At 41.8% G+C, this 288,358-nt stretch overlaps 2 protein-coding genes across 12 annotated transcripts; one reads left to right on the top strand and one right to left on the bottom strand.

The window, feature by feature from the left end:
• The first annotated feature begins 54,235 nt into the window (after positions 1-54,235).
• LOC149310106 (pituitary adenylate cyclase-activating polypeptide type I receptor-like) lies at positions 54,236-184,516 on the top strand. Of its 10 annotated transcripts, none has more exons than XM_089533708.1 (20): positions 57,233-57,881; positions 71,222-71,370; positions 72,540-72,620; positions 99,841-99,991; positions 120,589-120,694; positions 133,084-133,191; positions 137,115-137,150; positions 139,133-139,171; positions 144,244-144,365; positions 145,634-145,731; positions 148,041-148,173; positions 151,508-151,661; positions 152,421-152,481; positions 154,295-154,364; positions 156,158-156,249; positions 168,022-168,063; positions 170,374-170,457; positions 174,515-174,644; positions 175,504-175,545; positions 177,686-184,516. In XM_089533708.1, exons 4-20 carry the CDS (start codon positions 99,941-99,943, stop codon positions 177,893-177,895), a joined length of 1,578 nt encoding a protein of 525 aa, XP_089389834.1. In that variant the 5' UTR covers positions 57,233-57,881; positions 71,222-71,370; positions 72,540-72,620; positions 99,841-99,940; the 3' UTR covers positions 177,896-184,516. The 10 variants fall into 10 exon arrangements, with proteins under 10 accessions (XP_089389836.1, XP_089389834.1, XP_089389833.1 ...); XM_089533709.1 differs by lacking the exon at positions 57,233-57,881 and adding an exon at positions 69,019-69,059; XM_089533710.1 differs by lacking the exons at positions 57,233-57,881; positions 71,222-71,370; positions 72,540-72,620 and adding an exon at positions 54,236-54,407.
• Positions 184,517-189,015: 4,499 nt separating this feature from the next.
• On the bottom strand, positions 189,016-220,487 carry LOC149310107 (pituitary adenylate cyclase-activating polypeptide type I receptor-like). Of its 2 annotated transcripts, none has more exons than XM_089533720.1 (13): positions 220,394-220,487; positions 203,856-203,961; positions 202,637-202,744; positions 201,640-201,749; positions 201,008-201,105; positions 199,912-199,984; positions 197,315-197,468; positions 196,196-196,256; positions 195,497-195,569; positions 194,356-194,447; positions 193,302-193,431; positions 193,061-193,102; positions 189,016-191,550 (listed from the first exon to the last, which is right to left on the bottom strand). In XM_089533720.1, the coding sequence occupies exons 1-13, from the start codon at positions 220,466-220,468 to the stop codon at positions 191,368-191,370; spliced, it is 1,305 nt and encodes a 434-aa protein (XP_089389846.1). In that variant the 5' UTR covers positions 220,469-220,487; the 3' UTR covers positions 189,016-191,367. The 2 variants fall into 2 exon arrangements, with proteins under 2 accessions (XP_089389846.1, XP_089389845.1); XM_089533719.1 differs by having other exon boundaries at positions 199,912-200,044.
• Positions 220,488-288,358: the final 67,871 nt, after the last annotated feature.

The raw sequence follows: 288,358 nt of genomic DNA on the forward strand, positions 1-288,358 counted from the left end.
CACCATAGAAATTAGTTATAGTGGCATGCAACTTGTTACCTCTGTGCCTTCTCTGACCAGAGGCTTTCTAGAGGTGGTTGAATGCAACTCCAAAAATCTGTTCTGTAACAACTGAAGCCTAACAAATCCAGAGAGTACCATGCTGGGGAAGACTGAACCAATATAAATATTGGATGTCATGAAGTTGTCAGTTCTCAAATACCTTTGAGGAGCTACTATCAGCAGTTGCCAAATGAGAAATGCTACTTTATGCTCACGTCTCAAGATATTGCCAGACATTGGACACCACTGCAAGTCTATACTTGAACTATGAAAGTCATCATTCTAATCAATTGGTTAGAAGGTGAAAGAAAAAGACCATTGTAAAAACCGCGCTCTCTCAATCTCTTTTTTGGCTCTGTTTCTCACAGGAGGAAATATCATCAGCACATTTACAAGTCAAACACTTGGGACAGAATTGCTTTCCAGTTGGCTACCCAGAAAGAGAAATGATAGCTATTGCTATTTGTCTGTAGAGAGTGCAAATGAATGTGGTAATGGTGTATAGTTCTCTCTGCAAAGGAAGCCAAAGGAAGGGGGCTAAAGCAGCAGAGATGCCAGTGACATTTTCTCAACTTGAGCATGGATGTGAACTTGAAGGACTTCTGTCCAGCTGAATTCCAAGTCCTGTTGACTCATGTAGTAAGAAGGTGGAGGTGTCTGGGGAGAGGAAAACTGCTCACTCATACTCATTTCACGTTTTAAAAAATTGGCACTCAGGAAATCAGGTGTCCTTTCACCCTCCATAATTATATCACCATGATTCCTCTTTAATTGTCATGGTTTCATGACAATGATGTGGCATTCTGGGTTTTTTAATTTAGGGAAGGCTGTTTAAAATTATCAACCAGAGAGCCATTGTGCCACATCAAACTACCAAGCCCAGGATTCCACAGGATGCATCACAGAAGTTAAAAGTGGAATTATAGCACTACAGTTGTGTAGTGTAACATGGCCCCTGACTGAGAAGAATAACACCAAGGCAAGAATTTTACAGAGCTTTCGCCTGGAATTTGTACTTCCCAGAGTATTTTAGGAAATTATTTTGCTCATAAATATGGGTTGTGGTTTATCTCCCTGCCCCACCCCAAATGGGTGAAGAAGAGATACAGGGGAGCTGCTGGAGATTTATAGGCAGCTGTCTCAAGACACCCGGTGCCTAATTAACCAGTGTCTCCTATTTAACAGCTGTTGGGAGAAACATTCTCTTTCCTTACCTCTTCACCAATCTGCAGAAGATAGCAGCATATCTTGAGCATTTTCCATTTCCTGCTGAAGCCCACCTCTGTTTCAGCCCCCCAGACTTGGAGAGTTTATGTTGTATGATGCTGGGCATCTGATTCATTCCGGTATCTCTTCATTTTCTGGGCACAGGGCTGGCTTCTCAGGGCTGACAAACTGCTTGCAGCTGTTTCTGGCGCAGTGGTCACAAGTAGGGTTGTTGGACCTGGGCATGGCCAACTTGGCCAGTTTGTTTTAAAACCAAATTGGCTTCTTCTGCTCTCTCTGCTTGTTTCGTTTTTCTTTTTAAACCATTCTCTTGGCTAGCTCTTCCAAAGTACATGTCCTCTAACATTTCACAGATGAAAACTAGGACACATGTGGCCAAGCAACATCCAAATATAGTTATGACAATTTATTAATGAGGAAGAACGCACAAACTAGGAGAGGATGCAGCAGCCTGCTTTTATCTGAGCCTACTATGAAGGACGAGATTCTACTTCTCTCCGGGTGATGAGATAACTGAGTGCAAACAATTGCAGCAGTTGAAGTAAGCAGAGGAGGAGAGGGAAACTGGAACCTTTTAAAAGCAGGGGGAAAAGTGGGATGGTAGAGGATTAATCAGGACTATTCCTGTCAAATCAAGGCAGTTGGAGGGTATGAAGGTAGCCTGCTGGAGCTGCATGCTTTTCCAGCTGTTGCAATTACTGTACTTTGCTGAGACCAAGAGACAGGTGAGTTGCTTTACTTCTTCTTCAGAACTGCTGGCTCTTCTGGTTCCTCCTGTCACATAAGAAAACCCCTTTATCCTTCCAGCTTCCCTTGACCTAATGAGCAAGCTCAACTCTGGTAAGTCCCTCCAGCCTCTTATAAAAAGACTCATTTTGAAACTGACCTTTAGTTCATTGGAGTGACTTTTTGACTGCCGCCTTGCAGAGCACTGCAGACTGCACTGACAGTGGCCTTTATGAACTCATTAGGAGCTGGAAGTTTGAACAAAATATCCAGATGGCATTTCTTTGTAAAAGAAAACCAAATAAGCCAATCCACTGTGGATAGCGTGATCAACTTGAGTGTATGTGGGCCTGCCTTACAATTCAGACCTTTTAACAGCTCTCGTGATTGGCATTTGGAAAGCTATTTAATTTCACTGTTTCGGAGAGTCTGTCAAGCGAAGACTTTTCCAACCAGCTACCATAATGATTTCTGAGGACACTGCTGGGTTTTTGCTTGTGCTCTTGTTCGAAAGTGTGACAAATGGGGACTGTGTGGGCTTTTCCAGTGAGGCATTTGTATTTTGGAGAGAGAGAGAGAGAAAGAAAGAAAGAAAGAAAGAAAGAAAGAAAGAAGGAAGGATGAAATTAGATTCCACTAGAATGGAATCAGAAAATACAAGGAATCCACAGGGCTCTCCTTACTACAAACTTTGGTAAATACACTCAGTGTGATAGAGTAGGGATGGGCAACTGTACAGGGGCCAGGGAGTATCCTTCTGATTATGCTCTAGACCTGATCTTGGAAGCTAAGCAGGGTGAGCCCTGGTTAGTACTTGGACAGGAGACCACCAACAAATACCAGGTGCTGTAGGAAGGAACTGGCAAAACCATTTCTAGTATTCCTTGCCTAAGAAAACCCTGTGAAATTCATGGGGTTGCCATAGGTCAACAGTTGAACTGAAGGCACTCAAACACATACACACATGTGTTCATCCAGACTCCTGTTCCAGATAGAAACATTCTGTGTGCATCAATCTGTCCAAAGGAAGGAAGAATGTGTGTAAGGTTTTTTTTATTTTTTTACAAGCAGTACTAGAAGTGGCCAAGTAACCTCAAAGTGTGGTTATGACAAAATTTATTAATGAGCAAGAACACACAAGTTAGGAGAGGATGCAGCAGTTTGTTTTTGCCTGAGCCTGCTGGGAAGGACAAGATTGTAATGGTTTAGTAGCACCATAGCAGTGGAGCCATTTGTTGTTGTTAACTGCCTTGAGTTGACCTCAACTCATGGCAACCCCATGAATGAGACATCTCCAAGCCCCACTGTCCTCGACCGCTTTGCATAGGTCCTGAGGCTCAGAGCCAAACAACAAAGGCCTGGAACATTTACTAAAGAAAGTTAAAGAAGAAAATGCTAAGGCAGGCTTAATGTTGAACATTAAGCGCACCAAAATAATGACCGTGGAAGACTTACATAAATTCAATCTGGATGACAACTGAAATAGTTAAAGATGACCCATACCTTGCAACAACCATTGCTCAGAATGGAGACTGCAGTCAAGAAATTAAAAGACTAAGACTGGGAAGGGCAGCTATGTTTTTTTAGTGGTTGTAAAGAATCCTGTGTTGTTTTGTCCACTTTGCACAAGAACGTTTTAAAATTGTTTTAAGTGTTTTCAGTGCTCAATAGCTTAATATATTTTTAACTTTTAAATTAATCTTACATTGTTGTTGTTGACGATGCTTTATATCCACGGATTCTTCATCCACAGATTCAACCATCCGTGGCTTGAAAATATTCTAAAAAGAAATAAATTCCAAAAAACAAACTTTGATTTTGCTATTTTATATCAGGGACACCATTTCACTGTGCCATTATATTTAATGGGACTTGAGCATCCACAGATTTTGGTATCCATATGGGTCTTGGCACCAAATCATAGTAGATATCAAGGACCCACTTTATTATTATTATTATTATTATTATTATTATTATTATGGATCCAAGGCAGTTTACAACAACAACAACAACAACAACAACAACAATAATAATAAATTATATTTTAATGTATAATTGTTTTAATCCTTAAAATTGTTTAATTGATTTTTAAATTTTACATTCATGTATTTTAATATTTTGCATTGTTTTTAAATTGTATTGTTTTATACTTGTTCGCCGCCTTGAGTCTCTATATTGGGAGAAAGGCGGGATATAAGAAAATAAAATAATAATTATAGTTATAAAATCTAAAAAAAACTATACATTTTTTTAAAAAATACAAAAAGTGAACATTGAAATGAGAATTAACTATTGGCGATACAGTGAGCCTGCGTCATATGTGCGCTCCTTATAGTTGGCTGTCAGCATACAAACAAAACAAACAAACAGCTTAATTTATATACTGCTTCCTACTGAACTAACAGTGTCTAAGCAGTTTACAACTGTAAGTAAAGCCGCCTGGGAAACATGCGAATGCCCAGTGCACGCACATGGCCGTGTGGCAAGCATGAGCCCCATTATATCCAATGGGGCTCATGAATGGAGCGTGCAGTTGCGGGGCGCATGCATGGCTGCGCAGCGAGCACAAACCCCATTGGGTATAATGGGGCTCAAGCATACGCATTTTTTGCTGAATGTGGAGGGGTCTGGAACAGATCCCCTGTGTAAAGCAAGGGCCCACTGTATTAAAATGATTTAAAAGTACATCCAAGAAGATATAACAGTTCTGTCTAAACCCCACTCTTTAATACCTTTCAGTTTTAAACTGTTCAGATGCATTTTACTGTCAGCTGCCTTCCCTCAGACAGAAGAAAGAATATAGTCAAATAAATAAATAAATACAAATTTCAACTGCAAGCCCAAGCATGGCTTTCCAGCAAAAGCAAGGAGATATTTATCTAGAACTTGGATGCCAAGATTTCAGGGAAAGGGCAAATTACGCTAAGAGCATCTCTGATGGCTTTGCTGCTTATTTTAAGAAAATGGGAACTGGCAAATGGGTTGAGCACAGCCAATAGCACATCTTTTGGCTTCCATTTCCTTCAAATGCCCCCTCTCCCCCCAATTCTTTCAGGACTAATAGAACTAATAGAAAAGTACAAAGACTCAAGGAGGAAGCCTTATGATTTCAGAAAGGTAGGCTGCAATGTCTTTGACAGAATGGGAGATTTGTTCCCAAATTTGAATCCTGGAACTCTGGAACTTACACTAGAGGGTGACATGAATGCAATGCCGGCATGATCTTTGTACATCTTTTCAAGTTTGTCTGGTTAGTCTAAGCTGGCTGCTTCTCCATCATTCTTTTCCCAAAGGAGGACTCTGGGTTGCGCAATTAGATGCACAACTTTTTTAAAAAATAATTTAAATAGAATTAAAGTAGGGAAGACTGGGTCCAGGTGACCCAGGTAGAAAAACCCAGGAATAATCCTATAGGATGCAGCTCTGTAAGGTAAAGTGGAATTCTATGGGATGCAGCCCTGGAAGGCAGTGGGGAAGGACCCCAGGCTTTGAAAGTGTTTTATGACATTTTGTGCTGACTATTTTATTTTATTTTAACATTCTGGTGTCTCTCCTTTGGTTTGTAATTTTTACAAAAAATATTGTTTTACTCAAAGATGTTTGAGAGTCAGCGTAGAGTAGTGGTTTGAGAGTTCGACTATGACTCTGTAGACCAGGGTTTGATTCCCATCTCTGCCGTGAAACCCACTTGGTGAGTTTGGGCAAGTCGCACTCTCTCAGCCTCAGAGGAAAGCAACGGCAAGCCTTCTCTGTATAAATCTCGTTAAAAAACCCTACCATAGATTTGTTTTAGGATCACCATAAGTAGGAAATGACAGAGGCACATCATACACATAAGAAGTTATTCTGAGAGTAGTGTTCAAAGGCAACGAAATGTTCCAAGTGTGCATATATACACCAACCTTTCAAAGATGAAAAGTGGGAAACATGTGGCCATGTAACAGTGGAGTGTGGTCAAGATGGCAAAACTGAAATGTGAAAGAACAGACAAATTAGGAGAGGATGCAGCAGTTTGCTTTTGCCTGAGTCTTCTGGCTTAGTACCCTGAGTTTCCAAGTAAATACAAGTCCCCTGGTGGAGTTTTAACTCTTCCACCATCAAAAAGAATCATGGAGGCAATACAAAACATTTTAATAGCTGTATATTAATAAGGAATTAAAATAACAGTACACAAATCACCATCAATTCAAACCAAAATTGCCATTAGCTGAAGCAGCGAATCACACTATCTGCCTGGACACCACAGTATGGTTTGCCCAACTCCATTATCACAAAAGGCATTTCATTAGTCTAAAACAACTATGCATGAATTATTCCAGATGCAGATGCTTTTTTGTTTACTGTTGATGTAGATCGATTTACATATTATTATTTTTTTCTTTATTCAGTAAACAGCTGTCGTTTTATGTTGTGTACAAGAGGTTTGTTGCTTTCCTGGCTCTCACTCAAGGCTTACATTTGGCGTAAAGAGTTCTGTTTTGTTGCAGAAGAGTCCCGGAAACTGAACCCACAACCTTTGGCGTGCAAATCCTGTGCTGTTTTACTGAGCCAGGCCCCTTCTCTTGGGCTGCTGCCACACTGCAAAATTAATGCAATTTGACACTGCTTTAACTGTCATGGTTCCATCCTATGGAATCCTGGGATTTGTCATTTGTTGTGGCCCCAGAGCTCTCTAAGGCTAAATATCTCACGAAACTACAAAACCCAGGATTTTATAGCACTGAACCATGGCAGTTAAAGCGATGTCAAACTGCATTAATTCTGCAGTGTAGATCCAGCCTAGCTTTGGGCCTTTCAATCAAGCAGAAGACTAGAAAGTTGATTGAATCTTTTGGAACAATCACATGTGATATAAATCCTGACTTGATTCATTGGAGGGTGATGATGTCTAATATAACAGTTGAAGAACCAATGCAGAGGGAGTGTGGTGTAGTGGTTTGAGCATAGGGCTTGGACTTTGGAGATAAGGGTTCGATTCCTGACTCACCCACAGAAGCCCACTGGGTGACCTTGGGCAAACCACACATCGTCAGCCTCTGAAAACCTCATGATAGATTCACCTTAGGGTTGCCACAAGTTGGAGGTGACTTGAATGCACCCAACAACAACAGTATGAATGCAATGTGTCTTATCAGTGGCAGTTTTAAATGAGCCATGCTGAATATCATGTGCACATTATGTTATCTACCTGCACCTCCTTGTGCAAAGTAACCATAAGCCTACTAGCCAGCTTTACATCTTCCTTGGTGCTACTTCTTTGTAAGGACTGAAGTTTGTCACAAGTGGGGTGGGTGGGCCAGCCTGGGAGACGTGATGGGATCTTTAAAGCAAATATTGATGTTTCCTAGGTGACTGTTTGCAAAGAAGATGGCTGTTAATTGCTTTTGCTGCAAATATTTACAGCTGTGGGGAGATATTTGCAAGCTTTCCAATGGTAGCTACGGTTGCCTGGCCTATGGCCTGCCTTGACTCTGCAGGAGAAGCATTAATGGGTTGTTGACAAACTCAGGCACAAGAAGAATGCGTTCCAGTCAAGCAGGAGAAGCCAATTAAGTGCCACGGCTTTCTCTCAATTTTGCTGTCATCTTTATAATCTGCATTCTTTTTTTAAAATTCCACTTGTCCATTGTTCCAAGTTTGATGGGAACAGAGTTGAGTGCATCACGCGTAACCTTTCATAGGAATGTGGTATCTCAGAAACTCAGTGTGTTTAATCAGTTTGTTAGTCCACTTCTTTGCTCATCTACTCGGATAGCAGCCTTGGTTAATTATTGTTGTTGTTAAATCTATTTATATTCCACTTGATCAAGGTTCAAATCGTCACTTGGCTATGGAAACTACTGGGTGACCTTGGGGAAACTGGGGAAATCTTAGTTTCAGAGGAAGGCAAGGTCAAACTCCCTCTGAAAAAATCTTTCCAATAATAATAATAATAATGGGATTCAAAGCAGCTCACAATTTAAAAGATCAATACAATTAAACACATTCCAAAAGTGAGTGTTAAAACAGAAGTAAAATGTTTACAGTACTAAAAACACATCACCCATTAAAAGGATAAATTGCAATTAAAAAGATAAAATGATCGTAAAAATAGTGCAGTTAGTTCTAAGGAGTGGGTTCAATGTTTGGGTGTCAACCCCTTGAAGATAATGAGATTTACTTCCCAGTGATCATCCAGACCTCTTGGGGAGACTTGTTTGAAAGTGTCCCCACATCTAACTTCTGCACTTTGCAGTTGCATCAGCATTTCAGTCATCTTCAGCACAGCTAACACTTGCTGTTGCTGTGTGCTTTCAAGTCAATCTATGGTGATCCTAACCTCTATTATGGGACTTTCTTGGCAAGATTTATTCAGAGGACATTTGCCATGCTACAGTGGGTCTTTGCTATCCGTTGAAGTTTGGTTCCAGGTCCCCCTGTGGATAACAAAATTGGTGGATGCATATGTTCCATTATATACAATAACATACCAAAATGGCGTCAAGGTTTGCTATTTGGAATTTGTACTTTTGTTTTTGAATATTTTCAAGCCATGGATGCTTGACTCCATGGATTAAAAATCTGTGGATAAGAAGGGCCAACTGTATACTATTATTAGCATTGTTACTAATACAGCCAGTGTGGAGTAGTGGTTTGCGCATGGGACTATGACTCTGGAGATCACAGTTTGATTCCCTGCCCCACCATGGAAACCCATTGGGTGACTCTGAGCAAGTCACATACTCTCAGCCCCAGGAAATCACATGATAGGTTTGCTTTAAGGTCACCATTAAGTTGGAAATGTCTTGGAAAGGCACCGAACTACCATAAACTAATACTGCTCCAGCTCAGTTTTTTCAGCCAAATAGTCATGCCTTTTCTCTCCCATCCCATATTCAGGGTGGGAAAAGTTATTCTCTGAACTGCAACTTCCAGCATCCCCAGGGGTCAAGGTGGATGAAGGAGTCTAAGATATGTAATCCCGAAGAGTAACATTTCCAGGTTCTCCATCTTAGGTTCTCCACTCCAATGGACACACAGCAGTTTGTGCCAAAGGACACTGAATATACTTAGTTTTCAAGCTGTTGTGCTGTTCTTAAATTGGGTTTCAAATGGACATTTTCTGTGGCTATGGGGGAAAAAGTGGGTTAGATATGGCAACTAGAGAAAGGGTTTAGCACCCATCTCTATTTTTCCCTTTCCACAAAAAAGGCAATTAGAGCAGATTCCACTGTCTCCTGAACTTGTTTTTCTCCAGTTTTTATAAGGTTACTTGCCATCAGTTATCAAAATCTAGTTAGACTGAGAGATGGCAAGGGGAACATTTGCCAGCTATAAAAGAAATGGGTGTGTCAATTGCTGAGTATTCTTGTCGCAAGCAAGATTTAATGAGCCGTATTTAACAAACCAATTCTCCATAGGTCACCGAGAATGATGGATCTTGAGAAAGAGAAGTGCCCTTTCCACTGGTTTGTTTTTGAATGCATTTTCAAGAAAACCAAAAAAACATCCCTCTCTCTGCAAATGAGATGCCTTTGTCTTGTTACACCTCTTTTATTACTTCCTAGTCCAACATACAGGAGACAAGCAAGGTCTTTTTTGCAGGAGAAAATAAGTGATGGCGTTCATCAGTCACTTTGGCACTGAAGACTTCCGAAGGCTCTAGACAGTGGCAGAAAGGAAAGAGAAGAGCATGGGACCTCTCCATGGAGATTATCAGATGGGGGGGGGGGGAAGCTGGGAGTAAAAGGCATGCTCTCAGCAAAGTTGTGCTGTCGCACTGAAGACTTTCAGAAGCACTGCCTAAACTATAGTCAAGTATATATGGTAAGTCCTTATCCAGCACCTAGTATTCTTTGCTGATCACTCATTGAAGTATTAACTGTGGCTGACCCTGGAGCTGGTGTCTTTAGGGTATTAAGAAGTATTGGGGGGGGGGGATTTCATCCTTAAAAACAGACCATGTTAAATCATAATTACAATATCAATGGCATTAAGTGATTTAGAACAAGAAAAATATGCTCCAAATATCCCACTGAATTAAAAAAAAAAAACCTTTCTCCACAAACAGCATGATATAAAAAGCATGCTGAAACAAAGAAAATATTTATACCTGCCACCAGAATGTCACCATGGAGAGGACCTAGATTAGCTTCTCTTGGATGGGAGCACCTGAACCTGGGAGAAGCCACCAAGAAGGCTGTGTCCCATGTTTCTCCCAGACAGGGTAATAGGATGGAGAGAAACCCGCTTGTAAAGATCTAAAAACTCATGTGGTCTCATGTGGGAGAGTATGGCGGGTTACATAATGCCATTCGGGACGTCCCCAGGACGTCCCAGTTTAAAAAGGGGGCGCCTCTTCTAGACGCCCCTACTCCTGTTACGGACTCTGTCCGTAACAAATGGTGGCGGCCGTTCCACACAGCCGCCGCCATATTGACATAGTGGACGCTGTGCGTCCGCACGTCACGCGGCGCTTATGACGTTGCAAGGGTGCCATTGGCGCCTCGCGGCATCATAACTGCAACGCAAGAAGAAGCTCCATTTTGGAGCTTCTTTTTTGCTCCACGTGGCAGCCACGCGGTTTGGCTGCTGCAGCTCCCTCGTGGAGCAAACAGCAGCGCCGGCAGACCGCCGCAAAGCGGCGGTCTGTAACGGACCTATAATCTGTTAAAAAAAACTTGGGCCCAAGCTGTATGGGAATATACAGGTCATAACTAGCACTCTGAACTGGTAGGCTACTGCCACACTGCAGAATTAATGCAGTTTGACACTGCATTAACAGCCATGGCTCCATCCTGTGAGATGATGGAGTTTGTATTTTGTTGTGGCATAAGTGCTATCCCAACAGAGAAGGCTAAATAGTGCACGAAGTGACAAATCCCAGCATTGAGCCCTGGTGATTAAAGTGGTGTCAAACTGCATTAATTCTACAGTGTAGATGTAGCTAGCATCTGTGGAGCTGTTGTAACAAGGGAGTTGTGTGCTCCTCATTACTGGCCCTGGTTTGAATTAGCTAAAGTTTCTGTGCACTCTTCAAAGGCAACCCCACAAGGAGTGTGTTAAAGAAATCTAAACGGGGTGAGATTGAAACATGTGTTGTTTGCCTTCATCTATTTGGTTTGCCCTCCAGTGCTGTAGGGACACAATCCCTCAGGCAGCACTAAAGTTCACATAACCATGTGTTTGTCATCTGCTGTGGTAGCATTTTCTTCTTTGACACAGGTGGAAAAATGTCTCAAGTAGGGATATAACTCTTTTTCAAGACTGGACTAAAATCAGGAGCAGATCCTCTGTGGTAGCCTCCATTGTACACAATCCTCCATAATGAGTTTTGCAGAACTGGAAGTAGTTTCTTTAACCAGTTCTGGCTTCCATTTTCCCCAGGAGTGGATGTAGCAGATGGTGCATCCTAGGTGCAAGAAACTGGCCTACATATCCCAAAACTAGTCCAACATTATTTTAAATGTCATGCAGAAGCACATGGGAACATCATTTTACCACTGGCAACCAAATCCATCTGCAAACGTTTTTATTGCAAAAGGCACAAGACCTGCTAATTTTCCTTCATAGAGAGGGAGTTTTGTTTTCCGTGTTCTGAAGGCACATCTCCAGACGCGGCAAGACTTATTGCATGCCAAAGAGGGTGGTGCTGTCATCCTGATGCCATTAATGGGGAAATTAGTGTCAGCAATCCCTAGATTCCTCTCTCTGCACCCACTTGGCATTCTTTGAAGCATGACTACTGCCTGATTGAGATTCATTGAAAGGCCAAGCTCAGAGGCAGCCATGGATGAAAAAACCCTTCGGCCATCTGTGGATTGGTTCTCTAGTTTGTAGATAACACACCTGTTGGATAAATGGATGTTTATGGGTGCCTTTTGCAGATGCTGCAGCAAAAAGGTGGGGGAATTTTTTTAAGCTTGGAATTTCTGAGAATTGGACATGCTTTCCAAGGGCAGGTGGGGCCAAAAGTGAAAAAGACCAAAAGCTCTGCAGCATATTTTTACTTAGGGCCTGAACAGACAGGCCAAAATAAAGCTGCTTCAGGTCACTTTGGAGTTATGCTGTTTACATGATTCATGCATCCTAAGAGGCCGGAAGCCACACCAAAGTCTCACTCCAGTCCTAAGGACTGGAGCACAGCTTTGGTGTAGCTTCTGGTCTCTTAAGGTGCATGTGTCATTTAAACAGCATACCTCCAAAGCAGCTTTATTTTCACTTGTCTGTTCGGTCCCTTACTTACTACAAATGACTAAGAGTGCATCTACACTGTAGAAATAATGCAGCTTGACACCATTTTAAGTGCTGAAGCTCCATCCTATGGAATCCTGGGATATGCAGTTTTACAAGACTTCCCAAGATATCCTTGCAAAAAAGCTAGTAGAAGGTGGTCTAGACAAGGTTATTGTTAGGTGGATTTATAATTGGTTGACTGACTGAACCCAAAGGCTGCTCATCAATGGCTCAATCCTGGAGAGAAGTGACTAGTACCACAGGGTTCTGTCCTGGGCCAAGTTCTGTTCAACATCTTTATCAATGACTTGGATAATGAAATAGAGGGCATGCTTATCAAATTTGCAGATGACACCAAATTAGGAGGAATAGCTAATACCTCACAGGACAGGATCAGAATTCAAAATGACCGTAACAAATTAGAGAACTGGGCCAAAACTAACAAAATGGATTTCAGCAGGGAGAAATGTAAAGTATTACACTCAGGCATAAAAAATAAAAGGGAAAGATATAGGATGAGGGGCACCTGACTTGAAAGCAGTACATGCAAAAGGGATCGATAAGTCTTAGTGGAGCACAAGCTGAACATGAGTCAGCAGTGCGATACTACAGCTTAAAAAGCCAATCTGATTCTAGGCTACATCAATAGATGTATAGCGTCTAAATCAAAAGAAGTAATATACTGGGTCCAGTTCTGGGCACCACAATTCAAAAAGACATTGAAAAGCTGGAGGGTATCCAAAGGAGGTGACCATAATGATAACCATGCCCTATGATGAGCAGCCTAGGGAGCTGGGTATGTTCAGCCTGGAGAAGAGAAGGTTAAGAGGTAATATGATGGAGGAAGGAGCAAGCTTGTTTTCTGCTCCTTCAAAGGCTAGGATACAGATCAATGGATTCAAGCTACAAGAAAAGAGATTCCACTTAAACATTGGGAGGAATCTCCTGAAGGTAAGAACTGTTCAAGAGTGGAATACATTGCCTTGGAGTGTGGTGGCATTTCCTTCTTTGGAGGTTTTTAAACAGAGACTGCATGGCCTTCTGTCAGAGGTTTGTTGGTTGTGTATTCCTGCATGGCAGGGGGTAGGACTGGATAGCCCTTGGGGTCTCTTCCAACTCTATGATTCTATGATATCTGTGAAGGTGGTGGGAGAGGAAGAAAACCTTCCCCTGAAGGCCTTAAAATTCAAGAAACTCTTCTCAGGCAGGAAAAAATACACCCTCAGATTAGGGCTTTAGCCTAAATACACAAAGAGATGCTAACAAGAATCAACCTTGCAGGACTGCTGTGGTGAGCTGAGTAGGTGGGCAGAGACCCAGCATTCCAAGCCAATTCCTATTCTGTATTTTGGTGACATGGCCAGGGTATACAATCTTAATATGGATTATTTGCAGGCTTTTAAAAATAGTAATTGTAGTGATAATAGAAGCAGGAGTACGAGTAAACACATCAATAATAATAAAAACATATACGGCAACCAAATCTTTATCCAGTGATGTGGAAAGCCTTATCATTGCTTTTCTGTCTAAATGAAATGAGTTTCTTGCATAGAGAATGACATTTTTTTCCTGTTGTGCAAAGCAGAGACCGCTGATCTCGTCAAACACAATGCAGAATGAAATGCTCTGGGAGATGTCTCAGTTAATCTGGATTGATTTATTCAACCAGGAGGATCACTTTCAAGAGTTTTCGCCCTGTCTTTTCTGATCTCATCTGTCTTCCTGAAATGGCTAGAGAGAAGGAAGATGGGACTGTACAAAACCCAGAAGTGCATCTACACTGTACAAATAATGCATTTTGGCACAACTTTTAAGCATTGTAGAAGTATAGTGTCTAGATCAAGGGAAGTAATAGTGCCAATCTATTCTCCTTTCGTCAGGCCTCACCTGGAATACTGTGTCCAGTTCTGGGCACCACAATTCAAAAAGGATGTGGAGAAACTGGAACGTGTCCAAAGGAGGGAAACTAAAATGGTGAAGGGTCTGGAAACCACGCCATATGAGGAATGCCTTAGGGAGCTGGGTATGTTTAGCATGGAGAAGAGAAGGTTAAGGGGTGATATGATAGCCCTGTTTAAATATTTGAAGGGATGTCATATTGAGGAGGGAACAAGCTTGTTTTCTGCTGCTACAGTGACTAGGATCCAGAGCAATGGATGCAAACTGCAGGAATAGAGATTCCACCTCAACATTAGGAAGAACTTCCAGGCAAGCTATATGCTCTCAACCTCGAGGGAGGGCAATGGCAAATCTGCAGTGTAGAAATTTGCCAAGCAACTCCATGATACAGTTGTCATACATTGGAAACAACGAAGGTTATCGCAAGGGGGCAAAAACGTCCCCCGATGTGTTCTAACAAGCGCGGGCGCGCACAGAGCTTGATGGGAACCCGATGGGGCCCAGAATGCTAGTTTACCACATGATGGAACGCCGCCGCTGCCGCCGGGAGTTCCCATCGGGTTCCCGATGTGTTCCAGGAGGCGCCATTTCTGGGAATGCTTTTGAAACTGTTCCCAGAAATAGCGCCTCCTGGAACACATCAGGAACCTGATGGGAACGCCCGGCGGCAGCGGCGGCGTTCCACTGTGCGGTAAACTAGCGTTCTGGGCCCCATTGGGTTCCCATCATGGTCCGTGCGTGCCCGCGCTCATGCTCGTTAGAACACATCGGGGGACGTTTTTGCCCCCTTGCGATAACCTTCAACTTGAATGCACACAATAACAACCACATAGTAACATAACAGCAGCCCTTTACTGGATATGGACTTTACTGAACTGCCTGGTCCTATTTCCCACTAACATAAGTCAGCTTGTTGCTGTTGTTGTTCTGTGCCTTCAAGTCATTTCTAGTTTAGGGTAACTCGTATCACAGGGTTCCTTGGCAAATTTCTTTAGAGTGGGTTTGTCAATGCCATCCTCTGAGGCTGAGAGAGTTTGAGTTGCTCAGAGTAAGTTTCCATGGCCGAGCTGAGATTCGAACCCTAGTCTCCAGAGTCTGCCCCATGCTAGCTTTCATATGCCCACTTGTGAAGATGGAAGTCCCTGACAGGATTCCAGCCAATATCTTTTCCATGTTCTACTCTCTTGTTCAAGTTTAATAGTTCATGTAAATGAAAGGTCTCAGCATTTTGTAACTCATTTCACAGCAAGCATCTTTCCAGCTTTCATTGCAACATTGCTGCATGATGATTTAAGGGTGATTTAAAATCCCTGGCAGGGGAGCATATGGCATGGGGCTTTCTCCTGCTATGGGGATGCAATTGGCAGGAGGGTGCTCATTTATAACAGTCACCTACATCCATTATCACCGGATGGTTCATCTTTCACCAAAGACTGCTGTCCATTTTAAGGAAGACGTATGGACTTTTGGGGGCGGTTTGGCTAGTTTTTTTTCTGAACCGCAAAGATCATCATGCCAACATAACAGATTAAACAGAGCCTCAGCTGTTCTTAAGTCACTATTTGCAAAAAGTAATTATGGAATTACTGCTGCCAAAGTCCATGCTAGGGATGTAAATCAATGGCTCTTTTGTTGTCGCATACAAGTGAATAAATCAAAGTAGTTTTTGCCCACTGCAGAAGAAAAGGCATATTCCTCTGTAGTATTCTCCTCATATTCAGACATCCTAAAGTGTTGCTCAAGAATTACTCTGAAGAGAAAAACTTTGAGCTAGAAACAGGTTTTTTTTGCACAGGAAGACCATTTTCTACATAAAAAAGGTTTTTTTCTGTTGAGAAAAAAACTGTTTTTTCTGCAGAATGTTTCATCTACACTTCAGGACACTGAAGAACAAGAATACAGTTATTCAGATTAGGGCCAAGGACCTCAGACAACTCATTTAAACTTTGCAATAAAACTTAAGAGTTGAATCATGACCTCACTGTTTACCTTTCAGAGTATAATTTCTTCATTAAAGCAAGATGTGCCTCGCTTACAAGAGCAGCACATCTGGGATGCTTCTGGGGGTGCAAATCTGCTTACCGATATGGTGCATGGGGACATGGGCCTTGCTTCCATAAAAAGAAATACAGTCATCCCTCCCCATTTACAGCTTTGACTTTTGTGGATTTCATTATTTGTGGTTTCGACTTTCTAGGTCCTCCTGTGCAACTCTGCCAGAAGCTGCCATAGGGTCTTACTGGAGGACCTAGAGATTCCCGGAGAAAACACTTCTCTAGGCATTTGTAGCTCCTCCAGTGCAATTCTATGGTCAACCTCCAGCAAATGCACTGGAGGACCATAGTATTCTCTCAAGTAAAAAACAGTGGTTTTCTATTTGTGGCTTTTTTCATGTATCCCTAACCCTACCAAATGTGGAGTGTTACTGTACTGTTTGTTGCATTTTTTTAGTGGGGCTAGGCAGTCTGAAGAGTGGTGCTGGGGTTAAGAATGGGGAAAATATTCTTTTTGGGGGGGCGGAATTAAAAAATGGTTCAAAAGCATGTTTCTCACATGTCAAGCAACCCTGGTGAGAAGAAACTCGATGTACTGAGAATCTTTGCAGTCCATCACTTATTCTACACAAAATTTGCATGTGGTGTTTTGGTGGAGAAAATGCCATTCCTTGTGCATGCTCTTTGCTGCACAAAAATACCACATGGGAATTTGGTGCAGAATAAGTCTTGAACTGTTAACAGTCTCTGTAAACCATACAATTGTCAAAGGTTTTTGTACAGTAAGAAGAAAATGGGTAAAATTGCTCCCTGCATCCTTTGAGAAGAAAATTAGCAAATAATTGAATCCCTAGCTGAGGGCCTAAATGTGGATGATGCTCACATGCAGCCCGGGAGTCATGTATTCCTCTCACCTGGCCAAGGTATTTGCAGAAGAATGGTTCTCCCCATGGATGTTATTTTCTACTATTATATAAAATCCAGGGAATATTCAGTATATACCAGGAAAAAAATGCTTTGCAAGGTGGTACTTTACTGTATTCCTCCCCCCCCCCCCCCCGCAGCAAAGTTAAGCACTATAGTCTTTTTGCTTTTCTAATCCCTTGGTGAACATGCAGTAAAGGACTGACTGAAGAAGATTAATTGCTTTTTAGTTGCAGTGGGCATTCCTGTTCCACTGAAGTACACTTCCCTTCTTGCTATTTTTATGTGGAAGATGATGTGGCTGCCATCCACACAAAGGTAGCATAGGGACAGCAATGATAAATTATTTCAAGGGCCATATTTTTCATTCAGCGGATGCTGAAAGACATAAATTGGCATGCTTCCCCCCTGAAAAAATGCTTAACAAGAGGAACAGTGGCTAACTTCTAAAAACATATCCTTCCCCATCCAAATGGAGTGGCAACCCAGATCATTCTCCGGGTCTTCTTTTCGGAGCATGGAAAAGTTGTGGGTTTCTTTTATAGAAACCTCCAGAATTCCCTGTTGGCTTGAGGATCCAGGGAGCTATAGTCCACAATCAATCTTTTCTGCTCCCATCCTTTAGCTTTGAGTCTCCAGACTTCACTGTCCTCAGTTTCTCTCTCTCTCTTCTACTGAAGTGTCCTTGCTGCATGCAGCAGCTGCTAGCCTGCTTGTTTGCTTCATTTATAGCATTCCTTTTTTAAACTGAATAAATTGTGTAGGCTATTTCTAATCCCAGCTCTAACACATTGCAAACATCACTGAAAGGCAACATTACATGTTGCCAACTCAGTAACATTGCAAAGTGCAGCACAAGATGATAAAGCATAATAACCATCAGATATTTACACACCATGACAATGAACCTCACTTTTTATAAAATGGCTTTAATCAAACAATGTAAACTAGCTCTCAAGTGAAGCTTTCCTGAACTGGAGGCCACTACTGAGAAGGATCTTTCATGGTCTCCACCAGGTTTTGGTTGGTCAGCCCCTTTGTCCTATGAAGAACATCCTTTTGTTGAGACAGATGTGGACTTCTCTGAGTGCAACAGACTTTATTCCCCACTCCAGACATAGGGCTGGAGGTCTACAAAGTAGTTAAGATAATCAGAATCCTTATCTCCAATCTGGTGATTGCCAGGTGCGTTGGACTATAGTTCCCATCATTCCAAACCACATGGTTAAGGGCAGAATTTCGCAGTGTTCCCGTGAAACCTGTACATATTGGGAGAAAGTGCAGGGGAAAATATACATTAACAGATACAGTGGCTGAAATTCTACACGAGGAGGTGTACATCTACTACATACCCACTAAATGTAGGTACATTTCTCAGTGTTACCCCCCCCCCCCCGCGCACACACACATTTTAAGCAATGCCTATCCAACAGACCTTTTCATGTCATTGGAGATCAGCAGAGGCTATTTTTTTTTGCAGCTGGAGGTGCTTCAGCAGGCATCTGCAAAGACATCTGTTCTGTCTGTTGCCGGCAGGGACATCTGGAGGAAAGAGACATCTGCAGTGGTCTTCTCCACTGATCCTCCCATTCTCCAATGTCATAGAAACTGCCATCTTGGGGAGACTGTGTCACATACAAAATAGGTTGGGGCGGCTTGCCTGTTACACCATCTGTAAGTAATTTTAACCTTCTCACTGACATAAAAGGTGAGCTGCAATGGAGTAAGTCCAACATCTCCCATTGTAATTTACCAACAAGATTCTGGCCAATTCTGTAACTTATTCTATGGACTCTTGTTTTAGGAAGATTTCTTGTAAAAAAAAAATCTAAATACCTGGCAGATGTGAAAAATGGGTAAAATGCATACTTTAGGAGAAAAGTGAGCAAAAACTGGTACATATTTATGGATTCATGTGGATGTTATGTGTTCTTAAAGTTCAGAACAAGTGAAGCTGAAAATTAGAAAAATTAGAAATGAAGGCCTAAATTTTAATGTTATTCCTGACTAGAACCATAGAGTTGGAAGAGACCTCCATCCGGTCCAACACATATAGTTAACCCTCCTTATCCACGGATTTATTATCCATGGATTCAAGCATCTAAGGCTTGAAAATATTCCAAAAAAAGTACGAATTCCTGATAGCAAACCTTGATTTTCCACTTCATATCAGGGACAACATTTTGCTCTGTCATTGTATTTAATGGGACTCAGGCATCCACGGATTTTGTTATCCACAGGGGATCCTGGAACCAAACCCCAGTGGATAACAAGGTCCCACTGTACATATGTCACTAGGCTTCCAGCTGTTTTCATATTTGCCCTGTATTAGCAGAGCTTTGTCAAGGTTCCTGACAAGAATACAGAAAATGGTAGGCAGACATCACCCTTTGGCTCTTCAGATAAGTGGCGCATTCAATGACCTGGAAAAGCACCATGTGTCTTATAGCAGTGGCAAGATGAAAACTGTACATCTTCATTACCCCAAATTACAGTGTCATCCGTAATGGAAAGATGTCTGGAAATGTAATTTTTTAAAAACTCACACTATGCTTTTAAGAAATCATAAACCAGTATCCCCTAGAGGAAAATGTTCTTTTAAAGTCACTTATGCTATTAGCATGTGCAGTAGATTTGAGCACCACACTGTGGAAAATGCCTAAATTTAAAATTCCATACAGCTTGCCAGTATGTGCCGGGGGGGGGGGGGTGTCATATATTTTAGTTGATGTAGCTCAGAAGACTAATGCTGAGCCTGGACAGGGATGGTTTTACTTGTCCCTAGCTACTCCTGATGTTTATATCTCATCTTTTTATTACTAACCTCAGGGAGAGGTCCAAGGGTTTCCCCCTTCCCACTTTAGTCATAAAACAACAAACCTGGCAGGTAGACCAAGCAGAGAAAGGGGGGGGGGGAGTGGGGATGGGAGACTGACCCAAGGTCATTCATGGCTGAGAATTTGAACTTGGGTCTCTTATGTTCTCAATCCAAAAATGGATCTCCATCCATCCACCCACCCACCCACCATGATCCCTTAGTATCTGCGTTTAATTCCAGGAACCTGCAGAGGTACTAAAATGCATGGATGCTCAAGTCCCATTATATACAATAGCATAGAAAAATTGAGTCCCTTATATAAAATGGCAAAGCCAAGGTTTGCTTTTTGGATTTTTAAAAAAATATATTTTCAAGCCGTAGATGGTGGAATCTGTAGGTGCAGCATCCAAACTTATATATATATATATATATATATATATATATATACACACACACACACACACACACACACACACTAAAACAAACTATTTACTTATTTTTGAGAGACAGGGAAGTTGGGTGAGTTTATATATGTTATAAGCATAACAGCAATTAAAACATCAGTTAATTACATTCTCTAAAAAATTAATCTTAAGAGCCCTGCTCGTGTCATTCCAAAAAGGATTATGCAAATGGTGCCCATTATATAATTATCCTAATTTGTGCAATTATTCTTAGCATAGTGTCTGTCTGCTTGGCTTACACTGTTCTGTTTGGGAGAGGAAGGCGGAACACACCTAGGTTTTTAATCAGCTGCATGCGAAATTAACATCTGTATTATTTACCAACCTCAGCCATGTTCTGAGAGTTTTAATTCTGATTCCTGTTTGGAAAGAGTGCTGGTGGCGGTCATTTGAGAGGACAAACTGGCAGCATATGGGTTACATCAGTAGTTCTCAAACTTTTTACTCCTGAGACCCACAACATCTACACGCAGATGTAACAGCCCTGCCCAATGCAATATATACATAAAAATATTTTGCTTGATTAGTGTGCATATTTTCCCCTGCACATTAATGTGCATTCATATTTTATAAGGAAATAGCATCGTTTGAATGAGAAAATTTCATTTGAATGAATTCACCACTTGAGTCAATGTGTGTTGTAATTCCCAGATTTGATTCCCAGGCTGTTTTAAAATTAAGCACATCTTCATAGGTGTGTGGCATTAACCAGTTATAAATGGTTGAAGCTATGATTTTAGTTTGCTGCTCAGGATTTTCACATATTTTCTCAAATATAGTTGGAAGTCTTGGAACTGCTCTTTTGGCCAATAATTCAGCTACAAAAGAAGAAACCGGATGAAAGCAAAAACAGCTGAATGCCAATGGCTCTAATTCTGTAATTAATATATCCATTGTCTTGGGTTTCCCTCTTCTAAATAAATAGCCTTTTCTCTTTCCATTTTTGGGATTGTTGGAATTTATCTGTTTGTTGAAAGAGTGGATTCAGGAGAAAGACATATTAGTAAGGGATCAGGTGATACAACATGTTTCCATTTATTCCCCATGGTGATTGACGTTTGTAACCAAGGGTTATTAATTTCCTTAATTCTTGGTTTCATAGACCAGCAGATCACAGTTTTTGCAGGGCAGGCCTGGCAACTCGATGGGTCAGATTACCTCCAAAAGCCAGAGGTAGCCATCTCATGCCTTACCAAAGGCTTCTGCTGCTCAGCCTTCTGAAATATGTCAAGTTTTAAAAAATCTCCTGCCAACTTGCAGCAACATTGAAATATGTGTGTAGTAGAAGGAGAGGCGATTTCAGGTGTTACTAAGGGACTGCCAGTTTCTAAACAACCTCTTGCCATGTGCCTGGCTCTTTCAAAACAGTTTGATGTAGCAGCCCAGTCTAGCTTGAAGCAGCTCACTTCAGGTATTCCAATCTAGTTCCAACAAATATAAAAGGGGAGCATGCTGTCATGGTTAGAGAGTTGGATTATGGAGCGTGGCCATGGAAAACCTCTGGGTGACCTGGGGCAAGTCATACTCTCTCAGCCTCAGTGGAAGGCCAAGGCAAATCTCCTCTGAACAAATCTTGCCAAGAAAACCCCATGAGAGGGTTGCCATAAGTCAGAAAGGACTTGAAGGCACACAGCAAGAAGGCTGTTGAGATGTTTGTCGTATAAAGACATGAAGGTACCTAGAAAAAAATTAGTTTGATTTCAAGATTTTGGTTATGGTTGTGTATATGTAAGTTTGCATATTCAGTAAAATGTTAATTAAAAATATGAGAATGCAGTTATAGTAAAATGTGACCCATTCTAAGAATTTCAGCATCTTGTAAAACCAGTGATTCCCAAAGACCCATCCTCCAGGTGTTTTGGGCATCAGCTCCCAGAAACCCCAGCCAACCTGTCCAACAGTCAGGAATTCTGGGAGCTGAAGTCAAAAACTTCTGGAGAGCCAAAGTTTAAGAACCATTATAAAAACTGCACAAAACTCTGGTCCGATCCACACTGCAGAAATAATCCAGTTTGAGACCACTTTAACTGCCCTAGCTCAATGCCACAACAAACTAGAATTCCCAGGAATCCCTTGAATTGAAACAGGGCAGTTAAAGTGGTATCAAATTGGATTACTTCTGCAGTGTGGATTGGACCTCTGTGAAAACTTTGTTTACCTAGGACAACAGCAGTGGCAGCTGGTGGTTTCCATGTGATTGGGGAGTTGTGAATTTGTTCTGGATTTTAGTCTGAAGTTTAAAGAAACTGTCCAAAGTGCTAAAACCTATCTGCAAAATTTGGTTCTGCATCTTGAATAGCTCTTTTAATATTTGCATTTTTAAAAAGCTTATCGCTGAGCTAGAAATTGGCGAACAGTTTTCGATTCAATGAAAGTGGGTTTGGAATAAGTGGGATGATTTCTCCCAAACCTTGAACCAGAGAAGCAGTCAGGGATTGTGATATTTACTTCATATTTTCAGTGAGCTTTATGAACTAAATACAACAGTGGATCCCAACTAGAGTACAATCAATGAATGGAATTTGACAAGCCAAGACCTGTATAACTCTCATTATTCAATGGGTCGATTCTAGTTGAAACATTTAGCCATATGAGCGAGCCCCTGTGATTCATGTTCCTCCTTCCTATGGGAAAAGGCACACTGCAACTTCTTCCTCCATGGTTCCCAAAAGGACTTTGGCTGCTGCCACACTGTAGAATGAATGCCTTTTAAAACTGTCATATGGAATCCTGGTATTTGTACTTTGTTGTGGCACCAGAGCTCTCTAATAAATATCTCAGAAAACTCTAGGCTTTGTATGTTGTGCAAAGAATTAAACACTGTGTTGTGTGCCGTCAAGTGGTTTCTGGCTTACAGTATGGCGACCCTAAGGCAAACCTATCATGGGGTCTTTTTGGCAAGATTTGTTCAAAGGAGGTTTGCCATTGCCTTTCCCTGAGGCTGAGAGAGAGTGGCTCACCCAAGGTCACCCAGTGGGCTTCAGGACTGATCTGGGAATTAAACCCTAGTCCCCAGAGTTGTAGTCCAACATGCAAACCACTATGCCATGCTGGGATCTCGCTATGGCTTTGATATCACCATTTTTGTTTCCAAAGAAGAGAATACCATGGAAACATTTCTGCATGCTAGCCAACATCAAAGCTCCAGATTACACAAACATTTGTTCCTTGCATGTAAATAATGGGAAACAACCTGAAGGGTTTGATGGCTTAGTCTTGTGGGGGGTTGTTAAAACGAAAGGAAAATGTCAGCCTTTGACAGTAATTGCTTACATCTGCAGAAGGAAGTGCTGGGGTTGCTTGAAATCTTGATGATAGAGAACACTTAGAGGAGGTGTCCAATAATTCCCAAATTGTGCCAAAAGTAAGCAGGCTGTTTTCTGGAATGAGGTCTCACTCTCCCCAATTTTTGAGCATGCCTTCTCTTCTGCTGAGCTCCTTGTATCTTAAAGGAACATTTCTGCCAAAAGGTGGACATTTGGGCAGCAACAGTTGTATCACTAGAGTGGGGGTCTTCGGCCCCATTCCCACTCACCTATTTGCGCTGGATGGAACTGGGCAGATTCAGACCCCTCCCCCCCGAATCTCTCCAGAAACAAGTTTCCACTAGAAATTTACCTCAATCACGGTAATTTAACCCTGAATTCCATTGCAGCTCGTGCAGAGACTTCACATTTGCAGAACCGGTTTAAAATGAAGGCGCCTTTTCTGTCAATCAAATTCTGTTCCACTTTTGTCAAGGTGACATTTCCTACAGCCATTGGGCAATCGGACATGTGCTTCCCCCCTCCTTTTTAAAAAACAAAACAAAACAGGCGGGAGTGTGCGCATATTTTGTCAAATTTAAAAACCTCCAGATGTGTGTGTGTATTGTGTGTATTTGGGTCACTACATATTATTGCTCTTCCTCTGCCCCCGTTTTCAACCCCAAAATGCAATCTAATGCCATCTCCGCATCCTCTCTCCTTGCCACTCCAGAATGCCTCATACACATACAATAATAATAATAATAATAATAATAATAATAATAATAATATTCCTCACCCCAAATGCCATTTCTGCATCCTTTGCTTTCCCTCAGCCACCCCAGAATTCCTTACAGACAGTAGCAAAAGCATTCTGTATCAATTTGCCAAATTGAAAGAGAAACATTTGTAACATTCGCATTGTAGCATTCGCATATAAAAAATAATTTAGAAAAGAAGCCTCTTATAGCACAAGTGCACACACATTCTATTCCGGGGGTGAAATGAAAGGGAAATGTAGACACATTCTACCTATATATGTATCTACCTGTAGCAAAAAACATTTGCATAGTTTGTCAAATATATAAAAAAATAAAAACTAAAAAGAGAGAAAGCTGCCTGGTGCGAGAGGGAGACTTGTTCTGTTCTGTGCCCTCCCTCTGACCTACCCTGAACTTGACCCTTTCTCCGGCTCCTTCCTCTTGCTCCGTCAGTCCCCCTGAATGCACTTCACACCCTTCCTCCGTTTCCTTCATCCTCCTCCTCCTCCATGAAGGGGAGGAATGTTCTGCCCTCCCTCTGACCTAATTCTCTCCCCTGAACTTGCCCTGATCATGATTGGGGACAAGTTCATATTCGCCAGACCCAGTTTTTTTCCCGCTTTCAAAAGACCTGCGCCAAGGGGCATTTGCCCCTGAACGGGTGTGGAAGCCTCAGATTCCATTGTGGAAGCATTGGGTCTAATATGAATTTCCCTTGGTTAATCTGGTTCCTGAACCAGGGTAAAAGGTAGTCTGAATGGCCCCATAGTGTCACCCAACTTATGATGTCACCTAGTGTGGCCTGACCTCCCTGCACATTCCGGTGACACTTCTACCTCACCGTTAGCTTCCAAGAGGTGCAGTTGTCAATTGTAAGGTGATCTCCAGGGCCAAACCACATCTTTGGGGCATTTTTAAAGGGAGGTGATTGATGATGTTCAGTGTCTTCCAGTTTGGCCGGGGGGGGGGGGGTGAGCACACACAGAGAGATCCGCAGAGTATGGAGGGGAGCCATCTCTGGACCCAGCTATAGAGATAAGCACCAGCTTGCTGAACTATCTTTTGTTCACTACTCTGTGAAGTGCCCCCCTGCTCCCTCCACTAACCTAGGAGGGGGCAGGGGGGCACAGATGCTCTCAAGATGTAACTCCCAGAATCCCTTAACTTGCGACATGTGGTCTAATAAGATATAGAGGACCATCATATCCAGTCTCTCTCCTTGGACTTGTTCTCCATGCACATCACCATTTTATTTGGGGGTATTCTCTGCATACTTTCCATTTTATGCCTCTACCTTGGGCAAACAGGCCAGTCTCTGCAGTAGAAGATGAATTGACATAAATCATATATGAGGAATGGAAATGCACAACACCTGTTGCAGAACACTTCACTTTTCCTGGGCATTCTATCTCTGACCTCAGGACAGTGGCCCTTGAAAAAAACAACTACAAAGTAAGATTGGAAAGAGGACCTGTTGAATTGGTACATATCCACAAATTCCAAACCATCAACAGAGGATTGAACAGAGATGATGGCTTCCTGGCACACTGCACATAGTATGATATAATATGGTTAACCCCAGCCACATGAGGATGTTCTTGACCAGTTTATCACAATGCCTTTCTGGTTGCCAGCCTGCACACACCACATCCCAAAACTCCCTCCACCATTCATATGGTCATCCACCCACACTGGCCTTATAGACAACATCTTTCCTCTTGCATTTGACCCTCAATAACCATAGTTAAAATTGAACTTTGTCATCTCATCACCATAGCCACAAGTTTTGTATTTCTGCAGCTATTCATATAGTCTGGGTATAAAGGTCCTTCCTGGGTATCTGTTCACTCGATACATCTGAGGAAGTAGACCAAGTCTACAAAAGCTTATGCTTTAATTTCTTTCCCACAGTTAGTCTCAAAGGTATTACAAGATCTTTTTGCATACTGATATTCCAGACTCACATGGCTATTGTTGATATTCCTCTAAAATTGTGTTCAGCAGATGTTGTTAGAAAGCAGATCAACCTTCATCCATTCCAAAACAAGGAGCCTTGGTGGTGCAGTGGTTAAATGCCAATACTTTAGCCACAACATTGTAAGTTCGATCCTAAAGGAGGGCTCCAAGGTACACTCAGTCTTCCGTCCTTTTGCAGGTCGGTAAAATGAATGCCCAACTTGTTGAGGACAATTGGTTACAGATTGTAAACCGCTTAGAGGGTGCTAATGTACTAAGTGGTATAGAAATGTACTTGCTATTGCTAAACTCAATGAGCCCAAGGACTAGAAACACGGTTTCTTAAATTGCTGTGACCACTAAAAATATATCCACATTCTTTGTAGATCTATTTAAAAAGAACAATAACAACAGAAAAGCCTGGCTTCTTGGGAATTTGATCCATACAGGGGGGGAAAAACCTCATGATCTACGGTTTTATTATTAGCGTGCTTTTCAAGAGGCACATCTTAGTATTAACTTTGAAGTAGGTATCAAAATTCAATAATCTTGCAAATAAATGAGCTGTAATATTTCTTGATAGATTTTTCTGTGCCTGCTTGCTTCTCACCTGTAAATGCTGTTTCCTATTTCTTCCGTCCCCACAATTATCTCCCCAGCAACTAACAGAGATGCACAAAACAGAGATGATGATTATTTCTGATGAGGACCGACCAGCGGGAGCAGAAATGTTGCTTGAAGCAACATGGAGATCAGTGAGCTTGGCATTCGGAGGAAATGGGAGCCTCTGGTGCCCATTGATTGAGAAAGCAAGGGAAAGGCTCTTATTGGCTTTGGCTTGGCTGAGCTTCAAACTTCCAACTGGGTTGTTGTTCAGTTGGCTGACAGCTGAAGTGGAACAGGTTTCGCCTTTGTGAAAAGAGCTTGGAGAACGTTTCTTTGTTGGACCACAAGTTCCAGAATCCCACAGCCAGCACTAGCTAGGCTGGCTGGGAAATGACAGAAACTAAAGCCTAGAAAAGTAACGCTCCGTGTCAAACCTCATTTGGTCAGCCTGGTGATACACCTGCTAGACCCTGAAGATCCAGGGATTGTAGGCAAAGTGGAGGTCATTTTTGCTAGGCCCATATAGATGAAAACCAGCAATGTCAGAGTATAGTCAAAAGGAAAAGTTCTTAAAGGGGAAGAACACACAAGCTAGGAGAGGGTGCAGCAGTTTGCTTTTGCCCGAGCCTGTCCTCTCCCTATCAGCTGAGTTTAGTGCAAACTATTTTTGCGCTTTGAACACAGTTTGCAGCAACTGAAATAAGCCAGGAGGGAGGGAGAAAGTGGGAGGAGTCTGGCTAGTGGCGCAAGATTGGGGCACAATTTAGGGAATCCATAAGGATTCCTTAGGGATCATTGTGTGGATGCCTTGTAAGTTGCATTTAGGGACCCTTTCTGGACCTCCAACACTTCACAGATGAAAACCAAGACACATGTAGTTTGGGAACATCAGAGTGTGGTTGAAAAGAAAGAAAAAAAGCTGTTGCCAGAACCAGATGACAGAACTCTCTGGAAAATAAAATCAAAAGGTTCTTTCCCTGGCTGTCTGACAGAGAATGCTAAATAGCTCACAAAACTACAAATCACAGAATTCCATAAGCTTCAGCCATGGCAGTTAAAGCGGTATCAAACTGCATTATTTCTGCAGTGCGGATGCAGCCAAGGGGTAACTGGATAACATTATCTTTCCATGATAGAAACACAGGAGGCTGCCTCATACTAAGCCCAATGATCTGTCTTCCCAGCCCTGTAGTGTCTACTCTGAGTGGTAGGGGCACTCCAGGGTCTTTCTTGATCCCTTTAGGGATGCAACTGTCTCTAAGGACTTTTTCACAGGGGAGGAGTATATCACCATCTTGAAAGAAGAAGAAAGTGGAAGCCAATCGGAAATGCACATAATTATGTACTACTTCATCACACACAAATGAGAACAGCATTCATCCAAAAGAGAAAGCAGTGCCAATACAAATGAATTCATCACATGAGTACAAATAGATTGGCTTTCTACTGAAAGTTAACATGATTGCGCCTGCGCAGGGAGGACAGGATCACGTCTGGAGGATTTTACATTTTTGTTCCCAAGGACCCCCCCCCCCCCCGGCTGAGTTAGAGGTGGCCGGAAATAAGGAGCAGGCAGGAGACATCCTCAGCATCCTTTCCTCCCCTTCTCTAATTCCTCCAGAGAATACAGGGAGCCAGGGAATTTAGGGAGAGAAATCGCAGCAAAAGATCTTGGGAATTGTAGTCTGTTTCTAACATTTCCTGTCAGAGCATTAAACTGAGCTTTTGTGTTGTTGCTGTGTGCCTTGTTGTTGTTTCACACTTGTGCCAGACACTATCATGGGGTTTTGTGGACAACATTTCTTCAGAGGGTGTTTGCCTTCACTCCCCCCCCCCCCCCCCGCGCTTTTTGCTCTTTCCTCCAAAACAGAGGTAACAGTCAGGGAGCACAGGAGGGAAAATCGGAACAAAGGATCAGGGGAATTGTAGTCTGATTTTAACGAAGGGAATCCAAGGCTGATCTAGAGATGCATTCCATACTGGGCAAAAATGAATTGACTGAAAATTTGGAGTGGAACAGGATTTATAAATCCAATTTTTCTCCAAATTTACGTATCCCTGGGATTACTAGTGATTGTGTTCGGCTAGCCTTTGCATTGCATCCCATGTCGTTTGATATTCTCTTCAAAATAACGTGAAACCCCATGGATGACTCTGGATTGACCATGGGATAACCTTCCAATTTTCCCAATGTAAAAAAGTCCTTAGTTCTAACTTGTTCACTTTTCTTGCCCCTTGCATGCCCTTGCACACTTGTGAAAAGCATAGCTCTGAACCACTGTTCCTTCCAACTGTTCAGCACTGATGAGGCAGCACCCATGAAGTCAGCATTATTCATCTTGGCTCAGAAGTCGGAGATTTGCAGATGATGTATGAATAGGGCTGCCTCTCTGGCATTGTCACTCGAAGGTTCGGAAATCATTCAAATCCTCCGACAAGCGGAGACAAGCACCAAGCAAACAGGTGCATATGCTTATTGAGATGTGCATACTGCTCGACACAGAGTCCCTCGAGCATTCATGCCTTCATGCGCAAATGCTGACATCTGTTACATATTAAATGTACCACAAATGTGCCAGGGTAAATATTGTCACTGAAAGTCGCGATGTTTGTGTCATGCGGGGATGCATGAAGGAAGCCAACGGGCTCAATCAAACTTCAACTGTTCTGATTCTGAAGGGCAACTCACTGAATTCCTGGCATGCGCTTAGCAATGCCTGGAGCCATCCATGTCAGCAGGGCAGTGAATCCGGCCCAGGTTTTAATCCAAGGTTTAAACTAGCAATGCAAGGAGCTGACTCTTATTTTCCAAAATTAGTGCAGCACTTTGGATTTCAGACCAAACCCCGGAAAAGATTCACCACCCCATAGACCTGGAGATCACCATCTGCTACTACTGTATATCCATTCATGGGTTCGCTGAGGTTCTTCCTTACTTGAGAAATCCCCAGGGCTCAAAACATAACATTTTTTAAAACTTTAACATTACATTACTTTTAAAACTTTATTTTTTATTAAAAGCAGTTCTATACAAAGATATAATAATATCAGTTTCCATTACATAGGTCCAAAACACACTGTAGAAATAATCAGGTTTGAGACCACTTTAATTGCCCTGGCTCAGTGCTAGGGAATCCTGGGAATGGTAGTTTATTCTGGCACCATAGCTCTCTGACAGAGAAGCCTGAATGTCTCACAAAACTACAGTTCCCAGAATTCCCTAGCATTGGGCCAGTGCAGTTAAAGCGGTCTCAAACTGGATTATTTCTGCAGTTTGTTTTGGATCATAGTCTTTGTTACATTTCATTCCTTTTTTTCCACATCATCCACAAATCAAATCTTAATCTTTTGTTCATAATTTAAATTATCCTCATTGTAAAAGAAAACTATATTTTCTTTCTAATAAACAAAATTATACATTCTTTCACTTAAACTCACTGCTAAAAGCTTTGTGTGCTTTTAAGGATTTTTTGGTTCAATATATTCCTAACTTCCTATATATTCAAGTTGCATAAGACTGATCTGCTAAACACATTACATTTTTAAAGTAATTTGTACTTGAGAAGTAATCCATTGCTGTTATTCATAATGTTTAAAAAGTAACTCATTGCACATCGCCACCTTGGATCCCATTTTTGGAGAATGGTGGAATATAAGTGCTATAAAATCATATAAATATTATTTGCTGTGTTGTTTACTAGTCTACATTTCTTTTGGGAGGAGAGAGGGGGGAAAATCCTGAATGACAGGAAACCTGAGGAAATTCCTATGTAATTTCTCTACAAATGCCCTTTAAAATGCAACTGAGAATTTTCAACGTATTATGGTTTTGGTTTTTAATTTATGTTTTAATATCAATAATCCATATCCACAGATTCCTTATCCACGGATTCAACCATCCATTGCTATATGTTCCAAAAAAGCAAACCTTGATTTTTTTGCCATTTTTATATAAGGGATGCTATTACTTTACCATGTGTTTAATGGGACCTGGGCATCCACGGATTTGGTTATCCACAGAAGGTCCTGGAACCAAACTCCCGCAGATTCCAAGGGCCCACTGTATTTAATTATTTTTTAACTTTTGCAATCAATGTTTTTATCTCTGCCTTTTTAAAATTATTGTAACCTGCCTTGAATCCCACTGTGGGAGAAAAGTGGGATATAAATCCTTGAAATAAATAAATGATTAAATAAATATAACTTCATTATCCTCTCATTATGAAAAAAGAAATAACATGTAATGCATTGTTTGCAAATTCTGTGCATTTCAATAATAAAAATAGGTTGGTTGGTGAGGCAATAAGATTAACTTTTCAGTTTATCCTCAAAACTAGTTCACCATGAGGTTGTAAAAGTGTATCGAGACTTTACCACTTCATACATACCACATATGGCTTTAGTCCAGACAATCTGAATACAGAATCCAAGCACCCTGACAGATGGCAAGCCAGCCTCGGTTTGAAAACCTCCAAGGAAGAAGACTTCACCACACTCCAAGGCAGCATCTTTCATTGTTCAACAGCTCTTACCATCTGGAAGTTCTTCCTAATGTGGGTGGAATCCATTGTTTGGACCCATCACTCCATGTCCTAGTCTCTGGAGCAGCAGAAAACAAGCTTGCTCCATCCTTAATATGACATCCCCCAGCATATTATTGGTCCAAACAGTTAAGGTGAAGTATGGAGCATTTAACTAAGCCCATTGTGCCCCGTGGCTTTCAAAATGCCAGGCTACATAAGAACTGCTCTGCTCTTAAGGGGTTATTCAGATGGTGAAAATGCACCCGATTAAGTTTGAGGGAGGACTAAAATCTCCACTTAATCCAGGATAATCGATATCAGGGTTTTACCTGAGCTTTTTAAAAACATCTGCATCATCAGTAATGTGAATAACCGATGCAAGTAGACCTGAGATAAAATAATAATTATAATTTTTATTTGTGTTTTCCTGCCTCTCCCTGCGGATCGAGGTGGGATTACAATAAAATAACACAGTACAGATATAAAATACAATCAATAAAACACTGACATTAGTATTAGTTCAATAAAATAGCTAAAACATCTAGAGCATCTAAAACATATAGAAAACGTTATAACCATCATAACCAGAAGTGGAGCATTTTATCTTAAAGATATCCTATAACAGGTCAGATGGATAAGCCCACTGGAAGAAATCCGTCTTAAGTGCCTTCTTAAAGGCATCTATGGTGGTGATAAAACTCTACACATTCTGAATGCATTTGCATCATCAACTCCATCTTTATTTGAGAGCTTCCACATGTGAGTACCTGAACGATGCACATAGATGGGTTTCATAGTGTGAATAACAAATCTAGAACGTGTGAGTGAGATGATTCGCATCATTGTGCTAAAAAAATGACATCTGAATGACCCCAGAGTTGAAGAAAGATTGCAGCACCCGCTATCCTGATTTGAGCACAGGCCATGCTAGTGGTTGTCCTTGTGAGTTTTGTCCCCCATCCATGGCTGATGCTGCAATTCTTAATATTCTTAAAACCAAGGCCAGCCTGGCACATCTCCCTTGTGAGCAAATTCAGGGAATGAGCCAAAAAATGTTCACAGCAAAGCAGAAGAGAGAACAAGGTCCACTCCTCTGAGAACCTGTGTATTCTCCTTCTCTAAAGAGATGGGAGGGAAATCATGATGATGGAACGATTCCCTTTGCAATTTGAACAGAGCTGGCCTTTAAAAAACAACAACAACTCTCACTCCTTTAATCCTTCCTCAGAAGGGATTATTCTAAAGGAATGATGGGGAAATTGGAGCAAGGCCTGGTACCTCCAGATCTTCCTTTTTGAAGTGCTACAAATAATCAGAGACCAAGCACAGAAAAACCAGGGAAATCAAACCTTTCCAAGAACGCAATCTTACAGCAGTGGCTATGTGATTTTGAGAAACCTAACTTTGAGATGCAAAGTGCACAATTGATCTGTACGCACCCTTCAACATTTTACAGATGGAAACCAGGACACGTGTGGCTGAGCAACATCAAACTGCGGTCAAGATGACAAAAAATATTAATGAAGAAGAACATGCAAGGTGTGAAAAGCTGCAGCAGGTTGCTTTGGGTTGAGTCTCCCGGGAGGGACATTGTGCTCCCTTCCTCAACTATTCTCTCTCTTTGCTGAGTTTGTGTTTGCACCTTGAAACCAGACTGCAGCAACTGAAGTAAACTGAGGTATGGAAGAAGGTGGGAGGAGGAGAGAGAAACCAGGACATTTTAAAATGAAATGGCAGGGGATTAAATGGAACTATCCTTGCTAAATCAGGTGAGTTAGGGGGTATGCCAGTGTTTGTGTTTAAGAGGTGTTGGCTCTTTCAATGCTGTTCCCTGTCATCAGGGGTGTCAATGGGGGCGTGGGGGAGTGTGGGCTGCATGGGTGATGCTCTAAGCAGGGGTGACACCACTGGTCCCCAAATGTCTCCCTTTGGGCAGAAGTGGACTATGGCATTCTTTTAAAGCCCAGGGACTCCGTGGAAGAAAAGCTGTGAGTGGGACAAGGCACAGTGGCCAAAAAAAGGAAAGGCCTCAGGGTTTGTTTTTCATTTACTCTTATAAAATTGTCTTTAAAAGCATCACTTTTTTGCATATGATAATGCAATTTAGAGGTTGTTTTTAAAATGTTGCTAGCTTTTACGTCACAACTATTCCCATTACATTCAGTGAAATACCGGAATGTATACATGGGTATGTTTAGCCTGGAGAAGAGATGTTTAAGAGGTGATATGGTAGCCCTCCCTGTTTAAGTATTTGAAGGGGTGTCACATTGAAGATGGAGCAAGATTGTTTTCTGCTGCTCCAGAGAATAAGACACAGAACAATGGATGCAAGCTACAGGAAAAGAGATTCCACCTCAACATTAGGAAGAGTTTCCTCACAGTAAGAGCTGTTAGACAGTGGAACACACTCCCTTGGAGTGTAGTGGAATCTCCTTCTTTGGAGGTCTTTAAACAGTAGCTGGATGGCCATCTGTTGGAGATGCTTTGATTGTGTTTTCCTGCATGGCAGGGGGTAGGACTGGAAGGCCTTTGTGGTCTCTTCCAATTCTATGATATTGTGAGTCTATGAATTATTATTTATGTGTAACATGAGTGCAAAAACATTACGAAGGATCCTGTATTGTGTGGTCTGAGGGGAGGTCAATGGCAGGGGGCAGAGTGACACCATGAGTTACCGCATGGGATGACACCAAGTCTAGGGATGAATGATGATGTTCTGTACATGATGGGATTGTCTCCTCAGTCTTTTTCAATTCTGGCAGAGACAGTGGTTCACCCTGCTGAAACACTCTACCAGCTGCATTGGCCACTAAGCGTACAGTTTTGGGAGGGGGAATCTGTCCTCTGGAGCCACAGGCCTTTCTATAGTTAACACCTCTTTATCCACCTCTCTCCATTTATTCTCAATTTACTTCAGTTGCTGCAAACTTTGTTCAAAATTCAAGAGTAGTTTGTACTCCAGTAATTTAGCAGGAGGGGGAAGAAAGGAACGATAGAATTTTTTCCTTCCTAGTAGATATGGGCAAAAGCAAACTGCTGCAGCCACTCCTATATTGTATGTTCTTCCTTGTAAATTACTTTTGCCATCTTAACTGCACTCTGATGTTGCTTGGCCACATGTGTTCCAGTTTTCATCTGTGGGTTTGATATATTGGCAGAGTGGGGAGTATGTGGCCTTCTAGATCTTGTAGGACTGCAGCTGCCATCAGCCCTAGGCAGCATATTTGGTGGTTAAGGATGATGGGACTTGCAATCCAGCAACTTCTGGAAGACCATATTTTCCCTTGTCTTGGCATGTTGCTTCCCCATGTTGATCACTGGGATCTCCACTTGACATCTTGCAGATCTAACTCCTGCTTCACTAATATCAGAAGCCCAACCTCTTCCCCTGAGAATGGCCACCCTTGCATTGGCCACAGAGTTGGGAGCAAAGCTACCACATCCCTTCGAGTGAGAAATGAGAGATGTACTCATCATTGTTCACCTTGGAGAGCCTGCTGAGCAAATGCAAGCAAAGGGCACAAAAACAGGGAGGGTGGCAGAGATATGGATTGGCTCCATTTGCCAGGAACAGTTATTCTTGGACCCCGGCTGTCTGGTACATCCCTGACCTGGCAACAGAGATCCCATAATGAAATCAAATCTCATTGAGAGGCGGCTGCTGGCCTTGGAGCATTGCCTGTTCAGGGAGCAGGGGATGCAATGGCTCTCTTATATTAGCTCCACTGTGTATTCCACAGATAGAGAACACAGAGGTGGGGAGGGAGGCCACTGAGAATAAAAGAGGGTGAGTTATTGTTTTATGGCCATTTCCTAAACCATTTCTTCTGGGAGGCAATGGGACAAGGGTTATCATGATTTGGGGGGTCATATTCCATCCAACTGTGGAAAGCACAGAGTTGGAGGAGAGTTTCTTTTTGGAGTACAACAGCCACAGTCCTCCAGGCAACATGATCACTGGCCATACTGGTCAAGAGATTTATGGGAGATGAAGGACTTTATTGCACAAGGGTAGCAAAGTGGGATTTTGACAGGATAAAAGCATCTTTCGATGGTATTTATCAGATGATGGGATTCTCCTTTGCATTCAATGCAAAGATCCATCTTCCTTTTCATTCCACTCCTTTGCACTCCTTTGCATTTGTCCATCCTCCTTTGCATTCCATCCATTCCTGGAGCACTCCTTTTCATTGACAGGTAAAACTCATCAATGCTTCCTATCCACATTGATTTTCCATTATGGATTTCCATGCAATAAGTATTTGCATTTTCGCTTCTCGGGCAGTTATGTGGTGTGAGTGGGCATGATTCTGCTCCTCTCCCCCTCGCTATTTCCAAAGCAGGCTGTTCCCATTTAGTTTTCTATTTCTTTTCTGTTTCCTTTTAAAAATTTCAGCACATGGCCAAATTTGTGCAATTGCAATAAAAATAATAAAAACTGAATGCATACTGGGCAAGGCATAGGGCAGAATGATGGGGGTATGGAGGCCATGCAGAAGAGACAGCATGGGTCCATAGATCACCAAATTTGTGCCTTAGCACTATTGCAGAGAAATGTGATAATGAATGAACCCAATCCAGTGTGTTTCTATTTCTTTAAAGTAACTTGCAGTGAGATAGTAAGCTGGTGTGATAAAGACTGAACCCCCCCCCCCCCCCAAAAGCCAGAGCTCGTCCCAGAATAATTTAATCAAACAACAGATGATATTTTAGGAAGAACAAGATGTCAGTATACAATTACCCGGGCTAAATATAAAAATGCCAGGGCCAAAAGAAGGGAGTGGGAAAAATCCCTTACACGGGAGTGAATGCTTGCACAGGGATGCCAACCCTGGTCAAAAGCCCCAGCTCTCATAACTGTGATACGTTATATTCCATTATTTCTATATTCTACTGTATTTCTAACTGCCAACTTTCCTTTGGGGAAGGAATGTTGCTCAGCATACTTGGGCAACGGTTGGTTGGCCTTGGCAGAGTCCCTGGCATTCCTATGGATACTTTCCTGGGCCTTGGGATTATCACTGAGTGGGGCTTCAGTGATTAATTAATTTCCCCATGACGCACCCCTGGAGCATCACTCCCGGGAAATGTGAAAAACTGGGATGGACGTCACCACTGGGCCCCACTATTGTATGAGGGGTCATAGAATCATAGCGTTGGAAGAGACCCCAAGGGTCACCCAGTCCAACCACATTTGGCCATGCAGGAAGACACAATCCAGATACGTGGATCCCGTCTTCCCAAACTGATCCTCACAACAACCCTGTGAGGTGGTTCAGGCTGAGAGAGGAAACAATTTGGTAAACTCAGGGAGTTTAATAGCTCAGTGGGGAGGATAACCTAGATTTCCTAACAGGTCTTCATCCAGTTCTCTAGTCGTGTGTGTTGCTGTTGTTGTGTGACATTAGGTCATGTTTTACTTACAGGGAGCCTACGAATGGGAAACTGAGGTACCCATTTATCAACAGCTGCACTCAGGTCTTGCAAACTCAGGGCTGTGGCTTCCTTGATGAATTCGATCCACTGAAAGGCTTCCTCTTTTCCTACTGCCTTCCACTTGGTTGTGGCTGCTCTGTGCTTTCCAGGTTGACTCCAACTTATGGTGAACCTGTCATGGGTGACCACACCACATTGTGTGACCATGGGCACATCACCCTCTCTCAGCCTTAGAGGAAGGCAAAGGCAAATCTCCTATAAATAAATCTGAATAAGAAAACCCATAGTTGTCCTGGAGTATACGATATTCAAGCCCACTCTCTTGCACATGTTGCACACCATTTAAGAAAAACAAGAACAATAGTGTGGTTTATGTGGTGTAATGGTTTGAGAGTAGAACTATGACTCTGGAGAGTGGGGTTCGATTCCCCACTTGGCCATGAAACTCACTGGGTGACCTTAGACACGTCACACACTCTCAACTTCAAGGTAAAGCAATGGCAAACCTCCTTTGAACAAATATTGCCAAGAAAACTGAATGATAAATTCATCTTAGGGTCACCGTAATTTGGAAACTACTTGAAGGCACACAACAACCAATGACAACAACAGCAACAACCATGGTTAGAATATCTATTATACTTTGTACATATCAAGAGTGGTACTATTAGTTCACTTGATGTAGACACTTTACTGTATTTACATAATACATATAAATAATACATAACAATACAGGAAAGGGTTCAATAAAACAGACAACAAGCCTAGAATCACATTAGTCATTTTGGCTTCTGCATCACATTGTTGACTCATGTTCAGCTTGTGATCTACTAGATCCCTTTCATCTCTGTGTTTCATTTTTTCTGCCTAAGTGTAGTACCTTACATTTTCCTTTGTTGAAATTCATTTTGTTGGTTTTGGCCCAGCTTCCTAATCTATTAACATCATTTTGAATTTTGATCCTCTCCTCTGGGGTATTAATTTGGTGTCATCTGCGCATTTGAGGAGAGGTAAAAAATAAACGGAACTAGATAATCAGAGGAGAAGAAAGAGAAGGAGGAAGAACAGCAGCTGCAGCAGCCGCCTTGTGTGTTTTTGTCAGCTTTGTGTAACACAGAGATGAACCTATTACATCTCACTGTGTTCTGTTCCTCCCTCACCAAATCCATGCCAGTGCCACTGACATCTGGAAGGCTGCCGCATGACCCACCCTTTCCCTCAAACTCTGTGATCTCCCTTTTATAGAAAACGTATGTTTCTCAACCCTTCCTTGCCCTATGTTGCAACTGCAGGAGCGAAGTTCTTTCTCACGGTAGTTTCCCAAGACCAGGAGGTTGGTTGAATGCGACTCCCCCTCCCCCCCCATTCCCTTCAATACATTTGAAAACAAACAAAAACAACATAGATCATCATCCATCTTGGAACATAAGGTCTTGGGGTTTGTGGCTGTTGTTATTGTTTGTGGGTTTTCCCCACCCAGCAAAGGTTCTCTCTCATTTTTTGCAAATCTTGCCAGTTGCCAACCAAGGGATTAAAGGGAGAACTTGGCATGCATGTTAATATGCTCCATTTGTATTCCAACGGCAGGACCACCCGGCTCCAAAATCAAGCAAGCTTGGCAAACAACAACATCGATAGACATGGCGGGGACACGATGCCTCTGTTTTTCATGCTATGTTCTTTAGACACGAAAGTTATCACTTCCAAGTGGCAGGTATCCTTGGACTGGATTTTACAAATTGCAGGGCCTGGTCCCGCTTCTCCAGTCTTCAGGGTGAGGGAAGGAATCTCAGGGTGAAAACACTGTCTGGAAAAGTATACTGGTGCATTTTCATGGCTTGGCAGATGATACAAGCAGTTTTCATCTCTATGTGAGAGACAAGGGTGCAAATTCTCCAGTTTGGGGGCAGTAAGCTCAGCTCCAACCAAGAGGAAGAGGCCATGTGCATATTTATAGTTCACCTTGGAGAGGAGCAGCTTGCTAGAAAATGCAAGGCTTAATTGATTTGTTGCTGCAGCTTGCAAAGGCTCTCCATCGGTGCATTAATGTTTTCAATATAATTGTGCATTTAATTATTTAAGAAACAAAAACAACCCAAACTCCTATATCACCTTTTACTTACTGTAATTTTCATGTACTTACAGACCACCTCTTTCAGGGCGGTCTGTAGGTACCTGTTTTTTGTCTGCAGCGTTGGCCTAGCAACCAAACCGCCTGGCAATGCTGCAGACCAAGAAAGGAGCTGGCTAGAGCGGCTCTTTTTTGGGACGTGGTAAGGGCTGTATCGGCCACATGTCATGCACATGCCCCCTGTGTGGGTGGAGCAGCGCTGTAATGGTGCTGCCCACACATAGTAGGGCTCAGGACCGTGTGATTGGTGTGCAGTCTCAAGCCCTAGTATCGCCGCTAGGATGTTGTAGCCTGGCGGTGTGTACCGGGCCTTAGTTAAGTAACAGAGGCACTAGGAAATCCTAATGAATTATCACAATGCATGAGACACTGGCAAGAATGCCCAATGCGCATCATTCCTGATGCATATCAATCTTGGTGTGCATCAGTCTCATTGCATAATGGTAACTTGCAGTCCTCTACTGGGTATGGATGCTGTTCTTATTGTGTGCCTTCAAGTCATTTTCAACTTATGGTGACCCAAAGGCAAACCTATCATGGGATTTTCTTGGCAAGTTTCTTTAGAGAGCGTTTGCCATTGCCATCCTTTGGGCTGAAAGAGTGTGACTTGCCCAAGGTCACCCAGAGGGTTTACATGGCCAAACTGGGATTTGAACTCTGGTTTCTAGAGTCCTGGTCCAATGCTCATTCCCACCTCCATAAGTCCACTTATGAAGAAGTAACTCCCATACAGCATCCCAGCCAGTAACCTTTCTATCAAATAGGTTTAAGCTGTACTTTTTCTCAATTGGTCATTTAATACATTCAATCAATTTGTTGTTTAATTAATTGTCATGCTGGGACCTGTACCAGGAGAAAGGTAGGACAGAATTTAATGAATTATTATCCCATTTTTCTCCTGGTACAGAACTCAAAGCAGCATACCAAGTAATTGATTAATTATTGACTACAGCCAATCCTCTATATCCTCGGATTCTTTATCCACGGATTCAACCATCCAGCTTGAAAATATTCAAAAAATATAAATACCCGAAAGCAAACCTGAATTTTGCCATTTTTTAAAATAAGGGATACCATTTCACTTTGAAATTGTATTTAAAGGGACTTGAGCATCCACACATTTTGGTATCCACACAGGTTCCTGGGACCAAAGCCCAGTGGATACCAAAGGCCCACTGTAACTAACTCTTGGAAACATGCACAAAGAAATATATCTTGTGATCCACTGCAATATCGGTCTACTGATCTTTCCTGACCTGCTGATGGTGGTTTTTCCAGCTGAGACTTGGCAGTCTGTTGATGTTTTGTACATGCAAAATGACAGCCATGTTGTGTTCTCAACAGGGGTGGGAAAGACCTTCCAGGATGCATGGAAGCCTTCAAAACATATGTCAGAACAAATGGGCAGCACATGGGCTTGCTGGGGGTGGAATGGAAGAGGTTTGTACAATGTGTTTGCAATATTTCCTTAATCTTCTGTAATACATCTTTTTAAATGACGTTTTGACTGCGTTGTGTTTTTCTTTCCTGCTGGACTATGAATGCCGGGGAAGTTGGCAAGCGGTTGATGTTTTAAAATGATTATATGATCATATACTTCTAATTGGTTGAAGCCTTGTGAAATTTAATAACTACTCTGGGTACAGTATTTGCCTCCAAGCAAACAGCCTTGCCTCAGTTCAGTTTAATGCAAAACGCCTCGCTTCAGTTACATACCTCTCTGCTGCTTTTTCCCCATTTAGTCAAAATATTAGCCATCAGGAGGGGTGTAACTGTGTGGGGGGGAGGGGCAAAAGGTGAGTGTTTCCCCCAGTATTTTTTTTGGGGGGGGGGGGCAGAAAAGAATATGTAAACAATACTATTTTCTCTGCAGCCAGTGCAGTTTCTAGCACAGAAAATGCTATGGTTCGGGGTTTATTCAATGCAAAAATTGTACATGGAGTATTTTGCACAGAAAACCGCCTTTTTTGCACAGAAAAAATACTTCCATGCAGATTTATTTTCTGTGCATAAAATCCAGTTTACTGTACAAAAAATGTGTTGCTTTCTGCACAAAAAGTCACATACAAATTTGGGGCAGAATAAGGCCCAGACTCCGAAGGTTCTCATCAGTTTTGGATTCTCCTCATTAGGGTTTTCTGACACTCATGGTACACATTTCCCCCCAGCATTCTTTGAATATGTTGGCATGTTCTTTCCATCCCTATGACGCAGATAAAAATAGAGACATGCTTATATAACATGGGGAGCAGCTTCCCCACCGACTAGGCAGTTGGCCCTGGTTCTCCAGCACTGTTTTTGTCCAAGGAGTTTATCACATTAGCCCCATTCTCACCACGATCACATTAGAAAAAGGAACCAGACACACATTGGTTTGGGAGCATTCAGTATTTCATGTCGTCTGCACAATTGCACAACTGGGCCCTCATGCTCTTCTCCTGCACTCCCTCTTAACACTGCCTTTCTGTTCTTGGCCCTATCCAGGGTACCTTTCAGGTTTTTATCTTTTATTTTTAGTACCATTTTTTAAGATCAATTGCTACTTCTGTATTCCACAGTTTACTTCTTTTTCCTCCTGTGAATTATTACACTTTTTCAAAGAAAAAAAAGTAGCACATCTAGAATTCAAGTAACTCCTCATTCACATAATATTCCACAGATAACATTTTTCATTCTCATCTGCTTTTCTTTCATTCTTAAACTCTCCCTCAGGAACAGCCTATTTTATTTTAATATCCATTACTTGTCATGCGGAAGATATTTTAATTGTATCCTTCAGTTCCTTCTTCCCCTCTATTCCATTCACATAACCAATCAGCTTTCCCCAATTTCTCATCCATGCATCTGCATTTCACTGACCAATGTATACTGCCCTCCTTTCCCAAATATACTCAAACATCCCATACTCTGCTACATATTCTTTCCACTTTCATATATCCCACTTTTGTGCCACTTTCCAATCATACACTATTACTGCTCTACATCTTTTATTAACTAGTTTTTTAGATATTCTTCTACCTTATTTAACCCCATATTTTTAGTATTTTATCCATAATTTGCTTCTGAAGGTAAACATGTTAGACACACAAATGCCATCATTTGCCTCCTCGCCGATTTACTTACTATTGGAAAATAGACAACGTTGCTTGGGTTGACGTCAATGATTTTGCTTATGATGGGAATAAAAACAAAATTGACTGTTGGCAGTATAGCAGAACAGACAGACCAACACTTTAAAGGATAGATAATACATTTAATCTCACCGTGGCTCTCTTTCTATATTCAGCACTCTTACTCACCAATTTCATTTTCTTCAGAATAAGAACAAGGAAAATACAGACTATATCATTATAGAGAGAAGGCGTTCATTCCTGGGGTTGCGGCTGGAAGATCTACTATACAATTATTCAGTATTTCTTGGCAACCCCTCTTTTGTGTGATTTAATTTTGTTCCAATACACCAGGAAGGGTCTCCAGCTCTGCATGTCTGTTTGCTCAGAGCCTGTTGTAATTGGTAATTTTTATTTGCCAGGTACTTCCAAGCCAATTGTCCACAGCAGGTAGATCGAGTTTCTTCCAATATTTTGCATCTTGAATGTAAGCCATATTCTACAAACGATTTCCCAAGTATTCATACATTTTTGTTGTTTTTCTACAAAAATAAAGATTGTCCAAATGCAGCCAGCCCTCTGTATCCACAGATTCTTTATCCATAGGGGATTCTTTATTCCATGGCTTGGAAATATACAATATGTATATTTATACAATATATATATATATAAATTCCCAAAAGCAAACTTTGATTTTGTCATTTTATGTAAGGGTCACTATTTTACTATGCCATTGTATTTAATGGGACTTGAACATCCATGGATTTTAGTGTCCAAGGAAGGTTCCTGGGCCCAAATCCCAGCAGCAGTAGGTAAGTGGTGCGATGGCAGGCAGGCATGTGAACACTCACCAATTGTTGCGCCAATCCAAGGATTTATCCCAGTCAGAACCAGAGGCAGGATACCATGTGCTTGGCCTGTGCTTTCCTACCCATCTCCTTAGGACCCCAAGAGTGTATGTCAACAGTGGGATCCTGGCTGTGGTTAAACACAACTGGCACGAAACACTTCAAGCTTTCTGCCTTTGTGGCAGAAGAGTGGGGTATAAATATAATAAATAAATAAATAAATAAATAAATAAATAAATAAATAAGCAAGCCTCAGTGTCATACATGACTGTGCCACATTTCCAGAACAAAGAATTTCAGTTATTTTGTGGCACACTGGTTAAATGCCTGTAATGCAACCTCTCATTCACAAACCACAATGTTGTGAGTTCAATACCTGCCAGGGGTTCAGGGTCGACTCAGCTTGGCATTTTTTGGTAGGTCAGTAAAATGTGTACCAAGCTTCTTGGGGGCAATTGCCTTGCACACTGTAAATTGCTTAGGGAGTGCTTAAGTGCACTGGTAAGTTATACAGAAATGTACTTGCTATTGCTATTTGTTGCTGTTGGTTTCTTCTTTGCATGTCCTTTTTTAATCTATAGGAAGCAGCAATAGCAATAGCAAGTACATTTCTATTCCACTTATCAGTGCACTTAAGCACTTCCTAAGTGGTTTTCAAAGTGTAAGCTACTTCCCTCCAACAAGCTGGGTACATAGGGTAACCTATGGAAGGATGCCAGGCTGGGCCAACCAAGAGCCCCTGGCTGGTATTGAACCCACAACCTTGCGACTGTGAGTGAGTGGGTGCAGTACTGGCATTTAACCACTCTGCCACCAGGGCTCCTTCCATATCTCCTAACTGATAAGAGCAACACATAACCACTCATAAAGCCTAAGTCCATATATAAATACTCAAACTGAGCTACTATTCATTCTCCTCCACAGCTTTAGGATCAGTATAATTAACTTTAAGGTCCCCCCAAAGGTTCTTAAATTGGAGGGATATTGACTTTACAAGGTCACTGTTACTAATCTTGTAGTGTGTTCATGTGTTAAAAACAATTTAACTTTGAGGAGGATCATAGCCATAATGATGCAAAATGCCCCCCTGTACAAAATCTACCTCCTTGGAGTCAGATCTGCTTGGCAAGTTATCATCCCACAAGGCTATGTACCCCTATAATTATCTCCATTCTTGTTAAAAATTAATCCCATAATTTAAAAATGATATTTGAATGGCAACAGAGCTCTGCTTGGAATAAATAACTTATAAGACAGCAGTTCATAGTAAAAAAGAATCCGCTTCAGGATGAGGATGGGTGAGAATGTCAGTCTAGTTCATTCTTTCTGTATTTATAGTTGGACTTCTGTTTATCCATGGATTCTGCATCCATGAATTCCTCCATCTACAACTTGAAAATTACACACACATATATATGTCCCCCCCCCCCAAAGCAAACCTTGACTTTGCCATTTTATATAAGGGACACAATTTTACTATGCCATTATATATAATGGGACTTGAGCATCTATGGATTTTTGTATCCCCAGGGAGTTCTGGAACTCCAGTTCATATCAACGGTAAACTGTATTTATTGCATTTCCCTCCACCTTTCCACTAAAATAAGTTCTAACAACATCAATAAAAACAAACTAACTAAAATCATTTTTAAAAAAGGAAATGGTAAAACTATTAATACCTATCACTCATAAACTTTAAAATGGTTCCTAAGACCGGTTGGAAGAGATGTGTCTTCATACTCAGGCTAAAACAGAGAAAGCATGAACAGCATCACTTTCCCTTCCTGTTCAGAAATAATGTGAGACTTAATCCAAATGTGTGAGAAATTAAGATTGGTTATTTATTATTGATTATAAGTATTTGTTTATCCCCTCCTGTCTTCCAGAGTTCCTGAGATGATATATAACAAATGAAAACAGATTAAAACAGGTTGAAGAAACCTCTTTGGGAACAGACTAAAACAGATCTTTAGAAAAAATGTTAAACACACACAATCCTAAACATGCAGAAAAAACACACATAGACCTGAAACAATCAGAAAAGCCACCTTGGTTTGGACCAAAGGCCCAAATCATCTTCATCATCATCATCATCATCATCATCATCATCATCATCATCATCCTGTTTGTCAAAGCACCTCTGACAGATGGCCATCCAGCCTAGCATCATAGAGTTGGAAGAGACCACAAGAGCCATCCAGTCCAACACTTGCCATGCAGGAACTCACATTCAAGACATCCCTAACAGATTAGGATTATTTAGCTCTCAAATTCTTTCTGAACAGGAAGAAATTTACAAATTACAAATGCACACATTGCCATTTTGCGTAGAAAAAGTCACATTTTCTGCACAGGAAATAATATTTCTGCATATTTCTACGTAGAAAAAATATTTCTTGCACAGAAAACACTGCTCTCTTTGCAGAAAAAACTTTCAATGTAAATTAACCAAGTGCAAATTTTGCACAGGATAAACCCCCAATTACAACATTTGTGTCCAGGAAATAATAGTTCTGCATGGAAATATTATTTTCTACACAGTAAAGACTGTTTTAGGTGTAAAACAACCATGCACAAATTTGCACAGAATAAGTCCTGAACTGCAAAGTTCCTCATTAGTGTAGGATTCTTCTCCTCAGGGTTTCTCAACACTTGAAAACTCATGTTTTTCAACCATTTTGGGGGAAAATATTTTTGAATGTTCTCTCCATCCCTACTTAGGGTTTCCATCTCTATTTTCTCAGAGGCCATTTTTGGCATGAGCTAAGCATGGCGAGGATGCTAAATGGTGATGCTCTTTTACTGTTAAAGCTAAGTAGGTCTCAAATCTGCTCAGCACTTAGATAGGAGACTGTCTGTAATCCTTGGAAAAAGCTGTTCTGAAACATCATGAAAAGCAAATCCAATTTAGCCATCGAGGTTAATAACATTAGATAGAGCAAATGGAGCTGAGGTCTGATCTACTGAGCGTGATGAGTCTAAGAAAGAGTTTGTAAAACAAGTATCCCCCTCCTTTTCTTTCCTGGGAATCTCTTTTAACTATTTGAGACATACCTTGCTGATAAGGTATGTGACCAACTCTGAGCTGGCATTGTCTTTCAGCCAATAATTCCTATTTGAAAATGGAAATTGCCCCTATACTTTCTAGCATTTCATAGATGAAAGTCCAAGCACACATGGCCAAGCAACTTTAGAGTGCTGTCAAAAGGATAAAAGCTATTAATGAGGAAAAACAGAAACGCTAGTCCACAACAGACAACTTTTGCCTGAGCCTACTGGGAAGGGCAGGACTCCCCCTGGTCCTCTCCTATCTGCCTTCCTAAGTTAACTTGAGAAGAAACTACTTTTGCATATCAAGCTCAACTTGTAGCAACTGAAGCCTTCTCTATAAGAGAGCTTTTGTATTTCACCATACTACAGTTCCCAGAATTTCGTAGCACTGAGCCATGGCAGTTAAAGGGGGTCAACCTGGATTATTTCTGCAGTGCAGATACAACTTTATCCAGACCATTGGTTCAACTAGCCCAGTATGGTCATATCTCTGACTGGGAGCCATTGCTTTCTCCTATTTGGAGATTCTGCTGTTATCACATATTGGCCTTCCATCCAAGGAGGAACCAGGCTCAACCCTGCTTCCAAAATCAAATGAGATCAGAATATGTTCAAGATGAGATAGCCATAATTTTATATTACAGTTCTGCACAGCTAAACCACTGATGGAATGGCTTGTTTTTATGGAGCTAAATAAACCAACAGATGTATCCATTGGAGTCCATCAGCTCAGTAAAAGAATGGCTATCACAGAAATCTGTTGTTGTAACATCACAGCCACTCCCAGACAATTTTGTAAGCTAAATTATCCATCTCGACAGATTTATAACCAGACAGAATTCTTCTGCTTCCTTATTTCTTTTATGGTCTGCAAATGAGGGCCTGCAGACATTGGTGAATGACACTTCTCAGCATTCCAACATAACCAATGATGGGAATGATGTGATTGACAATCCAGCAACATCTGGAAAGCCACATTATTTTCCTCCAGATGGGTAAGATTGTTCTCTTCCATTCTATCAAGCTGTTAGTTTTTTATTTTTGCTTTCATGGCTGCTCTCAAATTATTCCTCCTTCCCTTTATCCTCCTCCCTTCTTTTTTTGGTTCCATGAGAAGCTTTAATGATAGTTTGATTAGATATCACTCTGGCCATCTGATAAACAGGGAGTGCAATTAATAAAATTAATGATAATTAATGATAAAAACTATATTTACTTAACTGTTTTGTCTTTCAAGATGGCTTAAGACATCAGCTGAAAAGGCAATATAATCAAAAGAATAAATCCAATGAAGAATTACATAGCAAAGCCAGCTAAAATATAATTCCAGCACAAAGATGGAATTGTGGGGTGAGGTTTGCAACAATTCCAAACTTGGTGGGGCAAAAGGGTTTTTATCAAATGCCAAAGAGTCAGGAAAAAGAGACAGGGAGTTCAACATTCAAACAAGATGAGAGGAAGAAGGATTACAACCTTCAACACTTGACTGATGCATCAGAAAAGCCAGAGGAAAATTGTTTGAAAACTTCATCGAGAAGGCATCTGTCTCTGCCAGAAAAAGATGAGGAGGAAGGAATGATCGCCAGTGAAAAATGTAGCTAACGCATGAAAGCAGGAGCAGCATGTCAGAGAGACCTTTGCATTTAGCCAGAAGCTAGCCATTAATAATTTTGAAAAGGATCTGGCTGGGCAGAGTGTGATGCAAAAGGCAAAAGAATCAACAACCTGTTGGACAGCCGAGGATGAAAGCTTGGCGTTTGAAAGGTCTGGACGGGAAGGACAAGTGCATGAATTCTTTCGATCTCAAGAGGGCCACTGAGAAATTCTGCTTCAAACGGAATTTGGGATCACAATCTGAGCCTTTGTAGGTGGCATTCTGACGTCTGCGTTGCTTTCATGGAATCTGTTCCACATTTCCCCAGGAGGACTCTTCTTCAGGTTCATGCAGAACAGCACTTGTGAAAAAATGCTGCCTGTAGCTTCAAGATTACAAAACCCAGTGACCATCAAATGTTCCCGAGCCCCACGGACGACAAGGTCCATGATGTGGGATAATGTCACAGTGAGGACCAGAATCCTGGACAATCAATCAGTCAGCTTGTTTATTGAAACAACAGAACTTTATTGAAGGTTCCAAGATCAGAGATGTCACATCACCTAGCTTCTAAGCTGAGACTGACCCCTCCCAGCCAAAGCAATGCATAAGTTTCCCCCCCCACACAAGCCAAAGCACTCCACCCCCAGCAAAAGCCCGTGCAACAGGACCCCTCCTTCCCAGCACTAGTTCCCATCCTCCATCCCTATCCCCTGAGAAACGAAACTGCATTCCAAGTCTCTGCAGGCCAGCTTCCCAAGGACACTAGATAACTCACACCTGGTCCAGCCTAGTACTCCATATCACCATCTCTACAAGCTATGCGAAGCGCAACCCATCCCCCCCCAGCATCCACAGTAGAATACATCTGGTAGAATACTACAGGATTCTAACAGATAACCATGAGTGAAATCTGCAGTGTGCAAAAATACCTCCTCAGGGCCAGTAAAAGAGTAGCACAATTGTTGAAGGTGAAGTGTGTTGGGTCTGTTTGCCTGGGAGAAGCAATAATAAAGAAATCTGGTAGCTATTTTATATATAAAATACATAAAATTATAAAAATTTTAAAAAAAGAAATCTGATAGTTATTTTCAAATATCCAAAAGGGCATAAAAGTAGAAGTTAAAGCGGCTTATTTTTTGTAAGTCAAAAGGGTACACCCTGCGCCAGTGGATTCAAATAATAATAAAAGAGATTCCAACTAAACATTAGGAAGAACTTCATGAGGATAAGAGAGCCAGCATGATGTAGTGGTTTGAGCGTTGGACTAGGACTCTGGAGACCAGGGTTCGAATCCCAGCTCAGCCGTGGAAGCCCACTGAATGACTCTGGGCAAGTTACTCTCTCTCAGTGTCAAAGGAAGGCAATGCAAACCCCTCTGAACAAATTTCTCCAAGAAAACCTTATGATGGGTTTACCTTAGTTGTAAATGATTTAAAGGCTACAGCAACAACAACAAGACCCATTCGACAGCAGAATAGGCTGCATCAGAGGGAGGCTTTTTAAACAAGGTTGGATGGCCATCTTTTGGAAATACTGTAGCTGTGTTTTGCTGCATGGCAGGAGGTTGAAGAAGATAGCCCTTGTGACGTCTTTCAACTCTACAACTCTGTGATTCTATGAAGATTTGCAAGGTGAAATGTTCCTCATCCCTGATACAGACAGAATATAATGATTACAGACAGAACGTACTGAAGCTTACTTCTGAATAAACATGCACAGGACTGCAATGTTATTAATTTACTTACTTATATTGTTTGTCTGCTACCTTAGGACAAGGTTTTCAGAAAAGGCTACAAAAAGACCAAAAAATGCAATTTAAAGTTTGATAACATTTTTAAAGAATGTAGATAGATGATAGATGGATAGATAGGTAGGTAGGTAGGTAGGTAGATAGATAGATAGATAGATAGATAGATAGATAGATAGATAGATAGATAGAGTTATGAAACCCTTACAAGAAGAATCCTGGACTAATAAAATTCTTCACAGTTTAGGACTTACATATGGTTGGTTTTTTTTTACATTTTACATATGGTTGTTTTGTACAGAAAACAGCATTTTCTGACCAGCAAGCAGTATTTCTATGCAGAAATATTACACCCTCCACAGAAGAAGCTGTTTCCTACACAGAAAATGCAATACCTGGAGTATTGTTCTGCACAAAATTCACATCTGTGTGATTTGTATAGAAAGGGGAATTTTCTGCACAGAAAATTACTTTTTCTGTGCAGGAATTATTATTATTATTATTATTATTATTATTATTATTAGTTTTTTGGGGGGGGTTCGGGCTATGTGACCACGTTCCAGAAAAGTTTTTTCCTGACGTTTCGCCAGCATCTGTGGCTGGCATCTTCAGAGAATGCTTTGCCTGGAAAAAATTGGGTGTATATATACTGTGTGAGCCTGGGAATGCAGGAGTGATTTGCATGTGTCTTGTTCTGTGTATACACAGTACATATACACTCAATTTTTCCAGGCAAAGCATCCTCTGAAGATGCTAGCCACAGATGCTGGCGAAACGTTGGAAAGAAACTCTGCTAGAACATGGCCACATAGCCCGAAAAACCCACAAAAAACTATGGATGCCAGCCATGAAAGCCTTCGACTTTACATTATTATTATTATTATTATTATTATTATATTTGCATAGATTCCCTGCTTGGTCATGGAAACCCAGTGGGTGACTCTCTCTCTGAAAGGCACACCACTGTGTATGAATTTTGCACAGAATCAGCCCTGAATTACAAATAGTCTTTGAACATTGCACGATAGGAAGAGAATTGCTAAAATTACCTGAAGAAATGTTCAAGAAGGTCAGTGGAATGAGAGGAAAAGGCAGGAGAGAAAGAGTAGAACCTTTTGGATTATAATGTGCCAAATCTCCCGCTAGCCTAGTCATGCTGGCTCAGGGATAGGGATAGAAAGAACATTTCTGCAACTCCAGGAGACAAGGAGAGGTTCAAAAAATAGTCCCAAAATATGTTTCTTGAGTGTCAGAAAACCCAGATAAGAAGAAACTCAGACTAATGAGAATCTCCACAGTTCAGGACTTTGTCTCTTCCTTACAGACAAATTGGCAGAATATGTCTATTTGCTTTTCATCCATCTCTTTCTCACCTACTGCTCTGTCACTTTTCTCTTTTGAGATGGGACTGTAGCTCCCCAGTCTCTAGTTTGACTTTGCAAGCAAAAGGCAAAATAGTTTTCATTTTTATAGATTGAGAAGTACACTCTTCAGCCTTTTGCCTGAAAAGTAGATGCTAGCTCCCAGAGATGCACAGCCCCAATGCAAAAGAGAAAAGTGACAGAGGACGGCACAAGAAAATAGTTTTGTTTTGTTTTTCCAAACTGGATTTCAGAAGAGGGCCAAGATGGTGCAATGGTTTGAGTGTTACACTGTTAGACACACTTCAGGACTTACTCTGTACAAACTTTGTATTTGTGTGTGTGTATGTGTTTTTTTTTCTTTCCCCCAGAGGAAAAACATTTTGTGTGGAGGAAACAGTAAATGGCTGGAATTATTGTTTATTTCAAGAAGTAATCTAGAGAAGAATTGCACTCATGCTCTGGGATTCTGGGAACTGTAGTCTCCAAAGTGATGCTCCTGAGTTCCGGAGCTAAGCTGAGGAAGAACAAGAAGATCCCAAGAGTAGGCAAAGAGAGAGAGAGAGTGAGAGAGAGAGAGAGAGAGAGAGAAAGAGAAAACATTGCAAGCCTTTTTACAACAGTGAAAACTATTATTCCCTTTAGGTTTGCATTGCCTGTTCTGTTTGGTAATATTTTTATTGGGATAAAGAAGAGGACTTTTCTGTTACCTGGTATGAAACATGATTATTTCGAATCTCAGCCATTATCTTCTTCGTTAACATTTGAAGACACCACTTTATGCTGGAGACTGAATCTAGGCCTTTCTACATTGAAAGCAAAGGCTGTGCAATGACACAGTGGCTTTCCCCCACCATCAGAAGAAGTAGGGTCTGATGGTTTCCATGTTGGCGGGGCAGGAGATCTGTGCTGGTTTTTAGTTTGAGCTTTAAAACATCTATCTAAAAAGCTGAGCCAATCAGGGAAAGGACTCAGCACCTTGGATAAATTTAAGTTTGTACTAAAACTCAGAAAAGATTGACACATTGTCACCAACATAGAAGTCCCTCACCATCGGTCATCAGAAGCTATCTTCTACTAAGTGACCCTCTCCTAAGGTTTTCTTGGTAATATTTATTCAAAGGAGGTTTCCCATTTTCTTCCTCCGAGGCTGAGATGTCACCCAATGGGTTTCCATGGCTCAATATGGATTCAAACCCTGGTCTCCCTACTCTTACACTCAAACCATTACTGTTGGTTCCCTATTGAAAACAATTACTTAAAAAAACTCTTTATTTTCTCACTCGCTGCTCTGTCACTTTCCCTTTTTAGATGTGACTGCAAGTCTCTGATAGTTGCTTGTACTTTGCATGTAAAAGGCTGAAGTATGTACTTTTTTGGGGGGGAGATGAAAACTATTATTTAATACAAGAAGTACAGTCTTCAGCCTTTTGCTTGCAAAGTTAAAGTAGCTACTGGGGAGCTATAGTCCGGTCTCAAAATTGAAAAAGTGATAGAGCATTGGACAAGAAAGAGATGGATGAAAAGTGAGCAGACTCATTCTGGCAATTTGCCTGAAGTAAGAGACAAAGTCACAGCCAGCAGAAGGTGAAGGGAAAGAGGAATGAGAGAGAGAGAGAGAGAGAGAGAGAGAGAGAGAGAGATGCTAGACATGAAGAGATGCGCATGAAGCTGAGGGTCAAAGAAGACAGAAGAGAGAGTTTTTGATGGCAGTGTGTGGAAAAGGGGTTATGTATATTGAAAGGTAGCAAGCAAATAATGGCTTCAGGCCAAGTCTAACATGCATCCAAAGTGGCTAGGCTCTCTGCAAAGAAAAATAATCTGGTTGTAGCTTTCTAGATACAGTGGTGTTGTTGATCCATTCTCTAATGCTAATGTAGAAAATAATGACTGAGATTCTTAACCACCATCAATGTTTCATAACTTAACAAATCTGTAGCTATGTTGCAGAAATGCAATAAACCTCTGTTAGGGCTGGTACAGACTGGCACAATACACTGGCTTCCCAGAAGCAAGGGGGAATGGTGTACAGATGTCACCTGCCTTGATGCCCGCCCGACCAGCATTGGGTAGCATTGTGGTGCTTTGGTGGCGCAGAGTTCATATTCCACATGCTGCAGGAGTACCAACAAGGTTCAGGTGCGGCAGAAAAGCTGCCATTTTCTGACGCAGGAAGGAGCAGCATTTTGCTGCCTCTTTTGTGCTGGAAAAAAGTCAGAGTGCAGCCGTGGTGTGCACCTGCTGCAGTGCCATGGCACCCCTTTGGGCCAGTATGTTTCAGTCCTTAGTGAACTGTGAAGATGCACACCCAAACTCTGGCAATTGTGGTCAGGCATGCTTCTGAGGCACACTGGACACTCCTTATGAGCATCAGAAACCTGTAGGGCACATTAGACACTTGCCACACACACACATTGGGCACTCCTGATGCATATGGGATGTTTCTGATGTGCATCAGGCATCTCCTAAGTAGTGTCTTGATGTGCCATCTGTGCACATTGAGATGTGGCCCAACAGTCACTCCACTGGCTCAGCGGCATCACTAGAGGGCTTGGGGGGCTGTGGGGGTGCTAAGTGGGAGTGACACCAGTTCCCCTCAAACATCGGCTTTTTTGCAGAAATGGGTGGGAGTGGGCTGAGGCTCAATGGGAGGAGAAAGGAGAGGCCCCAAGTTTTTAAATTTTTAAATTTAATTTTTTTTTAATTTTGTTTTAAAAATTCTCTTAAAATTTTCACTTTAACCACATGCAACTGTGTGTGTGTGTGTAAATACATATAAGTTCTGCATATGATATTGCAATATAAAGGCATACTTTTAATTTTGCAAGTTGTTTATGTCACAAGTATTACTATTACATTCAGTGATATATGGGAATTATGATATGAGTAACATTAATACAAAAACATTCCTAAGGATTCTGTGTGGTGTGGTATGCGAGGAGGTCAATGGGGGTGTGTTTGACACTTTGAGTTACCACACCAGGTGATGCCAACCCTAGTGATGCGACTGCACTGGCTACCATTATGCAATCGACACTTGTGTGTAATAATGTCACAACAACCACTAGATAAATGGTTCCCAAACTGTGGTCCTCCAGGTGCTTTGGGCTTCAGCTTTCAGAAACCTCAGCCATCTTGGCTAATGGTCTCCGATTCTGGGTTTCAAAGTTCAAAACGCCTGGAAGGCTAGAGTTTGGGAATCATTGCTATAGATGAATATGAACATTGCAAACTACTCAGTTCTATTTCTCATACGCTTAAGTCCCAGGCTGAACTCCACCCAGACTAAGTCTTGGGAAGGTTAGCTTTAAATATAAACTCAGCACAGTTTATTCCTTTTGGCTTTAGCCCAATATCGAGGGCCAATGAAAAGAGAACCACCACCTCAATTGAATCCCGGTTTGCTCATGAGCACAGGCGTAGAGCAGCAGCAAACAATGTTATCTGCGGCTGAGGCAGAAGCTTACTTCAAAATTTAAAATTCAGCAACGCACTTTGCACAGATTGAATTCAACCCTGATTTGGAACCCTATGAGGTTCTGTGCTCCCACGGCTGTTCCAGCCCAGCTATTCTGGAATGTACACCTCTCTCTCATTGCTGCTTGTTTTTCCCTTCGGAAAGTGAGTGCCACAAAGACAGAACAACACATCTCATGCCTAAACACCAAGAAGGAGGAGGTGGAGGAGGAGGCAACCTGCTAGCCATCTGCCTGGAAATCCTTTTAGGTAAGCAAAGATATGTAAAATCATATCTTCTAACTTCCCAGGCTTGCTGTAAAGCTTTCTATTCCAGCCTCCCCTTGCAGCTCTACACCATTTTTGCTTCATACATAGACAGTGCAATATTGGCTGCTGTTTCAATATTGCACTGTCTATTCAACAGGGCAATCGAATACCCTCCAACTGTCCTGATTCAGCAAAGACAGCCCTGATTAATCCTCTGCTCTCCCACTTTTTCAGCTGCTTTTAAAATGTCCTAGTTTCCCTCTCCTCCTCCCACTTTACCCCTTTGTGTTCCGCTTGCTTCAATTGCTGCAAACTGAGTTCAAAATTAGTTGCTGAGGCATCACTAAGAAGGTGCAGAGAGGGTTGTACACCAAAATGGGGGTGTACACCAGGTGGGGCAGAACTCCCAGTTTGACTGGTGTTGCTGCTGGACAAGTAAGAAAGGGCATTGCCTCCCTTTCTCATCCAGCAGCAGCTGCTCCAAATCCTGAAGAGACTGTCCAGAAGCCACAGCTCTGACCCCCAGAGGTAGCTGCTGCTGGAGGGATGTGACTTTCATTAAATGGGATGTATCTACACCACATCATTATATCAGTTTCATACCACTTTGGCTTGATTCCACCCTAGAAAATTCTGGGACTTGTTAAGTTTGCAAGAGACTTCAAATGCTCTCCAAGAATGATCTAATGCTGTCATTCAAAGATGGGCACCAGACAATTCTTAAGTCCTTTGTCAGAGTAAAAATCCCAAAACTCCATAAAATGGTGCCATGGCAGTTAGAAGGTTGTCATTGTGCAATCTGGATGCACCCATGGAAGCTGTCCAGGTGGAACTTGCAATAAAATGTGGTGGTTATGTGTAGCATTCAACAACGACTAAGGTCCAAAACACATTGCAGAAATAATCCAGTTTGAGACCGCTTTAACTGCCCTGGATCAATGTTAGGGAATTCTGCAAACTATAGTTTTGTGAGACATTACACCTTTTCTGGCAGAGAGCTCTGGTGCCACGACAAACTACAATTCCCAGGATTCCCTAGCACTGAGCCAGGGCAGTTAAAGCAGTCTCAAACTGGATTATTTCTGCAGTGTGTTTTGGCCCTCAGACTCCAAGGGACCAGGGTTCAATTCCCCACTCACACCCTCTGCTTGTTCCAGTTTGGCAAGGCCATTTCTGAGGAACCATCCATCATCTCACTTTTTAAAGCTGCTTTTCAAAGGTCCCAGTTTCACGCTCTTCTTCTTACTTCCCCTCCTTCGCCCTAAAGCTTCTTTCAGGTGCTGCAAACTGAGTTCAGGAAGGATCTTGTAGCACCTTTGAGACTGACGGAAAGAAAGAATTCGGCAGCAGGAGTTTTTGTAGACTTCAGTCTACTTCCTCAGATGCTTTTGGGCTGAGGAAGTAGACTGAAGTCTACAAAAGGTCATGCTGCTACCTTCTTTCTTTCAGTGAGTCTCAAAGGTGCTACAAGATCTCTCTACAGACTGAAAAAAAGAGGTGGACAGCATGAGCTTTCAAAGACTTCAGTCTACATCCTCAGATGCATTTGGAAGTAGACCAAAGTCTACAAAAAGCTTATACTGTCTTCTTTCTTTTATTGTGATCACGCAATTTTTACGGGATTATCACAGTTTAAACCCCTGATTGCTCTCCGATTTCCCAGTGTGATAAAGTCCTTAGTCTCAAAGGTGCTACAGGATCTCTTTACAGACTGAAAGAAGTTGGCAGCATGAGCTTTCATAGACTTCAGTGTACATCCTCAGATGCATTTGGAAGTAGAGCAAAGTCTATGAAAGCTCATGTCGCCACCTTCTTTCTTTCAGTGAGTTTCAAAGGTGCTAAAAGTTCTATTATTATTATTAATATTAACATTTATTTATAGAGCGCTGTAAAGTTTGCACAGCGCTTTACATAGTAAGGGTCAATAAAATGAGGAGGAGAAAAGAATAAAAACCTGCCAAGAGGCGTACAATCCCAAACAACCACATTGCATGATTAAAATATCTCTAAAATAATACTAACTAGTATACAACAATCTCTCTACCGACTAATTCTACAGACTCACACTGTTCACGGCTATATCTTTGACTTCAAGAGGGCAACAGTGGTTTTCAATCTACTGTTTGGACATCAGCAGTTTGCAAAGCAGCAGCAACAACAACAATGGTCCCCAAACTGTGCCCTTGAAGAGATTTTGGACTTCAGCTCCCAGAAGCCTCTGCCATAGAATAATAGAACCCTAGAGTTGGAAGAGACCCCCAAAGGGCTGTCCAGTCCAACCCCATTCTGCTGAGCAGGAACTCACAATCATTTCATTTCTCTTATTATGGCAAATAGCCAGCACAGTAAAATAAATAAATAATTAAATTACAAGACAGTCGACTGGGTATAATGCACACATTTTAAAACCACTTCATTCATCATAAGAGGACCTTGTGCGAAAACAAATAACCAAATGGAACTCACAACCAAAGCACCCCTGACAGATGGCTATTCAGCCTCTGTTGCCCCTTCTGAGATTCTGGGGGCTGAAATCCAAAATCTCTTACAGGGCACAGTTTGGGGACCACTAGATCACTCTTTCTCCTCCAGCCAGGCTACCCAAGGCTCTAGACCTCAAGAGCCTTTTCAGATCCTTCAGGCAGCCAGAGAGAACTTTGATTTAAAGAGCTGTCAGGATTAAATCCCGCCTCCCCTCCCTCCTCATTGGCTCTCCTTCCCCTGCTATGCAAAGCCATTGGCTGGAGGCTCATCCCATTGCCTGGTCCTCCTCTCTGCCTCCCGCAGTCTCCCTTTGCAGAGGGATGCTCCAGCCAAAACCTGGGCATTTTCCCCCTGCGAGACAAAAAGCAAGAGATCCCTTCTGTGTAACTTTGCCTTGAGCATCCTTCCCTTCCAAAGCAAAGGCATCGGGTGCTTTGGGGGATTCTCTTTGATCTCCATCCTCTTGAGCTTCATCAGCTCTTCCCAAAAAAAGACCAAACCCCCCCCCCCCCCCGTCCATTTCTCATTCTGTTTTATCTTTTTGCTCCTTTCCAAAAAATCCCAGCCTCTCCTTAGCTTTTTAATATATATGTGTGTTTTTCCCTGCTTGCAAGAAATGGCTTCGTAGCCAAAATGAGGTTGGAGATGGGAAGCCAAGGACTTGGTCCCCAGTTTCAAGGTGTTAGTCCTCACTGAGGACAGGGCTTGGAAATTCATATCTTTGGTATATGGGGGATTTTTGTTTTTATTTTGCAAAGGAAAGAACAACTTGCAAGGAAGGCTGTCTCATCCTGGCAGCTGCAAGGAGGGAAGCACTCCCTTGATTTTATTGAAATTAATTTTTTTCTGGGGGGAAAAGGAACTTCCCCAGGTGGACTTTCTCCAGACTGGACTGCAGTGGTTCACTTTCTCTGAAGGGAGGTTGAAAGTGGAGAGAGAGATACTGCTGATCTTGGGAATCTCTGGATCTTCTCTTCTGGGTCTGGAAAGGTAAGGCAGATCTCTTCTGCATGATTTTGATAGTTATCTTTCCCTCTCCCTCCCCCCCCCCCCCCGTTGGTTTTTTGTTTTTGTTTTGAACCTCTTCTAGGTCAGGATTTTGGAGATTTTTGGAAGAGGAAAGGAGGGAAAGATAAGGAAGGAGGAAGGATTTTTTCTTTTTGCAAATTTTGTTATAAATATACAAATAAATACCCCCCCCCCCCACCCTTGCAAAAGGATTTCAAGGTGATGCTCTTCCAAAGGTTGACTCAATAAAGAGAAAGCCCAAAGGGAGGGTTTGGCTCTGCTTGCCCTGGTTGGGTTAGGGAAGGTTGTGTGGGAATGCAGTGACATGTGCAAACTGACTTGCTTTCAATGGCATTGGGAGGTCAGTCTGGAAAAGACTGGCCAAAGTGTGTAATATGTGGGGATCGGGATCTGGCGTGGAAGACCAACAGCTTTGCTAGTCACACAGGGTTGTGTGTTGGTATGTGACTCACGTCTGCTTTCCGACACATTGCTGCCTTCCATGCACACATCCACACATGGACTTGGGCTTCCATCCAAGCTAGATAGGGGGCATCTACACTGGAGACATAATGCACTTTTGACACCACTTTCTGCGCCACAGCTTCAGCTGATGGAATCCTGAGATTTGCAGTTTTGTGGTTAGTTTTTTGTGGGTTTCTCGAGCTACGTGGTCATGTCCTAGAAGTTTATGCCCAACGTTTTGCCAGCAGCTGTGGCTGGCATCTGTTGTTGGTGGTGTTGTGTGCCTCCAAGTCATTTTGGACTTATGGCAAACCTGAGTTGATGCTATCATGGGGTTTTGTTGGCATGCTTCTTCAGAGGAGGGTTTGCTGTGGCCCTCCTCTGAGGCTGAGAGAGTGTGACTTGCTCAAGGTCACCCAGTGGGTTTCCATGGCTGAGTTGGGATTCGAACCCTGGTCTCCAGAGGTATAGTCCAGCACTCAAACCACTATACCATACTGGCTCTATAGCTGTAGTTTTGCCAGGTTTTTAGTCTTTACTGCCAAAGAGTGCTGGCGCCTCACAAAACTACAAATCCCAGGACCCTATAGGATGGCGCTCTGGCAATTAAAGTGGTGTCAAACTGTAGTCTTTATACCGTGTGGCTGCATCTTAATCAACTTGGGTAAGCCCAATGATTTCCTTCTCACTCCTTCTAATCTTGAGACCCACGTTCCTTCTAACTCCAGATCATCTTGTACCAGTTAGTTATTGTCCATGGGGAAAACCTCTTGACATGCTCAGAGGCACTGTATTATGGCCACATATCTTCCCAGGGTATAGCAATGACTCTGGGTTAGATGTAATAGGTTCAGGGGTTCAGCCCTTCAGCAGACAGGATGCCTCACCAAACTGCAAATCCCAAAATTCTGTAGGATGGAACCGTGGCAGTTAAAGTGGTGTCACTGCATTCTTTCTATGGTGTAGATGCACCTTTGCCAAATAGGAAGTGAATACTGGTGTAAAGACCACCAATTTCTGTAACTCTCCTGTAACAGAGGACAAGCCATCTGAAGGAGAGCCAAGGACCATCCACAATCCGGTTAAGGCCAAGCCTTTTGGTTTAAACACATAACAGGCTGCAGGGTTGTGTGTTTCTGTTTGTGTGTAAGAAGGCCCTAGCCATGCAGCTTGGAAAGAAAAGAGGGCCAAAGGAATATTTTTGACATTGACTTCGGTCAATGCACCTAACTCTCAGCCCAAAATCCCATCAAATAAATCCCATCCCTTTATTTATGGACATTGGTTGAAGAAGGCTGAAGGTTCGGACAGAACGATTTAGGACTCGCAAAGGAGCCAACCCAGATTCAGCCAGCAGGGTTGGCAGAATCGATTCCTAAAAATAAATTTGGAAAGGCGACAGCTTCTCTAAACGCCAAGCATCTTTTAATGGGTTAAACTATTCCAGTGATGGGGTACGGGCCTCTTCTCTCCCACATCAGTATTTGGACAGCTGGTTCCAATATCATGCAGCACCCATTAAAAAGGCAAAAAAAGAAGATGAGAAAGACAGAAAAGCAAATGTTCAATTTTTTTTTTTAGCATATTACTTAAGCAGGGGGGATTTCGACATAGTGCGGTGGAAGTCTCATCCGTTTTGGCATAGAATAATTCTAATTTCTCTCTCTGGATGCGTTTTTGGACGCATGTGCTTGGAGTTGTCATGTGTCTGGTGAGGTTCTCATCTTTCCGGGAGGAACAGAGAGCAAGGTATGGAGGTTTACCAAAGCCTTAGCTTGAGCCTGTTTTAGTGGAAGACAAGAGAATGGGAGATGGCTGAAAAATATTTTGTAGCTGGGATTTGAATGAGTATAGTGGGTTTTGGAGCAACATGGTGTAGTGGTGTCGGATTATGACTCTGGAGATCAGGAATCGAATCCCAGCTTGGCCTTGGAAACCCACTGGGTGACCTTGGGTAAGCCATACTCTCTCAGCTACAAAGGATGGCAAGGGCAACCCCCCTCTGGAGAAACTTGCCAAGAAAACTCCATGATAGGTTCACCTTAGGATTGCCTTAAGTCAGAAATGACTTGAAGGCACACAACAACAACAACAACAAGTTCGGTTTGTTCTATTTTGCTCCTTAGGATTTTGTTGAACGGATTTGCATTTTAAAAAAATAATAATTCAGGGCTGTTTAGAAGCAATAAGAAAAGTTCTGGCTGGATCAAAGATTCATGGCCTTCAAGATGCCTGGGAGAAGCTGAAAAAACCAGCTATGAAGATAGTAAGAACTCTCTTAGGATTCCTTCCTTGCACCTGGTATCTAACATCACATCACCCTTTGAACCCAGAGCTTGGAAATGCTTCCCCTTTGGGCTCTAAATATCCCCCCCCCCCAACCAGCATGCAGCATGGGAGTTGCAGTCCAGAATGGTAACTTTTCCAAGCTTTTCTTTAATCCTCGAAATTACAACAGCGCCAGCATCACTTCTAGCTAGGGGTTTGATCAGTTTATGACAATCCTGCTGCTGTGTGCCTTCAAGTCATTTCTGACTAGTGATTACCTTATGGTGAACCTTTCACGGGTTTTTCTTGGCAAAATTTCTTCAGCGGGAGTTTGCCTTTTCTCTCTCTGAGGCTGAAAGGGTATGACATGCCCAAGGTCACCCACTAGGTTTCCATGGCTGAGTGGGGATTCAAACCCGGGTATCTAGACTCATAGTTCAGCATCGGAACCACTACCCCATGCTGGCCCTCTATGGCGATCCTACCTAGGGTTTTCCTGGCACAATTTCTTCAGAAGAGGTTCACCATTGCCTTCCTCTGAGGCTGAGAGAGTGTGACTTGCTCAGAGTCATCCAGTGGGTGTCCATGGTGGAGTAGGGATTTGAACCCTAGTTTCTCAGAATGCACAAAATGCTACACCACACTGGCATGGCTAACTACTTAGCCAAATCTACACAGGATACAACCAAACAAGGGTTGGTACATTAATGTCACAGTTGTGTGTATAAGTCCCAGTATAAGTCCCATTTGCTCAGCAGAGCTTACTCCCATTTAAACAGATAGAGCATTACACCTTTTAAAAATGTAATCCACATAGAGCTGGAGGCTTTGATATCAGGGGGTCAAGGGAATCTGCTCTGGGTTTTAGTCTGAACTGTAAAGGAGCTACCCAGTGTGGTGTACACCCCATATTCCAAATAGGTTTAGCCCCTTGGATTGGTCCTTTAAAGTTCGGGCTTAAATTCAGAGCGTATTCACTGTCTCACAGAGACGGAAGCCACCAGCTGCACCCAGCTATGTCCTGCGATGTCCATCCCAAATGCAGCAAACATTCATTAATTTGGATAAAATCAGTGAGGTTCACTTTCAGGTAATGTGTTCAAAAGTTGAGATTTGAATCCCCATTAAACCAGAAATGGCTCAAAGTGCATTTGAACCACCAGCATTTAATGCCAGGTGGGTCTGCCATAATAATCAGGCTAAATGGGGGAAAGAAATCAAATGGATGTTGAAGTCGAGGGCCTGTTACAGACTGCCAAAATAAAGCTGCTTCGGGTCTCTTTGGAGGTATGCTATTTAAATGATGCATGGGTCCTAAGAGTCCGGAGGTTGCGCCAAAGCCACACTCCATTCCTAAGCACTGGAGTGCAGCTTTGGTGCAGCTTCTGGATTCTTAGGATGCGTGCATCATTTAAACAGCATACCTCCAAAGAGACCCGAAGCAGCTTTATTTTGGCAGTCTGTAACAGGCCAAAGTCAGTTTTATGTTGAGTTCCTCCCCAATTTAAACACCATTAGGCTGAGATACTTTCCATGCATTCTTGAGAGAGCCCCACTGGACTTAACAGGATTTACTACGATGCGGTTGTAGTTATCTCAGGTGTGAAAATACCCAGAGAATCCAAATTCTCCATTGGAAGTATCTGAGCTGCTTTGTGCATTTTAGAAAAGCTGTTAACATCCCAATGCATACATCTAATTTAAAGAAAATCAATAACATGGGTTTTGCTTTAGTCTCTTGGCATGCACATATTTATTGTTCCTATCTGCCCTCAAGTCGACTTCAACCTCTGGCACCCCTGTGAATGAGACATCTCCAAGGCACCTTGTCCTCAGCAAACCTGCTCAGTTCCTGCAGATTTAGGGCCGTGGTCTCTTTGATTGAAGCTGCATCTGCACTGCAGAAATAATCCAGGGTGACACCAGTTTAACTCCCACGGATCAATGCTGTGGAATCCTGGGTTTTGTAGCTTGTCAAGAGCACCAAATATCTCACAAAACTAGTTACCAGAATTGCATAGCATTGAGCCATGGCAGTTAAAGCAGTGTCAACCTGGATCATTTCTGCAGTGTGGATGCAGCTTGAGTCTTTCCAGCTGGTATGTGGTCTTCCTCTCTTTCGACTGCTCTATGTCTTTCTAAGCATTATCATCTTTTCTAAGGAGTCATGGGCTCTCATGATGTGGCCAAATTATGACAGCCTCAATTTAGTCATCCTGGCTTCTACGAAGAGCTCAGATCCGATTTATTCCAGGACCCATTTTGTCTTGTTAGCCATCCATGGTATCTGCAGGGCTCTTGTCCAGCACCACATCCCAAATGAATTTATTTTGTTTTGTTGGGTCTCCTCTGTGTACGGCAGGTGCACAGTGGCAACCCCTCCCCCCCCCAAAAAAAATAGGTGCCAATGTTCAGTACTGTTCAAGGTGCTTGACCTCAACACTAGCTCACACACAGCAGAGTGCAGAACCACAACCCAGTATGCATTTTTGCAATATTTGGTAACAAGGCACTGACTAACCTGAAATGAGACACAGACACAGTTGACTTCTTCCAAAGTCTTTGGTGGCTTTTATTTTCCTGTTGCAGTATGTGCAATACATACAACAGAAGTTCTGACCTCTGTCAACATACACTGTCTGATATATTTGCAATCCAAACTAACACACCAACTCCTCTTTCCAATCCACTCTCCTCAACCCACACCTGCTCTGGGTTTCAGAGTGCTTATACACATTACTAACAACGAAGGATTGACACCTGGTGTTCCTTGCCATTTAGAGCAATATAATTATTTCATAACATCTTAAAGGGACATTTTACCCAACATCTTTCTATCAGCTTTCTTCATTATCCAGCTCTCACATCCATACGTCACGATAGAAAACACAAATGCTTGAACAATCCTCCCGTTAGTGTTCAGTTGCCTATCTTTGCACTTGAGGATCTTGTCTAGTTCTTTCACAGCTGTCCTTCCCAGTCCTCCTAATTTTCTCCCGATTTCTTGACTGCAATTTCCATTCTGGTCAATGATTGACTGACCAGATATAGTTTTTAACTATTTCAATTTTCTCATCATCTCTATTGAATTTGTGTAGATCCTCCATGGTAATTATTTTAATTCTCTTAATGTTCAGCCTTAAACCTGCCTTGCCATTTTCTTCTTTGACTTTCTCTAGTAACTGTTGCAAGGCTTTGTTATGTTGGTTTTTCTCTGCATAGTAGATAGCGGCAAATTTAACTGCAGCACAGAAAGCAGATCGCACAGTGTTGTTTTGAAACAGACGTACAAAAGTCACGATCGTTCAATTTCCATAATGTGATCTGGAGTCACTCCATCAAAGTCCAGTGGGCTTTGATATCAACCAGTGGCTATTCCCTGTATTGATCTGAGGCTGTCTGTAAAATGGGTATCCATCTATCAATGGCAGTCAAGCAACTGTCAGCCTTCTTTGGCTGATGTACTAAGCATCCTTACATGGAAACGAATGCGTCTATTTACTTCTCTTGGTTTGTTTTTGCCCAAGGAAGTACAATTGATGCTTTGCTGATTTGCACATAAATATGTTACCTTGCATGTATTTATTTGCACTTCAGACAAAGAAATGGAACCTGTTTAAATTAAATGACAAACAGACTTGTTGTGGCCAAAGTATTTGTGGAGTATAGCCTGTTTCATTAGAGACAAGAATTTTTTTTAAAAAAAAAAATCATTTGTCAGGTTGTGTAAACACACACACACACATACTCATACAGGGAGGGAAATGAGAGCAGACAGATGGGTCAGAGCACATGGATTGGAAAAGACACATGTGCCTTCAAGTCACCTATCGACTTACATCAACCCCATGAATTTCTTAGGGTTTTCTTCGGCAAGGAATACTCAGAGGTGTTTTTGCCAGTTCCTCCCTCTGAAATATAGTCTACGGCACCTGGTATTTGTTGGTGGTCTTCCATCCAAGTGCTAACCAGGGCTGACCCTGCTTAGCTTCCAAGGTCCAAGATCTGACAGAGTCTGGTGCCAAAATACTAGTGGATTTATTACATTTCTACATTGTTGTTGTTGTTGTTGTTGTTGTTGTGCTCTTTCAAGTCATTTCCGACCTATGTCGACGCTAAGGCGATCCGATCACGGGTTTTTCTTGGCAAGATTTGGTCAGAGGGGGTTTGCCATCCTCTGAGGCTGAGAGAGTGTGACTTGCAGACATTAAATTGAAACAATAACTGATACAATATAATAAAGTGATTTGTTTATCGTAGCTTGTAATAAGTAATGATAATACAACGTGATAACACAATCTTTACAATTCTTTATATTATCCTGGCAATTTACTACCTGTAGCAAGATTAGCTCTTATTTCAGATATTGTTAGATGACTTCAGTTGTGTGTTTTGAGTTTTGAGACATGGACCAAAATCAGCTGGAACTTTAAGCACAGACATGCCAATATCCCATTATTATTATTATTATTATTATTGAGATTACTCCAGGAGGTAAAAAGTGTTCTGAGTGATATAGATCCTCCTTCATCCACTTTTTAAAGGGGGAAAAAAAAAAATAAGGCAGCCTTCTTCTGTTGGATTACAACTCCCATCCTCTCGAGTCAACTATGCTGGCTCAGGGCAATTGGAACTGGAGTACAACAATTCAGAAAGGCCCTGGGCTGGAAGATTTGATTTAAAATGTGGACCCTGAGTCAGTTGGCTGTTCCCCACAACTGAATAATCCTTTGCCCCAAGGAGGGTTACATCCATCATGACTGTTCCCTTCTCTTTTAAATCCATTAAGAGAAATAAAATTAGAGAATGGGAAAAAAGAATGAAAGAGAAAGGAGGAGAAACCTTGTAGAGAAAGAGATGGAAAGAAAGATGTCATGTTATATCTTTTAAACTCCCTACTCTTAATGGAGTTTATCAGACAAGGGGAATTGGAAGTATAATCCGATGGCAATCTGAATGCAATCATGGGGTTTAATGTTATTGCGTGATAACCCACTATACACAAATTCGGGCAATGGGAAGTCAGTCCAGACACAATCATGTGGTTTCACATTATTGCGTGATAGACTGCCACACGCAAATTTGGGCAATGGCATGCTATTTTCAGGCAATGGGGAGCCAGTTCGAATGCAATGCGTATTCATGTAATTGTGCGAAACTAGCAACTTTAAGTGAATGCGTTCTGGCCCCACTTTCTTTTCATTTGAATTTAAGAGAAATTCCTCCTGTTTGATAAACTCTAATGTGTATGCTCTTTTGGAAATACTGCAATTGAAGGCTGTGTGACATATCAATCTTTAAAAATAGAGAAAATATTGAAAATGGGTTCCATTTTTAAGGCTGAGTTTAAAGGTGGGTCACGTAGGGAAAGTACAAATTCTTATCTCTTTAGAGTGGCATAGTGGTCCTCTGTAGCCATCGATTTAACCATCCACGGATTTTTTAAAACTCCAAAAAGCAAACCTTGATTGTGCCATTTTATATCAGGGGCACCATTTTGCTACCCATTGTATATCACAGGGCTCGAGCATCCATGGATTTCGGTATCAACGGCGGGTAAAGATTTGGTAACCTTTTTACTTAAATTATAGCCATGTATTCCATAGAATTGCTATGCATTAAGAAAAAAAGGAATACATTCTGGAATGCATAGGTTTTTCCTTTCTTATCCTGACAAATCCCTCAATGTTATTCCACACATCAAATTTGTTTCTGCTTTCTGGATGTCTGGTGTAAAGGCAGGATTTAATCTGCTCCTGGGCTGAAACCCTGAACCTGTTCCACTTAATCCAGTGTCATACCATGGAACATATGTGACCAAAGTACAGAGCAAAGTGCATCTGACCATGTCAAGAGGTTTTTCCTTTGGGCAGTGACTAACTGGTATGGAGATCATCTGGAATTAGAAGAGCATGGGCTTCACAATCAGAAGAGGAGGTTTAAACACATACATTAGCAATGGTCTCTTTTTATCATAAGAAGTGGTGGATGGCAATCTATCACTGCTTTTTCTGCAGTGGTCCATTTACTCTTCTGGAGGACAGATTGCCCCAGAGAGTACTTTCGATGTATTAATTGAGTTAAGCTTGTAGCAGCTCAGCATAGTAAGGACATTTTAAGAAGTGTGTTTCCCCAGATGACTCTCACGTTTCCCACAAATCTTTCTATGAAAATTTCCTTTGAGTGTTGTAGGGTGCATGATCCCCTCTTGGGATATTTCACTTTGTTGTTGTTGGGTCATTTCCGACTTACGGTGACCCCAAGGCTATCATGGGGTTTTCCCGGCAAGATTTGTTCAGAAGAGGTTTACCATTGTCTTCTCCTGAGGCTGAGAGCATGTGACTTGCCCAAGGTCACCCAGTGGGTTTCATGGCTGAGCAGGGAATCGAATTCTGCTCTCCAGTTGCAAGCCACACTTGGTCATGAGATATTTTACTACTAGCTTTAAGAAATAACTTTGGTTTCCTTTGAAATTCCTCATGCTTTCCTTTCACCTAAGGAAGAGCACACCCAGCTTTGCCTTCATTTTTGTGCAATGCACTCCATCAGACGGGGCACATGTGTCAGGAGGAGGATGGAGGTTGTGGTATTTATTGCTGTGGCTCTTGGTTTTTCTTTTAAAATATCCCAATAATGTTTTCAGTGTCCCTGGCTATTTTCTGGCAGTTCCCAGCCCCAGTTGCAACATCTTTTCCCACTCTCAAGTAAGTTCCTTTTTAACTTTGAGGCACATTGTTGTTAACTATTGTCAAGTCAAATTTGAGCTATGGTGACTGTGGGAAAGAGAGATCTCCTGTTATCAAAAGTCCTGCTCAGGTCTTGCAAACTCAGTGTTTTTGATGGAGTCTACCCCTCTATAATGAAGTTTTCCACTTTTTGTACTGCCTTCCACCTTATTGTCTTTTCCATCATTACTGTTGTAGTGAATCAATGAATCAACACTGTTGTACAACCGCACTATGGGGTGGGCAACTGTGGAAGGCTATGGGGCTGCAGTAACCACTAGGAGACCTTGGAAGGCTTCACCTGCTTCCCCCCCCCCCCCAAAAAAAAGTGCCTCCGTTGCCTCTAACAGGTGGTTGTTGTGTGTGCTTTCAAGTCATTTCTGACTTATGACGACCTTAAGCTGGATGTATCATGGGGTTTTCTTGGCAAGATTTGTGCAGAAGGGGTTTGTCCTTGCCTTCCCAAGGCTGAGAGAGTGTGACCTGCCCAAAGTCACCCAGTGGGTTTCCATGGCTGAGTGGGGATTCAAATCCTGATCTCCAGAGTCATAGTCCAATACTCAAACTGCACCACGAATGTACTATATACATATTTTTGTACATTGCACATGCTGTCTTCTAAACCAGGATTGGTAGTTTCGGTCGGTAGTATATGTACTATGTCATCCGCTGCCCTGGAAAGCTCTGCTCAGCTAACTCCCTTTAAATTTCAAGAAGGGTAGCTCATGAGATCATGAGATAAGATGTTGCATTGGTTCCCTTTATGAGAACCACATCTTGTGATCTGCAATAGTACGTCCACGTATTTCCTGTTTTCTGGTGTTGTTTGAATGATGTTTGGAAATTGTCAGCCTGATTGTTTGTTGTTGCTGCTATGTATTTTTACATCTGCTCTGACTTATGGTGACCCTAAGGTGAACTTATCACAGGGTTTTCATGGTGAGATTTGTTCAGAGGGGATTTTGCCATTGTTGTCCACTGAGGTTGAGAGAGTGTGACTCAGCCAAGGTCACCCAGTGGGTTTCCATGGTCAAGCAGGGACTTGAACCCTGGTCTCCAGAGTCATAGAGCCAGCATGGTGTAGTGGTTTTAGTACTGGGCTACGACTTTAGCGATCAAGGTTCAATTTCCCTTGAGTCTGGTGGCACAGTGGTTAAATTCTGGTATTGCAGCCACAGGGTTGTGAATTTGATCCCAGGGCCCCAAGGTTGACTCAACTTTCCAGCTTGTTGTGGCCAATTGACTTACAGATTGTAAACAGCTTAGAGGGTGCTGAGTTCACTAGAGAGCAATATAGAAATGTAAATGCTGTTGCTAAATACCATTCCCCGCTTAAGCATAAAACTCACTGGCTGACCTAGGGCAAGTCACACTCTCTCAGCGTCAAAGGATGACAATGTCAAACCCCCTCCAAAGAAACTTGCCAAGGATAACCTATGATAGGTTCACCTTAGGGTCGCCATAAGTAAAAAATGACTTGGAGGCACACAACAACAACAGCAACAACAACAGTCCAGCATTCAAACCACTGAACCGCTTGCTCTCAGTTGTTTCATACTTCAGAATTTTATCCCCAGTGTTCTTATTACAGGAAAAAGAGGGGAGATACAGTAACAACAGGATAGTGTATGTTGCTGTCACTATTATGGAATGATGTGCACCAATAACACCATGAGCTGTCTCAACTGTCATTAACAGAGAGGTGGGATATAAATAAAAGTTTATTATTATTATTATTATTATTATTTATTAATAACGTAATGAACTGCAGCTGGATTATTAATTTGGTCAGACTAGAGGGAGACCACAACAATTTTGTTGCAATGGCTTCTACCAGTATGTTTCCAGGCAGAATTCAAAGTCATGGTTATGAGCTATAATGCCCTCCATAGCTCATGTCCATACTATTTGAAGGACCATCTCTTCCCATAAGACTATGTTCAAGCTTTAAGATCATCAGGAAATCTCTGTCCCACAACCTTCCTAGATACATTTGACAGGAACGCTGGAGAGGGCCTTCTCAGTGGCTGCTCCCACATTTTGGAACTACTTCCATAGGGAGGATAGCTGGATCCCTCCTTGCTCTCCTTCTGCCAGCAAGGGCAAACTTTTTTATTCCATGGCAGGAATTGACTGCAATTGGCTTTTAATGGTGTGCAGGTTTGTTTGTTTTAAAATTCTCTGTCTTTTAATGAATTTTAAATGCTTTTAATTCTATAGAATGCTGTTTTCTTAAGAAAGAAAGAAAGAAAGAAAGAAAGAAAGAAAGAAATTGCGTTCAGGTTTTCACATTCAGGTGCATGCATCTGTTCACAAAGGAGACCCAAATGGTTGCTGCACATCACCTCTTCTGGCTGATATGGGCTTGATTTATGTAATGTTTGCCATTTAGAAAGCGCAGACATCTCCTTTCAAGATATCCTGCAGTTTCTGATCATTCGTGTACAACACATGTGCCTTTGACTTAACCGTATAGCGGCATACCTAGGTAACATCCCAACTATCAATTTCCCTCCACAGATCTCATAATTGCTCAGAAGAGTTGTTTGTTTGTTGTTATTATTAATAGTATTTATACCTGGTTCATTAGAAGTGATCTCAGAATGGCTACAGAATTCACTAGGGAGAAGGTTTTGCACTAAGAAGTATGATTGCTACAGATATTGGTGCAGTTCTCTAGATTCAGAATTCACTAGTAATATGCTCAAAGCTATGCTAAATATCCACAGAATCACAGAGTTGGAGGGGACTTCAAGGGTCATCAATCAATGCACTCCTGACAGATGGCCATCCAGCTAAAGTGCATCTAGAAATTAAGTATTTCAAGGGTTGGGGTGAATAAAAGCACTTACAAACACAACAGAAGTCATCTGTTTCATTTTTAATTTGAATCCTGCTCTCCTTTTTAATTTACGTTAGGGGAGTTGCTCTTTTCCTCCCTTGTTTAATGTTATGGTTTAATGCTTTAATTGTACTTTGCCCCAGGCAACTTAGTAGATAGAAGGTGACTTTTCTAAAGTTAACAAATTAACTAATATAGAGATATGAAGTGAATTGCATGCAAAACAGAAAATGTTGGCTGAGATCCTACCTCATGTTTGCATAAAATAAATCCAAATATGTGGTAACATAGTGGATGCACAGCACCACATTTTTCTGAATCTTGATATTTTACAACCAGTGGTGTATCTGTCTGTTCATCTGACTGATCATAGAGTTGGAAGACACCTCAAGGGTCATCAAGTCCAGCCTGCAAGGCAGGAAAACACAATCCAAGCGCTCCCAACACATGGCCATCCAGTCTCTATTTAAAAAGCTCCAAAGAAGGAGACTTCGTATCTCCCTCTGAGGAAGTATGTTCCGCTGTCAAACACCTCTCATCCTCAGAAAGTTGTTCCTAATGTCGAGGTGGAATCTCTTTTCCTGTGGTTTGAACCCATTGGCCCTATTCTCTGGAGCTGCAGAAAACAAATTTGCTCTATCTTCGGTATGACATCCCTTCAGATATTTAAAAAGGGCTATCATATCACCTCTTAACCTTCTCTTCCCAGGCTAAACATATCCATCTCCCTAAGTTGCTCCTCATAGGGCTTGGTGGTTTCCAGACCTTTCACCATTTTGGTGAAATGTCATGCTCCTCTGGACATGCTCCAGCTTCTCAACATCCTTTCTCAATTGTATTGCCTAGAACTGGACACATTATTTCCGGTGAGGCTTGACCAAAGCAAAATAGAGTGGCACTATTACCTCTCACGATGTAGACACTACTGTATCTTTTTGTTAATGCAGCCTAGGCTCGCATTGGCTTTTTTAGCTTCTGCATCACACTGTTGACTCATGTTCATTTTGTGGTACAATGCACAGGGAGCTGTTTCTGCAACCTCAGTGGAGAAAGTGGTACATGGAAGAGATTAACAAATAGGTATGCAACATTCAAGAAGATGTAACTGTGCACATCTGGATTCCTTTTGACTAGTCAGCTAGAGAAGACCCACTGAATCTATTGCTGAATGGTGAGTCAATGCCTAGGCAAATCTTGTTTTAATTTTGTGTAAGTTGCCTGGTATCCCAGTAATGGGGGAAAGGCCAGATATAAAGGAATTGCCTATCTATCTATCTGTAATCTATCTATCTAATCTCGTTTTGTTGGCAGGCAGAGACGTTATTAACGTTCTTATCTAAACAGATCTTCAGCTTTTAGCTGGCTGGAGTAGTGCAACAGGTGTGCTTGCTCTTAATGTATAAGAGGTTTTAATGTGCTTTTAACTATTTCAAATTAATGGTCAGAATCTTCTGCCATAGTTGACATTACATAACTTTACATATACTTAGCTACGTAGCAGAAGTACCAAGAAACCCTGTTCATGAATTGCAAAAATGTGCAACGGGCACCATTGTGCATCCAGCCCAATGTGCATTGGTGACTTTCCTGGAGGTTTGACTGGTTTAAACAAAGTTTATTTTAAAGACGTAAAAAAAAAAAAATCCTCCTGTGTTGTTGTGGTTGTTCTAAATAAGTTACTCATATATTTTTCAAGTCTAAATATTATCACTGTTTTGCAACCTCCTTACTGGAACAATGACAGAATTTAAACAGCATCCAGCATCAGCTGCTTCTTCTTCATTACTTTATTTTATAGTGCAAGAAATGCCATTCAGAAACAAATCCTTCATATAAGTTCAACCAAAACAACTTGCTTTAAAAATCTGAATAGCATTTTGCTGCTTATGTTTATGGTTTAGTCCTATGCTGGTGTAGTCCTACACATTAATACTAAATACAAAAACAAAAAACTGGTTAAAAGCAAAAGAAAACAAAACAAGCTCCTTTAACAAAACAAAACAAAACAAAAGCCAGGTTGTTTTGCTACATTTTTAAAACATTTTTACTTTTTAAAAACGTTTTTTATGTTATAAAAAATGTTTTTTTCTTTTTAAAAAAACCCTGTGTTTTCCCCCAAAACCCTATTTGTTTTCTCCATCCCTGGTTTCCTGGCTCCCCGACAGAGTAACATAACAACAACCCTTTACTGGATACAGACCTTACAAAGCTATCCGATTCTAATTCCTTGCAGTCATAAAAGTTCACTTGCAAAGATATATGTCCCCAACAGAATCCAATGTTTTTAAGTAGATTGTGTTTAAATTTTTTTCTTAATTTTTGTATTTCTGACTGTTTTAGATTTAACGTATGCTGCAAACCACTTTGGTTCCCAAAGGGGAGAGAAGGAGGATATAAAAGAACAAGGACAAGCAGCAGCATGTAGGTTTTCTGTTTAAGTGCTAATAATAATAAAATTATTATTGGTTACACCATCTGCCGTGTGTCATTGATTAGAGTTTTGAACCATCAGGGATTTGGATTCTGCCCAAGAATCTAGGAATCTGTGATGTATTGTCGGATACTGTGGCATCTTCAGAGCAGTGCCACTTGTTGTAATTGTGCTACAAATATTATTCTTGTTATGGTTATCGTTGCTCTGGGAGCAATTCCAAATGGACTGGCAAAACATCTGAATGACATTGCCATAGATATGATCACAACAGTGCCATTAGAGAAAGTGACACTGTTTGGGATACACCATGTTTTCCAAGGATTCCTAGATTTTGGGATAGGATGTGAATCATGGATGGTCCAACACTCCACTTGGTGATAGCTGGTAGATTGTGAAAGTGAGCCCAGTCGGCCCTCCACATTTCCTGCTTTGACTTTTGCAGATTTGATTATTTGCAGTTTTGATTAAGATGTTTTCTCTAGGAATCTCAAAGTCATGCACCTACCTTAGTGTAGTTGTTATTGTTCTGTGCCTTAAAGTCATTTCTGACTTATGGCAACCCTAAGGTGAACCTATCCTGGGGTTTTCCTAGCACGATGTTCAGGGGACGTTTGGCATTGACCTCCCATGAGGCGGAGAGAATGTGACTTGCCCAGGGTCACCCAGTGGGTTTCTTGGCCGAGCAAGGAATTGAACCCTGGTCTCCAGAGTCATAGCCCAATACTCAACTCACTGTTCCATGCTGGCTCACCTGCACCTACCTGCACCTTGTTAAATGTGTGGGTCATTTTTCCTTCCAATACAACAGAGCCCTGTAAAACAGATGCATTTTCTCCTTCCTGTTGTAAGCGGCTGGTTTTCATGTTTGTTGGGAGAGATCATGAGGAACAGTGTGCTCCGGCTGCAAGGTCAACCTGTCCTTCTTGCAAGTCAGTCAAAGATCTCAGCCCCTGTCGTTCAGTAGGATGGATGTTCTGATCATTGTGTTAATTCAAAGGCTATCTTGAGTCTTGAAAACAATTTGCTGCAATCATTACTGATTTGGCAAGGACAGTCCCAGTTAAGCGCCAGTCATCTCACTTTTACAGGTGCTTTGAATATGCCCCAGTTTCTCTCCTTTTCTCCCATCTCCCTTTCAGCTTACTTTACTTCCTGCAAAGAATGTTTTATCTTTTAAGAAACTGTAAGAAATCTGTAAGACTTTAGCATTATATGGGAGGTAATGTATTCTTGCAGAAATTAAGTTTTCTGTTTCCAGACATGTTTTCTGTATAAAATCACCATGTATATTCCTGCACAGAATAATAATAATAATAATAATAATAATAATAATAATAATAATAATAATATTTTTTTATTTCCCACCTCTCCCTGCGGATTGAGGCGGGATCACAACAGTATCAACAATACAAATGAATTTGCCTGCATGAAGTCCTGGACTATGTTTAACAATTGTGCAGAAATTCTTGTGCAAGGGCCCTCGCTTTCATCTGGGGCTTGATTCCAGGACCCCCCTTGCCATGGATGCGCAAATTCCATTATATACAATGGCATAGGAAAATTGTTGCTGCTGCTGTTGTTGTTGTTGTTGTGTGCCTCTAAGTCGTTTCTGCCTTATGGTGACCTTAAGGCAAGCCTATCATGGGATTTTCTTGGTAGGTTTCTCCAGGGGGGGAGGGGGATGTGCCATTGTCATCCTCTGAGGCTGAAAGAGTGTGACTTGCCCAAGGTCCCCCCGGAGTTTTACATGGCCCAGCCAGGATTTGAACCCTGGTTTCTCAGTGGCCTAGTCCAAGGCTCAAACCACTATGCCACACTGGCTCCTATATATGGGGTCCCTTATATAAAACAGCAAAATCAAGGTTGGCTTTTTGAAAATTTGTTTTTGGTGACTGTTTTCAAACCGTGGTTGGTGAGATCTATGGATGCAGAATCCATGGATACTGAAGGCTGACTGTATTTTCCTGGAGCAAGGAGAAAAATGGCCAAAATGCTTTTGTTCTTGAATGTGGCAACTAGATAGAGGAAGGTTTTCCTCCAGAATGAGTTGCTAACAGAAGGCAAGGAATATTTAGGGAAAATATATTCCTGCAGACCAGCACTAGTTTCCTTCAGTTGTTGATAAGTTTAAGACAGCAGTGGACAACAGTGACAGGGTGTGTGTGTGTGTGTGTGTGTGTGAATTTTCTGCCCCAGGACCTTTTTTACAACTGCACAGATAGCCCCAAAAGTTGCAAAAATACTACGATCTCTCTAGATCTCTGTGTTTGGTTTCTGGAAAGATGGGTATTTTCTTACAATTTTAAACAGGGCCAAATGGTCCTACAGTCTGTTTAAAAGATGGATTTCTTATTCTGGGAGCCTCCAGTAAATGCAGTTCATCCCCTCCCTTTTGGGGGGGGCATAAAATGGCGGACACAGAGGCAATGAGGAGCACAGAAACAGCCACAGGAGTTTCATTCAAACCAAGGGCCATACTCCCCCTTTTTCCGGTTTAGGAAGACCGTATCTGCGATGGCTTGACTTGTGATATTTGCAATCTCATGCCTCTTTTATTTGGTATGAAGGGGAAAAAAAACCCTCAGCTTGTTATCCATAGATAAAAGGAAGTCTCCACATCCTTTTTGTTCTTCAGGGGTCTCCTTTGACTGTCAATGCACGCTCTATAGCTTGCTTCTCCCCCTTGTGTTGCTTCGGGGAATGTGTGCCAGACACAGCTTGTCTGGATCCTTTCGTCTGTAGTGCATACCTTTGCCTATGGGAACATTTTTCAAATCTGGGAGGGCTTCGGGGAAAGGGAGTTGTGTGCATTGTCACATCTGGCTTTTGTGTGAGCACTCTAGGAGCCTTCCTCTTGACTGTTTCGATGAGCCGTTTTCCCATTATGCGCTTGGAGAGCGGGAGCCATAGGAGGCAAATATTTCAATATCCAGGGATACGTGAAAGGAAAGTGAATGTCAAAAACTGGTGTACTTTCAGAAGCTGAAATAAACTGAGCCTCCTTTTGCTTTGCTGCCCTAAGGGCCATTGTCTGAATGGTTTTTCATTTTAATATGGCTTTTAGCTCTGCTGTGATTAACTCATGTTTTCATCTTAGTATTGTTTAATTATATTTTAACTTATTCAATTGATGTTTTAGGTTTCTTTGAGTTTTTAGATTATTGTAAGCCACCTTGAATCCCATTTTGGGAGAAAGGTGGGATGTAAATAAATAAATAAATAAATAGTGACCCACTTGAACAGCAGGAATCACTTAGTCTTTTGGTTACAGATGGCATCCAAAGTGGATTTTATGGCCCCTCAGTGTGTCCTGGGGGTCATTCAGATGTCTTTTTTTTAGCGCAACTATGCGAATAACCTCACTCAGACATTCTGGTTTTTTCTCCCACACTATGGACTTTATCATACAGGGAAAATTGGGGGTTTAAACTGTTATTGTCCCATGAAACTTGTATGATCACACTGAAGATTTTCACACAATCTTGCAATTAAAGAGGACCTATCCCGGGAATAACCAGGTAATAACCAGCAAGAAATCATTCACAGAGGAATGATTTGTTGCTGGTTATTACCTGGTTATTCCTGGGAAAAATCCTCTTTAATCACAATGTGTGTGAAAATCTTCCCACGATCGCGCAACTTTCCTGGGATAATGATAGTTTAAATCCACAATTGCCCCCCATCCGCCCCCCCCCCCCCCCGTGTGATAAACTCCTATGAAACCTCGTCAATCTGCATCTCTGTCAGTTCGGTTGTTCATATGTGCCAGCACTCAAATAAAGATGGAGTCAACGATGTGAATGTATTCGAAACACATTCAAGGCATGCAGAATTTTATCCCATGTCTATTTGAACTGGTTATTCATGCTGCCAATGATGCGGATCTGTTTTAATAAAAAAAATATTTCGGGGGAAAATCTGATATCGACTATCCTGGATTAAGTGGGGGTTTGGGTAGCCACCACCTTCCAAACTTAACTGAGTTTATCCGGAATGCATGGGAACAATGGAGGTTCAACCCAAATTCATCCTGGATTATTCTCATGATCTGAATTGGCCCCTAGTCTTCCTGGACCTTTTGTTCCTCAGCATTTTCCCTCTTCCAACCCAAGAGCTGGCATCCTTTCTACAACTTATGCAGACACAAGTCCACTACCTCTGTGAGTCATTTTTTGGGTAGCTGTGGAGGTCAGAATTCTCTACTTACCTTACACAATAAACAAGCTCCCCATATACCACTTTTAGCTACTGCAAACCCCCTCCTCACAAAGTGCCAGTTGAGTGGTTGGCAGAGAGGAGAGGAATTGTAGAGAAACATCCAGGTGTGTTCTTGGAGCTGGATACACAACACTGGTGTTGTCCTCCAGGTAGTGTTGCTAGGTCAGGATTATTCTGGGCCCTGATGTTTTCAGACCAAAACCTGAGACCTGGTGAGGGCATTGGGTGTCATGCATTAAATACCATCCACAGGTTCTCACAGCTTAGCATTTTCTTTCTCTGGCTTGAATTGCACCCTCTGAGGTCAAAAACATGGTGTCAAGCATTATCTTGGTACCTCATTGTTACCTCATTGGTGCTGGGCATATGTAAATAGCTACCCAGTGTTGTTGCAGAGTGCTCTGGATTTTCCTGGAAAATCTGAAGCAAAAGGTACATTTTAAAAAATTGATTAAAGGGAGAGATGGCCTGGATTCAGTACAGAACTGGCCTTCCCATGTGAAGACAATCTGCATTTGAATCAGGGCTTTGGACATGCATCATGCGGACAAGGCAACATTAGGCTGGGGAGAAACCCATATAAACATGCCCTAGGTTTGCAGACACAGCCCCTGTTTTATTATTCCCCATTTCACACAAGGTCATGAAGCAGGCATATTGTCATGCTGTACTGTGTCAACATGGTAAGGTACTACACTTAGACAGAAAAAACCCAAAATGCACAAATATAGGATGGAGGACACCTGGCTTGACCACAGTACATGTGAAAGGGATCTAGGAGCCCTAGTAGAGCACAAGTTCAAGATGAGTCAACAGCGTGATGCAGCAGCTAAAAGAGTTAATGCAATTCTAGGCTGCATTAATACAAATATAGTGTCTGGATCAAGGGAAGTAATAGTACCACTCTATTCTGCTGTCATCAGATCTCACCTGGAATACTGTGTCCAGTTCTGGACACCACAATTCAAAAAGGATGTTGAAAAGCTGGAGTGTGTCCAGAGGAGGGCAACCAAAATGATGAAAGGTCTGAACACCACCAAGCCTTATGAGGAGCTGCTCAGGGAGCTGGGTATTAGCCCAATGAAAAGAAGGTTAAGAGAGGACATGATAGTCCTGTTTAAATTTTTGAATGGATGTCATACTGAAGATGAAGCAAATTTCTTTTCTGCAGCTCCTGAGAAATAGGACCTGGAGCAGTGGATTTGAACTAGAGGAAAAGAGATTCCACCTCAACATTAGGAAGAACTTCTTGACAGTAAGAGCTGTTCAGCAATGGAAGACATTCCCTCGGAGGGTGGTGGAATCTCCTTCTTTGGAGGGTTTTAAACAGTGTTTGGATGGCCATCTGTCTGGGGTGTTTTGATTGCATCTTTCTACATGGAAGAATGGGGTTGAATATGATGACCCTTGCGGTCTCTTCCAACTCTGTGATTCTATGATTCTGTGATATTCTGCAGGGGAAGAATGTAATGCAACCACACTGTAACTACATCAGTGTAGGTTTAAACCATTCAAGCACATTGTTGGATCTTGGCTGATAGATCTAATATATTCTTGTTGCCATTGACTGTAAGATACACACACACACACACACACACACACACTGTCTCAGATTCCCTCCGCAGTTTATCCATGAAGTCAGAAGGTCATCATAAAATAAATGGATTAATTTTCAGATGTCATCTCACATAATACAGTTTTGGCAGATCCATTTCAGGCTGGAAGGGGGGTGCGAGCTGGCTTAGCATGGATCCTACTTATTAAAACGAAAAAGGAGCTGGGAGCAGAATGAGTTTCCCACTCGAGTCTTTGAGCAAACAGCCCAAGACGGCTGCTGTTCTTACCTCATCCGCTTTGTACACCGACGTGACAGTCCTATTAATTTCCTTGAAGCCACCTACATGAAGTGTCGGAAGTGGCTCTCCCTCTCCGTTCCCCCATTGTCCTGTAATTGGCTCTTTTCAGGGGGATGCTGCAAATCCCAGATGAAATGGGATGCTAACTGGGTGTGCTCTCCACTTTAAACCCATATTTTCCAGAAGCAAAGAACATCTGTTTGAAACAGCTGACGTTACGAGCGTATTTTAAAACAGCATAGCCCCACTTGGGACTGAATGGCATTGCTGAATTTGTACAACTCCCAGGAAATGCTCTTTTTTTTGTTGTTTATCAAAAGGGGGGGGGAAATAAAAGATAGAAGCAGCCTCTACAGTAAAGAAAACAACTTTGCTTAGTGCTTTCAAATAAGCATGCTCATGTTTGCATGAAGCATGCAAAAGCATGGAATTGGCTTAGAATCCAATCTTTCAAAGTGACCATATGGAAAATTAGTGTACAGGATTCAATGCAATTATCATCATTTTTGGAAAGCCAGCATCGTATAGTGTTTGAGTAGGATTCTAGGAGAGCAGAGTTCGAATCCTCACTTGGTCATGGTAAACCACAGGGTGATGTTAGGCAAGAACACTCTCGCCCAACCTTACCCAGCAGGTTTCCATGGCCGAGCAGGGAATTGAACCCTGGTCTTCAAAGTTGTAATCCAGTGCTCAAACCACTAAACCACATTGGCTCTTTGTTACTCTGTGAATTATGGGTTCTCTGTCAGCTGTTGCAATGAAGATTATTGTTAGTTTATTAATGGACTTTCCTGTGGTTTTTAAAAGGTGCTTCTCAACCAGCTTGTTGTCTCTGGCAAGTTGAAAAGATGGGCTCTAAATAGTTTGCATTATAAAAATAAATTTCATAAATCAGGCACATTATTCTGTGTTCATAACGTGGTCTCATCACATGGGCTAAGGGAGAAAAGGGAGGGGGAATCTATTTTTTGGAAGGAGTTTTATTTATTCTTATTTACTGAAAGAAAGCATCAGTTCCAGAGAAGAATTATACAATTCAAGGCCAACTTTACACATATTCTTAGTAAATGTACAAAAATATGTATATTGTACATTGGCGGTGTAGTGGTTTGAACACTGGACTATGACTCTGGAGACTAGGATGCGAATCTCCAGTCAGCCATGAAAACCCACTGGTTGACTATGGGCTAGTCACAGTCTCTCAGATGCAGAAGAAGGCAATGGCAACCCCCTTCTGAACAAAACTTGCCAGAAAAAACCCATGATAGGGACACCTGTTCTCCAATAGTGACTCTACATTTATGTATATAAATGCATTAACTCTAGTGTTGTTGTTGCTGTGTGCCATCACGTTGTTTCTGACTTATGGCAGGCCCTAAACTGAACCTATCATGGGCTTTTATTGGCAAGGTTTGTTCAGAGGAGGTTTCCCATTGCCTTCCCCTGAGGCTGAGAGCATGTGACTTGCCCAAAGGCAATAAAATTTAGGCTGCCATCTCTCACATGTTGACTTACCATCCAGTTGTTGATTCAGAAGGTCTCCTCCTGTTGGACTTTGCAATGGGTCTTGTGTTGCTGCTGTTGTTATATGCCTTCTATTTCAGACTGGCTTATGTTGAGCCTATCCTAGGGTTTTGTTGGCAAGATTTCATCAGGGGAAGTTTGTCCTTGCCTTCCTCCAAGGCTCAGAAAATTGGTCTTGTGTGGGGTAACCCAGTCGGTTTCCATGTCTGAATGGCGGGTCCAAATCCTGCCCTCCTTGAATCATACAACACTCACAGCACTGCACCACACAAGCTTGTCTAACTACTTAGCATAGCAACTAGATTCACTGGGATTCACACTGGCTCTCAGGACTTAGACTATAGAGCAGGGGTAGGCAACCTGCGGCCCGCGGGCCGGATGCGGCCCGGCAAGGCCTTGGGACCGGCCCCAGCCCGGTCCTGCCGCCGATTGCTGCCGGAGCCTTTGGCCTCTCGCGTGAGGGCATGAGGCCTTTGGCCTATCAGGAGGAGGCGGGCAAGTGGCAGGCAAGGGGGGCAATTGTCTATAGAAGCCTCCAAAACATGCATTTATATTAACATTTTTTTAAAAATCAGCAAAAATTTTTGTGTGAACTCCATGTTTTAAAAAAAAATGTGTCCTCCATTTGAAAATTTTGTCCTACATTTGTCCCGGTTTATTTATCTAATTATTTTTTTAAAAAATTATTTAATTATTTATTTTTTGGCTTTGGCCCTCCAGTTGTCTGAGGGACAGCAACCCGGCCCCCGGGTCAAAAAGGTTGCCTACCCCTGCTATAGAGCATCGCTAGACCTCTTCTGAGAGGGCTATTTTAACCCTTAGCATATAAGCAAATGATCCAACATTGTGCTTTGCCATCTTCTTGGAAGATTTGCATGACTTTGTAGATCCTAACACTGCCCCTGTTGCAGATGGACCATTTTTAGCCCATAAATCATTGGTATTTTCTCCCCCTTGGTGAGATGATTTATTAGTTCCACATTCCACAATGTGGAAGAACCACTTAAGCATTAAGTGCTTCAAAAGTTTATCCTCCGATGGTTTGTCGGTTTCCGTTCCGTAATGAGTTGGGTAATTATCTATGCCTCTTCTCTGGTGACTCTTTCATTATATAATTATCATATAATGGCTTAAAAATATGACTGCACCTCCTATTCTGAGCCAGTTTAACTCTATTTGCTTCTTCAGTCTTGGACTTTCCTCCTTTTGATGGTGCTTCAATGTTGCCGACAGATGGAGAATTAAGAAAGCATGAGATGCATAAATCCAATTTTATTATTTTTTTCCCAAAAGAAATGTGTATTTTTTCGGGAAGAGATGACCTGGTTTTTTGGATTTATTAAAATGTTCTCACCTTTGCATTTGATTTTCTCCTGTCAAATACAATGACATTGAGATAGGCCAGTTGTTCAAGGAAACACCTGATTTATAGACTGCTGTGAACATGAACTTGGAGATGGGCTCATGGGTTGGATTGTCATTTTGCTTAACAGCAAAATATTTATTTGTTGTTGTTGTTATAGCATGTCCTTACTTTAGAAAAAAAGTGCAGTATAGTGGATCCTTGGTATCCACTGAGCTTTGGTTCCAGGACCTCCCATAGAACCAAAATCTATGGATGCTCAAGGCCTATTAAATACAATGGCATAATAAAATGGTGTCCCTTGTATAAAATGCAAAAGTCAAAGTTTGCTTTTTGGATTTTTTTTTTTTTTGGGGGGGGGGGATATTTTCAGTCTGTGGATGTGTGAATCTTTGGATAAAAAATCTGTGGCTCTGGAGGGCCAACTGTAATTTTCATTTCTAAGAAGGAGAGAACTAGAGGTGGGGAGATTAAAGGAATGAACCAGAATGGTTTAGTGGTTTTAGTGTTGGACTAGTATTCTGGGAGTCAAAGAGCACACTTTCTCAGCCCCAGAGGAAGGCAGTTAGAAACCACCATGAAATAAACCTTGCCTAGAAAACACTAGGGAAGGATCACCATAAGTTGGAGTCAACCTGAAGGCACATAACAACAGGAACAATGATTTTCTTAGAATTCTCCTCAAGCACCACATTTCCAATGACCTGACCTTCTTCTCAGCTTTATTCTCAGTTCAGCTTTCACATCCACGGAGAAATTGGAAGTTCAGTGGCATGGATGATCCTGACTTTGATCTACCTTTACACTTGAGATGCTTTCTCTGGTTCCTTCATAGCTGTCCTCAGAGAACAAATATTGGAGATAAACTTTCAGTCCCAGAGAAAAATTGTGCAAATTACAAGGCCAACTTTACACATGTTTCAGTAAATGTACAAAACTATGTATATTGTACATTCATGGTGTAGTGAATCATAGAATCATAGAACTGTAGAGTTGGAAGAGACCACAAGGGTGATTTGAACGTTGCACTGTGGCTCTGAAGGCCAGGAATGCAATCCCCACTCAGAGATGGAAACTCACTGGGTGACCTTGGTCAAGTCACACTCTCTCAGTTTCAGAGGAAGATAAAGGCAAACCCACTCTGAATAAATCTTGCCAAGACAACACCATGATAGGCTTGCTTATTCTTTGATAGTGACTTGACATTTATGTATATCAGTGGGTTAACTCTAGTTAGGACTACTAATAGAATTTAGACTGCCATCTCTCCCATGTTGACTTGGATGATAATCCAACGCGTAATGTTTAAATGGCTGGATTGAGACCTTCCCGCTGTGTGTGAATTTTTGCCTCCCAAATGGGAAGTGACCAGAAGGTTTCTGGATAAGGTGCATAAGGCAGTGTGGTGGATGTGGGATGTGGGTATCAGTGTGGAAAATTTGTGAAACCATAAATTGGACATATTGCACTTTGCCCTAATGCTGGGTGGCTCCATGTTCTGATCTGGTATCTTAATTTGCTTATATAGCTTGGGTATTATTAAAAACGTTCAGTTCTAAAAAGCCTGTCTGAATAATATGGCAGGACAGTTGCATCTGCAACTCCTCATAGCTGCCAGAAGGACAGTAAAGAGGGAGCCACTGTAGCCTCTCTAGGGAGAGATTTCCAAAGTCTGGGAGCAGCCACCAAGAAGTTCCTGTCTTGCGGTCCCACCAATTTTACTGTGAATCTCAGGGTCCAGACAGTCTCACATGGGGAGATGAAGTCTGTCAGATAGCCTGAACTGAAGTCGTACATTTCCCTGCAAGATTATTGAACATTTGTTGGGTGGCACAGAATGGCTGCATTCAATTGAAAGTGGCAGAAGCATAGTTGAACATGTGGTGCCATTGCATCTGGACACACATGTGCATTTGTTTGTGACTTTGCTTGTGCTCTTGCTGTCTTGGGAAGTGCAGTTGCACAACAGTTCTGCAACACAAACTGCACATGGAGATTTACATTGTGCAACCCCAGCTTAAGATCTTGGCCATTGGCATTAGGTCGTTTTAAAATGGATGTTTTGCCAAAAAATCATTTTTAATCTGAAGTTTAAAAATGCTTTCCCATTATTTTTATCTCCTAATTCATGGATTCACCATAAATTGACAGGTGACTTGAAGGTATGTGTGCACACACACACATAAGATAGATAGATAGATAGATAGATAGATAGATAGATAGATATCTCCATCCATTCATTCTTTAATTTTGCAATGTTCCCATTACATTTTCAAATTTTTTTCTTTGGCATAAGTAAGAACCTTATAAAATCAAATTGACAAATACTAAGTGCTAGAGACCAATATATGAAGCCTGGCTGTTGTTGTTTTTAATAATAATCAAGCACCTGGTCTAATGAGATCTATAATTGAGATTACTGTTAAAAAAGAGCAGAGAAATGTGCATTCACGCTTAGGTAACAGAAAGTTTAATTAATAGAATTAGCTTGACGATTTGGTTCCCTCCCCTTCTTAATGTGTTTTAGATCTGAAACAAGCTGTCTGGGCCCCAGCAGCCGATGCTTCCACATGAAACCACTTGTCACTGTCAAGGGGAAAATGAAAGTAATTCTTCTCTCTCAACAAACATGTCAGAGCCGAATAATGAATTAGGAATTAAAAGCTTAGTGGCTGCTAAATCACAAATGTCGGGAGCTGAATGTGGGCTCCTGAACGGTCAATGTTCACCTTTGAGGGAGCTCAGCAAATGAACCTTGGATTGAAACAAGGGCTGCAGCTGCACTGCAGAAATAATGCAGTTTGACACAGTTTTAACTGCCATGACTTCATGTTATGGAATTCTGGGATTTGTAGTTTTGTGAGATACTTAACCTTCTCGGTCAGAAACATCTGATTCCATAACAAACTACAAATCCCAATATTCCATAGCATGGAGCCATGGCCATTAGAGTGATGTCAAATTGCATTGATTCTGCAGTGTGGCAGAAGTCACAGATGAAAACTCTCCATTAAACAGAGGTGAGCAGAGTGAAACCTTGCAGATCCCCTGCCCAATGCTGTTTCTTATTGCCCTTGATTGTATCCCCAGAAAAGGATGAAGCCACCCACAGGGGAGAACATTCACTCTTTTAAAAGGTTACAGGGCCATCACTGCAGCATTTAATACCAAAAAAGGGATGTACTGCCTCAGTGTGGAGATAGACCTCTGGCAAGCCCACTTTAGTATTTTCTTCTTTTGCTTCCCTTAGTAACTGTTCCAAGTCCATGATGTTTTCCACTAACAGTATGGTGTCATCAACATATCTTAGATTGCTGATGTTCCTTCCTCCTTTCTTCACGCCTCTTTCTTCTGAGTCTAAGGCTGGTCTTAGTATGATGTTTTTTGCTTACAAGTTGAACAAGTAGGGTTATAATATGCATCCTTGCCTGACACCTTTCCTAGTTGGGAACCATTCTGTCTTTCCATATTCTGTTCTGAAAGTGGCCTCTTGTCCCAAGTAAAGATTCTTCGTCATGACTATCAGATGTAGTGGCACTCCCATGTCTTTAAGGGCATTCTATAACTTTTTGTGATCTATTCAGTCAAAGGCTGCATAGTCTATAGTCTATAAGGGATTATTTTGAACCTGTTTGCATTTTAATTGTATTTTTTATTGTTGTAACCCACCTGGATTCACTGTGATTGGGCAGGATATAAATAAATCAATTATTATTATTACTATTACTATTACTATTATTCAGTCTCTAGTCTATAAAGCAGAAGCTGATTTTCTTCTGTGTTTCCTTGGTACACTTCATAAACCATCATATGTTTGCAGTGTGGTCCCTAGTACCTCTTCCTTGCACTTCTGAGATTTCTCTCTCCATGTATGAATCATAGAATTATAGAATCATAGGGTTGGAAGAGACCGCACGGGCCATCCAGTCCAACCCCATTCTGCCATGCAGGAAATCCAAATCAAAGCATCCCCATTGACAGATGGCCATCCAGCCTCTGCTTAAAGACCTCCAAAGAAGGAGAATCCACTACACTCCAAGGAAGGAGTGTGTTCCACTGTCGAACATCCCTTACCGTCAGGAAGTTCCTCCTAATGTTGAGGTGGAATCTCTTTTCCTGCGGCTTGGATCCATTGTTCCTGGTCCTGTTCTCTGGAGCAGCAGAAAACAAGCTTGTTCCCTCCTCAATGTGACAGCCCTTCAAATATTTAAACAGGGCTATCATATCACCTCTTAATCTTCTCTTCTCCAGACTAAACATCCCCAGCTCCCTGAGTCTTTCTTCATGGGGCATGGCTTCCAGACCCTTCACAATTTATGCAGTAGTCAATGCTACAAATTTTTTCAGCATAATTTTGCTTGCATGGGAAATTAATGCTGTGGTCCTATAGTTGGTACAATCCTTTGTGTCCCCTTTTTGAGGAATGGGAGTGTATATTGACTGTTTCCAGTCTGTTGGACTCTGTTTTGTTTTCCATATTTATTGGCATATTTTAGTTATCTCTTGAGTTGCTTCTATCTGTGTGGATTACATCAATTCAATTGGAATATCATCTGTTCCTGGTGATTTATTCACTTCTTCAATGCAGCGATGTACTTTTGCCAGCTTCCATATTTTTTCAACATAGGTTTAATCCATACAGTATTCCAGCCACTCAGTGTAAGAGGTATCCAGTGTCTCCTTGTGCATTGGTTTTGTCTGGCAACACAATGGTGGTTAGATAGCACCAGGTGCCCAGAATGGCTACCAGTTGGTCAGGGGTGTACCAAAATAGTTCTGTTATGCTGTTGTCCAGATGGTAGACATTACCTTCCCAGATCTCCTGGTGCAGTTTTATGATCCACCAGCCTTTACAGCGATCTAAGCCTTGCAAAAAGCATCTTTTTCCAGGTAGTGTTGAAGAGGAGCCTGTAAAGCCTTGCCTTTAATGTATGAGAAGGGAAGAAGATCGGAGAATTTTTCTTTCCCTCCTGAATGACATTGCTTGGGGATTTTAGCAAAGCAAACCTTACGCCTCATTTGCTCCATCTGGCTGTTACCAGACAGAGGGAAGCTGCGAGGGACTGTGAACAGACCTCCTGTAGTGATGAAGATGCTTGCGGCTCAAAGTGCCAACCTAAACAGATCCCCTGGGTTGGCCTGTTGCAACGGATCCATCCATGGCCCCATTCCCACTGGGCAAAAATAGCGGCTTATTTCGCTGCAGTTCTGACTCGGATTCTGACTCGAATCTGACCCATCGTTCCCATTAAAAACGGGTGCAAACAGACCCGGGTTTTTTTACCCCTCTTTTCGTTCCCATTGGTATTTTCCCTGTGGTAATTTGAAGCGGGTTATTTTGCTCCCCGTTCCCATTGCCCTTCCAGAACTTCTTTTTTTAAAAAGCAGTTGTCAATCAAGTGCTTAAGCGCTTGACGTCACAGCCAATCAGCTGCTTAGGCGCTTTTCCCCTCCGGGAAAGGGAAAAGGGTGCCTCTATTCACCCCAAATCCCTTTGAGTCCCAGGCTCTTCTGTGCCTTCCCATAGTTCCTCTGGGAAAGAGAGAAGAGGAGCCTCTCTTTGCCTCCAATCCCTTGGTGTCCAGCCTCTTCTGTGTCTCCTCAGACTCCCTCTGGGAAAGAGAGAAGGAGCCTCTATTCCCCTCAAATCCCTTGGCGTCCAGGCTCTTCTGTGTCTTCCCATAGTTCCTCTGGGAAAGAGAGAAGGAGCCTCTAATCACCCCAAATCCCTTTGCCTCCCCCATTGCTCCCTGGGCTGTCTGGCGGGTGATCAGGCAGGCATGTACTGCAAAGCCCATCTGCTGCACTGGCAGAGGCAAAAAAAGAAAATAATAATAATAATAATAATAATAATAATTAAAAATGGTGTTCAATGGCTCTCCTCACACATCGGTCTATGAATGTGGAGCAGAGGAGAGGTTGCAGGGGGAGTAATGTGTTTACTGCGTTTGGAGCTCAATGTAGCACAGTCGCCTTACCCTGCTTCCCAATCCACTGGGGGAAAGGCTATGCGAACGGAAGAAAATGGCGCCGGCGATGCAGAAAGAGAACAAAGAAGGTGACACCCCCAGGCCAGCCCTTTGAGCATTGCTCCTCCCATCCCCCAGGTTCCCGAATCAGACACCCTTTCATTCCCATTCATTTGCCCCGAAACAGACTCCGGAGGCACAGGAAAATTCTCTAAAAAGCCACTATTTTTTTCAACCAATTTATCGACCTAAAATTCAGATTTTTCAGGATAATTCGATTCAGATTCGAATCCCAATGGGAATGATATCAGAGCAATGCGGGTTGAATGCGCGCTCAAATGGAAACAATGCACCCATGATTCGCATCCTGATCCGCGTTATAGGCCAGTGGGAATGAGGCCCATGAGGTGGCAGGTCTGAACAAGGGGCCTATCAAGCTTCCTGCTGGGCCAGTGAATGGTGTGTGATCAGAGAATCAAGTGTGATTGTTGCGTTTGGCTACTATGCAAATGATATGTAAACAGATTTGCTGTAAGTTTTCTGAACTTAGGGGCTGTGCACATCGACCTTAAAGGCTGGCCTGGGGGATGGAGTCGGGTTGTGGCGTCCACATGACGCACACCCCGACTCCATCCTTGGGGTAGATCCACATGGTTTATGGTGTTATGGCTCTCCTATGGCGCTGCGTCCAGCCATGGCACTGCAACTATCGCACCCTTTCTACTTTTTGTGGCTCCTTTTTGTGTCCTAGAAAGGCCAGATCAGGGCCGCGGCGTGCAATTGCCACAGCCCCGATCTGGCGCAGCTGAAGGTGGCTGCAAGCCAACCTTAGGGGTGGTCTGCACACCCCATTAGAGAACCAGCATGATGGAAAGGTCTTAATATTAGAGTAGGAGCATATCTTCACTTGCAAAAATTGCTCTGGGGTGCCCCCAGAGTACTCTGGTCTGGAATTTCTCCCCCTTACCGGCTTTTTTTGCTGCAGGTTTTTGGCTCTCACAGTGAATGATGGGTGGCCTCCATCCCTGTTCATTGCCTGGCACTGCTGTTGAGGTCAGAATGAGGTGCCCAACCATATTATCAATACTGAGTATCTCATTCTGACCTCAGAGCAACTCATGCTCACAGCAGCATTGATGGGTGCCTTGCAAGGACTGTGAGTGAAGGCAACGACCGTTGTCGTTGCAAAAAGAGCCAAAGACCCAGAGCAAAAGGTGAGTTATTTAAATGCAGGTTAGAGGGAGGAAGTCCCGAATGCTACCTGGATGTAGTGAAGACAGTCTGGACCTCATTCAGGGTTTTGACCTCTGTTTTGTAAACAGAATGCAGCAAGCCCGGGGCAGATTCAGGGTATTTTGTCCATGTAGACAAGCCCTAGGATATTGGGAGACCAGGGTCCCAATTAATCCTCTGGTATCACATTTTTCCAGCTGCTTAAAAATGTCCTGGTTTTCTCTTTCCTCCCACTTTCCCCGTTTATCCTCAGTTGGCTTTAGTTGCTGTCAACTAAGTTCAAGATCGGAAAAGTAGTTTGCACTCAGTTAACTCAGCAAAAAGGAGATTTGAGAGAAAGGGGCATGATTTTGCCCTTCCCAGTCAGCTCAGGCCAAAGCAAACTGCTGCAGCCTCATCTACCTTGTCTGTTCTTCCTCATCAATAACTTTTGCCTGGTTGTCATGTGTGAAATGTTGGGCAACAAACACATCAAAAAATGCAACAAAAGAATGACACACTATATGGTAATAGCTGCAAGACTTCTATATGCATAAAACTGGAAAACAGCAAATATCCCATATTTGTTTCAAAATTGGCTTATCAAATTATTGGACTTAGCTGAAGTAAACAAGTGGGCTTGATTTTTTAAAGACAAAACACAGTAATTAGCTTCATCAAAGACTGGGAACCATTCATTGATTATATGATTCAAAGATGGGGAAATATATATATACTTATGGGTTCAATTATTACTAATCATTTCACTTATTCCATTCTATTCATGTTTTATTGTGAATTTTGAAAGTAAACAACCATATAAGTATCAAGTTACATAAAAATATTGTTAAGTGAAATGTATAAATGTTTATGAGTAGTATTATATAACAAATTACTGAACTGGCAACTAATAGCAATGTTTAGGTACTTTTATTATTTGAACAAAAATTATTATTGTAGAGGTATAGCATGACAGTTAGGAAAGTCAACAAACAGGTAAAGGCCAGAAAAAGACGATAGAAAGGAAAGCCCAATGGAATGATTTAGCACCAACTCTATGAAGGTAGGAAGTCCTTGATGTAATGGTGTTGTTCATATGTTGGTAGTTTCAGCCAGCATGGGATGTGAGGGATTTGGCAGAAAGTGATGGGAATTTGAGCTGGATTTGTGGAGTTTAATGGGGTACCTGTCCTTTCTGAGAGCCAGCATGATGTAGTGGTTTGAGAATTGGACAATGACTTTGGAGACCAGGGTTCGATTCCCAGCTTGGCCATGAAACCCACTGGATGATCTTAGGCAAGTCACGTGCAAATCTCCTCTGAACACATCTTGCCAAGAAAACCCATGATGGGTTTACCTTAGGATTGCCATGAGTTGGAGACAACTTGGCACCCAACAAGAACAACCTGTGCTTCCCACACATCTCTGGGAAACGGCGTAGAAGTGTGCATATCTGCTTCAAGCATTATGTGCCTGGATGTTACTCTGAAGAGCAAGAGGAAAAATGACAATTGATAACAGTTTTGGACTGTTGATGATGTGGTGATATATATAAAAAATACTGCAGTGTCCTTGAAGTGTAATTAAAGAACCTTTTCTCTCTGTGTGTTTTGCAAAGAAAGCTTTCCAGCTGAACGCAAGGGTGTTTTAGGGTGGGAAGTATCCTTAATGCATGGGGATTTTCCCCCTAAAGGAGGGACTGCTTTTCTCAATTCTCGTTGTTATGTCAACCGCAGCACCCTTGTGTTAAGAGGGAAAGGAAGGAAGGGGGAGAAGGGGACTGAAAGGCTCTTTATTCCCACTTTTGAAACACATCCATGCTGGGGATCCATCTCAGATCACTGAGGGTCTTTGTTGTGTTAAGGAAATGCCCCCTCCTTTCACTGGATGTGCAGCTTTCATGGAAATCCAGCAATTCTGGGCATCCAGGTGATGCCAAGAAGCTTGTAGGAATACTCAGAGGAAACTGCAGTAGTTTTAAGCATAGATTTTTGTTGGCTTTTTGGATTGTGTGGCCATGTTCTAGAAGAGTTTATTCCTGACGTTTCACCAGCATCTGTTTTAAGCATATTGATAACATTTCTGAGCATGGGTAAACTGAGGTGGGGTGGGATTGGGGGGGCGGGGGGTCACGTGGCTCTAAGAACTTCAACAATTTAGCAGATCCTGCAGCACTGGCCAGAGAAATACTCTGGAAATTTAGTTTAAAACTGGTTTATAACTTTGTACATTTTAATTATATGTATGTGTCACTTCGCTTTATACTGTATCTGCTGGGATTTTGTTCCTAGATCCCCTGTGGATAACAAAATCCGTGGATGCTCAAGTCCCATTATATACCATGGCATAGTAAAATCGTGTCCCTTCTATAAGATGGCAATATCAAGGTTTGCTTTAAAATATATATATATATATATATATATATATATATATATATATTTTCAAGCTGTACATGGTGGAATCTGTGGATGGAGAATCCATGGATACAGAAGATGGACTGTGTTATACTGTTTTGGTCTGTATTTCTGTTGGGATGATTTGTTTTACAATTGTGTTGTATCATTCTATATTTGTATTACTCTTTTCTTCCTCTGTGTGTGTATGTATTAGACTATATTGGACTATATTGGCAAGGCTGGCCCTTTGCTGATGTTGTTTTATTTGTAAAAGGCACCGTACACTGATGTAGTGTACAAAATGATGATGATGATGACAATGATGATGACTTGGAGATTGCATCTTAATTGGCTCACTTGTAGACCGTATCTTAATTTCATTGTCTCCTCCCATTCCATTATATTTGCATTGCATGTCTGCAATGTCAAATACAAGCTGAGTCTTCTAGTCCCAAGTATTATCTGAAATACTGGGACTAGAAGTGTTTTACAGAGCCAGTGTGGTATAGTGGTTTGGGTGTTGCACTACAACTCTGGAGAACAGGGTTTGAATTCCCATTTGGCCATGGAAACCAACTGGGTGACTTTAGACTAACCACACTCTCTCAACCTTAGAGGGAGGCATTTAGCCTTCTCTGTCAGAGAGCTCTGGTGCCATAACAAACCATAGTTCCCAGAATCCCATAGCATTAGCCATGGCAGTTAAAGTGGTGTCAAACTGGATTATCTTGGCAGTGTGGATGCAGCTCTAGACTTCAGCCAGTTCCTCAGATGCATAGGTTGGAAAGGGTGAGTTAGAACAATGTGGGGTGGGGTGGACTTCTCATTTTCTCTACCTATGAAAGTTCATGCTACCAACTTCTCTCTTTTAGTTTTAGTCTCAGAGGTGCTGCAAGATCCCTTTTCATACTGATTTTCCAGACCAGCACAGCTAGGTCTTTGAATTTCCTCCATGCTGTTCTGCTTTGGATTTCTTTTATGGCTTTCCTCCTGCTTTAGGAGACAGGAACCATTTAATGTGATACGGAGACTGATGTTGGCTTGTTTTTTGCCTGAGCATGAAGCAACAGATGCTTCAAGAATCAGGGGAAGGTGCATGTTTTTTAACCTTTGTCCAGAAAGAACTGCCAGGTTGATGGGCACAATTGCAAGAAAGACTGACAGGCATGCTCTGGGGACGCTGCTTCTGTGTCAGGTTCCTCCATCAGAGGCCACTGAAGTGGAGGCAATTATTGTCTGAAAGACACAGCTGCTTGTATCGAAATAAGTACAAGGAGTCATACAGCGAAAGCCAGAGAAGCTGTTACTTGGCTTATCTGCGCCTCCTGCAGTTGAGATGCAATTTTAGAGCATTACATCCTTGCAGGAGGGTATGAAAGAACATTTGAAACAATTTGGAGGAGGAAAAAAAAACATGCGTTTTTCAGTGTCTGGAAGTTCCTGACAAGGTGAAACCTAGACTGACGAGAAGCTTCACTGTTTGAGATTAACCTGTGCAAAATTTGCTCCTGGTTTTTCTGCACAGAAAACAGCACAAAATAAAAATAAAAATGATATTTATTTTTTAAAAATAGATAAGAAACTATTTTCTGCTCAAAAATGAATGAGTGACATCCTGTTACTCACAATGCCTTACGATAGCTTGTTGTTGTTGCGTGCTTTCAAGTCATTTCCAGTTTATGGCAACCCTAAGGTGACACCATGATTGAATTTTCTTGGCAATTTTCTTAAGAGGGAGGTTGCCATTGCCTTCCCCTTAGGTTGAGAGAGTGGGACTTGTCCAGTGGGTTTACATGGCAACCGGGATTTGAACCCTGGTCTGCAGAGTCCTAATCCAATGCTCAGACAACTACACCATGCTGGCTGTAATACCTTACAACTTTAGAATTGAAAGACATAGCTGTGTTGGTCTGGAAAATCAGTATGCAAAGGGATCTTGTAGCACTTTTGAGACTAACTAAAAGGAAGAAGCTGGTAGCATGAGCTTTTGTAGATCTGAGTCTACTTGCTCAGATGCTGTTCTTTCAGTTAGTCTCAAAGGTGCTACAAGATCCCTTTGACCTTGTAACTATTTTTTATCAATTTTTTTATCCATTTACAATTGTGGTACCCTTGCCATGATTGTAAATGTAAATGCTGAGCTATGACTGGAGATCTGGGTTCAAGTCCCTGCTCAGCCATGGAAATCCATTGGGTAACGCTTTAGGCCTTTCATCTGTTTGTTCATGGCCATTGCTTCAGCTTTGATGCTGAATTATAGTCAGCCCTCCACGTTTGTGGCTGTTTTTTTTTTTTTTTTTTGGATTTGATTATTCATGGATTTGTTCAATATGTTCTGTCTGGGAATCGCTAGTTCCTCCAGTGGAACTCTGTGGTCAACATCTGCCAGAAGTTGCATTGGAGGACCTATAGATTCCTAGAGGGAAGAGATTTGTAGGTCCTCCAGTACAGTTTTATGGTTAACATCTGGTAGATGTTGACCCCAAAGTTGTGCTGGAAGACCCTGAGATTACTAGAGAGGTGTTCTTTCAGGTTAAAAAAAAATGGGGTTTTTATTTGTGGTTTTTCCACTTTCATGGGGGTTCTGGACCCTTAACCCCAGTGAATGTGGATGGCCCATTGTAATAGTTTGAAAATTCATGGTATCATATCATCTTTACATTAGAGAGTGCATAAGGAGAACCAATAATCGGATCTGAGTCAGAGGTTAATTTCAGTTTGGGTTACTAAGCATTAATTGTGGCATGTCTTGCAGGGTTCTCTGGAAGCTAAGGGGGCAGAGGTCAGTATTTGCCTATTAACATTTCAGACTAGCAGCTTGAATTTGAGAGAGCCTGCTGGGGAGATTTTCCACTTGTCTTGTTGCATGCATGCTCTATAGCACAAGGGCAGAGAGAAAACAAAGGCTTGGGGAGAAAAAAAGGCAATAGTCCAGATCATAATGTGTGCTTGTGCAACAGATAAATCTACACTCACTGGGGGTGCATCTGCACTGTAGAAATAGTGCGGTCTGATACTGCTTTAACTGCCATGGCTCCATCCTACAGGATCCTGGGATGTGTGCAAGGCACTAAAACTCTTTGGCAGAGAAGGCTAAAGACCTTATGAAACTGCAAATCCCCTGATTCCCTAGGATGTAAATATGGATAAGCACTTAAAGTGGTGTCAAACTGCTTTATTTCTATAGTGTAGATGCACCCTTAGTTACACCATGGTTGTGCTACACCACCGTTCCGCTGACTGCATACCTCCAACTTTCCCAATTTGTTAGGGACAATCCTTATTAATCCTCTGTCGCCCCCCCCCCCCCTTTCAGCTGCTTTTAAAATGCCCCAGTTTCTCTCTCCTCCTCCCACTTTCCCCCTTTTGTCCTCCGTTGCTGCAAATTGAGTTCAAATTGCAATGGTCTCAATTAATTCAGTGGAGAAGATGATGAGAGAAAAGGGCAGCACCTTGCCTTTCCCAGTAGATTCAGGAAAAAGCAAACTGCTGCAGCCTCTCCTAGCTTGTGCCATCATTTGAATGCTTCTTGACACACGTGTCCCATTTTCATCTGGGAACTGTTGGAAGGTATGTGAACAGCTGTGTTGTGCAACCAGTTGAATATCTTCCAATTGTGTCCTTAATGCTATATAGAATACACCACTGCTTCTTCTACAAGGCCAGTGAATAAAACATTTCACTGAGATGAGTGACAAACAAGGGCGTATCTACACGGGCCAAATAAAATGGTCTCACCTAGTTTTCACGGCAAACTTTCCAAATGACATAGGCTGCATCTGCACTGCAGAAAGACTCCAGCTTGATACCATTTTAATTGCCATGGCTCAATGCTGTGATATTCTGGGAATGGTCGTTTGTAGCAGATCCAGAGCTTCCTGATAGAGAAGGCTAAATGTCTCACAAAACTGCAATTCTTAGGATTCTATAGCATTGAGCCATGGCAGTTAAAGTAGTGTCAATCTGGATTATTTTATTTCTGTAGTGTGAATGCAGATTTATGGGACAATTGGGGCTGGATCTGGGTTTTAATTTGGATGAAAAATGTGGGGATTTATCCCAGTTATGGGTGAAAAATCTGGATATCTGTGCATGTGTGTGCATCACACTCCAAAGTGATTGTGGTGTGAGGCTGAGCAGAAAGGAGGAGGTCAGAAATATGTACATTGCAGGCATGGGGGGAAATCCTGAATCACCCACAACTGTGCAGATTATCAGACAAGGGTGTAAACTGTGTGGCTGCATCTCCTGAACTCGACTCCTTATGCACAGACAAACCCGTGGTTGCTGCAGATCAGTCTAAGGCAAACATAAATTGGATTTTCCCATCAGTGTAGATGTGCCCTAAGATATACAATGCCCAAGAATTCACAACTACATGTGAAATGGTTACCCATATGGAACCCTGCTTACATAGCCATGCGTTGAATATGTCTGTTGTACAACAGCCAACAACAGCAACAATAAAAAGGACAACCACATGAGTAAGGAAACTTACACCGATTTATGACAAGAACAGGAATCGAGCCAAAGCATTTACAAGGTAGCATAATATTTTGCAGAAGGAAGACCTAACTCGGTGCTGAGCTTCCAATAAATGAATTGCTCACAAACACTTGAAGAGGTGGTCAACAAAACATGGAAACATTACTTTTCTGGAACCCCATTTTCCAGAATGCCCCATCCACTATGGCCATAGCCAAAACCCTCACATTGCTGAACATTCCTCTGGACAAGGGAGGAAGAAAGGAAGCTAGAAAGAAAAAAAAGAAAGAAAAAGAAAAGAAAAGAAAGCAGCCAGCCAGGCAGCCAGCTATGGCACAGCATAGCATTAGAATTAGAATTAAGAATATTTGTAATTTTTCTTATCCTCAGCAAGAATCAGACATATCAAGGCATCTCAGATTTTCCCCCACACTTTCCAGCATGGTGTAGTTTGCCCCTTGGATTATGACTCTGAAGAGCAGGATTCAAATCCCAGATCAGCCATGTAAAGCCACTAGGTGACCCTGGGCAAATCACACTCTCTCAGCCGCAGGAGAAGGCAATGACAACCCCCTTCTGAGCGAAATGTGCCAAGAAAAACCTATGATAGGGACGTCATAAGTCGGAAATGACTTGAGGGCACACAACAACAACCAACCAACCAACCAACCAACCAACCAACCAACCAACCAACCAACCAACCCAGTTTTAGTGATGTAATTCTGTAACTCCCATGGTAACCTTGTATAGAGTCCTGGGATCTGCAGTGCAGGGAGGAATGTTTAGAGTAATCAGCCCAAGCGCTCTATAGCCTCAGCAAACTGCAGATCCTTGGATTCCATATGATATTGCCACAGCAGTCAAAGTGGAATTATATTGCTATAAACTGCGTAGTGTGAATGGGCCATGCCTCAAAAAGCAACCACTACAGATTTACTTGCTCTCTAGATTCCTTTTCCAGAGAGGCAAGAAGAGCACCCTCCTTCCTATCTTTTGCAGACACGGGAAGATCTTTTTATTCAAGCAGATCTTTCAGAACAACGTCTCCCCTCAAGGGAAATAGACTTGCTTTTATTTGCTATCGTTGTGTAATGGTTTATTATTTTAATTGGTTTTAATTAATTGCTTTTTAACTTTTGTATGTTGGGAATTTTTTTAATTAAGTTTGTTTTAACTGCAATACTATTTTCCCCAAACTGGGGAAAATGGTGTGACATTAATACAGTGGCCCCATTCCCACTTACAGATAAATTGGTGTGTGATCCAAATCGATGGATCAATTCAACAGTGGAGCATGGTTCCCACTACATTTGCCCCGATCACATTTTCCCCTCCAAAACAATCCACTTCTGGTTCATATTCACAAATGCATCAATTTAAAATACTTCAGCTCCAGATGGCTGAAGGGGAAATTTGAATCGATTCTGATCCGCATGTGGTTCACAGTTGCGCAGATTCGATCCATCGAAAAACCAGCATCAAAAAGGCGTGGGTTAAATGGGTCTAGCGCATGGCCCCCCTCTCAGAATCACTTCAGCCCTTTGGATTAAGTGGGAACCAGGATTGTTTGAACCAGTTCAAACCGATTCACTATCCGGTTTAAAGGTTAGTGGGAATGAGGCCAGTATTTCACATTTGGAGATCAGAGTTTGATTCCCCACTCAGCCATGGAAAGCCACTGGATGAATCACACACTCTCAGCCTCAGGAAAACCCCATGATAGGATCATCTTAGGGTCTCTGTAAATCAGAAATAGCTTTAAAGGCACACAACAGCATCTTCACATTTTGCATCTTTGGGCAAAATAAAAATTGTTAGTTTTTTTGCACAAAAATATTGACTATTGATTAGTCCCAACGAAAGTAGACCCACTGACCTAACTGTTGAATGGTGAGTCAACATGTAGACCTACCCAATTGATCCAACTGCTCTACTCTAGTCAGGAATAACAAGAGGATTTAGACCAGTCATTCCCAAAACCGGTGTTTTGGACTACAAGTCCCAGAAGCCCCAGCCAGCTTGGCAAACAGTCAGGAATTCTGGGAGCTGAAGTTCAAAATATTTGGAGGACCCAAGTTTGGGAATCTCTGATTTAGGCCCATGTCTTCTTTGGACCAAAATAGGAATAATTTTGCATAAAGATGTTTTTTCACAATAAATCTAAAATGTTAGAGAAAAATCATTTGCCGAAAAATGCAGCAACCCCCCTGGGATTTTGCATGGGGAGGTGCTAAATCTTTGGAAATTATTCGTTCATGTACAGAAGAATGTAATAAATGCTGGTTTATATTCCGAGGCACGGAGCCTAGTGAGCCAGGGAAGAAATCTTTGGCTTGACTGATAGATTTTTCGTTTTTTAAAGAAATGGAGGCAATTTTCCAATCATCAGAGGCTGGGGAAGCAAACGTCATATTTTTTAGAAGATGGGGTGAAAAGAAGGGGAAAAGGAGAGCGACTGGAGAGAAAATGCACTCTGAGGTTTTCTGAATCATTTCCCCATCTTCATTCAGTCTGGAGATGAGTAATACGGCAATTTTTCATCTTCGTCAATACAAGTCATTTGGGTTCCTGAGCGGAGATGTTTTGCCAAAAAGCTCCAGCCAAGATGAGGAAAGAAGGAATATTGAAGAACAATGGAGCACAGCAGTTGTTTCTGCTACACTTTTATTTATTCCCTGTTATCTTTATTATTATCTCACTGTTTTCTCACCAATATTTGTCTATGAATCTTGGTTCTGCTTTATCTTCAGGGATTGGACCATGATATCATGGAAACGCAGATGCAAGGGTTAAAAGGAAATCAGCCTCAGAACACATCAGCTGCATCCACACTGCAGAAATAATCCGGTTTGACACCTCTTTAACTGCCATGGCTCAGTGCTATGGAATGCTGGGATTTGTAGTTTACTGTGGCACCAGAACTCTCTAACAGAGAAGGCTAGATGTCTCACAAAGCTATTGTCCCCAGAATTCTATAGCACTGAGTCAAGGCAGTTAAAGTGGTGTCAAACTGGATTATTTCTGTAGTGCGGATGCAGCCATAATGATGGCCATAAGATGTGAAGGCCCAAGCAAGCATGATATTTTCACATGAAAATCACCCTTAATTCTCCCCAAATGTTCAAAAATAGCCCCAACTCTGCATAGAATGCCCTAGGCACCCTCCAATACCTTTATTTTTGTCAGAGTCCTTTTCAAAATGGCAAGAGAAAGGGACCCAACATAACTTCTGGCCATCATTTTGGGAAGGATCGCAACAAAGGCTGTACCTGCACTGCAGAAATAATGCAGTTTGACACCACTTTACCTGCCATGGCTCCATGCTGTGGAATCCTGGGGTTTGTGGCACCAGAGCTATCTGACAGAGGAGGCTAAATATCTCATGAAGCTACAAATCCCAGAGGTCCATAGCATGGAACCATGGCATTTAAAGTGGTTTCAAACTGCATTATTTCTTCAGTGCAGATGGCAGCCAAAAATAGATGTATTTCCAAGCACTGTTGGGGGAGTATTGTTGGGAGCGGGTTGGAGGGGGACAGAAACTATCAGCCTCGACAGACCGCTGATAAACGCCAGCCTCAGGGCAGAGTGGGGGCATGGCGTCTACACAACGCACGCTCTGATGCTGCCCTGATGCTCCCATCACGCTGTGAGACTGACCGCTCAGCTGGTTGTATCATGGCACTCCTATGGTGCTACGTCCAGATGACGCAGCAGCAAAGGAGCATTGAAAAGCTGTGGCTCTGGTGGCTATGACTCCCTTTCCATAGATAGTTTCATGATGTGGGAGGCAATTCTTTTCCGATTTCAGGTTGTGGGACAAGTTCAGTTGCCACTGGTGACAATACATTTTCAAACATGGGGCAACTTCTGGGAACTATTACTAGCCCTATATCTCCTCCTCCTCTTCCTCCCCACCTTCTTACCTTTATAAGCAAGAAAGCAAAATATTTACTAGCACTTCTTTTTTTGTACTTCCTACAAAGAACACACCATTTCCCCACCATTTTCTCCAGACTCTAGATGAGATTTTCCATTTAGATAGGAGGTACAGACATTAAAAAAAAAATATCCCAAGTTGTCCTGTTTAGCAGCATTATGTTACTTACACTTTTTGATGCCACTTTACTTGGACCTGTTTTCTTGCTCACCTTCTTTACGCATTTTTCTTTCTGTTTTCACAGAGACTTGAAGAGTCTAGAATAGAGATTTTGAGCATCTAGAGCACCACTGGAAAAGTTTTAATCCGCTTGCTGAACACGACCCCTTTGATTGTTTGTCAAGATGGCCTTCATCTGGAAGACTTGCATCTTTGCAATAATACTTCTCCCTGTGGTAAGAAACCCTCAAAAAGTTACACGTGTGCAATATTATAACTATACAGCATGTATTCTGCAAGAGGAGAGAACGTAGCTATAACAGCAACTCACAACCTAAAAATTGTTCAAGTGTATAGGGTGAAAAGCTGAGATCAATTCCTAAGTGCAACACCAGCAGTTCTTTAAAACGTAAGCAAGAATGTCTGGAATTAGGGAACTGAACATGGAAAAGGTTACCTTTTTTTGGATAAGAACACTATAGGTCCCATGCTCAGTTCGGCCACAAAGTATTTTGGGAGTTAGAAAACATAGGTAATTGCCTTCTGCTTAGCCAGACCACAGGTACCTCTGGCCCAGTGTTGTCAACTCAGGCTGGTAACAGGAGTCCTGGTGGTACAGTGGTTCCGAGTTTGATTCCAGGGCTCCAAGACTGACTCAGCTTTCCATCTCAGGTGAATGCGACGGTCAGGAACACCTGTTATCAGCTTCGGCTCATTCACCAGCTGCGCCCATACCTGGCCCAGAGGGACCTTGAAACTGTGGTACATGCTCTGGTAACCTCTAGATTGGATTTCTGCAATGCGCTCTACATGGGGCAACCCTTGTATCACACTCGGAAGCTACAGTTGGTACAGAATATGGCGGCCAGGCTGGTCACTGGTACTTCCAGGACCAGCCATATTACACCAGTGCTTAAAGAGCTGCACTGGCTGCCTATTCGCTTCCGGGCACAGTACAAGGTGTTGGTGATTACCTATAAAGCCCTACATGGCTTGGGCCCAGGATACCTGAAGGACCGCCTCTCCCCATACATTCCGCCCCGCACCCTCAGAACTTCTGGGCAGCAATTACTTAGGGTCCCTGGGGCCAAACTCTCCTCTACTGTGAGGAGGACATACTCCATCATTGCCCCGACCCTTTGGAACACGCTGCCCACAGAGCTCCGCTCGGCCACCTCCCTGGCCCAGTTTAGAAGGGATTTAAAAACCCTTCTATTTCAAACTGCATTCCCCGAGTGAAGTCCTAGATGGCCTCCCTCTCTCCGCTGACGGCAAGACGGACGGCTGACCAGGGGTTTTTATATTGTTTTTAATTGTCTTATGTATGTATTGTTTTTCACCATGTTGTTCACCGCCCTGATCAATGGAAGGGCGGTATATAAATAAAAGTTTTATTATTTTATTTATTTATTATTTTATTATTTCGTAGGTCAGTAAAATGAGTGCCCAGCAATTGGTTTGCAGATCGTTAACTACTTAGAGAGTGCTGAGTTCACTGTGAAGTGGTATAGAAATGTAAATGCTATTGCTAAATGATTACTCTCCAGGGTTCCCGGAAAGATTCTTTACTAGCCCTACCTGGAGATCACTAGTATGATGGTCTTTCATCCAACTAGTATCCTAGCCTGACTCTATTTCACTTCCAAAATCAGATGAGGTTGAGTATGTTCTGAATTTGTCTCGGGTCTTTTAATGGTCCCAAATGCGAGACAAATTACTTTCACCACCTGTTATCATCCAGTCATGTTTAAATATGAAGATACTTGCAAGCACAATGTATTCTTAAAAGTCCCCTCCATGTAGTCAGTCAAACTTACTCCCAAGTAAGTGTGCAGGCATCCTTTAATTATTCCCAGGAGGCTTCATTAACTATCGCCGTCTTAATATTTCTTAGTGCTTGATCTTTTAGTACATTTATGATTGATAATGCCTGGGGAGGCTATTCCGTACAGAAGCCTTGGTGGTACAATTATGGCACATCATTTTAGGACACTCAGCCACCTGCCCTCCAGCCTATTCTTGGGGGGCTCAAGCCTCCCTTCTACCCACCATTCTGGGGTCTGCAACAGGGAGCAGAGGCATTTTCTTTGCTTGGTACATACTGCAGCTTCACACAAGAGAAGGTAAGAAAGATAAATTTTTGGCTGTGAAGTAGGCTGCTTCAATAGACGTATAGTGTCTAGAAGATTGAGGAAAATAATAGTGCCACATTATTCTGCTTTGGTCAAGCCTCACCTGGAATACTATGTCCAGTTCTGGGCACCACAATCCATAAAAGTTCTGGAGAAAATAGAGAGTGTTCAAAGGAGGGCCACCAAAATGGTGAAACCATGCCTTATGAGGAGCAAGTTAGGGAGCTGGGTATGTTTAGCCTGGAGAAGAGAAGGCTGAGAGGTTCTCTGCAAATTGTTGTCTGCAAATTTTACCCATGGTTGATTTAGATTGGGATTTTCTTTACAGGAAGCATTTTCTTCCTTGGAAATGGCATTTCTTTGTAAATAATATTTTATGTACACAATGTCATTTCTTTTATGTGACACCCCTTCTCACCATGCCTCAGTTTTGCATAGAATCAGTCTTGAACTAGCTTTGAAAACTGTTTTTTAAAGACTCTTCCAGAAAATGGAAAAATATTAAAATTACTTACTGTTTCCTTTAAGAAGAAACTTAAGCTGCATCTGCACTGCAGAATTGCCATGACTCTATCCTGCAGAATTCTGAGATTGGTACTTCCTTGATGTATTGTAGTTTGTTGAGAGCCAGTGTGGCATAATGGTTTGAGTGTTGGACTGTGACTCTGGAGACCAGGATTTGATTTCCAGCTCAGCCACAAAATCCACCTTGGGCAAGTCACACTCTCTCAGCCACAGGGCAAAGCAATAGGAAACCAACTCTGAACATACTTTGCCAAGAAAACCTCATGATAGGTTCACCTTAGGTCACCTAATGACTTGAAGGCACACAATAACAATAAACAACAGAAGTATTTTCAATCTGGTCTGCCAGAGAATTCTCGTATCACAACAAACTACAGATCTCAGGATCCCATAGGATAGAGCTATGGCAATTAAAGCAGTTTCAAGCTGCATTACTTTTGCAGCATGGCAGCAGCTTTAATAAGGAAATGCATTCCTACAGAAACATTTTTCTTCCCAGGGGAAGTCCACATGTGTTTATTATTATTTTGCATCCCCAAGCAATATTGAGAAAACAAAAATAAACCAAAATCTTCTTTTTGTGTCTAAGGATTCTTGGTGAAAGTCTGGCAGAGCCCAGGAGGGTTTCCCCATTCCTCAAACGACCTATTCATTCTGTTGCAGTTAGAAAACCCAAGAGATGACATTCTCACAGCTGATTCAGCTGTCTCCGCAGCAGCTTCAGCCATGTTCCATTGAACGGTGCTTAATGTGGCTGCTGTCGAGGTGTTTTTGCCAGAAAAGCTAAGTGAAGTCACCCTATTACCGGGTAAATGAAGGGTAAAACCTTCAGTGCTCCTGTCCTCTTTTAAACTGGTTACCCAAGGCACCCGGGAAACAATTGGATTTGTGAGTCACGGAGTTTGCCTTTGGGGAAGAAGGGGGGATTGGAACTGAATGTTAAAGCCAACTGCAATGCAGGTGTTTTTAAGTGCCAGTAGTAATTCAATCAGGTGGGATCGGGAGCTCTAAGGATGGAGGCTTCTCGTAGATGCCTTGCCTCGCATTTCAAGGTTGGAATGTGCAGATAATAAATGGTTCCCCACGATTAGTATGATAACTCTGTCATCAAAAGAAGGTGTGAGCCACACTCTCATGCACAAATAGCAGGGTGCGATGAAACACTGCGAGATCAATACCAGCCAGGGAGAACATAGGGGAGCAGATGGGGAGCGCATGGAGCTCAGTAGAAGAGATCTGTTTTAACCATGTTTAAGGTAACATGGTTGGAGCATTGGACTATGACTCTGGAGACCAGGGTTCAATTTCCCGCTTGACCGTGAAACCCTTTGGATGACCTTGGACAAATCACATGCTCTCAGCTGCAGGGAAAGGCAGTGACAAACCTCCTCTGAACAATTCTTGCCAGGAAAACCCCATGATAGGTTTGGCTTAGGGTTCATGTCAATTGGAAATGATGTATAGCATTGCTGCTCAGCCATGGAAATTCACTGGGTGGCCTTGGGCAAGTTGCACACTCTCAGCCTCAGGGGAAGGCAATGGCAAATCTCCTCTGAACAAATCTTTCCAAGAAAACTCCATATTAGGTTCGGCTTAGGGTCACCATAAGTGCTTTATAGACTATAGCAAAGCCTTTGACTGCATAGATCATGACAGGCTATGGAATGCCCTTAAAAACATGGAAGTTCCAACACATCTAATAATCCTGATGAGGAATCTATACTCTGGACAAGAGGCAATGATTAAAACATAAGACAGAGAAATGGAATGGTTCCCAGTTGGCAAAGGGGTCAGACAAGGATGCATCCTGTTACACTATCTTTTCAACATGTTTGCAGAAAATATTATACAAAGAGAAGGCTTGAATACAGAAGAAGGAGGAGTGAAAATAGGAAGAAGGGACATCAGCAGTCTAAGATATGCAGAAGACAACATACTATTAGCAGAAAACATTTGAGACCTCAAGCAACTACTGAGGAAGGAAAGTGCAATGGCAGGCTTACTGTTGAATATAAAGAAAACAAAAATAAGGACCATGGAGGATCTTCATAAGTTCAGTGTAGACAATGAGGAATTAAAAATAGTAAAAGAGTTCCTATACCTGGGATCAAACATAGATCAGAACAGGGACTTCAGTCAAAAAATCAGAAGAAGACTAAGAATAGGAGGGCAGCTAGGAAAGACCTAGAAAAGGTCCTAAAGAGCAAAAGCAAACAAGTATGAAAGTCAGAATTGTACAAGCAATTATATTCCTCATTCCCATGTGAGGATGAGAGAGCTAGACAATTAAGAAAATGGACAAAAAGAGAATAAATTCATTTGAGATGTGGTGCTGGAAAAGAGTGCTGAGGATACCATGGACAGCCAAAAGGACAAACAAATGGGTCCTAGAGCAGATCAAGCATGAAATTTCCCTGGAGGCAAATATGACTAAATTGAGGCTATCATACTTTGGCCACATTATGAGAAGACAGGACACAGTAGAAAAGACAATAATGTTGGGAAAAGGAAGGAATTAGGAAGAGAGGAAGACCACATGTTAGATGGATGGGCTCAAATAAGGAGGTCATGGGTATGAATCTGCAGAAACTGGGAAGGGTAGTGGAGGATAGGGGGGGGGGGTCTTGGAGATGTCTCATCCACAGTGTTGCCATGAGTCGGGATCAGATCGAGGGTGGTTAACAACAATAACAACAACAACACCATAAGTCAGAAAGCACTTATGGCATTTCTGCTCAGCCATGAAAATCCATTGGGTGATCTTGAGCAAGTCCCACTCTCTCAACCTCAGAGGAAGGCCGAGGCAAACTCTCTGAGCAAATCTTGCCAAGAAAACTCCATGATTGCCATAAGTCAGAAATGACTTGAAAGCACACAACAACAACAACAACAAAGTAAAGAAGATTCAGACCCATTCACATTACACAATTACAGAACTATTATCTTTGATTGTTTTATTACAGAAAAGCAGGGGGGGGGGTATTATTTATTTATTTATTTATTTATTCATCCTACTTTAACTGCCATGGCTCCATGACATGGTATTTAGACTTCTCAGTCTGAGAGCTCTAGTGCCCAGCTGAACTACAAATTCCAGGATTTGTTTTTTAACTGGTTTTAATTTTTTTGTGATGGATTAAGTACTTTGAAACTTTTTCATTTTTCCATTTTTAACTCTTGAGTCCTGAGCTGATAAAAAGATGGGATATAAATACAGTACATACAACAACAGCAAGAGAAGAAATGTTTTATCGCAGTGGTGGGAAACCTTGGACATGCCTGGTGTTTTCAACTTCAATTGGTGTTTAAATCCTCAATTGGATTTTTAACAAATTTTTTTAATCATTGCAAATCGCTTGAAATCCCAATTTGGGGAAAAGGTGGGATAGAAATATATACAACAACAACAACAGTCAACAAATCCCAAGAGCCCCAGACAGTGTGGTAAGGGAACAGTAGTCCAAAATACCTGGAAGAGAAAAGGTGCTTTATCCTATCTCACCAATTCCAAAAAAAGCTTACAAGATACTGGATGGGCTGTCCTCTTTCTACAGCTCATACATACCGAAATGGTCCATCATGTGCTCACCTAGATATCTTATCCTCCCACTAAGGAAAGACCATAAACACACTGACAGTATAATAAACTACTTCATGGCTGGATGAGCCTCCTTCATTGTACGGTTTTTCAAAAGAGAGTGAACATTCTGTTGGTGATTTGCACATTTGTAATTTCCTTTACCACATTCAGTTATATATATTTTTTTTTGGGGGGGGGGGACATGGTGTAATGTTTGCAGTCAATTCACAGTTGTGTCAGCAGAGTTCTACAAGTTTAACTGTTGCATATGCATAAAAAGGAAAGGGGGGATCTAACAGCATCTTTAAGACTAAATGATTTATCAAGGCAAGTGATAATGCCACTCTATTCTGCTTTGGTCAGACTTTATCTGGAATATTGTGGCCAGGAATAAAACTCAAAACAGATTCATGACTCTGACATGTAAGGCAACATTTGGATCTGGTACCCAGCCACTCCAATTTGTTCCATCAGCCATTCCAGCAAACAGGGCAGGATTTGAAATTATTCTTCTGGACAGTTGAGGTGATATCTTTGCTGCTATTGAAATGCCGGGGGGGGGGGGGGGACTGGGGGAAAATAGAGTGTAAGCTTTGGTGAGAAAAGGAAACAGATTGCCTGCAGATATTTCAGAGTCGGCTATTAATAACAAGTATCAGGGGGAGACTTTTCCAGGCAATAATAAGCCCATTCCTGAATTCTGAGTGCTGAATCAGCAGCCTGCTTAACAGTCCTGTTGGCTCATTTAGACGCTGCTGGTGAAGACTGAGGGAAGAGGGTCTGATCAAGTTGGTTGGGAAATGGAGAATATACAAATAGGAATATTTATAAAATCTGAACAAACAACACTGATTTGCTCCTCTCTGAAACACTTATTTGCCCATTTTATGGATGGGTATCACTCATCTATTCACTGCCTAGGTGGACGTCTCTTGGCGGATACTGTTTTTTTAGACTATCTTTTGCAACAATCCTCAAAACGTTTCGGCTAATAGCTTGCCTGATGCATCCAGAGCATAATCATTTTGCTCACGCAGCTCTGCTTTTAACATTAAACATTTTAACATAAAATATTTTAAAGTTTAAAGCCCAGTCCCTTCCTTTAGAACCAGTAAGGTTGCTGAATAGTAGCCTTTGCCTGCTGCACAATAGAAAGGGACAACTGAATTTCCCCGGAGAAGGACCACTTCCATTTCCCTAACCAAATGTACCTTTAAAGGTGGTGGAGCTGAGAAAAACCTCTCCTGTAGATCTTAAACCTAGGCAGACTTATACAGAAATACACAATTCTTTGGTTAACTTGGATGCAAGCTGTGTTTTGCTTCCTCATCTCAGATAGGGATCATTCAAAGACCTAGCCATGTTAGTCTGGAAAATCAAAGTGATCTCATAGCACCTTTGAGACTAACTAAAATAGAGAAGTCGCTAGCATGACCTTTTGTAGACTTGAGCTTCTCAAATGTATGTTTGGAGTGGTGAGTCCAGAGATGGACCTATATAAGCTGGTTGTGTGTAAGAATGTCAATTCAAATTCAAAATCTTGTGGTATAGAGATGAGCTGATAAGTTCAGTTTTGATAATGGTTGTTGGGGGACAAAGGCAGGAGGAAGAATGTTGCATAAACCCAAGGAGAATAAGTAATCTTGGGGATGTTCACACAGGCCAAAAAAGCTCAGATTCCCCCTGGCATTGCATTGTCTAAATCAGATGATGCAGGTCAAAAACCTCAGGGGGGGATTGGGCTCAATGCTGCATGATAATATGTGGATCCAAAGGAGCCTTTACTCTGTGCTGAAATAGCCCTGGTTTTGTGCATAGTTTCTGAGAACCTCCATAGCAAAACCTGGGTGTTTGCACCACCACCCCATGCTCCGTACCTTACTGGCCATTGCTCTGCCTCAGGAGCCCCTTGTCTGATGTAGAAATGGGATGGCTGGCCACATGGGTGCAGCCAGACACCCGGTTTCGACACCAAATGCACCAACGGGAGGTGGGGAGGAGTTTCCCAGACAGGGCGACACAGGGCAAGGTAAGGAGCACACACCTGTCCTGGTCCTGGGTCAGTGCAAAGATGGGTGTGCGAACATGCCTCCATTCACACGCTGACCCAGGACTAACCCAGGTAAGCACTGGGGCCAGGATAGCATGGGCTCACTCTGTGCTATCATGGCCCATCTTCTCAGGCCCTATATGGATGGGTACTGGAATGCAGAGAGGGGTATGTGTTGAAGTTGTCATGAGGATGCGGGTTAGAGAGTGTTGAAATGTGTGTAGTCTGCCAAGAAACCATAATCTCTGTTCAACCCATTGCTGATGGACTGTAGTCTGTGAATACATTCAGGTAGGGGACATTCAGGTAGGGATGTAAAAGTTTACTTGTCTCATTCTCACATGGGAGAATAAGAAAGTGTTTTTCTTATTTTCCTCCTCATCTCTGAGAGGTATCCTCTGTTGTTCTTTGGGGAATGTTCACATTTGTGAGAACAGTGAGCCTCTCCAAGAGCCTTTGAAGCTGAAGAGTGGGGTATAAGTGTTCCAAATAAATAAATTAGCAAACAATTTTTGAATTCGTTTCCCTAGTAGGTCCATTGCAATAGCTGTTGTCCTTCCACTTGGACTGTTAAAAGGGGGATGATGCTCTTATTGTTGACTTTAAATGAGCTGTCCAAGATACTGAACATGTCTCTTGACCCTCAAATAGCAGTGGCTGAGAAGGAACTCAGCGGGACATAATTAGACCATAATGCAATTATCCCTTGGGGCTCATTTTCCAGTAGATCCTAGCTTTTCTAGCAGTCTGTGAAGAACATCTTGCTTGGCTTGATGATGTCACCTGCTGATGTCATCACACCCACACATGCAGGTGTGTGATTCACAAGTGTGGGAGGATGTGACGGCTCTGAGTCGTGAGTTTCTTGACAGCTTGCTTTCTCTGAAACACATGTATTTGGACCCACATTGCCTCTGTGAGTGCACTGAATGTTTCTGAGTATATTTGATACAAGCTTGGAGTGGTGGCAGCATGGATCAACATGTGCTTCAAGTGCATTGATGCAATCCAAAGTAGAGCACATGTGTTGCATGGTTTTCCGTTTCTGCTTGTGGCATCTCCAGCTAAAAGCTTTCAACAGAAGGAAGGGGAAAAGACACTTCTTGAGATACCTTGGCGAATAATAATTAGTATTATTAACACTAATAATTTAGCTGGATCTACCAGGTGGCTTCATATACCTCACTTATTCCATGAAGTGTGGAAGAGAGCATGTGGAATTGGATGCATTTTTTCAAAATGACCTAACCAGAATACAATCCATTCAAAATTCATACAGCAGCACTGCCTGAAGGAGACAGGCTTGATGCTGATAAATATAGGTTGAGTCTCCGTTATCTGGAATTCTGAAATCCAAATCGCTCCAAAAATCTAATTTTTTTTTTAAATGGGAAGCTATGATAGTGAAACCTTTGCTTTCTGATGGTTCACTGCACACACATATTTCATGTGCAAAAGTATTAAAAATGCTGTGTAAAAAAATACCATCAGGTTATGTGTGTGTATATGAAACATAAATGAATTTTGTGTTTAAACTTTAAAATTTTGTGTTTATACCCATCTCCAAGATATCAGTATGTATATGCAAATATTCCAAAATACTTCTGATCTCAGGCATTTTGGATAAGGGAAACGCCACCTGCAAAGCTAAACATTTTTCATAGTATGAACTTTCCATTAATTCCACAGTAAACCACAATTGTATTTATGACTCCACCAGAACTATGGCCCTATCCACTTGAATTCCAGTTTTGGGGTGCATTTCGATATGCTTTGGATATTTTGACAAGCTGATTTTATTGGGAGAGGGAGGAAAAATTGGGAAGATAATGGCAGAGAAAGAGTTGAGTCATGTTGATCAATCCTACTTCAATCGATATTTCCCATCTCCTGCCTTAGCGTCCCACATTTTCCTAAAGCTTTGCATATGTTAGGCCATGAAGAAATGCAAAATTCTCTCCAGTGCTTTGCATACGTTTTATGCAACTCCTTTCTGTTAGCTTCTCTAAATTCCTGAATTAACACTCATGGAATCCATAGGATTTGTTACAGCCTGACTCATCATTTAACAATGTAATTAATGCATCTAATTGAAGCTAACCAAGAGAGTCATGAATATGGGACAGTTTGTATTTAAGAGGGCTGCTTAGTCACAAGTGTGACCTTTTGGCATGATCGTAACTCACCACCAACTGTCTTTACTGGATATCAGCTGCATGAAGAGAAGGAGGTCAATTCTGTTGGAAATGAGACATGGATGAATGATATTTCCTTCAGGTTTGTGGGGTGGAGGGCAGACCAAGAGAAGATGCTTAGTTAAGTACACTTCTCTAAGTAGCTGATACAGATTTGCAGCCATGTTAAATAGCTTTTTTGCACAAGAAAGTACCCACTATATCTCACTGAATTTCACTTTGTGTGCCAAATATAAGTCCTTGATCCTACTTGGGGCTGCACCTACACTACAGAATTAATGCAGTTTGACACTGCTTTAATTGCCGTGGCTCAATGCTGGGGAATTCCAGTTTGTATTTGTAGTTTTGTGAGATATTTAGCCTTCTCTGTTAGGGAGCTCTGGTGCCACAGCCAACTACAGATCCCAGGATCCCATAGGATGAAGCCATGGCTAATAAAGCAGCGTCAATTAATTGCATTAATTCTGCAATGTGGCAGCAGCCTTGGTGTATGTTTGTGTGTGCATACCCCCATTATTTCTGCTATTTAAATCCAGCAAGGTGTAGCTGTGCAAGGGAAAGAGGGCATTGTCTTCCCAAATAAGAATTCTGACTTCCAAATAAGTTTTTCCTTCAATCCTTAAATTTCTGAGCATTGGAGAGAATAAGACCTTGCAAAGCATTTGCACCTAGAACACTTCTATATTCCATGTTCACATTCCCCTGGTTACTTTGTCTGCCCTTTCTCTCTGGGGGCCTATTGAGAATGCCCAAGCGATATTTTAGTTACCACAGTGATACAAATTTTTAACAGAAGGAAATTTTCCTTAGAGGCACATAATTCTTAGTGGAAGAGAATAGTGTCCTCAATTTCTCCCATCCCCGTAGTTACACGCCTGAAATTCAACAGCCTTTACTGATCTGGGGTTGAAAGGCCACACACATTTTGTCAGCCTATTCAGTGCAATGCTTCAAAAGAACTGAGGCTTTGGGTTAGATGCATCTACACTGTAGGAATAGTGGAGCTTGACACCACTTTAACTGCCATGGCTCCATACTACAGAATCCTGGGATTGGTAACTTGGTGAGGTACCAGCACACTTTGGCATAGAAAATTAAAGACCTTGTAAAACTACAAATCCTTGTATTCCATAGGATGGAACTTCAGTGGTTTCAGATGACATTATTTTTAGAGTGAAGTTGCACCCTTAGTTTACCCGCCTGGCAGAATGAGATGTGAGCATCCTCCAGTCATGAAAAGGACTTCGGCAGATCAGAAAGCTCATCTAGAATTGCATTTTAAACAATGCATATATGTGTTAATAGGTTAGTTTTTCAATTTCAGGTGTGTGTGTGTGTGTGTGTATTTAAAAAAATCTCTTAAAATTGAAAACTAAACCAGCTGGACTAGAACTCGTCTCTTTGTTTTGCTGCTCTTCTAATCTCAGGGAGGGTGTTTTTATTTTTACACTAGGGGACGGACATTCAAATCTGGAATCTCTCCTCTTTTTGCAATACACCCTGATAGCATCTTCTTTCCTCAGGATTTTGTGAGGGGTTGTTTGGGTTGCTTAGGTCTTTTGATCAAAGAAAACTAGCAGGAGAGTTGTATTGTTCTGACTTAGCCAGAGCTAATCTGATCTGATCTGGAGAATGCTGAGGATTTGTTTTAGATGCTAAAAGCATAGTGTGCGCTCATTCCCGGCTAGTACACAGAGGCAGGCCTTGTTCATGAGGCTCTGCCGCATCGACCGCCCAGTGCCATGGCAGGAACCGCCAAGGTTAAATATAGAGGCAGGTTTTGGCTGGCAGCTGCCAAAATTTTGAATACATTACTAACTGCAAGAAGCATAGTCTGCAGCTGGGCATCCGTGAACGCATTAAAAAGCAGTTGAGTGACGAGTAATAAAATAATTTTTAAAAAATGTATAGTCAGAGCTTTTCAGAGATATTTGTTCCCAAAATGGCCAACCACATGTTTACAGGAAACCCACAAGAGCAGCATTAGATCCTGCTGCTCATGTTCCCCAGAGTACTTTATTATTGTTGTTACTGTTTATTTGTATTGCATTATTGATGTACAATCCTGTCTGATTTAAGCTAAGTCTTAGATAGTGCTTTGATGGGATATTTCAGAGGGAGGAAGTGGCAAAACCACCATGTCCAAGAAAGCCCTGTGAAATTCGTCAGTTGACACATGACTTGAAAGCACACACAGACACACACACACATGCACACACATCAATGTACATGGTGCTTTACAAGTAAAGCAATGACAAAAAACTGCCAGCCCTGCCAAATGCATGCAGTCTAAAATATACATATATGCACACACAGGGGATGGAGAGAACTAGTGTGGCATAGTGGTTTGAGTGCTGGACCATGATGCTAGAGACCAGGGTTCAAATCCCTGCTCAGCCATGGAAACCCACTGAGTAACCTTGTGCAAGTCACACACTCTCAGCCTCAGAAGATGGCAGTGGCAAGCCTGCTTTGAAGAAACAGTCACCCTCAGTTGGCGTGTGATTGACTTTCTCTTACACACATAGTCATGCTGTTTTCCTGACTCTCTCTCCCTCAAATATGTGCACTCACACACAATCTCTCACACTTGTCACACTTATATGTCCAATCACTTTCTTCATTTCTATTTGACGTACTTGTACAAGTGCTTGTGTATATATGCAGGAGAATGAATGTTTCTGAATGACTGTGAGAGAGTAAATGATGATGATGATGATGATGATAGGTTTTATTTATATACCGCCCAATCACTGGGAATCCGAGCGGTTTACAACAGAGGGGATAATAGACGGTTCCCTGCCCTCAGGCTTACAATCTAAAAAGACATGACACAAAAAGGATAAGGGAATGGTGAGGGGGGAGGGGATCAGGTCCAGCATTCTTCTCTCCCTCTGAGGCCTGGACCAAGGCAGATGGACTGGAGGGAGGACTCTTCTTCTTCAGGCTAGCCCTGGTGGAACTGGGCCAGCCAATTCTCTCCCTCACAGGCTGAAAGATGACAGTTATGGAGGGAGGGCACTCTATCTTCAGGCTAGCTTCTGATGATGCTGAGCCGGCCTGTTCTCTCCCTCACTGGCCAAAAGATGAGAGTTATGGAGGGAGGAGCCTCTATCTTCAGGCTAGCCCTGATGGAGCTGGACTAGCCTGTTCTCTCCCTCACCGTCTGAAAGATGACAGTTATGGAGGGAGGGCGCTCTATCTTCAGGCTAGCTCCTGATGACGCTGAGCAGCCTGTTCTCTCCCTCACCGGCCGAAAGATGACAGTTATGGAGGGAGGGGCCTTGTGTGCAAGTCTTCTAAAATATGAAAGAGCATGACAGAGAGGGTGCATATCTGTGAGCATTGTGGTATGTGCGTGTGATTGTGTGCGAGACACCATGTGTGGAATTCACAAATATGTTAAGTTTTGAACTTATTTAATTAATTTCTAATTAAATGATGTTCTTTGCATATAGAATGTTAAAATATTAATTTGCAAGGGCAGAGGGATATTTTTTTTGGTTTCCTCCCTACTGCAAGAAAACCTTTGAAAACTGTGTAGTTTTGGAAGACGTCCTCACAGGAGTACAGAGATCATGTAGCACCATTGAGACTATCTGAAAGAAAGAACTTGGCAGCATGAGCATTTGTAGACTTCTGTCTACTTCCTCAGATGCATTTGGTGGAGTGGAACTGAGGAATGCATCTGAGGAAGTAGACTGAAGTCTTTGAAAGCTCATGCTGCCACTTTCTTTCTTTTAGTTAGTCTCAAAGGTGCTGCAAGATCTCTCTACATACTGATTCTACAGATTAACATGGCTATATCCTTGAATTCTCACAGGAGGAGAAGGTTGCCTTCCATAGACTCCCCTTTTTTGCTGCTCCCCCCAAAAAAGATGGCCATGTAATGAAAGGGGGTCATGATGGACAGTGGGGGTCAATTGAGGATCACCACTGGCCGTTTTCTGATAGCAGCTGCATGATGGTTATGTTATCTTCTGGGATTTCTAGGGGGCCCTTGGAAGGTCTTGGAAGATGCCTGTATCATTGTGAGCCATCGATCATAACATCCTGAGCAATGATCTTCAGATGTCCTCTATCTGGCTGCTACATGGTCAAAGCTGCAATGGTGACAGTAGCCTTTGGGGTCTATTTCAAGACTTGGTTGGGGGAACTGCAAGAGTGTCTTCCAGATGATTCTCCTTGCTGGGGTTTCCTGACACTTGAGAAGTCCTTTTTTTGCTTTTTCCCTCCCGAATCATCAAATATTCCCTCCATCCCTAGCACATGAAGAGGTCCTCAAGGGTAACCATTATGCAAATAATTGTGCTTCTTGGACTGTGATGGAAAGAGTAGCACCCTGATGATCCATAAACAGAATGAAAGAATATGTTTCAAAAATGGGTTTCCTGAGTGTTGGAAAATCCAGAAGATGAGAAATCTAGATGATTCACAGTTTGAAACTTATTCTGCACAAAAATGCAGGTGGGTTTCATTTTTGCACAGAAAACACCATTTTCTGCCCAGAAAATGAGTTTTCTGAGAGGAAAACAGTATTTTCTGTGTCAAAAATGACACTTTTTAGCATGTTTAAATTGCTGAAAACAAGATTCTTGCATAAAATGCTATTTTATTTTTTACAGAAAGCCAGTTTTCAGTTCAGAAATTTTGTTTTTGACACAGAAAATGCTGCCTGTTACAGAATTACGATCGTGTAAGTCAGACTTACAAGGTCACAGCTCTCTTTTCTGTAAGCTTTTTGTGTAAGTCAGAATTCTGTTCCAACCACCAAATGATCAAATGTGGCCAGATCCAATTTCTGTGTACTTCTTAATCGAAGCCTTGACGTATCAAACCCGGCCTTTTAAAACTCATGTGAAGTCAGATACATTTCTTTGTGTCTTTCTAGGATTTTTTGATTAATGTAATTCATCATTAACTTTCTTCTCAAAGGAAATAATGGGTTGTTTTAGCAGTTTTGTTTCTGTGCAAAATTTTCATGTGGCTGTTTCGCACAAAAAAATATTATTTTCAACACTGAAAATGCTATTTTCTGTACAAAACACTCATGTGCAGTTTTTGTGCAACTAAGTCCCAAATTGCAAGGATTCTTATCAGTGCAGCATTCTTCTCATCGGGATTTCTTGGCCTTCAAAAAAGATATTTTTCTACCATTGAATATATATATATATATATATATATATATATATTAAAATATTATTTCCACCCTTTTCTAGAATAGTCCAATGTGATACCATTTTTTTCCATATTGAAAGTCTCTGTAGATTTCCCCTCTAAATTTAAGAATGCCAAAATAATCTTGTGAACAAAAATGAATGCTTCTCCCGGAACAAAGGTGCACACAGGAAAGAGAACCCAAGGTGCATCTACGCTGTAGAAATGATACAGTTATACATCACTTTAAGTGCTGTAACTCGATCCTATGGAATCCTGGGAATTGTAGTTTTACAAGGTCTTTAGCTTTCTTTGCCCAAGAGTGCTGGTGCTTCAGATCCCAAGGCTATAAATCCCAAGATTCTGTAGGATGGAACCGTGGCAGTTAAAATGGTGTCATTACTGTGACCCAAAGCACACTGCAGAAATAATCCAAGACCTCTTTTCTATGGTCCAAAACACATTGCAGAAATAATCCAATTTGATTATTTCTTCAGCTGGCCTGGCACAGTGCTAGGGAATCCTGGGAATCGTAGTTTATTATGGCACCAAAGCTCTTTAACAGAGAAGGCTAAATATATCACAAAACTACAGTTCCCAGAATTCCCTAGCATTGAGCCAGGTTAGTTAAACCAGTCTCAAACTGGATTATTTCTGCCGTGTGTTTTGGACCTGCATTATTTCAAACTGTATTATTTCAACAGTGCAGATGTGCCCCCAATCAACAAAGGTTTAGAGCCTTCATTTTTGGGAAAACATACAAATAAAGGATGACTTTGATAACCATCTCTTTCTCCTGTATTTTCCTCTGTAGTTCTTCCATTAGTCTTCCCCTTGATGTACATTCTCCGTCATTTTCGCCCCAAGCGAGATATTTTCCATTGAGTTTAATTTGTTGAACTGGAATGTCCCGTACATTTTGTGTTGTTGCTTCCAACTTCAGTCTGTTCTGAATTGGTGTGCTTTTATGCCATCCCCTATTGCAACAGAGACAAAAATGTATTAAGAAGATTAGCGTTCTGTCTGCTTTGAAATCTGGGCATCATCCTTTGGAATAATTATTCTAATGAAGAGATTTGAGCTTTGCCATCTTGGACAAAACCCATCACCATTCCCATCTCAAAGCTCTTTTTTATTTTCTTCTTTTAAAGGAACGGCACCAATGAAAAGTTGATTGTTTCTGAAATCCCAGTTGCCAACTCTGCTCCTAGTTCTCCCCTCTCCAATTGCTAATTCTGATAACAACGAGAACAAAAATCCCTCCCTTTTCAGGAAACCTCTGGGGAGGCAATTAGAAGAGGGATCTTCTCAGGACACCATGTTAGTGCCAAAATGGATGAGTTTAAAAGCCAAGGGCACGATAGCTTTAATTTAATTACCAAACCAATTAAAGCTTTCTCGTCAGGCTTCAGCAATGCTCCTTCATCATCGCCGCGTCGGAAAGTGACCAAGAAACATTTCAACATTTCTTTTTTTAAAAATGGATCCTCTCCAAAAAAAAAAAAAAAAAAAAAATGCCTCTTGAACAGGAGAGCTGGAGGTCTGATCACCCCAGAATCTGTGCTACCTTCAAATAACTACTTTTCCTTGGCAGCTCTTCTCAAAATGGTGATGGGAAGTTTTGAGAAGGACCACGGAGGGCCATTTTGACAAAGACCCCAGTGGAAAATTTAAGTATTTGGGCTTGCTACAGTGGGGGGGGGGGGGTCTTACAAAGAGCTGAGGGGTAATCAGTTGGATTTACATCAGGGTAAGAGTCATGCAGCTTTCCAGATGTTGTTGGACTGCAGGTCCCATGAGCCCTAGCCTGTATAGTCAAGGAAAGCTGGGAGCTGCAGGTCAACCACATGTGGAGGCCCACATGACATTTACACATGATTTAGCTCTATATATGTTTTTTCTTAGCTCACCTGCATATTTGCATCTTCAGGGTGCTGGTCTTTTGTCCTTTCCACCAGACATGTCACACTATATCCTCTTTGCCCCTTTGGCTCCACAATGGTGGTATCTTGAAAAAGTTCTAATTCCTTTTTGTTGATACACATTGCCTGAAGACTTTGCAAGTGGTAATAATTTACTTTCCCATCAAGACAGTGAACAAAAGCACAATCAAGCAGCCTTTGTGGAAGAAAAATCAAGCTGCCAGCTGCCTTTGTGAGGAGGAGTGCAGATGGCATGTATTAGTTACTCCAAACCCAGTCTATCTGTTCTTTTAGAGATGGTTTTAGCAGACATTTGTGAGTGTGGACACCTAATACAAACACAGTCATCTGGTACCTCCTATTGATATAGAGCAGGGGTAGGCAACCTTTTTGAGCCGGGGGCCGGGTTGCTGTCCCTCAGACAACTGGGGGACCAAAGCCAAAAAATAAATAAGTAAATAATTTTTTTAAAAAATTAAATAAATAAATAAACCGGTACAAATGTAGGACAAAATTTTCAAATGGAGGACACTTTTTTTAAAAAAATGGAGGACACGCAAAAAAAATTGCTGATTTTTTTAAAAAATGTTAATATAAATGCATGTTTTGGAGGCTTCTATAGACAATTGCCCCTCTTGTCCACCGCTTGCCCCTCTTGCCCGCCGCTTGCCCGCCTCCTCCTGATAGGCCAAAGGCCCCACGCCCTCACGCGAGAGGCCAAAGGCTCCGGCAGCAATCGGCGGCAGGACCGGGCTGGGGCTGGTCCTAAGGCCTTGTCGGGCTGCATCCGGCCCGCTGGCCGCAGGTTGCCTACCCCTGATATAGAGCAATAGCAATAGCATTTACATTTCTATGCTGCTTCATAATGAACTAAGCACTCTCTAAGCAGTTTACTTAAGCCAATTGCCCCCAAACGATGGGTACTCATTTTAGCAACCTACAGAAGGATGGAAGGCTGAGTCAACCTGGAGTCCTCTGGGATCAAACTCACAACGCTGTGGTTGCAGTACCAGCATTTAACTACCGCGCCACCAGGGCTCTTATATAGATATAGATCAGTGTTTCCCCAGCTTTGGTCTTCTAGATGTTTTGAACTTAAGCTCCCAGAATTCTTGATTATTGACCAAATTGGCTGGTAGCTCCAAAACACCTGGAGGAACAAAGTTTGGGAAACACTAACCACTCAGGTAATTGCCATGGGTAGATGTCACTAGATAGTGATACATGTAGGGTTGTTGTTGTTGTTTTTGAAAAGCAGTGTGTGAAAGCAGGTCCAATTTGCCTTATCTCCAAACTTAGAAAAGGACCTGTCATGACATCTATTATCTTAATCTTCCCAACCTTATCTTCCACTTTTCCCTGGTAGGTAGGGGTTTGATTGCCTTGCCTAGCTTCTTTTATCTGTTTAAGCTTTAGATGGCTTGTTTTTGCAAGCCAGCCATCTAATTTCAACAGAACATTGAATGCCTTGGCATGCAACATCCTCTTTTTGATGAATTCATCTTCCACCATTGTGGTTTCTCTCCAATCAAATCTGTTACTATCGCCACAGCAAGGACGCTGCCAGTCAAACGTTTTTCTGGGCTCCCTGGGAGATTTGGATACTTTGATTCTGAACATTTGTTTGACTTTCATCCTCATTCCACCTGCCTTTCCCTGTCCCGTATTATCCATCTCACGGTGTTGCATTCTGCACAGATCCTTGGCGTTCTGCCCCGGGGAAATGGAAACTCATTTATCTCAATTGAAGGCAGAAAGCTGTAAACATCCTTGAGGCGAAAGAAGTAAAATCAAGAGGCTGAGACCCAAAGAAACCTGCACTTGCAGGATCATTTTTCGCGACATGGTGCTAAGCAATTGTACTTGGAGCATTAAAAGAAGCACATTGCTCTCCATGAGTGGTGGGCAGAGGAAACGAAGACTGGATCAAGGAGAGGGCTTTTAAGAAATTTTCCAATTATTATAATTATGCAAATGTGTTTAGTGGTTTTGAATGGCATTCAAAGAGACATGGAGGGTAAAAGAAATGAGAAGCCTGCAAAATAAAATCGAGACTAACAATGCAACCAGAGCCGTTTGAAAGTGAAACAGCAGGAAGACCAAAATGTAGGTGGCAGCAGACCAATGTTTAATCAATTGCATAATGGGATAAATATAAATCTAGGCGAAGTGAAAGAAATCTGTAATTACTTATCTGAAAATGGCAGCCACACGTCTAATGATGCCTTTTCACCTCTCATATTCAAGAACAATGGTTCCCAAAATTTGGTCCTCCAGATGTTTTGGACTTCAGCTCCCAGAATTCCTTATTGCTGGCCATGATGGCTAGGGCTTCTGGGAGCTGAAGCTCAAAACACCTAGATTACCAACGTTTGGGGATCACTGTTCTAGAACCACTTTCTTCTCCCCTCTTTCTCATTTTGCACATCACAGTGCTCTTAATGCACCACTGATATCACCAGCCGATGGTCTGTTGAATAAGTGGGAAACAGCAGAATGTATGCAAAATATTAGAAAAGTACAGAATATCAAAATTGGAAGAATGGAAATTAAAATTATATGATTATTATGAGGGATAAATTGACACATTTAGTGAATAAGAAATCTTTAGACAAATTTAAAACAGATTGGAAAGCTTGGATTACGTCTTACACTGAAGAAGAAGAAGGATAAAGTGTGTATGCTGCGTTAGAATAAAGATAATATACATAGACAGATAAAATGTTAATTTATGGGAGGATGATACATTAATTAATAATAAGAGAAAATGGTATGATTTAAGAGTTTTACTTTCTAGGATATAGAAGTCTTTCATTTTGGTCATGGAGTACTAAGCAAAGCAGATAAAGAAAGTACATAGTTAAAAATAAAAAGATATAGAATTATTAAGAAGTTACGAAGTACAGTTGTTATGTTATTGTGTTATGTTAGTTAGTGAGTTAGTATTGTGATCGATGTATGTTTGAACTGATGTATGTGTTAAGTGTTTGTGATTGTTTTCTTTTATGCTTCTTTATTTTGATTTTAATACAATAAAAAATTAAAGAAAGAAAGAAAACAGCAGATTATCATGACATAATTGTGCTGGAAAAATATGTCCTTGCCATAAAATGGGTCTAAAATGCAAACAGTTTGAGAGATCCTGTTGAACCGGTCAGCTCTGAGGTCTACTGGGGAGAAGGGATCCCCAGTAACTGGACAGAGGCACCTGCACTGGTCTGTGGAAAGGAGATCCTGGATCCAGTCCATCAGCCCTTTTCTTTATTTTGCAGGCTACTTCAATGCATCCAGACTGTTTAATGAGGAAGGAACAAGAGGCCTGCTTAGAGACCATCCAGAAATTGACTGCCTTAATCCCACTAAATGAATCATCTCCAGGTATGTCCTCAGATGCAATCCAAACTCTAATCTCTTCCGTTCAAATCTCCCTGTATCAGAATCTGCTAAGAAAGGTATTTCATAGCATCATAGAGTTGGAAGAGACCACAAGGGCCATCCAGTCCAAACCCCTGCCATGCAAGAAGACACTATCAAAGGACCCCTAAACAGATGACCACCCCCCCCCCTCTTTTTAAAAACCTCCAAAGAAGAATCATAGAATTGGAAGAGACCACAAGGGCCATCCAGTCCAACCCCATTCTGCCATGCAGGAACTCTCAATCAAAGCATCCCTGACAGATGGTCATCCAGCTTCTGTTTAAAGACCTCCAAGGAAGGAGATGCAATTACACTCTGAGGGAGTGTGTTCCACTGTCGAACAGCCCTTACTGTCAGGAGGTTCCTCCTAATGTTGAGGTGGAATCTCTTTTCCTGAACCTTGCATCCATTGTTCTGGGTCCTGTGTGTGATGGGGAAACATGGGGATGTCACTAGGGGGATGCTTGTTAATGTCCCAATCCTAATAAATTACACTTCAGAGATGTGCAAAGCTCAGAGTTAAAATGATAATGCCAAAAACAGAGGAGGATGTCTCATCATCAGAGTACCTGTTGAAGAGCGACTACAGAGGCAGAATATCCTCTCTGTCAGTTGGCATACATTGTAGGGTTTGTAAACCACCAGACTTTGGAAACATGAACATTTTTGCTAATGCACTGGCATGACATCATTTAATAAAGACAGTTTATTAATGTTAAAACATTAAGATGACAACCCTTCATGACACTTTTGGAACATAGTGCTCCACACCCATCCTTACACAGGGCCCCTTTCCCAATCACTCACCAGCATCTTCTCACCATCTGGCCATTTCATGGTGGGTGAAGTGCCACGAAACATCTTGCTGCAATGCTAGGCTTCCCACATCTCCCCTGGACACTATATGGCCATGGGGCTGTGTGCTACCTCTGTGAAGCTGCTGTGCCTGTGAAAAGAAGGAACTGCACAAAAACGTACTGAATACCTCCATCCTTGATAAATTTAAAAGCATATAACCATAGGCTACACCAGTCTTTACCATTAACAGGAATCTAGTCCATGAATGAACTGCAAAATGTATTTGTTATGTTATTAATACATTACTATTAAAGTTTAGAGAGGCAGCATTGGGCAGTTGTTTGGGCATTGGACTACAACTCTGGAATCCAGGTTTTGAATCCCTGCTCAGCAGTGATTAAAAAAAAAAGACACTGGGGAAATGATGTAGTTTGCCACTGCTTTAACTGCCATGGCTCCATGCTATGGAATTCTGGGAACTGTAGTTGGTTGTGGCACCGGAGCAAACCAGATTATTTCCCCGGTGCAGATGCAGCCAGCCACAACATTTTGCTCCTTGATAGCCAAAGATTTTCTGGTACTATCGGTGAGAATTCTTGCAAGTGTAAGAATGATTCTTGCACAGATTGTGGATATTTACAAATTTGAAGCACTGGGTAGGTTTGCACTCACCTTTTTGAATAACTAGCCAGTCTTGCTGGGCTCCTGTGGGCTGTGTGTGCTTCCCTACTGCTTCTCCCATGAAATAAGGAAAAGGAAAGCAGCATTGCTTTAATGAGAAGGAGGCTAAACCTTTGATTTCTTCAGCAGGAGGGGCTGCTACTGCTCTTTGAAGGGCAAAGCAAGGGACTCTCCACAGCTACAAGGCAAAGAACGTGGTTTTGTTTTTTTCCTCACCTTCATCCCAGTATGAAATTATACAGAAGCACATATATACCAATTCCACATGCGATCAGAAATGAAATGAGGGCTGATCCCCAGCTACTGGGGGCGCTGATTCACAGCATCTTCTGGAGTGAATTCAAGCCCCTTTTCCCCTTGTTGTAAGTCAGAGGTGGGGAAAGTCTAGCCTAGAGACTGCATTGAGCTCCTGAATTTTCTCCCCTTGCCCTGAGATTCCTGAAGCCCCTAAAATCTTCTGCAAAATGGGGGGAAATCTCAGCTGATTTCTTTTGTGACCAAAAATTGTCCTCAGATGACTCAAACTAACACATTTTGTGGCTGTTTGGGTTGTTCATGGAGATTCAGTAGAAAAATCAGTTGATTTCCTGCCAGATTTTGGTTTCTCCCCAGCCCCACACTTTCCCCATAAGCTTCCCCATAAAAACCCATGGTACTTAGGCTGAGTGACGTTGTGGTTTGAGTGTTGGACTAAGACTCTGGAGACCAGGTTTTGATCCCCAGCTCAGCAAGAACATAGCAAAGACATTGCCCAGTTGAGTTATTTTACTTTTAAGGCAGCAGAGGAGTTATAGGTCAGACAGGGAGGATACAACAAACAGCTTTAGGCTCAAAGAAATGCCCTGCTCAGGATTCAGTAGGATAGAGTCATGGCAGTTAAAATGCTGTCAAACTGCTTTTGTTATGCAGTGTGGACACCCCCTACACAAATCAGAAGTCAGCTTCCAGTTCATTTGCTGGTTGAAGAAACGCCTCCCCAGCCAGGCATGGGGACATTTTTATTTGAAAGAATAATATTGATGGGAGGAGGAACACATTCCTCACCCCTGTTTGCTGCTGCCTTAGATAGTTTTATGGACTGGGAAGAGGAGGTGGTGTGGGAGCTCTGAATGGCTTGGCCGTTTTGAGTAACAAGAGGATTGGACTTGCTCATGTTGTACCCATCTGCAAGAGCAGAAGCACATGCTGGACAAAATAATTCCATCTCTAGCTCTCAGCAGGGCCAGGGGAAATAAGAACAGCTTGCTGAAAGCCTTCGAAAAGGACAAGAGATTGATGAGGCCGCACTAGGAAAGGGCCAAGCCAGCATTTTCCCCATCGCTGTCATGCAGCACCATCTCGCCATTGAGCCTGGAAGGTTTTCCAAAAAGCACATCTGCAAAATCGTCTCTCCCACAGCAATTGGCAAAGCAAAACTGAATTGCCAGTTGCTGTTTCTCCACTTATATATACACACATGCACCAAATCCTGCTGTCTTTTGCTGGTTTTGTTCTTCGCTTTCAGGTCAGCAGGAACACAAAGCTCCTCGGGTTTGATTGGCCTCCAGAGAAGCATCTCCTCTTTTTTTGCTGATACCTAGGCATTTATATTGTTTGAAATGCAACTGGCAATTGAAGAGGCAGAAGAAAAATGGTTAAACTGTGTGTTGTGGAGGAACGAAGAAGAGATGGGTATCAGAGCTGGGTGGAAATGTTGGACTACAGTTCCCAGAACCCTTTTGCCAATAGGGGAGTTCTGGGAGCTGTAATGCAAACCTAAGTTTTGCGGCATTCAGAAACTTAGAAACTTTAAAAACATGTATAAAATATAGATCACAGTTGGCCTTCCATGTACAGAAATTCTGCATCCACAGATTCCACCTCTCATGGTTTGAAAATATTTCCTCGCCCTCCCCCCCCAAAAAAAAAATTCCAAAAAGAAAATCTTGTTTTTGCCATTTTATATAAGGTATATTGAGAGCCAGTGGGATGTCATGGTTTGAGTGTTGGACTAAGACTCTGGAGACCAGGGTTCAGTTCCCCACTTAGACATGAAACCCACTGGGTGACCTTGGGCAAGTCACACACTCTCAGCCTCAGAGGATGGCAATGGCAAACCTCCTCTGAACAAATTTTGCCAAGAAAACGCTGCATTAGGGTTGCCTTAGAGTCGCCATAAGTCAGAAATGACTTGAAGGTGCACAAGAACAACATAAGGGACACCATTTTACCACCCCACTATATTCAATATGTTTATTTATATAGCAGTCTCTGTGTGAGAATATCCATAGAAATACGAAACTTGTGAGTATGGTGATGAGGTGATAAATGCAGTTTAACGTTGATCATTCTGGGACAAAGGCACGGTACACATAACAGTAGCTAACTCCGTAACTTCGTGAGGACTCTCTTTGCCAGTTCATTACATCTCGTTTCTGGTTCCCACACCGCATTCCAATATTTCCACCATCGTTCATATGGCTCGCTACTCACCATGGTTTTAGGAAACATCCTTACTCCAGGTTTTGTCCCCCATTAACTGTTGTCAAAACTAACCATGTCACTTTATCACCATACCCACAAGCTTTGCATTTCTTATTCACACACGGATTAGCACATTCAGAGTTATAAAGGTCTGCTCCAGCCCATGCATCTGAGGAAATAGACTTAAATCTATGAAAGCTTATGGTACCAACTTCTTTCTCTGAGGTAGTCTTAAAGGTGCTACAAGTTCCTGCTTAATGTTTATCTCATCTAGGGATCAACCCCATTCTGGCAGGTTTCCTTTGGTTTTCACTTCCAAAGTCTGTTCCTTGCCAGGTCTGTGAAGGACTTTTTTTAAAAAGATGCAGGGTTCCAATCCTGTGCTCTTTGCTGAAACAAATGGATTAATGCTGGGCACATTAATGGTTGCATGGGCCCACTGACTAAAGCATATACATGTGTGCACATTAAAGAGTGAGGTATAGTAAGCATTTTCCAAACACGTTCATGTTGTTTGGTGCATTTTTCTTCTTTCCAAACTGAAGGCCTAGCAAGGTACAGACGTCTGACTGCAAATTCAGTCTCCTGTGTTCAGTCTGAGAATCAGCTAAATTCAATTGTAAAGACAATCCTCAATGGAGCAAAATCCTCGTATGCTCTTATTCCCAGGGTGTCTGCTTTATTTATGCATGTGTAATAAAACTGGAAGTGTTTAAAACTCAGCTCACCCTCAGTTAAAGGAATCTAATTGTATGTGTTTAAACTTGATTAATCAATCAATTACATATCCTGTGACTTTCATTTTGTAAAAATTCAATTAATGGTCTGAATTCTATTAGCTAGCCCCAATTAGAGCAGACTCACTGAATCTATTGTTTAATGGTGAGTCAACATTTATGTAAATTCCATTACTTCAGTGGGTCTAGCTCTAGTTAGGGGACTAACAAACAAATGCAAGCTAATGCACGAATGTGCTACACAAGTCTTAAGTTAGAAGGGAATGAGAGAGGAGAAGGGGGAATAACTTTTCTACAATGATGCCTGCCCCCACATGTGTTTTTAGGAGGGAAGGAAAGAGTAAATGAAAATAATAATTAAAAACTGCTATCTGATAAACCGAGAAGGATAATAAATAATAAATAAAAATTTTATTTGTATACCGCCCTTCCTGTGATCAGGGCGGTGCACAGCAATTCAAACAATACAATACATCAACACAGCAAATCAAAATTACAACAGTACAAATACAATAAAACTGTTAAAACCAATATTAATATATATAGAGAGAGAAGATTATTTCAATCAGCCGATAAGCTTGGAGTTGAACTGAACTGATTGCAATTCAATTGCATGCACCGAGTCTAAGATAGGACATGTGTATCTTTGGTGAAGTCTCTTGTAACCCTTGGCCCCGGAGCCTCCTCTGAGCCTCCCAACCGTAACTCCCCATCCCCGATTTATGGAAAAAAACTTTCAGCTGAAAAGAAATGTTCGCCTTAACACTGGCTTCCAAAAAGCCCCTGATTTATAACAAGCAAACAAAAATACTGTGGGAATTAGATCTAAATTTCTAATGATGCATGACATGATAGTCAAGCTTCCAGGTATGGGGAGAGATTATAACACAGAGCCCTAAATACTAAAAACCAAAAAGTATGAAATGAACCCTGGCAGCTCAAGTCATTTCCAACTTATGGTGACCCTAAGTCAAACCTAATCATGGGATTTTCTTGGCAAGATTTTCTCATGGAAGGTTTGCCATTGCCTTCCGCTGAGGCAGAGAGCATGTAACTTGCCCAAGGACACCCAGTGGATTTCATGTTTGAGCTGGGAATCAAACCCTGGTCTCCAGAGTCATAGTCCAACACTCAAACCACTATGCCATGTTGGCTCTAGTTATTCATTTACACACACACAAAGTAAAGGGGTAGAATTGAGATATGGCCATGTTAGTCTGGAATATCAGTATGCAAAGGGATTTTGTATCACCTTTGCATTGCATCTGAGGAAGTAGACCAAGTATACTTGTGGCTCATATCGCAACATCTTTCAGTCATGTAGGAGCAATCACACCACCCCTTTCCTTGACAGATTGGGGCTGCAGCAACCGCACGCTGCAACCAATCTGGTGCTTCCCCGGCACTAAAAAGAATGGCAAAATGTTGCCTGGGAGGCTCCCGCAAAAAACCACATGAAACCGAGCTGGATGAAAGGCCACAACTTTATTAAACAAACTCAAACAATTGGTAGGGTTGGCAAAAAGCATAAGGTCAGGATCTGCGAGATCAAACAACCCCATGTTTGTCTGATCAGCAATAAACCTGGTAACCGCCAGGCATTGGGATGACCTAGGGGCTAAGGAATGCCAATTGACCGCCATGCCACCATGCGCTCACTTGTTCCTTAAGCCCCTAGTCACCAGGAGGTGCTCTTGCGTTATGGCCTCTGCAATGGCCACAATGCCTGCCCTATTCGCCCCCGGGCCCCGAATGACTCCCAAACCAGAACTTTGTAGCCCTGGTACCACACCATGCAGATCCATGGCCTATGCTGTCGAACCACAATTGTGACAAAAACCCACAGACCCATGCGGTGGAAGGGTGGGAGAGCCAAGCAAATTTTGCTGCCGGGGCCAGACCACACGGCCTTATATAGGCCTATGGCCCCGGCTGATGACATGGCTGGGAGACTCCTCCTCCAGAGCAGCTCAGCCAATGAGCTGCTCTGGAGGACCGGAACTCCCGGCCATAGAGTCCTCCGCCCGTCCTAGAGCGGTGCGGAGCAGAAGGGCCTGTCCCTTGCGCTCCCCGCGACCAATCAGGGTGGAGGATTCGCCCAGATGCATTCTGGGGCAAGTTGCTGCCGCTCCATGCCGCAAAGTGGCCTGCCTGTGCAGTCAGGCGGCCACTTTTTGCTCCTTTTAGCACTGGCAAAAAGGCACCCTTGCTGCTTCTGTGGCTGCTTTTTGCCATTTCTTCGGTGGAGCACACCTAAAGACTGCACCAATAGCCAGTCTGTTTAGCCCCTTAGTCTCAAAGGTTCTGCAAGAACCCTTTGCAGACAAAGAGATCCTGTTTTGTCCAGCAGCGGCAGCAAGATTGTGAAGGCCATAGCTCTGGGAAACTCAGCCAGAAAGCAATCCTGACTCACAAAGAGAATAGTAAATGTGGCTTTGAGGGTAGGATCTTATTTGACATGAAGGAGTGACATGAAACAGAAAAGGCACTGCCTGGCTTTGTATGTACATGATTTATTTAGCTGTGGATTGGGATGAAAACAATCCAAATATCAAGTCGAAGGCTTTCATGGCCGGCATCCATAGTTTTTGTGGGTTTTTCGGGCTGTCTGGCCATGTTCTAGAAGAGTCTCTTCCTGATGTTTTGCCAGCATCTGTGGCTGGCATCTTCAGAGAATGCTTTCCCAACTCCTTTCTAGGCAAGCATTCCCTGAAGATGCCAGCCACAGATGCTGGCAAAACGTCAGGAAGAAATTCTTCTAGAACATGGCCACATAGCCTGAAAAACCCACAAAAACAACCCCAATATCATTTGATACTTTTTGCCCAAGCAATGTTTCTGGGTCCGTTTTAGAAGCTCTTCCTATTTTCATGATACGTGAACATGATCAGGTCCTTGAGCATCTTCACAACCCTATTTATTCTTATAGGCCCCAGGCAAAGCTATGTCCTGGCCTTTAAAGCTGTCCTGCCTATAGCATTGGAGCTTGCTTTTCTTGGCCTCCTCTCATTAACCAAAATCCAACCAGGACTCTCAGTGTCCAGCTAGGGCAGGGGTAGAGAGCCGGTGTGGTGTGGTCATTAGAACTTGGAAGGTCCAATTTCCAGTCCTCCAAGTGAGCCATGAAATAACTTGGCTAACTTTTGCTACTACACCCAGAAACTGCAGAAGCAGGGGTATTTGCTGCTTTCCTCCAGGCATCAAGATGTCTTGGGCAGTTTCTGTGGAGAGGGAGCATTCTTTGTCTGGCTTATCATTGTCTGGGATGTGAGTCATATCTGCTCTGTTTGGATCTTGTGTTCCTTCAAATGCATCTTGCATTAATCTCTGCAGCAGTTGCACATTTCCTTCACTTGCCTTCCTTAAACATAATCTACAATTTCCCCTCCCTTCCTCTCTGGTGCATCTGCACTGTAGAATGAATGCAGTTTGGTCAGAGTGTGCCTTGGCCAAGGTCATCTAACGGGTTTCCATGGCTGAGCAGGGATTTGAACCCTGGTCTCCAGAGTCATAGTCCAGTGCTCAAAACACTACACCACATTGTACCAAACAATTTGGGTTACAGGGACATAGACAGACTCCTCTCCTATTCCCATTCCATTCTCCACTGGTGAGGGAATGACTTCAGAACAAACTACAGCAGTTCAAGGAGGTACTGAATGGCAGTTGTAGTGTAGTTCTGTATGCACAAACGCAACACTGGCTGTGCCATCCAGTGTTCCAGCCATGGACAGAGAGGTACTGATGAAAAAGGATGGAAATCAAATTGGCCTCCTGAGAACTTCACTCCAAGTGTTAATAATGGATTTCCCTAGTTTTGCTGTTTCCTTTTTGAGCTTTCCACCACGAATCCCTATTTCCAGCATATTAGAAAACTGTGAAAACATGCACATTATTTTCTTCACCAAATGGTTTTGTTAGATGAGGGAGTTGAAGAGGGAAATGACAAAGAAAGTGCATCTCCAAGCATAAACTCAGAATAGCCATCCAATGGCCAGGGAGAATGTAAGTAACTCGGAGAAAATTGAAAAGTTCATGTTTCCCTAGTTCCAGATAAGAGATTCCAGCCTTTCCAAAACCCATTTCCCCAAGTGTGAAATATTTTCTTATGTAAATAGCTTGGCACTGGCCTTACCTTCTTAGACGCTATTGAAGGGACTTGAAAGGAGAGCTTTTTTCACACTAGTGAGAGACGAGTTGGCTTTATGAATAAGAGGCTCAGAGAAGAAAGTGCTGTTCCTGGCAGACTTGGGGAATATGATTCCAACACAGAAGGCTGGTTTTCTTTTCCTTTCTCCATTTATTCAAATACAGCATTAACTCTCCAGGTTTGCAGGCCAAACAATGGTGGTTGGTGGTTCCCACATCAGCGAGGTGGTGAATCCATCCTGGGTTATAATCTAAACTTTAGAGGGGCTATCCAAGTTTTTGGCTCTATTTAGTGGACAGAGTTCAGCTCCTTGTGGAGTCTGGACTAAAATCTGGGATGAATTCACACACAGTTGAGGTGTGCCAAGGCAAGAAAGCTGCAAAGTTCTAGACATATTAAGGGCAGGGGCCTTATCTGTCCCCAGCCTTCACAAAACACAAGGAAAGGGGGGAATTGACTCCCCATTGACATGACCTGATGTACCTAACCTTCTGAAATAGTTGAAATAATTTGTCTCTTTTTCAAGCGCTCCATTTTTTCCTACTGAATATTGGCAGCTTTGATGTACTCACAAGAGGCAATTTCATCAAATGCTGATGTAACTGCATCTGCAAATTTCCTTTTCTGATGACTAGTTGTACTGGAATATTTCATCCAATAGGAACAAAGAGAATTATACTTTAAATTATTTTTAAATTAATCTGGGGTGGTAGTCCATGGGAGGCATGAACTTTCAGATTCATAGGAATGTAGTGTCTAGATTGAAGGAAATAATAATGCCACTCTATTCTGCTTTGGTCAGACCTCACCTGGAACACTCTGTCCAGTTGTTGGCATCACAATTCAAAAGGGATCTGGACAAACTAGATTACGTCCAGAGGAGGGCAACTCAAATTGTGAAAGGTCTGGAAACCACTAACCCCTGTGAGGAGTGGCTTAGGAAGCTGGGTATGTTTAGCCAGGAAAAGAGAAAGTGACATGGTAGCCATGTTTAAATATTTGTAGGGATATTGAGGATGGAGTAAGCTTGTTTTCTGCTGCTCCAGAGATGAGGACCCAGAGCAATGGATGCAAACTATAGGAAAAGAGATTCCATCTAAACATTAGGAAGAACTTCCCAATAGTAAGAGCTGTTCAACAGTGGAACACACTGCCTCAGAGTATGGTAGAGTCTCCTTCTTTGGAGGTTTTTGAGCAGAGGATAGATGGCCGTCTATTGGTAGCTCTTGCATTGTGTGTTCCTGCATGGCAGGGGGTTGGATTGGATGGCCCTTGGGGTCTCTCCCAACTCTATGACTCTATGATTTTCATGGGGTTTTTTTTGGATTTGGAACCCTGACCTAAAACTGTCCTGGCATTGGAGTTTTGTCCCTGGCCTGGAGAAGGACTGGATCTGGTGTAACTTAGCTCGCCTTTCTTTCTGCTTTTCATCTCTTTTGCCAGCAGATTTTAGTCAGCAGGACAGCTCAGCTGCCAGGTGCTCTCTCAGCACATTTCTGAGATCAGTTAGTGCGAGGCACAGCTAGTAGCTCCATTATTTTGCAGAGATGAGTCCACTCTCCATTTCAACAGTGGCTTCTTTCTCAAAAACTCTCCAAGTGCTGAAGCTATGTTGGGACATAGCGTTCAGCACCTGGATAGCTCCTATAACATCCAGATGATCTTCTCATAACTGGAGAACTTGTGGAAGAGGCTGCCATTAAAACTGAGGTTGGAGTCACTATCTCCCAATGAAGGAGCCATGGTCAGCACAAGAGTATTTTGAAGTAGAAAGGCATTTCTACCAGCAGAAGAGGCCAGTGCCTAATCTTGCTCCCTAGAGAGTTAGGATTCCATTAGGATTGCACTGACCTTTTCCAGGGCCCTCTAAGTGTACTTTTTAACAAGGCTAAGAGGCCTGCTTGGACCAGGTATATCCCCTCCACTTCTGTTGATGTTGAGGATGTAACTCTTTGGAGAAAAGGTTTTGTTGTTGTTCTTGTTTGCTCTTTTGCTACTTGGGTTCTGGCTTTTCCTTCTGCACTGAGCACGTTTCAGACATGCCGGAAGTCTTTCTGTTTTCATAATTAGCCCAGCAAAGGGAAAGACGCAATGCTCCCAGAGAGGCTGCATTCAGACTGGAAAAGAGGGGAACAAAAAGAAGTAAAAGACTTGGGGGAGGATGGAGGAGGGGGCTTGGGCTATGAAAGCTTTTGATGCAGATGTCTCCTAGGTTTTCATTCTCTCGCTCCTTTGAAAGATGATGGCAAGCAACATTTCCAGAGGTCGCAAGGTTTTCACTGGAGCCTTCCATCTCTAGGCACTCTCTGTCTATTTTCTCAGGATGAATGATGGCGCTTAAAGATCTCCCACTCTAAATCCATCCATTCTGCCAGAATTAATGGGCAATTTAGTAAAAGTCACCCCTCCCTTTATTCTCTCTCCCCTCCTCTCTCTCTTCACGTCCCATGTGCCTTCACATCGCCTATCGACCTATGGCATTCCCATGAATTTTATAGGGTTTTCAAGAAATATTCAGAGGTGGTTTTGTCAGTTCCTTCCTCTGAAATATCACCTACAGCATCTGCTATTTGTTGGCAGTCTCCCATCCAAGAACTAACCAGATCTGACCCTGCTTAGCTTTCAAGATTGGACAGGATCTGGTGCCTTTATGATATTTAGGCCCCAGCTACTAAATTGCATGGCTGGGCAACTTTGTAGGAGTGGGAAGCAATTTTCATCCCTAAGAGCCTTGTCCTGGTGTGTCATCACATAGCTTTGGGTACACATTTTTGGTCAAATTTCAGCTTTGTGCTGGGGGAATCTGGGAAGGAGACAAACTGTCACAGTTGTATGCCATTCTGGATAGTCTTGCACAGATTTGGAGGCTGAAAAATCAGCTGAAAATAGTGACTTTTAAAATGAGAGGAACACAGGAGGCTTAAGGGGCTATTGAAGTGGAGTTCAGGGCCATACGTGGCCCAGAGCCTTACTTTCCCTCATTCCTCCTGCAGTGGCATCCTATCCACAAAATATGTCGAGATATGTTCATAAATATGATAAACAGATTGTGAAAGATGTGGGACCCATGTCTTGTATGTGAGGGGTTCCTATTGCCTTAATAAACCTAAAATGACCTATTGCAGGGATATTTCATCTGATCTTAAATAGGAAAGGGGGCCCACCTCAACCCCCAAAATTCAGCTGCCACCATCCATGGATTGCTCCCAGGAATTGCATTATTTCTGTAGTGCAGATGCAGCCTAAGTAGTTTATGTAGAATATTAGTGATCATTTTTGTGGTTTTTTTTTTAAATTGGATTGAAATGCAAGCTTGTGTGTATGCCTGTGTGTCTGTGTGTACCTTGCCTTGAAACGTGTGTGAAACCTCTCATAAACATGCCCCGTTGAGAAAGCATTTTTTAAAAAAATCTCTTTGTATGCAGGAACAAAAGATATGAGCTCTTGCATGCTTCACAGAAGGTGAAAAGGGAAGACATATCAAAACCACCTTTATTAAGGCACCTCTTTCTCTTTTGCAGATTGCAAAGGGATGTGGGACAACATCACCTGTTGGAGGCCTGCCTTTGTGGGCGAGGCCGTCCATGTGAAATGCCCAGCACTCTTCACCCTGGTGAACTTCGATTACGGTAACATTTCCGTGTCCAGTCCTTGGTTGTGTGCTTGTCAAACGGAACCTTTGTGAGCAGATCTTAGAAGTCAGTAGTTACAAATAGCTTGCCACTTGTTTTATCAAACAGTTGTTGTGAAAGAGATCTCAACTCTTTTTGTTGTGTAACTTCTAGCTACTTCTATAGTCGCAGGGTACGTGACTTGACTAAATGGTAGAGGAGGAATACAACATCATCCATGTGCTGGCTCATGTTGAAATGAAATAAGATTCATTATGGTCAATGACCCACACAAAACAATACAATACAGTACAATATTATACCATGTCCAATAGAAAAAAAACCAATGCAGGCATACAATACGAATACAAAAAGGAACACAGCTTAGAGATGCCTTGAACAAGGGTCAATAGGTACTGGGATAAGTAATATTGTACATCAAGTTGTATCAATTTTCTCAGTAATTCATAAGCTGAATAAATTCAAAAAACTATATAATAAAAAACGATTCAAATAGAAAATAGGGTACTTAAAATTAAAATTAAAACACCATTTTGCATCAGTATACTATTAGAGCAACACAAAAATTTGCCACCTTGGTTGATCAATGGATCAAAACCTAGGTAAATTCAAATAACTATATAGAGTGAAATCCATTCAAATGCTAAATGAAATTGGTGAAATTAAAAATTACAATACCATTCTGTGTCGGCAAACCATTGCAGCAACACAAAAACTTGCCACCTTGGTTGTAATTCCTTGGTTGTAATACCAGGAGGTCATCAATATAAAATGAATCAGGTTTACCTGGTATTTTTTGTAAAATTGGTGCTATAAAACAATGCTGTAAATCCCGGTAAAAGGTGCAATACAATAAGACATGCCCCACTGTTTCTACTTCCCCAGACTCGCATGGACACAAATTCTGAAAAGTCAGAGTTGAAGGTCCAAACTCTGAGACTCTAGGCCAGGCCCTGAAATATTGGCCTGGTACATACCTTCCTTAATGTCCAGAACGGCAACAGCTTTTTTTCCTCCGGAGGGAAGCTGTAGCCGTCAAATTGCGTGGCTTCCCTGCAGAGGAAAAAGAACCCGAGAAAAGCGGGTTCTTTTAAAGCCGCCGGGGTGATGTAACAAGTGCGCCACTGGCGCACTCATTATGTAAGCACAGCACGGCACTGGTGATGCCATGGATAAATAGCAGTATTGCAGCCACTCACTCACAAATCACAAGGTTGTGAGTTCAATACCAGCCAGGGCTCCAGGTCGATTCAGCCTAGCATCCTTCCGTAGGTCGCTAAAATGAGTACCCAGCATGTTGTGGGCAATTAGCTTATACTTGGTAAACCTTTAGTACGTCGGTCAGTGGTATAGAAATGTACTTGCTATTGCTATTGCTATCTTTCATCTAAATACATCTTGGCAGATTCCTCCTGTGTTGACACTGTCTCAGCAGCTGTTTGCCTAAAGCAGACCCGAGTTCTGTTTTGGAAGGAAGCAGTCTGGATCGATGATCCTTTCAAAGGAACAAATCACAAAAGCTGAACGGGGGGAGGGGAGAGTCATCCTTCCCACAGCGCCTGCCAGTTGCCATGATGGGACCGATATCCACAGATACAAATCGCCAACATGTCTTACACTTTCTTATCAGTTCTTCCCCTGATACCCAACAGTGGGCTGGTGTCTCCATAGTAACAGCCAGGATCTTTTCGAAAAGGATGAGTACGCTTGCTACCCATGAAGCCAGAGGCTCCTGCAACATCAGTCAAAGCCTTGAACAAAAGCACACCAAAAAAGGCAAAACAGGACCAAAAAGGAAGGAAGGAAGGAAGGAAGGAAGGAAGGAAGGAAGGAGAAAACGAAGGGAGTGATAGAGGGAGGGGAAAAATAAAAATGTACAAGGAACAAGGGAGAACTTCAGCTCATTGTTAAGTGGAAGGACTTGAAAATAAGCTCTGCGATGTGCCACATTTTTAAGCGGTTAAGTTGATTTCATTGCTCACTCTTTCAGAATCACCCCCCCCCCCAGGGGAGCTTTGAAGAATCAAAAATCCAGCGCATAAATGAGAGATGTAGACTCCTACAGTTATTCAGAAAGGTTCTTTCCTAAGAAGAGAAGGGGACCTGATGTGTTTTAAGAACAACCTTTTGTAATGTCCGTAGGAGGGAGACCTTGTTGCAAGAGTACCATTACTGGGGCAGCCTCTGGTGCTGTGATTACAGTGCTTTTAGCATCAGTCACAATTGTGCAAAATGTGCCACTGAAAAGATTAATAAAACCCACCAGGTCTAACAAATGAAAATACACAAGCATGCACCCACAGCTTTCAAATACATAGCCATGTTAGTCTGTAATATCAGTATGCAAAGGGATGTTGTAGCACCTTTGAGACTAAACTGTGTGTATGGGGGGGGGGGGAATGTAGCATAAGGTTTCAGAGACTTGGTGAACTTCTTCAGATGCATGGAGTGAACTGGGCATAAGTTTATGTAGACTTGGTCTATTTCCTGAGACACATGGAGTGAACTGGGCATAAGCTTTCAGAGACTTGGCATATTTCCTCCGATGCATGGAATGAACTGGGCATAAGATTTTGTAGACTTGGTCTACTTCCTCAGATGCATGGAATGAACTGGTGCCCTGGAAGGGCCATCAGGGCTCCTGCTACTCCTTTGCTGCCATCACCACCATCACTCTCCCATTCTTCCAGTTTTTTTAAAAAATAGTAGAATTTGAGTCTACTCCACACATCCAGGAACTGTGTAGAACTGAAAAGAAACTGGTGACTTTTTGATGGAAACCTGAAGTACAAATCAATCTTGTTTTAAAGGTATCTTCTCCACAGATCAGACACATTGCTAGAAAATGTGAAAAGCATGCAGGCCCATCTAGTGGCAGAATGAAAGACCACATTTCAATATTTCCATCATGGTTTGCTAAACTGTCCAAATCCCTGTATAATTTCAGTAAGCTTTTGTGTTCCTTTCATGTTTCTTATGATGAGAGTCTATCAGAAAAGGAGTGAATGATAGATGAGAATTTTCTTTGGTTCCTTCTTTATGAGAAGTTTCAGAACATTTCAACCATCTTCATTAATTTAATAGAGGGAATATGGCAGTTTAGAAATATGAATGTGTAAGAAAAGAGAAATTGAGAAATCTTTCAGTGTTTGGTGTTCAATTCTTGTTTATTGAATTCCTGTTTATTAAATTACATGAAGGCTTTTAGTTAAATACAATTTTTTATTAAATGCATTGTGATGATGGAGTTCCACCATCATGGTTACATCTGACAATGCAGCATCTTGGCTCTAATTTATAACCTACTTTGGGGTTGTTGTTTTGGTTGGGTTTTTTTTTTTTTTTTTTTTTGTAACTACATTTTATTAGTTTGCCTGAACAACAACGAAATGACAATACAAAATGATAAACATAAATATCTCATTGTATGACCAAAAAACGTATCACATTTCCAAGAAAATCCCCCAAGACTCAATCAATGTTCTGCACAGTCTATATGCATTTTATTTCATCTCTTCCAAACAAACAATCCTGAATCCTCAATATCCAAAATGTAAAGTATGACAGCTTCTTTAGAAAATTTCCCTATGATGCTGATGGTGTCGGGATTGAAATGAATAGCTGCAATATCATAACAAACATGTCTGCCCTTGGGTTTTGTATAATAGCAGACAGACATACAAAGTATGAAAAGTAATATAAGTTGGCCATATGAAGCCAAAGGTCCCTGCCTGAAGGTGCTTTTCAATCTAAAATTCAGTTCAGGAGAACAAAACAAATGGAAGAGAGGAAGATGGAGGAGACAATGGCAAACAGAGGGAGGCTAGCAATACAGTTCAGTTACTTAGGCATGACTGCAATAGAGGAAAACAGACATTTGGACAAGTTGATTTAACTCTGTGTTTTCTTTCTCCTTTCAGGCTGGGATGTGAATGGTATGGCCTACGCTCAACCAGGTAAGGCTAGGTTCTGATGCTATTTATGTAACAAGGCATATGAGATGCTTCCCACGTAGGGTTGTAAATCTTTACTAATTTAATTCTTGCATGCAATAATGAATACAGTGGGTCCTGCGCATTCGCTCGAGTAAGGGGCACAGGATTCTGGTGAAAGTGAAAAATGTGCAAATAAAAAAACAACAATTTTTTTTAACCTTAGATATTCCTCTCTAGGAATCTCTGCATTTTCTAGGAAGCTCTGCAGCCAATATCAAGCAGTAGTTGACCAGAGAACTGCACTGGAGGACCTATAGATTACTAGAGTAGTGTTATCTTTAGGAGACTCTATGGTCAACTTCTGGACCTAGAAATTCCTAGAGAGAACAGATTAATCAAATCCGAGAATAATCAAATCTTCAAATATCAAAATCATAAATGTGGGCGGCCAACTGTAATTTGGCAACTTTTCTCCCTACTACATGAGTTCATGTGAGGTTTTGCACATTTTTGGATGATTTTTTTCACTTTTGGAGGCTCTTTTGTTTGCTTACAAATCTTGGGTTTGTGCACACCCCCAACATCTTGTAGGGGGGAGCACTATGATTTATACAAATTCACACTAAAATTTAGTGCTTATACACAAAAATAAGATTTGGGGCCAAAATGGGGGGTTTCTGCAAATGATCTGTTTCACAAAAATATTTTTTCTCCCTTCCATTGGCTGTTTTCTTGTTCCAATATCCATTTTCATGATGGGCAAGAAAGTTTGCAAGTTTTTTTCATCCCACCAAACAATTTTTTGATGGGTCTTAGGGAACAAAATGGAGGAAGGCTAAATCAACTTCACAGTAATCTTTTCCCCCAAAGTACTGTGACATTTTACTTTTGTAGGGAATTTTTTTCCACAGCCTTAATTGGTTTATAATAGAAGGAACCCTGTTGACACACACATTTTCCCATCTTGGTCAGATACATGTGCAATATAGTGCTTCTGAGTGTGCAAGGTCTTAACCAGAGCTTGGAAATAATGATTTACAAGTAGCAAGGCTACCTGTAACAAGTTGCTTCATTGAGCAATGGGGTTTAACAGAGGTATAATCTGCACTGCAGAAATAATGCAGTGCGACACTGCTTTAACTGCCCTGGGTGAATGCTATGGAATCCTGGGATTAGTAATTTGTTGTGGGACCAGAGCACTCTGACCTAGAAGGCTAAATATCTCATAGAATTACAAATCCTAGAATTCCATAGCATTGAACCATGACCATTAAAATGGAGTCAAACTGCATTCGTTCTGCAGGGTAAATGCAAGCTCCATCCCCTTTTTCTAAACCGAATAGCACTAAATCTAGATCTGCATTGGCTGCCCATTCGCTTCCGGGCGCAATACTAGGTGTTGGTTATTACCTATAAAGCCCTAAATGGCTTGGGCCCAGGGTACTTGGCGGACCGCCTCTCTCCATACAATCCGCCCCGCACACTCAGGTCTGCCGGGAAGCAACTACTACGAGTTCCAGACGCAAAATACTCAACAACAACACAGAGAGCCTTTTCCATCTCGGCCCCGCAGCTCTGGAACTCGCTTCCCGGCAAGCTCCGCTCAGCCACCTCCCTCGACCTTTTCAGGAAGGGGCTAAAAACCTTCCTTTTCCAGCAGGCTTTCCCCTAATGTCCCAGTTGTAGCCCCTGCTCTCCCTTTACTGTTTGCATTCGTGCTAGATCGGATGTTATTAATTTGTATCTTTTAATATGTATTAATTGATGTGTTTTTTGGTGACTTTGTAACACTGTTTTTATATTGTAACCCACCTTGATCTTTGGAAAGGCGGGCTATAAATAAAGATATTATTATTATTATTATTATTATTATTATTATTATTATTATTAAATGGTGTAATTGTTCATTATAAGGGACTCTTCTCTGCCTTTTTCCACTTCTCTCACTCTTTAGGGCCATTTTGCCTTTCAGATTTAACTTGTTCTTTTTTCCCCTTTTGCAGGTGATTTGGAATTACTGGAAAATTCTGACGAAATGTTAGGTAAGGAAATGAAACCAGGTCTGGAATCTTATTGGTGTCATTCACCAATGGAAGTTCTCTTATACATGCAGTCGGACTTTTCTGACTGTTGTTTAATAGATATATTCAGTTCACAGTTATTTAAGTGGAGTTCCACAAGTGCAACCATTTCAAATCCTATTTATCTAATATGCAAATGTAGTGTGATGCTTTGAGCGTTGGACTATGACAAAACCATTACCGTCATGCTGCCTTTCCCCCAAATTGGACCCAAGATGGCTTACAAAAAGTACTTTAAAACAACAACAATAAATTAGTACAATTTTAAAACACAATTGAAACACCGCATTCACATAACACAAAAAATTATTTAAAATACTAAGTTAGAAATATAAAACTATTAACCATATCCTCAATGGGAAATCTCCCTGGATACAATTATGTATTAAAAGATGTCCCATATGAAGCCTTCCAAATCTAAGATTATATGAGTCTATGGTCTATTCTGCACTGCAGAAATAACACAACTACTTTAACTGTCATAGCTCTGCCCTATGGAATCCTGGGATTTGTCATTTGTTGTGGCGCCAGAGCTCTCTGACCAAGAAGGTTAAATATCTCATAGAATTACAAATCCTACAAATCCCATAGCATTGAGCCATGGCAGTTAAAATGGTGTCAAACTGCATTAATTCCCTCTTTTTCTAAACTAAACTGCCATAAGTGGTGTAGTCTTCCATCATATGGGACTTGTTCCAGCCACTTAATCTTTTGGTTTGCACTCTCCTCTACCTTTTCCACTTCTCCCAGTCTTTAAGCCCATTGGGCGTTTCAAACTTTCCAAGAGTTCCACAGGAATGCCCTCCACTTTGGACTCTTGCAAGAGCACTGCGATGGCGCAATGCGCAACTCCGTGCTGCCGGCCTGCCTTCTGCTTCAGGCTTTGCAGTGGAGAGTGATGCTGGGCTTGCTTCGACAGCCCTCGATAATTGTTGTTACAGCAATAAGTATAATTTATAATTATGTCCTTGCTTGATGGTAGCCCTTGAGAATACATTTTCATAATGCCATGCCAAATAATTGGCTGCTGAGCGTCTCACTATAATTAGAATTGATTAGGAAATTAATATCCATTTAGCTTCAGCTCAAATCCTTTCCTCTCCTTCTCCCAAGATGGGATGTGGGGGGTTTCACCACAGAATGGTTACCTGGGCTGATATCCACCATTGTGCTTCCATAGCATAAATCTGCACTCATGTACAGTGGGTCTTTGGAATCTGCTGGGTTTTGGTTCCATGACCTTCCCCAGTGGATTCCAAAATCCGTGGATGCTCAAGTCCCATTATATTCAATTGTGGAGTAAAATGGCAAAAGCAAGGTTTGCTTTTTGGATTATGATTATTTTTTGAATATTTTCAATCCATGGATGTTGAATCCGTGGGTGCAGAATCTGTGTATATGAAGGGCCAGCTATAATTATACAAAGATTCAAAGGGATTTTGTAGCCCATTTGAGACTAATGGAAAAAAAGAATCTGGTAGCATGATCTTTTGCAGACTTGAGTTGGCTTCAGCGGATGTGAAAGGCTATGGAGTTTATCACACGGGGAAAATTGGAAGTTTAAACAGGTTAGATCCTGTGTAGATCCAGCTTATTAGGTGCAATTGTGCAAATGCTTTTCACATGACGCTGTGAGCAATCTGCTCAGACTCCGACAAGAAAGAGGCACAAACTAGCTAGTAGGCATTTTCAGGAAAATATCATGAATTCATTTCCGTTTCATTCACAACATCATGGCTTTTTTTTTTTTTTTTTTTTTTTTTGCGGAATTGCTCTAGTGTGAAAGCTATTTGCGTTTTTTCCCCACAGGATTTTACTTGTTGCCAGACTTCCCATGATTCTTTAGGGCAAGTTTACCTCTGGGCTTTGTCATGCCCAGTTGAAAACAGCTTCTGTGACAAAGAGTACTTTCCTCCCCATTTTTCCTCTCTCTGGCGTGTGTGTGTGTGTGTGTGTGGTTTGTGTTGCTTTATGGGAGTTTGCAACAGGAGGCCTAAGCCTTCCTCTGAAAAACCTTCTGGGGCAAAATGTGAGTGCTTTCCTTCCCATTTTCTCTTCTCTCTGGTGCATGTGTGTGTATGCTCTTGGAAATGAAATATTTGTGCATCACTTCTGGTGATGCAGCTGCATCTGTGGGATTGTCTGCATCTGTGTGAAAACCAAATGTGCTTTCTACCCACTTTCTCTCATTAGTAATGAACTTTTAAAGCATTAAAGTGTGTGGAAATCATTCACACATTTGTGAGCTTTTCTGGGATGTGGACGCTTTAATCATTTTGAAGATGGAAGCACATAGGTCCCCATGTGATAAACTCCTATGAAAGCTCAGGCTGCCAGTGCCTTTTTTTCAGTTAGTCTCAAAGGTCCTGCAAGATACCATTGTATACTGGTTTTCCAGACTAACATGGCTATGTCTTTGTATGCAAGGATTGTGATACACCACCCTTGTACTTGATCCTGACATTGTGCAAATGATGAGGGTCCATCTTTTAAATTGGCTACTTAGTTATGAGCAGTTCAGCTGGTGATCAGGGGACACTTGCAACAGGGGTCCTTCTAATAGTAGCACTTTGCTCACACTGGTGGGATTGTGTGGAAATGCCATTGCCTTCCACCCCAGTTACCAACTGAATGGACCACCATCTCTCGGTGGAGCTCCTTCCTGGTAAAATAGGCTTGGGAGAGCATTGCTGATCCTGACAGCTGTGCCACAATTATGACTACATGGTGTTAGTGATGCAAAGCAGTATTGGATCCATAACTTTGGGTTACAAATCCATAACTGCAGTACTCAATTGGAGTCGACCCAATTGATTCAGTTGAGACCAACATTGGATTTATGTCTATCTGAAATGGTTATCCTGCTCGAATTTTGCCCATGCAACCATGAACTCAATATTTCTGTTGTGCTGTCATCACCATCATCAACAATCATCAACATCATCCTTAACATGATCAACATCATCATCCCAGGACATTTTTAAAATCCATGTGAACTGATATTTGCTCGCTGAAATAGAGGACATGTTTTGGAAAAAGAGAATATATGGTAGTCCTATCTAAGGCATATGTCTGCATTTCTGGGTTTTGGTTTTTTGTTTGTTTGTTTGTTTAGTGATTTGTATTTCAGGCATTTGCATTTTAAAATCCCATAGCTTTGCACACAGTATATTTTCCAGAAACAGCATGTAAACCTTGTGGATGTGTGAATGGTGGGGGCAAGGAGTTTACTTCTCTTGCAACAAGTTGGAAGAGAAAGTTCATCTTTCATTGAGATGATCGATTCTGATGAAATTTCTTTCCACCTTCTATTCGGGGATGATTTCAGTGTGGAATCTCTTCAAAGGCACATAATATGTTCAACCTCACATCCTTTTCCAAAGGGCTTGTTCAAAAAGAACGTCTCTCTCTGAAAGTCAAGGCCATGGTGATATTGGTTTTTGTTCTCTCATATAATGGAAAATTCATAGCATCATTCAAGTTGGCAGTATCGGAAGTGAAAACGAAATGAGTTTGAGACTGTTACACCGTCCAACAAAGAAGGGGCAACATGCCTAGAAATTAATTAGTTCTTCTGGTTTGCAAGGGCATTCAAAGCCAAATGACATCTTACATCCAGGTCTATGTAACTCTGCTCCAACTTTTTTTCTTTTAATGAAAGCGAGCCTGTGGGGAAAGGGATGCCAAAACCTTTCTGTAGCCAGCTAATTTTTTCTGTCTGAAGTATTAACTTACCATCTCTTTACTTATCAAAATATTTCTACAATAGTGCCTTCAGGTAATTCCCGACTTAGAGCAACCCTAAGGCTATCACAGGGCTTTCTTGGCCAGATTTGTTCTGATGGGGTGCCGTCTTTGCCTTCCTCTGAGGCTGAGAGAGTGGGTCTTGCCCAAGGTCCATGGCCATAAGGGGATGCAAACCTTGTATAAATCTGTTTTACATCTGAGGCCTTAATGTTACTTGGTACTACAGCCAAAGAAGTTGTTGTTGTTACGTTTATTTGTATAGCGTCATAGGCTTTACATGGCGCTTTGCAGAGGAGAGAAAACCACAATCCAAAATAGAAACAAAAGCCTGCCTACGGTGCACAATCTAAAACAATGAACAAGATTAAAGAATTAATAAAGCATTACTATAACAAAGTTAAAACAATACTATAAAAGTGTAAATTAATAAGAAGTGGGTTTACAGTATATCCACAAAATCTCATGCTATAATAAAAACCATTTAGTCTTAAAGGTCCTGCCACATTTGTTTTTTCTCTCTCCCTCCTTTCCTCTTTTTTATTTTGCAAGAGACTAACATGGCTACATCGCTGTATCTAAATCGGTGGTTCTTAACCTTCTTTGGGTCACAGGTTGGAGAATCTGATTAAAGTTATGAACCCCTTCCCCACGAAACTATACAGAAATATACTTTTCAAGTAATAGGAAGAAAATCAAAGCAGAAAAATCCTTGTACCCAGTTCACGGACCCTATGAAGGTCATTTGCAAACCCACTGGGAGTCCATGGACCGCTGGTTCACAACCCCTGTTCTAAGTGCTAAGGAATTCAGATCAATCTTGTTGATTTTGAACCATGTTGATGGAGATACAGAGCAATTTGACCTTAACATTAATAATATTTATGAACTTAAGTGGTTGACACTGTTGCCTCCATATTTCACCATTCTTGGGAAGCCAGGATCACTTGATGTTCTTCAAGGAAATTGTGTAAGAGTCAATGGTATGGTCCCTTCTGTCTCCAACTCCTGTCCAGTCTTTCTCCTTAAATGCTTTTCACAACTTGGAAGAACTTTGCAATAAGGCTGCAGATCAGCAGTATTCATGGCTGCTGCCTTGCCAGCAGAAGCAGCTGTATCAGCAACTAGACCTTGGAAGAAAGTCATTATAAATAGTAGGGATGTGTTTTTTTTCCAGAACTCTGCAATATTTCATCTGGAGCCAAGAGCCTAGGGACTTTTGCGTGACCTTTTGCATCCCCTTGTGGATCCTTTCTCCAAAGATGCCCTGTGTTTGTTTTACCTCCCAGGTGCCATACCAGGTTTCAAGGTCAGCAGGAACTGCACTGAGAAAGGCTGGTCAGAACCTTTCCCCCATTACTATGATGCCTGTGGATTTATTGAGAATGAAAACTTATCTGATTACAACCAGGTAGGCTAGAACTAAAGATCAGTCTGTTTCCGTCCTTTTTACAGTTCATGATTGTCCGTTAGTCCTTTTTCTGCATTACTATGTACATTGTAAAAAGTCTTCATGAACATTTGTGTATAATGCATATTTAAATGAATGCTGTTAAACCTGCCCCTAGCTCTTTAACAGACAAACCTATAGGTTATATCCTTTTCCCTATAGGTCCCTATTGCATTCCATGAGCTGCGATTGGTTGGTTTTAACCAGGCTTGATGTCTTTATTTCGACTAGAAGAGAGTGATTGAATCCATTAGATTTATCACTAGGTTGACTCAGTATGGCGGCATTAAGTGCAAAAATTTCCCATGCAACGTGTCCAACCTTCTGTAGATTTTATTTATTTACAAATATTTATATATGTTTCAGTTTTCCTGATGGTTTATAAAACTAAATGGTACAGAATATACAAATGCACAATATGCAACTTAGCATAGGTTCTGTGTGAGATCCATGACAGACTTCATCTTGGAGTAAACAGTGTGTGCTAAAATAAGTATGTTTTCAACATGCACTGAAAAATAAGGGCATTTGGATTAGGTTGAAGTTCTCATGAAAGACCATTCTGTGTGATAGGTGCCACCACACTGAATGACCTGCTTAAAGTAACCACCAAGCAGACCTCAGGAGAGCGTGGCATGATCAGTAAGACCTCTTCAGGTGATTTTAAAGGTGGCATGGATCTGGAAGGGACAAGGTGGTTTTTCTGGCAACCATGGTTAGCAGAGAAGGCTCTATTTCTGGTAGATATTGATAATAGAGTTGCACTGGAGGACCTCCAGGTGTCTAGAGAGGTCTCTCTAGACATCTGGAGGTCCTCCAACTCAACTCTATGGTCAGCTTCTGACAGAGGTTGTCCATAAAGTCATGCTGGAGGACCTCCAGATGCCTAGAGAGACTTTATTTTCCCAGATGCAGGTAAGTGAAACCACAGTTACCAGTCCTGCAGATACAGGGGTTCTACTTTGCTCTCAAAGGGAACATGCAAAAAATTCTGGTAGGCAAAGATTTTTTTAAAGGTTTCTCATTTCTGTACATGAAACACGAAACGACTGGCAACCCTCACAAGGAGAGGCATACATAATTATGTCTCTTCTGTCCTCTTTTGTCCTGGTTTCAAAGATATGTATGAAAGGAATAGAGAAGAATGTTGTTCTGGGGTAGGGGGGGAAGCAGGTGCTCTGCCATGTTTCTCCTCCATAACCATGACCATATTGTGGTTTATTTTTCAGGATTACTACTACCTCTCAGTAAAAGCTCTCTACACAGTTGGTTACAGCACGTCCCTGGTTTCACTCACCACTGCTATGGTGATCTTGTGCCGTTTCAGGTAAGTTTGCATTAGTGGGCAATGGTGTGTGGCCAGGTGAGGACCACGAAATCAAAACAAGCCAGTGTATAACTCAACAAGTTAAATTTTGAGAGCCACCAGATACTTTCAAGCCACCCAGAATTCAAAATTCATGCATTCGGACCACTATGTTGCTCCACATTCTAACTCCTGAGTATCTCCAGACTGTTCTGCCATGTGAAATGAGAGACTATGCTGACAAAAGCATTGCTTCTGATAGGGCAGGGTTGGGAGGGAGGATAGGGAATCCATGTTAGCCCCCCAGAAGAGTTTGGAAAGCTGCACTTTCTGCAACATATATATTGCCTCAAACTCATCCATTGCACTCCGTGTGTGCTGACCTTTGCAATTTCCCCAAATGCGGGAAACTTGATTGGAGACATGGAGGCATGTCATACTCTCCAACTTTACCCAGATTGAAAACTGGAACATATGTAGCCAAATAACAGCAGAGTTTGGTCAAGATGGCTAATGTTATTAATGAGGAAGCGTGCATAAGTTGGTGAGGCTGTGTCAGTTTGCTTTTGCCTGAGTCAGTTGGGAAGTACAAGATTGCACTCCTTCCCCTCCTATACCCCTGCTGGGATAATTGAGTGCTAATTGCTTTTGCACGTTGAATTCAGTTTGTAGCAACAGAGATATGATTGTTATTTATTTGTATTTATAACGTATCATTCTCCAAGAATGGGACTCAAAGCAGTTTACAAATTAAATTAACAATATAGTTGTAAACATGCAAATAATGAACATTAAAATAGATTTAAACTACAGTCAAGCCTTTACCAACTGCGGGCTTGCCATCTACAGATTGGAGCATCTGTGGATGGCCTGCCATTCCAGCGCTGTCACATGCATGTTGCACTGCCATTGGGAAGAATGGGACTAAGTCCCATGCTATTTGCTATCCGGGGGGGGGGGGGGTGTTAAGGAATGAAACCCCCATGGATACGAAGAGCCGCCTGTACAGGTTGGATCTCCCTTATGTGGAATTCTGCAATTTGAAATATTCCAAAATGCAAAATTGTTTTCAGGGAAGGCTGAGATATTGATACCTTTGCTTTCTGATGGTTCAATGTACACAAAATTGGTTTCCTGCACAAAATTATTAAAAAACACAGTGGGCTATTCTTATCCACAGTCTTGTCATCTGCAGATTTGAGCTTCCGCAGATGGCAAGCCCTGTTGATTTTAATGGATGCGTGTGCATACAGCTGCACAAGGGGCCATGTACCATAGGAAACAATGCGACTTGAGGTCCTTTGTTTTTCTGTTATCTGCGGGAGGAGTAGACCAGAATGGGTTCCCTGTGGATACAAAGAGACAACTGTAATGCATATACATTTCCTTTTAGTCTATGTGTATAAGGTGTAGTTTTGTTGTTTCTGACTTATGGAGACCCTAAGGTGATCCTATCATGGGATTTTCCTGGCATGATTTGTTCAGAGAAGTTTTGCTATTACTTCCCCTGAGGCTGAGAGCATGTAACTTGCCCAAAGTCACCCAGTGAGTCTCATGGCCAAACTGGGAAATGAATCCAGGTCTCCCAGAGTCATAGTCCAATACGTAAACCATGACACCATACTGTATAGAAATTGTAAATTAATTTTATGTTTAGACTTGGATCCCTTTTCCAAGATCTCATATGTATATGCAAATATTCTGAAATCCCTATAACTCAGAAATTCAAAACATTCCTGGTCCCAAGCATTTTAGATAAGGGAGACTCAAGCTGTATTACTGATATCAAAACAATTTAAAACAAAGACTTTAAAGGGGTAAAAAGCAGTTAAAACAGGACAGTTTAGAACAATACAGCACTCTCTTCCAAGCTCTTTCATCAAAAGCATTCAGTTCTAAAAGTGTATTTGAATATAAACATCTTCACTTTCAACAAAAAGACTGCAAGGAGGGAATCATTCTAGCTTTCTTAGGAAGGGAGTCCCAAAGCCAAGGTGCAACCGCTGAGAAGGCCCTACTTGTGTCCCCACCAACAATACTAGTGAAGACAGAAATGATCTTTGAGTATTGGCAGCTTCTGATGATCTTTGAGTATTGGCAGCTTCATAAGGTCTGTCAGAAAGATTGGACCTAATCCATTTGGACCTTGTCCTGCAACTCCCATTATCCCTGACTGCCAGTCATCTTGGTCAGGGTTGATGAATATTATAGTCTGAAACATGTGGAAGAAGAAAACCAAGATTGGGAAGACCTACATAGAAGAACATAAGGGAAATGGTCTGTAAATAGGATGCAATCTTTACTTCTTGCTGTCTTTTCCTTCTTTCCAGGAAACTGCACTGTACCCGGAACTTTATTCACATGAACCTCTTTGTTTCCTTCATCCTCCGAGCCATATCCGTCTTCATTAAGGATGGAATCCTATACACTGAACAAGATAGCAACCATTGTTTTGTCTCAACGGTAAAGCAGGCCAGAAACAGTCATCACTTTCTGGGAGGAAAAGAGGAAAAAATAGCTGTTACTAGTGCAATAAACAGTGGAGTGGGGATTTAAACATGCTCATATCACTTGGCCTACTGGAGTGAACAGAGGTTGGGAGTTGTTAAAATGCAAATAGCAGGCCCAGGGGCTTGAACTGACTTAGCACTGCCAAAGCATAAAAATAATTTCTGTATATCTCCCTTTTAATTACTTGATTTAGATCCCTCCCCCCAACCCTGGACCTGCAATTTACTGTCGGGGTTGCTTTGATTGAGAGTTCCTGCATGGCAGGGGTTGGACTGGGTGGCCCTTGTGGTCTCTTCCAACTCTACAATTCTATGATTCTATAAGTGGGGTTTTTTTTGCCAGCCCCTGCAAAAACTGCACTGAGTGCACTCAGTGCATATATGAACAACCTGGAAATAACTCAGTTTCCACACCAGGTTATTTCATAATGTGAATGAGCCCTGAATTTCTTAAGAAGCCTCTTCTGTTGCAATTGGGGAAAAATTAGGTGCTCTTTAGGTAAAACATGCCAAATGCTTGTTTTACCTAAATTGCAATTTAAAATGCAATTTTTAAAAAAATCTCTCCCAGTTTAATGTTTAAAAAGTTTAAAGTGCCTTTTCCAGTTATCCTCTGAATTTGCTAGTAAAAGGAGGGATGCTGGAAAGATACCTATCATTTTACTCTTCATGTATTTGTCATTTTAGTAAAGGGCACAATCTCACACTGGCTTGGTGAAGCGTTGTTGTTGTTGTTGTTGTTGTTGTTGTTGTTGTATGTGTTCAAGTCATTTCCGACTTACAGCGGCCCTATATAGAAGCTATCATGGGGTTTTCTTGGCAAGATTTGTTCAGAGGAGGTTTGCTGTGGCCTTCCCCTGAGGCTGAGAGAGTATGGCTTGCCGAAGGTCACACAGTGGGTTCCATAGCTGAGCTGGGAATTGAACCCTGGTCTTCCAAGTTGCAGTCCAATACTTAAACCATGAAGCTTTAGGCATAAAGCATGACCAAGCCTCTCCTTGCTTCCCCCCAAACATACACAGACATCTGCTGGAATGCCCACCCCATTGATATTTAGTGATGGGAGAAGGACAGGGACACTCAAGAAGTATCCCAATGTGTTTTTGGATCTGGAAGCACAAGGAAAGTATGATCTGGATCTCCTGAGGTTCCAAGAGGAGGATGTATTTGAGGGCTTCTGTCTGAGGAAATGCATCTGGATGTTGCCTGGGTGTCTCCCATCCAACAACTAAATGCCTATTCGCTTCCGAGCTCAATACAAGGTGTTGGTTATTACCTATAAAGCCCTAAATGGCTTGGGCCCAGGGTACTTGGAGAACCGCCTCTCCCCATATAATCCGCCTCGCACACTCAGATCGGCCAGGAAGCATTTGCTGAGAGTTCCAGACTCGAAATATGCCACAACATCACATAGGGCCTTTACCATCTCGGCCCCTCAGCTCTGGAACTCGCTTCCCGGTGAGCTCCGCTCGGCCACCTCCCTTGATCGGTTCAGGAAAGAGTTAAAAACCTTCCTGTTCCAACAAGCCTTCCCCTAATTGTTCCCTTGTTAGCCTCCCCTCTTCCCGCTCTCACTGTTACTGTTGTTGTACATTCTAAGCTAGCTAGATATTGTTATATTGTTGGTTGTATTGATTGTATTTGGTGATTGCTATTTTAATGTATATTTGCTGTGTTTTTATCTTGTAATGGCACTTTCTGTAACCCGCCTTGATCTGAGGAAAGGCGGGCTATAAATAAATATTTTATTTATTATTATTAAATGGCTGTGGAGGTACACTCTGGTAGGTGACATGTATGCCTTTGGAAAGGGTTGTTGCACAAGGAGCTACTAAATACCTGCTTCCACAGTGCCATGCAGAGGAATAACAGGAGCAGTCAGCGTGGTGTAGTGGTTTGAGCATTGGACTATGACTGGCGACCACGGTTTAATTCCCAGCTTGGCCATAAAACTCACTGGATGACCTGGGGCAAGTCACATGCTCTCAGCCTCAGAGGAAGGCAATGGCAAACCACCTCTGAACAAATCTTGCTGAGAAAACCCCATGATAAGTTCACCTTAGTGTTGCTGTAAGTAGGGAATGACTTGAATAATACATGCATCTATCAGCAACAGAATTCTAGTCCTTTTGTCCCAATGCAGCAAAAGATTTTTTATGAATATTAGATCATTGAGTGGAAAAAAAGAGAAGTGGTGCTAATGAGGGAAGGAAGCAGCCACTTAATTGTGCAGATTGTGCATTTAATTACATACTTGGTACAATTGGTGTGTGATATGCCACAGGGATTCAGCTGGGCATACCCACTGGAGATTTCTTGGTATAGGGACACTTATTCTCACTTGGTCCATTTTTGCTACCATGTGACAACGAATTCCACAAAATTCATAGGTCTTAAGTTTTCCAGGTCACCTAGTGTGGCGCAGCCTTCTATGAGCTGCTTAGCAATTTACCATGTATTTATTTTTTCCCCTTGCATTCTTATTCAAAAGCCTTCTTTGGAATTGCTCTGTACACACATAGGCATATGCTCACAGCTGGGTCCTTTTCTTGAATTCACGAAAAGCCTGGGAGACTTCAGTCTGCCAATTAGCAGCCATTGTGTTCTTGCTCTCAGCCTCCACTCGAAAGCAGTAAGCTTCCTGCCAGCTTAAAGATTTCATCAAATGCCTCCTGATGTCTGAAATTGCTTGGAATGGAACTCTCTAAGCAGCTTTTGCAATGTTCCCTCCCTACTCCACAATACTTTTTAACGTTAAAAAAAGCATAATTGCGTCTTCTACATTTGTTCTTTATGTTGTTGTTGTTGCTGGTGCTGTTGTTGTTCTTATTAGCTCTCAACATTTGTGGCTGTGACTTTTGCAGAACTGATTATTTGCAGATTTGTTTAATATGTTCTAGGTCCTCCTGCAGATCTGTTTGTGGTCAACATAAACAGAGTCACACTGGAGGACCGTCCTAGAGATTCCTAGAGAAAACACTTCTCTTGGCATTTGTAAGTCCTCCAGCATGATTCTGTGCTCAGTGTCTGGCAGTTGTTGACTATAGAGTTACACTTGAGGGTCTAGACATTCCTAGAGAGATGTTCTCTCAGGTAACAAAAAAAAAGGTGGCTTTATTTATTTGCGTTTTTCCCACTTTCATGGGGATCCCTAACACCAGCAAATGTGGAGGACTCAGTGTAGTAATATTCTTCCATATTTAGGCATTTCAGCATGTCTGACCTGAATTCTTGTCGACAACCACCTTACAGAGCAAAATGTTGACATTTGTGTTTGTCTTCTGCAGGTGGAATGCAAAGCAGTGATGGTCTTTTTCCACTACTGTGTGATGTCCAACTATTTCTGGCTCTTCATTGAGGGACTGTACCTCTTCACCTTATTAGTAGAAACCTTCTTTCCAGAAAGGAGATACTTCTACTGGTATACCATTATTGGATGGGGTAAGCTTCTTTCTGAGCATTTCTTCCTTAGATTATACGCACTTGAGCATGGTGCTAAAGGGACCCATGGTTTGTGTGACTGAACCCTCTCCAGGTTGATCTAACCTTTGGTTTCCTATCACTCACCATATACTTGTACTCTCCATCAAGATCCTTCCCTGGATCTAGGGCAGGGGTGGGCAACCTGCGGCCCGTGGGCCGGATGCGGCCTAGCGAGGCCTTGGGACCGGCCCCAGCCCGGTCCTGCCGCAGATTGACGCCGGGGCCTTTGGGGGGCAAATGTCTATAGAAGCCTCAAAAACATGCATTTATATTAACAGCACCATCACACTTTTGAAGAGCTGTGTGATAGTTACTGTCTCCAATCCAGAATGTTTGCATTTTCTACACAAATGCTACCTGAGTGCCTTATGAACTTAGTGTGATAAAGTCCTATGAAACCGAAAGAATATAGACAGTGTTTCCACTCTCCCCCTTATGTAATGCAAATTGTACGTATGGGTCAATGCTCAGATAAGACTTTGGATGGGACAAAGACCCCAGTAAAAATCGGTGTCTTTGCCATGTAGAATCCTACACTCATCGTGCATTACTTGGTATAATCTTGCATTACTTGGACTGAAATCAGTTGCATTCATTGATCACTAAGACTGGGTGCATCAAACTGGCAGACAAATGTGAGCTTAAGTCCCATCAACACTTCAGAAGCACCACTGTAAGAAAATCTGTCAAATACCATCCTCTTCCTTGATTTCTCAGGAACGCCCACCATTTGCGTCACTGTCTGGGCTGTCCTTCGACTTCACTTCGATGATGTTGGGTATGTATCCCTGGGTAATACTTGTCTAGATCCTTCTTATTATCTGAAGCATCCTCCAAAGACCTGGCCACTTTTATTCATATTTGGATGGGCTCCAAATTAAAGTATTGGCATAGTGGTCTGAGTGTTGGACTACAACTCTGTAGGCCAGGGTTCAATTCCCCACTTGGCCATGAAACTCACTAGGTGACCTTAGGCAAGTCACATGCTCTCAGCCTCAGGGGAGGATAATGACAAACCTCCTCTGAACAAATCTGGCCAAGAAAACCCCATGATAGGATTGTCCTAGGGTTGCCTTAGGTTTGCCATAAGTCAGAAATGTCTTGAAAGCACACAACAACAATAACCAGAGCCTCCCACTTAGTGAAATTTCCCTTGTCCCAGCCAGTGCCCAAGTGGTGGCTGGCACAAGTCAACATTATCTTCTTTGGACCCATGACTGAGGCCAGAAGTATCAGGGTCTTTTCAACAGTGGCACTAAAGCCTTGACATGCCATTCTACAGGAAGGTTGGTTGACTCCCTTTCTGATTTCATCCAGCAAGTTGCAAGAAAAGCATTCTTGTTCTGTCTTGGCTATGGGAAATTGGTTTGTGCTTGTCCCAGTTGTGCTTGAAGCTGTGTTTCCACATAATATTCTTTTTGATTGCTTGGTCAAACTGTTTTGACATACTAGTTTTCATGAGTGTTCTTTCTTTCTACACTGCTTTGGAAACCCTGGGGTGAATCTTCCTGTAAAAATAATGCAGTTTGAAACCACTTTAACATCCACAGAATCCTGGGATTTGTAGTTTGTAGTTTTGTGAGGCCCCTGCAGTTTTTGTCAGAGAAGGCTAAAGACCTTGTAAAACTACAAATTCCAGCAATCCATACGATGGAGCTACAGCATGGTGTCAAATGGCATAATTTCTACAGTATAGATGCACTCATGGTCTTTTCTGTTATAAGCTGTGAAGTTTTCTAGCTGAGACCAAAGGAGATAAGATTTGGTCAGGGAAGGCTACTGCTGCTTAGAAGAGGAACACTAACTCTCTGGGTGTTTGTGTGTTCAGTTTGTTTTTGCATCATAAAACACTCTGATCCTCTTTCCTCAAAAATGGAATACAGGCTTGATGCTTCCCCTTGGGAACTTGTTACTTCTTAAGGAAGGAAAGTGCCTCAGCTCTCAAATACTAAGTTCAGCAGTAGGGATGACAAATGTGTCAGTTTGGCTTTCTTTCACAGTGGAATTTATATTGATTCTGCTCAAAAAACAACTGGGATGAAACTTTTGCTCATCCCCATCCATTAGTTTCAGTTTCTCACACATCAAATTTGCGTAAGGTTTTGGGAACTTCTGTGTTTTTATTTTAAAAATGAAAATGCAACACTGATCTGAAACAAAACGTGGACTTATGTATCTCTATTAAGCTGTTGCAGCCAGTATTACATGGAGGCCCCCATTTCAGTTCATGTGTTGAGAATAGGATTCACTGCCAAGAGAAAACTCCTTTAATGGAGCTGTCTATGATGCTGCACCTGTTTCAAGGCTAGGATCCACTGCTGTGGGTATCTCCTTTACAATATGGACTAAAACCCAAAGCAGATCAGTTGGATTCAGCAGATGCCTCTGGTTGCAGAGACTGGAGAAACAAGACATTTCAGGATAGATGCTCTTTTTGATATAAAAAAATTACTATCATGCCAAATACATATTAAACATGAATGATATTAGTCATCATTTTAAGAGCAGAGATGTTTGTTTTCATTTGGGAGCTTAATCTTTCTCCTTTCTCTCTTTCATTCCCTGCCTCTTTCCTTCCATATGGGCATCAGCTGCTGGGACATTAATGGCAACACAGCCTTGTGGTGGGTGATCAAAGGCCCCGTGGTTGCATCAATAATGGTAAGCCACAGAGGAGAAAGGATTCCCTGGGTATGAGCCATAGCTGAGCATCAATCAGCATGCCTTAGATAACCGATATTAGATAACAGAACCCAAGAGCTTGCTGCATCTGCTCATTTCCACTATCAAAACATCCAGAAGAACTGATACAGTACACAGTTTAGGGCTTTCTATAAAGGATCATCCAAGACCCTGAGACTTCTAAGCTAAAGCTCGAAACCTAGGCTCATCTGCACTGCAGAATTAATCCATCTTAACACCACTTTAGCTACCAAGGCTCAGTGCTATGGAATGCTGGGATTTCTGGCACAAATCAAACAGGCTGTGATGTTCCAAGCTGAAATGCTTGGCCACTGGTTGCTCTAGCTTCTTGCTTAAGCTGGCGGACTTATGGTTCCTGATCCATGTACACAGGTCTGTGGTTGTTTTCCCCATGTATAGCAGAGATAAACGTGAATGAAAATGACTATTAAACTGCATTCGTTTGCACTCAGAGATATGTCTGATTTAAAGATTTCATTTTAGGCTTCAGCCAAAGATAGAAAAGGACATTTCTCCTTTTTTGCTAGGATAATAATAATAATAATAATAATAATAATAATAATAATAATAATAATAATAATAGGATCACTTTAATAATAGGATCACTTTATTTGTTTCTGGATGCACTTCTGGATGCACATGGTGGTAAGACAAGACAGTAATGGCAGTGGTTTCCACATCAGCCAAACTCTGCTCTGAGTTTTCATCTGAACTTTAAAGGATCTCTCCAAGATGTTCAACCTATTATGAGGATAGGGTTTAGCAACTTGAAGAACTCTATTTTAAAGTTTAGACCATTTGGAAGCCACTGGCGAGGGAAACATTTCCTTAAGTTCCCAGCAAATATTAACATTGAAATCTATGACCAAGGGATTCAGAAGCAAAGTTGCGGATGGGATATCAGAAAACTGGAGAAAAATGCACTTACATATTTCCACACTCCATGTTAGCCTTTACCTTTCTATGTTCTTTTAAAATAAGCTGCCTTGAGAAGTCTTGTTAGTAGGTGGGATTAAGGAGATCTGAAGATTTTGGCAGTTTACATGTTAAAGTGAATCAGCACTGTGGTCACCTCCCAAACTAATGATTAAATCTCAGTGTGGCTAACCTTCAGATTTTGCACTTCAGAATGTATATTAAAATGCATGCTTTAAGATCATGTAAACATGCAGCATCTGTGGTAGCAGAAACAAAGCACAATATAAACTGTGAAAAGGTTCTTACTTGACATAATTTAAAAATCTCAGGAAGAATATTTTCATTTTCTAGGTACAGAATGTTGTTTTTCCAGAGGTTGTATCATAGAGGACACATCACCCAGAGTTTTGAAATGGGAATGCATGCTTTAAAAAATAGTGTTGTGTTTTTTAAAAAAAGAATAGCACCTGGGAGTAGCATGTTAGTAAGTTTTTACTTTAATTTTAATTTTAAATTGATAAATAAATAAATAAATAAATAAATAAATAAATAAATAAATAAATAAAATGGGAAATTTACCCAAATCTCCTCCAGACCTTATAAATAATATTTTTGGAAAATTGGAAAAGGAAAACCCTCCACCTTGATTTTACCATTAAAATGGTGAGAATGTTATGCCCTCATTATCACAAAAGGTGACACATTCCAGGTATTTGTTATATCTTCCTTCCAAGTTTAGATTCAAGCCACTTGTGTGGTTATTGCCATCTGAGTGATCATAGCCATTCCAGACAATTCACTGACCCTTTGTCTTTGTTTCCTCCTCTTCCCAGATCAACTTTTTGCTTTTTGTTGGCATCATCATCATCTTGGTTCAGAAACTTCAGTCACCTGATATTGGAGGCAACGAATCAAGCATTTACTTGTAAGTATAACCTAGGAGTATTGAAAGAGTCATACTTGGTTTTGAGCTCTGACATACACATAGGAAAAAGTAAACATGTGGCTTGGGAGTTTGAATTTTCCCCATTTTTATCTTTATGTTGTAAATGGAACCCAAACTGTAGTCAGACGCAATGTCTATTGCAAACACCAAGCACATATTACATCGATTATGTGAGTTATCTTTCAAACTGTAATTGAAAAGTAGAGTTTAGAAAAGCACAATTGCACTGAATTGTGGGATTCCAGAGGTGGTTTTAACTGGAAGAACAAGGAGTGGAATGCATAAGGTGTTGACAAGGAAAATGTAAACGTAGAGAAAAGCTACTGCAAACCATGAGTAATAGCCACCGGTTGCAAGAAAATGGGACTATCTCTTGGTTTGGCCAACAGCCTATAGTACTGCATTCATGTTAGAAGTGTACAATGATCTGGCATTTTCAGTTCAATGATACTACCTGTTGTGAAGAGATATTCATGAAGTGCCCATAGCAACAAGCTTACCCTGAGCCATTCGTCTAAGACTGCTGCCAGACAGTTTGAATGTCTGACATGTTGAATCAATATAACTGACATTCAGCCTCTCTGTTGATGGCACTGTTCCCAAGAGTAAACCAAGGTCTCATACAATCAATATGGGTTGCATGATTTGATGCAACACATCCAGTTCAAAGTAACTGTGCTGGTTGGTTCCAGAAGAGGGCTCTCCTTTCATACCTGATTTAATGGTCCACGGCTAAATTGGCCACATGCCACTGTATAGATGCAGCCTGATCACTAACCTACTAATCTTATAGGTTTCTTTACCTTGCTGTTGCCAGCCAAAGTCTGGGCAAACAGAGATAAGATAGTTACAGAGTGGAGCATGCAGATCTAGAAAATAACTTGGGATATGCAGCTTTGCAGAAAGGCAAAGACTTGGCTGGAGAATGTGTGCCTCTCCAGATGTTCTGGACTGCAGTTGCCATCAGGTCTACCCAGCCAAGCTAAATGTGAGGTATGGTGTATGTAGTAGTCCATTAACAACGGGAGACTTTCCATCCCAGTGTAGGGTCTTACCAGAAAACTCTTGGCTGCCTTTGCTCCAGATGTTTCCCAACAAGTGATTTAAAAATGCTGTCAGATCCCATCCTTCTCCATCTTGGCCAGATGGTGTCTGACAACAGGACATGATGCGAGAAGAAGTCAAAGAGGTCAGGTTTCTTAGACAGGAAGGTCCAGAGCCATTCAACAAGTATCTTGGCTGGCTATTGTCAACTACATTTTGAGGCACTCAGAGGCTACCATGACAGGATTGGGACATTTTCTGTGGTAAAATTGGGATGTGAATCCCAGTTTTTATGAGCCTGATCTGGAGCCATTGGCAGATCTTGTCAGATGATACCTTTGTTGGTCCCTACAAGGTGGCAGTGGGGCTAGAGTTTCCACGATGGCCTTGTAAACTCTCAGATTAGGTTCAGGTTGGGGTCTTGGCTTCAAACGAAGTTTTGTCTATAGTAGGAGAGGATCTACCACAGATGAGAATATTGCAAGCATTGTCCTATTTCCATTTGTTGCTTGTTGTGGTGGTCACATCCAGACTCCTACAACTCTAGCTTCCTTCACACCTTGATGAGCATTATCAATGTTATCATTTGTTGTGATGGTGATTCCCTCTAGTATGTGTGTCTTTCTTTGAACCCATTTTCCACAAAGGTGGGGAGGACTGATACACTGACAATACTTAGTATGGTTGTAGAAGGTTTTATGCTGGTGAACACTCATTTGTCCACAGTGAATCAAGGCCTGTGTTGTTGCAGATTTCTTACACTGGAGGAAGAGACAATTAGAAAGGGATAGGGATAGACCTACCCAAGTTACAGGTTTGATCCCTGGCACTTTCTAGTAGGAAACTGGGAAGAAAGCTTGTTGTTGTGTGCCTTCAAGTCAATTCCAACTTATGGTGGCCCTAAGATGAACTTACCACAGGGTTTCCTTGGCAAGTTTTCATAGAATCATGGAATCATAGAGTTGGAAGAGACCACAAGGGCTATCCAGCTCAGCTCCATTCACAGAACATGATTTCAAGGATTCTCCAAGAATTCCAAATGGGAGCCAGTGACATTTTCTATTCACTGTATTGTCCTGAAACACTTCCAGTAACTCTCCGGCTGCTGCCATGTCTGCCACATTCCTCTCTTGCTGAATGTGCATATAGGTTACGTGTGCTAGGAAGTCATAGCCATTGCTCGCCCCACCTCAATAAATTAACAATATAGGAAAAACCTTCTTTATTGTCCTTCTTCTACATCATAGGAAATGAACTACAGAATGTTGAACAGAATTCTGCCCAGCTGGGCAATTCTTGTTTACATTTACTGTAGGAACATGAGAGCAGAGCATACAGAGGCATCCCTGGTTCCATCCAAACAGATTTGTTTGTTTGTTTGTTTGTTTATGCCTTTTAGTTATGTCCCTTTTTTAATTCCCATCTTCTCATTTGAATACTTTCAAGATGACTAAGAGCAGCCTTTGATAAAAACAATGAGACACTAAAATGCTTGAAATGGAGACAGAAACACAGCCGTCCCAAAAATAAGACCAGCTGGTCAGTAGGGACAGCCAGTCAGTTCCTTGGCTTCGAACCTTTTCTTGAGAAGCCGTATTTGTGCTGTTTATCAGAAAGAGAGCATCATGAGGGATCCATGTTCTTTCCCACCATATAGGTTCCACAATTAATTTTTCAACAGCCTTGTCTCACATTCCCACTCCTCATACTTATTGTCAGTGAATGTGAAATAATATTGAGTGGTATTTCACATTGCAGAAATAAAGCGGTCTGACACCACTTTAACTGCCATGGCTCAATTCTCTGGAATTCTGGGATTTGTAGTTTGGTGCGGCACCAGAGCACTCTGGCAGAGAAGGCTAAATATCTCACAAAACCACAGATCCCAGAATTTGATAGCATTGAGTCATGGCAGTTGAAGTGGCATCAACCTGCTTTATTTCTGTACTGTGGCAGCAGCTGTAGAAGTAGCCCTAATTTGAATGCAAATGGGACAGAAATTCTATTGCCAACTGATATGTTTCAGTGCATTTTCACCCTAGAAAAACCTAGTCATTCACAGAATTTCTATCTGATACCTGATTTTGTTTGTTTGCTTGCTTTTCACCAGTGTTCCAAGTATATTTCAGAAAAGAAACTCCAGACATTAGCATTAGGCGCAACCTTCAAAAATCTAAGGCACACAAAAGAATTGCTTTTCCTTATAGATGTGGCCTTTTAAAAAAACTTCCACTTATCTGTTATAGTGTTGGCAGGGGATCTTCTAGTCTGCTCTGAAACAATACATCATCTATTCAGTGTTTCCACCAAAGATGGATTTCTGAACAGGTTCATCTAAGGATGAACCAAAAGAAGATGGATCTCTGTACAGGGTCACCAAAGGATCATTCATGAGATGCAAACAGATCAAACGTATAAATTCTTTCCCTGGTTTCCAGGATTTTGCAGCCTAGAGGTGACATGGCCGCACAGGTCTCCTGGTGTTTTTCCTATGTGTATAGTTAGCGACACCAAAACAAAGACAGGCGACATCCTTTTCCATTTCATATCCTGCCATTTTCTTTTACCATGTGCCCACCTTCCCAATGGAGGCCTGTGGAAATGTCTTACTTTGACGCGCGCGTGTGTCTGTGTGTGTTGTAAAGAGTTATGACTCTCCTGTGTAACATTATGCTGTTCACACAAAGTATGAACAACAAACATGTGGCTTCATTTGTGCATTCATGCTACTTCCTTGTTATACAGATTATATATATTATGGTCATAATAATGAGCATGAACTGCATGCAGCTCTTCTGGAGTAATTGCTGATCTAGTCAGGGCATGTCTGCACAGGCCAAATGCACCAGTTTCCCCCCATTCTGACAGTCACCTGTCTGCACAAAGCATGACCAAATTCCCAATTTGAGTGTGGACTGTCTTCATGATGTAAGGCCAGTTTTGCACTGAATCCACTGTATCCCTCCCTTAAGATTATTTAAGAAAACTCACCTTTTGCTCCAGATTTTGCAGGAAAATCCAAAGCACTCCATAGTGACCTCTGGGCAATTATGTTTACACACACATCCTCTGTCACCTTGTGCTACTGGCTCTGATTTCTTTTTCTGAGGTCACAATAAGGTGCGCAACTATGTGATCAATGTTTAGCATCTCATTTCTGACCTCAGAGAGAGTGATTCACTGCCAGGTGCCACAGAGGGACATGCATGTAGACAGCCATCTAGCATCTCTATAGAGCATGAATGTAACAAGGAATCCAGGGCTACTCCAGGGACATAATACTCCAGGAGCAACCCAGAGTATTCTGACCAGCATAGACAATCCCCTATTCCTGTAAGCATCAGTGGGGTGGTGAGAGGAACATCTTCATGCACACATGATGGTCTCAGTCTTTTTGGTTAGCCCCTCTAAGAGTAGAGATAGAAAGAGTATCCAAAATAAATGTTCAAAAACATGTTTTTCAAGTATCCATAAACCCTGATAAGAACCCTGGTGAGACTGACGAGAATCTTCGCAGTCCACAACTTATTCTGCACAAAATTCATATCTGGTTGTTTTTGTGCAGAAACCAGCATTTTCACTCATATAGTTTCTAAGCCAGGCCAGTTGAGTTATTCTGATACCTAGAGAAGCAGATCTCACAAAGATCTCTATCTCTTCATGGCTGTAAGAATGCAGTCAATAAATTAAAAGACTATTTTCCTTCTCTTTTATGGCACTCAAGATATGCCATCTGAGGTTTACAGCTCACTGTGCCTTATAGAAGGACTAGCCCTGGTAAGTTGGGCACCAAAGGAACTGGTGAAGAACACGTAGGATGTGGGCATCCCTTCCAAACTGTAACAGATGAAGCTTCCTAGTTTTTCCAAGGGTACACCTATGTAGGTCCTATAACAGACATCGAGCTTGGAATATAGTGAAGCACAGATAGGCGTAGCAAGGTCTGCTTTGTCTGGAAGGGAAAATAGAGACAATGTCATATGCAGATGAAAAAAAGCTCTTCAATTGCTTCAAAACCAAGTTGCAGGAATTTCTAGGGCTGTTTAAGATTCTCCAGCTGCTTTGATAAGGTCACAACCATAACACTCATCTACCATAAACAAAGTAATGCCTGCCCAGACAAAAAAGCATCTCCTGCTGATATTCCCTCTAGCTTCTCTGGCTTCTGCTTCAGTCTGTTCACCCGCATCCCTTTGGCCAGAGCTTCCAAGTCCTAGTTCAATGAAGAGGCATCTGGCCTTGAATGCTTCATTAAAGAAATAATCAAGCTGGGAATCATCAGCATATTCATGATAACGGACTTCATGGGTACAGATGGTCTCACTTCCATAACAGGAAAAGAAGCAACTCCTCTGTTGCCTTTGTTTCAAGAGCCTTGCAAATATGTTTCATTGTAGGTTTAGCTGGCGCCTTTAAAAATCTGATCAGGGATGTGTGTAGGGTTGTTTTAATCTTAAAAAGTGCTCAGCTTGTCACAAGGAGCAGCCAGGCTTTCAGGCATGGGTGAAGACCAGAGGCTCTGATAGTGTCCTTGTAGCTCCTCATTCAGAGAGAGCAGTACCTTTTTTGCACTCCATTTCCCAAAAACCCCAACCACTATGGTTGCTGAGGATGCTGGTTGGGGATTCTGGGTGTTATCCTCCAAGAAAGGAGGTTTTCCAAGCTGTGGGAAAGAGGACGCATTTTAATGATGAAGCATGTGCCTTCTATGCATGAGATCTCAGGTTCATTCTACCATATCTCCAGTTAAAAGGAGGGGGTAGCAGGTGATGGGAGTGGTTTGAGCATTGGACTATGACTCTAGAGAACAGGATTCAGTTTCCCAGTCAGCTATGGAAAACCACTGGGTGGCTTTGAGCAAGCCACACACTCTCAGCCTCAGAGGAAGGCAAAGGCAAACCCCCTCTGAACACACCTTGCCAAGATGTTAGGTTCACCTTAGGGTCACCATAAATTGGAAATGACTTGAAGGTGCACAGCAACAAAAAGAAGTAGGTGGTGGGAAGGTTTGCAGCTCTGAGAGCCTCTGAGGGCATTCATTCCTCTTGTGATGCTTAGCTCCAGTATACATCCCTTTGTGTTTGCTAGACAGCATAGTTACCAGGTTAATGTGACAGCCTTGTGTTTCCATGGCTATCCCTCTGAATTTGACTGTGTGTTTCATTCAGCCACTCTAGATTTTGATCCAGAGCTCACTGTGATTTGTTTTATTTATTATTGCTCAATAATAACATAATCTTTCTTGATCTGAACTTTGCCCAAAATCACAATAGAAATTTGCCCTGAGTAGCATTTCCCATCAAACAATGGTTGGATTCAATCAAATAACTGTTGGATTTGAGGGCAATTTCTATCAAATAGGTCTTATCCTTTCACCTCTCATAATAATAGTACCTCTGATGGGAAGAAATATGCCATTATATTTGCCTCCCTTCCACAGTTTTGTCTGAGTTTGTATATGGAGTTAGTCGTGTAACTTTGCAGAAGCCACTCGAAATAGGTTAGGCAAGGAGAGAAGTTGCTTTGTCCAAAGTCACACCCAGGGAATTTGGTGAGTGAATAGAAAAGTTCATCTGCATCTTCCCATGCCAAGTGTGCCATTCTAAGGACAGCTCCATATTGAGAGCCAGACTGAAAGTAATGAAAGTTACTTTCATTAGTAAGTTCATTAGAGAGCTTGGAAGTAACATGTTGGAAGGAGTGCAACTGTGAAGTCGAAGGCTTTCAGGGCTGGCATCCATAGTTTTTTGTGGTTTTTTTTTTTTTTTTTTGTGGGGTTATGTGGCCATGTTCTAGAAGGGTTTATTCCTGATGTTTTGCCAGCATCTGTGGCTGGCATCTTCAGAGAAATCTCAGTGTAACAAGGGCATAATGACATTTTCTTTGAAAAATAATGTGATGAGTGATAATTTCATTCATTATCTTTCATCAGTAACATGTAATTACTGGTATCCTATATCATCACTGCATTGGAGGAAGTAGACTCTTTCAGTTAGTCTCAGAGATGCTACAAGATTTCTTTACATATATGCTGAGTCTCCTTTATCCAGAATTCTGAAAACTGAACTGTTCCAAAAAACCCTTTTTTCAGGGGTGGCTACGATAGTGATAGCTTTGCTTTCTGATGGTTCCATATACACAAATTTTGTTTCATGCACAAATATTATTTTTAAAAAATAGATTGGTGGATATATGCAACAGAGATTTCTCTGTAGCAGCACCCCAAGTTTGTATCTCCCTGCCAAGGGAAGTCAGGTTGGTTCCATCTGTTCTGAGTTTGCAGTGAGCAGCTAAAATGGTGTTGCTCCCCATGGTCTTTGGTGTTTGAAATTGCTCTGTCTGTTTTAATTGCTTGATTCAAAATTATTTTCAAAGACCATGTTTAGATGGTGAAGTCGAAGACTTTCACAGCCAGCATCCATAGTTTTTTGTGGGGTTTTCAGGCTATGTGGCCCTGTTCTAGAAGAATGTATTCCTGATGTTTCACCTCTCTGAAGATGCCAGCCACAGATGCAAGCGAAACGTCTGGAATACATTCTTCTATAACACAGCCACATCGCCTGAAAAACCTACCCAAAACATGTTTAGATTGTTTATAAAAATCCTCAAAAGAGAATTTTAATTTGTTTTAAAAGGGTTTCTTTTTATCTCTAGAGTGTTTTAAAGCCTCTTGCCTGTTGAGGGCCCTGGTGGACTGGGAGGCAATATATAGATGCTTTTAATAAACTGAATGGGACCTTCTCTGCAGTAAATGCGCAGTGGGCTGGAGACCATGATATCTGCTTAAATCATAAACATCAAGCAAGATAAACAGGGCCTAACATCAGCCATTTGATTGCTGCTATAGGATTATTATTATTTTTCCCAAAAATGGCGTAGAATCATCCCCAGGGCTTTAGCACCAAAAATAAATGTAAGAGGTTGCAAGCTGTCAGGCAAAGCCACATTGATTTGAAACCTTCCATGCAGGTTCCTTAAATAGTTTAGTGATTGCAGTAATTTTTAGTCTAACCGATTGTGCATTTGCTTGTTTATTTCTGGCTTCATTTGCTTTGCTGTCTCCATCTGAGTTCAGATGAAAAATCAGCTTGCATTGCATCGCCCCCTTTAGACAGAAAAATCACACAACCCTGAGCAGAACAGGGCTGCTCAATGCCCAAGTTGATGTTTTGCTGTTAGTTTTTAAAATGTGTCTGTTTTTCCTGATGTTTTGTGGGCTGCAGATTAAAATCACAGTGCTGTGTATTAAACATGGATGACTAAGAATAAAAACTCAAGGGTACGGAGATATTGGCAGATGGAAGATGGGTCCATCATGGCTCCATTTAAGTGCTGTAGGGCAAAGGAAAAAAGAAAGCAAGGCCATTGGGGAAAGAGAGAGCATGGGATGCATCTATTCTGCAGAAATAATGCAGTTTGGCACCATTTTAAGTGCTGTAGCTCCATCCTATGGAATCCTAAGATTTGTACATTTACAAGGCTTTCTCTGCCAAAGAGTGTGGGTGCCTCACAAAGCTGCAAATCCCAGGATTCTGTAAGATGGAGCCATGGCAGTTACGGTGGTGACAAATGACATAATTTCTACAGTGTAGATAAACCCACAGTCTGCTTTCCTGCCCCCAAAACTGCTTCCCTCCAGGAAAAGGGGGCAGGCTCAGGTTGAAATCCTGTCCATGCTCTAGGGTTGCTGATTCTCTTTTCCTAGTCACAAATAGGAAAGGTAGGCAAAGACCAGAATCTTATTAGTGATGTACACACACGTGACCTGGGATTATGCATGCATATGTCCTTTCAAATTAATTGCAAAGGAGGTATGCAGTACCTCCTTGTTCAGTGCTTCTTTCTTTGGCCATTTAGGGGCGAAGGAAAAGTATAGGTTGCCTAGGGACTATCTAGCCACAGCCAGAGAAAAGAACAGACATCCCCCCTTGGTTCTCCAGTATACTCACTGATGAGCAGGTCAACAGATTCTCTTCCCCCCAGATGTGGACATGCACCACCACAGCCACTAAATGGACATGGAAGTTGTGATATGCTGCTGATAAGCTGTGCTGTATAGGGTATGAAAGTGATAACCCAGCACAGCTACACAGATGTTGTCTTACACTCCACCCACCTAATGTAGCACCACAGTTAAAATCTTCCAGGTGTGAGCAACCAGTTTCTGCAATGTCTTCATGACTGCTGTGCCTACAGCTGTTTCCCCTCTTCTGCCACCATCTATGCCAGTACAGTTGTGCCAGCATAGCATAGTAGCAGGGTTACAGCTTCCATTCCTTCCCCTCCAACATTGTCACTAGGGACATACTTCCTCTAACACATAATAATGGCTCCACAGGACTGGATGGGGCTCATGTTGGTGACATATTTACCCATGGCCATAACACTGATAGGATGCCATCCAGAGAGTCTTATGGAAAACATCGTAGTTGTTCTATCCCATGCATATGCAAAACTGATGTTTTATTTTCAGGGTCTTTGTTTTTGTTTCTGTTTTAGTTTATATCTTGCCCTTTACTACTCTGCTGTTACATTTTTAATTTGTAATCAGAAGCCACATGGAAAGAATGTTATCCGAGGATACAAAAGTTTGAAACCAAGACATATAGCCTTCTGTGCAGGACCAGCTGTGGCACTGAGGTAGTGCAAAGGTGGACAGCTGTTGTGGCTCTAGGGACCACTTTTCTGGTCCCAAGAGGACGCTTGGCCGCCATAGGGCCAAGGAACAGAAAAGTAGCCCAGAGAGCCACAATACTTGCCTGCTCCTGCACTATCTCAATGTTATATTTCCAAGCCATGTGGCAATGATCTACTTAGGACTGCCAATAAATGGTTTTAAAAACCCAGAACTGGTCAGAGGCCCAATTCTCATTTTGAAAATTAGGGATATTTGGCGATGTCACACACACCATAAGTGACTGTAAACTAGAACAGCGATTCCTAAACTTTTTATCTTTGTGAACCCCTTTACATCTATATGTGGATATTGGGGACCCCCCTCCTCCCCACTCTACATAATATATGAATAAAATATTTTGTTTGTTTAATGTGTGTATTTTCATTTGCCCATTCATATTTTAACAATGTACAGTCGGCCCTTCTTATACACAGATTTTTTATACAAGGATTCAAGCATACATGGTTTGAAAATGTTCAAAAAAAGTGTAAATTTCAAATATCAAACCTTGATTTTCCATTTTTATAAGGGACACCATTTTGCTATGTCATTATATTTAATGGGACTTGAGCATACACGGATTTTGTTATACATGGGGATCTTGGAACCAAACGCCAGCGTATAACAAGGATCCACTGTATAAGGACATAACATCATTCAAGTTAAAACAATTTTATTTAAGTAAATTCGATTTTAGCTTTACACATGTGCTAATTTTACATGTTAAAAAGTAGTTTGAGAAGAAGAGTAGGAGGAGCAGACCTCCATGTCTTGCGCTCCCCTTGAGCAACTTTCATGCCTCCCTTGAAGATCCTGCTCCACAGTTTGAAAACCACTGAAATAGAAAATAAATTGCAGGCAGCAATTCTTCCTCTTTCATCTGGGCCGAAAAGGGGGAACTTAAGGGCCAAGGGCCACAACAGCTGTCCTTGAGATTGGCGTGGCCCTAGCACCACACTTTGCTCAGTTCTGATTTAGTGGAGCAAAGAGTTTGCTTTTTTGATTATATTTTTATACCATAAAATTTCCACCTCTACTGTGAGCAATGCCGAGGAGGACAATACTTGCAAATTTTCTTGTCATTCAAAAGAACTTCATCCTGCCCCCAAATCCCCTGCCTCAACAAAAATAAAAATTTTACTTGTGCAAAACAAAACAAAACAAAACCCAAAACATTGTTTTGTAAAAAGAACAAGAACAGTAACAACAAACAAACAAAACTGGGTTTGCACAAAAAATATAGGGGTTTGCACAAAAAATGTTTGGGGGTTTTGTTTTGTTTTTTGCACAAAAATCCATGCTTTTTGCAATATTTACAAAATGTCAAAAAAAGATTAGAAAATGTGCACAAATTCTCATAATCTCATCCAGTAAGGATAAAGACTCTGGCATTTTTTTTCTTGTGTGTGAGGATTCAATGGATAAAGATTGACATGCTTACAATGCACAAATGTAAATAAGAGATTGTCAGTGAGAGGGTTGCATCTTTCACTGGAAACGTATTTCTGGATGGGATATATTTAAGCAGAGTAAGTGCAATGGGATGGGCCAAAATGGCTTTTCTTTGTGGTCACTCAGGTGTGACCCAAACGTGCCATTTCATGGTGTGCTTGACATCAGTTACTGTTTTCCTGTGGCCACTTTTCCATGCATCCAGCATCATGTGCAACCATAATGCCATTTTTATTGTTTGCCAATGTAACACCATCCAACCACTTGTTCACGTCATCTTCTGTCTGTAGTACATGAGGGCTAGAAACCTGTTTGTTTATAAGGCTGGGATTCTTGAAGAATCCAATGGATGCTTTAGTTTCTATGCACAACTATTGGTCACATCTCTTTTGTTTGGCGGGGGGGGGGGTGCATACAGTGATCCAGTGTCCCTGACTACCATTGCATTGCTTTGATTCTGGGTTTGCCTCCTCCTTTTCTTTTTCATCTGAATTAACTCCTTTTGTTATGCATGTTGAAAATGGCAAAGCATGCATATATACTTAGCTAATGCAGGTGTACATCATTCCTCCAACTAGCTTCATGGTGGAAAGAAACGAGAAACATGGCATATCCCATCGGTAGGTATCCTTTTACCTCTGGTCCAAGCTAGGGGGAAAGTGAAAGAGGCTTAGGTCAATTGATCCCAGTGCCCTAAACAAGGTATTACCCATTTGTTAAATGACACTCCTTTTCCACCCCAAAGATCAGAACACTTTTCTATAAAATGTGCAAATTAACTGAAGTCACATCTTGCAGAATTGATCTTAATTTTGCTAGCCAGTGGGGATGCGTAAACAGAGCAGGTAGAGATGTGTGCACCCAAAAGAGAAATGCACATCAGATTAGTCTAGCTGATGCTTGATTAAAAGACAAGCCACATTTTTAAAAGAGCCTCGTCTTTTCAGTACCAGGAGCTGTGAAGAATATAGCCAAGAAAATCCCTAGTTGTGCATGCTGCTTCCTTAGGATGCTATGCCTCCACAGATTATTTGTGCATATAGACCAAAGATAGACAACTGTGGCATTCTGGATTTTGTTGGACTACATCAACCCTAAATCATTCATCACTGGTTATGTTGACTGGGCCTGATAGGAATTGCAATCCAACAGCATCAGGAAGGTCGCAGGTGTCTAGTGCTCATGTTGTCTGACATTCTGTACTCTGACTGACAGTGCTTCTCCATAGTCTCAGGCAGAGAGAGTTTTCCCACATCACTTGTTGGTAATGCATTGTCACTAGAAATCCCAGAAATGCAATCCTGGACCTCTTGCATGCAAAGAATCTACTCTACTACTGAATTCTGGTCCCTCTTTTTCTGGATGTGCATGCCTTGTCTTCTTTGTCTCCTATATAAGATTCCCATATGGTCATTCATTTAAAGATTAAGAGCTGGTCTTTGGCACCTGGTGCTAGTCATTTTGTGAATCGGGGGAGATGCCTATTTTGGAATGTCCAGTGTAAGCAATTGCAGAAGATTTCCCAGTGAGCATGCCTTACTTGTCTAAGAACTGACCACTTCCCACAAAGGTCACATTGGACCAGTCTGAGAGCTTAGATCTAGAATCATAGAGCTGGAAGTTACCACGAGGGCCATCTAATCCAATCCCCTGCCATGCTGGAATACACAACTAGAGCACTCCCAAAAGATGGCCACCCAACCTCAATTTAAAGACCTCTTAAGAGGAGAACCAAACAACTCTTAAAGTCAAGAGATTCTACCTAATGTTTAGGTGCAATCTCATTTCTTGCGATTTCAATTCATTGATTCACATTCTGGTCTCCGGAGCAGCAGAAAACAAAATTATTCCATCTTCTCCATGATACATGCTAGGTATATACAGTAAATATGGCCATCATACAATGATATTAGCAGGATATGATCTGTGTGTGTTCTTCAGAAGCTGAATGAATTGTAGAGCAGGAGGTTGGCCCCTTATATATCCTTAGGAGCTACTGCTTTCTGCATTGAAAAAGTTTATTGCAAAGAAAATGCTGCAATTGGAGGCTTATTTTGTGCACAATTGGCACGTGTGTGATTTGCACAGAGAGCTTTTTCTGTGCAGGAAATAATATGTCAACATAAAAACATCATTTCCAATGCAGAAAATAATATTTCTACATAGAAATATCTCCTATGCAGAAACTGCTTTTTTTTTTCTTGTACAGGAAATGTTTTCTACACAAAACAACAATGGGCAAATTTTGCACAGACTTAATCATGAACTCTCTGACAGGGAAGGCTAAATATCTCACACCACTGTAAATCCCACAATTCCATAGCACTGAGCCATGCCTGTGAATGCAGTGTCAAACTGCATTAATTCTGGAATACAGATGCAGCCTTAGTGAAGAATTACATCCCTAAGATGGGTCCAAGCGTTGTCCGTCAGATCTTGTGCACTTGGGGAATAAAAAGCCAGCCCTCCCATCACCATCATAATTTCAATGGTGGAGGTTTCTAGTGTCATCAGGTTTCCCTTCACCTGTTTAGACTCACCAAAGTCCCTCATATAAACCTCTTGAGAGCTGTGTAGTTTGACCCATCCAAAGCACAAATTTCAGCAAGGAAAGTCCCCCCCCCCTTTTTCCATTGTGTTTGTCTTTGTTCCACCTGCTTGCAACTTTCTGTTGGTTTTGTGACTCAGTGCAATATGAAGGCATCTTGTTTCTTCTGCATCAGTCCAGCTTTGTCTTGCAATACTCCTTTCCTTCCACCTGCATCCTGGTTTTGGTTTGGTCGTTTTTTGGCATGGTGACTCATAAAACTGTGTTCAGAATTGACATGCAGACCTCTTGGCCTTGTTGAGATGAAAAACAAAACCCATTTTTGTTTGTTTTTTATTTTTATTTTTTTATAATTTCTTTTTGCTAATCTTGTCACATTCAGCAGCTGCGTTCAGAAATGCTACTGTAAATCCAACAGGGCTAACCAGCACTCTTGCAGGATGTCTGAACTATCCACAATTACCTTGTAAGTGTATGCAATCCTGTGGCAATATCTGTGTTTGATGCATGTTGCTCTTATGTGGTCTGTAGCCATAATGGCTGCTTAAGGTGGCATCCATGTTTCTTGTGCATGTTGGCATTGTTTGTTTTGTTTCTTCTTGTGTGCCTTCATTTGATAACATCAGAGTTAGGGAGCTGGAGGTTGTATGTCTGATATCTATGGATTATGGTGTGGAAAGATAAAATGCAAGTTATTGTTAAATTCAAAGAGAGATATACCAAATTGTCACCTAGAATCATGAGTTATTAATTTTTGCTTTTAGTTCATGGGTGGGGAGTTTCTGAAGGACTAGGACCATCTTCCAGCCCTGTAACCATAGAACCATAGAGATGAAAGAGATCCCAAGGGCCATACAATCCAACCCCATTCTGCCATGCAAGAAGACACAATCCAAGCACTCCCAACAGATGGCCATCCAGTCTCTGTTTAAAACTCCCCAAAGAAAGAGACTCCACCAACATCTGGGCAGCATCTTCCACTGTCAAATAGCTCTTACCATTAACAAATTCTTCCTAATCTTTGGTTGGAATCTCTTTTCCTGTAGTTGGAATCCATAGCTTCCTGGCCTAGTCACTGGAGCAGTAGAAAACAGGTTTGCTCCATCCTCAACATGACATCCCTTCAAATATTTAAACAGGACTGTCATATCACCTCTCAATTGGTTCTTCTCCAAGCTAAACCTACCCAGCTCCCTAAGCTGCTACTCAAAGGACTTGGTGGTTTTCAGACTGGTCACCATTTTGTGATCCTCCTCTAGACACACTCCAGCTTGCCAACATCCTTCCATTGAGCTGTTGCTGATTTTGCTGCTGATCTTGCTGTGCAAATTTAGAACTGCTGGGTTACAGTTATATGAGAAATGCAATTTTTGATTTGAACCAGGGGTGGGCAACTGCAAAGGGGGTATGACCCCCATGGCTTCCAGTGAGCTATACTTGCATATTTTGGGGTTCACTGGAAGTGATATAACATCACTTCCAGCCAAACCTTTGATAGATTTTCAGATTTCTTTTTTTTTGGGGGGGGGTGTTCCTTGGGAGAGAGTTGGTGGTGGGGGGTATCTCTGAAGGGTTGGGAATACAAACTCCTGCATTTGTGGGCAGTTTTGTGTGCTTTTGCTCAGTTTTCAGGGAAAAATCAGCATGAAAAATAAATAAATTGGGAGGATATCTGGGGGGCTTTGGGGGGTTTCAGGGGCCACACTTACCAGTCCCAAGGACTATATGCAGCCTACAGACTGCACTTTGTCTACCCCTTATTTAAACGGATGGCATGCTGCCTTTACACCTTGTTTAGATTTAGATTAATAATACTGGAAATTGCCTGGAAATGGAAGTCTACTTGGAAACAAGGCATGCCGGGAGTACACCATTTGCTGAAAGGAGGGAGCAATGATCCTTTAAAAGTGAATGGCTTGTTTATTCTGTTTCTATACCAAAATAAAGGGAAGAATTTGCAGAGAACCTGGGTGATGGAGTGCAAATATGGACCAGCCGTAAACTCTGGACATCTCTGATTCACCTGCTTCCTTGTTGGTTTATTAAATCTAAACCCTGTTTTTCTCCAAAAGAACAGCACTAGAGAGAATGGCTTTTTTTTCTGAATATGGCTCAAAAGCGCTGTATGGTGTATAGCTCATGCTTGCTGTGGGACTTAACCACAATAAAGTAGACTGCACTCTAAAGTGGTGAATAGCTTACTGGTATTAGCTGCATTTCTGGTCTGTAGAAAAACCAATGGGAATTTAGCTTTGAGTTGGGGAGAATGAGAATTGAACTGTTAATGTTTGGGCTGTGTTACTTTCTGGTTTGTTTAACTGTACTGGGTCATTCTGCTCTTCTCCACACTGCCATGAATCTGCTGAAAACAAACCAATAAGTGCAAGAATATTGAGAAGAGCTGAGGCCCTCAGAAGAGGAGACTGGATTTTCCTGTCTTGCATTGGTTGCAAGACATAAGTCGGAAATGACTTGAAAAACAACAACAACAATTTTCTGTTTGAAGTAGGGGTGGACAAAGTTTGTGTATGGGCCACATTTGGCCCTTGGGGACCCTAGGAGCCCTTTAAAGTCCCCAGACATCCCCCAATGAAAATTGGGTCAATTTTCAAGTGACCTTTATTGCTTGAAAATTTCTCCAATCTCTCAAAACTACCTTGAAACGCATCACTTTCAAATACCCTTTTTGCCTCCAAATTGGCAAAATCTTCCAAAATTGCCTGAAAATTCAGTACCTTTCTTTCCCTAAACTCTCAAAGCCAGCCAAACCTTCCAACACTCACATACATATACACACACACTCACACAAACAAAAAATGGCCCAAAAAATAAGCCAAAACAGTGCAGAAGTGACATCATGTCATTGTGCCAAAATGTACAGTCGTCCCGTCCCTTATGCAGGGATCCGTTTCTCCCCTCCACGTAAGGGAAATACCACATATGCTCAAGCCTCATTGAAAATAATGGGGCTCATGCACTCGGCATGTGTGGCTCAGCACATGTGCCATGGGCACATGTGCCATTGCTTCTTCCACTGTGCGGCTTCAGTATAAGCTGAAAGCCATGTATGGCGCATCCGCATATAACGCGGGTGCACTGTGCTGCCCAATGGGTGGGCACAAGGGGGAAAGAATAGCTCCTGCTCCATGAGTATTGCCTAGCCATGAACACTCCCCCTGAAGACACAGGTTCACAGTTTGGGTATACTCTTGGACTCAGCTTTGAACCTGGAGGCCCAGGTCTCTGCTGTGACCAGGAGTGCTTTCGCACATTTAAAACTTGTACGCCAGCTGCGCCCGTTCCTTGAGAAGCCAGATTTGGCCATGGTGGTACATGCCTTGTTACATCCCGTTTGGACTACTGCAATGGGCTCTACATGGGGCTGTCTTTGAAAAGTGTTCAGAAGATTCAGTTGGTTCAAAGAGCTGCTGCCAGGCTATTAACAGGGGCAGATTACAGAAACCATACAGTGCCCCTGTTGAAACAGCTTCATTGGCTGCCAGTTTGTTTCTGGGCACAATTCAAGGTCCTGGTTATTACCTACAAAGCCCTACATGGCTCAGGTCCACACTATTTGGCAGACCGTTTCTCTTGGTATGAACCGGCCCGGACTCTAAGATCCTCTGGAGAAGCTCTTCTGTCTGTCCCAACATCATCACAAACATGGTTGGTGGGGACATGAGAGAGGGCCTTCTCAGTGGCTGCCCCTAGACTCTGGAACTCCCTGCCCAGGGAGATCAGAACGGCTCCCTCCTTGATGGCCTTCCGCTGTCAGGTGAAGACCTACCTGTTCACACAGGCATTTAGGGATTTACTATAAGGACAGGCTGGGATGTTCGATGTTGGACCAGTTTAAAAATTCTTTTCAATGTACTTTTTATTTTATTGTACTATTTTTATTTATTTATTTTTTTAAAAATATATTTTTAAATACTGTGAAGCCGCTCTGAGTCCCAGTCCTGGGAAAAGAGCGGGAAATAAATAAATAAATAAATAAAATGTAATATAATGGCAGGGGAGATTGGCAAAATCAATAGTAATAATAAGGTGACAAGACTGTTTCTGGAGAGTGGCTTCCATGGCAGAGCCGATTCTTGGACCAATTCTTGGAGTGTTCTAGGACCAATTCCAGGCTGAAACATCCTATCCCAAATGTAGATCTTCAGATTCCCACCACTGATCTGCACCTGGCATGGCCAGCAACATCTCTACCCAAGGTTGGGAATGTTGGTTTGAACGATCCTAAAAAATAAGGCTAAGAGAGACACAAGAAAGCCCCAGGAGTAAGAAGTAACAACACTGACCAAATTGGAGCAATGGATTGACTCAGTAGAAGGCAGCTTCATAGGTCTGAGCTTGTCTGTCCTAAGCAATGGGATCAAAGGTTCATGATAACTATGAGATATTTCAGGCCAGATGGAAGGTCTCCATTGTTCTTTCCCCACGCTTTGTCAGATGAGAACAGGAGTTTATTGACTGAGTCCATCTAGCTTCACAAAAGTGTGTTTTCTTTCTCTCAACAGGAGGCTGGCCCGTTCAACCTTGCTGCTTATTCCACTCTTTGGGATTCATTACACAGTGTTTGCCTTTTATCCAGAGAATGTCAGCAAGAGAGAGAGGCTGGTGTTTGAACTGGGACTGGGATCTTTCCAGGTGAGTTAAGCTTACTTACATCCATCTCTTTCTTCACCCACCCTTTTATAGGGCCAGAGGCAAAGGGAATTAACACTAAGCCAAAACACAAAGAATTATCTTTAATTATTACAAGTTGAGTCTCGCTTATCTGGAACTCCAGAATTGTAAATATGCCCCAAAACCAAAACTTTTCCCTTGGTGGCTGACATAGTGGCAACTTTGCTTTCTGATGGTTCAGAGCAAACAAATTTTGTTTTATGCACAAAATTATCAGGGATGCTTTGATTTAGATTTCCTGCATGGCAGGGGGTTGGACTGGATGGACCTAGCGGTCTCTTCCAACTCTACAATTCTATGATTCTATGATTCTATAGTGTAAAAAAAATATTGCCAGGCTACATGTATAAGGTGTACATGAAACATAAATCAATTTTGTGTTTAGACTTGGGTCCCATCCCCAAGATAGCTCTTTATGTATGTATATGCAAATACAAGTATTCTGAAATTTTAAAAAATCCAAAATTCTAAATACAGCCCCCCACATTTTCAGATTTGACTTTCATGGATTTGATTAATCATGGATGTGATCAATATGTTCTCTCTAGGAATCTCTAGGTCTTTAAGCTCAACTTTCACCAGAGGTTGCACTGTAGGATCTAGAGTTTTGTAGACAAGTGTTCTCTCCTGTAAAAAAAAAAAAAGGCTTTTTTTATTTACTATTTTCCCACTTTCACGTGGGTCCTGCATCCCTAACTCCAGTGAATATGGAGAATCAACGGTACCTCTTGTCCCAAGCATTTCAGATAAGGGAGATTCAACCTGCACTGGCAATTCTCAATGCATAATCATATGCTGATGTCTGTCCTTTTTACCTCAGGGCTTTGTGGTTGCTGTCCTTTACTGCTTCTTGAATGGGGAGGTAAGCTTTTGGAATGGTTGGTTTCTTCCTCACATACATGTCAAGTCAGAAATCCATTTGCATTTTCATCCTTACTCCACTCTTTTGTTCCTCATGGCCAAGTCACTGTCTTGTGGGCTGAAATTCTCTTGCTCATAGGAACATTTTGCCTTCAAGACTAGCAAAGGGTCTATCAAGTTTGAAGAAGGAAACCCAGAAAAACGTATCCCCATAGAGGACTCCCAAGTCCACATCAACCTGTCTTGTCACATCCTGGCCTTGTCTAGCATCCCAACTTCACCCAAGCCAAATATAGCCTCCAGTCCCTAAGATGGCTTCTCCATGCATAGCGTGTCTTCCATATCAGTAGTGAGTCTACTCCGGGTTTTACTCCAAACATCAAAGAAGTGACCCAAGGAGCTAAATCCTATCCCCAAAGTAGATCCAACATCTTGCGCCTAAGTGCCTAAGTAGATTCACAGTAAAACCTGGATGGCATTCACCAGTGACATGGGGCCAACTAGATGATACTCCTCTCATCTTTTAACTCCAGAAGAAATATTCCTTCCAAGCCTGAGTCCTCTTTTATAGTTGTGTGTGTGAGGCTGAGTTAGGAATACATATTGCCCTCCAAATGGAGGCCGGGAATGGAGAACAGAGAAATGTCATCAGGCGGCAAAAAACATGTATTTTTCAGTTACATGCAACATAGGAGAATGATTGTTTATCTATCTCTAGGAAAGCATAAGTAGCAGAATGCAGTGGTACCCAAACGTTGGTTCTCCAGGTGTTTTGGGACTTCAGCACCCAGAATTCCTGAATGTTGGCCAAGCTGGCTCAGGCTTCTGTGGATTGTCAGCCAACTTGCCTGGAGATCCATAGTTTGGAAACCACAATACTATGCCATTCCGATCTTCAAGAACATATCGAAGTATGTGGGCTTGTCTCCTACTTACCTAGCTGTTTACTCAGTTTTGTGGTTCTCCTGGAAAGTTCTGTGGTTTTAGGAGCTGCTTTGCTTAGTCGGGATAGCTTTTGGCCGCAGTTCTTATTGAAGTTATGATGGCTAATGCTAATGCTCAGCCATTCTCTACAGCAGCCTAGCGATTCAGAACCAAGCTTGATCAATTCTGGATAGCCCCACCACTCCATCTCCATATCCCCATTTGTGGTTCCATTTAATGGTCAGTGAAAGAATGTGAAGGAATGCTTGGAGGTTGGTGCATGAAATCATTATGGGAATGTGGCTGTGCCTATTATTGCTTCCTCTAAAGACATGCATGCTTGCTTGATGCTCAGCCCCCGGTGTCCTTGTGCCCAGTGGGAATGTTTGTAGCATATCTTCCAAGTTACCTGGAAGCCATTGTGAACTAGTCAGCATGGCTTCAGTCACCACACATTCATTCAATAAGTCAGCAGGTCTTTGTAAGTTGGTGTCCAAAAGAGTGAGAGAGGGTGAGAGAGAGATGTTCACAACATCACTGATATGAAGTCGTACACATCCTTAAATTTGTGGGGCTATCGAGCTGAACTGGATAATTCTTATCAAATATGCCTGTAAATGGCATTCTCATTCATCCACAGAAAACAGACAGAAAGGGAAAATTAAATTGCTAACCCTTTGCTGTCTTCTCTGGAGACCCAAGCTAAGCAGTCTGATGGATCAGTTTTGCTTCAGGGACATAGTAGACGTTAGTTTATGGAAGCTCATGCTACCAATTTCTTTCAGTTAGTCTCAAAGGTGCTACAGGATCTTTCTACCTACTGATTCTATAGACTAACCTAGCTATATCTTTCAATCCCTGAATTCTACAGACTAAGGCAAGAGATGTGGATATGGAGCTTCATGCTCCATATCTGCTGAAGCAGGATCTTGAACTGCATCCACAAAACGAAATAAATTCCCTAACATTCCTTTCAAGCTTATGCAGACTAATTTTGGGGGATAGTGGTGCATTGAACCCAGCATAAGAATTTTCCATTGGAAGTCATCATCACCCATATCCTCTTGCATGGGCATAGTCGCATGAGCAAATCCTTAAATGCCTTGTCTAATACCATCTAGCATTGTTTTAAGAGTTTTCTTTCTTATTAAAAAAAAAAAAGACTATATCAGCATGAGCCCAAGCGCCTAAGTACATTAAAAAATGACCTCTTAAAGTTTCTCCCTAAAGGTGCAATCAGAAATAAAGAGGAAATGGAGGAGCTGGAAAGTCAACCGGTACTTTGCTGTGGATTTCAAGCATCGCCATCCCTCTCTCGCAAGCAGCGGAGTGAACGGGGGGACGCAATTGTCCATTCTGAGCAAGAGCAGCTCACAGATTCGCATGTCAAGCATAAATGCGGAGAACCTGGCAACATGAGTGCATAAAACAACTTCCTTTCCCGACTCCCTCCCAGAAAGTGAGAGAAAATCCCTTTGAAAACAAACAAAAAAAGTCATCATCTTGGTGGCGTGGGTTGTTCCGTGTGTCTCTCTGTGTCTTTTTTTTAAAAACCCACCACCCTTTTATTATTAAGAGAAACAAGATCATTCTGGAAACATGAAACGCGACATCTCAGATCCGTGGAAGAGCTGGTGTTGAAAGGTATTGTAAATACACAATGGTGATCATCCAGAAAAGAAAAGACATTCAACCCACCCACTATCCCAGTGAGCTGCAGATAATTCCATCATTGGCCTTGCATTTCTGGTGATCGTTGTGCCATTGTGAACTTTGGTTGCCATACTGATATATGTGAAAGAACATCTCATGGATTTTGTTTTCTGCCTTCATTGTCATTTCAAGTATACCTGTTCCCTCCATCTTGGACCATTCTCCCTGTGCTTTCTCAAGACTTAGAATGTAACCCAAACCCCCAGATGGGATCATTACCAGCCTTGACACTTTGATCGTTGAGACAGATTCCAGCAGAAGCATTCAGAACATCAAATGTATCTGTGGAGGGCACACTGAATAGAATAGATCCCACAGATTGGCGATTCACACACAAAATGTGGAGTCATTGGTGTTTTTCTGCCTCCAGGAATGTATCAGAAATGTTGTGTTAAGCTGTGAAATTTTCTAAAAGAGCCGTCCAGCTAAGATAGAGCTATATTTTTGCAATTGATGGGTCATTTTCTTTTTCTCTTCATTTTTTTTAAAGAAAAGCAAAACAGACATGGAAGCCAATGGAAACCTGTATGTCCCCCCCCCCCCACGTTAAATATCGATGAATTCTAGGAATGTAACTTCTTTTGGACTACACTTGTCATTGAAATCTTTCCACGGAAAGGAGGTTAAAACTGAAGGTAGTGACCCCTCCAATGGCTGGCGTCCATTGGGGGTTGCACAAAGTGTGATGCCTTTGTCACGCCAAGGTTCGCACCAAAAGGGCTAGGATGCAAATTCTGTGGATTATGTAGCCAAAAAAAAAAAAAACCCACCCACACGCAAAACCTGAAATTCATCATGGTGATTCCCAGAAGGTCCTACTGAATGACCCAATGCTATGCGAGACAAATAAGAAAGACTTTGCAAATGGGAGAAATGTATATTTTTGTTGAATGTAAGCACTTTCTTCAGCTGACCATTTGAAGCCTAAATCCAAAGGCTAGACCCAGCCAGAGTAAATCCTTTGAATCAGGGGTTCCCACAACTCCAAGGGGTACAAGTGGCTTATGTCCTTGAGTGATGTGTTACGAGCCATCACTCATTTTGTTCAGAATAAATTAGAATCTAATTGCTCAATTTAGATTTGCATTTTATGCACTGAGTTAAAAGCATATTTTTAATGTTCTATTTGTTTACGCACAGTATGGTATGTTGTTCAATTTGTGGTTCAAAAATTAGAAATTAGACCTCTTCATCTTCAAATGTGATACTACGTTTGTAAGGGGTGTGAACATAAATCAAATCTTTTGATATAATGTTGATATCATTGAATCAAATGATGAATGATAAGTTGGCACTTAGGTAATTCCCATGGATTCAAGGGATCTACTCCTGAAACATGAACAGCAATTGGATTTATGTCAGTGTTTATTTAGCTGAGGAAAGGTCATTTAATGCCTTTGATTTGGGGTTGGAGGAAGGAGGAAAATCCCTTATTGATCCTGCCTTACAGTCAGAGCCACAACCGATACGTAGCTACTTCAGCCGAATTATAACAATGATGTCAATTTTTTAGGAGGCCTTGTGCAATGCACAAAGTCTCCAGAGGACTCTTCTTATTCCACTGTGGATTGTTGGAGCCTTTCTAGATGTTTCAATATCCTCTCTAACATGAGTGTGTAAGCTTCTCTCTCTGTGTGTGAGTGTGTCCACATTTAAAAAAGGAATATATATTTGTTTTTAATGTATAATATATCTATATATATCTATATAATATTTTGTTAAACACTAAGGAATGAATGCAAGCTAGCTATGGCCAAGACATTTGCAATGAAAGGGCTGGTTCTTTCTCCTGAGTTTAAATGAATGGAATTGTTTTTCTAAAAAGTTTGGATAGGAGATGTGGTGGACAGGAGACATTTCTCTTAAAACAATCTGGAACCTGGTTCATATATGTTGAGCCACCCAACCTTTTTACATAGCAAAGGAATGAGCATGCAAATGCACAGATTCTCACCATATGTTAACATCTGATACTGGTCCTCAGTACACATGGTGGCATGGTTTATGTGATTCTTTCCTCTAGGACAGTGGTTCTCAAACTTTGATTTCCCAGGTGTTTTGGACTTCACCTCCCAGAAGCCCTAGCCAGCTTGGTCAACAATCAGGAATTCTGGGACCTGAAGTCCAAAACATCTGGAGGACCAAAGTTTGGGAACCACTGCTCTAGGACAAAAGATATGTTTGTATATAGACTTCCATACAGATTCTTCATGTGGTGGTTACATCAGCTGTATGGTGGAACTGAGGACCTCACCAGGACTGGCTTAGGCAAGGTGAGGCAATAGCCTCAGGAGTCAGATGCTGGAGGTGGCAGCAGTCACCTTCATTTCATTGTTCCTCCTTAGCCTTTGGGATACTGGTGCATGTCCAGAGGAGGGCGACCAAAATTGTTAAAATTTTAGAAGCCATGTGCTATGAGGAGTGGCTTAGAGAGCTGTGTATGTTTAGCCTGGAGAAGAGAAGGTTAAGTGGTGATATGATAGTCATGTTTAAACAGTTGAAGATATGTCATATTGAGGATGGAGCAAACTTGTTTTCTGCTGCTCCAGAGACTAGGACATAGAGCAGTGGATTCAAGTTAGAGGAAAAGAGATTCCACCTAAACATTAGGAAGAACTTCCTGATGGTAAGAGCTGACCAACAGTGGAAAATACTTCCTCAGAGTGCGGTGAGTTACCTTTTGGGAGGTTTTTAAACAGAGGCTGGATGGCCATCTGTCAGGAGTGCTTGGATTGTATATTCCTGCATAGTAGGAGAATGTCTTGGAATATCTTCCAACTCTAGGATCCTCTGTCTCTGTGGTGTTTCATGCAGAAAAGGTGTTTCAATACATAAAGGCACTCCATTCAGAAAGAGACAGCCACTGTGAGATTTGTTCTATTTCAGAATGTCTTGGCCAAAAAATTCCCGGTCTAGGAAAGGGGAAAAAATGTCCCAAAAAATGAGAAATAATTGAAAAACATGTTCCTTGAATGCTTAAAGACCCTAAGGAGAAGAATCCTGGACTGATGAGAATCTTTGCTGTTCAGGACTCAGTCTACACAAAATTTACACGTGGTTGTTTTGCGTCGATAAAAGCATTTTCATCACAGTAAATAGCATTTTCTGCACAGAAGCAAAAGAACAATTACCTTTTTTGCCACAGAAAATGATGTTTACTACAAAGGGAAGGCTGTTTTCTATGTTAAAAATACCATGTGTGAAATTTGCATGGACTAAGTCCCAAACTGGGAATAATCTTTGAAAGTTGTACAGTTTTCCAATATTTTCTCACAGTGAGAAGACGATGGCTAAAATGGATTAATACTTCCTTCAAGAAGAAAATTAGGGAAGAGCTACAGCTGTAATCAACTCAGGCTGCTTCCACTCTGCAGAATTAATGCAGTTTGACAGCTCTTCAAATCTCATGGCTCATCCTCTGGAATCCTGGGGATTTGTAGTGTGCTGTGCCACCAGAGCTCTCTAGCAGAGAAGGTGCTCTATCTCACAAAACTACACATCCCAGAATTCCTGAGCATTGAGCCATGGCAGTTAAAGCGGTGCCAAGCTGCATTCATTCTAGAGTGTAGATGCAGCCCCAGTTTCTGTATATGGAATGGGCGAAGGGTCGCCACCTTGCCTTTCTCTTAAGGCAGCACAAATACCATGGGCTGACCCCAGTCCTTTCACTGTTTGGAGAGAATTGTATTCTATAACATATATAAACCAGGTCCAGAATTGTCAACTTTGATGCTCCTCATTGGCTCAAATGTTGATGCAGAGATTCCAGTGAAAATGGTTTTGTTGTACCGTTTGTGACTACGAATGTCCACTACAACTCCTTGGCTAGGTCATGGAAAGTATTCACCAGTTTCTCCCCCTCTATTTTTCCTGTCCCTACTTGGCTGTAGTAACAGGGCCCCTTTCATGCTAGAAAATTATAGCATTTTTATTATTCCACTTTAACTACCATGATGGCTACACCTTGTGCAAACCTAGAAGTTTTTGTTTGGTGAGACACTAGGGACTTTATCACACGGGAGGAATTTCTCTTAATTTCGAATGAAAAGAAAGTGGGTCCAGAACACATTCATGTGAATTCGCTAGTTCACTGAATTTACATGAATTCGAATTTCGTTCAAACTCACTTCCCATTGCCTGAAAATAGCTTGCCATTGCCCAAAATTGTGTGTGGTAGTCTATCACGCAACGTTAAATCCCATGATTGCGTTCGGATTGCCATTGGATTATACTTCCAATTTTCCTTGTCTGATAAACTCCTAGAAGAGATCTCTGGATGAGAATTCCAAACACCCCTCCTTAAACTGCAGATCCCAAGATTACCTAGCAACATGGCATTTAAAGTAGAATCCCAATACTATACAGTCAGTCCTCTGTATCAGCAGGTTGGTTCTTGCCCCTTCCAATACTAACAGGATCCCAAGTCCATATAAGTCTATGGGCAGTGACATGCATGTGTCTGCACTGGCATAAATTCATGCACATGCTGCCATTGACTTATATGGAGTGGGGCTAGCCACTGTGGCGTAGTGGTTTGAGTATTGGATTATGACTCTGGAGACCAGGGTTTGATTCCCAGCTCAGCCATAAAACTCACTGGGTGACCCTGGGCATGTCATGTACTTTCAGCCTCCAGGGAAGGCAATGGGAATCCTCCTCTGAACAAATCCTGCCAAGAAAATCCTATGCTAGGTTTGCCTAAGAGTCTGACTTGAAGGCACACATTGCACACATAGCTGTGGATGCTCTAAGCCACAGATAACTAGCCCACCGATACTTCTGGCCCATTGTAATTGCATCGTGTGAAAAGTCCACTTATGGTTTACCAAGTTCCCAGTCAGCCATATTTGCCTTGTGTGGCCTATAACATGTGCAGAGGAGGGACTTCCTTGTTTACTTCTCTGTCAGGAACGACAGAACTTATATGCCCTGTTCTGTCACCAGTACTGCCCTTCCCTGTCATTGGAGTTAAAAGGAAAGTCTCAGTTATAACTGAGTTTGTCTATGCACTAGATTTCTCACAGGGCTTTTCGAAAGGGCAGATGGTTGCCACCTAGGACCCTTTACCTTAGAGAGCCTGCCATTCCCTGTCCCCCGTCCCCCATACAGTGCTGAATATAGGTTGCAGACTCACTTAGCCCTGATACAATAGTATCCAAAATCCACAAAACAGTGATACCTTTTATTGGGCCAACCAAAATGAACAATATACACATTGCAAGCTTTGAAGCTCCACTGGCTTGTTCATCAGGTATAACCCCTTTTGCCTGATGAGGAACCCAATGGAGCTTTCAAAGCTTGCAACATGTATATTGTACATTTGGGTTGACCCTATAAAGGCATCACTGTTTTGAGGATTTTTCTTGTTCCTGTACTTTTCTATATGGCCAACACTTATACCCCTGGATCTATTAGCCCTGATACATTACCTTTAACCACCATTCAGAGGTTGGTTGGTTGTCTACTTCTCTGCCCCCACTAAGGGGTAAAGCAATCCAACCAGGGCCAAGGAGACTGAGGTCCTATCCATGCCAGCCATAGAAAAAAACAAGGGACTCTTTTCCCTTTGGAGAACTGGATTGGGGCCATTGTGTACAAATGCTCTCTGCTTTTTCCTGAGTTTTGTTCTCTTTCAGTTCTAATGTTGTTTGAAATGTTGGGTTGTTATTGTTGCTGTTTTTAAAAGCCATTTTGTTTCTAAAGGAGAGATGAGGAATGGAATGGGCATCTCTTGGCAAGTCAGTTCAGGAAACAGAAAGATGTCCACCCAATAGTGGGTAACCAGATTGCTAGTCAGTCTTGGCTAACATTGATGTGGGGTCTGTTTCCTTGTGACATCTTTCCATGCTGCTCTAGAAATGAAGGCATATATAGCAGTAGAATGACTCATGGGAAGAACTGTATTAATTTCTCCATGTGTTTGGGGCTATGGATATGGCTGCTATTCTCACCTGGTATTGCAATTATCATATTGCTTATTCTTACATAATTGGGAAAGGAACATAGAGATTCACTTTCCACATTACTGCAAATAACCCCACTTACTTGACTGCCTCATCTTAATCTATGATTGGGATGTGAGATGGGGCACTTGTCATTTTAATCCTGAACAAGTTGTGGAAATTGACATGGTATTGGAAAAAACTTGGTAAAACACAAAGAAGGTACTTGTCCTCTTTCAGCTTCCACATCCCACCTTTCAGACGCAGCCATCCTCTTCAAAATGTCCTGTTCAAAGCCAAGAAGTGCCAAGTAAGCACACCTATATCCACAAGGGCTGGCAGGGCAAAGCCATGTGAGTCCCAAGGCTTACATGAGGTTACAAACAAAACCATGGTCCAAGGTTCAAGGACAGAAAGCAGTCCCAAGTGGTGGAAAATATAGTTTAGAAGTACATAGCAAAGGTTAGATGGCCAAGAAGCCAGATATGCCAGAAAGGGTTTCAGGGAGCTGTTGTTCTACAGCAACAGAATGGCCTGGGTTGACCTAATTTATTTGATGTTGCTGTTGTTGTGTGCCTTCGAGTCATTTTTGACTTATCATGTCCCTAAGGCAACCCTATCTCAGGGTTTTCTGGGGCTGAGAGTGTGTGATTCACTCAAGTAGGGTTCCATGGCCAAGCAGGAATTGAACCCTGAGTCCTACCCCAATGCTTAATCCACTACACCATCCTGGCTCTCAACCTAATTTATAACCAGTAGTTAGTCAGCTCAATTGGCCTCATTAACTCATCATCCTATGTTTAAACTGGGCCAAGGCATTGCCTGACCTTTTGCTCCTGGCACTTTATGTTGTTAGAAAGGGTGAAGTGCCTCTACCATCTTCACCTGATCTGCAGCTTCTGTCTGGGAGGGACTGGGCTTTGCCTCTTCCAGTGCCATGACAGGACTGCCAGGCCCTGTCATCTTGGATCTCCTCTTCCCTTCACTACAGCCTGGAACAGACGGTTCAAATGCACCGTACTGGTGCCGATTTTAGAGTTAGGGACCACGCTCAACCGCATGGCCCTACCCCTATTATGTGCCAGCATCCGCACATCGTGGCGCATCCATTACATCATGAGTAGAAATTTAGTAGAAATTTGTTTTGTGGTTATATCCCTTCGGAAACGTGGAACCATTCATTCCATTATTGTAAAATGAGAAGATCTTGTGTGCATCAGTTAGACTAGGGATTGTGAAGGTATGGGCCATTGGCTCCCTGGAATTTCCCCAATTTAATGTTTTGGTGTGATTTTTCAGGTGTTCTTTTTTTCTCCAGTCATGCAAAAACTGATCAAAAAGACCACCAACACCCTCCCCAAATTTTTCGAGGACATTTATGCCCCACAGATACCTCTTTCTTGTTTGCATTCTGGGAGCAATATCACTTCCAGTTATCAGGATATGGCCAAGAAGGGCCTTAGAGGTGCATTAGAGTCAAAACCACTGGACCAATGTGCAAAACTAGATTTCTTAATTTTGTCTGCTTGTGGGCAAGATACTAAGAATTACCATAAACTATGAGCTCTCAACTTTTTTAGGCTTGCCAAAAGACTAAAATTCACCAGACGTCAAAACCCTGAAGAAGAAAAATTGGTGCCATTTCTTTGAATCATCATGATGCTATGGGAAGCAAGAGCAGGGATTTGCCTGAATGCCATAACAATCAATGTATCAAATCTCTTTATGTCATATCAGCATCAAGGTAAAATCTTGCCAAGGTGCCATGTGTCTCACTGCAACTGAATGCAGCCTTCCCTTTGGAAACAAATCTTGAGATTTGGTCAGATCTTGAGAGAAGCCATAATAACTTGGGTTTCAGAAAGTTCCAAAAGAAAACATTGCCAGGTGTGAATGACAACAGAATGACAACCTACATAGAATAGATTTTGGTGAAGCGAATACAGGTTAAGTCTCCCTTATCTAGAATTCCAAAATACAAAATATTCCAAAATCCAAAACATTTTTCATAGGTGACTGAGACAGTCTCACCTTTGATTTCTGATAGTTCAGTATACACCAGCTTTATTTCAAGCACATAATTATTATAAATATTGTATAAAATTACCTTCAGGCTATGTGTAATAAAGTGTATATGAAACATGCATGAATTTTGTGTGTAGGCTTGGATCCCATCTCCAAGATATCTCATTATGTTTCCACAACCTTGAATCCCATTTTGGGAGAAATGTGGGATATAAATCCCTTATATAAATAAAAATGTATGTATATGGAAACAAACATATTCCAAAATCTAAAAAATTCCAAAATCCAAAACACCTCTGGTCCCAAGCAATTCAGAAAAGGGAGACTAAACCTGTAGCTGGAATTCAATTGGTTCAAAAGCAGAATAATGTTACCTTATTTGTATATCTGATGGATTACTCTCAGTTTATGGAGGCTTACAAGTAAGGATGGAAAGAATATTAATTTGTGATCCATTTCCTATCTGAGAAAGGGGACCACTGAAATTGAAGGAAACATGGCTTCTATCCTTTTTATGAATTACAATAGTGTTAAGTCAAGCCAGGCTAATGGAGCACTGGACTATTATTCTGGAGATCAGGGTTTGAGTCCCTGTTCAGCCACGTAAACCCACTGGGTGACATTGGATGAGTCACATACTCTCGGCCACAGAAAACCCTGTGATAGGTTCTCCTTGGAGTTACCATAGGTCAGAAATAACTCAAAAGCACACAACGACAACTGAGACCATTGCTGTTGCAACTCAGTTTATTGGATGTCACAGAGTTTGGAAAATATCTACCTACCAGATGATGACCAAAACATTCCCTGCAAACTCACCTCTTCTGCAGCCCACTGATTCGGGACATTTTCTGGTAGTGGGAGGGTTATTTTCCAGCTTTTTTCCTAGACACAGAGAAATGGCATTCTGAGGAGTTCTTGAAGTCTCTGCAGATGCCCATGACTATTATGTGATGGGCATCCAGGTATAGGAAAAGAGCTGGATGCTTGTTTGCTTCTTCCCCACTGTCCTGTCAGAAAAGACCAGGTCAGGAGGCTACAGCCAAGAACAGATAGAGATATATGAGGCTCCCCAAGCATCCTAGGGCAGAAAATGGCCCACCTACTCTCTGAAATCCAAGGAAATTTTCCATCCCACATGTACAAAAATTCAGCAAGAGTTTTCTCATCAAGAATGGTGCTCCCAACGGGGCCTCTGCACACAGGTATTCTTTCATCAGTCTTGTGCATTGAATGGGGAACGTGTGGACAGGGCAAGGCTTGAGGTGACCCTTTGCATTCGTCAGCCTTCAAGACAGCCGAAACCCAAATGCAGAATGTGCTTCTAAAGGCAATGTAAATATCTGGTTTGCGTTGAAACAGTGCTATTTTTCATTTCTTTTCGCCCCTCTCCCCTTCTTACAGCTGAGATATATTTTGGACTTTGAGAATCTATGTTATTAAAAACAGAATGTAATAATAATAATAAAACATTTGTTGTGACACATTTTTTGGAATTATTTTTTTAAAACACACACACACAGAACCACACTGTCTTTTGGATGATATCTTATTCACTTGTTTATTACGTTTATATCCCACCTACCTACTCTTGCTCCAAGGAGCTCAAGGCGGGGTGCATGGTTGTTTACCCTGTTTTTTTCTTCACAAGAGTTGCGTGAGGTGGGTTGGACAGAGAGATAGTGGACGGTGAGCATCATAGATGTGTGGGCATTTGAACCATGTTCTCTCTGGTCCTAACCTAGCATTCTGGCTAAGCCTTCTCCAAGTGGCTAGTCAGCATTCTGTTGATGTTGCTTACATGCATGTATATCACTTTTTAAATGGGCTATAGAGGATTATTCTCTGGACCTTTAAATTCCATCCATAGCTCCCACTTTTTGGATGGGCTATAGGAGTTATTCTGTGGACCTTTAAATTCCATCCATAACTCCCACCAGCAGCAGTCAAGCCCAGAAGAGTTGCTGCTGCTTGCCCATTGGAATTGAAGGAGAAAGCGGAAACAATTCAGATGAAAAAAGTGTCTGGTCTCAACTCTGAGGAGAATGAAAAGAAGAATGCATTCCTTCTGAGTGTGGATACTCATTTCTTTTCCCCTCAGAGCCTAGACCAACTACATTTTCCTCCTCTGAATTGCTTCCCCTCTCCTCACTAGTAAGCAGCAGAAGCACATGTGACAGCTACTGAGGTGGGGAGAGGACATGGAATTGCAGTGGAGCCCTTGTGGCACAGTGCATAAATGCTTGTACTGCAGTAACTCACTCACAAACCACCACGTTGTGAGTTCAATACTTAGTGGGGTGACATAGCCTGGCATCCTTCAGTAGGCCACTAAAATGAGTAACCAGCTTGCTGGGGAAATTAGCTTACACTTTGTAAACCGCTTAGTATATCAGTAAGCGGTATAGAAATGTACTTCCCTTCTTGATGCAGCTGCTCAGCCATTGCCCCCAAATCTATTGCACTCCAGTTCCCAGAATCTCTGAATCAGCTATGAGAGGCATAGTAGATGGGTGTCTCCATCCACCTCCTGCCAGTGATCTCTATTGCATGGAGGAACTGCAATAGGGATCTTGCCTCCAGCTTTTGCACCAGAAACTGCTCACAGCAGATGGATTGGCAACACCAGCCTGCTGCATCCTGAATGAAAAGAGAACAGACCCCATTTGCTCACAGTGGTCAGGATTATGGGGGTCAAACTGTGTGATGCTACTTAGCTATGCAACTAAAGCAGCTGCATAACTAAGTAGTACATGTAGAATTCTGCCCAACATTTTAAAACAAGAATAAATGTATTTTACACAATATATGAATTTGCCACACAGGAAAATCATGTAGTAGTAGTAGTAGTAGTAGTTGTTGTTGTTGTTGTTTGCACAATACATTTTCCTTAATGAGGTCCTGACGGGAAGAGCCATGAGGCCCTTCGCCTTTTTCCACTGATGGTAATGCAAACAAGTATTCTTCATCTTCCTTGTTAAAAGAAAAACTGAATACCCAAATCTCTGTTTAGGGTCTGGTGTAGTATAGTAGAACCAGAACATTCCTGCACATTTGCTTGAAAGTAAGACTCACTGTGTTTAGTGGTCCTTACTGTTATGTAAGATTGTATGTATTTTTCTGGAGATGAGGGCATGAGTTTTCCCATTCACCCACATATGGAGGGTGGGATTTTTCACTAGTGGCTTGGTAGCTCAAAAAGCTTCATTTAAAAAAAAGGTACATGGGAAGCATGTGCCTGTTCCGAAAGCAGAAGGCAGCTTTCTGTTTGAATACAAAGTAAATGTTTTATATCCAGCTCATTTTCAAAGAAATATTTTGGCTGCATGGTGGCAACTTTGGTGGCAGAATTGGTGTAAAATAAACAAGCATTTCAGTACTGAAGCTACAAATATGGGTATAATGTTTGTGCTTCTGTCCTGAGGGACCACCATTCCTTTATAGGATTGCAAGTGAAGGCTACAATCCAAAATATTCATGGTATGGGTTAACTCCGTTTCAACACAATGGGACTTACTTCCAAGTAAATATGCTTAGGACTGTGGTGCTAGAATGTGAAAAAGAAAACGTCAAATTTTGCCTTGGCTTCCATGTCAGTAGGATGGTGGATCTGCCCCAGGTTTTACCCCAGACTTCAAAGGAACTATCCAATGTGCTAAATGCAGTCCCTGAAATAGGTTGAGTACCTTGAATAGTGCCTTTGAAGAACTAAAATCTGAAGTGGATTCAGTGCTCCACTAACATAGGATGTACCAGGCAACAGTGCTTATCTCCAGAAGATGGACAGTCTTGCCCTCTGTTAGAAGGTCTTAGTAAGGATGACTGAGCTACTATGGGCAAAATGCTTTGTAAATCAGCAGTGGGCCACTACATCCTTCAGATGCTGGGCACCACAATTCAAAAAGGACATTGAGAAACTAAAGCATGTCCAAAGGAGGGCGACTAAAATTGTGAAGGGTCTGGAAACCATGCCCTATGAGGAAAGACTCAGGGAGCTGGGGATGTTTAGTCTGGAGAAGAGAAGATTAAGAGGTGATATGATAGCTCTGTTTAAATATTTGAAGGGATGTCATATTGAGGAGGGAGCAAGCTTGTTTTCTACTGCTCCAGAGACTAGGACCTAGAGCAATGGATGCAAGCTGCAGGAAAAGAGATTCCACCTCAAAATTAGGAGAAACTTCCTGAGAGTAAGGGCTGTTCGACAGTGGAACACACTCCCTCGGAGTGTAGTGGAGTCTCCTTCCTTCCTTAGAGATCTTTAAACAGAGGCTGGATGGCCATCTGTCAGCGATGCTTTGATTTGGATTTCCTGCATGGCAGAAATGGGTTGGACTGGATGGCCCTTGTGCTCTCTTCCAACTCTATGATTCTAAGATGGCATAGGCAATGGCAGGGGTCAAAGGAGCTGAATTCCAACATCTCCAGGGTCACAGCCACTCTCCTTGGCTGAAAATGATGGTGGCAAACATGAACATCTAATTTACCATCCCAACCAGAGCAACTTCATAATTACTGTGCCTAACAAAAATGGCAGCTTCTTCTTGGAAATTCTGTTGGTACTCTTTATTGTGCTTTACCAAAGTGCACCCCACCCTACAAAATAGGCATCCACATGTCTTAACTTTGAGGGGTTGACAACAAAGCTATAGCTCTGATCTGAGGAACCATGTCTTGATCAACTAAGTAGAGCTAGCAGTGAGGTTATATATAGGCCTGATCCAGACTGGTGCAGTTGCCCGGAGGAGGAGCATCCGCATGCCTTGCAACCCTAGTACGTGGAGGTGGCATCATCATAGCAGCTTCCCATCTACACAAGGGCTGCCATGATTCTGTCATGCATGCACCGTGTCCCAATGGTGTGGTGCGTGCATGACATCTCCACACCACCCCCAGGCTGCTTATGGTGACCTGGGTGTGGCATGTGAAGGAGCTCCGAAACGGAGCTCCTTTTGGGAGCCGCATTGTTCCTGCAGCTACCAAATGGCTGTGGGAACAATGCCAGGGATAAATTGGCCAGAGATAAAAGGGGCAGTGTGTACCAAGAAGAAGCCAACTTTCTGCCACCTGACCTGAGGTTCACCTTTTAGAGCCTGAAGACTTGGCATTCCCACACTTGGGCTGGGTCCAAAGTTTCCAGTAGTGAAACTGCTGCCCCTTGCTGGGAAGGTAGGACTGGATACCTCCCAGTGATTCTGGAGATTGGACAGGGTTTAAGTGTTTCAGACAGAGGAGAGGTCATTGGGACAGATGCTCCTTTTGGGACTGATTCTGTCCAGCAAGGATAACTGGGTGACATAGTTAGTAGGGCTGTTATCTCTGGAGAGGCTTCGGTGTTTCCGGGTGAAGCTGAGGTAATGCTGGTAATGCCACTTACGGAGACGTTTCTTGAACTCAGCCTGAACCTATCATGGCAGGAAAAAGGAACAGAGGATTAAAACTAGATCAGAGCTAAAACACAAAATTGAACTTTGCAGCCCCAGCCTTGGCTCATTCATGTTATCAATTTTCCATTTCTTTGATTTTTTGGGGATGAAGGGAGCTGTCGTCTATGAATGAAACTTTTCCAAATTCTACTTTAGAGTTTGGCATTGTGTGGCCAATGTGTGGCTGCGCATGTCCACTTGGCCTTTAAAAAAGATTGGACTTCATGATAATCCCTTAAATATACCCAGCTCCCTATGAGGAGCGATTTAGAGAGCTGGAGAAGAGAAGGTTAAGAGGTGATATGATAGCCCTGTTTAAGTATTTGAAGGGATGTCATACTGAAGATGGAGGAAGCTTGTTTTCTGCTGCTCCAGGGAATAGGACACAATGGAGCAATGGATGCAAGCTCCAGGAAAAGAGATTCCACCTAAACCTTAGGAAGAACTTCTTAACAGTAAAAGGTGTTGGACAGTAGAATATGACAGCCTCAGAGTGTGGGGGAATTCTCCTTCTTTGAAGGTTTCTAAACAGAGGCTGGTTGGCCATCAGTTGGGAGATTTTGGTGTCTTCCTGCATAGTAAGGGGTTGGACTGGATGGCCCTTGGAATCTTTTCCAATTCTATGATTCTATACATAGGCTTCCCCTTAAATAGACAATCAAAAATATGGGGTTATGTACAACTGAAAGACATTCCCCTCTCTCTTGAAAGCTCAAAGCCCTTGGAACTTGGCAGGGGGGAATGAAACTGGAAGTGGTCATCCAACTGCTCCCATTTTTTTTTAAAGATGGTCATATTTCCAGGCTTTGTGCAGCTTCTTGTGGACCCTGGGATGAAAACAATGTCCCTGGACCACCAGAAGTTTCTCATCCATAGTCTATTTCCTCAGCTTCCTATGCTTACGAACAACTTTACATCACGGAGCTGGAAAGTACAGGTTCCTCTGTCAAGACAGCATTGGGCCAAGACATTTTGCTGCCTGAAGAGAAACTGACAAAATAGGGTCTTCTTCTGTATTGAAGTACATAAGTCAAATCATTGAATCCAATTCTTGTTGATTCACATTTGCCAATTCATTGGAAGGCAGTAGGTACACAGCATGGCACACACAACCCTGCCAATATTGCTGCCACTTGCCATGTATCGGTATCTGTATCTGTTGCCTAAGGCCCTACTTACCAGAAAGCACTACAGGGCATTTGGGGAGAACATGTTTTTGACTTCTAGAAAGAAAGAAAAAATGCCTTTGGGGAACACACTGAACCCACAGACCACACTTTGCCCATTCCTGACTTAGAGCATCCAGATTTGTTACAGTGTCTACTTTGACCAGAGAACAGCAAGAGAGAATGTGCCATTTGTGGTTTACAAAAGCAGATCAAAGCACTCCTCACCCACAATGGTACTTGTAGGTCTATTCTGAGAGCTGGAGCACCACGGAAAGATTCCAAACAAGGTCTTTCAAAGAGCGTTTCCTATTTCCACTTACCTCTCCATTTAAGAAACAGTACAGAAGAGCCACCAGGAAACCCTTGAAAGGAAGCGAAGAATAAGAATGATACACGTAAACAGAAACATCATTGGCAGATGCTGGAATCATAAGGGGTTAAACACACCACTACACCTTTTTTATGGCATTCAGAAAGTGGTCCTCCAGAGACCTCTACACTGGTCAAAGCTACCATGCCACTGTCCTCAAAGTCACCCATCTCTCCTTCCCAAACCATTACCTGGAATGATCCTACTCCCAGCTCAATGTAGAGTCTAGCGACCATCCCAATGCTTTCAGGGAAGAAGGCAAAAACAACGTAGTGAGCTCCAAAGAGGGGGATGAGGAGTAACGTCGATTTGGCCAATCTCCTGAAAGAGAAGACATTGAAGGAGCAACAGTTCAGAAATGGTTATGGGGCACCTCTTGACCATTAACAAAGAAAGTGCCATTAGGGATGGAAACAGAATTTGAATATTGGTGGTGAAACTGGTGGTCATCAGGGTACTGAAGGATGATACATCCAACCCTCTTCACCAATGCGTAATGGTATGAACAGAAGATGTGGGGACCTCTGTGGGGTCCTATCATAAGTCCCCATTGGTTGGTGGGGGGCTGGATGCATCATTCTTCAGTGCCAGTTTTGGGCATTTTTACATTCATGACAGCGGTTATTGTTACTGTTGTTGCATGCCTGAAGTCATTTCAGACTTATGACTACTCTAAAGCAAACGTATCACAGGGTTTTCTGGGGCTGAGAATGTGAGACCCATTCAAGATCACCCAATGGGTCTCCCTAAGTAAAGAATCAAATCCTGGTCTCCAGAATCTTAGTCCAGTGTTCAAACCTCTACACCACACTGGCTCCATAGTACCTCAATCATACATCAATGCTGCCTCAATCATAAATGAAAATATCAAAAAGTTACATAGTTGGAAACCTAGCTTATGGACTAATAAGACAATAACTATTGTTTTGTTCTATGGGGGGCAGGGGTTAATTTTATCTTGCACAAAGCACACTATTTTCATCACAAAGGTGTTGTTTGTTTGTTTTTGTGCAAAACCAATATTTTTAGACATTGAAATTTTGGCAAAAAAGATGGTCCTGGAATGTAAAAAAAAAAAAAAACCTTGGTGATAAATCATTTGTTTTTTGACCAGAAGACACCATTATTCACTGAGGAGAAGAAAATGCATAGGTATTTTTAAAGCTCCAGCAGAAAGAGGTTTGTCTGACAGCAGATGTTGTATCAGACACTTCCAGTGAGAGAATAAAATGCTTGGTCACTTACACAAAATGCCTTGTATGCCGTCCTCCAGGCTCTGCCGATTTCAGTTTCTGAACCAAAATTCGGATGACGTTTATAAAGATAACAAAGTTCATCTGGAGGGAAAGAGGGGTGGTTTAGGGGTTCATTCCTACCAAAGCTTGCAAAATGTATTTTCCTGTCACATTATATCACCAAGAAATTAACCCCTCCTTCCTACTCCACTTTGAATTGTGGTGCTGAGTACTTGGACACAGGATTCCAGGTGAGGTCTGACCACAGCAGAATAGAGCAGAACTATTACTTTCCTCAATCTAGAGACTATATTCCTATTGATGCAGCCTAGAATTGCATTGGCTTTTTAAGCTGCCACATCATACTTATGCCATCACAAGTCCCTTTTTAGCATAGCTTATCTGGTAGCTGTATCTCCTAACGCCAGATCATGGTCATCTTTTCTTGACAAGGACAAAAAAATGTGCTCATTCTTTAGATCTCTAATATCTCTAAACTGAATTCAGCAAATGCAGAGGAGGGGACATTTTTGTTTCAGCTCATGTTTGAAAGGTTTTCTATATTTTGTGAATTTTTTCCCTTTGAAGGGAAGAAAAACGAACCCAAGATTTCAAACATGAATATAAAAGAAGGTAAATCTGATAGATCTTTTTGCTTATCCTAATTTTTCCCTAGATTAAGGAAGAGAGATGCAACTGTAGGACAGAAAACACAATTTAACCATGCAAACAGCACCCTCTTCTGTTATCTCTCAGGCATTGACATGTCTAAACACATCACTAGTAGGAGAATGGATGCCGACTTTGCGGGCAGGCGACTTTTTGGAGACTTTGCGGGCAGGTGACTTTTTGGTAACCATGGGATTCTGGGAGTTGCAGTCCAAACAAGTAAATTCCCCAACCTCTGCTTTGATGTATCTGCCAGGTCCGATTTCTAAAGGAGATCTCTGCTGTTTGCATTTCAATTGTTGCACAGCTTGCTTATTTGTTTATGTAGAAAGCAGGCAAAGAAAAGAAAAAAAAACCCAAAACACATTATGAACATTCAAAAGGCTACAAGGATGGCTCACATAACAGAGATCCCCCAGCAATTGAAGACAATTGCTGGGCTTTCTGTTCTTCAAAGCAAACAGATCAAAAGGAAAACTCACTAAAACCGTTAATAGGATGGGTCCCTTGATGATCCACAGAACTGCTGAGCTTTCCTCTTCATCATCCCAGCATCTGAAGTAGCCAAGGAAAGAGAAATAATGTATTGACATTACCCTGGAAAGAGAGAGGTCCTCCTCTCCTTGCTTGATTTGATGGATATGCTCTGCTCTTTATCCTGGTATCAAAACAATATATTTTTCTTCCAGGTGTTCATTTCTCTATCTATTTCATCTTCATCAGATTCAAAAACTAGTACAGGTTGAGTTTTCCTTATCTAGAATTCCCGAGTATTCCAAAATCCAAAATTGCCCACATGGATGGCTGAGATAATGACACCTTTGGTTTCTGATGGTACAATGTACACAAACTTTGTTTCAAGCACAAAAGCATTTAAAATATTGTGTATAAAATTATCTTCATGCTATGTGTAGAAGGTGTACATGAAACATAAAAGAAAGGCATGTTTAAATTTGGGTTCCAAGATATCACATTATTCAAATATTCCAAAATTGAATAAACTCTGCAAAATCCAAAACGCTTCTGGTTGAGCACTTCGGATAAGGGAGAGTCAATCAGTATGAGGTTGTGATATGTGTATGAATCAAATTATGTACATGAATCAAAGTTTCTGATTCCTGAATTATCTCCAGTCAGACCATTGATTCATCATTAATTTGTGAAAATATGTCAGTAATTACCCAGTATTCTGGCTGTAAATCCTGGCTGTGATCCATGCCAATGTTGTAAACACTGGTGCTCCTGGACATAAAGAACATATGAGTGAACACAAGAAAGAATATTTGTACAGTCAGAGACAAAATATATGCACAATTGTTCCTCTTCTTTCTTTGCCATAATTACACTCAGTTTCGTTATTAAAAGGCTCATTTCTGTTGTTTCATTCACATTTTTATGTTACTGGGTTTGCACATCTTTGCTTCTTTAGTTCTTTCAGGCAGGAGTCAAAGATTTCAAAGGCTTTCTCCCCACTGGCTGAAATTGCAAGAGTTTCTGAGTTTTTCAATGATCTTCAATGGGTCTTCAAAAACCCTGAGTCTTTTTGTGCAAATCCCAGTGTCATTTTGGGCAAAGAGCAAATGCTATTCTGTGCAAATTTGTTCAACGTAGATTTGTGATTTGTTATGAAATGAGCCCACAGCCCTGGTTACTGAAATGGATTAATCAACAGACATAGTTAATCAATTGTTGTTATTGCATGCTTTCAAGTCACTTCCAGTGTTTGGCAACCCTAAGGCAAAACATTTTGTGGGCACAATTTGTTCAGAGGGAGTTTGGTATTGCCTGTCTCTATGGCTGAAAGAGTGTGACTTGCCCAAGATCATTCAGTGGAGTTTCCATGGCTGAGCAGGGATTTAGACCCTGGTCTCTCGGAGTCCTAGTCCAATACAGAAACCACTACACTACAGTGTCTCCTTAATCAAATAATCAACTCTGAGAGTTGAAGCCCTAGAGTTCAATCCAGACCCAGGTTTTGGTGCTAGTGCTCCCCTCGTCTTCCCCATTGGTGCAGAGCTGCGTCATGTCACTTGAACCTTGAATGGCATCTTGTGATAGATGAGACAAGTCACGCCAAATGAGATGCAAGGATGAGTGCTCCAGATAATTCAAGCAAGTGACCCAAACTACTTACACTACGGTCTAATATAAGGATTTGTAAGGCCATTTGTCTAATGCAGGTGTTGGAAACCTTACCATTGGCCATTCTGGCTAGGACTTCTAGGAGTTGATGTCCAACTCACCTGGGAGGCCAATGGTTGGGAAGACCTTTCCAACAAAAACCAAGGCAGTCTACTAACCCCATCCAATGAGGATGAACCTCCAGGCATACTGTTTGTCAGGGACAAAGGTCAGCACCAGCAAAGTCTGCAGATACATGCCCTCAACCAGGAGCCAGAAGAAGTTGGCCAAAATACTAAACTGGAAGAATGTCACCGCTGCTTTGCACGTCACCTAAAGGAGAGTCACAGAACAGGTTTCAAAAAGAGAACTTCTTTGGGGCTGATAAAGCTGTATACAGAGCAGTCCTTCAAACCAAACACATGTCTACATGGGCCAAACTGGGTCCCCTCCATCTGCCCTCACTGCAACCTATTTTCACAAGGCAGAGCCAAAGCCCTGATTTGACTGCAGACTGTCTTCATGGCGTGAAACAAGTCCTGCATCAAATCTGTGCCATCCTTACCTTGAATTGCATTAAAACAACTTACCTTTTGCTCTAGATTTTCCAAAAATATCCAGAGCACTCCAGAACAATGCCAAGCAGCTATTTACACAGCACCCCACTGTGGCACCTGGCAGTGGTGTCCCCACCCCTGGTGTCACCCAATGCAGGGGGGACTGCTGGAGAGCTATTGGGCCGAGGCAAAAAGGGCATGCTCACCTTTCTCCATCATAGTGACCTCCTCTTGAGGAGGAAGTCTCCACCATGATAAAGCCAGGAGGGGGCCCTTTGCCCTTCTCTGTCATCTTGGAGGTGGCCTCCTCCTCAGGAGGGACACATTTGCCCCTTACCAGCCTGCAGTGGGATGAAGGCCCAACCAGGTGTCACCTCTCTTCTGGAGTGTCACCCGGTGTGGTCCACACCACTGCAAGCCAGCACTGGCACAGTTAGCATGAGTTGCTCCCTCTGAGGTCTCATTGAGGCACCCAGCTATGTGATCAATGCTGGGTGACTCATTTTTGACCTCATAGAGAGCAACTTTTGCTAGAGAGGTTATACCAGGCAGCATAATGGGATGTGAGTATACACACTGTTGCTCTGGAATGCAGATATAACAAGGAAATTCAGGAGAGCTTGGGGGATAGATTAGTTTAGAAGCAGCCCAGAGTATTCTGGCCGGTGTAGACCCATCCCACATATATATATATATTTTCCAGTAGGACTACTCTGCCTTTAACACCTGCTTAACTGATAGAAATCTATCAGGTGAAGCTTTCCCCATCATAGCATTTCTGTATAACAACAGATCTACTCATTGATTCCTATCATCCAGGTTCTAACTAGAGATCCTCTCCCACATCACAGTTGGCTAAAAGACTAATTTGAGGTGATATTTTGTATAAAAATCCTTCCATGTGCTCTAAAATATGCCACAAATGTGTGGTAAAAATATCAGCAGGAGCTGTAAGTGGGTGGGTTGTATAATTCTTTTGGTTCCTTCTGTCCGACAGGGAAAAACGTCAGGGAGGTAAACAAGTTACAAAGACCTCATATGTGGTGGACTCGGAGTTAGATCTGCAATGGTAGAACAACATATTTCTCGCCACCCTTTTCATTTTTCTTTTCAGTACAGTTAAGATGGGAGGCAGGAGCCAGAGCTCTATGGACTTTTAGTTATATTGGGGGGGGGGGGGTGTTTTTCTTCCTTCCCCATCCCCTACCTTCACTTTTTTGTCTTTTTTATTTTCTGAATGCATTTTCTGAATACATATAAATTAGATTTTTATTGTAAATAGAACTGCTAGTGTTAAAAGTGTGTGTGTGTGTGTGTGTTTGTGTGTGTGTGTGTGTGTATGACACATTACATAGACCAGAAATTTGGAGGTCTCTTTCTTCCCCGATGTCTTGGGAAATCTACAGTATCTACAGTCTATGAATTCTTTAGTATGTATTATTCTGTGGATTTTTATTTTTACCCTTTGGGGGAACAGAAACAGTCAGATTTGGACCTATTGCCTCATGGGAACAAAATGAAGCTTGCATGAGAAGGTTGTGAAGTCCTAATTTTGTATCAATTTAACAAATGTGGATCTGCTGAATGTGCAAATTAACCAAACGGACTTCTGCACCTAATTTTTCAAATCAATCTGTAATTCAAAACATACACATAAACGCACATATCTTAAGAGTGCACAAAAATGCATATATTTTGGGAAATTGCACCCAAAAATAATTTATGCTACCAAAAAAATGTTGGCAAAATGGGATGGTAATAAGAAAATTGTCTAAAAAATACATCCCTTTGGGAAGATGTGCATGAATGTTCACACAATTTGTCATTGATGTTGTTGTTTTAATTGGTTTAAACTGGTTTCAAATTGTATGATGGTTTAAACGTGATTTAACTTTGTATTTGTTAATTATTAACTATTTATTTTAACAGTTGTAACTGTTGGAAAACATAGAAAATGACGACGACGACAACGATGATGATGATGATTCAGAATCTCACTGAGACTTTTTAAATTACATTTGTAGAATGATATAAATATAGATGTAAATATAGTCCAAAATAAACTCATGGCTGCAAAAATGAGAAATTCAGTAAAACTGAAATTAACAGTTTTTCCCATCCTAAAAATAAGTCATCTTAAAGCCCAGTGCTGGCAGAAACATAAAGCCTTTGTATAAAATACACATTTCAGAGGTAAAGGAGCATGCAAGCCTGCTTACTGTGGACATCAGGCAATGGTCCATGCTGTCATCTGAAAACAAAATGGCATCTTTTGTGAAGACAGCTGCCGCCCTCAGGATGAAGGAAAGAAACAAATGCATGTGGATATAATTCCGTGTACAGTGAAATTTTCTAGAAAAGAGCAAAACAGAGAAATGTCATTTTATGCACAGATGCGATCTAACTGGATGGGATCCTGTTTCAGGGCAGCTAACTGGCAGCTATGCCTAGGGTTTCAGATATGGTCACAAACCGGCTCAAACCTGCACTTGAAACCATGCATTTTAACACCCATCCCCTGGAATCCTGGGTTTAGTAGTTTTATAAGGTCTTAAGCCTTCTGTACCAAAGCATGCTCGTGCCTCACTGAACTACAGATCCCAGGATTCTGTAGGATGGAGCCATGGCAGTTAAGGTGGCATCAAACTGTATTATATCTACAGTGTAGATGCATCCTAGGGTCAGGTCTGTCCAACTTGTGACCCACCAAGCTAAAAACCAACCATCATGGGCTTGATTCATCGTCTTAACTGTCTGGCTTTCCTATCTATCTATCTAATCTAATCTAATCTAATCTAATCTAATCTAATCTAATCTATCTATCTATCTAATCTATCTATCTCTGCCTGGAATGATAAAAAAATAATATGTTCACCCTGTGACTTCTGCATGTGTTTTCATCTTGCTCCATCCACTGAGTAGGATCCTGGACATGAGTTCCAAACTCCTGTTCTGACCGGACCATTACATAAACACATCACATAAAGAAGGCCCAATGGTTTGTTATCGTTGTTGTGTACCATCAAGTCATTTCTGACTTATGGCGACCCTAAGGCAAATCTATCATGGGGTTTTCTTTGCAAGCTTTGTTCAGAGGAGGTTTGCCATTGCCTGCCCCTGAGGCTGAGAGAGTGTGACTTGCCCAAGGTCATCCACTGGGTTTCATGGCTGAGGTGGACACCGAACCCTGGTCTCCAGAAGCTCAATGGTAGAATGGGATTTTTTAAAAGAAAAAGAAACCAAGAAGAAGTCAACTATCAAAAGTTCAAACACTGTAGATATGGCTACCCACTCCAAGAAATTTTCAACATTTACCGGAAGATGGTAAAGATGAGGAGTGCTGTTATGAGTGATGCTAGAGAGGTTGCATAGCCTGCAGTGTAGATGTGCCAGAATGCCAAATAGTATGATTTCTGCATAGGGAGAGAGAAAATATGGAAGTTAGGGCACCCGCAGAGAATTTGATTCTCAGAATGAAGGTCTGATTTCCTTTGAGAACCACGAAGAGGGTGAGATTATGGAAGACAAAGAAAGGTTTGTGCTCCATAATGCTACACAATTCAGTCACAACAGAGCCAACAGGTTCCCTGACTGGTTGGCATCACACACATGCCATTCAACCAGAGAATTGAAAGAAGCAAAGCTGGGGAGCAAGGAGATAGCACAGAAATAGTAACTGACAAAACAGTGGTACCCTAAGCAGTTGAAGAGTGAATATATATGCTTCCCCCAATCCCTTTTCACTGCCTTTTATTTATTTTTTAAAATGTTAAACTCAACTGGAAACTCCCTTTAGGGCAGGTTACAATAAAAAAACCCAGAATCAATCAATAAAATCACAATTTTTAATAAGAAAAAAAAAAACCAAGAAAGAGCTATAGAGAGAGGGAGTTTGGCTCATACCTTGAAACTAGAGAAGAGTCAGTGTAGACATGGTCCTCACTCACCTGATCCTCAGGTCCCTCTGTTAAGCTTTCTTCGAACCCGCAGGCATCTGAATATGATGGAAATGGTTCGGACCAGTAAGTGCCTGGTGTACAATTTCTGTGGAGGAACCCTGTGAAAAATAAAGGTGGGAAGCCATTTGCACAGATGGAGAACTATCACACCAACATGTAGCATACGTCTCCAGGATAAGCTGACATCATTTTGAGAATGCAAGGAACCAGGATTATGGTGGAGAAGCCATTCTGTTTGGAAGACATTCAGCTCACTGAGAATGAAGATGACAAGAAGTCAGGGGCCCTGTAGACCTCAGACGTTTGTGGCCACAACCTTAGAAGCCTTGTTGGCCACCTTTAACAACCACCAGTGGTGGCTGGTGGCTTCCATATTATGCTGTGGGTTTTGGTTTAACTTTAAAAGAGCTATCTAAGGGGACAGATTCATTATCTTGGATGATTCCTTTAAAGTTTGTATTAAACCCCAGAGGAGGCTCTCCAGCCCACAAAACGGGCCTCACCAGCTGCCACTGACAAGAATCCTCCTAAGCTTAACTCCCTGAATTCCAGTAAGTTGTCTATTGGTGCATCTGCACTGTAGAAAAGATGCAGTTTGACACCACTTCAACTGCAATGGCTCCAGTCAGAATCCTGGGATTTGTAGTTTGGTGAGGCACCAGCAGCGTTTGGCAGAGGCGACTAAAGACCCCATAAAATGACAAATCCCACAATCCCAAAGGATGGCATTACTACACTTGGTGTCAAATTAGATGATTTCTATAGTGAAGATGCAGCCCATGAAATTAGCTGATAGCTAGAGGTCCCTCATTCGTGCCTGCCAATAAAAATCCTGCCAGTTTTTGACCACATCACTTCCTTAACCCTGGTCTCCCTGCTCTAGAACCTCCTTACTAGACTGAACATCTTTAGCCATTATACCATTAGCCTCTGACACAGCTAGGTCTTTCAACAGGGAAATATATTAAAAGACAACAATTCTTGCCATGTATGTTGGTGATTTCTTCAAAAAACCCAGGGCATGGGACTGTCACCACCTCTCCAAATGCAGCTCTGGGCCAGCAGCTTAGTCCATCCCAAACTCCTGAACATCCTGGGGAGAAACTAAATGTGAAATGAAGAATACATTCATTCATTCATTCATTCATTTAATTTCATTTCATTTTCTGGCTTCCCACCTGTGCCTCTTCTGCTGAAAACACATAATAGAATAAACAAAAACAAAGTCTTGTGTGGAACTTAGTATAAAATCGGTTGAACATAACTCTTGGAGCACAATAATAAAAGAAAGAGACAGGAGATAAGTTGTCAGCCCCTCTGAAATGCTTAGAGTCTGTCCAGACTATTGCTAAAAAGTGAGATCTCTTGCAACAGAAATCTTTCTTTATTACTAGTTGGCACTTGTTAGAAAAGCATTATTAGTCCACATGGGTGGTATCTACATTGCAGAATTAATGCAGTTTGACACCACTTTAACTGCCATGGCTCCATGCCAATTCTGGGATTTGTAGTTTGTGGCTTCAGAGCTCTCAGATAGAGAAGGCTAATACATTTTACAATTGATTGTGCTTCGTTGTTGTTATTTGCCCTTAAGGTGGCATTGACTCACTATGAAAGAGAGATCTCCCAGAGCCCCAGTTACCAACAGCCCTTCAGTATGACAGTTATAAATTCATAACCTAGGTCTAATCGGCACAGCAGAAATAATGTAGTTTGATATTGGTTTAACTGCAATGGCTCCATCCCACAGAATCCTGGGATTTGTTGTTCTGTGAGATAGTTGGCCTTCTCCTTCAGAGAGCTCTGGTGCCACAGCAAACCACAAATCCCAGAATCATACACACATATTCAAAAGAATTTTTTTTTGCTAACGTGATAATCCTGGAATTAAAAAAATATATAAGGTGTGTTTAGATTGTGAACCATCCAAACATTCCCACAGAAAAACCTGTTCCAACGGCAGCTGATATACCTTCCATGTCGCTGGAAGGGTGAATCTGTTCAGGGCTTTAGTCTGAGTTATCCAAAGTGCTAAACCAATGTTCAAGGTAGATTTCCTCCACTTGGATAGTTCTTATAAAGTTCAAACTAAAACCTTGAGCAAGTTCTCCATCCCGCCAACCATCCCTGGTCTATTCTGTAAAATTGAAAAATAGAGTAGGACCATCTATGAGCCTTTGCTAAATTAGACCCATGTCCATTACCTTGAAATCCCAGCAACAGCGACTCATTTTTCTTCATATCCAAACATTGAGCCTCATCTTTCACCACTTGTTGAAGTATTTTGCATTCTGGGTGGATGGAAGCAACCTAAGAGAATGAATAAAAATGAATAAATACAAGTCTTACAAACACAGGCAAAGGATGCAAGGATGGGCAAATCTATTGGTTTTGCTTTCCACTCTGTTGGAAGTTTGTGAATGTTTTTGAATTTTGTGAAAGGTATACCTCGGTTAACAAAGTGGGTGTGTTCCTTGGCATTAGGTCTTTCACAGAAAATTTGGTCGTGGAAAGAAGAGGGATATGTCCTAGGCCACAGAAGGAAGAGCAGTTCAACCTGCTTCAGCAAACATTTTATTTAAAGAATGCAATATGCTGATATGAAATGAAACAACCCAATCAGGCAAGCCTTCTATAAATAGACAAATATATTTTTAATCTTGTGGAAACCATTTGAAGGCACCTTTCAAAATGCATCCAGGGATGATATTTTCTTCATCAGCTTCTGCTTTTCCTATGATTTCCACTCTGGTGATTGCATCTATGGGTCTATATTTTTTAACATCCAAGAGGCAACTAGTGGGGCAGTCTATCTGCTCCTACCACTCCCACCACTTTTTCCCTTGTGTTGCTGTTCACACATGCTTATTAAAGGCAGCTGCTCTTTGCCTCATTTGTAGCAGGCAGGCAGGCAGGCATGGCTACAGATGGACTGGCTAAACTAGAATCCTGCTTTTTTCCCAACTCGGGCTTTATTTATTGCATTTTACTGCAAACATGCTGCTGCAACCTGGCACTAAAAATCTGTTTCTCCACACTACCTTCCTCCCAGTGTCAATGCTGCCAAAAAAGAAATCTTCCCTTCCTACTACACAGAGAAAAAGTGTCACACCGGGTAGAATGATAGCATCCTAGAGTTGGAAGAGACCCCCAAGGACCAGTCCAACTCCCATCAAAGCATTCCTGACAAATGGCCATCCAGATCCGCATATGCATAGATGATCAGTCAATGTCCACAGCATTTAACAGCCATTTGATGGCCAGGAAAGAGACAGAGTTTCCAAAAAGCAAGAAGATGTATTTCTACAGCTGAGAAATCGAGGAAGACATAATTGTCCTTAATTTGGAGCCCTGGTGGCGCAGTGGTTAAATGCCTGTACTGCAGCCATTCACTCAAAACCCCAAGGTTGCGAGTTCAAGACCAGCAAAGGGCCCAAGCTCGACTCAGGCTTGCATCCTTCCGAGGTCGCTAAAGTGAGTACCCAGACTGTTGGGGGCAAATTAGCTTACTTGCTAATTAGCTTACTTGCTGTTCACCGCTATGACCTTTGGAATAGCAGTATATAAATAAAACAAATTAAATTAATTAATTAAATTAATTTCCAGGAGATGATGGAGATTATTGCATGAAGCTTCCCTCCTGATATAGTTGCAGCTTTTTAAACACCCGAAACAACAATACTTTTTCATACTACCACACAATTGTGAATACAAAACAGGTTGCTGATAGAATCATAGAATCTTAGAGTTGGAAGTGACCACAAGGGCCATCCAGTCCAACCCCATTCTGCCATGCAGGAAATCTAAATCAAAGCATCCCCAACTGATGGCCATCCAGCCTCTGCTTAAAGACCTCCAAGGAGGGAGACCCCATTACACTCCAAGGAAGGTGTGTGTTCCACTGTCGAACAGCCCTTACTGTCAGGAAGTTCCTCCTAATGTTGAGGTGGAATCTCTTTTCCTGCAGCTTGCATCCGTTGCTCTGAGCCCTAATCTCTGGAGCAGCAGAAAACAAGCTTGCTCCCTCCTCAATATGACATCCCTTCAAGTTTAGGCTATCATATCACCTCTTAACCTTCTCTTCTCCAGACGCAACATCCCCAGCTCCCTACATCTTTCCTCATAGGGCATGGTTTCCAGACCCTTCACCATTTTGGTCGCCCTCCAGTTTCTCAATGTCCTTTTTGAATTGTGTTGCCCAGAACTGGACACAATATTCCAGGTGGGGCCTGACCAAAGTAGAATATAGTGGCACTATTACTTCCCTTGATCTAGACACTATACTTTTATTGATGCAGCCTAAAATTGCATTGGCCTTTTTAGCTGCTGCATCACACTGTTGACTCATGTTCAATTTGTGGTTGACTTGGACTCCTAGATCCCCTTCACATCTTGTCTTCTTAAGCCAGGTGTCCCCCATCCTATATCTGTGCATTTCATTTTTCTGCCCTAGTGCATTACTTTACATTTCTCTGTGTTGGATTTCATTTTGTTAGCTTTGGCCCAGTTTTCTAGTCTATTCAGGTCATTTTGAATTTTAACCCTGTCCTCTGGGGTATTAGCTACTCCTCCTAATTTGGTGTCATCTGCAAATTTGATAAGTATACCCCCAATTCTGTCATCCAAGTCATTGATGAAGATGTCGAATGCATCTTATCACACTACCATTCCATTTACTCACCACCTATCGAAGATTAAGTAAGTAAAGTAGTCTTGCCTTCATTGGGAGTGGGGTGTGTGCAGAAATATCTGTTTAAATCCCTTTCTCCAGCCCAAGACAAAATTATTTCCTCCTCAGGAGTAAGAAGTCTTGCTTTTATTAGGATTGGGGGCTGCATAGAATTCTGTTTAAATCCCCTTTCTCCTTGCCAAGACAAAATGATTGACTTCTCAAGAGTGAGAAGTCTTGCTTTCATTGTGAATGGGAGTGTGTGCAGATAAACCTTTTTAAATCCCCTTCTCTCTGAATTACCCCTGAATGCCTGTGGCACATACATCAATAAAGACTAACTGCACGATTGACAGCTATTATCGAGATTTTCCCATTCATTAAAAGCAGCGACAGAAGCACAGATGGACTACAGGACACCTACTGCTTAGTCACAACATTGTGCAGTAAGGTCCCACAATTACAGTTACAATTCCACTTCTATCCTGCTATTTAAAAACTGTGTGATAATCTCAGATGGCATCTTCTTTGTACTCCTAGCTTCAGAAATGCATCCAGGTGTTTCCTGGATGGCCACTGCCCTCCACCAGTCCTGAAATGCCTGTGTGGGCACATTCTGGCTAACAGGTAAGCTGCACATGTGGGACTTTATTGTTAGGGACCTTGAAACTGTGGCACATGCACTAGTAACCTCCCGTTTCGATTTCTGTAACGCACTCTATATGGGGCTACCCTTGTGCCTAGTCTGGAAACTCCAGTTAGTACAGAACATGGCAGCCAGGCTTGTCTCAAGTACAACTAGAAGAGACCATATAACACCGATTTTGAGATCACTTCACTGACTGCCTATCAGTTTCCGGGCCCAGTTCAAGGTGTTGTTATCACCTTTAAAGCCCTATATGGCTTGGGTCCAACCTATATTTGGGACCATGTCCGTCCGTATAATCCACCCCATTCACTCAGGTCTCTGGGAGGAATTTGCTGCAACCTATAAAAAACAAGGTTGTCTGCTACCGCCCAGAGGAACTTTTTGGCTACTGCTCCCAGGTTATGGAACGGTTCATTTCTAACTTATGGCAACCATAAGATGAATCTATGACAGGTGAACTTATCACAGAATTTCTTGGCAAGATTTGTTCAAAGACTGCCATTGCCTTCCTCTGAGGTTGAGAGAATGTGACTTGTCAAAGGCTACCCAGTGGGTTTCCATGGCCAAGAGGGGGTTTGAACCCTGGACTCCCAGTGTACTAGTCCAACACTCAAACTGCTATTTAAGCAGTAGGCAATTTTGAAAATATTGAGATACTCAGAAACAACCACACACACACACACACACAAATCTCTCTTTATGCTAACATTTGTCACTTGTCAATGGCAGCCTCTGTCTCTTCAATAGAATCTTAATAAAATATCTGTATCAGACTAAACTGGATTTTGCAGCGTCAGGCCAAACAAATACCCAACTGTCAGCCAATGTAAGCTAATGATTACTCTGAAAAGGGCAAACTGATTTACATTTCAAAAGACCCCATTCAGGGCTTTGGCTGTGGAAACTAATTGTATATTTCTCCCTTCCTTTGGCTGCCAGAGATGCTTTTCAAGAACAGTAATTGTGTGAAATTGTGCGCTATTGGAATACTTTTGTGCTTGGCTTTGAAAAGACCTGGCAGCAGAATTATGAGGCAACGGTTCAATGTTTGTGTTCTTAATATAGAATTCTTTGTTTAGACTGAAGTAGCACGACATGTTTGATGCCAGTGGCATCAGAAGGAATGGTGCAGAAGGAATGGAAAACAGAAACCTTGAGTCTGGTGGTCCACCAAACTACAGATCCCAGAATTCCACAGCACTGAGCTGTGGAAATTAAAGTAGTCTCAAATAGTGATGTACATTTATCTCTTTATTCTTCCCATTTCTGAAGGGGGCTGGCAAATATTATTACTATTACTCCTTCTCTGTGGAGAACAAGATATTGCAACTGCACTTTAAGAGAAGCAAACCATTCCTAACAAATTCCCAAAGAATGAAGACTATAGAACAATCAACTGTCTTTCTCTCCTTAACACTTCTTGCAAATAGTGGCCTCAACCATAAAACTCCATTTGCACTACAGGAAAGAATGGCCTCCATTTATCTTTTGAATGGAATCTCCTCAACCCTCCCTCCTGCAGCCAAGAGGAATACTTAAAATTGCCTTGACTGAAACTCAAAGAGTTACAATGAACAACTGAGGCACTGTTATTTTTAATACATAAGCAGGAAAACAACAACAACAACAACAACAACAAAAATCCACATCCTGAACATCAAATTTATTTCTGAAGTGCCCACCCCATTGTATTGTTTGCAATGAGAATGAGCTGAGAATGAAGAAAAACCGAAATTCCATATGTTTAACAAACTGCAATGAGCTTTTATCACATCCCTAGTGCCAACCTGCTTTAGTTCTGCATTGTGACAGCAGCTTCCTTTTGGCTCCTTCCTCTTGATTTTTCTTTCTTTCTGCCATCATTTCCTCTTTTATGGTCTATAGTAGTGGAGGCAAACTGATTGACTGTGCTTCCAAAATCACATTCTGGCCAAAGCTTGGAAACATTTGTTTTTTCGACTGCCAGCATCCTCCAGCCAACATGGCCACTGTCTGGTTCACCAAGAAATCCTCATACAGAAGCAGATCCATTACTTGTGTGTCTCCCCCTTCCGCTCCTCATTGGATCAGATAGATTGTTTTTATGGGACTGACATATACATATTCAGTTTTTATGGCTTTGATCTTCCCTAATTGCACTAATGACGCCTGGCAAATCAGATTTAAATAACCAGACATTAAAAATAAAGTAGAACATTTAATTAACACCAATGCTTAAAATATCATCCTTACTCAAAAGTCAATGAGAACTGATCTACCAGAGATCAAAGTCCTGATGTTTAAAAATACCCTGCTTTTAAACCCCAAGTGTTGGTAATAGTAACCTAGCAGCATCATGTGGATACATTACCATATGAAGTTTTGAGAGCCTGCATTGTGCTAATGATGTGTAAATCTACATTCACATGGAGGAAGAATTCAGAGGCATAGCCATGTTAGTCCAGAATATCAGAATACAAAGGGATCTTGTAGCACCTTTGAGACTAGCTAATTGTGTAACTACAAGCTCCCTTTCAATACATTCACATAGCTGCAGATCACTTCTGCTGAACCCTTTGTACCACTGGTCCTGTACCTTTTGAAATTGCTCAGTGTCCCATAGAGCAATGGGGAATGCACAGGGGCTGTTTTTGGAATGCCAGTGAATCAAGTGGTATGCTAAAGGTACTGATACATATGTAAGGTCAGCCCTCCATATCCACTGATTCTGTATCCACTGATTCCAAAATCCATAGCTTAAAAATATCCTCCCCTCCAAAAAAAAAAATATCCAAAAAGTATAAGTTGATTTTTCTATTTTTTTTTAATAAGGGGCATCATTTTACTGCATCACTGTATACAATGGAACTTGAGCATCCATGGATTCTGGCATCCAAAGGAAGGTGCTGGAACAAAACCCCAGCAGATATCAAGTGCCCACTGTATGTGCCATTCAAGAATGCACATCTCCAGGGCTGGGATCCTGTTGTTTAGTCCTAGCTAGAGCAGACCCACTGAATCAACTGTTGAAGGTTGAATGAACATGTAGGTAAATCCAATTGATTCAATGGTTCTCCATTAGTTGAATCTAACAGTTCTTTCCCTAAACTCACCTTTTATTTACTGTGACCCTCTCAACACAGCCATTTTCTGGCTGGTGAAGAGCTGGAGAATGTGGCCCTCGACAACAGATAGATAGATAGATAGATAGATAGATAGATAGATAGATAGATAGACAGACAGACAGACAGACAGACAGACTGATTGATTTTAGTTGCTGTTGTGTGCCTTCAAGTCATTTTTTATTTATGGCAACCCTAAGGGAAACCTGTCATAGAGCTTTCTTGGAAAGATTTGTTCAGAGGAGGTTTGCCATTGCTTTCTCCTGAAGCTGAGAGAGTGTGACTTGCCCAAGGTCACCCAGTGGGTTTTATGGCTGAGCTAGGAATCAAACTGTGGTCTTCAGAGTAATAGTCCAACCACTATGCTATGATAGATAGATAGATAGATAGATAGATAGATAGATAGATAGATAGAAGATAGATCTTCTAGCCTTCAGTTATAAAGTTGGAGTATTGTTACCTTCCCCCGATTTTTGTTTTGGTAAAACTAGCATGGCATAGTGGTCTTAACACTGGACTGTGACTCTGAAGTCCAGAGTTTGGTTCCCACTCAGCCATGAAATACATTAGGTGACCTTGAGCAAGTCACACTCTCTCAGCCTCATGGGAAGGCAATGACAAGCATCCTCTAAACAAATCTTTTCAAGAAAACCCCATGATAGGGTCACCTTAGGGTGCCATAAATTGGAAATTACTTGAAGGCACACAACACACACACAAAACCAGAAAGTTCAGGCACTTTAGTTCAGAATATGAAATGTCAACTCATTTTGAATTCCCCATTTCCAAATTCTAAGGAGGATAATTCCAAAGTGCCTCGATACCTTTAAAACGGAGAATGTGCAAACGTCTGACCTGGCAGAGCACACTGCTTCTGTTTTTAGCTTACCCTTCCTTAACAGAAGCTTCTGCCGCATGGAAGGCGGGGCAGGTGAAACATGAGCGAGTGAGCAAATGACAATCCCATATGCCATGATAGCTATTATGACAAGCCGTTTGCTGCAATTTTTATTCTATTGTCAAATTATGATAAGGCTGACTGGTGCCTTCAAGGACTCTAAGAAATGGCAAGATGATAAACACCATCTCAGTCAGAGTATGTGAGCAAAGAGCATTTACAATTTGCCTCAGTGGAGAAAGGAGAAACTGTGAGTCCTCATGAGGTCCCAACCTACACAGACAAAAAATGTGGTACAGTCATAGAATCATAGGCGGGATACAAACCGCCAAATAGTACGTCATCAATACATACTAGGGTTAGGAAGGGGCGGTGCTTCCGCACCCCCCTAACCCTAATACGTATTGAATACGTACAAGATGGCGGCGCCCTGTTCATACGGGCGCAGCCATCTTGACGTATCGGACGCTGAGCGTCCGTACGCGTTGCGTCCTTTGTGATGTAGTGAGTGCGCCCCTGGCGCCTCACTACGTTGCAAATGCGACTCCGAAAGAAGCTCCATTTTGGAGCTTCTTTTTTGCTCCGCGCGGGAGCCGCGCGGTTTGGCTGCTGCAGCTCCCGCGCGGAGCAAACGGCGGCGGCGGGGAAGCGCCGCAAAGCGGCGGTTTGTATCCTGCCATAGAGTCTTATCCAAGGTCCATCCAGTTCAATCCTCTGCCACACAGGAAGACACTCCCAACAGCCAGCCATCCAGCCTCTCCTTAAAAACCTCCAAAGAAGAGGACTCCACCACTCTCCAAAGGAGTGTCTTCCACTGTCAAAAAGCTCTTACTGTCAAGACGTTCTTCCTAACATTTAGGTGGCATCTCCAGTGGTGTCACCAAGGGGTGCAGCTCTCATGGGGTGATGCCCCAGAAGATGGGTGACATCCCTTTGAGGGGAAGTAACTGGAAAGTCAATTTCTGGATCATTTCTTGTTTTTAAAAAAGGCTTATCCTGGTCCTAAAATGACATGCGAGTCCAAAACATGGTGAAATTGCCTCACACTCTCACTTAGTGTTCTGGAAAATCTTCTGTGTGGGAGAATGGGGGCTACAGAACAGTATTGGTGGCTACAAGGCAGCCTACAGGTCACATTTTCTCCTTCCCTGGAATGTTCTATGGGGTGAAACCCATGGCCAGTAAAGCGGGCTTTTACCCTCTTTGAAGGCAGGGCATTTAGATGATGCACGCCTCCAAAGTGGATGGGAGCTAGATTGAAGCTGTGTTCCAGGGTTAAAAACTGGAGCAAAAAGAACCCGGAATGTTCCGACTTAGACCGGAAAATGCGCACCTTCGACCCTGAATATAAATGTCCCGACACCAGAGTGGTTCTAAAGGAGTGATCTATCCTAACCCTAACCTTAAAGCTGCTTATAAATGCACTGGTGCAGGTGTACATTTAAAAAGGACGTAGCTGGTGTCTCTAGTGGTCAAGGCGGCAATGTGAAAAAGTGAAAGTGTGACACCTCCAATTGATATAAGTACAACATATACAAACCAGACAGTCCAACAGGGGGTATGGGTTGAAGGAATGAAGGGGCTGTGTAGCCGTAATTGTGCTTTGCCAGTGTTTCACTGGGCACACTGATGCTCTGATGTTCTGTCCCGGTGGAAGATTGCAGGTACAACCATGTGGCCAATCAAAGGGGAGGCCATCCAATGGGATGGTGCCTAGCAGCCAGTGGTTGCTGATGGTGTGTTTGTGTGATGGTGTGCATACATAGTGGGAGGCAACAAGAAGAAATTACCCAATGATGTGGCTTGATGCTTTCCCTGTGCGCATTTCAGCCACCTTGGAAGAAGCCAGTATGGACAACAGGGTTTCAAACCACTTTTGGAAAAAGCAGGTTTGAGCCACTTGTTCCTCCTGTCTGTTCTGCCCCTAAGTCAAAAATCAGCTCCCTGTTGGAATCAAGCTTATTCTTTGACAGGTTGCTTCTGCATATTTATTTAAATTAATCAAACAAGCAATTTTTTTTAAAAAAATACTGATAAATAAATAAAACACACTTGGTCTAACATATCTGGTTTGTACCAGCTATTCAAGGCCACACCATCCTCACCCCCATTGAATGACCGACATTGCCAAAGGACCAATGATGCCAACCCAGAACCCCAGCCTTGGAACAGGTGGCATTTGGAGACGAATTTGAAGAACCAGTAAAGAAGGCGACGATAAAGGAGATGCCAAAATTATTTCTATTTAAATTAATCAAACATGTAAATAAATAATTTTCCTAAATACACAAATAAGTAAAATATTCTTCGCCCTCTGTATCTCATTTTCCCCCAGTATTTGAGGCCATGCCACTCCCACCACACCACACTAAATCGCCATCATTGCCAAAGGCCCAGTGATGCCAACCCAGCCTTGGAACAATTGGCATCTGGAGATGAATTTGAAGAATGAGTAAAGAAGGTGACCATAAATGAGAAGCCAAAGCGAGGCCCCTAGAAATAAGGGTCTTGAATCCTTTTGAAATTAGATACATCTGGCACATGGTCCTGTGACCCACGGACTCTCAACATTATCACTAACGTTACTTTATTGCTTCCCATGAGGTCTCTCGCTCCAGGTGCCACTGCAGGATCCTTGTTCTTCTTTCTCCTACGTGAGTCGTGATGCCTTCTATATTCTATCTCTCCACCCACAACCACCATCTCCAGGGGTAAAAACCCTTCACTTCTGTTCTTCATGTTTCTGTGTCATATTTTGACATGTTCCATGACTCTTTTTGTTATCCCAATTAAAAGTTAATAGCTGTCAAAGTGCTTCACACGCTTAAGCATAAGAGTAATTATGATTCTTAGATGTGCTTGTCAAGCATTCAGAGGCATCCACCCATGCCAGCAGATCTTTTCTTTTCTTTACTTTTTTCTTCCTTTTCCCCCCCAGAAAGACAAAAAATGTCAGAGAGAAAGAAAAGAAAGCAAAAGAGAGACAACATGCAACAGTGGTAGAATGAGAAGCCATGTTCAAATCTTTACAGATTCCAAAGGTGAATGTGTAACTTGGGTCAACACATTTGTGGGAAAATATTTTTTATTTATTGACTTATTTATTTAAGTATTTAGTTATTTAAGCACTTATTGTTGTGGTTGTATGACGTCAAGTCATTTCCTACTTATGGTGACCCCTAAGGTGAACTTATCACAGAGGTCCAAAACACACTGCAGAAATAACTCAGTCTGAGACCACTTTAACTGCCCTTGCTCAATGCTACAGAATTCTGGGAACTGTAGTTTTGTGAGACATTTAGCCTTCTCTGTCAGAGAACTCTGGTGCCAAAATAAACTACAATTTCCAGGATTCCCTAGCACTGAGCCAGGACTATTAAAGCATTCTGAAACCAGATTATTTCTGCTGTGCGTTTTGGACCAGCATTTTCTGGGGCTGTGAAGGTGTGACTTGGCCAAGGTTACCCAGTGAGTTTCATGGTCCAGCTTGGATTCAAATCCCAATCTCTAGAATCCCAGTCCTACACTCAAAGCACTATTCCACTCTGGCTCTCAAAATATTTATATCCTGCCCTATATTTGAAGATATCAGGGTGATGTATAAGGAAATCAATCTAAATTAATAAATAAAACCAATAATTTACAAGATTAAAATATATATTTAATCTTTCACCCATTAAAAACCAGCCAATTTAAAATGGTTTGAAACAAAATGATGTAACCATGGTATATATGTGGCCTGGGTGAAATCAACTGTTGTTGTTGTGTGCCTCCAAGTCATTGCCTTTTCCTGGACTATAGCTTCTTAGAAGCATCAAGCAGGCATGAGGATTCTGGGCAGGAGATTCCACAGTTGGGAAGGGACTAATTTTTAACTTTATTGTATTTTCTATGTATTTTTATTGTTGTAACCCGCCCAGATGCCTTGTGATTGGGTGGGTTATGAATAAATCATTATTATTATTATTATTATTATTAATTTCAATCAGTGTCTAGAATCCTCTCAGTTCTTGCATGGAAGCTGTTCGACATTTTTGTCTGGCGTTGCAGCATCTGCATTCCATTCAAGGTCCCAGAAGTGGAGTTGTGCAAGGAATGCCATTGCACATAAGGATGCACATTCTGATGGGTGCTCAATTGTGCATTTAGCTGCACATTTATTTATTTATTTATTGGCCCATCCAGTTGCACATTTGCTTTCTCACTGTTGCCAATCAGTGCACAGTTCTGCATGAAAAGACTGATGCTGTGCAACCCTGACCTAGGCTCTCAGCTAATAACTTTTCCAAACCTTCGAAAACCTTAGTAAAATTCCCACTGCTACAAGGAACTGTTGGGTCGAGATAAATGTACAGTTCTTTTGGATTGCACTCCTTAATTTTTAATGCTTTGATATTAAGTGATGGAAAATCAACATAGGGGTGAGTCGACTCCAATGCAGATGGGGACATCTACATATTATTATTATTATTATTATTATTATTAAACTTTATTTCTAAAGCGCTGTAATTATACACAGCGCTGTACAAAGTCGGTAAAATTAAAGAGAATATAAAAGCCTGCCCAAGGCGTACATTCTAAAATAATAACAATTAAGAGGAATAGATAAAATTACCATATAAAAAAGAAAAAACAAATCACATCACATCAAATATTATCAGACAGCCAGATGACAATCACAATTTCCCTGAGAATGCTTCCCTAAACAATATGGTTTTCAGCTCAGCCTTAAAGCTGGTTAGGGAAGTGATGAGCTGTGCATGCAGAGGAAGAAGGTTCCAGGAATGAGGGGCAGCAAGAGAGAAGGGACGGATCTGGGACGGGGCAGAGAAGATCCTGGGTTGAGAGAGGAGACTTTGGCTACCAGAGCGGAGAGTGCGAGTAGGGATGTTGGGAGAGAGAAGATCAGTTAAATAAAGAGGGGCCAGCCCATGCAGGGCTTTAAAGGTGAGTAGCAAAAGTTTGTACCTGATGCGGAAAGGAAAAGGGAGCCAGTGAAGGGAAGACAACAGAGGGGAGACATGATCATAACGGCGAGCGAGTGAAATAATGCGTGCAGCTGAATGCTGAACAGAAATTAATGGGTGGAGATGAGAGAGGGGAAGCCCTGTCAAGAGGAGGTTACAGTAGTCTAGTCGTGAGACCACTAGGGCATGGACCAGTGTCTTTGCGGTAGAAGCTGAGAGATATGGACAGATTTTGGCGATATTATAGAGAAAAAATCTACAGACTTTGGCTGTAGTCTGGATCTGAGGGATAAATGACAAAGAGGAGTCAAAGATGAAACCAAGACTACGGGCTTCCTGGACCGGCTGGATCGAGATGTTATTGACGGAAATAGAAAAGGAATAGTGAAGGGTGGGCTTAGGAGGGAAAACAAGAAGCTCAGTCTTGGACATATTGAGCTTCAGACGCCGATGGTGCATCCAGTGGGAGACAGCTGTTAAACAGGATGACACTTGCTGCTCTAGCTCTGGTGAAAGATTAGGGGTGGAAAGGTACAGCTGGGTATCATCGGCGTAAAGATGGTAGGAGAAACCAAAAGAACTGATAAGTTTGCCAAGGGAGAGTGTGTATAAAGAGAACAGAAGGGGACCCAAAACAGAGCCCTGAGGAACTCCAACAGATAAGGGGACAGAAGACGAGGTCTGACCACCCGAGACCACTGAAAAAGATCGATCTGACAAGTAAGATGTGAACCAATCGAGAACAAGGCCCAAGAAACCAAGGTCAGAGAGTACATCTATTAGGAGACAGTGGTCCACGGTGTCGAAGGCCGCAGACAGATCGAGTAGGACAAGGATAGAGTAAAGGCCATTCGCCTTGGCACACAAAAGATCGTTCGAGATCTTAGTAAGGGCCGTCTCTGTGGAGTGCTGTTGGCGAAAACCAGACTGGAAGGAATCCAGAATGGAGTTGGTTTCAAGAAACTCAAGACAACGTGAATAGACAACTCGTTCCAACACCTCAGAGAGAAAAGGAAGAAGAGAGATTGGATGATAGCTGGCCAAGGAAGAGGGGTCGAGAGAGGTTTTTTTCAGGATAGGAGAAACTAAGGCATGTTTGAAGATTGAGGGAACGGAACCCGAAGAGAGAGAGAGATTAAAGATATAGAGGAGGGAGGGTAACAAGGAGGGGGCTATAGAGATTAGAAGACGAGAAGGAAGTGGGTCAAGAGAGCAGGTGGTGGGTTTTGATGAGTTCGGCAGCGAAGAGAGTTCTTCCAAAGAAACAGGAGGAAACACAGAGAGTTTATTAGTAGGAGGGGAAGGAAATTAATGGTGGGAGCCAAATCATCAGGAGTTAACTCAGAACGAATGGTAGTGATCTTTGTAATGAAATAATTGGCAAAGTCGGAGGGAGAAAATAATGGAGAGACGGAGGGAGGAGAGGGTTTTAACAGTGTGTTGAAACAGGAGAACAAGCACTGCGGGCGACTCTCGTTGGCGTAGATCAATGATTTGAAGTAGTCTTGTTTTGCCATCGACAGGGCGCGTGAAAAGGATAAAAGAATGAACTTAAAATGGATAAAGTCGGCCCACTCCCTGGACTTTCTCCAGAGACGTTCAGCTGCTCGGGAGCAGGACCGGAGAAATCTAACAATAGGAGTGATCCAGGGCTGAGGCCTAGTCGTAGAGGAAGAGGAGGACATGCGCGTAGATACTGGGGCAAAGTTGTCAAGAGTTGAGGAGAGAGTAGAATTTAATAAAGACATAGCTGAGTCAGCAGAGTCCCCAAGATTGAGCGCAGCAGAGTCCCCGAGATTGAGAGAAGCGAAGGATGAGTCCAAGGACTGAGTGAAATGGTTAAGGTTAAGAGAATGAAGATTGCAGAACTGGCGGAGGACGATATGACGGGGAGGTGGAATGTAGGTAAGAGTAAAGGAAAGTAGGTGATGGTCAGATAGTGGAAAATCAGAAGCTGAGTAGTCGGACACGACACACTTGGAAGGGAGAACTAAGTCAAGACAGTGACCAAGGGAATGGGTTGGAGAGTTGGAATGTGGTATCTCATATGATGAGGATTCCAGATCACATCAGATCAGCTTAAGCATGAGCTGAACTATCCTCACCACTATTCAAATCAGTAAATAGTTTGTCTGTCTTGTCTAATATCCAGAGAGTAGGAGCTAGTGGCTCCCCTCTCAATGGGCAATGACTCTGCTCTGGGTTTTAATCTGAGGAGCTCTCGTGGCTAAGGTCTAGGAGTTGTAGTTCAACAAAACTAACTTTTCTGACATCAAGAAATAGCAATCTGAGACACAGGGGTTAAGACCTAAAATAGAAATGCCCATGAATTCATTGTTTAATTCCAGAGGCACCATGATGAAATCTCAGATGGTACAAATTGATTCACTAATCACATTTTGATTAAAACAAGAATTGTCTCACTGGTGTTTTATCTCTGAATCATACATATAAGTGCTCCTATACCAACCTATGAAATCTGACTTTAAAATTAGTCCTTTAACACAATTCTTGGAAATGTAACCCCTTTTGACTGTGTAGTCAGAGATATTCTGGGAGGTGTAGTCCAAAAAAGCCACTTTTCTAAGCTATGTCTTAACATCACATTATGTATCTAAAGCCAAAGTCTCAGCTTTCAAGTGTTTGGGAAGAAATCCTCATCTTAAGGTTCAAATTCTGGAAACTTCAAATGTTCTTGTCATGATTTGATATTTCAGTTTTTCTGTCCCTGTTCTTCTTTCCCTCCCTCCCACCTTTTTTTTCTACCTTCCTTCATTTTTTCCTTCCTGTAAGAGCGAAGGAGTATGATCAACATTTTCTGTGGAAGCCTGAATTTTAGCCCAAACACACATTTAAAAAAATAATTCTCAAATGTCATGGCATTCTGCTTTCAAACACCAACTGTTCCAAAGAAATGCATCTTTTCATAAGTCTTCCTAATGAGTGTCTTAATCATTGTTGGTGTGATTTCTTAAGCACACAGTTTTCCAAACAGAACTGAAGTAAGATGTTGCTTTAAAATCCTTAAATTTACAGAGAGCCTTCAGGAAAAAAAACACATCCACTCAAACCCACGCTTCAAATTTTGACAAGTCTCCAAACAATTTTGGCTCCAAAGTAAATAAAATGAGAGACAGAGAAAGAAGAAAGGTGTGAATTTGCTTTGGCTGCATCCGCACTGCAGAAATAATTCAGTTTGATACTAGTTTAATGGTATGGCTCAATGCGATGGAATTCTGGGAACTCTAGTTTTGTGAGACGTTTAGCCTTTTCTGTAAGAGAGCTCTGGTGCCACATTCCATGATTCCATAGCATTGAGTCATGGCAGTTAAAGTGGTGGCAAACTGGATTATTTCTGCACTGCGGATGCAGCCTATGTGAACCAGGTAGAATATGCTCAAAAGAAAAAGAAATACACAAAACAAATACAGCTGGGATTCACAATCATAGAAATGTGACTGACTGAACACAAAAAAGAGGGAGACATCCAAATGTGGAACCAGTTTGGTTAAAAAAAATGCATACAGGTATGTTCAATACAACTGGATTGGTGATGTTCTCAGAACCCATCTTTAAACCTAACCTGAAACCCAAGTCTCAGTTGGAGTCTCTCTCTTTTTCCTCTCTTCCTTCTAATTCTTTCTCACACTCCCCATCTTTCCCCTTCTCTCAAAAATATTGATACAAAAAGGAAATCGCCATCACAAAAAAGAAATCAGCACCTTTGGGTTTCCATCCTATCAGGAAAAGCTGAACACTCCCTCTCACCCATCCAAATCGCACAAAGTTTTGAGATCTCTTGATGAAAAACTAGGAGGCAATGAACCAGACAAATTCAACTGCTGGCATCACACCAAGTGCTAATGAAAGAGACTGTTGGTGGACACCACTCAGGGGACTATGAATCTGCTCTGGGTTTTAGTCCAAAGTTTAAATGTGTTCAGAGTGCTGAATGCTATCCTGAAATCCGAACCTTCTTCCTAGCATAGATTCAGAACATTGGATAGCTCCTTTGAAGGGCATTCACCAACCTACCGAAGTTGGACCAACCACTTGACCTCAACTGCATTGAATAAATGTGCCCCCGGTTCTGCCCTGGCTAAATTAGCAGAGAAAAAACGCCAGCTGCTCATTCCATCCTCGCCAGTGTGTTAAGGCTCCACCAATGCACCCTTTATTAAAGAAAGCAAAAGCATCTCCACCGCATGGTCCTACTTACTTCACACACAAAAGGGCATTGAAAGAGCAGTTCAGCTAGAGTCACCTATCTACCCTCTTTGAATTACCTTCATCTGAGCACAGCAGGCAATTCAAGAAGGGATTACGGATCACTCGTTTGCATTCAGCAATCTCTGAAAAGTCTACACAGTACCCATAATCTGCCTTCTTCCTCCAAAGATAGCCAGGGTCTTTAATTCTTTTACTTCCATTGGGGAGAAAAAATGAAAGTCCACTTACCAGAGGGAGTAACAGCCAGCAGAGAGTTAGTTGCATCTTTGGCAGCAGGAGGAGAATCTTTCTTTCCCTGCCCATGCCTGTCGATCCCCCGCTGATCAAGTCTCAACTGCACCTTCTCAGCTCCAAGGAGCTGTTTTCCCTGTAGGCGCCAACCCTCAAAGGTGGGGAGAATGGAGCCTCCTCCTCCTCCTCCTCCTCCTCGTTTTGCTATTTGCATGGATGAAAAGCCTTTTTTTTTTCCATCAAAAGTAGGTAGCACATTATTTAGCATCCCATGTAAAGTGATGCGGGCATGATATTAAAACCAAGAGCCCAAACACGTGGATTTCAGGTTTTCATCTCAGGAACAGCTTGGAACAGTTCGGGGACTCCCAGAATTTATGGCATGACCCTGTTTTCCAGTCATGAACCACCTACAGTGGCAGAACTAATGCAGAAAGCAAACTATTTGCAGTGCAGGCCATCTGAAAGACCATATTTTTCTGTACCAGCCCGCCCAGCCTGTGAAATCTTTGGGAGAGGCTCTTCTCTCACTCCAGCACCAAATGTGCTTGATGCTGGCATGGCATGAGAAAGGGCCTTCTTGGTGGCTGCTCCAGGCTGTTGGTGTCTTACACATACATATCTTCCCCTGTAGAAATGGTCAGACATCAGAATACCTGCATTCAGTTCATGGTTATAAAGGCACATGCAGTGTTATCACACATTCACATGCATATGCCCACATTATGAACATGTGCGTGCACTTTCATCTGTGCATTCGTTGCACATTTGGGTGTGCATTTCAGTTGAGCAACTACACCATTCACCTGAAGAGTCATTTTCTATTATATGGATATGGAAGATGGAAAATGAAGAAAGCTGGCAGGAAGAGAATAAACTGTTTTGAGATGTGGTGTAGAAGGAGAGTTGTACTGATACCATGAACTACCAGAAAGTTAAATGAATGGCTCTAAGAGCAAACCACCCTCACTAGAAGCCAAAATGATGACACTGAAGTTATATTTTAAACATTTTTGTTGAGTCTCCCTTATCTGAAATGCTTGGTAGCAGAAGTGTTTTAGATTTTGGACTTTTTTGGATCTGGGAATATTTGCATATACATAATGAGATATCTTAGAGATGGGACCCAAGCTTAAACACAAAACTCATTTATGCTTCATATACACCTTACAAACATAGCCTGCAGGTAATGTTATACAGTGGACCCTTGTTATCTGCTGGGGTTTGGTTCCAAGATCCCCCAGGGATAACAAAATCTGTGGATGCTCAAGTCCCATTAAATATAATGACATGGCAAAATGGTGTCCCTTATAAAAACGGAAAATCAAGGTTTGATAGTTGAAAATTATACTTTTTTTGAACATTTTCAAACTGTAGATGCTTGAATCCTTGTATAAAAAATCCATGTATAAGAAGGGCCGACTGTACAATATTTTAAATAGTTTTGTGCAAAGAACAAAGTTTGTTCAGGTGAGGTCAGGTGGGGAACTTTCCAGTGTCATGTCAGCGCTCAAAAAGGTTTGGATTTTGGAGCGTTTCAGATTTCAGATTAGGGATGCTCAATTGGCTCCATGAGCCAACATGATTCACTGGAGAGAGAAAATAGGACCACAATCCTAGATCAACAGTTAAGTTTATTTAGCTAAGTAGCATCTCCTTGTTTGACTCCCCACCACCATCCATCCTGCCTTATTGGCATCATCTGCTGCAAGTGATGGATAGTTGTTCTCCTATTGATTGCGGAGCAGTAGACTGATGTTTCCACACATACACACCCATCAGCAATCTCTGGTGAGACAATCTGAAGCATTATCCTTCTCACAATTCCTCCTTGCACCAGAATCATGGCAATAGTAGCACAATGGTGAATCTGCAGGCTTTCTGAATACAAATAGATTTCAGTTCTGTATGTCTAGCGTCTAACCTGCACTGCAGAAATAATGCCGTTTGACGATAGTTTAACTACCATGGCTCAATGCTATGGAATCCTGTGATTGGTAGTTTGTTGTGGCACCAGAGTTCTCTGACAGAGAAGGCCAAATATCTCAAAAAACTACAAATCCCAGAATTCCATAGCACTGAGCCATGGCAGTTAAAGCAGTGTCAAAGTGCATTATTTCTGCAATGGAAATTAGCCCTAAATTACAAATCTTATAGAACTATAAGTTACATTGCGATATTGAAGGGCTGTTGGTAACTGGAACTCTTGGCAATCTTTCAAAGTGAGTCAGAACTAACATAATGGTAAATAGCAACAACAAAGCACAATCATTGTGTAACCACACAATGCATGCTATGCAACTTATGTAGGATTTCCACAAGAATATGAGAATTTTCACTAATCCTGATCAAAACAAACTGAAATAAATTTCTCATCCATTCCTGTTAAAAGACTCAAAGCTATAAAGATGCGAGCTTGGTGGGAAATTGTTTATTTTTAATTGAATATCCTGGAGGGTTTTTTTTGGGGGGGGGAGGGTCACTTTATTTGTTTATTTATTGGCTTTATATCCTCCCTTTCTCCTAGAAATGGGACTCCAGTCACAGTTTCTTGTGGCCAAAGTGCCGTCTTTTTTCTCTCGGTTCTTCCCTTGTCCTTCTCTCCCTCTTTCTAGAACAAACAAAATACTATTTATAGGTGCTGTTTCATGCCATGAAAGAAAAAGGGAGGGAAAACACAAATCAAAACAGTATAAATTACGAAAATGATTTGAAGGGATGGAATTAGAAAGCACAATGATGGAGAAGAAGCAAACTCGTCTCTGAGACAGTTTGCGGACTCCGCCATGCAACATATTGCAGAAATAGTTAAAAACCAGGCCTTGTATACTTTTCTAAATAAGTCTCAGGTGGGTCGAGACGGTTAAGTTTGGAAATTAAAAATTGATGGAATTGGTTTCACTTCATGCATCTCTTGGCAGTTTACCTATCAGCAAGGTAGAAAATATCAGGGATGGTCAATTGTTGGTTGTTCCAATTCCTGACAGGTGTCAAAAACTATGATACACATTTTAATTCTGTAGCTTTAGAACAGTAGGGAATAATTCCCCCCACCCCTTGCAATGATTATTTGAAGTATGTGCCGCTTGCCCAAAAATGCACACAGCTTTCCAGAAGCCATGCAGCTTCTCCTGGGAACTGCAGAAACTTCCCTGAAAATTGTGCATGCCAAGGAAATTGTGCAAGATTCAAACCAACAAAAGCTGCAACTTTCATTGGCCTGAGTTTCTTTTTCTGCTGCATAACATTGGGGTGCCACAACATTCAAACCATCAAAGGCTGCCTCCACAGCACTGAACCTTTCACCACACTGTTTGTGTAGAAATACAGTGTGAAATTTAAGTTTTACATCTTGCACACTTTTCCTAAATGCCTAGTAAAAACAACATAAACCAGTGGTCTTTTTCTTCTCAGAAAACCGCTGTTTTCTGTGTGTAGTAAAAAGGTGGTAAGTAAAGGTTTTTACTGCAATGCTCCACAATTTTTCTGTAATAGCCTGCATTTGCACTGCAACAATAATCCAAGTTGTCTTTTAACTGCCATGTCTTAGTGCTAGGGAATTCTGGGAATTGTAGTTTGTTATAGCATCAGAGCACTCTGACAGAGAAGACCAATATCTTACAAAATACAGTTCCCAGAGTTCCAGAGCATTGAGCCATGGTGGTTTAAGTGGCACCAACCTGGATTATTTCTCTGTGTGGATGAAGCCAAACTCTCAAACCCTGTTTTCAAAAACTGTCCAGATTATGTTGTGACAAGAAGAAACCAAAAGTTTCCTCGAAGCTGCAGGAAATTGACATTTTTTTCTTCCTTTGTAAGTTTTTTGAGAAATTGGCAACTCCCCAATTTGACTCCAGTCAGGAAACTGATGGACTCAAAGCAAAGGTAGTAGGGGGAAATGGGCAGGAGAATCAACAGTAACATTGTTCAGATTCCTGGCCTGTAGGTCTGCACTTATGGCTGCAAATGGTCCAATGTGCTCATGGCAGCAGACACTTCTACAATATCACCATTGACAGAAATATTATTTTTTGCCCAGAAGATTCTGCACAGAAAATTCTGCATAAAAAATGCCAAGTGAAAATTTTGTGCAGAATAAATCCCGAACTGTGAATTTTCTCATGAGCCTATGTTTTTCCTCCACTGTGTTTTCCAACACTCAAGAAATGCATTTCGACCATTTTTTCAGTGCCTGTGAAACACTCTTCCCATCTTTCGTTTCTTCCCTCTTTCTCAGGTATGTAATGGAGCAAGTCAGACAGAGATGCTTTGCCACAATTTGCTTTTCCTCTCTCTATTATTCCCATTCCTTTGTGCTGCACAACAGAACGACACCTTGAAAGACGGGGCCTCCTGTTCCAGGATCTAGTCTTTTAGGTGACCTTTTCCAGGAGGAGGATGGGTCACCACCTTAATTACAAACCTTTATTCTCGCTTGTAAGGCTGGCTCGTGCGCGAACAAAAGCATCTGACCTTAAATTTGTGGTGGAGAGATTTAGTGGCTCCTTTAAGAAAAAATGAGGATTCTAATTCAGCCCTTCCTGCCTTCTTTCAGTCATTGGAGAGTTTATTACGGTATTGAGATAAGAATTACCATAATTAAAAAAGCATTTGGGCTGCTTTGCAAAAATCTACCCTGTTCTTTTGTATCTAAGACATCGCGAACAATTTGGACACCCGCGGAGCAGAGAAAGGGGGACATCTGGCTCAATGATGGCTTTTAGGGAAGATTCTGGTGTGCCAATGTTATTTTTAAAAATAGCAATAATAATGGTCTTCTTCATGTTAGGAAGATAAAAGAAAGGAAAGACCAAATTAGCTTTGAAATCACTGCTTCCCTTGAATGGTGGCTTCCATCCATCGTCACTTTTGGGTCGATTATCTGTTTGGAGTGAGATCACCATGAATGTAGAGCAACGGAAGAAAAAGTACAGCTTGCAGGCAGACATTTTTGTGGCCCTCAGGAGCCTCCAAGGTCCAACAAATGAATGTTGGGGCCATTGCCAGTTGTAAAAGAAAAGGTGTAAAATGCAACAGAGGCGGCACAAAAAGTAAAATCATCCCTTGTGCACCATAGAGGGACTTTTGGAGGGGAACTGAATTTTTTGTGGGATGGTGCATTGTTGGATGCTTTCCTCCAATATCTTATCAGAAGTTAATATAGCCCCCTAATCCTCAACCAGTTAGGGATGTAGAATAAAGATAATGACCTAAATTCTGCTGTTAGTCTTGTCTCGAGTCATTCCAATGTAGAATAAAGATAAAGACTTAAATCCTGTTGTTAGTCCTCTGGAGTCTACTATTGAATCAATTTATTTTATTTATCGTGCATCTTATTTTATTTTATATTGATATCCTGCCTTTCTCCCAGTGGGGACCCAAGTCAGTGCACAACACCTGAAAAACACAACACACTTTTAAAAAACTCTTAAAGGAAAAGTTAAAACACAATTGACAGCCAGTGTGACAAAGTGGTTTGAATGTTGGACTAGGGTTCGAGGAGCCTGGGCTTTAAACTACTGTTTGGCCATAACAAGTCATGCTCTCTCAGCCTCAGAGGATGGCAATGGCAAACCTTCTCTGAATAAACTTGCCAAGAAGACCCCATGATAGGGTCCCCATAAGTTGGAAACGGCTTGAAGGCACACAACAGCAACAATGTAAAAACAAAAGTTAAAAACACAAATTGAAATAGTGTTAATGGGCATTTAAAACACAATGAAATTGCACCCTCTCCCTATTAAAAGCTCTATCTGCTATTATCTAACACCTCCTTGAATAATGCCTTCACTGGCCAGCAGAAAAAGAGAAAGGAGGAGGCCAAGCAGACCTCCTGTGGAAGGGATTTCCACAGTTTGGGAGCAGCCACAGAGAAGGTTCTCTCTCACATTCTCACCAACCACACCTGCAAAGGTTGTGTGACTGAGAGAAAGCCCTCCCATGCAGTTTTTAAGGCACATGCTGGTTTACATAAGGCGATACAGTCTTTCAGATCATCTGGATCCAAGCTGTGTAGAGCTTTAAGTGTCAAAATCAGCAGTTCTGCCCAGACACATTGCCAATGCAGATGTTAACCTTTCAGCATTTGATTCAACTAGATTACTGAAGATGGGGTGAACCAATAGGATTATAGTTCACCTTTTCAATAGACTGCATTCCTCCTATGCTGCTCAATGTTTTAAAATATCATTTTTCAAAAGCAGTAGTGGACTTATTTATTTATTCTTTTATTTATTGGTAGCTGCACACCATGACATTCCATAAATCTGACAAAGTTAGTTCTGGTCCATGAATCCATGTGCTATAATAAGGTTGCTACATAGGTTTATTTTTGCCACTAGATAGAGCTGTGCCACTACTACTCACTACTAAATGCAGCTCAACAGCAATATGAGCCTGTTTCCAGCAGGGGGCAGTCTTCCTCTTTGGTGAGTGCAAACAATAGCATGGACATATAAATTCATTCTGATATATATGGGTCAGAATCTTATTGCTTAGACTTTTTGGCTATTGTGGGATGGAAGTCTTGAATCCCTTATATTCCTAGTCATATAAGATCCTGTCTGATCTTGGAAGCTAAGTAGGGTCAGCCCTGATTAGTACTTGGATGGGAGACTAAGACAAGGCAGTGTAGACAATATTTCAGAGGAAGGAACTGGCAAAAAAAACCCAACCTCTGAGTATTCCTTGCCTAAGGTTGCACTTACACTGCAGAAACAATGCATTGACACTATTTTAAGTGCTGTAGCTCCATGCTATGGAATCCTAGGACATGTAGTTTTGCAAAATCTTTAGCCTTCTCTGCCAAAGAGTGTTGGTACCCCACCAAACTACAAACCCCAGGACTCTGTAGGATGGAGCTATGACAGTTAAAGTGGTGTCAAACTGCATTACCTGAAGAGTGTAGAAGCATCCTCAGAAAACCCTACGAAATTCATGGAATCACCATAAGTTGACAAGTGACTTGAAGGTACATACACACACATAACTGGAATCCCACAAGGGTAACATTTGGATCTTAATCCCACTGTTAACCTCAACTAGAGGAGAGCCATTAAATCAGCTGAATCTACTCTACTCAGGATTCCAGACATTCATTTGTATCTTGAATGATGAAAAATTATTCACTTGTGCATTCAGTGTATCACTTTCTTCACTGGGACTGCAGAAACGGTCGCTGTGCATTATACATTGCACAATGGAATGGTAACCGTGCAGATCAGCTGATACACAAGTGGGTGCACAATGCTGGCATTCAACAGAAAGGTGGTAGAGCATCCGTGTAGGTTTATGATACAGAAGCATGAGGTAGGATCTCAGCTGTACTTTGCAAAAGTCCTTGTTGAAGGAGAAAACAAAGAAGGACCATGTGAGCATTTAAAGGGAGCAGAACAGAAAGATACAAATCAGTTAAAAAGAACTGCAAGAGACATGGCAGATGGTTACAAAGAAAGACTGGAGACACTGAGTTTAGAGCAGGCTAACTCACAAGGCAATAGCAGAGAGCAAGGATGAGGCCAACAGGGGAAGGTTGTTTTACAACTTGGGAGCAGCCACTGAGAAGGCCCTGTTCCATGTCCTCACCAAACATGACTGTGATGGTGGTGGGACCAAGACTTGTATTCAATTTTAAGCCGACTCATATAGGGAGATAATGTATATGAGTCCTAACCAGACTAGATTCACTGAATTAATTGGCAACTGATAGTCATAGAACCATAGAGTTTGAAGAGACCTCAAGGGCTATCCAACTCCATTCTGCCATCAAAGCATCCCCAACAGATGGCCATCCAGCCTCTGTTTGAAAACCTCCAAAGAAGGAAACTCCTCCACTCTCCGAAGGAGTGTGTTCCACTGTCTAACAGCCCTTACTGTCAGGAAGTTCCTCCTAATGTTGAGGTGTAGTCTCTTTTCCTGTAGCTTGGATGCATTGCTCCGGGTCCTAGTTTCTGCAGCAGCAGCAGCAGAAAACAAGCTTGCTCCATCCTCAACAGGACACCCCTTCAAATAGTTATACAAAGCTATCATATCACCTCTTAACATTCTCTTCTCCAAGCTAAACATCCCCAGTTCCCTAACATGCTCCTCATAGGGCTTGGTGGTTTCCAGGCCTTTCACCATTTTGATTGCCTTCCTCTGGACACACTCCACTTTGTCAATATCCTTTTTGAATTGTGGTACCCAGAACTGGACACAGTATTCCAGGTGAGGTCTGACCAAGCAGAACAGGGTGGTACTATTACTTCCTTCAATCTAGACACTATATTTCTATTGATTCAGTCTAGAATCGCATTCGCTTTTTTAGCTGCAGCATCCCACTGTTGACTAATGTTCAGCATGTGGTTTACTGGGACTCCAAAATCCCTTCCACATGTAGTATTGTTAAGCCAGGTGTCTCCCATCCTACATCTATGGATTTCATTTTTCCCTCCCCCCTTTTTTGTAGAAACTTACATTTGTCCCTGCTGAAATTAATTTTGTTAGTTTTGGTCAAGCTTTCTCATCTATTGAGGTCATTATGAATTTTGCTCCTGTCCTCCTCCTAGCTCCTCCTCCTAATTTGGTGTCACCTGTACATCTGATAAGCAATCAACACCAGTGTAGGTAAATCTATTGGATTCAGTGGGTCTACTCTAGTCAGGACAAGCAATGGGAATCAGGCCACAGTTTTGCTAATGCCAAATGGAGTGGAGGCGGAATCAAAGGTCCAAAACACACTGCAAAAATAATCCAGTTTGAGGCTGTTGTAACTGCCCTGGCTCAAGGCTAGTGAGAACTGTAGTTTTGTGAGCTATTTAGCCTTCTCTGTCAGAGAGGTTTGATGCCACAATAAACTACGATTTCCAGGATTCCCTAGCACTGAGTCAGAGTAGTGAAAGTGGTCTCAAACTGATAAGCACTAAAAACTTCTCTATGAAGTAGGGAAGCAAGAAATTACAGCAAGAAATCTAGCTAGCTTTCCTCTTGACTATTTTGCCTTTCATGATGGAAAATATTAATTTCTTAATTAAGTGTGGGGGGCATGACGTGCAACTGCATATATACATTTTCCCTACATTTAACAGTTTTTGTTCACTTCTGCTGACATGTTGTCTTAGAAACACAACTCCTTGTGGTACTCTGTCCATCAAATTGTCACTGCAAATGCAAAAGCTGCCATGTCTTTCACGTTTGCTGTCGAATGACAAGGAGAAGGGCTCTTTATGTGGTGACTTATCAAGAAGTTAAGTTAAAGCACAATGTTTTAATGGAACCTCTACATAGCAAACAAGAACAGACATTGATAATTTTGTGGGAATCCATCCTGGTTTCCTTGGTGACCAATTGAGATGAATGTGGAACCGCACTTCCGAAATAATATTTAATTTCTATTGATGGGTCCATTTCCATGCAGGACATATTTCAGATTTCACACACAATGGCAATGACTACAGAACCTCCATTGAAAATGAGCATAAAACTGAGGATATGGAAGAAATTGCTTAAAGGATGAACTCTGTGCGGAGAATCTCTGATGGATTTGAAGGAAGCCTCTGGAATTCCTAAACACTAAAGGGGAAAGAAAGGAACGTGGACTGGTTTAAAGGCTTCTTCCTCTCAACATGGTTCCTCAACAGAGCTTGAAATGTCACTTGTGTAGGTGACAATCCTCATAATTCCCCCAATGGACATGTTGGCTGAGAGATTCTGGGATTTACAGTTCAACAAAGGGACTTTTTCAGGCTTTGCTCCTCAAGGATTTAATCACAGAAGGGTGGTCTTGCATTCTACATTTCTCCATTTGAGGGGGGGGAGTGAGAGGTTATTCCCAAAGAACGGTTTATCCAGTATTTGAATAAAGATATCCAGTAAGGCAAAACGCACCATTCCTCTAGAAAAGTTTCTGGAAATTGCTCCCTCAAGTTCCTTTCATGGATTTAGCCAGTCCAGATCTCCTGGACATTTTCAAGCTTACAATATTTTCTGCAATATGCTACTAATACTAAGGATAATCATAAAGCCAAAATGCAAATAATAATCCAACAGTGCATGCATTTCCAGAACATGTACAGTTATGCTTTAGTCAATAGAGGGCATGAACCCATAATGTAAAAATCTGAACAATAATGCCTTGAAAAATATCCATGGCTTTTTCCCTCTCCACAAAGAATCTCTATGGAACTCACAGAGAATGGACTTGGACATGAGAAAAGGAGGAAGACAACGGAGGTGGACTAGACACTTCGGACCATTTCTAATTATTGATCGCCATTGCTGAATTGCCCTTACCTCTAAGACATTTCTCAGTATGCAACTGAAATCTTATTTTCTCATACTTTAAGCTCTAATTTTAGATCTAATTGTGTCCTCTTTGACACAGAACTAGCACTTTGCTGCCCAGGCATGCAACCGGAACACGCCTCCTCCCTTGAGCTTCATGGAACAAAACAAGAATATACCCTATCAATACTTCCACGTTCATTTTTTTAGACCCAGCACACCATATGTGTAGGACACTTACGTGGTTATGGTATAGGAGTCAGGTGTACTTTGACTGTGTATTCCTGCATGGCAGGGGGTTGATCTGGATTGGTTTTTATTTTTGCATGAGCTTTCATGGATATAAACCCACCAGTTTGAATGAAATCCAAAGTCCTTTCCCCTCCTTTCCATCTTTTTTATGGGGGGCACTTGAACTTTATGGCAGGCTGTGCTGGGCTTTGTGTTTTCTATGGTGAGAGGTGCCATCTCACCACGCCACACTCAGCCGAGTAGACTAAGCAATGCACTGTTTTCATTGTTAAAGCTACCGAGTCCGGAAACTGAGGACTGGAGCGTGGCTTTGGCATGGCTTCTGGACTCTTAGGACACATACATCATTTAAACAGCATACCTCCAAAGTGACCCGAAGCAGCTTTATTTTGGGCTCTCTGTATGGGGCCATAGATTCCATAATGCTTTCCCCTTGGACACCCTCTGTGGCTGGGACATTTGAGAGTGGAAGTATAAGATCTGGTTACAACTACAGGTTCGCCAAGCCTGCATGGTGCAGTGGTTTAAGCATTAAGCACTCTGGGGACCAGGGTTCAAATTCTGACTCAGCCAGTAAACTCACTAGGTGACCTTGGGCAAGTCATGGCTACTTCAGCTTCAGAGGATGGCAATAGCAAACCTTCTCTGAAGAAATGTGCCAGGAAAACCTCATGATAGGTTTGCCTTAGGGTCAGCTTAAGTCGGAAACGACTTGAAGGCACACAATAACAACAGATTATCTGCAACTGATCTCCACTGTTTCAAATAGAAGTTTTTCCAGTCTTATCTGGCTACATTATTATTATTATTATTATTATTATTATATTTATTTATAACCCACCTTTCTTCCAAAACTGGGACTCAGGGCAGCTTACAACATTAAAAAGCACCATACAGTTAAAAACATACAAAAACAAAACATTAAAATAGGATTAAATTACTACAATAATTACTACAATAATTAAAACAAATTCAGTGCTAAGGAGTGAATCTGAGAGCCCTTCCACATTGTCCAGTTATAGCAGTTGGATACCACTTTAATGGCCAGGGATGAATCCCATGGAATTGTGAGATTTATAGTTTGGTGAGGCATGAGAGTGCTCTCAGTTCTAAATACCGCCTTCTAAACTACAGATCCCAGGTTTCCACAGGACATTGCCATGGCAGTTAAAGCAAGATCAAAGTACTATAATTATATAATGTGAAAGGTCTCCTGGAAAGTTTGTTATAACATTTCAACCCCATGGCTAATCCAGTCTATAACAAACCTGTTTCTTAATTGCTTTTTCGAAGTTAGATGTGCACAAAACAGATGCAGTTCCAAAAGGGTACTTGCCTGCTGCCAGAAAAAGCTTCCCTGTGCTTGTTTTGCAATTAGCATAAATTTGTTTTGCAATTAGCAATCTCATATCTAATCAAACCAGTATATTTGGAGCCTGAGATGGGAGGAGATCAAGCCCCTCCAACTAAACTGAGCAGCCTGAGCTTCTCCTGAAATAATCAGGCAAAACTGGATCAAGACTCCGGCATAACTGAGCCCCCACTCTCTTGAAATGATCAGTCAGAAATATTCTTAAAAATGCCACCCACCAACCCACAGACCCACACACACGCACACACACTTCAGTTAGATACTGCCCACCCAAGTGTAGCTCATTAATTAGTTAAAATTAACAAGTAACATTAAGCCATAGTGCAGTGTTCTGGTGACGTTTTTATCATTATCATTATTTGGAATCATTCCAATAACAATATTGGAATGTGATTATGTGCATTTACTCATTTCTCCCTTCTCTCCAAATCTGAAGACCCTCGATGAGCAACTTTAAACAAATATTTGATGCATTCTAGTCTTGGTGGCCCATGGAAACAAAAGATATTTAAAGAGGCTCCACAGTGAAGAAAAGATTAAGAACCATCGTTCTAGAGCGCATGATGAACTCTCAGCCCTAGGGGTTTCTACATACTCTAGAATAGATTATCTAGATTATCTAGATTATCTAGATTAGTGGTGCAATTCTTTACTGATTTTATTCTTGAAGCAAGCAGCAAGTAATTTTAGGAATCTCCTTCCCACTGTGAGGAGGCTTTTGAAAAGCACAGTTTGCAAATTGGGACTTATTCTGAGCAAAATTCACATATGGCTGTTTTGCACAGAAAGCAGCACTTTCTACATGTAAAATAATATTTCTGTGCAGAAAAAAATAATTTCATGTGCAGAAAGAATGGTTTCTATGCAAATCAGCCATGTGCGAATTTTGTGCAGAATAAGTCTTGAACAGCACAGATTCTCCCCAGTCCAAGACCCTTCTTGTCAGAGTTTCTTGACACTAAAAAAAACCCTTGTTTTCCCTCCATTTTTCAAATGTTGTTGAATATTTTTTTCCCCATCCTGAATCTCAACCCATTTCAATCTGGCATCGGGTGCACTTATGGAGGTCACCTTGGTGGATGACTCAGAGTGGTAACTAGAGAAGAAGAGTGTATCCCTGTTGGTTCTGATGGACCTCTTGGCAGCTTTTGTTACCATTGATCCTGGTATCCTTTGGGGTTACTTCTCTATCATTGGACGGGGACACTATTTTACAATGTTTTTGATCTTTCTTGGAGGAGAGAATCAAGAAGCTACTACTGGAGGATTCTTCTTTTATCCCCTGGCTGTTGGCCTGTGGGATCCATCTAATCTCTCTTACTTAAAGGCACCCAGGATTGCTAAAACTGTGCCAACACTAACAATTGGTTCAAAGCAATGATGCCTTTGCTTCTAGGATCATGACTGCCCTCCTTCTATCCTGATTATTAAGTGACAAGATTATGGGTTGAGAGAAACTGGGACATTTCCTGGGAATTCAGTGGATGTAAATGTTGCTATTTCTGGAATTAATTAGGGCCCCCGTGAAAGATGCGTCTCAGCTTTTGAAGTTCATATTAAAGAATATTTTGTCAAGACGCTATGTATATTTCAAGCCATGGAACATGCTAATCATTCCACTGTATTTACCAACCACTTGCCTCTAGTCCAGTGATGGCGAACCTATGGCATGCGTGCCAGAGGTGGCACTCAGAGCCCTCTCTGTGGGCACACATGTTGTTGGCCTAGCACAGAGTTTGCCAGAGTTTCTTACTAGAAAGCCAGAGGGACGTGGCACTTTGCAATAAATAAGTGGGTTCTGGGTTGCAGTTTGGGCACTTGGTCTGTAAAAGGTTCACCATCATTGCTCTAGTCGGTTCTCCGTTTCCTGTAAGCTCAAGGATGCAATTTTCATTGCCTTGCTCAACTCGGCATGTGCCTGATTCAGATAAACTAATTTAGATCAGACTTTCATAAACTTGTTCAATATTAATACATCTCTGGTCTAAAGCCTTGTCACAGTCTTGATAACACTTGTGGGGACATGGAGAGATCACTGAGGCTGAAGAGCTTGGTTACATCTCACACTTTTTCAGTTGTCTTTCATCTGTCTCAGTTTCTCTCTAGTCTCTCACTTTTCCTCTTTGTCCTTAGGTTACTTCAGTTGCTGCAAACAGAAGCCAAAGTACAAACATTGCTTGTGCTCCTTTAACTCAGCAAGAAGGAAAGAAGAAAACAGAGTAGGATCTTGATCTTCCCAGAAAGCAAACAGCTGCAGCTTCTCATAGCTTGTCTGTTCTTCCTCATTCATAGCTTTTGCCATCTTGACCATACGTTGATGTTGGTTGACCACCTGCATCCCAATTTTCATCTGCAAAGTGTTAGAGTGTATGAAATGGCACATAAGGAGAGACATGATAGGGCTGTAACGCTCTTTCTCTCTCTCTTGTACGACTAAAACTTGGGATCATCCACTAAAGCTGTGTGATGGCAGTTTCAGGACAGAGGAAAAGAAGGAATTTCTTGCACAGTACATAATTAAACTGTGGAAATGTCCTCCATAAGACCTAGCATTGCCTGTCACCTTGGATAGCTTTAGAAGGGAATTTGGTACATTCTTGCAGGATGGGCCCATCAATGGTTCCTAGTCAGGGTGGCTTATAGATCTCCTTCATTATCAGAATGTGTGGTTCCTATGAACTTATTTGCCATGGTTCAAATTGTGGGAGAAAGGGGGCATATAAATGAAATACATTTATAAAAGAATAAATAAATGTTAGACTCGATTGGCCTTTGGCCTTACCAAAGATGGTTGTTCTCATGCTTTTTGATAGGAGGGGTAGGCAACTGTTCAAGGGTGATGGGCCAAGTTTTCCCCCCAAGGGAAAAATAATTGCCACATGGCTCACTCAACAAGTCCCTATACCTCCATTTTCCTTCATGTCACTTCCTATCTCCATTTTGGGAAGGACTGCAGAGGACAATGAAGGTTTTGGGGGGCAGTACAAGGTTCTGGGGTGTTTGTGAGGATGATTTGGGGGTATTTTCATGTGCTTTCACACATTGGAGGGTTTCTGTGTGGTTTAGTGTGAAAATTGTTTGAAAATTGTACTTTTTTAAAAAGGGGGGGGGGTTATGTGGTCAAGGGATATATAGGCCACAAAAGTGTGGTCTGCTAGCCACATGCAGTTTGTCTGCTCCTGTTACATAACATATATATCAATACCTGAAGCAAAGGAAACTCTGAATCATCACCATCTCCATCTATTTCCCCATAAAGCTGTCCAACTTGAAAGGCAGTCTGTTTCGTCTTATTTGGAACTGTCTTAAGTTGATAAAATACTGGAAATCAATAGTGTATCTTATTAAAAATGCAATTGGCCAGAACACACAATCCAAGCCAGAGGAAAGACATAGTCGATTTAGATGATCAGGAGACACCTGTCCATTATTGGCAGCTGACAAAATGGCCATTGACTCAAATTTGTTCAGACCTAAGGGAAGAGTTATTAAGAACATGGGTGTTGGTTCTTTTTTGAAGTTTTCTTGGAGGGAAGGGGGAGAAAAAAATTACACAAATATATAAGATCAAAACAATCATCAGCCACCAACAAATATGTAAACATGGCCCTCCATATCCGTCCTGGTTCACCAAAGACCCACACAGACTGGTTGGGAGGGAACTACCAACTGATAATGCAGGCAGAGACAGCAAAATGCCAGCAGCTAGAAAGCATCCTTGCCTGTGGGAGTTTGTTATGAAAATGATGTCATCAAGCAATCTGAGTCAAGGAAGGCAACAGGAATCAAGGTCATCATGGTCCAAGGGTCAAAGAAGCCAGGAAATCCAAAGTAGGAAATGCAGGAGTCTGGAAATGGTTATCAGGAACAGGAATGCTGGTCAGGAAATAGACAAGTTGTTTCCAGCACTTAACTTAGGCAAACTCAGCTCTTAAATAACCTGACACTAGCTGGTTCTAATCAGAGCTGACTTGCTGTTTGGCCTGTAGCCTGACTGAGGCTGTACAGACTGGCGATAAATGCTAGCATCGGGGTAGAGTGGGGGCATGGCAACCACACACCACACCCCTGACTCCACCCCCATGCTGGCGTGATGCCATGTGCCCCATCACATGGTGGGAGGTGTCATAGTGCTCCCTGGGTGCAGCATGTACACGTGCTGCACCAAAGGAGCACTGAAAAGCCATGGCGCCAGTGGCTATGGTGCCCTTTCCACGGTGCAAAAAGAAGTCACTTTCTGCTGCTCCTTTTTGCACCACAGAAAGGCCAGATCAGGACTGCGGCACGTGGTTGCCAGGGCCCCAATCTGTCAAGGAAAGGGGTGGTGTCCCACTACCCCTTAGGGGCTGTCTGTACAGCCCCTGAGCAATTTTGGTCTAACTTTTGTTGGACCCTTTTGTCCCTTCTCCTTGACTGAGGACTTAAGACTTATGCTGTGTCCTCTGCCTCATCAGCAGTTGAGTCTTGCCCTTGTCTTGCTGGCTGAGGCTGCACTTCCACAGGATGAGCTGGCTGAGGCTCTTCAGCAGGGAGAGCTGGCTGAGGCTGCTCTGCAACAGGGAGAGCTGCAGACTTTTCCCAGTCTGGAAAACTCGCCTGGGTCCTTTCCTCAACCTCCTCATCAGCCGCTTCCTCCAGGTCCCAGTCCTGCAGCTCCTGGCCCATGACAATATCCAAGGAAAGGTAATCTCTCCCTTCCAAAATCTCCTACTTCAAGTTACACAGACATATGTCACCAACAGGATTCTAGCTTCAAAATTATTCAGAAATTCAGGGATCTCATTCTGGATGCAAGGTACAAGTCTTAGGATTCTCTTAATGTCATTCCAGTGTTTTGCCTGAGAAGGTGTTGCCAACTTCCCTTTCAACTTGTTTAATGTCACCTTGTTAACAATTTGGAAAATACAAGTTCTATTCCATCTGCCATTTCTAGAAATTTTGTAAGGCTTACAAACTTTATTTTGGGTTGTCTTGATATCACTCAGATTTTTTTTTGCCTGTGAGGAAAAAGCTTCAAAGTAATTTTCAATTTCCCTTTAGGCTACAACTGAGAAGCAAAAACAACCCACATGAATTTGGATGCCACAGTATTTAGCAGTAATGATCAAAATTGTGAAATCTGTTCTCCTGTTCTCCCATTTCTTAAATCCCTTCAACAGCATAAAGAAGTTGTCCTTAGCTGGGTATATTCCAGATGTTATAAAACAACTCCCATCAGCGAAGACCAACCATGGGGAGTTGAAGTCCCAAGTTCCCTGGTTAGAGAAGCTTGGAATATGGTATTCTAAGAGTGAAAGAACTAATTTGATTCTTGGTTGTTTCTTGACACTTGAAGAGAAATGCATGAATGCTGTTATAAATTATCCCAATTATGGATGAGACGCTGTCTCGGAGGAGCAGATGGAGGCCCATCATTGAAGTGAAGGAGAGAGGTGCACAATCCTACCCAGCATCAAAAGACATTTACTAGTGTGCTCTAGCCAATACGATTGTCATTACGCAGCATGCTCCTCTTAGCTTGATCAAAGTAAGGAAACTGCACTGTTGACTTGGTACACTAAAAATACTGCTTTGGGGGGTTGGAGGCAGAGGGAATTGCTCCACTTTGCCTCCCATCCATTTAACTCTGCAATTCCCCACTGTCATTTTTCTTAGTGCCATGATCAGTTTGTGAAGCAGACAATAGACTTGGTTGTCGTGTGCATGCATGTGGCGATTGCAAAAACAAATAATTTAGGCTCGGAACTGTTCCCAGGTTGTATTGCTGTGCATAAATTAATCAGAGCATCTCTCCCCTTGTATACATATCAGAGAGCCAGGATAAGACTGGGGAGCAGGAGGGATGGAAAGCCCTGGGTCCTATGTCCCTCCATGTCACCAGAGTTTCACAGTGCTGTATTGTGTTAGATGACCTAGAAGGAACAATGAAAAAGCTAGGGATGTAATTCTTCACTAATTTAGTTCTTGGAAGGAAGTAATGAGTAATTTTAGTGACTTCCTTCCTGCTCTGAGAAAGTATTTGAAAATGATGCGGTTATCAGAACTGATTCATAATTTGAGACTTAATTAATGCACAAAATTCATTCACATAAAGTAATGCGCAAAATTCACATGCCATTATTTGATACAGAAAACTGTCTCTTCTGTACAAGAAACAGCATTTTCTGTGCAGAAAATAATATTTTTCCCTGTGCAAATCACCCACATGCAAATATTAATTCTGTTTTCTATGCAAATCACCCACATGTGAATTCTGCACAGAGTATGTCCTGTGAAGAACTGTAAAGATTCTCATCAGTCTAGAATTCTTCTTATCAGAGTGTCTCGATACTCAAATATGTTTTTTTACTATCTTTTAAATATTTTGCATTTTTAAAAACACTCTTTTTATCCCCAGAAGAAACTCAGCTTACCACAAAATCAAATTATTGATGCTGCCCATCTCTTTACTCCCACTATATGGCAGGCTCCTGTTTCTGGAAACAAAGGGTGGATGGCCATCTGTCAGGGATGCTTTGCTTGTGAGTTCTTGCATGACTGGATGGCCTTTGTGGTCTCTTCCAAATCTATGATTCTATGATTCTATGAACTTTATCACACTAGTGGGAAAACGGGATTTAAATGAGAGTTAAACTACAGAAAACCAGGAAATGTCGTTTGATCAATTCCAGGCATTTCCTGGTTTTCTCTAGTTTAACTCTCATTTAAATCCCATTTGCCTGGTGGTGTGATAAAGCTCTACATGTTTTAATCACATGTACATTCATCCCTGTAGTGTTGTTTGGACATAAGGTGGGTCACCCATTTATGTTTTCTCCCAAAGCAGCTAAAGCAGTGGCCCTCAAACTGTGCCCTTTAACAGATTTTGGACTTCAGCTCAAAAAAGCCTCAGCCACGTTGGCCAGTAGTCTGGGATTCTTGGAGCTGAAGTCCAAAATCTCTTAAAGAGCACAGTTTGGGGACCACTGAACTAGAGGCTTCCAAGTCAGTATGACAGTGAATTTGCTCTGGATAGTGATATAATTTCCACTATAGAATTAATACAGTTTGACACCACTTTATGTAATGACTCCACTCTGGGATTTGTAGCTTGTTTTGCCCCAGAGCTCTCCGACAAAGAAGACTAAATATCTCCCAAAACTTCAAATCCCAGAATGTAATAGTATGGACCGATGACAGTTAATGTGGTGTCAAACTGCATTATTTCTGCAGTGCAGATTAGACCAGTGAATTCATTTGGGGATAATGTTCAGCACACTGGACAGTTCCTTTGCACTCCTGAAAGGTATCCATCCAACCTGTTTAAAGATCTCCAAAGAAGGAGATCTTTCCCTCCAAGGCAGTCCATCCCACTGGCAAACAGCTCTTATAGTCATGTAGAATCCACCTGTTGTCTGTGACTTTTCCTCTCAATAACTGTTGAGGGGTACTTCTGCAACCACTGGAGTCATTCCACATATGTCAGTACCTCCTTTTCTTTTATTTCAGTGATCCTGTTTTACCTTTAAGGGGGAAAAAAACTTTGGCACTTATTAGCTGAGTTTGCTAAGATGAAATCATCCTAAGCATTCCCAAAGGGCTTAGAATGTTCAAAACATGTCATTCTAAATCCAACTGCTTGATACAGGTAGAATAGACTTATCAAAGTCTAGTCTACATAATTGTTGACTTACAATTCAGCAATGGATTCAACTGATTTACTCTGTTTGAGACTAGTAATTGAATTTAGGCCTTCCCATCTGTCAATTTATGGTGACCCCGTGGATTTCACAGTGCTTTCTTAGACAAGGAATACTCAGAGGTGGATTGCTACTCCACTCCTATGATATCTAGCCTACTTTGCACCTAGGTTTCTTACCATTTTGTTTTTGGAAAGCAGAAGATGCCAATCCAAACTGGCCTTATCCAATTGTTGTTTGTTTGTTTTAATCCAGAATCAAGCCATAAGCAACATGCACAGGGCAGAATCCTGTTGGTGTCCCACACTTGTGTAAGTTGCCCTACACATATAGTTGTTCCAGCTCACTTTTTGGCTATTGGGCAATGAACACATTCAATTCATGGTGCTGAAGAGGAATTCCACAAGTGTAACCATCTCACATGGACCCAATTTCTGTTGTTAGTCTAAAATAGAGAACCATAAATCCATTGCATTTACTTACATGTTGACTCACCATTGATTCAATGGGACTAACAAGGCTCCAGTTGTGCTTTCTTGGACGGCACATAATTCTTCATCTGTGCTTTCACTGTACCATTTTATTCACTGTGATTACAGAAACACCCAAAGAGCTTTCTCCATCCCACAATGGGACAGTACTCAGCTACATTGACCAATATTAGTGGTTTCTATACTGTGAGTATTCAGCAGAAGTGTAATGCACCACAACCACTATGTAAGCTACATGAGCATAAATTTATACCATCTCAGCACAATGTAAGATCTTGGCTACACACACATCTTGCCCAAATGTAAACTGAAACTGTTCCCATATTTTTGATTCATAGAATACAAATATTCCTTTCCACTGAAGACATTTCCTGAGGCTCTGCGGAGATACCTGGAAAATGAATTACAGTACAATGTTGTCATCACTTCTACCAAAATCTAAATGGGTTCATTAAGTAAATGAAAACAAGAGTTAGAGAGGGAGGGAAAGAGAGAGATGAGCAGGGAAAGAATTACTTTTACCTCCTTTGAGTATGGCATCTCTCTCAAATAATAACTCCCATTCACACTTACAATTTAATTGACTTTAATTTGGCCTTCATTGCATAAAACCTCACTAACTATGTTAGATCTATTTTTAGGACTTTTTCTACACTTCACTGGCTCTTGTCTATATTGAGCATTCTAATTTGACTTCAATTTCTGCATGGAATATCCCCAGCAAAGTGTTATTCTCTCCCCTGCCCCTTATTAAAAATTCTAAGGCAGTTTCCCTTGACCATTGCCTCATTGGCTGCCAGTCTCTGGAGAGTCTTCAGGAAAGAAAGAATCAATTATTATTATTATTATTATTATTATTATTATTATTAATATACCACCTTTTCAAGAAGATCAAAGCAGTTTACAAAATTACAATTACAAAATTACAAAACACATAGAATGCATAAAAGATTGAGCAAACAAAATCCATAAACAAATACAATAACAATCAAAGAAAATAAAAACATTGCAATCTAATGAAATTCATAATTAACCTCTTTCCCAGTCCCTCAACACAGGTTCAAATGGCAAAAAATAAAATAAAAATACATAGTAATTATAACAACAATAAAGTTAACAAAGCAAAATACAAACAAGTAATAGAGTAAAAACAAGCGAAAAGAAAATAATCCCCATTCTCAACCCCCATCTCAATCCAATTATAACCAATTAGTACCAATTTCTGGCACACTGGGGGCGGGGAATACTGATTCTTCACATCAAATAACCCAAGACACAGTGTTTAACATATTTTATGATAAACAGTTGCTACAGTTTCCATGTTTTAGGTCTTACCACCAACCCTCAGTGAGGCCTTTAAAAATTAAATTGAATTAGAGAATTACAGAACAACAAAAAAGGAAGAACAGGAGGCCTCTTACATGAGATCTAAGCAATCAAAGGGAAATTTAAACCAAGAGTGGGGGTGCTATATGACCAACAAAGGAACACATTATATGACCAATTACAAATAAAAAGGCAATGGAAAAAATACACTGAAGAACTATATAAAAGAGATGAAAGGATGATTGTTTCCTTCGAGGAAGAACCATTTGAAAATAAACCCACAATTTCAGAAAGTGAGGTGGAAGCTGCACTCAGGGCACTTGGGATAATTAAATCATGAGGAACAGAGGGCATACAAATAGGGCTACTTCAAGCTACAGAGATAGAAGCTACTCTAGTTCTAACTAAAATCTGTCAACAAATATGGAAAACAAAACAATGGCCCATAGATTGGAAATATTCAATATACATTCCAGTACCCAAGAAAGGGGCCACCAGAGGTTGCAATAACCACAGGACCATTGCATTCATTTCCCATGCAAGCAAAGCGATCCTCAGAATCCTACAACAAAGACTTTTACCATATATGGGGTAAGTAATGCCAGATGTCCAATCTGGATTCAGGAAAGGAAGAGGCACTAAGGATCATATTGCCAGCATGCGTTGGACAATGGAGCACACCAAAGGATTTCAGAAGAAAATCAGCCTGTGCTTTACAGATTATAACGAAGTCTTTGATTATGTAGATCATGAAAAAGTATATCTAGTTGCTCTTAAGGAAAAGGGTGTGCCACAATATTTAGGAGCAGCAAACCAGATTAGTGAGCACTGTCAGAGCTTGGAAAAGTTTTTATTTTGACTACAACTCCTCCCTCCAATATAGATTTTCTTCCCATTATTTAGGAATGAATGGATCTGTCACTTTTAATTTTTCTACATTTCTCATATTTTGCAATCTTAAGGCCTCTGATAACTTGAGAATGCTATGGCTTCAGGATCACAGAAATGGGCTGGGGGGGCTCTTCCAAGGCCCACAGGTTACACTTCCTCACCTTTGATTCAGAGGAAGAACATTTGTTCTGACTAGCAGGCATCTTCTGGGATGTGATTGGTAGGAATTATTATTTCATATTTTCTCTGTCTGTCAGAATTTCTTTGTGTTCTGAAGCGATAGCTTCAAGGCTGTATCCCACACTCATATATATTGCGGTGTCTCCAATAGCATACTCTCAAGACCACATTAAACTTGGCAGGCATGTTAGTAACTGTGTCAGTTCAGTTAAAAGATTTGTACAGTGGGCCCTTAGTATCCGCTGGAGGTTGGTTCCAAGCTCCCACATGGATACCAAAATCCATAGATACTCAAGTCCCATTACATACAGTGGCATAGCAAAATGGTGACCCTTATATAAAATGGCAAGATCAAAGTTTGCTTTTTGGAATTTAGATATTTTTGAATATTTTTCAAGCCATGGATATAGAATCTGTGGATGCAGAGATCCAACTGTATTTATTTAATTCAGGGATAGACAACTGTAGCACTCAATGGCCAGAATTCACCTGGAGACTTGCATCTTTGTAAGTGGACTTACATCTGTCAGAAATAGAATCAGAAGTTTTGCAATGTCTGTATTCAGCAAGGGGCTGCAAGTGACCATTGTGCTTTGGGACTGATGCACAGTGGGCATTGATACACATCAGGTACTCCTGATGCCCACCAAGACACTGGCTATGAGTACCAATGTCGATTGGGAAAGCCCAGAGCACACTGAGCAGTCTTGCTGGTATTCTGATATGCATATTTGCCATTCCCTTGCAGGGTTTCATAGCACCTCTGCTCCATAGTTAAATATGCAAAAAGCAGACCAGGATATTTTTAGCCTGCAGCTTCCATAGCCATTGGTCATGCTGCCTAGGGTTGATGGGAATTCTCTGCCAAAAGCATCAGGAGGGACACAATTGTCCATCTGTAATTTAATACAAATGACTGTCATTAAAGGAACTCCAAGCAGAACATGGACACCAGGAATATGGTTCACAGAATGGGCACCAAATGCTTTATTTCTTTCTATTGCTATGATAAAATCCCCCTGGCTTTCAGAAGCTGATATTTGCACCAGTAAGAAAACACCAGTGGGAACTTTCTCAGCAGTGGAAGTGACATTCTTGGAGGGGAGAGGTCACAATGAACACAGCAGAACAGAAAGAGTTAAAACCTCCCTTCACAGCTCCGTAATCCACATTCATGTTCCGCTTTGCCTCCTCCACGGCTGTGATTTACATGTTAGAAATGCATGCAGAATTCATTGCTTTCATGCCATCATCATCATGTCTAGGTTGGCTTGCAGGTAAAATGAATGCAAGGTGTCTTAGGAAAGAAACAGTAAGGGTGCAGATAAATAGAAGAACCCAATGCATCTTCCCATAGCTAGCATGGACAAGAGCAAGAAGAAGATTCAATGACCATATTGTGGACTCTCTGGAGTACCGGAAAGCATAAAAAAGCAGGGCACGATGCAATTGCAAAAGCAAATATGGATGAAGCTATCAGCCAACTAAGACCTCAAATGAGATTTACAGACTGATACACAAACCAAGTTGCATAATATAACCCCAGGAGAGGGGGGCAACATCTGAAAAGAAGAAAACCCTCATCATCATCCTCTTTCTCTCCAGATTAGTATTGGTTGGTGAATATATGTAATTATCCATGTGCGTCTGAAGTTGCACATGGGTTATGCTATTCAAATCTTGTGCTGAGTGCACAACTGAATGTCATGCCAATGCACAATCAAATTAATCAACAAACGCACCATTCAGCACACAGAGTTTAAAAGCTTAAACATTATGAAGAATTTCCTGGCAGTAAGAACTGTTTGACGGAGGAAGACGCTGCCTTGGAGAGTGGCAGAGTCTCCTTCTTTGGAAGTTTTTAAAAAGAGGCTAGATGGCCATCTGTCAGGAGTGCTTGGATTGTGTCTTCTTGCATGGCAGAATGGAGTTGGACTGGGTGGCCCTTGAGGTCTTTTCCAACTCTATGATTCTATCATTCCTCCAGCCCTTGGCCAGTCACATGTAAATATATTATGAATATACATTACTTGAGGCTAATTGACAAATATGCATGAGAGGTTTCATGTTGTTTGCTTCTGTATGGATTCATGACTGAGAACGGAGGCTCCATTGTTCATCCCTCAACCAGATGATTAAGAGACCTCCTTCACCAGATTGCAAAACTCTGCTTACTGTGAATCCACAGGACCAGTACGTTCAAGTACACTTCACCAGCTTGACAAGCATAGCAAAACATATTGGCCCTTTGTAATAAAAATAAATCAATAACTTTCAACCCTTTGCACATCATTATTCTCAGGATGAAATTGCAGGGTTTCAAATAAATTGCTAGAATTTTCCAAGGGCCTGAGACAGCCTCCACTTTACAAAATATTTCAGAGTTAGATAAGTAATGCCCACCCATCAGCTAAAATTGATTTTGGAAAGGATGCTTTAAAAAAAAATCCAAACGGCATGAGATACCATTCAGAATAAATCGATGTCTTGTCTCCATTTGACAGCATGTACTGGAGTGTGGAAAAGCACTGTTTCATATTTTGAAACAAGGAAAGGAAAACACATCACTCGTATGCGCAGTCAGTTTCAATTGTTGTGTGAAATGGGCCTTGGCTAATGGAGGATCTTTCTATTGGTCTATTTATAAAATTGAAGGTGGGCCATAAGATCAGTGGTGGATACCTTGTTTTGCATACAACAGCTCCAGTATCTCCAACTATGCTCAGGAGAGGATCTCCAAAAAATACCTTAAAGAACCAGCACTAGTCTGTATAATCTAGGGTTAGACAACTCAGACCTTTATCACACAAGCCCCCTTCTCACCACAATCATAGCTGATGACAAGGAATCAGACATTGATTGAGGCGCTTAGGAATAGTTCTTGAACATTACAAAAAAGACATATGTGCCCATAACTATAAATTCCACATGTGTTATGTCATCAATGTCCTGCCAATGAAATGCAGAGACCCTGGGGGCTTTCTCTTTACTTCTCTCTCAATCCCTTTCTCACCCTACCCATCATTTTAACTATCCATGCTGTCTTCTATTCATGCCATTCCATCTCCTCCTTTCTTTCTCACAGCTACCATTTAAAGCACACGTTCAGACATAAAACCAAAGACTATGTTAGCTGGATCAAGATATTCTGTTTTGGGGGATTATGAGGGATGGAGTGCAGCCCATCTTAAGTCACCAGCTTGGGGAAGGATAATGTAATGAAAAACAGAACTCTTATCACTATGTTGGCTCTGAAGATGAAGCAGTATTGGCAAACTGAGCTTTCTGCCGCAGTGAAACTCAGGGAGGAAATTATCACTCTTCATTTCCATAGATATAGTTCATCTTGAATTTTGTAGCCACTGCTTGGGCTAATATGAAAGGGACAAAGCGACAAAAACTATGATGTATAGTGCTGAATCCTCTCCCACGGTGTGTCAAATGGTGGATACAGTTCTTATTTATAATATGTGCTTCATCACCTGAAAATCTCACCCATGGGGAACAGATTGACCCAGTCTTAATAATAAATGTCTTCATAAAGTTCACATTTCCACACTTTTAATTTATTAGTGGTTTCTGGCGTTCATTGGCAGGTACCATGTATTCGACACAGCATCAATAAATCAATCTGAGCACTTGACCCTGGGATTTCTTTTCAGTGTTGTGTCGCCCAACTTGAAACACACTTCTTGGATCATGCATTTCCAGCTCTGTCTCAAGGCAAAGCATTTTGGGTTGAGCATCCCAATTGATGTGTCCTTGCAAAGCTAATGCTTTCCAGCAGGGCTTGTTTAATCTGATCATAGTGTTAAATGTGTTGTTTGCTTTTGGCTCAGCGTTTCTCCACTTCAGCTTAATGAAAACAGAATGAATGTGCTACAGAAAAGGGGAGAAGGTAAATACAAGCATTCAAGCTGTTCTGAGTGCAAAAGTTTAATACCTATCAGAGGAGATGAGTGAATCATATGGTTTTTATATCAGGACGAATTCATGCATCCATTTCCATTTGTCTGGGTTTTTCATTTCATTTTGCTGAGCCTTTGCTTATTCTGCCTCATTTTTTGCATCAGTTAACAACTTAAAAGTAAAATTCTACATTGAGTTTGTGTAGTGTAAATCTACACTCATGGAGTTACATGGCACAACCTGTCTGCTAAATATATCTATACCTCAGATAACAAATGCAAAGAGATCTTCCAGCACTTTTTAGACTAACATGAGTAGCATGAGTTTTCATAGACTTGAGTCTACTTCTTCAGATGCATGGGGCTCAAGTCTAGGAAAGTTCATGCTACCAATTTCTCTCTTTCAGTTAGTCTTGCAGGTGTTACAAGATCATTTTGGATACTAATTTTCCAGACTAACATGGCTATGTTTTTGAATTCAGATAATAAAATTTATGTATTCCTGGGCATTACTTAACAGAAGTGTTTGTACCAAAGGTCGAATTAATATGGAAAGGAGAGGGATAGAGTCCTACACCACAAAAGGGGGAAAAGAAAATAGAAGAAGAGCAGTTCAACATGTTTCAGCAAACTTTTGATTCAATACCAACAATTTGCTCATATGAAATTAAACAACCCAGTCAGGCGAGCCTTGTATTAAGAAATAAGGACATTTTGAATATTCTAGAGGCTACTTCATGGCATCTTCTAAAATGTATAAAGGGATGATTTTTTTTAAAAAAAAAAAACAAGATCACCTGCCATTTGGTGGCCATGCTTGTAGATAAATGCTTTTTTAAAAAAAACATCTTGGAGTAGAGGTAGCAGATAAGGTAGGCTTATCTCCTCTATACCTTTCCCCCTGTTTTGCTATTATATGCTTAGAATGGGATTCTGGAGATAGCTGCTGTTTACCTTGCCTTATGTAGGAAGGCATATACAGCTACAGTAGGATCAGCTAGAGTAGGGTTACCTTCTTTCCCAGCTCCAGCTTTGTTTGTTGTCTTACTGTAGGCATTCTGCTGCAGCCTGGCACAGATGGGGAGAAAGGGGTGGTGAAACACTGTCCCTTTCTGCCCCCAATGGAGGCTGCAGCAACCAAACAGCACAGCCTCTGGGAGCCCTAAAAAGAACTTGCTCCCAGCAGGCTCTTTTTAGGATGCGCGTGGGGCACCATTGCCACCCTTGCATGCACCGATGATGTAAATGCGGCACAGTGCCATTTGGATGCTGCACCGCACATACGTCATCACGGCAGCCCCTGTGTGGAAGGGGGTGAGCCATGATGGTGCTGGTGGCACACAGTAGGGCTCAGGAGCGTGCAGATGTTCCATTCTCCCAAGCCCTAAAATGGGCCTCACACCAGCACATAGCACCAGTCTCTACCGGGCCTTAGTTATTATTATTATTATCCTTTATTTATAAAGTGCTGTAAGTTTACACAGCGCTGTACATAACAATCTTTTTAATTGGACGGTTCCCTGCCCTCAGGCTTACAATCTAAAAAGACACGACACAGAAGGAGAAGGGAATGATGGTGAGGAAGGGGCCTGTCTAGTAAGATAATACATATAAAATACATAGCAATACAGGAAATGATTCAATAAAACAGACAACAAAAGAACATCAAATAGCAAGTGACAATTATGCAATGCCTGGGAACACTGCCCTGAACAGGATGGTCTTCAGTTCCGTTTTGAAGCTGGTTAAGGAAGTGACGGCTCTTGCTCGCGGGGGAAGAAGGTTCCAGGAGTGAGGGGCAGCAGGTGAAAAGGGGCAAATCCAAGATGGAGCAGAGGAAATCCTGGGCTGAGACAGCAGACCTTGACTACCAGAACGGAGGGCCCTAGTGGGAAGGTGAGGGGAAATAAGGTCTGATAAGTAGGGAGGGGCTAGTCCATGGAGGGCTTTAAACGTTGACAGCAGGAGCTTATACTGAATGCGGAAAGGGAGGGGGAGCCAGTGAAGGGATGCCAACACAGGAGAGATGTGGTCAGAGCGGTGGGTGGATGTGATAATGCGTGCAGCTGAATGCTGGACAGAAATTAAAGGACGGAGGTGAGAGAGAGGCAATCCTGCACCAGCATTCTGCAACAAGTTGAGTATCTGCCAGTGTGCTTGCTGACTGTGCCTTTGTGCAATGGAGAAAACATAGTGTCTGCTTTTGCAATCACACTGAAGAAACTGGCGTATTGAGGATACTAATGAACCATTATGTTCCATCCACGAATGTACAACTGTACGTGAAATGGTTACATTGGTGAAGCGCTTCTTATGCAACTGAGAACTGAATCCATCTCTTGTACAATGACCAAGGACAGCTCCTCATCCTCATTTTTCCCTGTCTGTTTTTACAAATTTATTTAGTAGCTAAAAAAACAACAAAGGGGAATTACAACCTAACCTATGCAAAAGGAAAGGGAAAAAAATCTATTAGTATAATATTTAAAATGTATATGTATATCTGGTTAATTTGAAAGTTTTAAACAATATATATATATATATATATATATATATATATATATATTTCAAAACTTTCAAATTAACCAGATCATATTAAAGCTGTACTGTTCAAAGAAAATAGTAGAGAAGAACTCAGGTCCTGTGGTCTCTGGGAATGCAGTAATTGGTCTCAAATATCACAAAGTCCATTGGAAGAGAATTGCCTGTGATGAGAAACTTGGTGGAGAATAAAATCCCTTTGGTCTCCTATGGTTCACATCCATCATCATTTCCAGCCAGACGCGTTTTGACCATTGGTCTTCTTCAGTGGCTGCAGTATATATGAGAATTCCCTTATCATTAAAAAAAAAAAAATGGAAAAAAATGGGCATTGTCCATTGACTGTAAACAGTGTGAATTAAAAAATATGATAGTACATAAAATATGTTGCTTACCACAAACAAATCTTACAATATCCAGAGTAGTCAGCATACAGACTAATCACCAGTTTCTCTTCTGTTTTTCCACAGTCTGATCTCTACTTTGTAAGTACAAGGACTTAAATAGCTGGGTGCAAATATCCTGTTGTTACATTGAATGTTTGCTCTGGCAAATAGGCCCTGGTTCGGACAAAACTTCTGTTGAATAAATCCACTATACATCTGTAACCTGTTTGCTTGTTTGTTTTGCAAAAGAAACATATAAATGCAACATATTATTGTCTATATGCATATATAAAACAGACATAATACAATCATAAGACCTTATAAAACAATGGCACCAAACAATGATGATTAATCGAAATGTACATCAAAAATCCATATGAGAAATTTTAAAAAATTAGTTTCAATGCTCCTTAGGGCTTTTCAGACAGAACAAACAATAAAATGCCCCTTAGGACCATAACAAGGGTGTAGATTGGTATACAATGCCCACTAAAATACCCTCATCCAATCTACCCAATAGATGTAGCCATATTCATAGACATTTTATAATACCTAACATTTTTCTTTACACATTTATTTTCCTGATGAGGCAGCTTTGAAAGTTTTCAGAGATGTTTATGTCTTTTGAGTTGGCACACAATACTCTCTCTAGGTTTTAATGTGTGACGTAGCTTTCTGTATCTGTATTTTGCATATAGCTTGTAATGTCAGCTCAGGGGTAGAAGTGGCTCAATGCTGAGGCACACAAATTTGCTGGGTGTGCTATTCATCCTGCAGTAGAGAAAAATGTCATTGTGTTAGAACCTGACAGCCCATCGCCTCCTTCCTATGAACTGTGTAGTATAATATATGGTTCTTCCATAAGGCAAAATGCCCTCTTCCCATAAAGAAGACGCACATCATGTCACAATTGTCATTGTTTTGCCTTGTTTTCTTTTCTTTTGTTTTTTCATCTGACAGCTCCTGGGAAGGAAAATTGCATTTGATTCACTACTTAAGTCATGACTTCCCCTCTGCTGAAGCAAAAGCCCTAACAAATGTGCTGAAAACAAATTTTGCGGCACTGTAATGAATATTTGCATGACAGTTCAGTGCCTCTCCTCAGGTCTAGTTTCACCTTCTGCCCCATCTCAGTGCTTCTTCTCAGGCAGCTAACGCTCTTGGGCTGGCCCTCTGAATAGGCCTCCTTTTGCAAGCATTCATCTCTGTTGACTCTGCATAAAGATCACGTAAGAAGAGCCATGCTAGATGAGACCAAAGGCCTATCTAGTCCAACATTCTGCTCCCACAAACCAAATGGCCAAATGAGAAGGCCACAAGCAAGACATATGTGCAAGAGTATAGTCCCTCATGGTTCCCAGCAACTGGTACTGTGAGGTCTACCACTTCTGACATTTGAGGTGGCATCATGACAAATAGCCACTGATTGTCTCATCCTCTATGAATGTCTCCAATCCCCTTTTAGAATTGAAGGCTGATAAGGACTGTAGAGATGGAATGGATCCCAAGGAACACCTAGCCCAACCCCCTTCCATTGCAGGAAACCTACATCCAAAGCAGTAGCCATCCAACTTCTGCTTTGGTGAAGGAGACTCCACACATTCTGGGACAGTCTGTCCCACTTTAAAGCTCACCAAGTTCAATGCCATGACCAGGAAGGTAATATCCAGGAAAGCCTGGCTCATGATTTTTCTCTGTTTTTGCCCAGGCTTCTCTAGTCATGTACTTTATGACTCAGTTGTAAAAAGGCTTTTATTACCTGTCAACAAACCATAATGTCCCTAGCTGTTACGTTAGCCCCATTTTCTTGCACAAACACTTAACGCCTGCTCTTAAATTGCCATCTTCAGGGGTACACAAGGCGTTCATCTCTTCATCTCTCCTTCATCTTTATTTACTCTAGTTCTCATATTGCTTTGCTGAGTAATCCTCCGGACTGTTACAACAGAGGAGTTCATTCTTAAGGACTGCTTCAGTTACTGTCAAAATTACATGTTTTCTACCCGGATTCAAAAAGGTCAACAGGAAAGCAATGCTTCTTCCCATTAGCTCATATGTAAATAGACATCCAAGGATCTGCAAATATTCACAATGGTGAGGTTAAAGGATAAACAGGGGGAAATCTAGTAATAGCCTCTCTTGGTTATAGGGCCTTTTTTCTCCAATGAGTTGCTGGGCTTTATGAAACTGGTAAACAATACCCTGGGAAAAGGCTGGGCAGGGATCTTGAGTTACAACTTCACCAGAGTGTTCTATAAACAGTGCAGTACTTGGTTTATTCCAGGATCTTTCCTAAGAACAGTTAACACTTAGTTTGTCTTCTTTTTTTTTTTCTCATTCAGGGTGGCATAAAAGTGTTGTCCTTTCCCATTCACAAGAAAATATGTATCCCTGAGGGATGCGGAGGCTTAGTTGTTAAGAGGCTAGTTCTGATGATCGGAAGATCAGCAGGTTGGCAGTTCAAGGCTTCTGTCACTGGTCCCAGCTTCTGCCAACCTAGCAGTTCGAAACCATGTAAATGCAAGTAGATAGATAGGTACCACTTAAGTGGGAAGGTAACAATGTTCATGACAGTCATGCTGGCCAGAACAGTCCTTGGACAACACTGACTCTTTGGCTTAGATAAGCACTGCCCATAACCGCTACAGTCGGTTATGACTAGACATTCATGTCAAGGGACTACTTTTACTTTTTGGTTCTCACTGGAGGAGACCAAACTAAACTATGGTTGCCAGGTCCTAAGTTCCTGCCTCAAATGTCTGAGGATTATTATACTTCTCTAGATCTTCCAGCAAGAAGATAAATCTCAGTGTGAATGGCTCCGGAGAAGAAAATTGGATTTTATCTGATGTGAAGTGGCTTTTAAGCCTGGGCCTCATCTCCCATCTCCCAAGTAGTACACTGGGTCAAGGTGAAGATGTTCATGCGTGCTCTGTGTTTGCACAGTTTTGGTTCACCAAAAAGCGAGTTGTGAAGGAAGCGGGCCATGCAAAGAGCCAGTGGGAGCATGCATTTGGGGACACTATGTCACTGAGAGAAAGGCAATGTTGTGACTCTGAGTTGCCATATTACCCAATTAGTCAGTTATTACCTGGATTCCCCCCACGCCATTTCCATAATCAGTTAGTTGAGAAGCAGTTTTTGACCCTGCTCCTAACATTTGCCTGCCTCACCCCTTGATATTACAAAGACCCTGCCTCCTGGTCTTAGGTTTTGTGCTGAAATTTTACAACGGAAAGCTGTTGGCCTCTCAAGCTTGGCAGCCTAGTGCCTAAATCCCGTTGTTAATCCTGGCCCTGAATCCATTGTATTGACCTATGTGTTGACTCATCATTCAACAATTGATTCCATACATCAACTAGTTTGGAGCAACCAACAAGATTCCAATCTGTCCTTGTTTTTTTCTTACAAACAAGAACAAGGAATTACTAAAGCTTTTCCTTGCTATGTGAGATTATGACAGCCCCCCCCCCCACACACACACACAAACACACACACATTTCTTAATGATTTGTTGCATGCTTAGAACTTTTTTAAAAATCCTCTTTGGGACAAAAGAAACCATTGCATTCAACCAATGCTTTTTTGCAGAATGAAATTTCCACAAAGAAGATCCATAATGTGAAAAATGTCATGGGTGGTTGACCATGTTAATAATAATAATAATAATTTGTTTTATTTATATACCACTATTCCAAAGATCATAGCTAATTAGCAAGTAAGCTAATTAGCAAGTAAGCTAATTTGCCGCCAACAGTCTGGGTACTCATTTTAGCTCCCTCCTCGGAAGGATGCAAGCCTGAGTCGAGCTTGGGCCCTTTTGCTGGTCTTGAACTTGCAACCTTGTGGTTTCGAGTGAATGGCTGCAGTACAGGCATTTAACCACTGCGTTCTTGAAGAAGCATCTCAGTTTGTCAGCACATCTTTTGTCACTGAGAATAAGATCATTTGCTAACCCAAAGTGGTGATGGGGCAGTCAAATTAAAAAGACCAGGTGCATACATGGATTGTGAATAGGACCACTTTATTTAACCTATTTAACTTTGAAGTACTATAAAATTTTGAACCTGTGAAATCAAAGGGGGATTGACCTGGTGTGGGCTATGCTGAGGCAAGAGGTCCAATACTGACCTCCTCTCCAATCATCCTTAGGCAAATCACCTGTGCTCCAGAAGCAATCCAATAAATTGGTTTGCCACACAGCTGGCCCTGTCACAGAAAGCCAACCTCAAAGATTTTCCTTCCAAATCCCAAAACGGAAAATGAGATGGTAACCCAGGTCAGCCCTAAGTGTAGTCCTCTTCTCCACCCCCTGAGTCTCACAACCTAAAGGCATGATTTAAGAGATCTTCTCTTCACCCAGATAGTGCCTAGCAGTGTTCATCAACTTCATCTTCCTCCCTGCTATCTACCAAGTGACTTCTTAATTAAATAACTTCACCCTACGCCAATATAGGCTGCCTGTTCAACCTATATCTGTGGAAGATACATTCCCAGACTTGCCATTATAAATGAAACTGCAGATACTGTAATAGCGATCTGCCAAAGAATACCACAGAGTCATGCTGGCATCTGGAGGTCCTTCAGCTCAGCTCTATAGACAATTTCTGCCGGACTTTGACCATAAAGTTCTGCTGGAGTACTTCCAGATGCCTAAAGAGACCTCCTTTTCCAGATGTCAGTAAGTGAAACTGCAGATACTCATACCACAGGTACGGGGGTGGCTTTTATATCCATGTACTTCAGAAGCAGGATAGGGTAGGTGAAAACCCATGGAAGAGGGGAGAAAGTCATACCTGGCCTAAGGCAACCCAAAGAAGCCTACAATCCCCTGGAAGCAGGTGGATGGGTTGAGCATAAGCATAGAAAGAGGAAGACATAGGGCAGAAAAGCTTTAAATGCCCCTCTACCTCTGTCCCCAACATCTGTACACTGTGGCAACAACACAGTGTCCAGTCTCCTTCCCACTCAACATGCTAGCAAAGACAATACATCCCCACAGACACATGCACCACAAGAAGCCAGGGGTGAACTGCAATGATTGTTCAGATTCCAACAGCAGACACATGCAGTAGACTCATGATTTTCTTTTTTCAAAGAGAGATAGAGAGAGAACGGGAGAGAGAAGCAGACTTTGTGTATTTCTTTGGAAATAGTGTGGAAGATATGGGCTGAGATCCTGTCTCAAGAGATGTACATCTGCAGATGCAACCGGCATTTGCAGGAACCTTCCAAGGGTCCTCTGGACGTCCCTGCAGATGATATCCTTGCAGCATGTCCAGCTATCTGGAGTCATCTCTCTTGATCCCTCTGCTTATGTTCAACAGCATGAACATAACCATGTTGGGGAATTGGTTCAAGTAAAGGTATATTTGGAATGGATTTTGGTTGAGGCTGATAAAGAATTCCAGCCTCCACAGTAACACCCAAAATCAGGTTAAAGTAGCCTAAACTGAACTTTGTTGTTGTGTGTGCCTTCAAGTCATTTCCAACTTATGTTGACCCTATCACAGGGTTTTCTGAGGCTGAGAGTGTATGATTCACTCAAGGTCACCCAGTGGGTTTTCCATGGCTAAGTGAGGAATTGAACCCTGATCTCCAGAGTCAAATGCTCAAACCACTACACCACCCTAGTTCATATAAGTTAGACTTACCCTCTCATAACTCACCAACAGGGCACCAGCCATGTTTAACTTTCCCACTTTGAGCCAGTATTTGTCTTGAAATCATAAGACCCAAGTTCCTTTTTCATTCATGCTACACAAGGTAAAGATAGGTAGGGATGAATGAGAATTTTGCATAGTTTATTTAGTGATGAAATGTGAGCTTTCTGAAATCTGAAAACTTCCTCATGAGCATGATGGGTCAAAAAATGAAGTTTTCTCTAAATATGAGAGAAAGTGAATTCATCCACTCAGGGCAGGAGGGTGCTTTTGAATATGTAGGTCTTAAAAGTCTGAAGTGTCTCTTAAAAGTTTGGCTTTGAATCTCTTGAAATGCCATTTCTATAATGTTAGGGAAGCCACTGCTTTTGTCTGATGGATTTCTCATCTTAACCAGCCAAGTACAAAATTGCCCTCTCTATGGCAGGATTTACTTCACCTCTCAAATACAACCAATTCTGGTGGCTGAGAATTGCATAGATTCGTTTGCTAAAAGAACTTATATCTTCCCAATTTATTTTCACTAGAACAGAGTTTTTAAAATATCTGACTCTCTCTAGCATTCTTTCAGTTCCTTTCCATTCAATATGCATATATTAGGAAACAGTTCTGTAGGTATTTTGGCTCCGAAGTGATAAACCCAATGGTGGTTGGTGGTCCAATGTCAGTGGGGCAATGAATCCACTCCAGGTTTCCTTATAAATTTAAAAGAACTAGCCAGACTGCTGCCACACTGAAAAATTCATGCAGTTTGACACCGCTTTAACTGTCATGGCTCCATCCTATGGGATCCTGGGATTCATAGTTTGTTGTGGCACTAGAGCTCTCTAAGGCTAAATATCTCACAAACCTACAAATCCCATGATCCCATAGCTGTTAAAGTGGTGTCAAACTGGATTAGGTCTGCAGTCTCAGGATGCTGAATCCTTTATCCAAAATAGTTTCATCTACTTGGAAAGCTCCTTCAAAGGACGGACTTCATCCTTGGCAGAGACTGACATCCCCACCGACACTGGAGTGACCACTCACCACTGGATAAACCTGCATCTGAAGCAGACCATTTACTGTTCTCCAAAAATGTAATGCTTTTCCAAGCAAACAAAAATCTTCTCACATCAAAAAAGCAGATGTCAGGATGAAAGTATTCTGTGTGAAGTGATTGTTCCTCTTTTGCTTGTGTTTCTCTAGGGGAAGACTTAAATGAGGTTCATCTTCCCCTCCAGTCTGAAGTGACATTTTCCCGGCCCAAGTTTCCATCCTTTACAAAATATAGGCCTCAGGGTTAGTCCCAGTCAGATAAGGACACTCAGGAGTTCTCTGTGTTGCTACACACAGCATTTTATGCTGCTGTTTTGTATATATGTAAATAAAATTTCCTTGTGGGAAGCACAATAAATAAAGAAAGTTAATTAAAACTGTGCCTCCAGGGGTCCTTGGATGATTTTTTTTTGTGTGACAATTCCACTAAGACTGGAGGATTGGTGACAGAAGAAACTAAATTAAGTATAGTGCAAATTCTATGGAGAGGTTTGCCAGCACCCAGGTGGGACTCGCCATCTTGAATTTTTGGTGCATTTGTATTTCACGCATTTCTAATAGGAAGGGGGAGGGATCAGCCGGAGGGAATACATCTCACTGAGACACATGCATTAAGCAAAGGAATAAGTTGCCCAGGGAGATTCTGGAAACTTCTTCCCTACATGTTTTATGGAAAGTGTACAAAGTAGCATTGTTGTTGGAAATTCACTTCAAACAGCAGGAGACAACTTGATGCCTTCCAAACGTTTTGGAATGAAATTCCCATTGGCCTCAGCTGGTGAACCCAATGACCAAGAATGGTGGGACTTGTCTAAATATGTATCAACATAGATGCCCACATTTTGAAGTCTGTTTGGAGCAGGGGGTGGAAAATTGCAATCTATGGGTTGCATGTGGCCCTAGGGCCATTCATATGATTCCATGACCCTCAAGACCCTAAAGCTATGGGTTTTTTTTATTTCTTCTCATTGTTTTGCCCCAAAATGCTCCCCTCCCAAAGCCCCTAATTAGATCCATCCTCACACCTTGTGACCATGTAGGGTAGAGGCAATTTTGGCACATCCTCCCATCAATCTACTTTAGGTCCAGGATAACCATGTCTTGTGTTAAAGGTCAGTCAAGGGCAAAGTACTAAGCAAAGTCCATTAGCCAGACAAGTCCATAGTAGCCCTAATTGTATACAAGAGCTTACCAGCCAGGAGAACACAGTTTGCAAAGTCTTGGCAGCCCATGTTATGGACTGCCTTGGTCCTGACTTAGAGGCACAGTCAGAAGACTCAGACTCTGAAGACATGGAGGAGGCTGAGATAGGGGCAGATCTGGGGTTGCCTGGATCTGCAGTCCCAGAGAAGGCTCAGGAAGCTGCAGCTCAGGAAGCTACAGAGGGAGAAACTAGATTCTAGGCTGCAAGTGCTAGGACCTGTGGAACAAAGACAGGTCAAGCAGTCTTTGAAGTGTTCTTCTAGGCTAGAAGCCAAGAGGGGAGCTAATAGGTTTCAGCTGAGAGAAGCAGAGACTTTTTAAAAGCCCTCCAGCTGCAGAGGTTCTTTGCAGCTGAGAACCAGTCTTGCAGCCTTGTCATTTCTTGCTCTTGGATTCATGATTCTGGTTTTCTGACCCCTGGACTTGCCTTGTGACTATGCTCTTGCCTCTGCCTTTTGCTGTGACTGACTGGCTGTTATTGTGTGACCTTTGGACTAGACTCTGGACTATTCCTTTGTATACTCCCCTGTTGTGCTGTCCTCAGTAGAGGTAAGCAGGAGCAGTCCAGGTCTGTTTTGCTGCCTGTGTCATAGTCTGAGCCTGGGTTCCAGGAACAAGGTACTGTATGACACTCTGTCCTTCTGCTTAACTGTTTGTATCATAGCTTGAACCTTGGTCCTGGGAATGAAGCATGACAAATAGGAAGTAATCCAAAAAAGAGTGTGGCCTTCCAGGTTTCCCTGGGGGTGAAGTGTGTGTGTGTGTGTGTGCGTGCGTGCCCGTGCGCGCATGCGCCTTCAAGTTTCTTGTCAACTGTGGTGACCCCATGAATTTGATAGGGTTTCCTTAGGCAAGGAATACTCAGAGAGGGGTTTGCAATTCCTTCCTCTGAAATGTAGCCAACAGCAGCTGGCATTTGTTGGCAAGTGATCTCCCATTTAAGTGCTAACCAGAGCTGATTCTTCTTAACTTCCAAGATCAGAAGGATCTGGAACTTTTTGCCTCTGCTTTAGGGGTGTAGCTATGGGGACTAACATGAGCTGTCTTACACTCTCCCTTCTTTTGACAAGCTGTTTGTTTTTCATGGCAACCTTAATTCTGCAGCCACTGGCTATTTCTGTAAAGATCCCCATCTAAGCAAATGTAGCTAAGTGAAAAAATTCACATTTCCTCTTACTCGATGGCTTCACCTGCAATGTGAAGCAGTCAGATGTGGGCAGAGAGAGGCAATTCAAGTCCCCAATTAAGACCACAATAATACCAACGTTCAAAATCAGCCCAAATTTAAATTAATGTGCAGAATTTCATGTTCAAGCAAATGCCAATTTGATGAATTCATTAACCGATACTAGCGGTGTCATTGCTTAAAGAGCTAAGCCTCCTGAAAAACAAGTTGAGATTTTAATTTCAAAAAAGAAATCCAGAGGCTTTAGAAACCATAATATATGGTACATCTGTCCACTTATGGCATACTTTCCTCCCCCTCTTTCCAGAATAGCAATTTGTCAGAATGGTGGGGAGGGGGAAAGCTTTTTTGCCTGAAATAAATGGGCATGCCTCATATTGTTTTTGTTTTGTCAAGCGTCAGGAAGGGCTTCTTACACTGAGCAATTTTCATCACTGGCTCTGTCCATTACTGATGTTGTTTCAGTGTTATTTTTTCTTGTTACAGCGGCCCTTACTGTCCTCTAAATGTCAACAGGGAAGTCCATCTGCTCTAGATTTTAGTGTGAACTTGAATGGAGGAGTCCCTTCCTAAGCACTAACAAACAGGAATGGTTTACAAAATAGGAGACAGATTGGCCAAACATTTGCATTAGCCAATTGTTATTATTAGCCAGCCAATGTGTACTTAAACATGGTTCATGAAGTGTCTGTGGGCTAACCCACACTGCAGAAATAATGCAGTTTGACACTGCTTTAACTGCCTTGACCCAATGCTATGGAATTCTGGGATTTGTAGTTTTGTGGGACATTTAGACCCCTCTGTCAGAGAGCTCTGGTGCCACAGCAAACTTCAAATCCCAAGATTCTATCAGATGGAGACATCACTGTCAAAGCAGTGTCAATCTGCATTAATTTTGCAGTGTGGCAGCAGCTTCATGTTGATTCGCCATCCTTTTTTTTAACTTTTTAAAATTATTGTATTCCAAAAAACCAAGGGAGATAACTTTTCCAAGCTATGTATGCAGACATACTCCAGTGACATGGACTTATTCCCTCAGGTTATTTTTTTCATCTTGAGTAGAATACTTGTTTGCAATGCCATCAAACAGAGTCAAGCAGAAAGAACTGGGCTCTAGAAGGATGCAGAGATGGACGATGGATCTGCAAAGGTCCAACGCTGAGTTTTGGATCTTCCTCTCTTAATCAAAGCTAAGGAATAAGATTAGCTTTCATGGCCCCCTTCCAGGCTCCCCAGTATTAAAGGGCACCAGAATATCCATTTTAAATTGCATTCAGCTAGTATTGGGTTTAGGGATGATTGAGCTAATTTTGTAATTAAATCCGATGGCTTTCTGCTCTCAGAGGCCACTTTAGAAGATGGATTCTGTTTGTGCAGAGAAGCCGATTAACTGGGAAGCCAAAACTCTGGCAGTTGGTTTGCTGAGAGAATGATGTGAACAAATGTGCCGTCCCTTTCGTAGCAGAATTCAATTAAGTTGCCAAGTTAAACTTTTCAGGGTGCACTCAAAGTTATTTATACATAGAACCCAACAACATTCACACCTGTTTGAACAAAAACAACAACAAAAAACAGAGTATGGAAAAGTTACACACTAGGGTTGAAATCCTCTTGTAGGTTTATGTGAGTGCAAGTACTGTATCCTATGTTGTGTAAGGGGAATTGCTGTTGTTGTTGTGTGCCATCAGGTGGTTTCTGACTTACGGCAACCCCAAGGCGAACCCACCACAGGGTTTACTTGGTAAGTTTATTCAGAGGAGATTTGCCATTGCCGTTCTCTAAGGCTGAGAGAGTGTGGTTTACTCAAGGTCACTCGGTGGGTTTCCATGGCCAAGCCAGGATTCAAACCCTGGTCTCCAGAGTCACAGTCCAACGTTCAAACCACTACACTGTCACAAGGGAACTAGTAATGGAACTAGTAATGGAACGAGTACATAGTACCTCCTTATGCATCAATTTTTCTAGGCAGTGCAATGACTGGCATTTGCTGGGAAATCTCTCATTCTGAAGATGCTCTAACTATATTTCCTCCACTGAATGATGAGACTTCTCCACAAAATATGAAAAAAATATGAACATATCAGCTGTCATATCCGGAGGTTCACTCTTCTTTGGAAAGATAAATGATTTCACGAGAAGGGTTCTTGTTTGTTTACCTGTTTCTCAAATCCCATTCACACTTAATTTTTCTGACCCAAGGAGATGCAGATCGCTGCACTGATGTATATCGGGATCATTGTTCCCATTACGTTTTGGGTTTACAAATCTCTCTGAAGCATTTTAACCCTTGTGTTATTCACACATGCCATCATTTCAGGTTAAAATGGAGCCACCTCCTTCCCTTTGAATGATATGGAGCAATCTGGATCAATTCAGAAGCGTAATCACACTCCCAATAATGTGGATCTTTCAGGAAAACTTGGGGGAAAAACTGGTATCGAATATCCCCAGTTACATTGGGTTTTTGGTAGCCCCTCTTCCCCCCCCCCCCCATCCACCAAGTGCATTCGGGGCGAGTGTTAACACCAAGGAAATAACCCAGATTCATCCCAGGTTATTTTCGGCATGTGAATTGGGCCTCAGTTTTTCAACAGTAAACCCTGGAGCGGTGGCTCCCAAACTTTGGTCCTCCAGAGGTTTTGGACTTCGGCTCCCAGAATCCCTGACTGTTAGCCAAACTGACTGGAGCTTATGGGAGTTGAATTCCAAAACACCTGGAAGACCAAAGTTTGGGAGTCACTACCACTTGGAAGATGGAAAAAAATTGTAGGGATATTTTCAGTTACATCTTCCAGGCTTCCACATCTTTAGAAGAAATGGTACCCAAACTTTTCCTTTTAAAGACATGATATTTATCTGACTCGAATGGAAATATTGCAGAAGTGTTTTTCGAGCTCAGTAGTTAAATTGCTTTTGCCCTTGAGCCAGTAGTTTGCATCAAGCTCCGAAACAGGTGTGCTTTGATCTACCCTGGACAAGGTTATAATTACAGTTCCGAATTTCAGCATACCTCTTCTTGGTTTCTTGCAGAACACACTGACCTTGCTTTAGTAAGGAACTACAGAAAGCATACTATACTATTTGTACTTGGATTGGCAGTAAGACATAAATCCAATTAATTTCCAGAATACAAGGATCCAGTTTTTAAAAATGCAAACTAAACACAGGATTTATGATTAGCATCAGACTGTCCATGTCATATTTTTTGACTTTTAACTAAGAAAAAGAAAGTGCCCACTAGATTTCCAATATCTGGATATTCTGAAGAATACAGAAGAGGCTGCTGGAGATTATTGATAAAGATGTCAGATTCAACTGGATAATGTATAAGCGGCAGGATACACAGGAATTAATTAACTAGTAGATTCAAATAAAATAATTGGGTATTAAAGTTGAAAATTGAGATATCATATGTATACCAAAGCATGGTTAGAGAGAGAATAATGATATATGGTTCCTTAATGCTAATCTGGTGCAAGAATTAGGCTGCAATGATGTATAGGACCAAGAACTATATATATAGAAATGCCACTCAGTTGTTATATGTATAAAAGGAAAGAAATTTATTGCAAAGAGGTGGAATGTATAACAAATATAATACAAAATTAGAAGAAATGAAATAGCATAGCTCATAATAGATGGATAAACCCCCAAAGAGCTGTATTATATTCAATGTAATGGAGGGAGCGGGGTGGGTTTGTAAATAAGTGTAAAATGCTTCATGATTGACTGTTATACAGAAAGTAATTATCACTGAGGTTTGAATACTATTTTTGTGAAAAAAACATTAAATAAAAGATAATATAATTGGAAAGGATAGCAAAAGACAACTAGTCCAACCACTTGTCACGCTGGAATATACAACTAAAGCAGTTGTGAGATATGGCCATCCAACAACCTCCAAGGAGAGCCCTCCATCCTCTGAGATAGCTATTAAATAGTTCTTACAGTAGATATGTTATTTGGCCCAGTACACAATGGCTTTGAAACGCCGCCCCTCTTTGCTGTGCAGCGTTGCTGCAGCAACCAAACCACAAGGCAATGCTGCACAGCAAAAAAGAAGCCACCTAGAATGGCTTCTTTTTTGTGGTGTTGTAAGTGCTGCAATGCAGCCCTATGATGCCGCTTCCTGTAAGAGCCGTGTGGGTGCTCAGATGCCCACACGTCATTACACATCCCCCGTGTGGGCAGTGCTGGTCAATAATGGCACCACCAGCACATCATAGGGCTCGGCAGCATGCAGTTGGTGTGCATTCCCGAGCCCTACTATCGCCGCCAGGATACCACTTCCTGGTGGTGTGTACCACGCCATTTGTTTAGGTGGAACCTCTGTTCTTGTAATTTTAATTCATTAGTTTGTGTCCTAGGGGACATCTACACTGTAGAAATATTGCAGTTGGACACCACTTCAAGTGCTGTAGCTTCTTCCTATGGAATCCTGGAGTTTGTAGTTGTACAAAGTCTTTAGCCTTCTCTGCCCAAAAGTGCTGGTGCCTCACCAAACTACAAATCCTAGGATTCTGTTGGATGGAGTCATGGCAGTTAAAGTGATGTCAAACTGCATTATTTCTACAATGTAAAAGCCACCCTAGTCTCTACAGCAGCAGAAAACAAGCTTGTTCCAGCTTCTATATGACATCCCTTCAAATATTTAAAGATGTCTATCATGGCATCTTGCATCCAAGTATAACATACCCAGCTGTCTAAGCAGTTCTTTATAGAGCCTGGTTTCCAGGACACTGAAAATCTTGGTCATCCTCCTTTGGCAATATATAGCAATGAAACTGTAGAATGGATAAACACTCATCTGTGAACAGGTGGATGAATGCAGTGTGAAAAGAATGAGCAAGAAATGTTATAAATGAATCTTAACATTTACATTTATAATTTTCGTGAACAGCCTTTGTGGACGTGAGGACTACAGGGTAGTGTTCTACCAGGTGAGACTTATTGTCCTTCTAGTGAACCACGGTCCATTTTGTCTGGAGTATCAAATGGTTATCAAATGAGATTGTCTCCGTCGCCAGCTTATTGATACCTTTAACTAGAGATACCAGCTTGGGCAGTACAAGTGAGCTATGCCAAACATCTAGTGTTTCTAGGATCTCCTATAATGGTGGAATGATTGGGATATCTTCTACTGGCCCAGAGATTTGGACCATGTTCTGTCAAGTACATTCTTTGAAGATAGAGTGGTCCACTTACGGCCCTGCAGATACTGGTGTATTGTTGTTGTGTGTCTTAAGTTGTTTCCAACTTATGGTCATCCTAAGGCAAACTTATCATGAGGTTCCTGGGCCTGAGAGTGTGTGGCCCAGCCAAGTTCACCTGGTTGGTTTCCATGGCTGAGAAGGGAATCAAAATTTGATTACCAGAGCTGAAGTCCAGTACTCAAACCATTACACCTTGCAGGTGGACACTTCCAGTTCCCAGCATCCCCTATCTATTGGCTATGTTGACTAGGAATGATGGAACCTGGGTGACTAAAAAACATCTGGAGAGACACAGCCTGCCAATCCTGCATTTAAAGAATTGCATGGAGCAAGACAGTATTTCAGTTTTCAATGTCCAAGCCAGCTTTCAAGTATATAAATAATGGAAATTCAACTATTTCCATACATTTCAATGCATCTTGCATGCAAGTCAGACAGATCCTTGAAAGAAGTGACATATCCTTATACAGGAAGAATAGCCCCAGAGAGCTGTATAAAGGGCTCTCTTCTGATAAATGATGAGAGACACAGCATTATTACCTAGCTTGAAATGCCTGAAGGTGTTCCTTGCTGGGTTTTTTGGCCTGTCTCTATGGCACTGAAGAGATACTGAGGTAATCTCTCATTTTTCTTTGGTAATTGGATCAGGGGTTTTGTGTAGCAGTATAGAAGAACTTGTGATCTCAAGGAGATTAGTTCCAATTGACTTGTCCATGTTACCTGCAGTTGCTTGGTTCTTCTCATTTTCCTTATGTGCCTCCTTTGCATTGCATCGTGACACAGCAGAAATGCTCCTTAGAAAACAAAATTAAAAACAGAGGTAAAAGTCAACACAGAAAGTGAGGACATGCTGTCAGTGTTCCTTTGTGATGGAAAAATGGCCTGATTTAAAGTCAGGAAAGGCAAGATGGCAATATGGGGAGTGGAAACATTCAAGCAGAGAAAGGTAGTACAAGACTGAGTAAGCTTCATTAGAAACATATTCCCTGATATGTAGGATTTTTCTTGCAATGATTTTAAAAAAATTAACATAGAACAAGGGTGCACAACTGTTGAAGATGGTTTGTGTGCTGATGGCCCCCAGAAGCCACACCAGTGATCTGACAGAACTAGAAGTGATGTCATGTCACTTTCTCTTCTCAGATTTAGTCTAAGGAGCTTATTGCTCAGCACTTTAAAGCAGCTCCAGCCTGGGAGGCTGGAGCCGGGACGTGGGATGGAAGCAGGGATTATTGCTCACTAAATTGCCATCGAACCGCCGGCCGCCATCATTCCAGCTCCCAGCCAGGTCCCAGCCATGCTCCGCCAGCACTTTTTAGAAGCTGGAAAGCTTTCTGACTTCTAAAAAGTGCTGGCGGAGTGCGGCTGGGACCCGGGCTGATGGTGGCCGACAATTTGGCAGTGATTTAGGGTGTGGTAATCCCCACCTACATCCCACGTCCCGGCTCCTGGGAGGCTAGAGCTGGTTTAAAATGCTGAGCGATAAGCTCCTAGGCGTGTTGTTGTTGTGTGCCTTCAAGTTGTTTCCAACTTATGGTGACTCTAAAGCAAGCCTATCATGGGGTTTTCTTGGCAAGATTTCTTCAGAAAAGATTGGAACCTTTGTCTTCCCCTGAAGCTGAGAGCAGGTGACTAGTCCAAGGTTGCCCAGCAGGTTTCCATGACCAAGCTGGGAATTGAACCCTAGTCTCCAGAGTCGTAGTCCAGTGCTCAAACCATTATGCCACACTGGCTCTCCTAAACTAGGGGTCACATTAGACTGCCAGGGGCACCTTGAGGACTGCATCCTGCTGCACACCCACATGATAAAAAAATTCAATTTTTGTCCCATTTTTGGACCCCCTAGACTATTTGAAATCCAGAAGTGGTCTTTTTTATTTACAATAGAAAGTGATTTGTGGTTGCTCCTTTCCTGAGCTTAAAATGGTCTTGGTGGGAGAAGCCATGGTGAAAATACATCCTAGAACATGTTTTTGCTTGGGGTTGCCAGACTGAAAACTAGAGAGAGCTAAGGATTGTGTGGAGGAGGGATTTTTCAGCAGGTATTGCTTGTTATTGGATTGCATTACAAATAATACCTGCTGAAATCTCCTCTTCTACATAACTCTTAAAGTTATAGGCGTCCTTTCCAGTTTTCACTCTGGTGATCTGATAGCTCTAGCAGCTCGGAGAACAGAGGATGCTATGTTTCCAAATGCCAGTTGCTGTTGGTTAGGATTCATGCACGTGTGTCCATGTTGTGTCAACAAAACAGGCTTGCATTTGGCTTCATGTTTGGTTCATGAGTCTCCCAAGAGAAACTGTTTGACTACTGTGTTTGGCTTCTGGAAGTTGGATCAGGTGGATGTTTTGGTCTGCTCCAGCAGCATTCTTCTTTTTCCTCAAGTTTTCTTTGTGTGTGTGTGTGGGGGGGGGGGGGGTAGCTTCCATATTTCCATATTAGCATTCAGCAGCTATACCTGGTACAAAAACATTTCCTGAGCTACTACTGCCATGTTCAGTCCAGTTCACAGAAAGCAAAGCAAGCTGTCGGTTTCAGTCACTGAGAGAACTCCAAGTGAGTAGTTTGCCCAAACAAAGAGTATATTTACATTGCACAATATGCAAAGAGATCTTGTAACACCTTTGAGACTAACTTTGTGGAAGAAGTAGCACAAGCTTTTGTAGGCATGGGCTGCATCTGCGCTGCAGAAATAATCCAGTTTGATGCCACTTTAATTGCCATGGCTCAATGCTATGGGATCTGGGAACTGTAGTTTTGTGAGACAATTAGCTTTCTGTCTGTGCCACAACAAACTGCAGTTCCCAGGATTTCATAGCATTGAGTCATGGAAATTAAAAATGGTGTCAAACTGGATTATTTCTACAGTGCAGATGCAGCCTTGGCTTGTTTTTTTCAGGTGTATGGAGTGGACTAAATCTATAAAAAATTATGTTTCAATTTCTTTCACGCAGTTAGTCTCAAAGGTGCTACGAGATCCCTTTGAATGCTAGTAATCCAGGCTAATGCAGCTATGTCTCTAAATTTTACACTACGCAGTTATAGCACTTTGATACCACTTTAACTGCCAGAAGCAATGGTTTCCTGATATATTTGCATCTCTGTTACTATTCACCCACAGAGCCTGGTCTGCTCCTGAACCCTTCACTCCATGCATCTGAGGAAATAGACCAAAGTCTATGAAACTTATGCTACCAGCTTTCTTTCTTTGTCTCAAATGTGTTATAATACTCCCTTGCATTGTAAAACTACGCAATTCAAATGCATACACAAGGCCATTTATGGGGATGTAAGTCCCCCCCCCAAATGCCCATCTTACCCTTTAATGTGCCATAAGGCCCTAAAAAGTTTGGTGCTTTTGGAAGAATGCCCCATGTGTGACTTTTTCTGAAGGGGTCTATTCATCCCACTGTTATTCTTGAAGCACTTCATGGTGAATGGCATGAAAGATACTCTGAATGGTCAGGTCACAAGTTACAACATTTTGAAAAATCTGGTCAGGAAAGGAACAGAGAAGAAGGAGCTTGAATTTGCTTCAAGAGAAATAGAACAGGATGTCTAGAGTAGATAGGTCCGGAGACCCATAAAATAGGCGACTGTAATTTAATAATGTAATAAAGTGGCAATTATGTTTTCATTGTTTATGCAATTCTGGGGTGAATTATGTGACAATTAAAATGTCACACGAATGCCTAATGGCTAAATGATAGCAGTGAATATGTTTAAGCATTTGTAAAGGAAGACAGCTTCTTCAGGGCTGCTTTATTGTATCAAGGTTCTGTAATGCAGAGGACAAATGTAGCTGAAGCCAAAGAGATTCACCACAACTTGGTTTTATTATGACATTAGCATCTGAAATGCACGCTTGTTAGGTTTGTGTCTTTGTTGCATACATCTCTTGTTAGCTTTCCCTCTTATCCACCTTCTATTGATTGCCTCCTCTGCTCCTCTCTAAATTTAGTTTCCAAACAGCCTACCTTCTTTCACTTCCATTATTCTGTAAAATGCCATCAATACTAGTTGTGCTTCCTCCTCTTCATCCATTACAGTCCTTCCCTGTTGCCTCAGTATGGCCTGGACTACTGGGCTACGTCAGGAGAGCACAAGCCCTGGCAAGTTCTCCTAAGCTGGAAAGGTCTGGTGAAGTAGATTGCATGTCTGTCAGCTGAGGACCGACTTTGGTAAGTTGGGAGAGGCTCATCACCAGAATGCTGGCCACTGGGTGATGAACTGGCCACAGCAACTATGAGCACAATGACGGTGTGAAATTGTTGTAATCTGTATTAATGGAGGCATTGCACCCATCAATGAAAGAATGGGTCCTCGTGGTATTCAGTGTAGCTCACTGTCATAATCATCACCATCACCATCACCAAGACCATCTCCATTGTAAATTAAAGAGCCTGCATTAACTTCTATACTCTGTAAGCAACAAATGTATCCCACAGCCTTGCATACAGTATGACTCCCATATCTGTGGATTTGGTATCTTCAGTTTCATTTACTCATGTCTCTCTAGGCATATCTAGGTTCTCCAGTGTGATTCTGTGGTCAGTGTCTGGGCATAGCATAGCATAGCATAGCATAGCATAGCAATCCAATCCATACCATTGTAGGACCTAGAAATGCCTAGAGACCTGTTCTCTCTAGGCATTTCTAGGTCCTCCAGTGTGATTTTATGGTATGCTTGGGCTGGAACTTATTTATCTCATTGAAAATAATAGAGCCCCCCATTATCTGAGGTTTCAAGTATCCATAGGGGTCTTGGAACATAAACCCTATGGATATGGAGGTTGAGTTGTGGTGTGCTTGACAGTGGCAGCTGATGGCTTCCAGATCAGTTATGCAGTGAATCCACAGTAGGTTCTAGCTAGCCTTACAGGAGCTAGCCAAGATACTCAACCTATTTAGGAATAGCACCCAGCACCTTGGCTGGTTAGAATGGAGCTTGGTGCTTGATCTTTCAGCTACAGTCTTCTGATGAAGGTTGGGTGGATGGTGAAACTTAGGACAATAAGGTGAGGGCCAGTGGCCACTTAGTTATGTATGGAAAGTCCATTGTGTTAAGGAGAGTAATGTGTGTTGGTAGTGATGGACTATATACAAGATGTGATGGAGAAGTGGTAGTCATAAAGAGAAGAAGCAGAAAGTGAGACAAGACTAGAGGCAGAAAGATATTGGGATTACTATCACTGCCAGTTTTTCTTGATCCAGTGCCCTTCAGATGGTCTGGACTTCAGGAAAAACTTCCTGAGGGTAAGAGTTGTTTGACAGTGGAAGACACTGCCTCAGAATGTGGTGGAGTCTCCTTCTTTGGAGGTCTTTAAACAGAGGCTGGATGGCCATCTGCGGGGAGTGCTTGGATTGTGTATTCCTGCATGGCAGAATGGGGTTGAATGACTGGCCTGGTGGTCTTTTCCAACGCTATGATTGGGAGATGGAAGCTGGCAACAACCTATTGCATAAAAGAGTTGAGTGCAACTTTCTCTGCCCTAAGTAGCTCGATCTAGCCTGGGCAATACTTTCCCACATGGAATGGGGAAAAGCACCTACTCGGTATTCCTTTCAGAGAGCAAAATTTGGAAGATTATGAATACTTGCAAATCTTTCTCTGGATATCAAAGGAAGTCCTTTTCTGTTGCTAATGGATCTGAAATGTTACTACCTGTCTTTTATTGCCTTTTGTCCCTGATCCCCACCTAGCCAAGAAGGGCACTGGCCTCTGCCTGCACTGATATTCCTCTAGAGTAGACCATCTTACCTATAAACAGATATAATGTCCATGGCAATATGTAGGCCTGTGACACCAACATTATCATTTTTCTTCTCCTGTATGATTTTTAACATCTGTGCCTGAAGAAAAAGCCAGTGAAGTTTGAAAGGTGGCATGACGTATTTTCTGCATTTTGGCTGGCCAATAAAAATGGCACTCTGTGGTTGGTTTTGGATTTTGTTGCAAATATTTGCAGCCTTTCTCATCTTTGGCAATGGAAGGTGTCTTCATATATGTGGAGACATTTCCAAGATTTTTCTGCTCGCTTTCACATATATTTCATTAAAGCAATCTACCCTGGATGTCACAATGTCTATTCCACAATTCAGATGTTCCTACTCTTTCTAAGACCAAAATCAAAGCACTACATTTTAGGAAAGTCTTTGCCAAATGCCACAGGCTTGCCCTTCAGTTCTGCAGAATTTCTCTCCCACATTCCTTGCATTTTGAAGGAGGTTCTCTCTTCAGGGCAAAAACCCTTGCTGAATTGTCACTTAAAAGGCCTGTTTGCATGTTTTCCTCCAAATTACTTTGATGTTTGCATTAGCAGGTCCAGGGCAATGGGGTGGGAAAGCTCTTTTTAGTCTCCTCTCTTTGGGTCTGTTTGCTTTCTAAAACAGCTCTCATATCTCCCCTGCAAGCTTTACATAGCAATTCAAGTTTCAGATAAAAAAATCACTCATTGCTCTCCAAACATTGAAGTGACTGTTTGATATGTGTTTTAGGTATTGCTCCACGGATCGCACTATGTTCTTTCATCATAATTTTAGCTTGGGGGGGGGAGCTTTTTTTTAAATTACATTTTATTAGTTTAAAAAGAAAAATACAGTGTATTAATTGACATATATACATCTTTCTATATTACAGATATATGTTCATTTTGTATAAATTGACTATTTCAAATATATTTAGCATTTATGTTGACAATATTCTGTAAGCAATTTGCAACGATGAGGATTGTTGTTGAATGGTAACATCACCATGGCTTGGGTTCAGATTTTTTTATACACAATATTATTAATTTGATTATATTTCCATCCCACTTTTCTCCTAAAATGAGGCTCAAAGCAGCTGATAAAAGATTCTGTGCATTCTTCAGGATTGACCAGAAGTTGAGAAAATTATTTCTTTGGGCAACAATTCCCAGATTCTAAGAGGTCTTCTTAAAAAAGTAACTGTCCGAAGCTCTGGGATAGATACTCTGGTACAGAGTTCAAGTTCTGCGACAGATACTCAAGCGCTGCATCTGCACTGCAGAAAAAGTGCGGCTTGACACTGCTTTAAATGCCATGGCTCAATGCTATGGATACTGGGATTTGTTGTTTGTTGTGGCACCAGAGCTCTCTGATAGAAACAGCTAAATATTTCTCAGAACTACAAATCCCAGAATTCCATAGCATTGAACCATGGCAGTTAAAGTGGTGACAACTGCATTATTTCCGCAGTGCAGCTGCAGCCAAGGTTTTTGATTACAGCTTGGGAAAATTACTTTTGGGGGATGACATCTCCCAGAATCTGGCTAAAGGATGCGAAGAATTCTCTTCCAAGAAAAGTAACTTTGCCATACATTCTCATGGTTGTTGATTCGTAGGGGACATCGATGGACAACACCTCTGTCATAGGTACTGCTTAGTAAAGGTGGCTCTTGCAATTTTAAACTTCATTACACCTTCAGCTCTTTGCTTAAACCTCCCTTTCCTCCTGTCTCTTCATCATTCTCTCCTAATGACTTTGCTAATTATTTCATCTCTAAGATTACCACTATTCGCTCTGAGATAGTCCCTCCTGATTCTTCTTCTGCTCATAATTTTCTATCGCCCTCCCCTAACAAATTTTCTGCGTTTCCTCCTGCTTCTTTGGATGAACTCTCTACACTTCTGAACTCTTGCAAACCTGCAACTTGTTCCCTTGACCCAATTCCTACTCGTCTTCTAATCTATATAGCTCCTTCTTTTCTGCCCTCGCTTCTCCATATCTTCAATCTCTCTCTCTCTACAGGCTCCTTCCCTTCAGACTTCAAACATGCTCTCATTTCCCCTATTCTGAAAAAACCTTCTCTTGACCCCTCCTCTTTGTCTAGCTATCGTCCGATTTCTCTTCTTCCCTTTCTTTCTAAGGTTTTGGAACGGGTTGTTTATTCTCGCTGTCTTGAGTTTCTTGAAGCCAACTCCATTCTCGATCCCTTTCAGTCTGGCTTCCGCCCACGGCACTCTACAGAGACAGCCCTCACCAAGATCTCAAACGATCTTTTACTGGCCAAGGCAAATGGCCTTTACTCTGTTGTCATCCTTCTTGATCTGTCTGCAGCCTTTGACATTGTTGATCACTCTCTTCTAGTTAATATACTTTCTGACCTTGGGTTCTCAGACTCTGTTCTCGACTGGTTTCGATCTTATTTGTCTGGCAGATCTTTTGCAGTGGTTGCTGGCGGTCAGACTTCTTCTCCTGTTCTCTTATCTGTTGAGTTCCCCAGGACTCTGTTCTGGGTCCCCTTCTGTTTTCTCTCTACACACTGTCCTTAGGTAAACTCATTAGCTCTTTTGGTTTTTCCTACCATCTGTATGCCAATGACACCCAGTTGTATCTTTCCACCCCTGACCTTTCTCCAAGGCTTGAACAGCAAGTTTCATCATGTCTCACAGCTGTCTCGCAGTGGATGCACCATCGGTGTTTGAAGCTCAACATGTCCAAGACGGAGCTTCTTGTCTTTCCTCCTAAGCCCACCCTTCAACACTCCTTTTCTGTCTCTGTGGACAACATTTCTATTCAACCAGTCCAACAAGCCCACAGTCTTGGTTTCATCTTTGATTCTTCTCTGTCGTGTATCCCTCAGATCCAGACCACAGCCAAGGCTTGTAGATTCTTTTTATACAATATTGCCAAAATCCGACCATATCTCTCTGCCTCTACTGCCAAGATCCTGGTCCATGCCCTAGTGGTCTCACGACTTGATTACTGTAACGTCCTCCTGGCTGGGCTTCCTCTTTCTCACCTCCGTCCTTTAATCTCTGTCCAGCATTCAGCTGCACGCATTATCACATCTGCCCACCGCTCTGACCACATCTCTCCTGTGTTGGCATCCCTTCACTGGCTCCCACTCCCTTTCCTCATTCAGTATTATAAGCTCCTGCTGTCCACGTTTAAAGCCCTCCATGGGCTGGCCCCTCCTTACTTATCAGACCTTCTTTCTCCTCACCTTCCCACTAGGGCTCTCTGTTCTGGTAGTCAAGGCCTGCTGTCTCAGCCCAGGATTTCCTCTGCCCCACCTAGGATTCGCCCCTTTTCACTCGCTGCCCCTCACTCCTGGAACCTTCTTCCCCCACAAGCAAGGGCCATCACTTCTTTAACCAGCTTCAAAACGGAGTTGAAGACCATCCTGTTCAGAGAAGCATTCCCAGGCATTGCATAATTGTCGCTTGCTATTTGATGTTCTTTTGATGTCTGTTTTATCAAACCATTTCCTGTATTGCTATGTACTTTATATGTATTAGCCTACTAGCCCCACCACCTTTCCCTTCTCCTTTTATGTCATGTCTTTTTAGATTGTAAGCCTGAGGGCAGGGAACCGACTAATTAAAAAGATTGTATGTACAGCGCTGTGTAAATTTACAGCGCTTTATAAATAAAGGTTAATAATAATAATAATAATAATAATAATAATAATACAAAAAGGAGCAATTTTGGCATGCAAACACAGATAGCTGGACTGGGCTAAAGCTAAAAGTGGATCCATGCTTCCTGACTAGCAGTGGCCATTTTGGTTTCTCCAATGCTCCATAATGCAGCCCAACCTTTAAGCCTACAGATGTTCTAAGATACAGCTCAACACAAAACAGGAAAGTGCTCTCCACACACTTTGTGGTAAAGGCTAATCTCAGTATGTTCCCCAACAGTGTGGTACCAAAATTCAGTGCTGCAACTGCACCAGAAAAAGAAAAAAGCTAGGACTTGCCTTTCAAACAAGGTGTATAGAAAGCTTGTGTCTTGTTCTCAAGATGATACAAGCTTCAAGGGGAGCTTAGGCCTTCCCTTTATTATGGTTACCTGCCTTCAAGTCAAGCTATGGTGACCCTAAGAATGAGATGCCCCTAAGAATGAAATATCCTCGACTGCCCAGCTCAGGCTTTGTAGATTCATGGCCGTGGTTTCTCTGATTGAATCTATCCATCTGGAATGGGGCTTTCCTCTTTTCCTATTGCCTTCCACATTACCAAGCATTATCTCTAGTGAGTCCTTTCTTCTCCTGATATGGCCAAAGTATGACAACCTCAATTTACTCTCCTTTGTTTCTAGGAAATGTTCAGGCCTGATTTGCTCTAGGACCCGTTGATGTATCTTGTTAGCAGTCCACTGTATTCAGATCTCATCTCCAGCACTACATCTCAAATGAGTTCATTTTCTTCTCTAGGTGCCTTATTTTAAAAGCAAATTCCATGGGTGAGTGGGTGCAATGCCATTTTCAAACAGAACCTGGATCCCAGAGGGGTAGTAGCAGTAGTAGTTGCTGGTCTTCAAACTGACATTGACTGTTGGCAACCCTATCCAAGGGTTTTCTTGGCAGTTTTCATTCAGAGGTGGCTTTGCAGTTGCCTTCTTTTTAGGGTGAGACAACATGACCAGCCCAAAGTCACCCAGTGAATTTGCATGGATGAATGGGTATTTGAACCCTGGTCTCCTAGTTCAAAATTAAACCACTACACTACACTGGCTCTCATAGTTTAACGTCTCAAAAATTGTGAGATGTTTCAATTTTTGCCTTCATTAGCAATGCCCATCCAACAACAACAAAAACCAATGGCTGTGCATGGATCTGGGTACACAAAAGGGGGGGCATTTGCATCTCATTTTAAAGGCAAATCTTGGATTCTTTATTGCTATTGAACCAATACCGGGTTAGTACTGTGTGCCTTCAAGTCATTCCTGACTAATGGTGGCCCTAAGCCAAACCTATCATGGTGTTTTTTTTGGAAGAGGAGGTTTGCCTTCCCCCGAGGATGAGAGTCTGTGACTTGCCCAAAGTGGGTTCCCATGGCTGAGCAGGGACTCGAACCATGGTCTCTAGAGTCATAGTCCAATGCTCAAACCACTACACCAGGAGAGGGACCAAATCTGGCCTAACAACAGAGCACTCTTTCTTTTCCTGGTGATGAGCACTCCAAGAAGACTTTATGGCCTGTGAATCAGTTGGAAAACAGTAGGTGTGCTCACTACACCTTGTGTTATGGGACTGGAGTGGTTCACAGCACAGCAGGCTAGCTTTGCCAAAAATAGTCTTAAATAAATTGCTTGCAAAGGGAGACCTGTAAGCAAGATCAATCTCTATTAGCTCCAGTGGTATTGATTTAAGGAGAGCTTTCGAAAGGGGCTCCTTGGATACCAGAATGCGAAGCCTGTTGCATCTGTGAAGCCTTGCCCTGGATCTCACTTTCATCTGAAGATTAGAGGGATTCGGCTTCCTCTCTAACCGAAGGTGTCAAGGGTGTGTGGTGAGCCATCGTTGCTAAGTAATTATCCCTTGTTGTGGCTGCAAACTTGCCGGTGGATTTTGGGAGCGGAGCCTTGCGAACAAGATTATTGTGCTGGGATGTACTTTGTAGTTATTGTGCTGTCAAATAAAACTGAGTTGTAACTTTCCCCATATGAGGGCTGTATTTCCCTTCCCAGTTTAACCCTTATGGTGACTGCATACCCTCCAGCATTTTACACATGAAAACTAGGGGGTCATTGAAACGTGGGGATTTTTAATTCAAAGATATACCCATGTTAATCTGTAGAATCAGTATGTAGAGAGATCTTGTAGCACCTTTGAGACTAGCTAAAGAAAAATGTTGGCAGCATGAGCTTCCATAGACTCAAGTCTATGTCCTCAGATGCATTCAGTCCAACTCTTTAGTTAGTCACAAAGGTGCAACGTGGGTTTTTTTTTTAGTGCAACTATGTGAATAATCTGACTCACACATTCTGGTTTTGTTGTTCACACTATTTTTTTAAAAAAATGGAACTACATCTTTGTGCATCTCTACAAGTTCTGTTGCTCAAACAGCACTATAATTTTAATAATAATAATAATAATTTTTATTTTTCTATTTCCCGCCTCTCCCTGCAGACCTATGAATAAAGTTGGATTGAATGATGTGGATGTATTTGAAACATGTTCAAGACATGCAGAATTTTATCCGGATTTATCCCGGGTCCATTCATATCAGTTATTTACATAGCCAACAATAGAAATCATTTAGGAAAACCTGGGGGGAGGGATACAAGATCGATTATCCCAGGTTAAGTAGGATTTTTGGTAGCCCCTCTTTAAAAAACAAAACCCTTAATCAGATGCATTTGAACAATAAAGATTCAACCCAGATTCTACCAGGATTATTTTCACTGTCTGAATAACCTCTAGGATGCATGTGACCAAGCAACATCAGAGTGTGGTCAAGAGAGTAAAAGTTATCACTGAGGAAGAAGACCCATGCTAGGAGATGCTGCAGCAGTTTGCTTTTGTCTGAGTCTATTGGGAAAGGCAAGAGTCCACCCTCTCCTTTCCTCTCCTCTCCCTCCTAATGAGTTAATCGAATACAAACTACTTTTGCACTTTGGGACAACTTTAGTACCCAAAGGGCCAGTTTTGACACCTGACATCCCAACATAGGCTGTATCCTAACTGCTCAGATTTGGTAGTGTGGCTCACTGAGTAGTGCGAAAAAGCCACAAATGAGTTTTCAGCAAGTTTGTTTGTTTGAGCAAGGATTTCAGGAGCCTGATACCCTCCAAAAATAAGGCGTGTGTTCTAACAAGAAAATGGAAGAGAACTACTGTTCTGTTGGTGGGAACTTTGCAACCCACCAAAATTTGATGGCATGGACTCCAAAATGGCCCAGACACTGCATATGGCCAGGAGCCAAAGGTTGCCCATGGATGTTCTAAAGTGTACCTTAGTGGGGAAACCCATAGAGCAGTAGTGGACCACATAGACCTGAATCTGATTATTCATCTCCACTAGAGTGGTGACTTGTCATTTAACAGTTGATTCAGAGTTTCTACTCTAGTAACTAACCAATAGAAGTCCCAACCCAGTCCCCAGAATCTATAATTCAAAGGATATTTTAGCAGGTGATAATGGAAGGATCTCCTCACTAAAATATTATGTAATCATGCCTTGTCAAAGTTGACAGTGCTGAGTTAGAAGACCTATGACCAATTCTGGACCAATGGTGCATTAACATGGACCAGCACTGATGCAATATCTTCAGACAGTGGCCAAGATCTTACGTGGTGCATGCATAGCATAAATGTGCACTCATATAAATACATGTTAGTTGTATTAGCCTGTGATAGAGTTAACTTAGGGTCATCACATGTCAGAACAAGAACAAAGTTATATTAAACCACCATTCTGCAGCATATCCACTTAGTACAACTATGTATCTACCCATGTGTCTGCTTAATGTTCCCTTCTGAAATGGCGAACACACAGTGTCTGTTCCTGCATTCCCAGTGAAGAAAGTGGTACATTGAAGGCAATGATGAATGGTTACATACTTTCCAAGAATGTGCAACAATAGGACTGGATGTTATCCCCAAGTAGAGTAGAAATAGTGAATCAGTAATTGAGTGGTGAACCAAAGCAAAGGTCAGTCCAACTGATTCAATGGCTCCTCTAAGACAAACAATAGGATTTAGGCCCCCGTGGAAGAGTTACACTTGGGCCACAACATACAACCCAGATTCTACCAGGATTATTTTCACTGTCTGAATAACCTCTAGGTTAGGCAACCAAGAACTGAATATGTTCATTGTAGAACAGCCAAAAAAACAGAACTGCATGTGTAAGTGAGCTTTAAGATATGTATGACACCAACAGGAATCACTTTTGTACCTGAAGCCTCTCATTGCAGCAAGGACTTCAGGAACCACAAAAGCAGTTCCAAAGGCTCCAAACAACCTGTAGGCAACATTGCCTCGCACTACACCATCAGATATCTGCCAACATGAACATGGTATGTGTAAATCACAGACAAAGTCTGGTCTTACTTTTAAATAATGCTCACTGAGTTGTCTTGTAAACAGAATTTAATTTAGAATGGTGAAGGAGAGAATTGCAAGATCTTCTGAGGAAAAAAATTATAAGAATGAGAGTAGAAAATGAGAAAGAACTAACTGTTCCTGTTCCGAGACAAGAGATGGAACCAGGTGTGTGGCTTTTTATTATTACATTTCCATCTTTGAAGAATTCATCCCCACCATCTATGGACGGAGCTTAAATATGCAAAAGACAGCCAAGACATTTTAAGGGGAACCATGTTGGATCGGTTGTCGAAAGAAGGAATTTTAGCTTTGGTTTTGTTTGTTTGTTTGTTTCAGAGGAATTAATTTCTTTTACTTCTGGAAAGGTAGAATGCATTGCTTTTAAGAATATAAGAAGGGCCATGCAGGATGAGACCAGAAGCCTGTCTGGTCTACCATTTTTTCCCTACATTAGCCAAGCAGATGTCTTTGGAAAGCTGCAAGCAGAACATGATTTCACTAGAACATTACAGTTCAAGTTTCCCAGCGACATTCTGTCTGACACTAGACACAACTTATAACTGTGATGACTAGGAGCCATTGATAGTCTTATTGATGACGATGATGTTGATGATGTTTTCATTATTATATGCTGAAAATATGGTGGCCCCAAGAATGAGAGGCCTCCAAAAGACCTCCAAACAGCTCTACCCAGGTCTTGCAAACTCAGGACCTCAATCCATCTGTAAGATTGTCTTTCTCTTTTCCTAGCACTGTCAGCTTTTTCTTGCATTATTGTTTTTTCCAATGATTCATGGTTTCTAATGATATGCCCTATGTGTGATAGCTTCACATTAGTCAGTTTGTCTTCTGGGAGTGTTCAAGCTTGATTTGTTCCAGGGCCAAACTATCTGTCTGCCTGGAGGTCCATAATGTCCATCAAACTCTCCTCCAGAACTACATTTCAAACAAGTTAATTCTTTTCCTGACAGCTTTTTTTGTTGGCTTGTTTTCACAAGTGTGTTTAGATCTGGAAATCTCATGAGGTAGACATCGGTATTCAGTGATATATCTTTACATATACACTCATTCTTCCATATTTGCGGCTTTGATATTTGTAGCTTTGATTATTCACGGCTTTGATTAATATGTTCTCTCTAGGAATCTCTAGGTCCTCCAGTGCAACTCTGTGGTCAACTTTAACTAAAAGTTGCACTGAAAGGCCTAGAGATTCCTAGGGAGAACACTCTACTAGGCCTTTGTAGCTCCTCCATCGCAACTCTGTGGTCTGTGTCTGACAGACGTTGACCACAGAGTTGCACTAGAGGACCTAGAGATCCCTAGAGAGGTGTCCTCTCAGGTAAAAACATGGTGCTTTTGTTATTTGCAGTTATTCCATATTCACAGGGGTCTTGTGCTCCTAACCCTAGTGAATATAGAGGGACAAATGTATATATTTACACTTGGAGATCTTATTTAGTTCATTCCTAGCTTCTCTTCCAAGTCTCAGACCAGAATCCTGTTAGCCTGAACCAGAGGAGACTCACTGATGCTCTGGGATTCACCTACATGTTGACTCACCATTTGATAATTTGTTAAATTGCTCTACATTACTTGGCATGATCAAAGAAGATTCAGAGCTTCGTCTTCAGATTTTTTAACTGGTGTTGTGTGCCTTCAAGTCGACCCCAACTTATGGTGGCACTATCACAGTTTTTCTCCTGACAAGATTTATTCCAAAGTGGTTTTGTCATTACCTTCTTCTAAGGCGGAGAGAGTGGGACTGGCCCAAGGTGACCCAGTGGATTTTCATGGTTGAGAAGGCATTCAAACCCTGGTTTCCCCAGGGTGCATCTACACTGTAGGAATAATGTAGTTTGACACCACCTCAGTTGATGTAGCTCCATCCTATGGGATCTTGGGATTTGTAATTTTACAAGGCCTTTAGCCTTCTCTGCAAAAGAGTGTTGGTATCTCACAAAACTGCAAATCCCAGGATTCTGTAGGATGGGGCCATGGTAGTTAAAGTAGTGTCAAACTGCATATTTCTACAGTGTATATCTGTGTAGATGCACCCCTTACTGTGTAAGTGTGTCCCTAGTGTCCAAGTCCAACACAGAAGCCGCTATAGCACAGTGGGTCTAGATTTCTTAACTACAGTTTCCATATTAGTTGATGAATCAGCCAAGGTGTAGAAAACTTTGAACAATTTTGAGGTCTTCACCATCAACTTTAAGTTATCCTCCATGGATTCGTCTAACTCAGGGGTAGGCAACCTGCGGCCCGCGGGCCGGATGCGGCCCGGCGAGGCCTTGGGACCGGCCCCAGCCCAGTCCTGCCGCCGATTGCCACCGGGGCCTTTGGGGGGCAATTGTCTATAGAAGCCTCAGAAACATGCATTTATGTTAACATTTTTTTTTAAATCAGCAAATTTTTTCGTGTGTCCTCCATTTTTTTTAAAAAAGTGTCTTCCATTTGAAAATTTTGTCCTACATTTGTCCTAGTTTATTTATATATTTAATTTTTAAAAAAATTATTTATTTATTTATTTATTGGCTTTGGCCCCCCAGTTGTCTGAGGGACAGCAACCCGGCCCCCGGCTCAAAAAGATTGCCTACCCCTGGTCTAACTCCTTTGGAAAGCTGTCCCGCTTGGCAGCCATCGCCACATCTTGTGATAGCTAATTTCACAACTTAAGTATGTGCTGCACGAAGATGTGCTTCTTTTTATCTGTCCTGAATCTCCCAGAGATGTTTAGGGAAATTTAGCTGGAATGTTCACATTTTATTAACTAGCTGATGTGGATATAAACAGATTCTGATTTATGAAGTGTTCACAATGGATTTAGAACGATAAGGATTTACATATTCTTGGACTACTGTTGTTTTCCCTGTCTCAGCAAGCCTTTTTCTGACATCATTTTTATGGAAAGAGGACTTATAAATAAATATAAACTTTCATGCACATATCTTGCTGCAGACCAGTTTGCTTAAATGGGGAAGAAAATAGTCCTAACCAGTGTAATTTGAGCTGCAATTAAATGCCACTAAAAAGGTTTTAAAAACATCAGCACACCCTTTTGTTGGTGGCATTGATTCAAACCCCTGACCTTCTCCATGTCGACCATGTGCTAGTTCTTAGGTTCCTCTCAAATTTTGACTCATGACGTGTTTAAACATCTGTAGTTAGGTCAAAAGTCAGATTCTTCTTGCATATGATCTCATTATTGTCATGAAACCGGTGGAGCTTTTTATAAAATAAAACTTTGCCTGCCACAAAGCAGATAGTCACAGGCTGGAACCAACACCCAGAGCAAATTCAGGCTGATAACACACACACATATACAAACAACACACCAGTCTTCATGCAAAAAAGTAACTTTTGTGGACATGCAACACTGGTTGCGTCTTTATATCACAGTCTATGTTTTGTAACTTTACAGATTTGCTGCTATGTTGTAGAAATGCAATGAAACAGTTAGTGAAATGTGAAAATGTGCAACTGAGTGTTGGAAAGAGTGTTCCAATGTACGTCTTTCTTTTTCTTTTTCTTTTTCTTTTTTAATTGCTTGAAATGCCATTGCTATAAATTCATTTTCACACCCAGCATGCAAAACCATTTTTTCCAAAGAGATTGAGAGAGAGAGAGAGACTGGTTTTGAATATTCAATATAAGATTGCATACATACTAATTATATACTTCTAAACTGGACAAGAAAAATGGTCTTATTGCCCCCCGCTGAAATCCCAGTGAAGCAGAAGAACTTCAAAGTGACTCCAGCTGGGACATCCAGTCATTTAGAGCAGCCCTTAATAATCAGTCATTATGTCTGTTAATTAAACACTAATTAAATTGACTGAATAATGTGTTTACTTCTGGGCATCCTCATGAACAGTGATGCATTTGGTGGAAAGAAATTAAAGTGTTCTAAGTAATTGCACATACAGCAGCATTCATTTTCATTGAAAATAATCTCTTAAAACATAGATGAAGAACATCTCAGCAGAGCAGGTATTGATGCAAGCATTTATTTTCTTTGATTTATACTGTATCTTGCTTTTCTTCCACAATAGAGACAGAAGCATAGCCAGATGCTTCAGCCAGTTAATGGCTGGTGGGAGCAGTAGAAGACAGTGAGTTCAGTCGTTAGGGTAATGGTTTCCAAACTTTGGTCCTCCAGATGATGGTGGTGATGGTGATGCAAGTGATATAGACTTGAGTCAATTGACTCAGACTCAAGTCACTTCAATAACTCGACTTGGACTTGATTCAGCAATAAATGACACACTGACTTGACTCGACTCAACTTACGACTTGTACATTTTTAGCAACTGACTTATTGGCATCATTCACTTCAAGCAGCAGGCAAGATCCATCCCCAGAGAATAGGGTATGTTTTTCGGAGGGGAATAGCAAATGTTGGGCTTGAGGTGGAAAGTTGGATGGATGGATGGATGGATGGATGGAGAGAAAAGAGCATCCCCAGTAGATCTCAAAGCATTATTAAGTTAGTATTGGAGAATACAGTTTATCGAATTGGAGTTGAATTCCAAAACACTGGGAAGACTAAGGTTTGGGAAGCACTGGATTATGAGGTTGTTGTGCTAGCAAATATCTCCCTTGCAATGACCATAGAAATGCACTTAAATTGGACTTAAACCTGTCCATGTTACCAACAGGATGCTAATCCGTGTCAATTTATATGAATGCAAATGCCTAGCTCATATTCCTCACCTAGACATTTCCCATCTTTGTTTCTTTTTTCTTTCTTTCTTTGTAATTATAATTTAAAAACCCAATTTTAAAAGAATAAAAAAGACAAAACAGATTACATTTTTAAGACAGGAGAATTAAAATAAAATCCATCCCCTGCCTTTTCCAAGAGTCATGCAAAGCAAACTCAAAATGGAACTCAAAACAAGTGTTTTTAGCTTGTATATAAATGGAATTGACTGGAAAAAAGCAAGGCAGGGTTCCTGCAGACTGAAGAGCCAGCAGGAACCAGGGGAACAGTTTGATCAAGACTGAGCCAAAAGAGAGGTAAAATATTAACCATCTTTTGTGTTATCTCTGCCATTCAAAAGGGAGCCAAGTTGACAAATCCAATAAGTAGGCCAATTAATAAACTCTCCAGGATGGAAAGATTTTCCAGGATTGAAGCAAATAATGGGTTCTTATCTAAGCAATTAGTTCTGGTCGATGATTTCCAATTAAGTAATTAGCTGGGTGTCCCTTTCCTCTGCCATGCTTCTTTGGATGATGCTTTTCTTCTGCCTTTCCTGCCATTTGTCTTCCATTTCTTGAAGATAGAGGCTGCATCTGCCCTACAGATATAATGCATTTTGACACCACTTTCACTGCCATGGCTCAGATTTGTTGTTTGTTGTGGCACCAGAGCTCGCTGACAGAGAAAGCTAAATTACAGATCTCACAGTTCCATAGCATTGAGCCATGGCTTTTAAAGCAGTGTCAATCTGCATTATTCCTGCAGTGCAGATGCAACCAGAATGATGCCTGAATTCCTGAGGAGTCCAGACTAAGAGGTGAGGCAGTGCTTAAATCATTTAAAGAGAACTGATAGATCTCATGGCTTTTCAGAAGCCAAGTTCTGGCTTGAACCTGGTGTAGAGTATAGGTTCTCAGTTTTTGGCTCTGAAGATGTTTTGGATTTCAGCTCCAAGAATCCCTGACCAGTGACCAAGCTGTCTAGGGCTTCTGGGAGCTGAAGTCCAAAACATTTGGAGAACCAAAATTTGAGAACCTCTGGGATGAAGCTCCACTAAAATATGTGAAAACAGGTCTGGCAGGGAAAGAACTAAAGGTCACAATCCTACATTATACCTGTATAATGTTTATTATACATTTGCATAAGATATTTCTCTGCATACAGAGTTGTGCATTGATTGTACTAAGCTACCCCTGGTGTTGAATAGCAGTGTTGCACTACTGAATGCACAAATGAATGTGTACTGTATGTGCATGTACATCCACATGCACAATGGCATTGCATGCACAATTCTGCTACCTCAACCCTGAACTGAAGACAGACATTCTGCATGAGACAAAAATATCGGACACATGCAAAAGACATCAACAGAATTCTGGCCAAGATAAGGTTCAGAAAGGCTTGCTGTCAATTCTGCAAGAGGAGGTCAAGGAAGGGTTTGTGGGGGGTTGGGTCCATTGGCTTAGACATGGCTGGAAGGCAGGATGAGGAGGATTAAGGAAAATATTGAAGAGAGACAAATGATTTTGCAAAGAAGCTTTCCCAGTTCCGCTTCTCAGCCAGTGGGTAGGAAGGTGGAGTTGCCCCTTATTGTTCCATTCAGTTGCATTGAGCAATGTGAGAAAAACTGTCGAACAAGAAGGTACTGGTTCCCTCCTTGAGCAGGGTCAGAAAAAGTGGTTTCAGCTCCCAGTTAGCATCATCAAGAGGACCCTGGTATTAGTATATACTCCCTCCTCTAATTCCACATTTGTGGCTAGTGAAGGATGGAAGGAGGAAAGGCAACCGTGATCTGAGCTCCGGCTATACTCACAGAAATTGTCTGGGTTATGTTCAAATGTACAAGTGGCCACGCATTTATTGTGTGAAACGTTAACCATATGGAAAGACACTCAAACCTTTAGGAGGAACGGGGTGTCATTTAGTGTGGAATAAATATATGCTTTTCATACTTTGGCCAGCTTGTTCTTGTACTTTTTGGTTATTGCGCCATGGATATATTTAGTTCATATGATTGCACAGATGGAATTCCACAAGTACAATTTGGTATTTAGGCTCATTTCACATGGCCCTAAATGCTACTGTTGGCCCCATCTAGAAGAGAACCGTTGAATCAATTGGATTGACCTATGTGATGACCATTAATTCAATGGGTCTTCTTTAATAAGAACTAACCAATGGGATTCCAGCCATGCACTTTTACATTTTTGGACAGTGTATCACAATTTTCATGTACCTTCAGTCTGCCACTGGAATGACTGGGATTACAGAAACAACTACTATGCATTCCCCATTGAGAAACGGAGGAAGAAGTAGGCAAATGGACAGATACACCATTGGATGCCCAATGTCACTATTTAGCAGTAGGATGGGTGACTGTGCATGTATAGACTACACAAGCACAATGTAGGAATTTGGCCACAGAACTCCCAAATCAACTGCTGGTGTCAGAAAATGCTTTGGAAGTGTGTACATTGCCAAGACCTGTGCTAACTTTGCAAAGAAGAAAAAAGAATGCTCACAAAGCCATGTGTGAAACATGCACATGGGGAATATGTACCATAGGTACATAGACTGAAAAGACACAAGAACAGACACAAAAGAAGCAAACATTTATGAAATGAAAGTGAAACTATCCCTGAATTTTCATGCAGAGGGAAAGACATCCTGTAATCATATACATGGCAGACACAGAATGAGAACACTATGGGGGGGGGGGGGATGAGAATGAGATGGACAGAGGCATACATTTCTACTAATGTATCAAATAACAAGCCTAGAAAAAGATCCTAAGACATAAGAGAGCCATATTCTATCGGAGTACACCACACCTGAACCAGCGGTCCAACTCTGCACATGGCAAGGATAGTTAAAATGCCAGTTTGCCACACATGGAAGAGACATTTGGAGTTCATGTACTGATCAGGAGCAAAACCTGATCAGATGGTGCAGCTGGGGGACTGTCGTTCCAATAAGAGGGAACTAACATCTGGTGTCCCTCAAGGAGTGATTTTGTCTCCCATGCTATTTAACATTTACATGAAACCGCTGGGCGAGATCATCTGGAGACACGGGGCGCGGTGTTATCAGTACGCTGATGACACCCAAATATGCTTCTCTGTGTCCCCAACTGATGCAGTGACTAGGGATGGCATCTCTCCTCTAAATGCCTGTCTGGAGTCAGTAATGGGCTGGATGAGGGAAAACAGACTCAGTCTGAATCCAGAGAAAACGGAAGTACTTGTGATAGGTTTCCCTGGCCCGGGGAAGGAAATTTGTCCACCTGTCCTGAATGGAGTCACACTTCCCCTGAAGGACTCAGTTCGCAGTCTGGGGGTGCTTCTGGACTCGTCGCTCCTCTTGACATCTCAGGTGGATGCGACGGTCAGAGGCGCCTGTTACCAGCTTTGGCTGATACACCAGCTGCGACCCTACCTGGGCCGGAGGGACCTTGAAACGGTTGTACATGCTCTGGTTACCTCTCGGTTGGATTTCTGTAATGCGCTCTATATGAGGCAACCTTTGTACCAAACCCGGAAGCTTCAGTTAGTACAGAATATGGCAGCAAGGTTGGTTACTGGATGCTCCAGGACTAGCCATATAACACCTATTTTACAAGACCTACATTGGCTGCCTATTCCGGGCGCAATACAAGGTGTTGGTTATTACCTATAAAGCCCTAAATGGCTTGGGCCCAGGGTACTTAGAGGACCACCTCTCCCCATATAATCCATATAATCCGCCCCGCACTCTCAGAACGGTCGGGAAGCATTTGTTGAGGGTTCCGAAGACAAAATACTCCTCGTCTTCACATAGGGCATTTTCTACCTTGGCCCCGCAGATCTGGAACTCCCTTCCTGACGAGCTCCGCTCTGTCTCATCCCTTGACATGTTTAAGAAGAACCTTAAGACCTTTCTTTTTCTTTTTCGACAAGCTTTTCCCCATGTGTCTTGATTCCATTCTGTTCTCCCCTTGATATGCAGTTGGGTGATCCAGCTAGTTTGTTTTTCTGGGTTTTAATATTTGTAAACTTTTTTATATAATTTTAATTGATGATATGTGTTATTGATTTGTTTTATTGTCTCACATTTTTGTTTTGTGTTGTACACCGCTTTGATCAAATTTGGAAAAGCGGTTTATAAATAATAAATATTATTATTATTATTATTATTATTATTACAGACTTGGACTCTCAGTAGAAGCCAAAATGGCTAAACTGAGGCTTTTGTACTTTGGACACATCATGACACACAGTTGACTCCTTGGAAAGAATTATAATGCTACATAAAGTGGAAGGTGGTGGGAAAAGCAGAAGACCACATTGCAGGTGGATTAACTCCACCAAGGAAACCATGACCCTGAGTTTGCAAGACCTGAGAAGGGCTGCTTATGACCAGGGCTGCTACAGGTCTCTAGTTCATAGGATCACCATAGGTAAAAGCTGAATTGATGGTCAATAATAACAAGCTGAACATGAAGTGATTTCAATCTGGTTTCCTTCTTTTAAACCCAAAAACTTAACTCATGGACTGCACTTTCTCCACTTCTATTCTAAAGATATTAGTACAATATTTCTGGTGTCAAAAGAGAAACTTCTCAGAAAGAGAGAGAGAGAAAGAGATGGAGGGAGAGAGGAGAATCTGTCTAACTTTATATACACAAGTTTTCCCCTTCACACTTACAAACTCCATTTGTTCTGCCAAGTTCATGCTGAAAATAACAGCACAATTGTTTGGATTAATCTCCCTGGTCTCCAGCCATGTTTGTCAAAGTAGTAATAAAAATCCATTTTTGTTCTCTCCTGAGATTACTTCAGTCCTTGACAATGCTTGGGATTTTATCTGCACTGGCCTGGCTGGGCTGCCAATTTGCCAGAGGTTATCCGAGATGCTGAGGCACATAATTGATGGGCTGGCTGCACATGAATGTAGGACAGCCACCCAGCTGAGTTCACAGCTTGACTTTGTATCAACATCTAAAATGATTAGGAAGACCCACTCTGCATAAATTGGTCCAAGTTGAGGAACAAATCTAAGAAGCATGCAGGATCAGAAGCATTTAACATGCAAAGTCTTTTTGCAGTTTATCTTCCCATCTTTTCTGAAACATGTCCAGAGGAGAGTGACCAAGATGGTTAAGAGGTCTGGAAACCAAACCCTATGAGGAACCAAATAAGGAATTGGGTACACTTGGCTTGAAGAAGAGAAGACTGAGGAGTTCAAGTGTTCATCCTGTGGTATTTCATGCAGAAATATATACAGATGACTGCCTGTATCTGTGGTATCGATAACCATGGTTTCACTTACCCATGTCCAGTAGTGGTAATGTCTACCTAGGCATCTGGAGGTAATAGTCAACTTACACTGGAGGTTGACCATAGAGTCACAGTGGAAGACCTCAAGATGCCTAGAGAAGTATCCTCTCTAAGCATTTTCTAGGTCCTCCAGTGCAATTCTATGGTATTTTAGGGTGGTTCGCTCTTATCTATAATTGCATTTGTAAACTGTAAGTCTGGGAAAATATCTCCTATGGATATGGGGAGGAGGTGACTTTTATATAATGGTGTTGTTGTTATTATTATTATTATTATTATTATTATTATTTATAAATCACTGTAGATTTGCACTGCGCTGTACAGAATAATCAGAACCAGGTTCTACCTTCCTTTGGACTTATGGTCAAGCTCTGATCTTTCTTTGCCAACAGCTTGTAGTACTGCTTCAAACCTGGAGTGGATTTACTGCCCACATGGCACCACCAACCACCACTGGAAATATGCATTTGTGAGTGCAAAATCTGTACATATATTTTTATGCATTTTCAAATGGATACATTAATGGGCACATGGATGGGAACTTGCCTCCACTG

Source organism: Sceloporus occidentalis, unplaced genomic scaffold (assembly GCF_023333645.1).
Source record: "Sceloporus occidentalis isolate IW3139 unplaced genomic scaffold, rSceOcc1.0.p SCAF_7, whole genome shotgun sequence".
Taxonomy (NCBI): Eukaryota; Metazoa; Chordata; class Lepidosauria; order Squamata; family Phrynosomatidae; genus Sceloporus; species Sceloporus occidentalis.

Excerpts from the sequence above, each read along its gene's own strand:
- LOC149310106 (XM_089533710.1), top strand. The coding sequence starts at position 99,941 with ATGGCCTTCATCTGGAAGACTTGCATCTTTGCAATAATACTTCTCCCT. Across the intron at positions 154,365-156,157 it reads CCGTGGTTGCATCAATAATG|ATCAACTTTTTGCTTTTTGT; the intron begins GTAAGCCACAGA and ends TCCTCTTCCCAG. Across the intron at positions 168,064-170,373 it reads AAACATGGCATATCCCATCG|CAGCTGCGTTCAGAAATGCT; the intron begins GTAGGTATCCTT and ends TGTCACATTCAG.
- LOC149310107 (XM_089533719.1), bottom strand. The coding sequence starts at position 220,468 with ATGGGCAGGGAAAGAAAGATTCTCCTCCTGCTGCCAAAGATGCAACTA. Across the intron at positions 201,106-201,639 it reads CAGAGGGACCTGAGGATCAG|AAATCATACTATTTGGCATT; the intron begins GTGAGTGAGGAC and ends CTCCCTATGCAG. Across the intron at positions 191,551-193,060 it reads ACTGTTTCTTAAATGGAGAG|GTTCAGGCTGAGTTCAAGAA; the intron begins GTAAGTGGAAAT and ends CTGCCATGATAG.